Genomic DNA, 232,449 nt, shown 5'->3' with positions numbered 1-232,449 from the left:
TATTATTATTTTAAGAACATTTAAAACTGCTTTATCTTTGCGCTTCTAAAGTCTCCAAAGGACCATAAGATCTGCAACAGTTTGATACTACACGTCATCACCATTTGGATTTTCCCTCCCTCCTCCCTGCCAGTAGTACAAGTGGTTAAACTGCGGGTTTGTTGGAGCACTTTGCAAACGTTGTGCAAAGGGGCGAGGGCGCACCTGCTTCCAACAGGGAGATGGAGGAAATGCTCTCATGAAAACGACCAGTTGCAGTGGTTGGCACTGACAGTTGTGTAGGAGGTCGGTTTGTTGCGGGATTATTTTGATAATCAATGTTGGGGGGGGGGGGGGGGGGGCATTCGCCTGACACTTTATGGTTTTCCTTTTCTTTTCCAGGACCATAAACCAGTCAGTCCAAATTATGGATTGCCTTTGCGGTGAAGTGGTTGTTGCAGTTTATGATAAAAGTAACTTTCCGGCTTTGTGTCAGCTGCCACTTGCGTTTTATCAATGACGGTCTTTACTTCTGCATCTGCATCGTATTTGAGTGCACCACAAACCGGTGCCAGAGTTTCCTGCGTCGGACGACAGATCCAACTTTTCAGGAGAGCAGTGACAGAGGCGTAGCTCACAGCAGCCGCATCCTCAGTAGTAAAAGTTGGACTCAAACTCGTCCACACATTCACTAAAGGAAACTGATGCGCGTAAGAAGGGATGCCAGCCAGGCGTGGCTTGTGTTTGAATATCCAATGTGGGAATGCGTGGGGAGTATGTATATAATAGAGTCTCTCCATCTGATTAACAGAGGAATCAAACTGGTGATTAAAGCAAAGCACGATCAATAAAGTGATCGGACCGCGCAGATTTGGAGGAGCACGGCGCTTTGTGCGTGCATGGACCGGACTTGTGTTCACTTTTCTCCCTCTTTCACCGACACGAGTCACCGAAACCTTTTTAAATGCCTTCGCTAAATGTGACAGCTGTCCACACAATGGCAGAGGTCGGGAGCCTTCTGGGGACCATCGACTTGGATTTACAAAGCTTTCCTGCGCTGGGGAATATGCCCATCCCGGAGTCCCCGGTGGGGCTGAATGAGCGGCTGGGGCAGATCGAAGGGCGGCTGCAGCGGGGGACGCCGACGGACTTCGGCCACCTCAAAGGGATCCTGAGGAGGCGGCAGCTCTACTGCCGGACCGGCTTCCAGCTGGAGATATTCCCCAACGGGACGGTGCACGGGACAAGGCAGGACCACAGCAGATTTGGTGAGGGGGGCTTCTTCTTTGTTTTTGCTTGAAACTTGTAAATATGCTCATATTTGTTATATAACCAGTCTCTCAGCTCACAGAAGCAAAGCCCGGGCCTTAGAAGTTTGTTTTGCCATCATCGACTTATACGTTCTGGGCGACAGAACCGGGCTGAGCGGGGGCCCCCGGTGGCCCCCGGTAATCCGGGAAAGCAATCATCAATGTAATGAACGTAATTGCAGTTTTTTGAGGATTAACAGTCAGTTTGGACTATTTTTCTCTGCAGTGTCCAAAGAGACGCACATCCCCGGTGAATACCGTCCGTGCGTCACCGTCACCGTCACCGGGCCCGGCGCGCGTGGGCCGCAGGTGTCTGTCCTCCGGCGCAAACAACAGGGCCTGCAAAAAAAAAAAAAAAAAAAAAAAAAAAAACAAGCTCCCGGGGTTTACCGTTAACGTAAACGGAGCGAGGTGAGGTCATCTCACAGGTGCGGGGCAACTGCGGATAACTGCGAATTAAAGCGTGACCACCGCGGAATCCGGGGGGGGGCGGGTGGTCCGCCTGTTTGTCTCTGGCTTCACTTTGCTTTAAAATGCGAGGACATGGCTTTGATTAGAGGGATACGCAACACGCTCCTCACCCAGAGAAATTACAGGGATCTTGTCTGTCATCCTCTGGCATCAGATGAGGTCGAGGCGATGGGGACCAGGTGGCCGCAGGGCCGGAGGGGCCCCGCAGCTGGATCCTCTCTGACTAACCTCCGCATCACAGCAGCCGGTGGCTTCTCCTCTTAGCGCCTTTGAACTGGGCCTAGATGTTCACTTTACAGGGACTTCCTGTGAGTCAGCGGTTCACTAAACAACCCTACCCACATCCCAGCTTCACAAAAGTGACTGCTCAGTTTGTATTAGTTGCCAGTGGGGAAATCCCAAAGACAGGATAAACACGTTTATAGACACCGCAACCCATTAATGACAGAGTGGAGTGATTTATGTTGCTTTAGCAGGAATAAAAAGAAAGATGGAAATCAAAGAAACATAGATCTGTAATTTTCGTTGCAGTGATAAAATATTTTATTTAATGACTATAAATCAGTGTTTTGTAACAAAGTAATCAGCAGAAACAGATTGCAGCAAAAGCGATCCACCACAGTGTCTTTTCTTGTCACAGAAGTGGAGGACAGTGTGTCACTGAATGTGTCACTGTGCCTGTGTTTCACCTCAGGTATCCTGGAGTTCATCAGCCTGGCCGTGGGTCTGGTCAGCATCAGAGGGGTGGACGCTGGACTCTACCTCGGCATGAATGAGAAAGGAGAGCTCTATGGGTCGGTGAGTCAAAAAAAAAAACAAAACCCCAAAACATCCTCCTTTCATTCACAAACCCATCATAGCCAGGCGTCATTCACAGCAGGCCATTAAAACTACTTACTTATTTCCCAGAACGCATGATTTTCAAGCTTGTCTAAGTAGGACAGGAATATACGTCAGCGAAAAGAAGTTTTAAAAAGTAGTCTGAGGGTCCACTTGTTATCAAGTTTCCCGTAACAGGCAGACGAGAAAACCACAGGGAGACAAATAAGTCATGTGTGTTTTTCTCACACTGTCTCACACCTCCCTCTCCTGCTGTTTACTCAGGATGGTCAGTGTAGAATTGAGCTTAATAAAGACAGGAGACTGACTTGAACACCAAATACAGCAGAGGTGGCAAAGGAAATAAAAAGATCTGTAGACTTGTTTCGAATACAGAAGGGTTTGAGGAGAAGCAGCTTTCGAGAACTAACTGGCCTTTTCATTTAGTTTTAAGATATGCAGAAATATTTACATATTTCTCCAAAGTGGAGACGGGAACGTTTGGAGTAACTATGGATGTGTGCTGAGGGCGAGTTTAGTGGAGATTATGTATCCACGCACAGCTGGGCTCAAGTTTGGACTGTAGTGTTAAATATAGAAGAATTATCTTCTGTTTTTCCGTAGTAAATGTAGTTTCTCGAGAACATCTGTTTTTTGGAGAGGGAAAGAAGGGAGGGGGGTCCATTTTGGCCGACTTTCTCTCACATGCAGTTAGTTTTCGGAGACAGAAAGAGGGGAAATGGAAGCGATAAAGACAATGGAGGGGAAGTATGGGAGAGTGACCTGTATCAGGTGTCCCAGGGCTTTACCTGAGGGCCTCTCAGGGCACAGAAGTCGGAACATTTCGAACAGAGGCTACTTTTAAGCATGGCCATTATGTTGAAAAGTGCAGATATTGTTACTGCGTGCTATCAGAGTCTGGCATCCTGGAGCTTTGACCATGGGGGAGGGACGGGTGATTGTGGGACACAGTGATTTAGGGGGATGGGGGTAATTGCACACCTGACTGAGTCACCTGACTGACAGACGGAACGATGTAGACATTTCTGTCTGAATTTGAGAGGCCAGGAGGTGGGAAGGGGGGTGGAGGTCTGTGTGTGTGTTTATTGGGGGGGGGGTTAACAGGTAGAATAGTACTTCCGTCCTACAACCACCAGACCTTGACAAGCTTTTGATCCATTGCGGTTTGCGTGCGTGCTAGCCCAGTCATGTGCCCTCAGGGCTGTGTTTACAGACAACAGCTTCACCACACAGCCGCAGCCAAGCAGAGCCTGACAGCCAATCAACAAAATTGCTGCTGGAATAAAAATCCAGACTCTTGCACAAACACTTAAGAACTACAAACTGTGCTAAAGGCACCCATTAACTGATCATGAAAATCTATCATCTCCTAAGCCAAAAAAAGTTCAAGTCCATGTGTGTCCAGGAGAGAGAGGGAGACAGCACAGAGTGCAGGACACCCAGCTCTCGCAGAGAAGCAGAGACTGACTGATCTTGGAATGAAAGCAGCATTGATCATGAGTTGTTCTCACACTCTCTCTCACCTGTTGAACCCACAGCCATCGCTCATGCTGTGCCATCAGTGAGGGCCGAGTCTTTGAGAGCTGCTCTGTGTGTGTGTGAGACAGAGAAAGAAAGGAAATAAGTTCTTGTTGCATCACCGGGAGGGAAATAATTCTCCACACACAATGAGAGGTTAAGAGGTGTTTGGAGTGCATGTGGGGCGCCAACTGAATATCAGCTCATAATGTTGTACCCGCTCATCATAATGAGCATCTGCCATTTCATTTCAGCTTGTAAGCGCAGCGCGAAAGCGTTAATGACAAACGGGTACTTGTGTACATCAGTAACAGTGGAACATTTCAGTGCAAAGCAGCATCTTCCATCTTTTCAATTTCCTTTTCCAAAGATTTTATTCCATTTTTCTCTCTCCTCACTGCCATGCAGACATTATGTTCAGCATGTGACTGATAGGTTGTTTTCTCTCCTGCAGAAGAAGCTGACAGCAGAATGTGTGTTCAGAGAGCAGTTTGAGGAGAACTGGTACAACACCTACGCTTCAACTCTGTACAAGCACACGGACACTGGGCGTTTCTACTATGTGGCCTTAAATAAGGACGGCTCACCCAGAGAGGGTGGCAGGACTAAAAAACACCAGAAACTCACCCACTTCTTACCGAGGCCAGTGGAAATCGAAAAGATCCCTCAAGCGTACAGGGATGTATTCCAGTACAGGTGACCAGCATTTATATTGGAAGAGCTGGGGAGAGAGGAACAGAGATAACAGAAGAGGAGAAGGGGTGGGGGGGGGCGGGGGGTGGACATTTTGGATATGGTACAGAATTGTTTATCCTGAACTCCCCCTGAGGTCACTGTGTTCGCGCCTTGGCCCCACTAGCACATATGGCACTGATGTAAACACTGTGCATGTGCCTGGATGTTGCCTCTCTGCTTCTGTAGTGGACTTGTGACCTTGGAAAAGGAGGGAAAGTTGTCTTATTAAACCACTATTGAAATGAACTAAGGATGACCGCCCAGCTATCGAGACAATCATATCAGGTGCCATGTTTTCTCCATAACCACTTCTCTTAAGGTAGATGTGTAAATGCTGAAGCGACATATAATGACAATGGAGTTGTGGCTCTGGGCTGTTTTGACTAGCACTAAGCTGGTAAGAAGAAATAAATTAATAGTTGTCCACGAGAAGACAAACAGACTTTTCAAATCTCTAAAAGGAAACAGAAAGCACTGCAGATGTCACATGGTGCATTGGTCATGCACTATACACAGTCATGGTAATGGTACAGGGACATTCCACATATACAGAGTGATAGATAGGACGTCTGCGTGCAGGTTAAATGGCAGGTTTGAATCGTCAGGTACTTAAGAGTTTGTAAGAAGAATGTCTGTGAGAGAAACTGCTGCATAGCGGAACTGGAGTTTTAATAAGTTGTCTTAAAATTCAAAGATGAAAGTGGGGATGAAAAAATCTCTTTGATGAATGTGGGATAAATGAAAGAGCACTTACTGCACATCCCCAGTCCCAGCTGTTGACTCACTTGGTCTCCCATGTAATCACAGTTTAATGATCACATTTGAATCAAATATCAAGCAGCATCCTGTAGGAGCTGTATGCTAAACAGGTGATTAAGCTTGGGACAAAAGCACTTCTCTGACTGCAGTTGTAAAGAATAAGAAATGGGCTTTTTTTTTGAAAAGGACAGTGACTTGTAATGTTCAGAGTGCCAGGAACATTATTAAAAATGCAAGCAGCTGAAGTGTACATATGGGTGATCCTATTTATGAGATGTACAATATATTTATTTTCTACATATAAAGTATAAATATAAATCTATATATTTATTTATTGCAAAGACTTTATTTTGTAATGAACTTGAAGTTATCTGGATTGTAGATTCTACTGAAAGAGAAAAAAAATGAAGAACTGCATTGAACATGACAATAAAATTGTCCTGCTATCGAGAACTCATTGTGACAGACTATTTTTGTTTGGATTAAAATCTGATATATCAATTAAAAACAGATATAGATATCTATGTGAATGGTGCATTTTTTCCCTTTCGGCCATGTGGTGGTGTGAACGGCACTGACTCAGTCTGTCAGTAAACTGGTTGATCACTTTGAACCAGATTTAAATAAATTACAAGCTGTTGAATGGATTGCAAGAACATTTTGTTCACAGAGGAAGGATCTTGCTGATTTTGGTTATCCCTGGCTACCTATCTAGTGTAAAAAGTAGCCTCCTTTAGTCTGAGGGGGGGGGGGGGGGGGGGGGCAAAAAAAACAAAACTATTTTGTCTTTGCTTGTTTAAGTTAACTCCACTGAATGACTAGTCTGATTATTACGCAGCTTATTTGAATACATCCTATCAACTGTAATGTCTTTGTCCCGCTGTCCAAAAAATAGAGAGAAAAATCAGGTAAATAGATACAGTAGACCGAACCCCATAATGCTTTGCCAATTTGCCCTCATAAACCCTGTAGTGGGTAACGTGCACAGGCCTTCTCTGTCTCCATACGGTCTTAGCCAGCCTATATCCACCATACAAAATCAGATTCCTTATTCAACTGGATCCAGACTCCTGATTGGCTTTACACATTACCATGGATTAAGGGCAATGATTGGCTGTTCACTGCAGGGGCCTCACAGACCGCAGCTACAGTGTAGTCTGTGGCGGGTTTTTTCAATGGACAGAAACAGCTGCCTGCTGGAGAGAACCAGCAGGGATGTGCTGCAAACCTGGAGTGGTGGTAATCTGGGGCTAAGAGGGGATGGATCAACATTTCAACATCTGCAATAGTTGTAATGTTTCTCCACTGGCAGATATCTGTAAGCTGTGAGAGCAAGCTCCCCTGGGGGGAGGGAATGGAAAAGCCAAAGACATGCAGGGGAAAACCCTGGCAGACTGAGAAATGAAAACAATAGCGGCAGATGGAAATATAGATGAAAGATTGAAGGGAGAAGAAGAGTGGGACAAAAGGCACTTAGTGCTGTGGGTGTGAAACATGGAGACACTGCAGTCAGGATATGTCAAACTGTGAAGGAGAGGTTTAGTAGATTTCTTAATGGCATAAGATAGATCAGACCAGTCCCATATCTATATGTTAAAAATAGTTATGGGACTCAGTTCTAAAGACTGGAAGCAGGGAGGAAAGGTTAAACTGGCTCTGATCAATATGCAGTTTAAATACAAACCTAAATCTAAAAAAACTCACTGGTCAACACATTATAAACTTCTTTAACCTTGCATATGCTTTTACAATGAGTCAGGCTCACTGACCTCACAAGATCGCTGCTGGTTATCTGGCAGACACAAAGCATATAGATGTGAGCATGGCACTTTTTATGCAATTACTGACAAGAAAGAAAATAGGAGCATTTCTGAAAATGTCACTGCACTCCTTTTACATAAATCTGCAATTGCCTGTTTATTAAGATAATGCATAATGATGTGTATACCCCTGGTTCAAAGCTTTGTCATTCCTTGTCCATCTCCGCTTACTTTTTGCAAGTCCTAAAAACTCTTCACCATTAGCCAAGTTTCAGATACATTACCTTGCAGGTGTGTAGTAAAAGCTTTGTAGAAGGACCAACAACAGTAAATAAAAACAACCAAATGCCTTAGCAACATTCAGAAGTATAAATCGTCAGTGGAGTGCAGCAAGGAATGTTTAAAGGAATGCTGTTTGCTTAAAACAAATAACACAGGAGTTACTCATCCTTTTGGTCACTTTATTAAATGTTATATTAAATACTTATCAAGATAATAGCAGATCAAATTCATGGCAAATCAAGTTTGTATATTTGCTAACATAAGAACATTCTTAGAGGAGGGCAAAAAAGTTTCTCTACACTTATGAAATACACCTTGTGCAAACACAGGAGCCAACTAGAGACAACAGGTGTCTCATCATGAGAAATGTACATATTCCTCAAGCTATAAACAGCAACACCAGTTTAAGCATTTAGAAGCAAGAATGTGCCAAAGTTGAATACAGGTAGTCTGGGTGCCTGCCTGGTGAAACTACAGTGTCCAGGAGGGCGACTTCTCCCAAAGCACACGAATCAGCCAGATATAGTAAGATTTCCGGTCTTTACCTCCGCCTACAAAGTCCAATCCAAAATAGTTATCAAACTGTGACAGACATGTAAAGGGGAAACGTCTTGGGCCCTGTGATACGTGGCTGAAGTGGTTGTGCTTTGTGAGACCCAGTCAGTCACCCAAGCTTGGGATCAACACAAGTGAAACATAACCCATGAACAGGACGCACAGTGCTATCCTAGACAACACATGACGATGAGAATGTTACAAAAAGGTCATAGGAACGGGCAAGCAGTTTTGAACAACACAAGCATTCCAATATCATGTTAAGTGACAACTAATGTAAACACTTAAAAGCATATTAGAAAAGGTTTCAACAAATCTTTACAGAACTTTTTTTTTTTTTTTTTTTAGAAACAAATATAAGGCCTTATTTTTTTTAGATTTTTGACTTGATCAGTTTCTTCAATCTCCCAAAAAGAGCAGGACTTTGCAGAATTAACAGCTGATGGTGATCTTTGTGTCAGAATCTACTGGTGCTAATATTCATGTGGAGGTTTTCATTATAGAGTCCTGTCACCAACAGCACTGGTCCCACTCTAGTTTAATTAAGTACTTTAAAACAGTATAAAAAACTGAGTTTAAATTATATGGAAACCCTCTTATGGGTAAAACAATACAACGCTCAAAAGCATTGGGGGTAAAACTTGTTTATCTTGAAATACATGAAAAATGAAGATATAGAAGTTGAATAACATTAAGGCGGTATTTACATTTTTTTTCCTGTTGAACTTCCTAACAGATTTTTCATACAGTCATTTTTACATTATATTCCACCTTCTCTCAGTGAACTAAAGAGTGAAGAACTGAGTTATCCCACCTGAGGCCCAAGTGGACAGCAGCCTAGTCTCAAAACTACTCCACTCGCTGCTTGGTGCACAGGTTTGCTTTGAGCTATCAGCAGTCTCACAGTGTGTTGTTACGGGGCCACTTTCGGACTGGGCCAGAGGGAGCCAGCTAAGCTGAGTGGGAAAGGGGTAGAGGGGTAGCAGGGGCCAAGGAGAAGTCCTCTCTAACTTACAGGCCCTTGGAGGGCCCAGGATTCTTGCCCATGCCCTGGTGGGAGCCAAGGCCATGGAGCTGTTGGTAAAGCCCCAGCAGCTCCATTTGGCTGAGCCCGCTGGCTCCCATCATGCCATTCTGCATGGCCAACTGGTTCAGGTAGCTGGCCTGGTTAGCTATGGCCAGCTGCTGCTCCTGCATCTTCCTGTTGGTGACCAGCTTCTGCACGAACATCATCAGCTGGGCAGACAAACACAGAGACAGCTCAAGTAAAAAAGTGTTACATTCCTATTGTAAATAAGGAACCACCAGTAAAATAGTTCATAGCTCTATAGTGCACAATGGACAATGAAAGCAAAGAAATTAAAAAAATGCCCAAATATGACAATACACCTCACTAAGTTATAAGGAAAAAAATTATTTAATTATTGGTCTGTACTACCAGTTAAAAAAATACTAATCTCATGCTTTTTTGTCCAAATATGTATCCCAGTTGGCCTCTCTTCCCTAGCCACAACTGGTTCCAAGCTCTCCTTCTCCTCTATGGATTCTTTCCACATACATTTATACTCCTTTAACAATTTGCACCATACCATTTAGGCAGTGAATCATTGTGCAATATCAAGGTTGTACTCAGACTGTGCAGTTTTATTAGGTCCATGTGAAATGGAGTGTCTGACAATAACCTCTAAAACTGATGAAATTTCTCACCCAGGCACCTTGTGTTCTAAAAGATGACCAAAACAAACTAGCTAGCAAAAATACATGCTAACATCTGGTTTTTGTTGGCAATAAAATAACAATTCTAACAAAGTACAATTTATCCCTAGTTCAAATGACATTTTATACTGTATATTGTTACTGATCAATATTGATGAATTTCTGTGCTTTCATGTCATTCAGAAGTTGCACATTTATATTGTACTCACAAGAGCGAACAGAGTTCTGCAAAACTATTTTAAATCCACATAATCACCAAATTAAACATTTCAAAAGGAGGATCTGACAATTCGGAGGCCACCAACCCAGGGATGAGATGCACTGTTTCCTCCATGTCTGTCTGCTCTGTAAGTGCATGTGATGACATTGCTCTAAGCAGCTGTGAATCTTCTCAGAAAGGCAGACGTGGCTGGCAGTGTAAAATGAATCAGTTGCCTTTTTCAAAAGCTTTACCTGCCTTTTAAAAACCCAGGAATACCCACTGACATTGGGTACATATTTCCTGAGAGCACAATTAGCAAATATTTTCACAAAAAAGTATTACAATCAAGGTCTTAATCAATATGGCCCAGTCCTACATGCTACTGTTTGGTCTTGATGAAATAGCCTAGTTTGCCTCCAATAAGCAGTACTTACCGTCTGTTGTCTGGTGAGAACATCCCTGTAAACAGCTTCCCTGCGCTTGATCTCCAGTTCCACGCTGGCCTGTTGTCCCAGAGCCATAGATTGGACCTGACTCTCTGTGAGTGCTGGGTTCTCCTTCCACTGTCAGGGAGACATGATAATCTCAACCACCATCACAGCTGTTATTATGCTGCAGTCCAGTGACAGAAAGACAGCATCTTTAAAAGTGCTTTTCATGACAGATACTGTGTATTAACACTTACAACTCTAGCAATTGTGTCCTCCAGTGACTCCCGTGATAAAGACTTAAGTGCATTTGTTGCCTCAATAACTTTCTGTCGTCCCTGGTTTATAAGGTCCTGAGGAAACATGAAAGAGATGTAAAACATGAAATACGAGGCAAGTAAGCTCGTCTCATTGCCATATAGAAACATAACTGAAGTTCAACTTCAAGAGTTGGTGAATACAAGGCTAAAAAAAGTGTAAATACTGGAGTTGCATTCATCTGGAGACAGACTCCAAATAAATCCCAATCCAGCTCTTTGTGTGCTGAATGTGAAAATAGGCAACACATTTGCGATACACATGGATCCTGGTAAAATGATGGCAAACTTTAGCTCCAATAGTATGTTCAATTTCAGGTTTAAATCTGTTGATGTGATCTCTTTATGAAGGGGATGCTGAATCACTTTTATAGGTTATTAAAGTCAGTCTTCATACAAAAAAGGGAGCAGCAAAAGCATCATTTTTATGACATGCCAGATCATACACTCCCTTGGTTCTACACTCATTTGACTTCCTTATTGAAAAATCATGATTTGCCTCTCAGGTATTCTGTCCTCTTCCTCAGTCAGATATGCCACTGTATATAAATAGCGCCTGCCCCAGACATGAAGTATTAAGAACTGCTGGGCTGAGGAGTGGGGCAGAGCTGGGCTCGTTGGCTACTAGACGGTTGTCACAATTAGTAGTGGGGTCTGAGGAATGTGGGGCACCATGCCGTGGGGGAAGGAGACACAGGAGTGTGAGGTAGGAGAGGGGCATGTGGAGCTCATTACTTACCTCCAGCTGCTGGTTGGTCATGGAGGCCAGAGCCGCCACGTTGTATGAGAAGTAGCTAGAGGTGCCCATGTCCATGTGAGAGTATGATGATTGGTAGTTGGTCCTCATGGACAGACCCTGACAGATCAAAGACAGAGACAGGGTGGGGGGTGAGAAGGCAATGGCTCCAGGGCATCCAACAGAAGAGCAGGATTACTACACAATTAGGCAGGTGTTAAGAGCCACCAAGGGCATCGTTGTGGTCGACCAGAGACAACCCTGCATAAACCTTACATAGTGAGTGGTCCAGCATTTAACTTTATTTTCAGTCAGAAACTTGACAAAAAAAAAAAAAAAAAAATCATTCTCTCTCCAATACCAACTTTCCTGATATCAGCTTGCCCCCTGAAACACGAGAGAGAGAGAGAAAGAAAGAAGTGACCTGAGGTAAACAGTCCTGTCTCAGTAAAGGCCGGCAGGATGCCAATGTTTGTGTGTAATTGAGCTGTTGCAGATGGTTTTCCTGTGCCCTGTAATCTGGCCATCCGGGGGTGTGTGTGTGTGTGTGTGTGTGTGTGAGAGAATGAGGGAGTACTGGGGGGGCCAGTTGGGATCTTTGGACCTAGTCAGAGACAGGTGTGCTGGCCTAAACAGTAAAAAAAAAATAAATAAAATAAATAATAAAAAAAAACAACAAAAAAAAACCCCTCAAAACCACAACACACAAACATCTACGTACGTATGCACGCACGCACGCACGCACGCACGCACACACACACACGTTTAAGTTTTGTATTTGCAATTAACAAGCAGCTACTCAGCTGCTTCCTCAGATACTCTGCAGACCTCATACATCATAGACAGACAGATGCAAAATCTAGACTTGACTTAACTCCCAAAACTCACTGGCTAAATCAAAATTTATGACACAAGCCTTGCTAAACTCTGCACCGAGCTGAAGTCATCCCAGAGAGGCAGAGGGCTCCTGGGTTCAGTTTAGTTTTGGGCATCTGGTCATGTCCTCACAGTTTTTCCTATTTCGTGAGTTGCAAATCTGATATTCATACACTTAACTTTCTCTGGCTGCCACCCTCCCAACTCTTAAATTGTGAAGACACTACCAAAAGGCCAAGTTAAATTTGTTAAATAGTTTCTCCTACACAGGTCAGAGTATACAGCATGATACTGATCATGTGCATCTTTAGTGTAGTACATATACAAACAGAACTGAAATGCCCCTGTTCAATCTGCGCTCCACTGTTTTTCGTGTGACTGGGAACCCCCTGTTCTCCTGAAAAGAAGAGGGAAAAGCCGCTTAGGGCACACAGGGGGCCGAAGAGGGAGTGTGTGTTGGACAAATAATCATTAGAGTGAATTAGAATCTAGGATTACACAGAAGGGTCACTCTTGCTCTCTTGCACCATCAAGTCCACTCCCACCCAACCTCTCCAAATAAACTCTACTACTTTCACACTGATTTGTCCCAAAGAAAAGGAGAGGGAAAAGGGGGGTAACAATAAGGGTGGAAAAAAGTGAAGTGCAGAATGTAACACAAAGAAGGGTAGTGGATCTACATACTTACAGCAGCTCTGACATTGCTTGGACAGTCGCAGTGATTTATACAGCAGCTCACTAACCTGAGGGTGGGCCAAAATGACACTCACGGCAGTTTGACTAAGGGGTGGGGGTCATCTTACTCTAAGTGATCAAAGGATTGTACAGGTCCAAACTAACTCGCCCATCCTGTGGGTCTTTGCTTAGCTCACCTTTGCTTTGATGACAGCGACTTGGAGAATGATGACCACAAGGACTAAGTGCTGTGGCAGCACCTATGTGCTTTTGACTTTGGTACTGCTGGGTTTGTCACTGTTTAGTATGCTTATTTGAGGTTTTGTGTCCATTTTTTCTACCCTCCTTATTTACCTTTTTCTCTGCTTCATATTCAGCCCAGGCAGCCTTGCGATCCTCTTCGCTCAGGGCTTCCTCCTCCTTGTGGTCCAACAGGGAATCATGTTCATGGTAACACATAATCTGGTCCTTATTGTTCTGTAACAGCTCAGCCAGAAAGGGATCCTAGAGCAGGGCAGATGACAAAATAATGGAAAGTCAGGAATGGGTTTAAAGTCAACACTAGAGCAGAGGGGAAAGTTGAAGACCATGCTGACCTCCTGAATAATAATGCTTTCTGAAGTTGTAAATGCAAGTGCATATGTTCAAACTAGCAGTAAATAGAATGGTGTTTTGGCATGCCTAGATTGCTTTTATCAACAGCTATTAATTACCCCAAAAAGCTTCATTGGAACTGAAAAGCACGCAGCAAGTGAGTGTGGGTTCAACAAAGGTTTTCCTGGATTAAAACAATGTGTTTCTGTGAGATGCAAACAGCACACAGAATCTTCTAATCAAATTCTATCTTGATTGTGTGTTCTTTTTGGACGCCCCCCGACCCTCAATACACTGCTCCCATGCTCTTCTTCCCCTCTCATTTTGAAGTGTCAACAAGGTGACATTGCAAATAAAAATGATAATAAACTTCTTTGTGTTTTTGTATTTTCCTAATACCAATGAACACAGTACAAAATTAAGCAGTGATTAGAAACCTGTACTGAATAAACTGAAAATAACTACCAGGCCAGACAGAGTGAAATTTGATCCCTCAAAGCAGGAAAAGTGTGCAGCAACAAAACTACACAAGATGTGGCTGAAACAGGTAGATGTCAGAGAGTTTCTCGCCCACCAAACTATCAACCTCCAAAATTTGAATTTCTGGTTCTAATTGTGCTCCTTGTTGACACATGTTTATGTTTCCCAGCCATCATACTCAGTCGGGACAAAACCAGGCCACCCCTGAATGATCAGACATTTCAGAGCAGAGGCACAGCCAGAGATTCAGCTGGTCCTTTGCTCTCTAATTAGGACATAAAAGCAGTGGAGAGCCTGTTGGCCTGACTTGGATAAAAGGCATCCATCTTGGACTGTTCTGCCGAAGTAGGTGAGTGCAAGGTCAAATAAAGGCCATAGTTGATGCCAGCACTGGCACTTATGTTGGCACTGGTATAGAAACAACAGGCATAGTTTGACTAAGACCAAACATGAATCAGTGCTGACAATGTGGATAATCCAGTGCCTAAAAAAGATTAAAATCTACAAGTTTCTACGTCTCTCCTTTTCAACTGGTATGTTGTTCTGTCTAAATAAGAGAATAATTTCAGGCATTTTGAACTATGACATCAGAAAAAAAGGAAAAGAATCAGAAATGGGTAATGTCTTTAAAAGGGACAAGTCGACTCCTGCAATACTTAGTTTTGTACTGAATTGTCTTTAAGTCAACAACAACTACAGGCAACATGCACAGGTCTACAAAAAGAACTGGTACCTGCTTGTCTGTATGTGGGTATGAACAGCAACTGTGACGCATCTACTCCCCCCGAGTGAAAGTCAGTGCTTGAGAAAAAAACAGGTTTTGCTTATTTCTTTACTATTAACTGCCTAAATTAAAGCTATATAAAGATATATATGGAAAAAGCTGAAGCCTTTTGAATGTTTATTCAAATGCATGAAATAGGAGCACTGCTGACTGCTGAATGGTTATAACGGGTCAGTGAAGTTGCAGGTCAAATGACAATACAAATGCTTCTGGAACCCAGTGCATTCTGGGATGCACAAGTAATTCCCATTAGTAATGGCTCTAGGGTGGTCCGGTCCATCTCCCACCCTGCACTGCTCAATATGCTTGTCTGTCCAGAGCCAGCACTAATGATTGTAGGTAATCTGACCTGTGCTATTGTCATCCTTATGGTGCAGTATGGTAAAGCCTATCGCTTTACTGCAAGAGAAAAGTGAGCACAAGAAATGCTGGGTGGGCAGATGCTCCAAGAGATGAGTGGCTAAATGACCCTACTGAAGCTGATTAGAGAAATAGTGGGAGCAGCCAGAGTATTTTGAAAGCCTGACATTTAGACAGGAACTTTGGTAATGTGCATGTTTGTTTTCAAATATAGTCAAGGAAGTGGCAGGTCCTTTCTGAGGACAAGCACAAGTCTTTAGACTGAATGATCTCAAAAGATTCAGTCTTGGTGTAGGCATGTTAATTGCTGTAAACATTAAGCAAACTTTAGGCTTTATGTCAGGAGAGCCCAAATAAATAAATAAATAAATAAATAAATAATAATCACTTGTGTTAGATTTGGTATACTCATCAAATAATCCATCTGACAAGCATGACACGTGTACCACTGTATAAAGCCCTTTTTCTTAGAGAACAATTTATGCCCTTCTTAAGCCAAAACCTTGCACATCATACACATTATGAAAATGTCTACTTTGCCAGCAGTCCATAAATGATGTAAAGCACTTTTCAAACTAGGCAGCTCTCACATCACAAAAGACAAAAACTTGGGAGTCGAGGTGAGTGGGCCTCATGTAGATTTTACAACTTGGCACAGGCACCCACGTGTACTTTACCAATAGACTTTAGGTGACGCTTAACTGCAAAAGGTCTGATGAAGTTAAACACCCACCAGCAATAATGGCTGTGTTGTATGTAGGCAGGATTTTTGGCTGTCTTATCAGATACTTTATCGAACATTTCCAACCATGTTAATCCCATGTCTCACACCTAAACAGCCACTTTATTGCATTAAGGATGGGGTAACTATGCCTCTACAGTAAGAACTTCCCATTGCCACAAAAATAAACCTCTACTTAACAGAGAAAAACACCACACAGCGGGCATTAAATCTGCAAAGATGAAAAGTAAAGTCGTTGGAAAGACATAATGGTAAATGGAAAAGCATATGTTTGGATTGCAACGTACAACGTACCCTACCCACATTCAAATGATACACCACAGTTCCTCCAAAGAAAGTACAGATGTCTGACATCAAGAGGCCACCTTTGCTCTCAGGACAAAGGTGAGAGGACCCATATAGAAGTTAGAGGGTTTTTCTAGCTGTCAGTCAGTTAGCAAAGAGACAAAAAAAAAAAAAACAACAAACATGTCACAAAGGGCTAAACGACGACAATAAACATACCGCTTTTCTATAAAAACAATCCTCAACTAGCTTTAGCAGGTTTATTTTTACTAAATAAAAAATAAGACCCAGCCAGCAAGGGGTGAGAAGGTTGGATCAGGAGGGATTCAGAACAAGACAATTACACTCTTTCCACCAATGCAAACTTTGCATTAGTTATGGGTGCGAGTGCGACTGTCTGTGAAAGCTGTTTGGTCAGCTCTGATGTATTTTAATGGCATCTAAACATCCTTTGGCAAAATTTAGGCTTACTATGTCAGTGAAAAAAATTATTGTCAGAATAGGGAAATTTTTATTTAGCAAAAATAGGCACTGGTGTGTTCAGCCAGTTTCTAAGAGCATTTAATTAAGTGGCAGTTCATTAAAATTCTCCACTGACAAGCCAGCATCACAGGCTAGTTAAATACAGAAGAATATTTCAGCTTTTTTTTATGTTGATGTTCAACAAACAGACACTTTTTATGAGTCACCAAAGACTACAACTGCAACGAAGGAGGCTCATGGCTCTCCCTTTTTCTCATCCACACCAATGTGGTGCCCTTTATATTACACACGAGCTCTCTCTACCCAAAATGCACAAAGCTCTGGCATGGTTCTGAAACTGGCAAGGAGTATTCTAGTACATGTGAAAAGTCATTTACCTAGAATAGGTAGACAATGGGTACATCACAACACTTGTATCACAAAATAAGCTCTGGAATCTACTGATCATCAGGAGATTTTTCCTTGAAGGTCAAAATGATTTCCTACCCCTAATGAGACAAACATGTTTTGGCTTATTGCTACAGTCTGCTCCTGTCCATGTCTGTGGTTTGAGTGTGGTTTGCCACAGCCATTCAGTATGCCTGACAGAGCCTAATGACCACCTCAGCAGTCACCTGCTGGGAGCACATACTGTGTTATGCCCACAGCCCAGCTTGACCAGTAGTGTGCTATACAACAGTACTTGCAGGGAAGGCTACAAAGAATTACATTAAAAAAAAAAAAAAAAAAAGTCAAATTATATGCACACTGCCCTGTGTGCAAGTAGACACGTGACAGGTCGAGGTATAATGGACAGGAAATGGGTAGGGATGGGTGGGGACTGAAAAGCTCATGTTTAGGTTGAGGACCTTCTTTGTCATTAGGGGGAAGTGCGCCTGTTTCCTTTGTCTCCAATTAGTTTCTCAGAAGAACAGAGGGACATCTTAAAAAGAAGGGATTTAAATAATGACCCTTCATCACGCTGTGGAAGCCAGAGGGAGAAAAATACTCAACTCTACTGATCTCGCTTTGAACATTGGTGTGGCGAGTCAAGGAAACAGATGGTTGTGAGGATGACTGAGAGAAGCAAGGCTGGGGTAATGATGGACAGGGATAGAGAGTGAGGACATCAGCACTTACAAGGTTGAGAGGGAGTGTAATGAAGGTAGAATAGCAGGTGAGGGAGGTGTAGTAATGACAGTTATAGGATATATGATAACACCACCACAGAGCAGGAGAGGAGGAGACATAATAGGAAACAATTCTTTGGGTTTTCCCTTCCACGCAAGATATAGATGAGACAAAAATAATTTCAACTCAGTTTCTTATTCAAAAATATCGTCTATTGCCTCTGTGGCATGTGCCCCAGGTAATAAAGCAATATTAGTTGCTGGTTAAGAAAACAACATTTCATAGTATGAAGAGTTCAGAAAAAGAAAAAACACTTTAAACTGTGGCTCGAATCATTCTCTCCTGTGCAGTGTTGTTGGCTGAAAATGATAGAGGGTGTCTGACTCATCTTCACATCATTCCAGACGACAAATTCCTTCCATAATACTGCAGTCCTGCTGCCACATCATAGTTAACCCTCTGGCCAAAACAGGTCAGCTTGTGAAAGAGCTTGTCAGCCTCTCCGTCTTTAATACCGTGTCACATAAATGTCACTTGGCTCATTAAAGATCATACACATCTAACAGGCTGCAGCTCAATGAACATATCTTTCCTCTTCAAATCTCCAACTGTTTACCACTCCATTTTAAGTTTAAGTTTTTCCTGCTTAAGAGGAATATAGCAGGTGAGAGCAATGTTATGAGCTGGTGGCTGCCTGTGCTCCTTAATCCTGAAGAAAGGAGTAGCAATGAAAAAGATATTTTGACCATTTAAGTGAAACAGTTTCCATTAAGGAGCAGCAAAAGGCCTCTCAACTGTCCAGTGAAAGGACAACCAGGTTGGATATATCATATTTTTTTTAATCGATCCTGTTTATAAATCTCTGCAATGGGAAATGAAAAAAATAGATAAAACCATGCAAGATGACTAAACCCCAAAGCTGCAAAGTAAAGGAGTAGGAAAGGATGGGAGTAATTCAAAGATCACCAGAGAGGCAAAGGAATGAATGAAAACATAAAAAAGACTGCAGGTTTATAGTGGGGCAGCGGCAATGTTGCAATAAGAAGACTATTTAGTAAATAGCAGTAAACAGACAAATCTGCAGCTGCGCTGGGTTGGATGGCCCATGTAAGGGATGTGTGTTCTTATTAAACCCCAGGGGGCCCAAATAGTGACACAGCACCTGCATTAAGCATAGAAGACTTGAGTGCTGGATTATGAAAAGAAACAAGAAGAAACAGAAAGATCCCAGAAAGGCCAAACAGGATACAAGCTGGCGTTGGGTCTAAATAACAGTTTATCACTGAAGTGCTAAACTTCAAAAGAAAGAACACACTATTTGGTGCAAGTTTGGAAAAAACAGGTTTGGCATTTAAAATTACATTCAGAGTGAGGTTTGTTGAAGGATAAAACACTATTTTATTATTGTTAATAGGTTTAAGCTTGCTTTTCTGCATTTCCTTTGGGGATTTGTCTAAAGAAACCATGACATCTTCATTAGCGGTTTGCCAAAGACCAATTACACATCTGATTTATTCTAATTCCTAAAGCAATGCCTAGGCCAGTATCAAAACGTATTTTACCCAGTGTACATACATAATTAGCATACACATATGCAAGTTTACCTTAGGGAGCATGGGTGTGGCTTTCTTGCTTTTCTTCTCGGAGGGATCGTCCAGCAAGTCTGGTTCAAAAGTGTATAGCTCAGACAGCTCGTTCATTGTAAAGTGCCTCTCAATTTGCTGCTGGTCCACCACCCGGAATGACAAAGACTGTTTCGTTACCTGTCGTTCATAAATCTTTTCCTCCATTGTACCCTGAAAGAAGAGATTAAATGATGAGTAGGCCAAAGAAGGTGTATTTACTAAGCAGCAAGTACAAATACAACAGTGATTACTGTGTTTCTTTTAATTTTTATATCAATCCAAACTCACTCCACTACCTAAACATGTAAATTAAGCATCATGCCTCAGAAATTGTCTTTCTTAACATCTTTGTAAGATCTAACTTAAGTTAATTACTACTTTTTATGGATATGCAAATTCCAAAATCTACTATTTGTCAAAAAACTCTGATGAAAACACTGATATTCTCTTGCAACAGAAATGGAGTATGACATGTCACAGTTGATGTATTGAATATATATATAAATAAAATCAAGAAGCTGCCCATCAAAATCACCTGTGCAAGAAACCGGTAGACGTAGACAGTCTTTAGCTGGCCAAAACGGTACACTCTAAAGATACTCTGAATGTCATAGGAGGGGTTCCAGGATGCATCAAAGATGATCACCCGGTTGGCAGCCACCAAGTTGATGCCTAGGGAACCAGCTCGTGTTGAGATGAGAAATAAACGGCCTCTGAAAGAGTATGAAGGAGGAAAAGTTCGTTAAGTTTAAGTTAAAGCTACACTTTGAATTGAAGAAATGTTCTTCAATTCAAGTTTCAAACGTCTTTTCTGCAGTGTAAGTCCCATTACCTTGTGTTACTGGTGTCATTAAACTCTTCAGCCCACTTCTTTCTCGTGATGGCATTAGTGGAGCCATCCAGACGATAGTAGTCTATGTTCCTGAACCACTTGCCTTCACCTTCAAAGAAACAGTTCCACTTAATCCACTTAAAATCTCAACTATTTAAAAATCACAGGCACTACTCCAGACAGCTCTCAAAGATGCACATATCCCTATCAAACAAACCTTTTCCTTGTCAAATTATCTTAGTTTGGATATTAGCAGATGGCAGATGAGATGACTATATTGGTTAGAGGCCAGGCACATTTAGCCTTCAAGATGGCCGACCCCCCTACCAGCCTTCATAACCAACAATTCAGCATGTTTCCAATTACAGCACTGTGATCTTTTCATTACAAATTACAAACCCTTGAGCAAACATTTTTTGTGGAATAAAAAGTCAAGGTCTAATCATTTACAAAATGAAAGTAAAAACAGCTGCTGAAGTTTAATTAGGAACATGACCTTACACCAGTGGCGGTGTGTATGTGTGTCTGTGTGTGTTTAAGGGTAATAAGCAAGCCAGAGATTACAAGAATACATGTTGCATGTGTGTTGTCTTATGAGTGTGAAACATGCATCTCCAAATGAAAACACTTCAGCCTTCTCAAAAGCCATGTGAACACAAGAGATTATGGCGTAAAAACCACAAAAATGAACCTCAGGACAGACAATAGTGCTCCTCGAGCTGCATGGTGCTGCAAGTCTGTTGCTGGTTTAAAACATTTAACAATGTTTGGTGATTGTAGCACATCATGAAACCAAATGCAGTCTTTTAACTATCAAACGGGGAAGGAGAGGGAAGCTGATCATTACAGAAATGTCAACCGAGTAGAGTCAGAAATTTTGAATGAATAAATAAATACAGGTTGCATCAGACCTGTACCTTTGTAAGGAGACACTTTTCCCTCATCTTTAGCTCGGCAAGCCAGTTCAAGGAAATCCTCAATGAGGTCCAGAGAGATGAGAGACTGACTGAACACCAACCTGAGAACACATTAAAACAGGCAGAATGTACAGTAGCATCACTTTTCTAGAACAATGTGTCACTGATTAATCCAAATACTAAAAAGAACGTGAGGGAAAGCAGACACTTACACTTTATCTTCCACCTCCTCTGCCATTCGCAGGATCTCAAAGAGGAGAAGCATCTTTCCAGAATGCTCCAGGATCTCGGCGTCAGCTTCAGTGACAAACTCCTTGTGCCAGTCAGCAGTGGGACTACCTGGTGCTGAGCTTGAGGGCCGAGCTGTTGGTGATGTATAAGTTACAGCTTAGTCTGCATGCAGTCAATGACATCTCAAAAGAAGCAGAAACAAAGACATCAAGTTTACCCAACCCCGCGCTTCAACGTGTTCTTTACAGCTCCAGCTGCAATGCCTGAAGATGTTCTTTGACTTAAACCGCAGATGTAGTATTGTGAAATATTTATTATTTCCATATGTTTATATGCTCAATTAACTTTCTAATGCTTACTACCATTTGTGTTTACTTGTGGGCCAGTTAATTTATGTATTCATTTTAATAAGATGCTATCTTTACAATTTATCTTAAACATTATAAACCTAAGTTTTGTAAACAAATATTTTAACTGTTACCTCTATTAACACAAGTGGGTTAAATTGAAATTGATTGCCTTTAAGACTCAGTCAATCAAAGGAAAGCAAGAAATTAAATTTGAACTTGATTCAAGGATGACCTCTGCAAGACTACAATAGCTTAAACATGGAAATCTCTAAATACATTATGTCTTGCAAAGGAAATGTATGCAATAAATACACCAAACTTACGTTCTTCAACAGGCTCAGCTCTGTTTCTGCCCTCTCCATTTCTGCCCCGAGAGCTGGTGTTCCACTCCTTGATGACCTCCACATCATCACTGTCAGAGTCATCAGATCCCTTCTTTTTCCCCTTCCCTTGCTTCTTTTTCCTATTAGAGAAGAGGAACGGTGGAAGAGATGGGGTCAGCAAGAGTAACAGATGAAACAGAGAAGGGCAGTTAAATGACATCATCTCTGCCTGCATACATAAAGAAAAAAAATAATGTAGTTAATCGGATTTTACTTTTTCATCTTCTCATCCTCGGAGGTCAAGCTCATTGATGATTCTTCCGTTTCTGAGGCAATAAACTCGTCCATACTGTCCTCATCAAAGAAACCCTGCAAGAGAGTGCACTAGTGTGTGAGACTATACTGCGAGGTGATATAGGTCATGCAAGAACAGAGAGTTTGATTGTGGATAACAGAAATGATGCATAAGGGAAAGTTTCTGCCACAGCGGCAATACATGTGTTCTCCCCTAGTGCACGTTTCTGTTGTTTCCTCACTGTGTGTGTGATATGTGCTAACGTATTCCCAGTTTTTAAGTTAATCCTCAGTGTGGTTTAGTCTCGTCTTCCACAACCCTACCCTGTTTTCTTTACTGATGTAGTCCAGCTGAAGGCACCAGGGATGGGTCCAGATTCTGCTGAGCATCTGGAAATCCTGGAAGAGTTTGGTCCCTGCACGGCCCCGGCCCCCCTCCACAGCGTTCCCCACACCTGCACACAAGGAAAAGAGTGTGAGGAAGAAGATGGATGAGTGTTTGCATTATGTATTTGACAGCGTGCCCTTAATCTCTTCATTCATACTGAGGAGAGTGGAAAATGTAGTGTAGCAAAACTCTCTAGCCTTCACCTCTTGAATGTAGACAAAAAGGATTAGGGGGGGCAGCAATGTTAACATTGTAGCTGCTCTCTAAGTTGGTCTGCACTGGCCCCAGGAGGTCAGATGTATGGTATTATCCATGTGCAATAAACAGTGTCAGTACATCATGACTGATGTGAACTTGTGATGATGAAAAAATTATTTGATTCTCCTGACCATACATAGGGAGTGGAGACAAGCATGAAGAACATTTGAACAGAGTTGACAAGGATGGCCTTACTGCTGTGAATGGCTTCAAAATCTTTGCGATTATTAAGGCAAGTGGGGTCCTTCATCACTCAACCTCTTCAGCAAGATTTACACACCTATTTTCAGGTGCTCTCATCCTCCACTGAATGTTTATGAACAAGCCAATAGGATGTAAATGATGTAGATATAGATGGCATCTTAATTAGCCACAAACTTTTGGAAACATACAGCTATATAGTAGTCTCGGGTCCAAATAAATCACTGTGGAGATCCAGTCACAACATCAGGCTCTGGGCCCTGTGGACAACTCAGCCTAATGAGACACAGCAACCCCCCCCCAAACACACGCACACACACTCACTCACACTCCTCCTCTTACATATCAGCTCTCCTGTTCTTTGTTTTTGCTTTTGGTGTAAAACCTCTGGCCCCTCCTGCCTCAGAATTTCTTTCCCCTTCCTTTATGCCCCTTTCCCCCCTCCCCTGATACCCCCCACTCTCTGTTCCCTCTCTCCCAGAGCTCTTCATTAGGGAAACGTGGGAAACTGGGCTTAAACCCTGCCTGCGGCACTCTGCCAGCTGCCACTCTCTCTCTCTCTCTCACACACACACACACGCACGCACGCACACTGTGGGCCACATTCAGAGAAAGGTCCACTAAACGACTTAACAATACTGCAAGAAAAGTGAGACTAGAATGACTTTCCATTTATCTGAAAACCGTGTCTGAAATTCAGTCAAGAGAGCAATTTGAGGAAAATAAAGAGCAATTTTAGGAGAAACAAGAGTCCTGCAGCAGGATTTAGCCTCATCCTATCCTACGCATGTTTTCCACTGGAATTTTCTGTCGAATTTTGCTTTACTTTAAATCTAAGCTAAAGCCCTTTCTGGGCAATCAGGCCTCCATCTGTAAATGCTGCACCAGCAGCCCCTAGAGGCTCTGTTGTTCCTACCACCCAAAAAGATCAGAATTGTTAAAGCCAAACAATCAAGGAGAGATGATCTTCTGTGCAACACAATCTTTTAAAAAAGAAAGATTAAAACATGGTTCTCACCTGTGAAATGTTCCAAGTAGTATCTGTAGAGTTTACACTGGATTGGAGTAACTCTAATTGACAGCACATACTCATGTTTTGGAGGAAGGAACTTGGTGAGCGCTGTGTAATCCTTCCTCTGTGAGAAGCAGAGATATATTCAGTCTTTTTGGAGACAAAGAGGGTAATCAAGAGGAGGCAGTTGGTTATGTTTGGTTTGTTTTTTTTACCTGGACACAGCCAGCCAGCATCTCGTAGAGGATGTGAGCCCTCTTTTTCATGATTCGGACATCATGTGGTGTAGAGTCGGCACACTGACCGTTCTGGATGGGGTTAATGAAGCGGTTTCTGAACTCCTTAACTGATCCAAGTAGGTTTTCTTTGATGAAGTTTACCATGCAGTGGTCTGGTAAAGAGACAAAGATTAGAGCTCTCTCTTATAGAGAAATATGTTTGTATACGTATAAAAGAAAAGTAAATAAAGCCTAACTATGTCTCTCTATTTGGATTCAGCCAGGCAGTCTTACATTCAATCAGGTTGTTTTGCAGGGGTGTTCCAGTCAGCACAACCCGCCTCCTTGTCCTGATATTGTTCATTGCTTTGGATACAGCAGAGGCTTCGTTCTTCAGGATGTGGCCTTCATCACAGATCACCAAGTCTGGACCTAGTGTTAGTAGACAAGGAAAAACAAAAGCCTTAAAACAACAGGGCAAAAAGATAGAAGTCATCATTTAGACACTAAGCTCAGCTGTAGCTTTTACAGCTACAATTGTATGAATTAGTAGATGCGTTAACAACACAAGGGTGACTTAGGTTTCATGGATTTTTTTTTTATACGCGCTTTCAAGATTCACATTACATTGAATTATAGTGAGTATAAGTGGATAAATAAATAATATGTTTTTGAAAAATTACATGTGACCATTCTTTGAGGTTTGATTAAATAAATCTTTGACCCCTCCATCCCAGCGGACCTCCACCTTTTCTTGAAATATTTATGCATGCATGGACTTCCATGATCTAGCCCTTCTCTAGTCTTACTTCCCATATTCACCCATACCAATTCATACACTGGCATCCATGTTGCTCGAGGACATTTTTAATAGTCAAGCCACAGCCTGTGAGCTAACCACCAACATCAGTGCATGACCCAGTTTACTTTCTACCTCCACCCACATGTGTACAGGCAACTAAGGTCCAACTACAATGAACATAATCTTGGAGTGTTACATCAATTCATATGAGACTGTGGCCACTCTGCCATAAAACATACTTTTGAGACAACATAAGCTGAAAAGTCAATCATCAATACCGTAGCACACAGTTGCAACAAATAGTGGCATCCTGCAGCACAATACCTGGATCTACCAGCGTCTTCTGAAAAGACTCCTTAAGCTTCTTGCTCTTTATGTTCCTGCCCTGCGTCAGATTTCGGTACATTTCATAGCCAATGATCATGATTCCGCCCATTTCTTGCCATCGCTGAAGGGCATACGATCGTTCCTGTGGCCTCTTTACTGTAGCCAGCTCCGTTACCTGTTCAAGACAGAACATATCAGTATCTTGCAGATATCTTTGCAACATGCATATACACAGACACAAACAAAACACACCTTTGGAATAGGAATAAGATTTAAATTTTACAAAAGCATGTGTTTACCTCTAAACTCTCATCATCTTTCATTCCTTCTTGCCATTTCTCAAACTCATTGAGCCAATTCAGGACAGTGTTGAGGGGGCAAACCACCAAGGCAGTAGAAAAGTTGAGCTTCTCACAAAGCAGCAAAGTGTGAAGGAATGTCACCACCTATAGGGCAGACAAAGTATGTCAATGAAGCACTGTCACCACTCATCTTTTCAGATACTTGTTTACGCATAAGAATTTGCAATACAGCAGGAAATTGTTCAGCACGAGACTGACAACGATAAAAATTAAACAATTTATATTTTTGCTCGAAATATAGCTTCACTTTCTCTCGATTTCATGCAGCATTATTTTAAGCGTAAAGCAGGAAGTTTCTCTCTCACTCCTTACCTGTAGAGTTTTTCCCAGTCCCATGCAGTGAGCAAGGATACAGCCAGACCCAGCAGACTTCTCAATCTTCTTAACAGATTCACAGCAACAGTCCCACATGAACTGTACACCTAAAACAAGATACAAATGCAGAAGTGCCTGGATTAGGCCAAAATATTTTACTGATGTGTATATACAGCTTATCTTGGCTAATATTACTGTACAAAACACGTTTCTAATAACTGAATTCACTTTGTCCGTACCGTCAACCTGGTGAGGTTTGAGCTTTGTGACCAGATTCCTGTGCACCTGCACAATTGGCTCCTTGGTCTCTTCGTCTTCATCGAGCACCAGCTTGGTGGTGATGGGACACGCCACCTGGGAAGACTCTTCCACCACGATAACCTGAAAAATGAGAGGGAGAGTTGTCACAAGAAAGACAAAAGGTTTGCAGAGTCAGCCCTACTAATACTAATAAATTGCTTTCACAAGTTATTTTTCACTACAGTTTAACAAATATTGTTCACATTAATAAACTGGCCTTTGACCAACCAACTCCTGAATCAGTGGACAGGATTTCTGATCTGTCTCTAGATTTAAGGTGAAAACTAAAGGTGAGCAATTTTGCTGCTGTGTTGTTTTAAGAAATCACTAATTGCACACTTCTTTTCTCTCCTGAGATATGCTCTGAGAAGTGAAATATTTTCATAAGAATAATGCTACTTTACAATCACAAATACTGAATATAGCAATCAGGCAGTGGATTCGAATCAGACCTGTACCATTCCTGCTGTCTGTCAGACTTCAGTAAGTAGATTCTGGACTCTAACTTATTCATAGAAAGCAGTGAGCAGAGGATATTTTGTCAAGAGACTCTTGGTGGACCACATCAGTCTCTCTTACTCAGAGGGGTTCTGTTTTATTGTTGCCAGTTTTATTTTGATTATTTAAGCTAATTTATTTTTTTTAATTAATCATGTTGCTATTGATTGTGTGGTGATGGTCCAATATTTTCACAATTTCCAACTTGAATTTTCTTGCTTTAGAACCATTTCTATTTCAAAAACATTTGGACTGTCCCATAAAGCAAACAATTCCTCATCAAAGAAACTGGAACAATTGATTTAATTTTAACATGAAAAAAAAAAAAGCTTTTAGTGCAATTAAGTAATCATTCACGCAGGTTTATGTTCACTTAATAGAGTGTACAGTTCTATGCATTGCTTCTTGTAAGAATTAAAAATCCTGTGAGAAATTCCTGAACTTTTTTTACAGTACTGAGAGAGGTCTTTAGCCTTTTAACTTCATACAGCTTTGTCAGGTTATACAAGACTAGTGAATTCAAAAGCTCTAAGCTTTGAAGCACTATTTAATGCTCAAGATTAAGAGCAGGACTTCTCATTTTTACCTCACGTAGTTTCTCCCTGAGTGCCTCTCTCTCGGCTATGCGTTTCCTCCTCTCCTCCTCCTCTTTCAGGGCATCTCTTGTCTCTGTCCGCAGCTTGTCGTCCTTTAAGATTTTGCGTATCTTTTTGCGTCCTTTGCGTCCATCTCCATCTTGCTCCTCACCATCTTCCTCTCCACTCTGTGGAAAGGATCATTAAATTCAGGGCTGCTGATATTCAGCCCTTAGGAAGAAAAATTCACTTCCTATGATCAGTAGCCAACCAGGTCTATGATTAATCTGTGCTCTCAATAATCCTAACACACTCCAGGGCAAACTTCAAATAACATTTTATGTGTCATGCATGACTTGACTAGTAAACCTCATTTGGTCCAACTTTCACACCTAGCAAATTCTACCAGGTGAAAAAAATCTGAAATATAAAAAAAAAAAAAAAAAGAGGGGGGACTTCAGGACAGGTAAAGATTGCAACAAAGTATAATGCATTTTAAAGACCTTCTCATTACTGGAAGAGGAATCCTGAACTTTGATTCTGCGCCGCTTCTTCTTCTGCTTGTAACTTCTCTGTTTCTCCTCATCCTTCTTCTTTGAAGATCTAGAAACAAGGAAAAGCAAGAGCAGGTGGTCACTCTCAAATGAGTGGTAGTAAAATGAATTTACACGAATGATCAGATGGAGTGTGCTTTTTCGAGCCTTGTCTTTCGACGCGTGCCATCATTGTCTGATTCACTGAGTTCCTCACTTATCCCTGACTCCGCACTGGACACTGACTTCTCAAAGTCTGAATCTGCAGAGTCATCACTATCCACTATGAAAAACAACCAAAAGTCAATTGTTAGTCTCACAGAGCTCAGAGTACTCAAAGTAACATAGTCAGAGACGACACTGTAAATTTAAAACATTTGTAACTAACCATTTCGTCCGGACTTCTTTTTGCCCCCTTTGTTCTTCCTCTCCTTACTGGAAGCTTTATCTTCTCCTGATTCACCCTCACTCAATGAGAGTTTATGACGAAGCAGTTTGTGGCGTCGGCCACGTTTCTTCACTTCAACATCAGAGCCTGAATCTTCTGAATCGTCATTAACTTCAGGGACAGAGACAAAACTTTTGAGATGATATAAATCAAGGGAGGGATTTTTTTTATTTTTTAAAACAAACTCCATCTAGTTAGTAAAGGTTTATTACCTTGCTGCTCTTCTTCTTCCTCCTCATCCTCTTCTTTTTTAACTTTATTGGATGACTTTCTGTCCTGATCTGTTGCTTCATTATCAGAGGAGCTCTCTGCTCCTGAAGAGTAATTGGATTTTATTTGGGCAAGAAGCATTTTCTTTGCAATCCTTTAAGAAAAGAAGAAAACAAACAATATAGACACAGATCAAAAATGTGATGTTCAGATCAATCACAACATAAAAAGGTACCAAACAGCCCATACAAATTTCTTTGATGTTGGAGTGAAAAACACAGCTAGAAAACACACTATTTGGAGCACAGGTAACCTACTGAATTACAATTAAGATGGCAACATCACATTGCTATAAGCACTTTTAGTCAAAATGACAAATGTAAAGGGAGAAACCAAATGTTGCCCTAGGGACAAGTTTGGGTGTCGGTATGTAATGACAACAACAGTGAGGACCAGAGCAAGCAGCTGATTGCAATACTTCTCTCACCAACTAAGCTTGGGTCAAATTTTACAATTGGAGCCCAGCTAATATATTGGTTTGAAAATATATTCCGATGACAAATCAAATCCTTAACTTCTAAAAACTAAACATAGATTCCCCCCCACCGGTGCCCTTGAATGATGAAAAACTCTTGACTCATTGTGATCTTTATAACTTCTTGTTACTTATGTATGGACCTGTTTTCAGGATCATCGTCGTCATCGTCTTCACAAACCCGATCGTCTTCTTTATCATCTGCTTCATCTCCTACACAACAAAATAATACACATGATTCTTTGAAGAGCACAGGCCACGAACACGACACAAAAAGGAACAGTCCAATATCTTATGTTAAACTAAAATAAGATGACCAGCTGCTGGTCCAGCACCAAATTCATAATACACATTTGAAACTGATTTTAATCTTTTGATTTATCTCTCAGCAAGAGAACAAAGTGAAACCATTAGAATTGCTAAGAGTTAAATAGTTGGTCAAACATTTAGACAAATGCTGAGCACTATTAAACACCAAATTACCCGATGACTGATGGAAAGCTCCACTCCCTCCCATCACATCATCTTCCATAAGGGGCTTGATCTTTTGCTCATCGCTGTCATCCTCTGAGCCACCTTCAGCCTGTTGCTCATCCTCATCCTCACTGGAAGATGATAACTGCAATTTGGCAGCTTCTTTGGTGTTCCTTACCCTTCGTTTTTTCTCATAAGACCGTTTACGCTCAGCTGCTTTCCTCCCAGGGGAGTTTTTGTCTTCCACTTTTGCGTCACCTTGTTTCTTAACACGACTGCATCTCCTCTTCGCTGTTCCCAATTTACTCCTTGTCTCCTTCTCCTGGTCAGAGTCAGAGTTGGAAGAGTCAGAGCCATTTTGCTTCTTCCTCTTGGAAGTCTTTTTACTTTTATTCTCCATATCTGAATCTGAGTTTTCAGGCTTCCTTTTACGTCTGGATGCTTTATCTGTATCCTGTGGGGACGTGTTGTTTAATTTGAATAAACACTTCTTAGCACTTGTGCTTCCCTGCTCCTCATCTGTAGTGTGGGCCTCTTCAGCTTTTTCTAGTAGTATGTCAGGAACCTCATCTGAGTCAGAGTCCACTGCCCTTTTCTCTGAGGCCTTGGTCTGCTTCCCATCCTCTTTTTTGGCTTTGCTGGATTTCTTGGTTGATTTAGCCTTGCTTTTCCTATCTTCCGCTGACTCTGACTCAGAGGACTCTTCCTTGCCCTTGTTCTCAGCCTGCTTCCTCAATGGGGTAGTTTTCACTCTACTTGAGCGGCGACTGGGTGGTGGGCTGCCTGTCCCCTCTACTATATCAGAAGCACCATCATCTTTCGCATCGTCACATTCTTCTTTACACTTTTTCTCCATCTCACTGTCATTTTCTCTGTTTTTGGACCTGGAGAAGGTTGACCCACATGTTGTAACAACTGGTACAGGAGTCAGTTTGACTATGAGATTCTTCACCTTAGGCTGAGGGGTTTCAAAGCCTGCCGAGTTTCCATTGGACTTTGTATCATTATCTGTGACCAAATCTGTGTCAGGTTGTGATAGCATAGTGGACTCTGCAAGACTCTCGACCATCTGAAAAAGTTCTTCGGGTACTGAAGGTGGCACAGACATGATGTCATGATCTAAAGACATTTCACCAGGTGTCACCAGCTCATTGTTGCAGACCTCATTTTTAATTGTCTTTTTGGTTATTTCAGTTTCTTTCTCACTGTCTTTGACTTCTGTCTCATTTGAAAGTTCATCATTGTCCGTGTCTTCCTCACTATGCTTCTGCTCGCACTCCTCATCCTTTTCATGCTCTTCATACTCCTCACCCTGTTCATGTTTCTCGTGCCGCTCTTTCTGTTCATGCGTCACAAACTGTTCTTCAGTTGAATCTGCCACAGTATCCATGTGGTCATTTTCTACTGAAGCAACAACACTAGTTGTTTTTCTTACAATATGTCGCCCTTCGTTACCATTTTGCATCTCCATGTTTTTGAACTCAGGTTCCAGTGCCTCCTCCAATGCACTGTGGGCTTTTTTCAAATCAGCAAGCACAGCCTTGAAGGCTTTCAAATGTCGACACCTGATAGATTTATCTTCATGCTCCTCAGATGCCTGCTGTATGAACTGGATGAATGTATTGTTGAGACCAGTTGTAGTTTCAACAAGTTTTTTTGTTTTCTTTATGAGTTCTTTGGGTACCTGGAGTTTTCTGTAGGAGAACGTCATGGTCCCTGAGCCTTCGCTGTGTTCTTTTCCATTGACAACAGTTGTGTGCTCCTTGATTGCTTTGCTCTTGTGTCTCTTGCTCTCATGATCCTCTGATTTATCCCTTTTTTCTGCTTTAGGTTGCTTGAGCTGGACACATTCTTGTTTTTCCATGATACGGTGGCATTTGGAGACTAAATCCTGAAGGGGCTCTGACCTGCAGACATAGCAGTGCCACTTTGAGTTCTCATCAGTAATAATTGACAGTTCCTTTCTGCCCAGGTTACGCAGGATGCATTTCTTGCAAAAAGCGTTGTTGCAATAGTCACAGCAGATAAGTTTGCCTCCTTCAGCACACCACCTGGGAAAGAAAAGTTAGTTTTATGGCATTTCATAGATATGGTCTTTGAAATCTTAAATACTTCACACCACCTATACTAACGTTTCCTAAATTATTGGCACATGGATTGTCTCAACATCTATAAAAACATAAAATTCACTTGTGAGAAATACATTTTTGTGTATGTTCCATAAGCTAACTCATCAAGGCTGAATCGATGTCATTTAAAAGCTCAATTAGATGCACAGCCAAGCCATATTGGATTTCATGTTATCATGCATCTCCTTGTCAAAATAAAAAATAAGCCATAATGATTATGCAGTCTCCACTCTATAATTCATACCTGCACTGCTCATCCATACCATCAGAGTCTCTGCTGATGTCATCACTTGTGTAATACTTGTAGCATGCCTAAAAGAGGAAATAATTAGTCATACTTCAAGAATGGAGAGACTGAAAAACACTAAAGGAAAGTTTTACTGTAATGGCTAAAAATATGTGAACTGTTGAACGTGTTTTACCTTGCAAATAAGTACTTTGAGAGCAGGATGCTCATACACAGAGTTCCGCTGAAATTGGTTTACTTGTTTTCCACAGGCAGTACAGTTTACCTTTTTCTGCAGGGTATCATCTATTATCAAGATAAAAGACATAAGGAATTATTATTTTCTACTTTCCTCACTCACTAAATTATTACATGATACTTAATAATAATACTTGCCTGTATGTTTCTGCTTGAAATCCACTCTGAGCTTCATGGCGCCTTTATTTTCATTTCCAGCTGGCCTCATCACTAAAGTGCCTAAAGAAACAAAGGGCAAAAAAAATAATTAATGGAACTTCACCAACAACAATATCTTGATCTTTACGAATATTTACCACCATAGAACATACCTTTAGACGTGCTGCCTGTGTTACTGTCTGACAGATTGTCAGAAGTGGCGCCTTCATTTTCACTCTCGACTAAGGCATCAGATTCATCGTGTCCAGTGTGCTTCGCTACAGTGGCAGGCTTCCTAACATATGGCAGCACAGGAGGTTTGAGTTTGTGCATTTTTTTTTGGGGGGGGGGGGGGGGGGGTTCTTTTAACCATGTCCATTTGAACTATTTTGAGACCACGTAACCACAAACAAACACTAACTGCCATATTTAATAAAAGTGCTCACCTCTTATTGCGTGAAGAAGAGGACTTCATATTTTCTGTTGAGCTACCAGGCTGATGAGGAGGTTAATTTTAATACCAAGACAATTAAGAAAAAATACAAAGAACACAATAGAATTATGTGCCTTTTTGGACTACCTTATTTTTTGTCAAAACACAAAGGTAAGAACACATTTTTGGACTGCTAAAAACTGAGTACTTACCTCCTCTGTTTTCTCTGCCATTTGGTCTAGGTTTGATTCAGAAGAAGCTAGACTCATTACCTGGAGAGACATTTGTTTGATTAATTTGGTAAATGAATATATTTGGAAGTAATTCAAAATTAAATTTCTTGCAAATATTTACTTCTAGTACACAAGATTGAAACATACCATAACTGTGTTTTTTTATTTAGATATTGGTTTTACAGTTTGCCTGTTTATAAGCATAAAATGCTCACTGTTTATTCATTGCATTCATTTGAAAGCAGACAAGCTTTTGACATTTAAAACGTTACTTTCCTAGGCTCATCTCTGGTATTTCAGGAGAAAAACAAATGACTAACATATTGATTAAAATACAGCAAAGCGAAGATACTAAAACAATAGACTATTAAAATGAATTTGAAAGAACAGCAGCAAGGTGGGAAAACAGTGCTCAAACTGGACTTCTTTTAAATTGCATTGACAGAAGTTCATTCTTTTTTGAACCTCCTACCAATTTTCGGTTTCCACAAGAAATGAAAGCATGTGAGAATAGACAAAGGTGTGTCCATGAGGGTCAGTGTGGGTATGTTTTCCCAGATTGTGTCTGGCAATGCCAAAGCTAACAGACAATGTTTTGGTTTTTGTCTGGTGCCTTCCAATGAAAGCACAATGAAAGCTGGATTTGGGGAGGACGGGAACTTGCCGATGAACGTAATGTTTCTAAATAGGACCCTTGAGCCCGATCAGCCTAAAGCCTTAAAGCATACACGGCTTTAAGTGCATTTATTCGCTGCACATCGCTCCGACACGGAGGTGCCGCTGTGTGTTTCGCCGGTTTGCGTCATCATAATGTGCTGATTAGATCGCGATGAGCCGCCTCGGCAGCTGCAGCAGCAACAGCAGCAGCAGCCAGGCCCGAATTTAAGTCTATATTCATGTGTCAAGTGGGAACAGAAACACACACACAGAGCTCGCTCACAGCTGTGCTGCTTGCAGGTCTTTCTCCACTGTGCAGCCCTCGCCTGTTTCGACAACACATGAACTCCTGGCTGACTGTCGGGGACGCCAACTCGGGTCCTGCTAACATTAGCATGTTTAGCTAACAGCCGTTCACGCCGAACTGCTACTTCTAGCAGTTCCACGTTGCCCTGGCAACCTTGCAACCTGGCCGGTGCATGCGGGGTCCAGTGCAGGAGCATGCATCCGAAAATGCATGCAGGGCCTTTTCTCTGTGTCGGAGGCACGGAGCGGCTCACTAACCGCAGCCTGGCACATCCTAGCAGGAACCGAAGAAGCACCTCCATATCTAGCGCCACATAAAAAGCGAGCGGCCGCCTCTCGACACATTTTTTAGTTTTCCGTGCACCGGCTAAAACATCTGTTTGTGCGGTTAGATGAGTCTGTGCGAACTTGAACGTTGCCAGTTGCAAAACTACCAGACACAACTCGACTAGCTTAGCCTGCTAACTAGCAAATTGGCACTCATGGCCCGGCTTGCAGCTAGCGGAGGCAGCACAGAAATCAATGTAAAAAAAAAGACTTGTCCAAACAAACACATTGAAGTGTGTACCTTCTTCTCGCCTTCTTCATTTCTTGACTGCGACAGACGAGCTTCGTTTTCCAGTCCCGGTGCCACGGTTCAGTCCGGTTTACAGGCTGGAGATGGCTCGGAGGCGAGAAAAGCCACTGAATACCGAAACACTCCGGTCAGGGGAGACAAAGCACAGAGACCATCTTGCCGGATAGCGGTGGACGCAGTAAAATGGCGCATCTAGCCTAAATCCTGTGCGCTTTCCTATTGGCTGAGCCCGTCAGAGGCTGTTGCGCTCTTACGCAGGTTCATCACACACCGACGGCGGGCCCGATTCGTCGGTTAGCCGGGAAATCACTTTACCCGGGTGGGGATAGTCCACATCTCTCATTTGTTGATGCGTAGCGTGGCGCGCTGTTTTGATCTGTCCTGCATGGGCACCCCGCTGGGCAGCCGTGTGGCCATGTGTCCATGGAGGTATCACAGAACAGAGCCAAATGAAGAGTCCTGCACGTAGAATCATCCACACAATGTCCGTAAAGAATCACCATTAAACTGAAAAAACTGAAATCATGGGTTATTACCGAGAGCCATCTGTTGCACCTGGCTGACATTCAGCTGCTATTTATATAGTTATGTAGTTCAATACGTTTTACAATGAAGCTCAGTCTCTTTGAGCTTCTGGGCTGGAAATAGCACCAACTCCTATCACAAGAACGTGAAATGGTTATAGTTTAAAGGTGGCTCCCAAAAAAAAAAAAAGTTTTGAATTGTATAAGTTGTAAGTAAGTTTATTGAAAGAAAATATTTTAATGTCCAACCGTCTGTCCCCTCACGCTCCTCAAATAAAACAATCACCACTGGTATGATTATTACGTTTACACTTACCTGAAGATGGGGCTCTTCCTCAGGGTTCGTGTGGTGATGATGCAACCTATTCAATTGCACAGGAAAATGTTAAATGTGGAGAGAAGTAAAAATGTTAGCGTGTGAACATATTTTACATGTATACATTAAATATTAAAAATGTAAATATATGGTCACATTAACACGCCATACTATTTATCTCTTGAAGACACGTATAAATAGGAATTTCATATATCCTATAAACTTATCTTATATCTAGAGAATAATTTGATAATATCATATACACGTTTACAGTTAATGTGTATATTACATTTCTGTATGGGTAATTTACAAGTTCTTGACCTCATTCAGTCAACTAGATATGCTACAATTTCATTTGAGTACCTATCAGCCTTTGCATCTTTGAAATCATCGATAAGAATATTATCAGCTTTCACAAGAAATCATTTGTTTAATAGTTAAGCTACAGCTTAATATTATCCTGAACATTTTTAGGTTTCTTTGGTAGGCTGATATATTTCTCTTTTAAAAACCAGTTTCAATATAAATAAAAAATGTTCATTTAGTTTTATTTTGATGTTATATGAAGGCCTATTTGAGCATTGCAGATAGGCAAACGGCTCTCTACCAGAGTAAACCTTTAAATTCTAATCTTAATAGGATTGGTTTTTCAAAATTCAGACTTTCTCCTTTCCAATGACAGATACAAAGCTAAATATTTCCTCTGCCTACACACTACTATATGTTTCTTCACTGTCACAAACTTGGGCATTGGGCTTACTTGTTCCACTGTCTGATGTGGACAAATAGGTCCATAACATTTAACTGCAATGTATCATTACAAAAGTATAGTTAATTAAATTTTAATATAGGTTTCTTTTTTCTATTTTTCCACCCTTGCATATCAGGACTTCCTACATAAGATGGAGACACAAGATTGCAACTAGTGAGTTTTGTTGAAAAGGAATTATTTGGTAAATACTTATCAATGCATGCTGGTAAATCTATGTACCTAGCGGAACATTTGATTAATTTGGGTTGATCCATATTTGGGTTTTTCTTCCTCTGACGTGTCTATAGATTGTGGTCTGGGTGTCATCATGATGACAGTATAAGTACAGGATTAGTAAGAGTGTAAAACATATTCCACTTCTCTGCTCACTCTGGTGCCGCTGCCCCACAGCCTGCTTCAAAGACATGAAGAACTTCAGCATTCAAAACTTTGCACTGGTGATAATGATGATGATGATTGGAATGGCCTGTGCAACACCAGTACGCAGCAAAAATGATACTAGGTGGCTACTGACTCAAATTCATGAGAAAGCTACTGAATTGCTACAAAACAAAATGCTGGTAAGAAAATTACAGTTAGATTCACTACTAGAGGCTTTGTTGGTTGTTTGCAATGTAATGACAGTCTTCTTTTCATTGTAGCTGGAAAAGGGTATTTTTGTGAAATATCATCGTGGCTTCAACACATGTGTGGTATGTTGCAAATCTTTCATTAAAACAATTGTGATTAATGTTCAGATTTCACATACATTCCACATCCAAATTTTTATGGACCTGATAAACTATGACTGATTAAGCTTTCTCCAAACCATAACTGTTGTATATTTGTCTGTACATAGCCGAACTTCTTCTGTTCTGCTGAGAAAGCACTGCTCAGCGCACATTCCCAGATAAACCACTCGGATGACCTGGAAAAACTCCTCCGATGTGTGGAGAGATATAATAAGGTAGATAGAAACTTTAAATGCTTTTTAATCCAAAATCCATTAACAAAATTTCAAACTTGACTCTACAAGACATTCGCTGTATATCTGAATGTGCGCTTTAGTGTTAAGCGTGATATGTATTTTTTGCATTCTGCACTTGAAATTAAACTTGTCAATTTTGTTGATTTTCTTTCAGTGTCGGGGTGTCACATGTCATGTGGTGACAACAGAAGAACGGCCTCTAAAAATGTTAGTTGAGGACATCCGCACTTGTTCACACAACATTTCACAAAATGTTACAAATGGCCATGAGCACTTAAAATGTCAGTAACACGTGTAATATGCTTAAGTTATTTTTATTTATTGTAAAACTGAATATTTATTTTCTGATATTTCATATTTTGTACCATTTGTATTTATATATCAATAAATTATCATATGACAGCAGGTCATTCTTGAGCTGTCTTATTTCTCCACAAAGTAAAGTATCATTGATCAATCATTATTCAAGTAAAACTCAGTTGACCCCTAACAGCTATTTTACACTGAAGAGACAGAGTTTTCCACATTTGACTATTTTAAGTAGTCAATTATTTCCTAGGATTACAAAAATTTAGCAAAGTAAGATGCCTACTCCTGTTACGTGTCATAATCTTTTAAAATTTCAATAAGCAATTAGAAATTTTAATGATTTAACAGGGAATGATAAAAAAGAATGTCAGCTAAAACATGTAAATTAATTTAATAAATAAAATATTCAAGGGTTTGGTGAGTGTAAACATTTGACATACATTATGATATAAAATAAAAACCAGTTTTTCTCTACTACAGAACATCAACACATTAAATTATCTCAGCAAAGACCTCATACTACAGTATTATACTAAGGCATACAGTATGTAGAGTGTAGTAGTTCAATATAACACAGCGCGCTCTGATTTATAAATATAAAAAGATGACTTGCTTAAATCAGCAAATGGCACTAACATAAGAGCTGTCTGGCATGCTTCTCACCTAAAGGAAAAAGTAGAAGGCGCACTTTTCACTTACATACTGTCCTCTCCTTGTTCCCTTCACATTAGCGTTTACTTGTGTTTCTCTGTATGTTTCAGACTTTGTATTCAGTGGGAAGAAACAGAGGTGAAATCTTCTGCTCAAATCGGAAAAAATTACAGAGAAATTGCACCACTCATTTGAATGAGTTAATGTCAGCATGGGCAATTTCTTTAAAGAATTAATCTGTGTACAGTCACTGCACAACACTACATATCACATTTCTGAAGACATGAAGGTAGATCCAATTAGCACAATCTTGTGTACAGTAGTAAAATGTGCAAATTCTATCAGATTGTTGATGATTTTCCAAGCTATTAATGTTACAAGGGACATGTTTATGGAAAATGTTCTTGTTAAAATGGTGTCTCGATAAAGCCTAATTTAGACAGAGGCTGCTGCCACTGACATATGCTCCTATGCAAAATTAAAAAGCTTTTATAATACAAATAAGTTCTCTTGGCCAAGAGTTCTTATTCCTACCAGAGTGCTCCCAAAACAACACCACCTTCAAATTTAATACCTTAACAGCTATACAGTGCATTTAGATAATCTTTTAAACGATATTCCACAATAACTTTTAGACGAGACTAATGACTTCTTTACATAAAGTAACAGGAGATGCAGTCAAACAGCTGTCCTGTACGCTGGCTTTACTGCAGAAGTGATTCGATCACAGCATCTGGCTTTGCAGACCTTTTCCTGTGTGGAGATGAGCAAATGATATACGTTATCAACAGGTTCAGAGAGGTTTTAACCACCACATTTCTCAGAATAACAGAGTATCATGATAATGACAAATAACCTCATGCTAACTAACCACCATTATCAAGATAATGATATATATATATATATATATATATAGATATATATATATATCTATATATATAAAGTAGATGGATATTAGCTTTGATGCTAAATTGTTACTGTTGTAACTAAACTGCATTAGTATCCAAGTTATTCCTGCCATCCCATGAGGTGAAAGAGGGCCAACCCAGATTTGTATGTCACCCAAGAGACATACAATCAGATTTGTGACCTAATGAACAAAGATGTGATTCTCAGACTTAATCAAAGTGCAATATATCATGTGAAATGATAAATCTAAATTTGGTAAAATAATCAAGGAGAGAAGTTTTTTTTTCTGAAAGACAAGGTGGTGGGCTTTTGTATGAGCAATGCTCAACAGGATGTGAACATTCAAAATGCGTATAGGGTAGATTACCTTCGCCCAGTTTTGGGTCGGCCACTCTTGCTACTTTTAGAAGTTCTTGGCCTCTCTAGTTTCATCAGTGATTGCCGCATGCTCTCCTCTGTGTAGGCCAGATACACATGGGACAGATCCACCTCAAACGGCTACAAGCAGCAAAGACAGAAGAAGAGATGTCAAATTGTGAAAGAGGACAAAGTATATTGAACAATCAGTTATTGTTCAAAAACTCACATCTTTTTCTTTTTTGTCTGGAGCAGGAGTCTGTTTTCTCATATTGTTGCCAGTGTATGCCACACATTTCTGAAAGACAGTACAAAAAAATGTAATATTGAGAAGTAATTCTAAACTAAAAATTCTAAACAGCTAGCACTTTAAAGGTGTTCCTTGATGTTCAAATCAGTCTGCGCGTAAATTATTCTAAACCATAAGCCAACTCACAAGCTGCCATTCACCAATGTCTTCATTCCAGTGTACATAATTCTCTATCATCTCCTACATAGGAAAACATGAGAAAATATGAAAGTAAGAAAAATACCAGTCATATGCAACATTGAGAGCAAAAAGACAAACAGTTCTTTTAATGTGGACAACCTTTCCATCTGTAGGCAATGAGGAATAATATTACCAATAATTATTTTTGGTGTGCCATCTAATTCAGTCATTCCAGACTTTCCTTACAGAAGAAAGTCACAGGTCTCAAAACCTATGATACTATCAAAGGAAAAAACAAACAAAAAAGAAACATAATGTTTTACGTGGAGTGGTCCATAAACAAACCACGAACCAAAAACTAGCCATATGGGAATACATGCTGTTCATACAGTTAGTTCATATGTATTAATTATTTGGGGATCAGCTTCATTTGGTGCGTTTTTGCCAAGAACTTGCACTGTATTAACATATGAAGATAAACGGTTCTGACAAAACACCTAAGTCAGATTCAGGCCTCCTTGTGTGCATCGAACTTATGAATAATAATACAAAATCTCAAAAATTAGATGGAGCCATGTATGAAACATTCAAACACACAAACATTTACACCCACCTGGTATTCCTGGGGAATAAAGTTGTCTATAATGAGCATCTGCAGCCTGAGCTCTCGGCTCAGCTGGCGGATGTTCTCCAGCAGGCCTTCGATCTCTCTGTGATGCTCTTGCTGTAGATCTGCCATCTAACAGACAAAACAAAACAACCACAAAAGATCAATTTCATTCTCTGCACCCAAGTTCAGAAAATTTTCATTAAACTCCTAACGTGGGTAAAATAAGTACTGACCACACCACCATTTCGCAGTTGATGTATTTTCTGAAAGATACTATTAACATGAAATTTTCACCAGATGTTGTAATAACCGAAGAAATACATACATACAAAGAAACCAAAAGAAACTAGTTTGGAAATTAAATGCGTAATAAAATGGAAAGACACAGGGAAAAAGAATTGAACATGCTTACTAAAATTTATGTAATACTTCCTACAAAAGCCTTTGTTGATAATGACAGCGTCAAGACGCCTCATGTATGGAGACAGTAGCACTGCTCAGACGTGATTACAGCCCTTTCTTCCACCCAGTCTTCAAATCTTGAAGGTTTTTTGGGCCTCTTGTATGAACTCTGATCTTGTGAGGTGATTGGCTGGGCCATTCTAGCAGCTTTATTTTCTCTCTCTGAAACAAACTGAGAGTTTCTTTGGCTGTGTGTTTGGGATCATTGTCTTGCTGAAATGTCCACATTCTTTCATCTTCATCATACTAGTAGATGGCAGTAGATTTATCAATAGATTTTTTCCCGTTAAGTTTTCCTTCAATTACATGAAGTCTGCCAGTGATGTGTGTTGAAACCCCACAACATGAAGGTCCCCCTTCCAAATTTCACCATTGATCTGGTGTTTTTGGGGTGATGTGCCATTTGACCTCCAAATATGGCGTGCATTATGGCATTCAAAAAGTTAAATTCTGGTCTCATCTGACCACACCATATTCTCCCAGTATTTCATGTTTGTCTTAGTGTTGTTCAGCGAACTTTAAATGAGCTTCAACATGCCTTGTCTTCAGCAATGGAGTCTTGCATGGTGAGTGCACATACAGGCCACTGTGGTTGAGGGTATTAATTATTTTCTTTGTAACACTCATACCTGGTAATTGCAGATCTTTCTGAAGCTCTCCACAAGTGCTCCTTAGCTCTTTTCATTCTTCTCTCAGAAATCTTGTGAGGAGCACCAGGCCATGGCCAATTTATGGCAATATGATGCCCCAACAGTGATCACCAGAGCATTCAGAAATTTAGAAATCCTTCTATAACAAATGCCATCCATATATTTTGCAACAATAATTTTGCGAAGGTCTTGCGCTGGCTCTTTGTTCTTACCAATAATGAGATCTTTCTTGTGTAACACCTTGGTAATGAAGACACCTTTTTATAGGCGATCAATTGCAACTGGTCCAGCCGATATTAATTTCCACTGGCAATGGGCAATGGGCTTTTTCATTATTGAAAAAAATTCAGATGGTGTCCCGGCTTTCCATTACTTTTTGCACCTCCCTTCATGCATTCAATTCCTTTTTCCTGTTTCATTTGACATTATTACAGTTAATTTATGGACATCTATGGTGTAATTTTTATGCATGTCTGGACTGCATGGGTGGTTGTATTGAAAATTTCACGTCAATATCACCCATGCATTTACTGAGAAAAATTGTGACATGTTTAATACTGTGTAATGAAGTGTTTAGCAGTTGTGGTGCCAATGAGTGTAATTGATCTGCACTATATGATCCTGCCCATATATCGCACCGTCCTACCACCCTGCAAGGGGCTTTTAAATGATCAATCTTGGTGTTTCTCCATTTTTGTCGTACTATCTTTTAGGGGTGTGCTAAAAAAAATCTATTCATATAAGAACTGTGATTCTCATTTAGTGCAATTCTGAATCAATTTAAAATGTCACAAAATCGCTAATAAATAAATAAATCACCACAGAGACGGTTCTAGAACATACATATGCGTGATAAGCACCAAAACAAGGAGGAAATGACAATAATGGAGATTGAACGGAGATGAAAAGAGATTCAACCGAGTAGTCTCTGCAGGCGTCCGGTCTCTGGTCTGGCCTGGTCTAATCTCTGGGGAGGTCCTGTCTCTAGTCTCATCTCTAGAGGGGTCCAGGGGGTCGCCGTTCCTTGCTGTAGCCCAGTCCATTACTCGTCACCAATTAACTTAGACATGTTCTGGTGCCCCTACTGTTGTGGGGCACCAGCATTAACCACTACACCACCGTGCTGCTCAGGTAACAGGTACATTTGCATCAATTAACCTAGACATGTTCAGATGCCCTGAACCGCACCCACTACGCCCCCCCCACCCATTCATTCATTCATGGGTGGGGGGGGCCCTGCCTCAGATGTTATTTTTTATTCTGGGGAAAAAAAATATGTAAATTCTCGGCCAGTTCTGTGTTATTCCATGTATAAAATGAATTTCGTGATTGTGCATTTTACAGGGCCCTATTTACCAAATGCCCGGGAAGACTGTGCGCAAGGTTTGCAAAATGATGAACCCATGTTTAACTGCACTATTTTTTATTTTACAAAGAGAAACTTTTATTTTTGTAACTTAAGCAATATGTGATATTGTTTTTATGCAACAATTCCATTTAAGCATGGATAAATGTTTAAAACTTAAATATGAAAAGACACTTAAATGTCTCCATTTGCCATTCTGTCTTGCAAAGCAGACTGGAGTAGAGTAAAATCTGTCGACGAAGTTCCCATAAATGTGTGGCACTTGTGGAGTGCTTTGCTTTCACTCTTCTGTCCAGTTCATTCCAAACCAGCTCGATGGGATTTACGTCTGGAGACCGTGCTGGCCAGGCCATGTTTTCAAGCTTAGTATCTTGTTTTTTTCTTGAAGTAGTTCTGGCATAGTTTGGACTTGTGTTTTTGCTCATTATCTTGCTGTAAGATGAACCCCTGACCAACTAGGCGTATACCAGAGGGTAATGCAGGGCGCTGCAGAATATTGTGGTAGTCACTTTGTTTGACGATGCCTCTCATTCTGTAGAAGTCACCAGCCATGGATCCAGCAAAACAGCCCTGGACCATCACACTTCCTCCTCCATGTTTGACAGTTGATGCCAAACACTGTGGAGCCATCCTTTCACCTTCTTGAAAGCGTACAAAGATTCCTGCATGATGAACCGAAGAGTTCAAATTTGGATTCATTAGTCCATAACACCTTCTTCCAGTCTTCAGTAGGCCAATGGCGGTGTTTCATGGCCCAGGCAGGCCTTTGTCGTCTTATTCTGACGTCTTAGGAATGGCTTTGTTGCTGCAACTCGTCCTGCCAAACCTGCAGCTCGAAGTCTTCTCTTCACAGTTGAAACTAAAACTCGTCCTCAGATTCAGTTTTGGCTTTGGGTCTGCCAGACCTCTTCCTGTCAGAGTTTGCCTGAGTTTCTGAGTGCCTTTCGATGGCAAAGGAAACTATACTCACTGACACCTTGACTTTCTTTGTGAGAAAGTCCTACATTTTTAAGTGTTATGATGGTCTGTCTCTCTTCCCTTTCTAATTGCCCTTTTCCTTGCCATTTTTGTAGCAACACACTACTTTCTGCAATACAATAGTGCTCAACTGATGCTCACAAGGGTATGGTACCACAGTGTGTTCCAACACTGCTTTTATGCAGACAGAGGGAATTGTAAGTAATCCAGAAAAGTTGGAACACCTGTGGGAATTAGTAGCGCCAGATTTCAAGGCTTGATCAACCTCCATTGCTGCAGAACAGTTTTAAATTGTTAACCCATTTTGTGGTTTTTTTTTTCTGAATTCTGAAGTGTACATTATTTTTCAGTTTTGGGTAACCTTTCCTTTTCTTTTACCTCTGGCAATTCACCTCTTTTTTTTTGTACTGCTTCAAGCTATTCATTCAACTTGAACGACTTGAATTGCAATTAATAAATGGAAAAAACACGCAGCACGGTGGCGAAGTAGTAGTAGTACTCCCCAATAAGAAGGTAGTGGGTTTGCGTCTCCGCCTGGGTCCTTTCTGTGCGGAGTTTGACTGTTCTCCCCGTGTCTGTGTGGGTTTCCTCCCACCATCCAAAGACATGCATGTCTAGGTTAACTGGTGACTCTAAATTGACCGTAGGTCTGAATGTGAGCGTGAATGGTTGTTTGTCTGTTTGTCTTTGTGTGTTGGCCCTGTGATCCAGGGTGTACCCTGCCCCTCGCCCAGAACATTGGCTGGGATTGGCTCCAGCAGACCGGACCCGGAAAAGCAGTAGAAGATGGATGGAAATGGAGGTGTTCTAAAACTTTTGACCAGTAGTGTATTTTGCAGCATTTCAGGATATAGCACCTTGTATCATTGGTGCTGTATTCTGTCTTTCAAATTAACAATGAATCAAAATCTAAATCCTACCTCTGATTTGGCAGCCATCAGCATGGTCCACACTTTCTTCAGTTTCTTGGTCTTTCCTTGAGCCTCTTCCTGCAGGCTTGTGTATTTTTCTTCAATGTCCAGTCGTTCTTGCTGTTTTAAGGGGGAGAGTTGTTTATGAAGAGGGAATTTCCTGCAAGCAAGCTTTGGTTGTTTGAGACTTTACAGTACCTATATTGAGGATTAGCACACATCAAAAGCATTTCATAAACAAAAGTAACTGTTTTAGTCCCAATTTGGATAGGGACAGAGGTCTTCTAGGCTATTCTTGAAACATTTATTTTTCATATAAATGTATAAAGGAAGGAAGAGGGTAAGAAAGAAACTTTTCTCCTCACATCCACATCCTCTTGTTATTTGCTAATATCAAACCGTTGTGTAGACTGCGGTTTCTGATATCATATCCTGTAATCTACCGTACTGCATAGGACAGTTAGACTGTTAAAGTTATATGTGTGGGTAAGCACTGTATTATGGTAGTATTTGAATTATGGAAGTGAGATTGTCTCTACCCATACCAACACATCATCATATTTGAAGTTTTAAATATGATGTTAATATCTCTCTCTCTCTCTCTCTCTCACACACACACACACACACACACACCATTTCATTCATAATAAAATTTTGATGTCACGTGGTGTACAGCATGATGAATATCCATCTTTAGTTGATCAGTTGACTGAAATAGTAGTTGAGCGGGTTTTTTATTTTTTTTTTTCATGATCCATAAACAACTATGTCAGCTGTCTAGATGTATGTATATTTACCTCTTTCTCCTCTAGTTCCTTCCGCAGCTGCTCTGCTCTCCTTCGACGTTCTTCAAGTTCATTGTTAGACTCTTGCAAAAGTTTCTCCTGCTCCTCAGCCTTGGCTAAGAGGTCCACCCCACCAACTATGACCTTCTTCTCCAATGCTGATAGTTTCTCCAGGAGAAGTTGGTGCTCCTGCCTAAGGGATAGGCAGAGATAGATCAGGTATGAAACAATTAATATTACTGATTATAAAAGGAGGTAGGATACTTGTGACTGTTCTATATTTAATGAAAGAGCCACTGACAATGAAAAAAGACATTACGGGATATTAATTCATAATACTGGGCATGGCGCATTCAAGGCTTTAAAAATAAGTTTCTTTTTGTAGACTCACTGGGCTTTAAGCAGGTCCTTCTCCCTCTTCTCCAGTTCTGCTCTTGCCTTGTTTCTTTCCTCTTCTTCCATGTCTAATTTGGCCTCCAATGCCTTTCTTTCCTCTTCAATCTTTGCCTGCATTTCCACCATCTTATCTGGAGAAACTTTCTTCCTCCCTGATGAGAGAAACATGGGGAATCATAGTGTCTTTAACAGATGGAGGTTTTACCTGCACCTTCTCATGCTAAGTACTTCAAAGTCTATAGGTTAGAATGCACATCAATTCATCTTATATTGTGCTTTTTTTTTTTTTCTTTTTTTTTTAAAAATCGGTAGTAGTACTGTTTCATCAGCGCAGTTTAGTTCATAAATTTGGACTATATAAATATAAATCTTTCAGAGTTTTCTGAAAGAACCTCAGCCCCAACAGTGAAAGAAAGATACAGCTTTAATTGTTAGTATAAGCAAAATTTTAAGTAGGCAAAATTATATTAATGACATGGAGGTAAAGACGATGTATAACAGATCCAAAGCAATGGGTGGTAGTGGCAGATATGTATGGACAGGCAGAAAATGTTAACAGCAATTATACAATGATCTGTCAATCAAGGTTAATCTGAATTAGGGAAAAAGCTACTAAAACACATGGTGGCCATCTGGATAAATTACGCAAGTAGACATAGCATTGCTACCAGACAGCAGGACCATGTAGAATCTCACACCAACCTCTTTCTTCTTGAATTAAGAGGTGTAAAGCAAGTCAGACAGGCGGCATTTGCACCAGGATGAAGAGAGAGAGAGAGACAAAGAGCAACACATTACAGAAAAATCTCAGAAGTCTTACACCTTGACAAAGTGGAACAACACATGTAAGAAAAGAGTGGAAATAGAGATCAAAAAGAGAACAAAAAATGAAACTGAAGAATACAGTGACAGTGACTAAACACAACAAAAAAAAACAAAAACAAACAAAAATAAACCATTTCATGTGATCAAGCATGATGTATGTGAATCGTGTCTGGGGTACAGTAGTTACAGACAACATGATTATGTCTGGAAAAAGTGTATTGAAACTAATAGGGAAGCTACAGCTTGTGATGCCACAACTGTGGCCAGTATGCTCATAGGTAGGTCGAAAGGTAGGCAAAATGTATTTTAGGACTGTTTAGGACGAGGTGGTACAATCCCTTGTTTGGAGAGTCTAATTACTTTAGAAGGATCAGTAATACTGAAAATTCAGGGATGCATCCTGAAACATTCTTGCAAGTTGCACAGCAGAAACCTTTGAAAACATTTTTGTTCAAATTATAACTATGTATTTGGGACATAATAATACAGGAGCATGGTTGGAAGCAGTGGGCAGAACTGGGGCAAACGGTTACAAAGGGAACATATAAAGCCCCTGTCACACATGCAGAGTAATCCATGAACAAGATCATCTTTTCCTTTGCTGCATAACCTTCTTAAGTAATTTAAAAATAATAATGAAAAGAATGCATCCTTTTGCAGTCCGCATTTCATTCCCCTCATAGTTTTTCTCTCCACATATTGGATTCTTTGACATTATGTAATCATTTTGTCACCAAACACAACTAAGATTGGGCTTTTAAGTGTTGAATTACCATCAAACCTAAATTACATTTAAATTATCCTTTCACGCATGTCTGTTGTATTATGACAGATATTTTCCAACCATTTTAAGACATCTATGCATCTTGACATACTATCCAATAACACAGGAGTGAAGAAAAGATGTAACCACTTCAAAACTGTTATCAATGACTCAAGCTGCATACGAGCAGGAAATTCCCTTCAAAACCACCCAAACAGAGCAAGAAAGTGTTGAAGTTCTTCAGAATTTTCAAATTTCATTCATCCCATCCGTTTGCAGAATCTAAGCAGAAAAAACTTTCAATACAAAATCTTCAGACCACATACAAGAGAGAAAAATTAATTGATAGGCAAGGTAGACTCTAGAATTGCCTTTTCAATTGTAATTTATGATAAAAACAATGACATTTTTCAATACGGGCTATGGGGTTTTTTGGACAAGATTGTGGGTGCGAGACATCATCATTGCTTAGCAATTAAGTCATTAAAATAAACAACTCATCTATTGGGAGACCTACTTTCTAATTACTTAGTCATCTTGTGCAATGTGAAGACTGATACACATCATCACTGGTGGCCTTTTTGCAGTCTGATATAACCCAAGGGGAACTGCACTGACATAACACACAGCATTGTTTTTCTATAGAAGTAAGCTCAGTGTGTATCCCAAAAACACTAACTTATCTTATTCACATTTTACTTCAGTAGTTGGACCGGTTCTGTGTGTGAAAATGGCTTTTATTCAGCAGGCGGGTTTAGTAGAGCAGATTAGTGCTCTAACTCTTAACTACTCTGAGATTTGTCTTCATTAGGTGACACTGAGGCAGTGCAGTTTACACACACACACAGACACACAGACACAAAAAAAACAGGGCATCATACCCACCAAATCAAACTTAAAAAAAAAAAAAAAAAAATAATCAGGAAATGAGGTTGCATGCATGCAAATTACAGCATAAGCACTGCACTATACTTGCAGAAGCTGAATGATTTGGTTATCATTTATTTAAGTTTACACGAAAAAGTAGAAGGGTAAAAGGTGAGAATATCAGGGGAACTCCTAAATGACAATAGACATATGTTTATGAAAGGCTGAGTAGAGGTTAACCACTGACCTAAAAGTTCAGCACAATGATTATCTGATGTACCAAATGCTGACTTATGTTATAATTAACATACTCAGAGAAGAGTAATCTAGATTATATAAATGTGTATCTATAATTTCCTGATCAAAACCAAATATGAATCCGCAGCATGAAAAAACACTTTTCACTGGTGTATCAAGATCGTGTTGGTAGATTTTCAGTTATTCACCTCCAACTCACTATATGCTTCAGTCTTTTGTGCAGTATATACATTCTTACCTCTTCTTCTCCTGCGGCCTTCTCCTGCCTCCGCTCCCTCATCATCCCCTTCTTCCATCTCTTCTGATTCACTGCCATCTGAGCCAGAGATCTCTTCACCTAGACAAAAATATTTTACATTGATATGCTGGTCTGAAATAACAATAGACTTTTCCAGTGCAAAATAATCTTCATGTGGGTTTTTTTTTTTTTTAAGATGTGTTAGTAAAATTATCAAAAGGGAAAAGTTATTGGAAAACGAAAATAGGTTCCTATTTGTCCTAGCTTACTGGTCAGGATTTTAGTAACCAGCAGGTATCTGGTTATTAAAATGCCAGCAGTGATGAAGATACAAGAGGGTAAAACAAGCCTGTGAACACCTAACCAGACCAAAGACATTTTCAGGTCTGTTTACATGATGTCTAATGGTGCAGCAGTCATCCTGCTTTATTGATTTGGATTACAATTAGCAACCACCAAGGTAGCAACTACTCTTCCTGGGGTCCACCCAAGTAAACATTACATTGTGATGCAAAATGGTATTATAAACTGAAATTCAACACAAAAAGGAACAAAAAAAATATAGTGAAAAACACTCATGCTTTATCGTAACAATTCAGTGAAACATTAGTGTAGTTCAAAATTACTTTGGTCATCCAGCTTATTGTCTATCACGCTACTATATGATGTTGGCAGGGGACTTTTTTGCAGCAAATGCTCTTTCAATTAGCTAAGAAAATGTTCAGATAGGTTTTTACATTTAAGTTAAATAAAAAAGACAATTGAGCAGGAAAGACTGGGTCCTCAGTAGGAGTTTTTGTGTCGGGTGGCAGACGGCTTGTTAAAGAGTTCTTGTCACTTCTGCCAATGACAGAACAGTAAACCAAGATTTTCAGGGTATTAAAATAAGATATACATTAACTACATCAAAAACAACAACAGCAAAACAACCTGTAATTCAAAGAGGATCATTATTGTTTTACTGCTGATAGTTACCTTCTTCCAATTTCTTTTTCAGCTCTTCAATCTCCTTCTGAAACTGCCGCAGCAGAGCATCCTTAGGATCCTCATTGATTCTGGCTTTGTTCTTGATGTTTTTAGCCCTATTGGCATAGCGGAGGGTACTGATGGTCTCATCGTAGTTATAGTCTGCAGGGCCTATATTTGCACACTGGTGGACAGGGAGAGTATATAATTTAAATGTTGAGTATGAAAAAAATCAAGTAATACTAAGAATGAAAAAATTCTTTGAGTTTACATAATTGTAAACAAGGTCGATTTTTTAATGTATTAATATGTTTGAAAATCTGTTTTGTTACAAATGTAGTACATGTTTCTAGTAGTGATTTGAAACTTTCAGTGTACCATCATTGTCTTTGAGTTTCCCCCAAGTGAATCTTGCAGCAGGCGTGTTAGCTTGGAGTTCCTGTAGGGAACATGCGTGCTCTTGCCATCCACCAGAGCAGATATGACATTGCCCAGTGTTGAGAGAGAGAGGTTTATCTTTGTTGCTTCCTTTAAACGCTGACCTGTGGCACCTGTCTTGCCCTGACGCTCTGACCCCTGTGGGTGAGAACAACATGGATCGTGTGAGATGAGACACATATACACATATTCTTTCATCTCATTTTCTACAAAGACGTTTGAATGTGTTTGGAAATTTCTGGCCACAGATACATACCGCCAGGTCAACCAGATGAAGTTTTCCCATGCGGACATGCTGGTTTCCATCAACACCCTTCTCGCTACACTCAATAGTAATGGTGAAGATAGCATGAGAACGAGAGCTGTGTTCGTTCATGTTTGTGGCACCAACAGATCCTAAGCATAATGGAAAAATATATAATGCCCTTTTAAAAGAACTCAAATACATTTTTTGACTATATTTGTCCTTTATAATACTTCTGACTATTTCTGATCAAACAGTATCTGAATTATTTGAGGCATATTAGTCTCCATTTATTATATTTTCAATAGATAAATTAAGACATTTCAATTAGCCATGTAATATAAACATAAGCTGGGGCTAGGTGACACAACTTAAAAATAAAAGCTGGTTTTCATTAAAAACAAACCATCCCAAACTACAAATTTGAATTAGTCAATGAAATCAACTATCACCCAACCTTACAGAAATGTCTAATATTTGTCTAGTTTTCCATTCTTTGCCAGCAAGGACCTTGTTATGGCAGTGAATTTACTACATACAGCACAAGCAAATATCTGTATTAAAATTTGGTGTTTGATTTTTGCCATCTATTTTAAGGTCAGTTCTTCTGCTTACGGTTTTTGTGTCCAAGTGTCATAATCCTGTCCATGTCATCAGCGTTGTTCACAACGTAACCAGAGAGGTCTTTGATATATACGCCAACATCTGGCCTTTCTTTCACCTTTGATGAAAAAAAAGAAAAAAAAGAATAAATAACAAAACAGAACTTAATCATCATCAAGTTGAGAAAATGCATTCAGTAACTTTCTATAGGTTTACAGTATGAAAGCTTTATCTTTAATCACTGAATTCTACATTCCAAAAAGTTTGAAGGCACTTCGTTCTTTTCACCAGTTATTGAGATTTGCATTGTGTAATGTCTCACTACTTTTGAAGTTAAGATACAGAATAAATGAATGCTTAAAACATTGTAATTAAATTTTAAAATATTAATTTAAAAAAATGCTGCTAAAAGCCATTGTTGACTAATCCAACGGCTCAGCATGAGCCTCGTTTCACAACAGAAATCAATTATTGATTTGAAAGTTCATTGTATTGCTGTTGGAGAGATCTGATGCACTTGCCCTTCTTTGTTTACATTTTCTGCCTCATCCAGTCAAAACCAGCTTCACTGGGTCTAAACACTGTGATGTTCTTACATTGCAGTAGTTCTTTTATTGCGATAAACTACTGGATCAGGGTCTGGCTTTAGGATGAATCCTGGACTAACCAATCTCATCCCTGTGTTAATTTGTTTGTTTGCATTAACTTTTAAGGTTCAAATAACATCCATTCCTGCAAGTTTAACAATTTCTTAATTCTTGAATGAGAGCATAAAAGGCATTTGAAAAATGAAAAAAGTTAAATGTTATAAACCTTTGACTAGAAGTATATATTCTGGTATTAAATTCAAATATCCTTTACCTCTAGCCTCTGCATCTGGTCCTTGCCCAACAAGTCCCTCACTTCCTCATTGTAAATCTCCAGGTATGAGACACGAACCAAAAACCTGTACACATTGAGTGTTTATAAAAAGCAGTATAAATGTTAAACTGCAAATAACAGGCCATATTAATAAATAATAAAACACATGATTATAGTTTAAGTACTGGTATATTAAGGGTTTGGCTTGACTAAGGCCAACTAACCTTGGTGTGGATAAGACCATTTCAGTTTACTGACCAATTACTCTCTTACCTTGTGTCACCCTCTGCCTTGGCAATGTGACCAAAGATATGAGCAAATGAGTTTGGGATAATCCCTCTGAGCTCTGGCACTGCTCTGACACCTTCCATTGTGAATGTTTTTCCTGTGCCAGTTTGCCCATATGCAAAAATGGTGCCTGAAATGGACAGGGGAGAATGGCGATGTCAGGTACATCATCAGTACCAGTATAGAAAATCAAAAATAAAGGAAAAAAGAGTAAATATATTACTACAGTTAATAATGACACCCTGTCACCCTAATAGTCTAAATAAGATTAGATTTAGAAGAAATAATATGTATGTCTCTATCCCAGTTCACCACTTGATGCAGTCATTACGTGTGTTACTCTGGTTGTATGGGAATGGTATATATATATATATATATATATAAACCATTCCCATACAATATATATATATACACACAATATATACACATTAGTAATGCCACAGCAAATGTACCATTGTAACCCTCCAGTACTGAGTCGATGATGGGGCGGGCTGTGAGGTTGTAGACATCCAGCTGTTTGCTGTCTGGTCCAAACACGGTGTCAAACGTGAAGGTCTTGGGAGGGTCCTGGGGAGTCTCCAGCTTGTTGACTGTAATGGTCCCACGGATTTCGTCTACTATGACGGCCTGTCTGTGGCCCATCATCTTCTCTTTCTGGTTGAGGGGACGACATCTCACCACCACCTTGACGTTATCACTGACTTCCTGCTTGTCAGGCTTGTCAAGCTTATTGCTCTAAAATAAAACGGACCGTAATATGAGACAGGTGTGATGGGATGTAAGATGATATGAAATGACAATTAACTAACAGGTTATATCACATGGCATAGGGGAATAGCTGGCAAGCTCTTACAGGTGAAAAACAAACAAACAAAACAAAAAACTGGGTTTACAGCCGGTGTGTTGCTGGAGGAGAAGCTAGCTAGCATTCGTTTGGTCGCTAACAGCTTGGCCGTTTCCTGGGTTGCTAGGCAGGCAAATGTTGCCGCTACCACCGCCAAACGAAGCTACAGAAAGCTAATTTAGAAAATGCATTTCGATTCTGCCAAAGCTCCATGTGACAAATACGTCCCGTTAAGCGGATAATAGTGGCTGGTTAAAGCTGGCGATCCATTTCTTTGAATCCTGGATGAACCGCAACACGCAGGCTAACGATGCTAACCGGTTAGCATCACATCAGTGAAGAAGGGAGGAACCCTTTTGCAAACAAAACAAAAAATGCTTAAAGGTCTGGCGACTTACCGGCATAGTGAGTGTTCAGAAGGGATGTTACAATGTGTTAAGAGTGACAATTAAACGTTTGCAAGGCTTTGTTCATATGACGCAAGGTTATACAAAGATTTTAATAACCAACGTAGCGCCCATATCATCGGAGTCTCACATCCGATAGCTTGTTGTCAGGGTTTTCGGTCTGCGCATGCGCGGATGGGAATTTGGAGAGAGGGGAGGCGAGTCACTGCTCCAGTAAACAAAACCAGAACTAATAGATTTGACAAAAAACTGCCAGAGGTGGGAAGCATCAGCACACAAATATTCACACCCTTTCTAATTGTGCATACTTTATTATATAATAGACGTTATTTTATTATTTTATTGGATAAAATTAATAATTTACCAAACATTACTTGGGAATTATTGAACATAATCTGTTGATTCATGATTCGTTTGCGGTTCATACCCACGGGTCTTCGGGTCTTCGGGTCTTCGGGTCTTTCGTTCATTGTTCAGGTGGTTACAGCAGTAACATGACCGCTGTTATTACTGGGGAGGAGAGGTACCCGACGTTAGCACCAAAGTTAACGTTAGTTATGCAGCTGCGGGGTGGATGTTTCATTTGCCTTTCCGTTGGAACGAATTCATACACTACAGGTCTTCAGTGAGCAGGTAGGCTAAAGTGAACAGCCATCATAGAAAGATGGAATCATTTTTTTGATGGCAGGTGGAGCGCTCTCCTACCGGAAAATTAAATAAGTCATTTCAACTTTCTCTATTTTTTCAAATTTTATGCACAGAACTACCGTTTGATAGAAAATAATTCTTAGATGTATTGTTAATCAAAACAATTGCTTGACAAAACAGCATTACAACAAATAAGTTCAATAAAACAAAAATTAAGTTTGTAAATATGAATAAATCTGTATTTTGAATCCCATTACAATTAAAGGCTTAGATGAATGACAAGGAGACATCACAGTTGATAATGTGCTGCACATTTCTCCTGTACTGACATCAATATCAGTCTCAAATATACAGGCCAGGGAGTAGAATAGACACAAGAACCCTCTTCAACACAGCAGTTAACAGAGTGGTAGCACATAACCCCAATTACCTTTTTAGGTGTATGAATTGTCTCAAGTCTACATTCATTCTACTAGTGGTGCATTTAGGGTTGAAGATAATCCCACTTCACTAGTGGCTGGGGAGACAGTTTGCAGAATGAGGTTTGTAGAACATATAGTAACTCTGTAACATAATATGGAATTTGTAACACTGCTTGGATTCTTAAGTTTTTGCGTGAGAATATTTAAAAATGCTGCATGAGCAATGCTCACATTCACTCATTTTGCTGCCATTGTGTTTATTCAATATGCATTTCAGTGAGACTTTCTCTGATGGATAAAACATTCTGTTCTCGGTTAAAAGATTATATTGTACATCCTTAGTAAAACACCACACTACCAATGTTATGCAAGTACAATTTATTACCACTGAAGCAGAACAGATATTCTAGATGATAATCATTTTAGTCTGGTTTAAAGACAGGTTTCTTTTTGGGTTTTTTTTACAAAGGCACTCACCAATGCGTGTAACATGGATATCAAACAAGGAACAGTCATTAGGTGGCTTTTTGTGCAAAATTTTTGTATTACATGTACATGTGTAACAAACATGCACACACATTGAAGGACACAAAATATATCTCTGGTCTGGATAATTTAAATGTAAGCATAAAAAAAAACAACAATTCCCTCATAAGATTGTCATTTGGCATTATCAACCTTGGGACTTAAACACATTCTGTGGTGCAGCAGGTCAGTCAAGTCATCTGGCAGTTTGAATATAGAAGTATAAATAAACTACTACGGCAGTAACCATACAGTCAGCTGAGCCTCTCGAGGGCTTGAAGAACACTGCCGTAGAATAAGCCTGTCTGCCCACTGCTCTCTTGAGTAACCAGAACGCGCCCGTCAGGTCGAGGTTTGTGGACAAGCACAAGCTCTCCTTGAAGTAAATTGAGCTCAGAGTCTGTCTGAGCCAAATGTTTTGTGATCACTCTGTGTCTGGAGGTAAAAAGAGAAAAAAAGAAAAAAAAAGTTAGGCAGACGGTTTGGTTCACTCCATAAATGTTTACATATGTCACCTAAGCAACCACTGCTTAGGCTTTGCACACACAAATCATGCATACCTGCTGGGGCTGAACTGAGCTGATACAGCTGATAGCGATGGTTGCAAAAATACTGTTTTCTGTGAGTTAGAGCCAAGGTCTGAGATGGCTGTTTCAAGGCTTTTCCTGAGAATAGGAGCTTTTCCTTCTTTCAGAATAATCCCTGGTCCATCTCTTCCCAAGGTAAGTGATGGGGCCCAAACTTCTAATGGAGGAGGGCCTGGTTGACAGCTGGAGGGGTTCTGATTGCCGGTGGACCACGAGGAGGCCCGAGGTCTTAGAGAAGGGGAATCTTCTTCTGTGAGGAACCGCACTGACTTTGCAGGCTAGAAGAGTAAAACATTTACTGTAAGGTGCATGCACCAACAGACAACAAAAACAGAGTTTGGGTTTACATACAATATACAGTACATAACATAAAATCATCATAATATTACCTTGTCTGTATTGTTCTTGTGTGAATCAGGTCGGACTAAAATTGAGTGTGGCCCATTGGTAGGCTGCTTGTCATATGGAAATGTTGTTTCACACGAAGCAGTAAAATCTCTGTCTTTCAGGATTGCAGCAGCAGAGGGCACTGCTGTCTCAGTCTTCCAGCCCAGAGGTCTGCCAGAATTCATCATGATGCTGCCGTTGCTCTTTCTCTGCATGGCAGGTGAGTAACCAGATGCCTGAACTTGTGCAAAGTGCTGAGAGTGGGATGGGGCGTTTAACGTGGAAGTATAGGAGAAATGGTTGGACCCTAGAGAAAAAACAAAAACACTTTTTGAGGCACTGTTTAAGAATCAGGTGAAGTACAATTGAATATATAAGAATAAGATATATAAGATATAAGAAAAAGGGGTTGTCTTACACTCACCTCTATGAGGGTTAAAGATACGTCTGACAGTGTCCCAACCTTGTGAGCCCCCATAGAAGGATGGTTTTCTAGTGCCAGTGGATGATGTTGCATGTTGTGTACTTGGCACAGTTGGGACCTGTCCTGTTGAGTACATAGCTCCATCACAATTCACCCTATCAAGCGCGAGGAACACAGCTGGATTCTTGGGAGCAGTAGGTTTCCTTCCAGCAATAGTGTTGTACTGTGCAGATGCGTTAGCTGCTTTGGTCTCCAGGAGTCTGGCCGAGGTTCTGCAGTGAGGTAGCAAGAGACATCAGTGAAAACTCAACTATTGGCAGTATGATCATCATTCTGTAGATAAAGTTTATTTGAACGAAGAGCTCCCACATTACGTAGCGAGGGTCCACAACCTCTCACCTCAGCACAGGCGTGATGTAGTTACTGGGCAAAATACCCACTTTGCCTGTTCTGAGTGATAGCCCACGCAGCCAGCCTTCTTTGAACTTTCCATAAACTCCCACCATCTCTCCTTTCCTCAGCTCCAGCTCCTCTGATCGTCGTGGTTTGTAGGAGTACAGGACAGCACACCTGAGGAGTCACACAGAAGGTTTGTGCATGCTACTACCACACTATCTATAATAATCAAGATCATGTTTGCTTTTCTGTGGGTATTTTACAGTTCCTTGTTATTTTTTTTACTCTTCATGACTTGGAGCTGTGACCCTAGATTATCATTACATTGAAATAAAGTGACTCACACACTGATGGATAGCTGCTGTGTGGAGGAGTTTTTGCTGTCTGCTGAGGAAGAGGGCATTTGGGGGTTCACTAGAGCCATTGACATGGTGGGTGGAGTCTCACTGGTCATCTTTCTCTCGCTCTGTGATGCAATAAATTCAAAGTTATCATTAAATAGAATGCACGGTAATAATTCAATAACTTAGTATAAAAGCAAAAGTCAACAGATTGTATTCCACATTAGGTTGACAAATAAGATATTCCACTAAAAGCCAAAATTGTTAAAGTGCTGGTGGCTCTTGAAGAAAAGCGAACTACCAAAGCCATTAGCATTCATTCTATGTCGAGCATGATTGTCTGTACAAAATTAATCCATTAAGTAGATTCAGCAATATTTCTGTTTCAACCAAAGTGGTGGAGTGACCAGAGAATTCCAAAGACTAACTTCAGAAGATACAATATCTTAATTGGTCCAATTCAGAGCAAAGCCTGATTGACTTAATTTAAACTTGGAATATACTTTTGCATAGAATGTGAATTGTGCATTTTGTCCCCCATCACCTTCACTGAAAGCAAAACAATCTGGCCAGCGTGAACTGGAGGAATAATTACAGCAAGCAAAGAAAAAGGTTTTAATAATAATTATAAATGAATAATAAAAGACCCACTTGATAAAATGTTGGACCCATCTGCTAATATCATAACCAACACCAGATATATTAAACTAAATAGTTTAGTTTTTATGATGGTAGAAACTGAGATCACGCCACCAAACACATTGGGCTGATTACTCATCACACCATTTGTTGAGCCTGTGTCTCGTCGTTGATGCTTTTTTTTTTTTCCCAATCCAAGAGTTAAGAAACACTGACACGCTCTAAATCGTCAGACCATGAGTCAGGTTTGCCACAGTTAGTGATTAGCAGGGAGCGATACTGAGGTGTGCCTCAAAAACATTAATGGACTAGTATTAAGGCTAATCCCCAACTCCTTAATACCGAAACTGTGGCAGGCCTTTTAGTGAAATCTTTACTATAATTAAGTACATTTTTATGTTCTCTTCTCACCAAACAAACCATACTAACATGATCCATTTAACTGTTATCATTACAAGGAGAAGAAAATAATTTTCCCAGTGTCTAGCATCTACTTTGTGACTTTAAGAGATGGCTGCTTCTATTTACAGCACAACCACTCAACTACTAAAGCATGAATGCTGGCCTGTGAGCCTCGGGTTTCTTCTATATTGTGTTGTTTATCCCTGAATCTTACAGCTCTCCAACCATTAAGTTGCCCTGCATTCACAGTAACTCAGAGAAACACAAAGAGCCGTAATTAGGATGCAGCCAACACTAGAAGGATAGCCTTTCCTGTCAAAGGCAGTGCTATGAGGAAGAAGTAAGAGATTAAGTTAGGATATAGTTTTTATGTCCTGAAGTCATACCAGCCTTATGTTATATAAGAGATAAGGTAGACGAGCATCACTGTCATCTATAACTAATGTATCTAAAGTACTTTTTGGCCTTACAATGCTTTTTCCAAGTCCCTTCCAAAATAGAGTTGAGGGAAATGCAAAAGAGAAATAAGCATCTTTATTAATCGGCATCTTTTAACATTAAAACAGTGCCATCTCTTAAAAATGTTGTGTCCCTGACAACCATTTTTTTTCAAGTTTTAAATTATTCAGTTCCCTTCATTACGCTGTGTCCTTTTTCTATTCTTGGTTTGTTCTTTACCAGATACAAAGAGTTGGTCGGCTTCAGTTATGCTGCGGTCACACAATGGCCAGGTGCAGTGACCTAGCAGCAGGATACAGGAAATGTTTGTAATGTCAATGTAATAATAATTAAAAAAAAAAAATGCCACCTATGTGATTGGATGTTCATTATAAATGAGCAACCAGCTAATACCTTTTACTGATCTGTATGAGCCCACAATAAATGTGTTATATAATTCATTTGTATTTCCGAATAATTGTTTATTTCATATGATTTAATTTTGCATGCTTAAAGAAGATTTCTGAATTATTTCTTTTAACATAACCAGGCTTTGTGGTGATTATTTTAAGAAGCCAACTTAATCTGCAAGTAAACAAAACAAAAAGCTTTAGAGAACTCAGATCTGGTCTTCAACACTGCCAAACAACCTTTAATATCAAAAGTCTTCATTCACCATAAAACTTTTATAATTAGCTTGTCACAAAAATGTCAAACATCAAAGAAGATAGACTATTTTCAAGATGTGTTTCCTAAACTCAACAGTTTCCACACTAGTTCATAGTGAGTGTGTAAAAGTAGCTGTTCCAAATAGAAATGTCCCACAATTAATTACTGTAGGCCTTGCACACCCACGCAGGAATTTTTTAATTACTCTGACTAGTTAGGCCTGCAGTCAGGCGAATGAGGGCTGGTGCTCTGCTGAAAATAAAATGCCAATAATCTCTTTTACATAGTAGCTTTCACCTCAGTTTGAGACTAGCCTGGCATGCAACAACATTTGTCCCCAAATTCCTCAGAGCCATCACACTGACATCAACAGTAACGTCACATGATCCTGGCGGCTGCAGTTCTCAGGACTTGCTTCAACATGAATATGCCTGATATTCATGGGTTAGATGTGTGACCAAAAAAAAATTGCAGATTGTAGCGCGTCATTTTCTGTTTCCAGTACAAATATTTTCATTACTTGTGGCATGAAAGTTTATTCTTTCAACACAATAAATTTTCTCCTGTAGATGACAGTGTTTATGATATTATATTCCTGCTTTACTCTACCTTGCTTACATATAAAGACTGCATGTCATATCCTGATTTCAACAACTATTGATGAAAGGAGTGAGGGCTGCATGCATTGGTCTACATTGGCTAATTCCAGATATTCAAAAAATATTTCTTTAAATAATTAAATTGAAAAAAACATCTTGCTCACTCTCCAGGAGATTTTAACTCAGTCTCAGCTGTCCATGGATAATGGTGTAATTTGCTCACCTTTCAGAGTTGCAACAAAGCCAAATGCACATGCCCACACAAGATGTCAACATAAGTGACAACACCTATGTGGGAGGACATCAAGGCTTTAAAGATTTAACAGTTTGCTACATGATAGAAGTGTTGAACTTCGATTACATAAGAAAAAGAACAGCTGCAAATGTGTACTTTTATTGCATCCTGTTTTGACAACTGTACCTCTTTTTTGCATGCCTGAGCACAGCATCCCTTGAATGACTGGAAATGCTGCAGTTAAGCTCACAATCATGTAGACCTCTAAAATGTCACAAGTCACTAATCTTTAATTCTCTTTATTGGCTCCATAGCAAATGAAGAATTCAATTCAAGATCGGGACCTCAAAAGGGTAGATGCAGCAGCACTGTGCCACTTGGCCTCTAAATTCCACTATCAGCTTTTTCTTGCTTTTTTCCCCTTGCTGCAGGGAAATTTGAAAAATGGGTTTTTAGAGATTGTGGATCTTCAACTTTCAACTCTCCTGTCGGACTTTAAATAAGTGGCTACTGTAAGCACCCGCCATGGCTGACCTGTTTAGATGGGCCATTGTAACTTTGTATTTCTTTACCTAGATTAATTTCTAGTCAGTTACTTGACACCTAAAATATGCTTATACTAATGTTGTTATTTGCTTAGTAAATTAATAATCAAATAACAGAATATTTGCTGATCAATTTGAGCTCCATTACATAAACAATTTGCAGGCCTCAATGATTCAACTTAAGTTTTCTGTATCAATCTTATTTGGTATATGCACCACTGAACTGGGGACTGTAGTTTTCTATATTTCTTCTGAAGACCTGCCTTTGGCTCATGTCCATGTAAAATTTTGATCTTATGTAACTATGCCAATATTCACTCTAATTCATGCATTATTTCACCCACAGTTGGTGAGAAGCTGCACCTTTCTGTAAAACAGCCAAATCAGAGGGGAGAGCTGCTGAGACGCAACATTAAGAATAGCACACATGGTGGCTTGATCAGTGGGAAGTCTGTCTCAGGTTTGAGATAAGAGCACTCTGCTCCTTTAAAAAAAAGGAACTGAGTGTCTCCTATAACTGACCCACTGATGTGAAAGTGCGTGTTACCAGCTTAGTGAAGAGGAAGGAGTTTGAAGGCAGGGAAGAGAGAGGGGTCCGTTATATAACCAACTTCACCAGTGACTCATCATCATCAGCATGAGGGAGATAAGCAGACACACTGAGGGACTCTCCAAGCCTCCCACTCTCTGCATCTATCTCTCATTTTGCCTCCTTCTTCTTCTTGCTTCTTGGCTTTTGCCTTTTTTACAGATCAGCAATTGTGTTTCCTTTTTCTCTTCCTAGATCTACACCAACTTTGTTTTCAATATTTCCCCTCACTTTTTCCTTGTCTGGTTATATTGCTCACTTTTCCTCCTTTTTATCGTGTTCTTAAGTCTCAACTTCCTCCCTTCCCCTTGTTGTTTTCTCCATCTTGCATGAGGTTTAGCATTTTAATGCTCTGACATGGATGATTGCAGGGTAGTGCAGTACAATTTAAACTGAATCAAAGGGAAATTATTATCTCAGGAGGCAAGGCACTTGGCAGCAAGCTATATTATTAAACCTTGCTGAGGCTTTTATGTTCACAGTGCACTCAGGCACAAGCTGGCTATGACCTGATATAATTTTCACAGTATTTTGTCTCACTGCTCCTTAAGCAAATGGATGGCAACATCTCCCACTTTTTGCCCAAACTGTTGTCGTGCATGTGTTCAATAGAATAAAGCTAAGTTGGTCACCAGTTAATGTTCATTTAATATTTTACAGCACTCTGCTAGTTTTTCTATCTTGCTTCTTTATCATGTAAACATATTTGGAAAGCCAAACTGGCCTTAGACCCTCAACTGCATAATCGATGTATTAGGGTTAGGGTTAGGGCCGATGTGTAAACTTTTTTTCTGTAGCTTGAGGCAGGGGATTTTAACACCTTTTCAAAAATATAAAATTTACGAAAAATGTTATTTCATGGAGTAATCTCTATGCAGATGACAAACTCCTATCTTTCTCTATGGGTAAAACCTGACTCATGTCCCAGGACTCATGATTAAGGAGGTTTCAAAGTTTCAGTCCACTCACCTCCAGTCCTCACTCTTCATAGCCAGCCGTACTGCATTTGTGGTGTCTTAATGAAAAACATTTAATTTTGTAATGGCCACAACAAGGGCGATGCCTCCCTTTCAGTCATTCCTTTAGTTTAGTGTCATTGTTCTCTCCCTGTAAGATAATTTGCGATCCCTAGGTGGCTCAAAACATCTACTATCCCACAGAAAACGTCTGTGCCTTTTGCCGACCACATGTTTTATGTTAAAACAAGGGACTGTAAACAAAACAAAGCCAGACATAGTTCTGATTAAAGATAATCAAAGTGTCATCTACTTAGCTTAAACTTGAGAGACTTGTATCACTTCAAGAAAACATGCATTAGGACAGATATGTTTGTACCTGACTCGCCTGTAACCGGTGTCTTTGTGTAGTGTCAGAGTGGCGTTTAATTCGATGGGAGTTCACTCTGAAAGGCTGAGAGTGGCCCTGGGCAGCTGAGGGCACAGACTGGCAGTGTGGCTGATTCTGATGGTTAAAAATGTTGGTGCTGATGTTTGTTGTCTCTCCTTTGGTTTTATCCTTGATGTGAAAATTGCTGGCTGCAGGCTGTCTCCACTGGCTGGAGAGGGGCAACGCATTGATGATAGGTGTCTTGGCTGGGACTTGAGCGATTCCAGAATGGTTGGTCCTATTTGATGCGTCAGTGGCCTTGTCTTTGCCCCCGCTTCCACTGTGATGGTGAAATTCTGCTGAGTCACTCACCTTCCGACTCTTTCCCTCTAGCAGTTTGGCAGCCACTGAGTTTGGCTGAAAGAGATGAACGCATAAAAAGAAGCCACAGTTAAAATCAGGATCATATTATAGAAAATAGTCAATCCTCAGTCAAGAAAATCCTCTCCAACTAGCTCCTACCTTCTACTAGTGCCTGTCAACCTCTGCTCCTGCTGATCAGCGAAGCGGCTGCCTAAATACACCCACTTATCACTACTCCACTCACCCCTACAACTTGTTGGACAGCCAGGCAAGGAGGCAAGCAGACAGGAGGATAAGTACCAGCCAGTAAGCCAGGGAAGGTTGACTGGTGCTGAGAGAGTAGCTGCACAGACAGGCAGGCAGAAAGATAGGCATGGCAGGGTTAATGCTTTCACTCCCCACAGTGATGTGCTGTTATGCCACCCAAGCAGAGAAAGCATTACTGTGTCTTCACGCCTGGCTGCACGACACAAGGAGTGGCAGGCTCAGAAAGGAAGGGGAAGAGGAGGAAAGTAGAGGATGAAAGAATAGACTTAAGATGAAGAGCATCACTGAGGCGGGGCTCTAGGAGAAGACACGGGTGAACATGAGATGAAAGGCATAAGGAGGAGAAGACTCATAGGAGGCGGCAAAATACTGAGGACAAACTACAGCAAAACAGATGACAATTTAGGGTAGTGAGCGAGAAGTGACCGAGAAACCCCCTAAACCCTGCTGTAGAAACACATATAATTTTCCTCAGCATGGATGAAGGTAATTACTGGAAGCAGAAAGTTAAGTGGAAAACAAATGACAGCCAGATAGCTAAGCAACCTCTGCAAACCTGGGTACATAGTCACTGACTAATGAGCAGCTGCAGACACAGCAGGGCTTTACAGATTAGCTCTGTGCCTCAGCACTTTGCAGTGTAGGAGTGACATTTATGGCTGAATCAAAGATTTGAATGAAAATCAAGGTAGTGCCCTGGCAGTGACCTGGAATTAATGACACCAAGCAACAGCATTTATGGTTCAAGTCGTTATAAGAGCTGCACTTTAGAACCAATGTCCCAAATAGCAAGTGTCAATGGTGATCACACTGAAAAGGCAACAACCTACATTGAAATTATGAAGGAAGACAGAAATAAAGGGAAGACTCACCTCTGTAAACTGCTGAGGGCAAATCCCAACTTTGTCACCTAGCTTGGCTTCAATCCAGTGTTCATCCAGCCGTCTGATGACAGTAAGGACGTCTCCCTGTAAACCAGAAATAAGTAACAGACACACGGAAAGTCCTCAGAAAATGATGAAAAGGTGAGATGCAGAGAAACCAAGGATGTAAAACAAAAAAGATTGCCAGGTTGATATGGCAGAGTGGGCTTGCCCTGCAGACTTGGCACTCAGAAACTCTCCAAGCACTGTTTCTTCTGTAACATGTGACACATCAACCCTATTTGTGTCTGCAGGCCATGTACTTTCTAGAGCCAACCACACTCTAAAAACCATTTGACCATTGGCAAAAAAGAAAAAAAAAAAAGGGGGGGGGGGGGGCGTGTACTTAAATGAAGAGCACAGAAGTGCTGAAGCCCTTATATAACTTCCTTAGAAATCCTTCAGGGTAAGTAAGAACAACTGTAGCAGAGGTCTGATTCAGCTCTTCATCTCTCAACAGTCAAATTTAATTTATTGATATATCAGGTGATATTTTATATTTTACTTGATTAGCCAAGCAATTCCTGCTGCATCTTTCACAAGATCAATTTAAATTACCAACAGTGATTTAACTCCTGAACTTTAATACCGTACTATTATCTGCAGGATTTCTGAAGTGTATTGCATTTCCTCTGCGTAAACTGAAGAACAGAAACACCTGCTCATCATTTGGAAGATAAAGTGTACACATGCCAGTGACTGAACCCAGTGAAAATATGCTTCTGCATTAAGTAGGTAGTTTGAGAATCAAACCTTGAGGAAGCCAAGAAAATATTTACTGTCTTCCAGACTCATTTCTTCTGGATTGAAGTTGTACAGCGCCCTGCAGAGTGCCAGTGGCTGGGAAGGCTGTAGGGCCTTTTGCTGAGGCTTCAGGCTGGCAGCCTGCAGCGTACTGGCATTGACAGGCACACTGCTGCTGTCACATGAATTTTCTCTGTGCCAGTTTTCATCTACTTTGTGTTTTGGGTTGATACCGTCAACAGGCATGAGGACCAGCTCTTCTGACATATCACCTCGCTGGTATCTTGTTGAAGCTCTGGCAGCAAGCTAAGGAACAAACAAAAAACACGTCATCCACTGTCTATCCTGTGATATGGAATGTCAAGGCTGTCTCGATTGTACTCATTTGACAAAATAAAGCATTGTCTTGCAAAAATTTTATTTTTGTGTTGTATTATGTGTATTTTTGTTATTTTTGCCTTTACTATGGCAAACTGCAAACAGATGCTTATCACAAGTCATCTTTTAACAAGACAGAAGACAGACCAAAACAACTGCAAAAAGCCCCAGACACATTACAAGTTTCAACGAGGTTGAGTATCATTCAGTGCATGTCTTTGGTTGAAGACATCATGGAATTAGTTTTCATCGAATCTGATTGTGTGAGACAAGCCACTTGATTTCCTTTATGGTCTGTTTTTATCTAGATATGTACATATATCAAATTTGCTTTTTTTGCACTTTCAGGTGATATCAAGTTATGACTCAGGCTTTACTGAAAGTCATTTTTCCTTTATTCTTTTCAGTGACATGCAGAAAAGGAAGATGGGCAGTATATGTTCTATTAAAAAATAATAAATAATATTGCCTAACTTGCGTGATTTTTCTGTATAGATTTTCAGTCTTGTGTGTGAACTCCAAATACATTTGTCAGATTAATAATCTAAATATGATTAAATACATATTGTCTAAAATCGTAAAATGTGATCATTATCTTTCAAGATTAGGCTGATTATAAGAAATTAATATGCAATTAGCATCACATGTAAAGCATCAATCATCAATCATTTTACAGATGCTAGGTCACTTAATGGCAATATTTTTAGTTGCAGATAAGATTTTCTTTGTGATACCTGTGTTTATTTAGCAATGTGTTTTTTCAGAATATGTTTTTTAAAAGAAGTGGGTGGTGGTGAACGTGGAAAGATAAGAACTTCATAACAAGCTGCACTAGGTTGTCATCAGAAAGCACTGAGACAAACCTTGTGGGTTTGCAGGGAAATACAAGTTTAAGAAAAGATGAGATGGAGACACTGATAAGAGTTAACATTGGCATTGTTTTCCACTGCTCAGTGAGTAGCGGATTTGACTATATTTTGTCATTTTGAAATCTTGAAAAAAAAAAAAGGACTAAATTACTTTTTCTAAACCGAAAATCCATTTCAAATTTGATCAGTATTCATGTTTTATTGATCAGGTTATTGATCAGGGATAGGTATTCTAGTGTAGAGATTTTACACAATAATTGGAAAACAAGTACAAATAAGTGATAAGAAGCTACAGTTTAGGAGATCAGACATTATTTCTATAAAAACATTTTTCTTTTTTCCTTTTGTGAGTCTGGTGAGAAACTAAACCATTTTGTTTCTCTGCGATAAATTTTTGATTTTTCTCACTCAGTCCTACTTTTAGCAAAGAAAATTTTTCAATTCTGTTTTGATATTAGTTTATTCTTACTTCTTAACTTCCTGTACAGTGGTTGTTTGAAATTATACCAGAGCTCTCCTGACTAGCTTCTTGTTTCTGAAGAAAAGGAATGGACTCACCCTCAAAAATTCACCGTCAACTGAGGTATAGCTATAAAATAAAAATTTTAAACATTCCTGCAGGTTGGAGATGAGCTCATTTTGAAAAGTCTGATCACTTTTGCACTTGCGTGTATCATACATATTAAGTTACATCATTATTATGATTAGTTAAGTGAACATTCAGTGGTGAGTAAGTAATTCAGTCTGTCAGAGATAAGACACATGCCCTATTACATACAAGTAAAAAGGACTGAATTACTGAGACATCACAGGGGTGGATGAGGTGACCAGAAAATACCATGAGAAGTTTAATTTGGCCTAGATAGCTCTCCTGATTGGGCATTATGATCAAGCTTACAAATCAATTTGTAGGTTAGGGTTATTTGCTAAATTAGCAAAAATTATTCTTGTGTGGTCATATTAACAACAAAAAAGTGTACATATGTGTGTGTTAATAGAGAGATGTTATATTGTATTGTATATGCCAATATACAACCCTATAACCCTAACCCTAACCCTTTAACATCCATGCATTAAGTTTTGTAAAGCAGTCTGTTTCTTGTAAAAAGCCTAACTGGCACAAATGGGTAAAACTCATAGATGCCCCCAGAGGCAAAGTCAGAGATGATCTCAGTCATTAATTGTTACAAATGTACAGTGGATTAGGTCGTGTTCATGCACTGACCTCACTGCGCCCTTGTGTCTCTCTGTGCTGACTCTCCTGCTGACCGTCCTTCGCTGTGGACCTGCCCCTAGACGAGGGGACTGCATAGTGGCCAGTCTGTCTGTTGCTGCTGGGCCTCGTGGACATCTTCAGCCCCTCCTGGAGCTGGTTTGAAGGGAGCTCCTCCACCGTCTTTGCTGAGACAGGGGCACCACACTGTGGACACAGCAGCTGGGAGTGGGCTGCTTTCTGCCTCTGCAGGCAGTTCACACAGAAAGTGTGCTGGCAGGGCAGGACCTTGGCTGACACATCCAGCTGCTCCAGACACTGAGGACACTCCCGTAGTGACCTTAAACCAAGTTCCTCCATTTTATAAGGGCCACCTCTCTGAGAGACACCATCATCCACCATACTAAAAAAACTAAAGAGAGGAATGAAAAGCTCACTCAGAGCCAACAGTGAGAGTTAAATTTCTCCATTTAAAGCCTGACAACACCAGACCAAAGTCCGGCTTTGTCAAACAGGAACTTGGCACACTTTGGTGTTAAGGCACACTGTGTGTTGTAGTGAATGCAACACGCTGCTTGCGAACAGGTGTCACGGCTGCTCACCTGGCTGCTCAGGTGAGACGACAAACCAGAAACACGTTCGTAATAGACCAAAGGTTCAGCTATTATTCCCAGTTAACTCTCCATTCAGACACATTTGGTACTTACACAGTAGCCTCCTGCCGGCCACCCTCATTTATCCCACAGACTCCGGGTTTTATGTGCGTAACTTAATCTTCTTCTTCTTCGCTGCTGCTGCTTCTGACGCAGTAGGGACGGGACCGCGCGAGGAACGTCTGGAAGGGCGCGCGACACACCAACAACTTTACTCATCTGGATGTCGATGACGACATGAAACTCACCTGTTCAGTCCCCTCAGGTGAGCCGGCCGATCTGAAGAACAGCCGGGCTCATTCAGCAGACATCGGCTCGGGTTTCACAATCCCGTCCGACTCGGTTTAACCCTTAACAGCTGACCAGCTCGTGTTTTCACATCATTACTAACTTCAGTCTCGAGACAATTTGTAAAGGCTATATAAGTAAAATAGTGAGAAGAATGTGAGTCTTCTGAGTTAAACGTTTTAGTGATTATCTCGCATATCAAATTATTTTATTTAAGTTTTGTGTGCTATTTTGCATTACGTGAAGAAAGAGATTGGTCACACATTTCTCAGATTTGGTCTTATAATGCTTTAAGACGCGTTTCTTATATCTATATTTAGTTGTCTGATTACAAGCAGACGACTTCCTCGCTAAAACAGGAAATTAGAGTACAGGAGCGTTAACAGCACGGGAATAGGACATGGTCTCCCTCTACTGGTGCATTCACTGACCAGCTCTGCATCTTTTTTCTATCTTCTGCAACCCCACTAGTTCACATCAATCCAAATCTAACTAAAGAATATATAAAATCAGATACACCTGATCACGACCCCCTGCCGACTCTGTTTACATGCATGAATATGAGCCTTTGCTGTTAATGTAAACCACAGTTATTACTGGAGACTGCAGATGATGTAGACAATGGCGCACAAGTCATAATCCATGCTTTGATCCATATTTGGTTTAGTTGTTTGGATTTAATTTGCACAGCCCAAACCCATAATTCCCTGTCCTGCAACCAAAGGTTAAATTATTTATCCATGTCGGCTTTGTACCGAAAGTTCAGGACATCCGTTTGAATTTTTCAAACAAGCATGAATCTTTCATTTCTTTTTTCACGTCAGCAGAAGTCGGGGAATTCTAAAAAATGTACATGTGGCTTTTACAGAGAGAGTAAATGAAACAGGAGAAGAAAGAGGAGAGAGAGATTAGCCATAACTTATTTACATGTTCATATCAATGTTGATACAGGCCCTTCCTCTCAAGCCTTTCCCACTCAGTCTAATGGGTCTGTCAGGGTGAACCAGTGCCAATACAATACCTTTTTAATTATTATTATTATTATTATTGGGCGGGGGTCTGGATGGAAACTTAACTACTTCATTACTGATGTTATCCTTTCTGCAAGGACTGGACTAGGGTTGCTTTGCAGCTCAGAGGAAGTTCGTATACGTGTTTATGAACTCTCCACAGCCTGACAGTCAGTCTGGCCTCAACTTGGAGGAGCGTTGGATGTTTTGGGATGAGTGGCCATGTTTGATGGATCTGATTTACAGACTATCTGATAGAGAGGGATGGGTTTCCCTGGGGATCGCTCTGAGCCTGGTGTGCTGTCTCTCAGAATATCATGGCTTGTCACAAGTTGCTGTATAAGGAGGTGCGCCTTCTTCTGTTTTATTTAAAATGCTGTCTTTCTCAGAGAGTGCTGCTAACTCATGGAATGTGATCTGCCTAAGCTTTGCCTTTCCCTCTTTAGTCAGAACTCATACTCTCCTTCCGTTTCCGGCTGTTTCTAATCACTTGGCTATGTGCTTCAGAGTATATGAGGATGTGTCTTAGCTGTTTGATTTGAGGGAGGTGTCAGTCATATTGTGTAGCACTTTGATAAGGATTACTGCCAACTGAAAAAGCAGTTACAGTGCATCAAAAGCCTGTAATTAACTTCTTTCTTTCAGAAAGAAGTAATCCTCCACCCAAAACTTAGTGAGCTGCAATGGAGAAGGAGGTGATTCACTTTTGTTGTGTCTCTTTCTTTTCAGATATAAATACTGACTAATTTCAATAAAACACAGCTTTCTCTCACAAAATTGGCATGTGAGGTGAGGCCGCTGTCTGTATTTTTTTTTTTTTTTAGAGGAAAAACACATCACTCCAGCCAAACTGGCTGAACCGGATCACCTGCAGTTTTGTATTCATCTCTGCTTGTGTGTATATGTAGACACCTTAGCTTTTTATGCGGGTGAGGTGTCCGCACCCATTGTTGGAAACACACACACACACACAGTCCTTCTCACAAGAAAGTGGAACTTTAATGGCCTGCAGAGTCTTGTCACTCTGGTTCAGCTGACTTAGTCTTGATGGCCTGAAAGCCTGGGAATTTTATTTAAGACAAAAATGTATGCAGCAGAGATGCAGTCCTCCACCCGATGCTTTTTTTGGGGGGTGGGTCATCCATCTATAAAACAACTTTGCAACTCTTCCACCCACAGTTTGTTCTGACTGGTCCTCCACTGCCAGCAGATTGAATCTTATAAATATTTCACATTTGATAAATAAATGAAACAACCTCTTTTCTTATTTCTGGTTTGTGCACTAAGTTGCTCCCCTACCTACATATGCAGGAGCTTATTATCGCTGCTCTGACATTGTATCAGTCTTTGCCTAAATGAGGTTTAGCTCAGGGACTTTTCATTCATTTCTCGGATGTGCATCAAATGCTTTCATTCCACAGATAACAATAACAATGGCTTTTCAGTAGTTATTGCTTCTGTTCAGTTTGGAGCTGTTATTGAGGTGGATTTTAGGTAGGTGCTTTCCTGAAGCATTTCATGAATTGGATATTTTTTAGAACCACAACAAGTGTCTGTCTTTCTTTAGAAAAGCAATACATATATAATTCAGCAGCCTGTGGTAGGAGCTACATGAAACTAGAAGATACCAGAAAGAGGAGTGACATAGCCCATCGTGTCATTAAAGACCTCTTTTGACATGCTCTTTTAACCTGTTGTGACTATCTATATATTACACGCAGGCAACATAGGCGATATACAGAAATCTTACATGTCAGACTGCAGAACCTGTGCACCAGCACACCCTGGGTCATGTGACTTTACGCTACATCTCATCTTTGTGCTCAACTCACAACCTGGGGGGAAGTCAGGGGCAGGAGAATTATAATGCAAAACACCTGAGCTTCCCAATGCTGCAGATTTTTTTTTTTTTTTTTTTTTGTTCAATCGATGGAATAATGGTGCTGCAGTCTTTTGCTGTGCAAATGCTCTGGCAGCTGTTTGAGTTGGAGATGTGCATGAAGGAAACTAAAAAAAGGACAAGCACACCTCTGAGCCAGCTGCCTCTCTACTGCCTTTGGGACTGCCTTTGCCCCTCCCCTCTCTCTTCCTTCAGTCCTCTTGCTATTATTCTTCTCTCAGAATAGCTGTTGAAACCCCCTCTCACTGTTTTCCTACTTTTCTTGGTCCATGAATCAGGCCTAATGCACTCTGGTTAGTCCTGTGCCGGCATGAAAGACGTGAAACAGGACACCCTTTCCTCTCACTGTGGTCTATTATCCAGACTGATGGTATACCAGAACAGTATGGCTCCGTTCTGAGAATGAGAAGTTCCTGTCCCATGGATGCAATTACTTGAGATATACACTAAAGTTTTATGTCCAAATGATGAAAATCTGGTAATAAAAAGGATATTAATACTAACCAATGTGTGCTTGAAAATAATATTTCAAAAATGCCAAACGTTTCTGTATTCCAAGTTGGTGGGACACCAAGGAGGACTTGGTACAGTGGGAGCTTGATTTTTGTATTTCCTTCCTGATGAAAAATAAAACATTCTTTCATCTCAAAACTAACCATCGTCACTTTGGCATTTTTAATTTCCTAAGCAATGTTGTTGCACAAAAGTGTGATCAAAAAAACTGGAAATACTATAATTTATGGAAACTACAAAAAAAGAAAATCACAAATCTTAGCTGCATAGTATTGTTTGCTAAAAACGTCCAATATCTAGCAGTTTAGGTTAGCCGCTAGCGGTTACGAAATAACTTCTTTTTTTTTTCTTTTCTTTTCTTTTTTACATTACTTTTTTTTATACTTACCCTACATACATTTGTGACCCATTTTGAAAGCTTTATGTCTGGAGGTACAAATGGCTTAGGACTGAGAGCCTTGATCTGAAGTATTTAGAGTTGCAATAACATATGATTGTTTTTTTTGTCTCATAAGATTTTTTAACAGGGAGAAAAATAAGGAATAATGCAATATTTGTCTTTTAAGCAGAGTATCAAATGTCCTTTATGCTTTGTTTCTGCAGCACATCAATTTGAAGGTGAAGCAGCATTACAGACAAAAACTGAGCCCTTTTTCCATAAACGGCAAAAAAGCCGGTCTCTATGTACATATGCTGGATATCCCATGAATAAGACATGAAGTGGTCTCTTGTTAATGTCCCTCAAGACTCTGGAGACAGGAAAATTCTCTTTCACAAAGTAAACACAGCAATGTGATTATTATGGTCTGCATATGATGAAAGTCACATCTGAAATGACTAGCTGAGTTCCTTTAACTCATCTCCTGTGGAACAAACCCCCTCAATCACACCCTTTGATGGCCTTTCGTGTGTGACTAATTTCTATTCAGCAGACAGATACATGTGCCACACTGTTTGTTAGTTTGGAGAAAGACTGCACATTCAGAATACAGTTATGCAAACTCTTCTTTTTTTTCTGCCTCATCATTACTCATGTTCTGCCATTAGGAACACACATCTGTCAAGTGGTGCACCAATTACATTATCAGTTAGATAAATTATGTGTTGGGCCAACCTGCAACAGACAATTTAAAAAATTAAAGGTTAAAGATACAAACAAAAATGGGACGATGTGTAACAAAAAATATTAAAAGGCATCGGGTTTCACTATCCAATGACATTCATCAATTGGTGGAGGGTGCAGTCATGGCAGCAATGATTAAGATGACATTGAATGCCATCTAGAGGCCAGCTCATGACTAGTGTTAAACTGTGGACATAATCTGTATAGTGCACAACTCAGAGAAATGTCACTAGTCCATCGGAGAAGTATATAAATTTGCTCAGGGCTCATGCTCTCTCTTACTCTCTCTCTCTCTCTTTCTCTCTCTAACTCTATCACTCTCTCTCTTCCTCCCTCTCTTTCTCAGACACATGCACACACACACACACACACAAACAGAGACACATTTATTCAACCAGCAGAAGTAGCAGAATACTATTTTGCTTTGTTTACTTGCTATATCATGGATCGATCTTTTCTCTTAGTGTTTTAGCAACCATTATGCAAAGTAGTCTGCCACAATAGTGAGGCATGAATTTTCATATCAGCCATGTGTATTAATTCATGATCCTCATACTGCATTCAAGTGCAAAGTGTTCTTCATCGTGTATGTAAATCTAATCTCTATTTCCTCAAGGTTTAAGCCTGCTTGGCCAGATCTCTAGTCTTTTTTATCTAAAGTTAATGACACAGTAGACCTGTTCTGGATCCATGGCTGGCACCCAGACTGTGTGTTTATCACACAGACACTCACACACATACAAACTAGCAGAGCAGCTCCCATATTTATCATTCCTCTACTGTTATCTTGACTTCAGTTATTTTCCTACTTACTAGCTAGCCACAGCTTGTAACTTCAACCGACAACTGTCCAGATGTTGATATTTCACTCAGCAAAACGAGCCTTTCAACAAATGATGGACAGAGCCATACTACAGATTTAATCAGCGTCACTGCTAAGGCGAAGCTTTGGTTCGGCTGTATAAGAAGCTTGTAGGTTAAAGCCACACAAGTAAGCTCCTTGATTGTGGACTGTGATAGACCAGGGGGCTGTCTCCCTGAGGGGGACTAATTAACGCCACACTAATTTGAAAATCAGTCGGCCTTTGGTTTATAAGCAGGCTGTGATTTAATGCCACAATCAAAATCAAACCCAATCACTCAGGCTTTCAGGGTCTGCAGGATTATTTTTTTTAAGTTTGTTGCCATGACAATCAAGCCCATTCCATCATGGCATTTTCACAGTGTAATGAAGGATTAGATGGTGATGTCAGACATCTGTGTCAAATCCTTCCCCAGCTCATTTCAGCTGTTTGCCATGTTCTTGGATGACAGATGACAGCCTGACACTAGCAGAGGAAGTGAATGGGCTTCAAATCCATGATTAGTTTAGAATTTATACCACACTTCCTTGTCCACTATTTTGGCTTCCTAGCTTCCTGCTCCTCCTCCCTGGGGTAATATTTCTTTGAAGTAAATACCATTTGTTTTGTAGCTTTCATATGATGGCTGAATAATGGCTTGTATGTGGCTAAATGAGAATCTGAGGCCTGGGATGGGGGTAATCTTGCCTTTCTCTCTGGGCAGTGACACAGGCCAATAGAGATTAATGAGAGTGCAGGGGTCTTAACACCCTGAGGAGAGAACTTGCTCGGGACTCAGATTTGTGTTGTTCACGCTTTTACGCTCACCAACCACCATCTACTGGCTCTATATTAATGCCATGTATTACCATAAGCATTACACTATAGACTTGATTATAAACAGCAGAGTAGGTTATTCTGTACCCATGGCAAGGGTTTTGGAAATATTTGGACCCAAATCCCCTATTGCAGCTTTACCACCTCTATCCAATCAAAATTAAACGAATTATTATTGCAAAACAAAGCTATTGCCTTAAATTGTATCGAGTCTCTGCATAGCAGGAACAGAAATCAGGCAGGGAAATAAATTAACTCCCTTTCTTTTTGTTGTCTCCTTCATGGCCTAAAACCACCAAAATACTTAAATCAGCCTATGAAATACCTTTCTGAGGGTTTGAACTATTGAATGGTAATTCATTCATCATCTACTGCTTATCCGTTTCTGAGTCGCCTGGGGTGTTGGAGCCAATCCGAGCTCACAGACAGAGACAAACAGCCACTCACACTCAGACCTATGGACAATTTAGAGACATCAGTTGACCTAAACATGCATGTCTTTGGTGGGAGGAAACTGGAGTACCCGGAGGAAACTCATGAAGGCACAAGGAGAACATACAAACTCCGCACAGAAAGGCCCCAGGCCCGGGAACTGAACAACCTCTCAACCTTCCTATTGTGGGGCAACGGCACTAAGCACTATGTTGCCGTGTTCCTGAGTGGTAATTAAAACTTCCAAATCCCAAGAAAAAACACCTCAGTGTCAAGTTTTTACATTACAAAATGCTAACAAGAATAGAAGTTCACAGACATGTTAGCATCAAACATGCATCTCGCTGCTTGGCGCTGAATGCACCATCATTGTGCTGGCATACGCACATGAGCTCCCTGAATACAGTTTTAATGCAGTCCATCAAATGGGTGTCTCTTAGTCGTTTTACCAGAAGCCGAACGAATCAACCTAAAGGTGATCTTCAATCTAAACCTAAAAATTCTGAGCAATCAATCCAGCAAACGCTTGAGATATTTTAGTCTTGACCAGAGCAGTAAACTGACTGATGGACCAGCAGTGCTGTCTTTAAAATCATGCAGTTGTTATGGTTAATAATGGAATGGTGGAAGCTCTATTTTTAAGAAGATTTCTAAGAAGAGAAGTTGCTTCTTTAACAGCATAAACTAAACCACACACCTAAATGTTCTATTTAGCATCAGTACAGAACACACTAGAATATCATGTTGAGAATTTTTGTTTTGCTTTTAAATAATCTTATATGTTAAGTGCACTGTTGAAAATGGCACAGCAATGGTAGCAGGTCAGCCGATGCAGATGCAACATGCCTGCCATCTGTTTACAACATTTAATCTGGGAGGCTTAATCTGGTGTTCCATGGGTAATATTAGGGGTTTTTGAAAGCACAAAGCCCTTGGCTGTGTAGGAATACTCTACAATAAGAAATAAAATACATCCTGCAGGCCTGTTGTGGTAGGTGATAGTGACATAATTACATCTCTGGAGAAAAGATCGCTGTTTAAAGATGGAAAATAATGCAACTGGCATTAATATGGATCATCTGTTGTGATGTTTTTTTGTCCTCCATCATTTAAAAACCAGATTACCACTCAAAATAGATTGGATTTCATAAAAAAAAAAAAAAATGGTGAAAAGCTGGCAGTGTTTTTCCTCACTGTGGGTGCTGTGGGTTTGTTTGCCGCTTGGTAGTCACCTCACAGCCATGACAACTCATTTGTTCCAAATGAAACCTATTTCAATTAAAAAACTCAAACGTCTGTACATTTCTAAGTAAGAACACAACAATAGTTTTTCTTCCATGACAGATAGTCAAAGCTAACTTTGCACAACTTGTGTGAAGGATTTGCTATCATAAAACCTAAACTCCCCCTCCATTGCCATGGAGTCAAACTGAATGCTCAGATTTAATACTGAGAGCAGCATTGTCCCTGGATTCTTGTTAAAGGGCATGCGAGAAATTAACAATCAACTGTATTATCTGACTTTTACACTGAAAAGGGTTAACAACAATGAAAGGGGTTCTGAAGCTATTTGAGGATGTTTTATAAAGCAACAACACCTCAAGGTATGGTTCAGGCATGCAATTCTAATTGCACAGCACTGGGAAAATGTTGGGAGGAATTAAGACAATGTTCCCCTACTGATTATTTAATAGGCCGACACATTAGCTGAGTGCAGCACATTTTGACTCTTCAAAATCTGGTTCAAGAGAAAAGCGAAGCCTTCAGCCTTCACTAACATCCAAGTAAACCCCATCACTAAATTCCAAGTTTAAAAGGTTGAGAGTGGTTATATATAAGAAGAACACTCCTTGTCTATTCTCCCAGAGCATCATAACTGTTTACCTGCCCTGCTCTATTCATTTTATGATTACGTTTTTCCAGATTTACGATCCACAGTACAGTACAGTACTACAGTATTTTACCACTGTGATATACTCTGCACTTTTCCTCTGATTAATAATAGCTGCTGCCCTGCTCAGCAGCACACTGTAAGCTCTTTACCCTGTGGTGTAGCAGCGCTGATCAGTGGCTCTTGGAGGTGATTTATGAGCAATGGGATTTCTGGTCAGAACAGCTTAATTGAGCCTGTATATTCTCGAGATCAGTCCTTGAGAAAGGGATAAGGTAATGACGGAGAAAATGAGTGGAAGACACATTGGCTATAAGTCAGCCTCCTTACAGCTAACAAGAGTAAAAATAAAATGTAAAAAAACCCCAGAAAAACACTTTAGTGCACCTGCCCATATGCTACACAGTTTCAAGTTCACTTGACTGACCTCATAACAAGACTGTGGAGTGACTTCTTTATTGTACCCTTCCTGTCATTACTCACTGGTAGACTCTGTCCCTGCGGGGTGGGGGTGGGGGCGGCCAGGTGAACCTGTATGCTGATTTCCTGCCTCATGCTCCTCCTCTTGCTTCCTCTTGTCACTCAGGACCCCCTGGATGTGTTGTCTCATTAGGATCTCTGCACCTGGATTCAGAGCCTTGATTTTATGCAGTGTAGGGGCCTGAATGGATCCCAGGGGGTGGTGCACGGATGTAAGAATATGTAGGGCTGCACAGGTATCGCACATAACAAACTGTAATGCTGACAGTGGTTGTCTGAGGAGGTGAATGATCGTGTTCATGGTTGTATCTCAGCACTGGCGCCACAGCAGCAAGCTGAGGGAGGAGGCAGGGCACCAAAGAGGTGCAAAAGCATACTCACAGTGGACTCAATGCCTGCTGAAGTCAGCAGTACTGACTGACACCTGTCACTGAGATCCATTGTACCTGTGTATACATTTCCTATGTGTGTATGTGTGTCTAAGGTATTTGGCCCTTACGGTTGTGTTCATAAATACACGATTACACTGCCCTACCATCTGGAATTTAATTTCATAATATATATGTTATTGTACACATATGATATGGATACAACATTAGAAACACCTGTCAGTGTAGCACAAAACAGTTCAACAGCACCGCAATCTACAGACACAGCAGTATTAACTTAAATACAATCAGGGAAAGCCGAACATAATGACTTTTATGTGGGTGATATTTCTTTCAGAACAGCTGTATAACTTCATTCTTATAGCTGTAGGTGAACCTAATAAACTGGCAGATTGGTTCTCTGACAGAATGACAGCATACATGTTGTGTTGAGTATCTTATCCAAGCTCAGAAACAAAAGCATATTTTCTCACCTACCAGCAGTGTGGATAGACTCCACAAAAAAACATCACTACCACACACACCTTGTTTTAAAAAGTCAGTCCTCCATCACCCTCGAATAATTGACAGACCTCCAGTAAGTCAGCAGGTTTATTTCCTCAGTGGAACGTAGTTCCTGAGAAACATGTTCAGAGCAGAAACTGCCACTTTTCTAGAGTGACTGGGACACTGTTTTTGGAAAGACATGCTGTTGTTTAATTTTTGAATATAAATTTCCACTGCTCTAAGAAACACAAACCAAAGTCTTCCCGTCTTTGTTGTGTCAGGAAGCCAAAGTCTTTCCGATGACCAGCGTTAGTGTTGGACTAATAGGTCACACAATTCCTGATAATGTTTTGAGAATGTGGGGCCCCAGACATTCATCATACATTTTTGTTCTTCCTTTTTTTTCCCCCCACGTGTGTGGTTGTGTCTTCCTCTTCCCCTCTCTCTCTACGATGCACCAGTGCTCTCAGTTTTCTGCAGGTGCTGATGGGGATGACATTCACCGCAATTTTGTCATTTCCACCCCTGGATTAATTTGTAATCTTTTCCACTGGTATTTCTACACATTGGACTTGGCAGAATCAGGCCAGAGTAAGACCCCAAATGTACTCTGAGGCTTTAAATTGGCTTCAATTTCTCAAGCTGTGTCCCTGCAGGTTTCCCACAAAAGAGCACTCGCTATCTAAGTTTAATATAATTACAGTACAATGTGGTTTGAAAAGTAAAAACTGACCCTGCTGATATCATAAAAGTTTATGACATACACACACACAAGCATATTGAAAGGTAATGCTGCTCTTTAAAATATGCAAATAACAATGAAATCAACCTCAGGAGAAAGATCCTTCCAGTAAGGCCCCACATTTCCATCTACTTCCACAATGTTTATAAACTCAGAGATGCCACTCTCTAAAATTAGATGAGTGAGCAGAAAAGCATGTTGGTCTTGGATATTTATGGAGACATGCTGCAGGCAACAAGGCCTCACCGAGTGAGGGATTGTTTTTGTTTGTTTGTTTGGGGTTTTTTTCTCTGGGGGAAGAGATGGATGGCATTTTCATCTCCCTATTCCAGATGTCACACTTGGCATAAATTATCCTGCTCTTTCCTTGATGTATTGTTTCAGACATCCCCCATGTGTTGCGACAATAACAGGAAAGTGATATACACTCTCTTATAATCCAGAATCTAATACTTCTTGTATGAAAAATTAAATCCTGTTTGTTTGAATTTGCATCATGCCACTATTGTTCCAAACTTTTCTGGTCACCTGATATCTGATAAATAGAATAATTCTCGCTACTCTTGAATGCCCAAGGGCTTTGCAGTAATTTCCTAATACAAGGGCTGCAATCATGCTGCAAAACCTGTCTCCTGATAAAGAAAGCTGTTGTGGGAAACACAAGGCCTGCAGGCAACCCTGATGGATAATTGAAGGCAGTTAGTGGTGGCAGCGATGTTTTCTGATTGAAGATTTAATGTAACTCTGCATCCTAGAGGGGGATGTTGGTTATCGACCATCTATAAAGGCAAGACAGCCAAGGCCAGGATCTGAGGCTATTGATCTGTAAGGAAAGCAGAGTGGTAACAGCTTTGTTCAGGTGGTTCTGTGGGATAGGCCAGCAAGGTCAACGAGGTCAGGCTGGGCCACGCCGGGCTATCTTGTGACATTGTGTAAATTCGATAATGCAAAAACAGATTCATTGATTTTTTATCGGGGTATTAGGATTCAGACAGGCAAAATGCCATCCAAAGTGGATCTGGTTTTCAAAGACGGGGAAAGGGGCATTGGATTTCAAACTGAAAGATTTCATGCTGTGTTCCTATTGAAAGCAGGCTGAGGGAAGCGATATGGGTCTGGGTGCACAGAGGAGGAGAGGAAGAATAGCCACTATATCCCTGACAAATTCATTATGTTGCAGTTCCCCTCCAGGTTTTTGCTGATTTATTCTCAGCCGGCATATTAAGAATATAATGCCCTTACTTTATTGAGTTTCTGGAAGGCCATTCAAATGCTAACCGGTATCTCTTTTTAGTTAAATAGTAGCTAAATGGAGACTTGAAAGCCTTGAGAAAATTGTTTTACTTTTTTTCACAAAACATATGGGCGCAAGATGATGTCTTTTTTGCTCTGGATTACAGGTGTCAGTTTGCATTAAAGCACTTATGTTAACAAAAGTAGAAGGGCAACAGGGGTGAATGCCATATACTTACAATTTGGTTACTGTCAGATGCATATTGAGCCAAATGTTTCACTGAGCCATAACAAAGCTTCTCCCTTTGAACTTGTGTTAGAGGACGCTCACTGTCCCAAGAGAGCAGCAGCTCTTCATTTATCATCACACAGTTGTTTTAGGGGTTGCAGCAGTTCAGTCCCCCAGCCTTACTCTTTATGGATGCAATGTGGCGATACTGCAGAAATCTGTTTGCTAAAAATAGTGCACACTATAAATGGTGCTTGTGATGCGCTGCCATGGTTCTCTTTCCGTTTTCTTGAGATCCTCTCAAGAGGATGAAGCACACATTAAAATGTCAACATAGAAGTATCTATTTCACATTTTGAATGAAGCCAGTTGCGTATGCAGTGAGCTGGAGATGACGGGAGCAGCATAAGACAAGATGGTGGAAGGCGAAGGCGCGGCACACCCTGGACAGGTTGTCACTCCATCACTGGGCAACGATGTTAATCAGATCCTCGCTTTTGTTGCTGTCAGAGTGTGGCCAGTGATTGTGAGTTCCAGCCTCTTCCCTACCTCTCTAAGCCCTCTCGTTTGGATCCACGCTCCCAGAAACCAAACCTTCTCACTACAACCCACTGATGGACACATGGATTTGGTGGGACTCCTTTTTTAGGGGAGCAGATAAGTGAATGGGCATTTCTAAGTAGGAGTACTGATTGTCTCTCTATTCGATTGTCTCGAAATGTGTTGAAGGTAATAAGAAGGTCCACTATTCATGAATACAATTCTAATGCATTTATTAGCCTTTTTGCACAATTACAATCAAGAATTAGATCAATACTCATTGGCATTATATTCTACCTACACATCATCTATCCAACACGTAATGACATTAGACAAACATATTCACAATGGCAAACAGATCTAGGCAGTGCTTTCCTCATTTAAGTCAGTCTCAGTCAGAACACACCATATTTCTCCATCACACTAAACAGTGAATTGAAAGTTGGCTTGATATTGCATAATTATGCTAAGGGTGAAATGACATGCAGTGCCATTTTCAAAGCTTACTATATTTATATGTGTTATCAGTGGAGTATAGTGATATTCCATTGCTAACTCACAGCACCATCTGGGTATATCCATTTAAAAAACAGCTATTGAGGGCAATTAAACATACAGTATGTGTTAGTTGGATGATTTCAAATGATGTTGCCCCTGAGGTTGCTTTGTTGCTTCAACTAATGATATAGTAGTAGCTTTTAGTACACCTGACTCCCAGCTCAGTTCGCGATGTAAGCCCCAACAGGAGTAACCTGATTTATACATGTGCATATCATACACAACGTTGTGTATACTTTACAAATCATGACCCACACTGGTTGTACTGTGTGTGCTCCTCTAGTCATGCTGGCGGAGAGAGTGGCCATAGTTTTTTCAGTACAGTATGTGTCTTAGAGGGTGCAGTCTATTGCCTATGCAGTAAATAATCTTCACTGATGGTGACAGTACCACCACTCTCTCTTTCGTCATCTTTTCTCGTTTTTCTTTTTCACACTCATATTTAGAGACGGTACTTTCTCAGGAGCTCCGACTGCCACATGTACTTCCTCTCCGGAAAGCGATCTGGAATCCTAATGCGTCTGAAGTCCTGGATGCATTTCTCCAGCTCCTGCTCCGGAGTCATCTTCTCCTTATTTGCTTTTCTCTTGGCAGCCTCTCTTTCCCGGACTCCAAAGGTGCGAACCCGGAGCATGTCAGTTTTACGGCGCATCTCTGCCTGCTGCAGGATGTGGCCTGGCCCTTTGGGGATGGGACGGTCCAGTGTCTGGATGTTGGGCTGCCGTCTCACAGGGCCACAGATCACGGTTCCCTGAGGGGAACTGGCTTCTGACTGGGTCTCTGAACAGGAAGTGGAGAGGTCATTGAAAGAAGTGCCGCTCTCCCCCTCACGTTCACTTTTGTGACTTTTGCAGCAGCAGTCGCAGTGAGAGGACGACCACCGTGAGGGCCCACCTAGGAAACAAACAAATGAAATTACACTTGTCAGTATTTTGACCTCATGCAGTAAATTATTTGCTGTAGTCCCAATGTCCCAGCAGTCTGTATGATGACAGATTTCACAGCTAATCAAAAGAAACAGTGTACTAATCAAACAAATTCTGACAAATGCTGACACAGCAGTTTCAATGTCATATAAATATCTTTATATGAATTTCAGATCAATGCGGTGGTGTGTGGGGGTATATAAATGTAAGAACGGGCCAGTTAGTGGTTTTGACATTTAATTGCTGGATCTGAAGGAGCTGGTGGGCTGTGCATATTGCTTCCTATGATAAGGAGGACCCCTGAGCTTAGTGCAGTTCAGTGTGACTCCCCAGAAGACCTCTCCCATTTCCCAGAGCAAAGCTTGTCTCACAGCCAAAGCAATCTGGTTTTCCGTCACAGTTTCATATTAGAATTACAGCATGGCTGCCAAGAAGTAGAACTAACTGGTGTATTATTTTCTGTTTTTAGATCCCTTCAATCTAATACATGTATGAATGTACTTCCTACCTTTAAGGATGAAGAACAAAGAAGAAAGAGCAGCTAAACACCAAAAGAGGTATCTTGGGAGAAGAACCAGGTCAGTGAATAGTGGCGTGAATAGCTGTACCTGCACCCAGCAGGGGTCCTGACCTCCTGTCATGAAGATTGAAATGAGCGGTGAACCTGATATAAGCAGAAAATTTTTCGTAGCCATCATTCCCTCTTTTGTGCCTACTTCTTGTCCCATCCCTCATCTCCCCACACTGCTAATTATGAACCAGAAACACTACTGTATTGCCTGCTAGCTCATGAATCCTTCAAATAAAGACAGTAAGCATAGTAGCTGCCTTATTTTCCAAAAATATCCTTTAACTGTATCTCATTAGGATGCACGAATAGATTGATATGTACAGTATTGAAAACTTCTTTGCTTGCTCCAAAATAAACATCAGTGTTTGCAAAATAAACTGAAGCACTATGACTCTAAAACCGTCTTAATGACTTTTTCCACAGTGATAAAGTAAAAACTCAATACCAATGATATTTCAGAGGGAGCAATAATTTGTCCATTACCTCCTTCCAGTGCATGCACCAATTTATACTGAACAGAGTTCAAGGGGGATTTTAACCTCTTTGCTCATACTATAATAATGACCTTATCTCTGGTGCGATGATTGCACTGGGCTGATAGTGAGAGAGTCACTAACAGCTTTTTAAATGGCTAATCCATGAGCGAAGAGGCCAATCAGTGCACCAATTTCCCCCCACAGAAAATGAACCCAGTTGAATCCAGCAGACCAGCAGCACCAGGCAAATGGATGTAGGCACATTAGTGAGAGGATCAAGAGGCGGGAGGCTGAGCATTGTTTCTAAATGGATGGATGCTGTAGTCTAGAGGGGCGGCCTATTTAGGAAACTAGCCAACACCCAATAATAGCATCATAAAATTTTCAGGCTATGCAGGAGAATGATTTGTATAAAAGTCACTGACAGGCTGAGAAGCACCTGGCCATTCATTTTGTGTTGGCTGACAATTTGTCTAAATAGGACCTGGCCATAGAAATGGGCTGCGCAGCCCAAGTGCAGAAGAGCTTTGATGTCCCTGTCAGGCTCAAGACAGGAAACTAATAACTAATAGCCTTGTCAGGAAACGCAATCATTCTGGGGTACATTTAAACAAGTGGGTGTGTAGGATACACTTAGGTATCTTTTCAGGGAAGTCATTGATTGTATACTGTTTTTCATAGATCTGTTCAGTCTGTCTAAGAGATCATATTCCAACCACATTAAAAGACTGGGGCCGGTCCACAGACTAAACTGAAGCTGTGTCTGCACCTCTCATAAATAACATAGAGATAGGGATTTGAATTCGGTGCTGGGGCATACAGGCTTGTCTCACAGGCTGTACTCAAACTCCTCTCCATATCTAAGGAAAGCATGTTCGTCCTCGAGCTTGAGAGCTCAGTTTTATGGAAATTCACCTGCCTGGATGATAGATTTAACTGAAACTCCTTTTTTTTTTTATCCACTTAAATGTTTTAAATGGCAGAAAAGTAGGACATGGGGGACTGAAGGCATGAGCTCTGACGAACTCAAATTCAAATGTCAGTAGGTTTATTGTCATTTGTTTTTAATGTGTGCCTCTGAACTCACTCATCGTTAGTGTCTGATGATTATTTTTTGATGGCAGAGCAGCTCTTTGCTTCAGTCTCTAATCTGAAGAAGGCTTGGCATGATCAAAAAGTGAAGGAGGTAAAAATAAATAAATGCCTAAACAAAAATGAAGAATGATCGCTCAGCAGTTTCATGTGGTTGTTGTGCATAAACAATAGGCCATAATGCCATTTATTTTAATTATAGATCCATGCTGCATCTTGTATTTGGATCTCTGCACTAACATGAACTGCACTTTTAATGTAAATAATGATGAATTTTTTTAAAAACAAGGCAGCAAACAAATATGAACAAACAAGAAGAAAGCACTTCACTTTTATCAGTGTCATTCCTTCACGTGTTGGTCCAAACGCAACAGAATCCTGTGAGCCTTTGTAAGCCAAATGATTTACAAATGCTTTCATTGTTGCATGGATCTTGTGCAAAACATTTTTGGCTGAGGCTTTGGCTGGGGAACAAGAAAATGGGGAGGAAAAAAATGTGCCTTCATTGTTTGGTGAAAAAAGCAGTTTGCAGCTAGTGAGGGGATAAGAGTACAGAAGCTCTGATCTTAAACACACTTATATCTTTCAACTCTCACAGTTACACACATAATTTTCCTCTGCCATTGCCTCAGGAAGAGTGTAGTTTACATGCTTGTTAGTCTGGAAATTAGGCCAGTGTGTCCTTACAGAGACAAAAGGTTTGTCTTGCAAAGGGAATGACTGTCCTCACAGGGAGGAGGAAATCCATTTCATCACGATAGTCCTATTTGCTGCAAAAGTATCTCTTCAGCAGTTCCTGTCCACCCTGACTGATGGCTTGACTGATCTTGCCAGATATAATAACATCTGTAATATCTGCATATATTTGAATTTGTCAATATCAATTGCCTCTCTACAGACAAGCTGTTCTGCTGAAGCAACCCTTATCAGCAGCAATTGATTCCAGATACCCTATGAAGTCCCAAAAAGCTTCACATGACCTAATTCAAGGGCACAGGGCACCTTTTATGGTCTCTCATAGACTGCTCATTGACAGCTTCCCTGGCTGATTGTTAATGACAAGTGGTTGTTGTCCCCTCCCAGAATCAGGGGGTGCCAGCCTGCTGCGTCTCCCTGACAGGGAAATGAAAAAGCTACACAGACAGATCAGCCTCTCCCTATAGGCCTGTCCCCTGACCCAGCACCACACCACTCCACTGCACAGGAACCGGTGAGGCAAGATGAATGCAAGAAGGCGTCTTCATGACCTCAATGATGCCTCAAGAGACTGGGTGAATGAAGAGGTTCTGAGTCCCTCGTCCATTAGTTTGGGATATTCAGAGAGTTACAACATAACACCCACTTCAAGATCTTCAAGCACGAATTTAGGTATCAACACTTATTTAACACCTCAGTCATCCGTGCACAGGTTAACATGCTGCCATAAACCCCAAAGGGAAATCCAAAAAACCCCAAAACATCAGCGCAATTGAAGTTTTTGCATCCCGCGAGCCATTAAGCGTTTCTGGTGGGATCATTAAGATGTCAGATGGTGAGAGATGTCACAGCTGAACTCCAATAGCAACAGAGTTAAAAAAAAAGAAGAAAGAAATGACGGCCCGAAAATTATGGCTGAGCAAATAAACAGTACCATTAATTTTAGTCCCTTCTTTTAAAATAACACACTCAGACTGATCCTTTGCCTTTAATGAAGACATTGTTTTCCATTACTTTCATTATGACACTTTAACATTGCTTGAAATGGGTAATCCATCAAAGTCTATCGTCTTCCCCCTTTCTTTTTTTTTTTTGCCATTTTGCCCTGTCATCACTTGGTAATGAAGCAGGGACTATTGTGACAACTCTCCTTGTTGGTGCTTCAAGGACACCCTCAACATCTGTGGTTTGTGAGTCAGCAGTCCTGTATTATATTATAGGGGGAGGGAAAAAAAACAAAACAAGACAATCAATAAGCATGGACAGACAGTGTGAGAGGGTCTATGTGAAGCAGCTTACTTCATGCATAAAAGGGTTATTATTCAGCATCTGACTCCCACTTTGGGAATGTTACAATCCCACCAGTCTCTGATTGACTAAGTCCCCGCCAGATTGTTTTAATGCTGTATAGCGAGCTAAATTTAAAATCAATGTCTGCTGTGAAATATACATACAGAAGCCTGCAGTGAAAATGAGAAAGTAAACAGTGGCACATTTTTACATCTCATGACCTAAAACATGTAAAACCGCCAATATGGCCGAGAAAATTCAACGCATGCTGCTGAGTGATTGCTCTCAAAAACTCAATTTTCCACTTGTATCTGCACCTTTTCAATAATCTTACTTCCAAGGTGAACCAGATTGTCCACTTGAGCTGATATAGAGCACAAGGTGCTGCAACTATTGTGAGAAAAAATGGCACGAGCGCACAAAGCCGTGTGCTACTTCAGAACATTTTTCTGCCCAGGTGCTCTTTAAGACACATACAAGTTATTCATTGGAGCAGCATCCATCTCTTGTAGGCAGTGTCAATCCATCCAGACTCTGACTCTGGGAGCTGGTGGACAGCCCAATCTCTGCCTCTATTAGACCCAAGCAATTGATTACTTCCCCCCTGTCTTTCATTACTGCCTTGTGGCTGTTGTTCAGGGGCCATTATGGGCACACATCCTTTCATTCATAGTCCAAACGAAGTCTGCACAGTTATATTAACAGAGCACACCTGGAAAATGTAATCATTCTCCATCTTTACTGTACATGTCTCTCATTTTGAGAGATCACTTCTGCACAGCTCTTTCAGAGTTGGACAAATGAAACTGCCTCTGATGATACCAGCCCAAAAGCTCAATGATGATTTGTTCTGCCAAAGCTGTAACGTCAAAGCAGGTTATGTCAAAGCAGATGAGATTTTGCTCCAGGTGATGACCACGAGTATGAGTCTATAAACTGACTGACACAACCGCTTCTCTTTTGAAATATGACTCGTACTTTAAATTGCCCTGAAAATAGCTTGGTATTTATCTCCATAAATTGCATCTCCGGAAATATTTTGAGATCACAGATTGCTTTTAAATTAGCCCATGCTCACTTATTTTCCGAGGGATTATTGGCAATAATAAGACCAGTCTCTTAAATGCCAACTGAGATGTTAGAGATTTTAATCACTGATGCAACAATAATGTTGTAACAGCCCAGTATACCTGTCCCACTAAACTAAATCCCTCTCTGGTAGACCAGATAGGATTACCTCAAGTCAAGTAAATTTTTTTTATATAGAAAATTAAAAAAGAAGTGATTTTAAAACAAACACTCAATCAATACTTCAATTTTCATTCAGGAAATAATATATATAATGTTTGACCTTTTTTCATTTTTGTGTAATTTTGGCTTCTAATCTCATACATACATACATACATATGACTCATCAATTTTGTTTTTGTTTCTCTGATTATGTTGATATACTATAAATGAGTAAATTAGTAATTGACTATTTGACTATGAATTGTAAACATTTAATCTCTTTGTCTCTCTCTCTCTGTTGAAATGAGCGTCCATTTCATGTCTGCAGAGTAGTGGAACCTGGGGATTTTCTGGGTTTTGTGACCAAACCATTTGATATCTGTTCACAAATGTTTTATAGGTGATCAATTGTGATGCATTTCTGTCTGATTCCAACTTATTCAAATGATGTACAAGTCACACCAGGTTAAGTGTGAATTATTCATCATGGCCATCAGGTGCAGAATCTCTTGTCCGTGATGAATGCTCAGATGCTGTGGCCTCCTGAGGAGATTGCCCTTTGCTGAAAGTATCATTTGTTTTTTTCTGTGGAGAAAGCAAGCGCATACATCCACTGCAATAATTTAGAGCAGTGGTCTTGACCTAATGAAGGAATTCAGCCCTGTCTGTTATATGGATGATACCACACTGTAAAATGATGAATGTGAGTATTTTGGAAGCTGTGTACTAATACTGAGAGTCATGGAGTCTGTAGAAAACAACTGATCCATTGAAAAAGTGGAGCACCACAGATGATGCTAAGGAACTGACAGACTGGAAGAAAGTCTCTAAATTTGTTTACTGCGCTGGATTGCTCTTCTTACACCCTCAACAGCCTCTTTCTTTCAGTCCATATGTGATGAGATGGGAGGGGGCAGGAGGCAGGACGGGGGGGATTCTGTTGAAAACAACAAACAACAATAAAGCACATCTGTTTCATACCTCCCACCCCCACACACGCCAAAGGTGCACTTGTCTCCATGTATTCTTAGTTTATGACTTCAATACCTGCCCCAGGCCAGCTGATGTCCCACATTCAGAATCAGGTTACAGTATTAGTTTTGAAAATGGATGTCCCACTGCGCTCTCATGCCTGTCTACCTATGATATGTCTATCCATCATCCTGACCAGGACTCTGTCTCTTAATGCTCTATATCTGTGTGCGTCCTTAGGCCCTCACCTTGTCTGCTAACTATAAATGAAAACCCAGTCTCGCTCACTCTTTTTCCCCCTCAATTTTTTTCCCCCTCTCCTCTCTCGGACTCGATGAACTTTTCCGTCTGATACTTACTTTAATCTATTTTTTGCTCATCGCTCGCTCTCTCGTCTTTCTGCTTCAGTTCTTTCTCCCCATGGCCAGGTCTCATGCAACTTTTACTCCCTCATCCCTCATGCTCAGCTGCTCTCTCCTCCATCTGCTTGCCTCCCTCCTCTCCACTCGCTTTCAGCTCACTTCCCTGAATTCCCTCTCTCTTTTCCTTTTCTCTGTGTACTCTTCCTACTGTGCATGTTTTTTTCTTCCCATTCTGACCCGCTTGCAGTTTCTACCCTCTTTCTTTCCATGCTTGCATCCCCCTCCTACTGTCCCATCACACGCCTTTGACCTGAAGCTGTGTATCAATGGGGAAGGGGAGAAGGCAAAAAATGGAATGACTCCTATACCTATACCTGGCAGAAAACTACTGCAGGTCAAGGCAGAGCCATCCAAAATTACCCTCAATTAACAGCACTTCTGATCAATCATCAGAATGCACATGTCATGTGTTCTTCAGCCTGGCCTCCTGTATCTCTGACCGCCACCTACTAACTGGGTTTTCTCCACCTCTTCCAAAGGGAGCCATTGAGAATAATGAACAGAGTGCTTTTTAATTGACCATCTGGTCCAGCTCCCCCCTTTGCAAAGAGAAAACTACACCACGTTTGCAGCCAATTAAAGCATTTGCTGATCAACAAATTTCGTCGTCCAACGAAAATCAAAGCAGCAGCATTCATGTGAAGTTTGCTCCTGCTGCTATATTATTCATGACCCATCCTTGGCAGAGCATCTGCTTATGCATGACGTATGAAGTTTAGCAGCATTATGCCTCATCTCCTCTGAAATCCTGGGCAATTTTGCCTTTCATCTGGGACCCTCAGACAAATCTTTAAGTCCCCGGAGGAGACTCAAAACCGGAAGGATACCTGGCCTCCTGCCTTCTGGTGGTCCAGGCTATATTCTGGTTTCTGCAGATCGCCTTTACATGTTCCCTATAGATGGGCTTTCACGAGGGCAAATACTTAAAATTTACATTTTTACGCCATGTAATGAATAACAAAAAAAACAAAAAATATACAGACGTTTCTATAAACTGGGTTATCTTGGACAGAAGGATGGGCTTTTTATTCATTACCCAACTCTACCCACTATCCTACTGATGTTAGTGTTTAACTTCCTTTTTGGTCTCATTGTGACTTCAGAAGGTCAAAATTTTCATTTCAATTTACACCACCTCTGAAAGTATGTCTGGGAACAAATCTTCACTCACGGTAGAAGATGTACTGTGCGTAATTGGACCAGACCCTGTCATCCGCGTAATGACCGATGGAGGACGCAGTCAGGGAAGAATTGCAGGCCACAATGTGAAATCCGCTCTCTGACAGCATGTCGAAAGCTCTCTCTAAGTGTCTGAACTTGAGGTAAAACCTGCAGCTGTAACGGTCCGGTGGTCTGTCGGTGTCCCTGTTCTCGTTCAGGGCGTCTCCAAACACCTCTTTGGCCAAGCCGACCCTGCTGCTGATGAAGATCCTCGGCAACTTTTTGGCCCTCGTGTCAGTTTGACTTTCTCTGCCTCCCGAGGCGCAAACGCCTTTGAAGGCGACGGTGATGTAGCCGTACCTCCTGTCCAGGGAGTAAGAGGGGTAAAACCTCTGGTCGCTGCCCTGCGACGCCTCATCCAGATCACTGTGGTACAAATCGTCTGGAAACAACTTGGACTCATCGGAGGACAAAAGTTTGGCCAATTCTGGCAGCTGGAAGTATTCCGCCTCTCTTTTTAGCCTCCCCCTCTCGGGAAAGTGGTCTGGGAGGACAACCTGCTTATCTCTTAGGTAATCCAGTACATACCGAAACAGAAAGCCATCTCTGTCGATAAAATAGCGTCCCCTCAGGTCCCGGGACAAGTCATTGGAAGAACCCTTCTTATTAGAAAACAGCTTCCCAAGTAAGGAATTTGGAAAGCTTGTCAAAGTGGCATGGCGAGTGTAATACACTTGCCCACCCACATTTAGCTCAATAACATCAGACGGGGGGTTTTGCACTGACCCTTGCTCTTTTGCAGGTTGCGCTTTGCAGTTTTCGCTCAGTGCCATTTTTTTGCAGCTCTTGCACAAAATCTGAGTGTCGATCGCAGCGCGCAAAACGCCCCAGAAGTTCAGACAGTGGCGTGTAGGTGCATGGTGTTGGTCTACTCAGATCCAAAGCACAGTCTTGAATCAAGTTACAGTCCTCACATCCAGCGTCTCCTGACAAGCAATCCCAAGACGTGCCTACAGCATCTCCTTTAACCCGATGCGTAAATGCGTCTGGCTACAGTGGATCCTTCTTCTGACAAGATCGATTGTCATAACCAGCATACTGTTACACACATCCACTGTGACGGATCACGGCCGAGACTTTTTCAAAAAACAAAAAACCAAAAACAAACACTGCCATCAAAAAAGTAAAAAAACTAAACAAAAACATTTTGTTGACCTAGGTTGTCTGTCCAGAAATCTACAGGCTTGCGTTTTGGCTTGTGGTTCAATCACAAGTCCGAGATAAACTGAAGGCTGTGCGTGCATTCCCCCATCCTGCTACTGAGCGTCGCTCCTCGCGAATGGGCTGCTGGAAGATGCTCGGAGGATGCTGAGAGAGCGGATGATGGGAGCGGGACACCTGAGCGCACCCATCTCTCCAAAGTGCTGAGAGCGGAAACGCTTGGTCCGGCAGAAGGTTGGAGATAATGTTGCTCCAAGCTGTGAGACAGAGAAAAAAATCGTCCCGCGAAGTGATGTCTTACATCATCTTAAAGGAAAATCACATTTGCAGAGGAACGACATAAAATGGACTGATGTGGGCGCATCTGTGCAGATTTTTTTTTTTTTTTTTTTTTCATGAAATTCTGATGTAGCCGCAGGCGACGTGCAGCTGGCTGAGAGTATTCAGGTCTAATGCAGTTTTCACATCCCAGCGTTGCGGATTTTAATCCCTTCCTCTGAGTCTTCACAGAGGCTTTCGCATTTAACGCTTTTAGCTGACGCACTTATCCCGGGAGACAAGCGAGGGGTTAGGTCCCATCATCAGCGTCCTGCTCACAGACGGCTCTGACAGCCGACCGTGAGCAGAGCTGCTGATGGAGCTCTAGAGCACACCACTACTTTAACTGCTTTTCCATACACCTGCCGTCTGAATCTTCATCCATGGATCCCTTTCTTTTTTGATTTGACCGGGTGACTCCTTACTTCAGCGCCACAGCACATCCCAAACAGACACAGACTTCTATAATAAAAGCAAAAATAGTAATAATAAAATAAAACAATGCAGGCGGGGATTGATACCCCGCCATGACACCCAGGACCGTCTCTTCGTGCTACAGTTATCCTGAAGTCCATTTTGGTAGCAAATCCTCCATAAAGTTCACCTCCATGCAGTTCTGTGAGGGGAAAAACCTTATAAAAGCTTCATTACTGAGTTGATTGTGGATTATAGTGGCAGGAGAACAGGGCTTTGGGACTTGTACATTATTGCTCAGGGCCAGCTCAGTGAATTTGTTAGACAGTCATCACTGTATAACCCACAGTGAAGCCGAGTGAGACACAAAGCTGAGTTTAAAGTTCCTCAAGGTAACATCTATGACCACCTGATTATCGGGGACTACTTTTATACTTAAACTACAGCATGTATGTTCTGTTTATTCATTTTAGTCAGGTTCCTTATGTCCACATCTCTACAACCCACATCACATGTAGCCACCAACAAAACCAAAACTGATCTCTTTTATGTCCCTTGTTTGCTTTTTCATCCTGTTTATTTGTGTGCGGCAGAGAGAGATCTGAAGCCTTCTTGTAATAAATCAGAGGCTTTTATTGCTGCAGTGTTAAGAGCAGGCGTTGATGGTAGGAGAGCACCCTTCTCTTGTGGTTTTGAGGAGGCAGCGGTCACGCTCTACCCTGTTAATTCAGAGTATATTGTGCTGGAAAGGGGTTGCTAAGCAGCCACGAGGGACTGAGTGGGATTCAAATAGTGGGGATTTAGAGCTACAGTGAACACACCACTGATGTCTTTCGCTGTGAAGGAAGGTTTTACAACTAATATCATATATGGTACTGTCATGTTTTATTTTATTTGATCTTAAAATTATGGTGGACACCACCATAGGTACCGTAGACAAAGTAGATATGACACTATATTTATAGTGTTGGACCTATACAACAGCAAAATATGGAGTTCATATAATTTTCCCTATGATAGAAACCTGTTTCCTATTCATTGCATTCATTCAACTATTAGAGCCCATTTCACTGCCTCCTGTCTTTGCTTTATTTCCTGTTCATGCACCACTCCCAGGTTGGAGTCTGTCTTTTGGAGGGGTTGAATTTCAGGCAACTTTGGCATGAATAATGTAAGATAATATGGCTCCCAGCTGAATGTGAAATAAGAAAATCTGTATGCAGTGTAAATGAAATTGACAATTGTGGTTTTTGAGAGCTCCTGCATTATAAAGTAGTGTGGCTTCACCACACTGCTGGTGGTCCCTATAATCCATCACCTTCCTATGAAACATTTTGTTTTACTAATGTTTTTTTTTGTTTGTTTGTTTTTGTTTTTTATTTGTAGCTTTGATTTTTTTCAAGGACCATATAGATAAAATACTAAAAAATAAAGATGGATGATATAAATGCTATTTAAAAAATATGATATAGTACGATTTAGACACATCATTACCAGTTATGGTGGGTACTAAATTTAATGTTGTTCCATCTTATGGCAAACTGACTGATAGTATAACAATGCATAGATGTGGATAAATAGGCCATGTCCACATTTGTCAATCAATATGACACTTAAGATGCCAGATAAATGTTTTCACAGTATACACGAAACATTTTCTATCCCCTGGATTAGATCTTGCCTATATATTTTTGGATTTAATGGCTCCCCTTATTGGTTGGACTCACAATGCTTTGAAAGAACTGTACCCAATAACGGGCTGCTAATATCCACCAGCATGTTTTGATGAATGGATAAATTGTTAATGACTACGAACAGCTTTCTGAAAGACCTTGCACTAGGCCCAATTTTTATGAGAGAAGTTGGCCATGTTTCTTTTGGAACGATTTTGCCGATTTGCAATAGAATTGTGTATCTGCAGATTGTATATGAATTAATTGTTTAGCAAAATGAAGGTTTAACAAAACACAAAATGTAATTTATAGTTTAAATACTAAATGAAACATTGCTTAACAGCTGACATACACCAAGGATTCTTTGCAAAGTACTTCACTGTAATTTTAGATGTTGTAAACATAGTGTGATTATATTTTTGCACATGTTTTGAATGAAATTCTCTGTGAATACGCAGATTTGTACTTTTTTTTAATTGAATTGGTATATCAACTGTATTTATTAAGAATCTAAACAAATTAAAGCTTTTTATTTTTTAGAAAGTTTGATCATTTGATAATGTTTATTCTTAGATTAGTTGTCTCTTATTCATACTGCTATACTTGTATGAACAAAAACCACCCAGAAGGTCCCCAACACATCTGGGGGACTTCCAAAACAACACAATCCAAGAACAGGGACAGTAGCAACACAACAAACATACATTTTTGCTACAAGTTTTGTCACGTGTTCAGATGCCATTAACATTGCTCATTTTTGCATATTTTGGAACCGTTCACATTACGAGCATTAATTTATTTTTAAGCAACTTCTTATTTCTAGTAAGTGTCGGAAGTGAGTGAAGTATGTGAAAATAAAATCCTCTCCCTGTGGCCTGCCCACAGATCATCGTCACTGCGTTGTGCCCATTCATGATGCCTGTCTGGGCATCTGAACCATGTAAGATGAGACTAGTTCAGACTCCTCATGTGCTCCAACACACACCTGCATCTGGTCCCGGGTCTTCATTATTTATACATGGTAGGACTGTATAATTACATTCGATTAAAATTCACCTGTGTAACTGAAATGTAACTTTGACTTTCATTGTTTCTATTTTACAGCCCAAACTCATGGGGCCTGTCCGAGCTGCAGGACCCGGGCCGGCCGGCAGGCGGCGCTGTCTGTTGTAAACAGGGCGGCCACGGGGCTGGTTTACCCTGTTCTCCATTTTGTATGTTTTCCTGGAGGTTACTTTCCTTAATGGCTAGCTGCGAGTCACCGTCTACCAGCCAGTTTAAGTGAGTTTGCGTGACAGTGCACAGCTAGATAGGACTGTAAGCCTGAGACGTGTCCAGCAGAGAGGAGTGCCAGTGAGTTGTGTCGCTGTGTGAGCCATGAAGACAGGACGCGACACGTCAAGGAGACAAGTTAACAAACACTGAGTCGGAATTGCGTGCTGTGTGCTGCCACTTTCAACCAAAACAATGTTGACAGACGACCTGTGGACACACATCAACTACCAGTCATTTCAAGGGTAAATATGAGCTTTTATTCACGTTTCAGTTGATGTTTGCGTTAGCCAAGTGTGGTGTTTGTCCCGCAGGACGTTTGGCGTTAAAAATCCCATTTTGAGGTTTGTTAGCTAATGTTACTATCAACCAGAGAAATGAAAGCACTTGACTGTTAGCCACAATGCTAGTTAGCATACCAGCCTTTAGCACCAGGCAGCGTTAGCATTAGCATGCTATCTTGGACTCGTGGTAACTTTTAACGCCCCCAGTTTGTGATTTATGGCCAAAAGGGTGATATGAGAGTTTGTTTTGACCACAGTGGATAAGTCAGTCGACCCGCTGATGTGAGCATTTAACTAACAGATCTAACTAGTACCGATAGCTAACCTTAGCTGACTTAGCTGTCATGGGCGCGCAGCGGGCATGCTTGGTAACTTTCTCCAGTCTGACACAGATCTGACTATAGCTACACGCTCTTTGCATGTGCACACCTTAAAATCACTTTAAATTAGATCGCATTGTACAGACAGGAGCCTTTCTGTAGGTCTGATAATTGCTCTTTGTGTTTTTAATGTGGTGCCTATGCAAACTAGTAAAGCTTGTCTGTTAATGCTCTGTATCTGTTTCCCTCCCCCAAAACGAAAAAAAGATGGACAAAGGTGGAGTGAAGAAGATAACATTTAGAAGAGATGACCATTTAAGCAAATTGGTCTACACCGAAAGCCCTGAGGCGGGAGGACTGTTAAAAGTGGCTCCTCACTGTGCCGTGTCCGTCACCTCCACCTCCTCTGTCGTTCTTCCATCCAGTCCATTGATGCAGCCAGGACAGGTGCTGAACGGCCTCAGCAACAGCCCCCTTCCAGAGGATCTCACATCTGCCTCTGTCACTGCCGCTGTAGGCCCCTTGTTGGAAGACCCAGAGCCCAGGGGCCAGACCAAAGACCCAAGGCCTCAGCAGCAACAGTTTCAGACACAGACATCCGTCACTTTTGGACGTCAATCCCTGGGGAACAGTTTGCCCCAGTTGGAGGCCAGTATAGCAGACATAAACCAGCCCTCCATGGATTCACTTATTGGTGGATCAGACCCCAACTTCTTCCCCATGAAAGCAGAGGACTTTTCCATGGATAAAGGAGACCAGGATCCTATTGACCTTGATCATACTTTTGAGAAAGATATAGACGTGCAACAGAAATTGTTCAGTGACAACACTTTGGACTTGCTGCAAGACTTTGAACTCACTGGGTCCCCCTCAGATTTTTACCCAGGGGATGATGCTTTCCTGTCCACTTTGGCAGATGATTCTCTGCTTGGGGATGTTGGCGCAGACAGGGACATAAAGTCTGTTGTGATTGAGAGCAGTAATGGGGCGCTCTCTGTTGCTCTCAATGGGAGCATCATGATGAGTCCAGAGCAGTCCTGCTCAAGCATGTCCACAGCTTCCCCGCAGACCCCTACAACCACTTTGTCTACATTAGTAAAGAAAGAAAAAGACACTGGTTTCATTCAGCTCTGCACCTCAGGTGTGATCAAACAGGAGAAAATGTCTGCAGGGCAGAGTTATTGCCAAATGAGTGGCACATCCTCCACAGGACTGGCCAGGTCTAACCCCATTTCCATCTGTGGGGTCAGCACCTCAGGAGGACAGCGCTGCCACTTTGGTGTCAGCCCCAGCAGTGGGGATGCTCAACAGCTTAAGGATCAAAAGCCAGTGTATCTCCCAGTGCCAACCATCACTGGAGCCTGGGACAGAAGCCAAGGTGTAGGGGACAGCACAGTGATGCAGAGACCCAGAGAGACTTTCTCAAGTTCTCCCTCCTACCCTACCAGGTAAGAAAACAAGGTAGTATTCAGTTGTGTGGTCTGACCTGATCTTTCATTTTAGCCTCACTTATTTAAGATAGAAAAAAATATATTGCTTTATTAATACCAGTCATATCTCATTTAATCCACACTTTCACCACAGCCAAATGTTCTTTGCTTAAAGCCCATAAGTTTTGTCTTAGTAGAGATAGCATTTGGGCCACCTCTCAGTAACAGGAAGCTTTTCCCTTGTGCTATGGATTAACAAAATAATGTGTCAAGGCGGTTGTAAGAAGTGAAGTTCATCTGAGAAACATCAATTATAAGAGGTTTGGGGCTTACTCATACTGATGTGGTGGAAGTAATTCGTTAAATGCTGGCTCCTGATTATTGGTTCACCTGCTTAAATGTGCCATGCAATAAAAGGATTCATAGTTACACACCCACTTATGTTCTTTTCAATAAAACTCAGACATTTTATCAGATTTTATAAATTAATCATTGCCAGAGTTTGTACAAAACAGCCAGTCATCTATGGTGTAGTCAGAGTGCAAGATATTAAAAAAATGGTTGTAAATATTGTTTGCTACCAGAGAATCAGTGAATTGTAGAGACAAAAACAGAAGACTCAGCAAAGTAAAGGATAGATACAAACCCTTGAACTGAGCAAGAGGCAACCAAATTAGTAGAACACAGTAGCCATATTATTGAGGAAGCAGTTGTCTGTATAATCGGGTTGAATTATAATTAGACCTGAGTGTAATTTGTAGCTTGGGTTAGGTTTGAAAAGGAATACAAGAGAGAGACAGTACATAATAAAATACAATAACTATCCTGGATGCAAAGATGCAATAACTATCCTGGATGCATATAATTGCAATTTTCAGTGCAAACAAGTTGGTGACAGACATTTGTAACTGTGAAAGAAACTTTTAAGTCACTTACCTTCATTAGGGCACAGCATAAAGAAAATTAAGTTTGTCACTTAATGTTTATTTGAAAATTTATTTCATCAACTGCCTTACTCATCTGTGTTACTTATAATTCACAGTAATATCACCTCAATCAAGAACAATAGATTGTAGATTTCACTTATTACAGATAAAACCATCTAGTCATCTTCAACTTTTTAAGTGTCAAACTTTTATCCAAATTTAAACACATGGGATTCTTCAGTACTTGACATTTAAAAGAGACCCTGGTGTTTCGTCAATATCTGCAGTAATGGTGGTTACTGCATTTTCCCCTGAGAAGTGAGAATTTGCTATGATTTGAGATGCTTGAACATAAAATGACCATGTTTGGCTTAGTTAGCTAGTTCAATCACTAATCCTTCTTTATGAGCTAGTTTCATTGCTGTATGTGGCTGTTGTGAAAGGATAGGTTTTTTTTGTTTGTTTTAAGCACAATTCTGCCTTCATCATTGTCAATCAGTTCATGTATTTTCTATCAGTATCCCAAGAGTTTTGCAGCCCACATAGCTTAGTTTTTTTTTTTTTTTATCTTCTATCTCTTTTAATGCTAGTTTCATAGCCTGTAAGACTTTCTGAGTTTCGTTAAAGTATAAAATCATTGGCAGTTAAACGGGTCAGATCTCTTAGATTTTCCAGTTGTATTCTGCCAAAAATAAATGATGTGTACGTTTTTTTTTACATGAATCTGTCCCCAGAGATATTTTCTGTTAAATAGTAGGAATAATTGAACAATAACCTCTTCAAAATGGATAGGTGTTGTACTATAAGGAGGAAATTCGGCTTGTGTAGAGAAGAGTGATAAAGACTGCTTGTTCTACTGACTTATTCATGTGATCTTGCTGAATATAAATTTCTGCTGTGACTTCTTTACAGTGAGCTTTCATTCAATTGAACGTAGAGTCCAGTTGCTGTGTGTTTAGACCCCATCCGGCCCCACAAAGTGTCCTTTGTGCAGTTATGACTTTGCTGCCTTGTAGAGTTTTATGGGTTTAGCTGTGAACGTGGACTCTGGGTGCTTGTGGAGGAGCAGCTCAAGAAAAAGTCCTTCCTTCATGAAAAATGACACTATAAGTCATCTTAGATGATGATTTTTTTTTTTTTGCATCTTTGATTGACAGAATGTGACCAGGAGTGAGCAGCTCAACATTTGGCACACAGAGGTGTTTTTATTGTTTACGCAAATGATTATGTGATACTATCAGAGAGTTGTTGTGATTATCATGAGCAGATTTTGAAAAAGAAGAGACTTATTTAAGTTTTATTTTGTGGCACGTTTTTTACAGGCATGTGTGTCTTAGCATTTGTGTCAATGCGTGTGGTGTGAGCTTATGTCTTTTTTGTGGGTATGTGGCTGCTTGGCTAATGGCTTATCTGTGTATAGGTTTAGCATTTCTTTGTGTGTCTTCGGTGAGTGGCAGTCTGTTTTTGTGCATAGGGTATTCACCTAAACCCATGTGACTTTTAGTGGTTTGAAATCAGCTGAACACTGAGCTGAAGCGGTTGGCATCAAGTCACCAAGTCCTCCAGCTTCTCACGCAATGGTGCTACTTTTGCTTCCTGCTGAGGCTTGGAGTATGAGAGTAATTAAGTTGCAAAATGCAAGGTTGTTGAAAACAATGCGAGATCATTAAAATACTAACATGCTCACAGTGTATTTGAAGTTGCAGACAGAATATTCACAAATGTGTAGATTGATATAAATACAATGGCAAAGTTGAAATCCACCATTTAGTAATATTTTTGCCCACTATGGAATACAGTTACAACTCTGTTAGTACAACCTCAAAGATGTTCACAAATATGCTCTCTCTAATTTGAGGGTTGAGTCTGCATACCTTGACGTTTTTGTTTTTGTTTTTTTTTTTTACACTTGTGCTAATCATCAGTACAACCTCTCCCCTGATCACTTAATTTTCCATACACTCGCTCTTCATTTAATGCATCATAGTTTTAGAATCTGACTCAGTTTCTCACTGACTCACAAACAAGTGGTTCACACAATGAAAGATATTTCACCTTGAGAAGTGCTCTGCTATGCTCCCTTTTTGGGAGATACACACCCACTCTGTACAACTGGTTTTAATGAGGCATGACCCAATTACCACTCGTTTGACCCTAATGGAGGAAAATGACAGAAATACAATTCCTCTGGTAGATAATCTCACAGCTCAGTTTTTTTTTTTTTTTTTTTTGACCCTTATTATGTAACTTTTGTTTTTACTGTGGCATTTCCTCCTCCGCCTATGATTGGCCTGAGCCATAGTTTGGAGTGGTCTGTGATCACTTAGACACATCTTGTGTCCTGCTGCTGCCTTTAGAGTGTGGATGGGACAAAAAAGGCAATTTGAAGATATCAATTTGGACTGTAGGAAATTTTTGATTCATTGAGGAAAAAATGGGCCGACTCATTATTGGTGAAAGTGTTGTGTTGTGTGTAGTTGTGAACAGACTAACTCATGATATTACTTAGATACAGTTCTGAGACTTGCTGGCGCAGAGCTTTCTGTGGCGTCATAAACTGGCTAAATCAAGGGTGTTTATTAAGGCGGTAAGACTCAAGAATTTCACCTATGAGGATATTCAGTTAGCTTTAAGAATTGGCAGTGACTCACTGGTGAATAATGCTCAGACGAAAAAACTACAATAAGCTTGCAATCAACTTTCTGCTGCATTGAAAGTGTTTTTTCACTCCTCCATTGATTTTTATGATTGCCCTAAGTTATTTTCCTCAAATCCTGTATATGATATATAACTAACCTACTTTGGATGAAGAACGACATAACCTAAGTAAACACCTTATAAAAATGTTTTGCTTTGCATGTTGATGAAATGAAGGAATGATTCCTCCCCTGAAGGCTGTGGTTGACAGATGTGATTCCTGCCTGGCTTTTTTTTTTAACAACCTGTTGAACATGTGAGCTTCTGAAACTTGAAACTTTAATAGTAGAGCTGGGTATATGTGAGGCAATTATTTTGTCTCAAATTTGAAACTACAGCCTTATAAAACTTTGAATTGTTTAGAACATTAACTCTTGATATCAAATCTTCAACTAAATCAGACCAGTTTGAACAGGCACTGGTAAAGGAAAATCGCTGTGTTACATCTGTGGTTTGGTGCCCAGATTGTTTCACCAGCAGTTTCTGCTCTTGAACTTATACATAGGCAAGCTATATGCTAATATGAAGTTCCATGAATAGTCCTGGCTTTCAATTATGAATTAGCTGTGTTTTGAGTGTAAGCTGGAGTCAACATTTCTATTTGATGCACTGGCCCTTCTCTCTCTCACTCTCTCACCTTCTCTATTTTTTTCCCTCTCGCTTTTTGCTTTCTGCAGCCAAGGGCAGAGTCCTCAGCTGCCAGCAGAAGCTTTCAGCAGCTATAAATTACCGTTTGTGATGTTACTTGGGTGTATGCATGTGACATGCAGGTCTTTTGGTTTTATGTATAATGCATGAGCATGTAGGTGTGCTTGTGTATGCATGTGGCTGTCATGAGCACTGTAGCTCACTGGCAAGCTCTGCCATGAAGCTCTTACTCTCATGACCTACTTTCCCTCCCGCTTCCCCACAGCTGGCACCGATTGAACGCACCAGATCAAATGCCAGCCATTCCAGTCGCTTTCGTGTTATTACCGCATTCCCTTGTAACCACAGTTTTTCTTTTCTGTATTTAGTTTTTGTTGTTTTGACACAATAGGCTCATAGAAACTAACCATATTGAGGTTAAGTGGATAACGATAAGTCAGTGTATTGTTGTGCTCTTCTCGTTTTGACTTCACTTGCGTGGGCAACCGTCGAGTCAGCAAAATCAAATTTTGGGAGTGGGTTTCTCCCACATCCAGCTGAAGGTATTACAGTTCGGCACACAGTAGCAGCAGTGACTCTCCAATTTATTTTACAAGCCAAGGACCCACCTCCCACTTACAAGCAGTAACTAACAGCTCCTATTGGCAACTGATATGGAAACTAATCCTTTGGGGTTATTTTTCCTGAGGTTAGCTACGAGTTAGGTTTGTTTTCCTAATTGGTGTTTGAAGCCAAGCTGTAGTTGCTGCTTGGGGCAACAATATGTATCTGGTATCGAAACAGGTTTGTCAATGCAGCTCTAGCTGCTACTGACACTTAGGGATCATCCAGAGCATCAAATGTTAACGTATCTTATTGATGAACAAAAACAATGGACATGTAAGACTTGAGGTCCATCTTATAGGTGAACTACAAACAGGTAACAAAAACACAGCATATGTTATATAAATCCTCCACTCAAAGTAAGGGGTTTTTCATATCTAACATATCTAAGAAAATAAAAATAGAATTACTGTTCCAAAGTAGGGATGAAAATTTGGCATTGTTGATTTCATTACTGCTGTATTTTTCCCCCACTATTTTTCATTATGATATAAAGCTGTCACATCACTTATGGTTTGACAAATCCAAGCTCATTGCTTCTTACATAATACCTATCTCCTGAACTAAACTACTTTAACAGCTTTTATGCTCAAAATTATTGAATGCATGATGTCTGTGCCTAAAACATTAGCAGCCAGAACGAGCAGATCAAATACTTTTCCATTTGGTTAAGGTGGAAGACTCAGAAAGTACAGCTATGTTATGCCCACCAGCTTTAATGTCGGATGACAAGGTCACATTTTGCAGCAAGTTGCAAAATTATTGACATGCATGATCACTCACTCCAGCATGCACCGCACACTAGGTCAAATAAGCCTATTATCTGTACGCAACCTGTGAGTTTGACTAATACAGCTTCTCTGTGTGTAAACCATGAATGTGTGGTTTACCACACTAACCATTCACTCATAAAGTCCATGTAGTTGCAGAACACCAGTGACAGAGACAAAACTGGAATACTATCCTCCCATTCACGGGGCTTTGGGGGTTTCTGAATATTTAAATGTTTTTAAACAATATGGATCATATATTTAGAACTGTCACTCGAGCTCAACCCAACTAGAGGCTTATGGGAGATTTTAACATGTCAGATCAGGTCAACCCCTCAAATTTGTGTCCATATTGGACAATTCTGTAGTGTAGGCTAGGGTGTTCCAGTAGAAAACAGGAATGGGTCACATATGTTGTTTGAACAGCTGCCATGTCAGACACTGGACCTCATTTCCCATTACAGAGATAGACCTAGAGCTCATGTTTAAACCCCCCCCCCCCTTTCATAATCTTTTCTTAACCTCAACCCAAAAAGTGCAAAAGCTGCTTTACCCTGAAAAAATCTTTTGTCATTTGGAACTACTATGCTGAGTATTTGACAGAATAATTGAAAACACCAATATTAAAAGCGTGGCATTGAAACTAAAAACTGTACACATATGAAGAAATGCATGTTTTTTGAATTATGATTTATTACTGTTGTTTGGCAATAGCGTTGGACAGATTAAGCTCTCCTCTACCATCATTTAGACACATAATAAGGGACAATCTGTCAGAGGAGCTTTGTTCAGGCATGGAGTTCCTGAGGATGGAAGTTTATGCCAAAGAGCACTGAAAGGCTTCTGGGGGCTTGTGAGGCAAAAACCTTTATGATGTTGGTTTTTCCTGTGATCTGGGACACATTGGTCATACTTTCTTTATTGTAAGAATTTTCTGATTTTACTCAAAAGTCGGTGTGATCAAAAGTAATTACTGTCTCTTCAATAGGAGCAATTGAAATTATTTTAGAGAAGTCTAGTCCAGTCTTTAGCCAAACAAACCCAGTCCCTCAACTCCCTCATAAAAGCTGTGTTGTTGTTCTGCATGCAAGCATGATTCAGAGCGTGCAGACCAGTTCCCCTTTCTATTTTGGTGGCTCTTACCTCAGGGAAGGAGCACTTCCTTCTGCATCTTCTCTGCTTTCCTCTTCACATGAGTACTGATGAAGATGAGATCTTAGGGTAATGTTGACCCACTATAGTAACAGTGATAACCATCAGACACCACAGCAACTCAGAAATCTGGTTTTAACGATGCATCCACCCTGCCAGCTTTTTTGGGAGATCCTTACCATATCATTTCAGTTTTATTTTGGCTTGATCTCAGCAAATGTGAGCCAGATATACCCAATGATTGTTCAGAAATGTTCACTTTGATAAATTCTTTGCAGCGGCTGGGATTGAAGCAGCCAAAGTTCAGCCTGATTGGGACTAATATTTGGAATAATTATGTAGATTATCAGCAACACCAAAAAAAGTAATGACGGGATATTGCGTTAACATAGCTCTACTAGCTGTCAGTGTGGAATGACAAAGAGGCTGGGGTATAAAGAGCAGGGTCTTACCACGCTACTTGTGATGCTCACAGCTAAAAGGGGATTATGAATTGTTAAGCAGGGCACTGGGCCACCAGCATTAACATAAGTGTTTGAGTTGGCTGGATTCATTCTTGTACAGGCAGATTGATCACAGTTTCTCAGACAGGAGCAGTTAACTTTCTCGATGCTGCTCTTATTGAAGTTGAGGCCCATCTCGGGGTGTTTTTGCATTTATGCTGTGGCTGCGCTCTGACCGATAGTAAACTCTGAGGGAATGCGAGAACTTCCTGTCGATGGTGAACGCACACTTAAACAGATGGTTTCAGAAAGAGGAAGTTTGGTCTCCCCACAGTGCTTTGCTGCTTTGATTGGTTTATGTATTATAATTCTACATAAACAGATTTGTGGCTTATCTTATTAGTTATTGTCACCAACTGATTCAAGATTTGCGCTTTGAAAAAACACTGGAAAGCTGTGACGTAACTTCAGGCTTTCTTTGTTGTAGAAAATGTTCAGCAACTGCTGTAATTGGATTTGACCCATTGGCCTAAAGCCGTCTAGTAAAGCCATCCTGCTGACACCATCCCAGTGGACCAGTGAAGGACAAACTGGTTACCCACACCCACTGACATCATCACCACTATGGCTCATTAGCCTCCTCCACCCACTCTGCTGCTCACCACACCCTCCTTTTGGGGTGTTTCTCTGTCAGAGCAATAAAGGAGATTGCAGATAATTCTGAGTGGCATATGGCATTCTGGTTTGATCATGGGAGCAGCAATGGCAGCTTTTCCAGGAATTATATTTACTGTATGCACCTTTGCCTGGGCTACTACTGTTTTGATCAGAGGAGGACTGTTGGCTATTAATCAAACAGCAATTCTTAAAAGATGCTGCTTCAAGGCTAACTGAAACATTGAAAGAAATTCAAATGATGATAATTTGATATGGATCGTAAATTTATGAAAGCTGGCCCATGATGGTATAAGAAGGTGGTCGAAACACAACAGTAGGTCCAAACATAGATACATACATACATAGAAAACACATCTTATTTAAAAAGTAAATATTCCCCCTTCTTGAAATATAATCTGTGGTCTTTAGCTGATTAAACAGTATCATTAACCCTTTTGGCAACTTTGAAGCAGAGGAAGAATCTGTAAAGACAATGTTGACATATTTGCACCTTCTGAAGTTGTTATGGCTGAAAAGCTGGCAGCTAGTAGCTACAAGTTTAAGAATTTATTTGATGCCATTTTTGTTACTACCTGACAATTGCTCTTCACATTCACATTTCTTCAGCCACTAAATTCTTCTCTGTTCCGTAGTAAGTTGTGCTTTTGTCAGTCTGCTGCACTATTGGTATTCAGCATTGTTATTGGGTGGTTTACAACATTTTTCTCTTCTTTTTTTTTTTTTTTTTTTTTTTTCCTTTGCTGAAACAGCCGTCTGCTGCCTCTTGGCTGGTGGTAATGGTGGTGACAGTAAACCTAAACAGTGAAGTTGCAGGGTTTTAAAACCAAAACACAGTTGAAAGACCCCATACTGTCAGCTGTCACTATGCATTCATTCATTCAGTCCATTGTGGATTTGGATATAGTTCAGCTTTAAACTGAGTAGATTGGTTATAAATATCTCTCACCTGAAGTATCTATGGTTTATTACTGAATAAGCCTTTATTTGTTTGTTCCTTTGTTTAAATAACTACTTCTCTTTTTTCCCAAGAGAAACGTTTCATGTGGTTAAAATGTTGACTGATAAATAGAACACTCACACAGAGTACATTTAATATTAATACATTTTTATGAGCAATTAATACGTCAATAAAATAATGGTTTTTAAATTTCCTAGTTAATCGTGCATAACTCAGTCCCGCTTTATTTATTAATTTAAAATTTTTTTAACTCAACCGAGGAAAATCTTTGCGTGGCCAAATGACAAGAAAACTAAAAAACTTGGCTGTTAAAATTTACTCTATGCCATTTTGAATTTGATGGAATTAAAAATGTTACTTAATTTCATTTCTGTGCAATTAGAAATGAATGAGAAATGCATTTCTGTCTGTAGAAATAGATGTACTTGAATAGGCTGCGTCTGTGTTGAGCCAGTGATAAACCCAATTTCCAACTCTAAAAAAGATTGACTCAATTTTAAAAGCAAACATAAATATTTATGTTAATATTGTTTCCTATCAATAATGATGAATTTTGCAAATACGTAGTGTGGTCTTTTCAGTTCATCATTAAACCTCTTGATTTGTATCTAGTAAACAGAATATTCACACCATTTAATTTATTTATTCATTTTCATTTTTGTGGGTCTGCTAAAAAGACTTGAATATGCTACCAGGTTTCAACTCTCGCAGCCTGACTAGGAAGGAGGTATTTAGTGCCTCCCTTCTGTGGGGTCCACAGTACAACAACCCAAATTCTGAATATTGTTTGAGTTTCAGCTGCATGAGCTGTGAGTTGTCCAGAGAGACACTCGGGAAATGAAAGCTCACAAACTACTGAAAGTCAGTTGTGTGAAATAGAATTATAAGAGGTAAGTGGACAGTTTTCGACCGTGCAATGTCAGTGGTGCTCACAAATGTGTCAGGCCTGGCATGGCTGAACAGCTTCTTCAGAGAGCCTTTTCCGGATGTTCTTATAAATCCATCTGCTGAATTTTCTGGACTTGATGCTTTGCTGTTTCCTATTGTGCCACACCCACTGCCTACTGGGGCCTGCTTTCAGGCTGAAACGCTCATGTTGTATAACTAAGAGTGAACTTAGCCCCCTGGCTGCAGTCTGCACAAGTCTGTTTAGTTGCAGTTCAGTGTAGCTCTTATCAAAGAACTGATTTCAATGCAGTGACAGACGTGTGGACAGACAGATGTTTGCTGCACATGGCAGGCCCAATATCCCCTCAGTGCGGGCATTGTTGTTGCTGTTGCCACTAGATCAGAAGGGGGGTGTGGACCTCTGGTGCATGGCTGCAGCAAAGCCTCATATCCTCTAGTGGTAGTTTTCGAAAAGTACATCTCTAACAACTGTTGGCTGGGTCTGGAAATGTTTGTGGTTGACTCAAAGGAAGGAGGGCTTTTTTATGACAACCTCTGGATTTAGAATATGACCACAGAGCTCAGATAATTTTGGCTTTAACGGCCCAAAATGGGTACAATGGAATCACTTTTCTGCACTTATGAAGTTGGGAATGAGGGCCAAGTTGAAGAAAAACAAACACAAGCAACACATTGACTCTGATGGGAATATTTGCGTAACTTGAATTTTTGCCCAGATTTGAATTAACTATAGTTAAAAAGTGCACAAATGATATGGACTAAAATTTCTAAGCAGCTAAGGAATTGCAGGCTAGAAAAAGTAACAATTATAGTAAATATTAGATGTCAAGATACCAATCTACATTTTTCTTTGGAAGTGCATGTTTTCATGGTTTAGAGATGTTTGCAGTAGCTGACATTTCTCTCCTCTTCCCCCACTTTTGTCCCCAGACCAGATAGTGGCCCAGCTACATCTTCACCCCAGGGAAAGAGCGGCTCTCATAAAATCTGCTTGGTGTGTTCCGATGAAGCTTCAGGCTGTCACTATGGTGTTCTCACCTGTGGCAGCTGCAAGGTCTTCTTCAAGAGAGCAGTAGAAGGTACAAAGCAAAGTACAGGACTGTAATACATCTCTAATTAGTTGTTTTGTTGTTATTCACCCTGGAGTGTTTTTACCAATGTAATGAAGTAAAATATCAGAATAATCTTCCTCTTTTGTGCTCTGCAGGGCAACATAATTACCTGTGTGCTGGGAGAAATGACTGCATAATAGACAAGATCAGGAGGAAGAACTGCCCAGCCTGCCGCTACCGCAAGTGTCTAATGGCGGGCATGAATCTGGAAGGTACATGTTAACCACGAGGATGATGCCAAATTGAAGGAGCTGAGTCCTTGGTTCTTCACAATGTCTCTGCTTTTCGTAATGTTTTGCCATAAATGCAAGCATGCATGTAAATCTCTGTTTGCTCTTCTTCAGCACGCAAAACCAAGAAGTTGAGCCGCATAAAAAACATGGAGCGACAGTCATCTGAAGTGACCCCTCCAGCGCAAGTTCAGCCTTACTCACTGGTACTTCCTGGGAAGTACCAGCCTCAACTTATTCCCACAATGTTGTCCCTGCTGAAGGCCATAGAGCCAGACACCATCTACGCTGGCTATGACAGCACCCTGCCCGACACCTCCACCCGCCTCATGACTACTCTGAACAGACTGGGCGGCCGACAGGTCATCTCTGCCGTCAAGTGGGCCAAAGCTCTTCCAGGTTAGTCTACAGTTAAATTCAGACTATTGCATTGTTAGGAAAGAAATGACATTTTGGTGTTAATTTACAGTTTCAATAGTTCTCAGAATCTTTAAATAACTGTTTACATTATTTAAGAGTAATATTCTCTGCAGATGTGCCATATTTGTCTCATCTCTTTGCAATAACATTCAGCAACAAGCTGGTGTTTGTTCTCATTATTTGGTATGACACTAAACACACAAAGGCAATTGCCACCTTTTTTTGACACTGCACAACACACACTGCACATAAAGGATTGACATGATGTTTGACCTAACAGTGGGAAATGAAACTACCGTCCTAATTTGTGCAAAGAGAACTGACACGACGTCTGCACCTGCTCTAGTTGGGGTCAAGTTGATTTATACAAGCATATTTGGTAAATGGAGTCTGGTTTGCATTTGGACAAATAATCAAAATGAATCGGGGAAATTCTGCTTAAAAACTATAACCTGCTTAAAATTACACCCAAACAAACTGCTGTTTCTTTATATGGTCACTTGTTGATGTTACCAACACACATGAACACTCAGAATGTGTGTGTTTCCATACCTTTCATGCAGGGTTCAGGAACCTTCACCTGGATGACCAGATGACCCTGCTACAGTGCTCCTGGCTTTTCCTCATGTCTTTTGGTCTGGGCTGGAGGTCGTACCAACAGTGCAATGGAAACATGCTTTGCTTCGCACCTGACCTCGTCATCAATGAGTGTGTATTGTTTCATTTCCAGTCTATAGGTCTGACCAATCTAAGTTGACTTGATACTGTCATTCCTCATGATACCTTGTATCCGTTTCTGGGTCAAAGGGGGTGCTGAGTTGGGCAAGGGCAGGGTACACCCTGGGCAGGTTGCCAATCCATCACAGCGCCAACATACAGAGACAGAGAACCAGTCACACTCACACTTGACTTAAACATGAAGACTTTGGACAGTGGGGGGGGACCAGAGTACCCAGAGGAAACCCATACCAGCACAAGGAGAACATACTAACTCTGTACCGAAAGGCCCCAGGCCTGGGAACCGAATCCGTGACCTTCTTATTGTGGGGCAACAGCACTAACCGCTATGCCACTGTGCTGCCCACCATTGCCAGTATTGTTAAACAATTAAATATCACAAATAAGTAGGGCAGTGCTTGAATTTTGTCTATTCATGTCCTTATTTTTTTCTCTGCCCTGAACACAGAGATCTGTTTGTTAATATTCTATTTGGACAGCTCTCTGCTTTGTGCCACATGCACAGTGTATCTGGAGAATCAAAGTGTCTGTCAGCTGACATCTGTAATCAGGGTTTCATCAGTCTTCTAGACCTGTTGACTGCCTCTGTAAACACTGCTCTGAGCCAAGTGAGCAGTTAGCAAATCTATCAGGCTTATGGCTGTAGGCCTTATGCTTTTTCCATCATCACAAGCTGAAAGTTAATATGCTCGTAATTAATATCTAATAAGGTTGTGTTCTGTTTTTGTCAGTCAACCTCCAAACAAAGCTTTTGATTTTTTTCTTTTTTTTCTTTTGTAGTTAGTTTTTTTTTTTTTTTGGATGTGGCAGCTATAATCAATCTGTGTTTTCCCAGTTAAGCAAAGTTAAAATATTTTGGTGCTTTCACAATCAATGACTAAAAATCATCTCCCTGATTGAGAGGCTGCTCTGTAAGTCAGATATGGCTTAGTAAAGAAAGTTGGTTTTATTGGTTTTAATAATCCCAGTTGTCAAAGTGTTCCTTTGCAAAAAGGAAATTAATTTTATTCACCATAAGTCCGTCCATAAGTAACTCAGTGACAGACTGTGTGACATGTTGTGTAATAAGACTAAAAGAAGGGAAATAGGAGCAAGTCTATATGATCTAATTTTCCACTTGATTAATCAGTTCTGTCTGACTTCAACAGAGAGCGGATGAAACTGCCCTACATGGCTGACCAGTGTGAACAGATGCTGAAGATTTCCAGCGAGTTTGTCCGACTGCAGGTTTCCCATGACGAGTATTTGTGCATGAAAGTCCTGCTGCTGCTCAGCACAGGTCAGACTTTTCACTTTCATCCAGGAGAACCACTGCTTCCCCTTTGACAAGTGCAAGGCGCTGCTGTAATTATGCAGTCATTAGAGAAGTCATTACTCAATCCAATACTGTCTACAGAGGCTAGAAGATAATGTTGATGTATGCACGGGACAAAATGTTGCACGACAGCCCTTCCCAACTCATTATCTCACATAAATACACACACCCAACAAGAACATTTTCTGACTAACAATGCAATTACAGAACACATTAAATTAAGGTAATGCAACAAATCAAGCTCAATGACAAACTTACATTTTTGTGTAGTGAAACACACCTTTAGTTTTAGCATTCTCCTTCAGCGCAGACTTGTTTTCCTCTGGCAGGCATGTATGCTGTTAACTTATTCTTTAAAAAACATATTTTTTGGAGTATGAGCTGAGTTGTAAATAGTAACTGCCAGTTTTGACCTTGACATGGACAATTAGTATAATTTTAAAATACAAATTCAATTTTCTCATTGCTGTAAGTTTTGTCTTTTGACGTGTGGAATTGGATGTACCAATTAGCACAGTACTAGAGATTCTTTTCTCTATCCCAGATGTTAACCTTGACTTTCTTCCACTCGCACAGTGCCAAAGGATGGACTGAAGAGCCAGGCGGTTTTCGATGAGATTCGAATGTCATATATCAAGGAGCTGGGGAAAGCCATTGTGAAGCGTGAAGAGAACTCCAGCCAGAACTGGCAGCGTTTCTATCAGCTCACCAAGCTGCTCGACTCCATGCATGAGGTACAGAGACCAGGTCACAGTGACCCACTGCTTTGTGTGATATCAGATTTACATGTTGTCAGCAGCATTCTAACATGCTTTGAAGCCTGTAAGTTAGCACCATGAATTTCAAAGTATTCTGCCAGGGGGATTAATTGTAAACAACAACAAATTTGTGCAGTACAAGTTTTTATAACGGAAAGTAAGGCCAGCTGCGTTTTTTAACTAGCAGGGGTTGTTAAAGGTAAACTGTCCCAGAGAAGAAAACTGGCAAGATTTCCCACAATTTATAATATTGTTTATAATATCTTTTTGCTTTTTCTTTTCACTTCTGCATTATGTTCTACTGCTGAGTCCAAGCCCCATTTCACTCTCATCTTATTTTGCTTTGTACATTAACCTTTTACAGAAAAAAAAATATATAAAACATCTCTTACACCTCAAACATAAAACACAATAATTTAAATGCTTATGTAGGAATTGTATGGCATTAGTTTATCTTTTTTTCTCCAAGTGTGTTTGTATGTTACTGACATGGTCCTCTCCATGTCCTCAGATGGTTGGTGGACTTCTCAGCTTCTGCTTCTACACCTTTGTGAATAAATCTCTGAGTGTGGAGTTCCCGGAGATGCTGGCAGAGATCATCAGCAACCAGTTGCCAAAAGTCAAGGCCGGCAGTGTCAAACCTCTCCTCTTCCACCAGAGATGACTGTGCCCTGTAACAGACACAATGCCTTAAAAACCCCACCACATCACCTCACACCCACTTCCCCACCCCACCCCTGGAGAGTGACAGTGAAAGAACTGAGTAACTGAAGCGAGGAGTGATTGATGTTTTTTGGGAGCGAGTGTGCAACTTTGTGCAGCAGCTCCAGGTCTAGAGGGAGAGAGACTGGAGATGTTGGTGTAGAAACCAGACAGCGAGCACAGAGGTTGGTTTATTATTATTATTATTATTATTATTTTTTTTTTTTTTTTTTTTTTTGAGCATTCTAAGATGTAGAGTGTAACAACAAGTAGGAAATATTTGTAAGATAAAAGATAATCACAAAGAAAAATAGGTTAACATCCATGTTGTCTCAGGTTTCTTACCTTCAAATACAGAACGATATCTAAAATAGATAAAACAAATATCTATGTACAGGTTCTGATAGTATTTTCTACCTTTTAAAATTATAACAGTTTATACAGTTTTCCAGGTCATTGTTACCTGGGAAGGTAACAAAGCTTAATGAATAACATGCTCTTAAGTAGGCTTTTAGACTGTCTATGTTCCTCTTAGTTTTTTATAGGTGGTTGAAACAAAATGTTTATCAGTCATATGGGAAAAAAATCTGTTCTCCAATCATTTAAAAAGCTAATTCCTGCTTTGCTTGATACTTTGGACATAAGAAACCATTCTTTTGGCTTGTTACATGACCACTAAAAGGATGATTTTTCCCCCAAGCCGATCTCTTCCAGGTTTACACTCGTTGATTATAAAAGGGAAAAAATATGTGCCTTTTTTGCTTCAAACATCATCTGCCCTTTTCCTCCTACCTGTCCACATAATTTCTCGTACCCATCACAGTCTTCCTTCGTTCTGTGTTGATTGTACATTTTATATTTCATGCAATTTCAGTGGCTGTGCTAAACTTAGGAAGTGGCAGCTCGGTCCATTCTCCAAGTGTAGACATGAGCTTCAGTGCGCAGAAAGAATATTCGAAGCCTGCTGTCTCTCACACATTTAACTCTACATTAAAGTGCGATTGGAGCGCTGCCCTGCTCAAGGCTTTGAAAGACTGTTACTCTTCACCAGTCTTTACATTGTGACTGTAGATACAATTTTGAACTTTTTTATTAGGAAAAAGGCCACTTTGACCTTAGTTTTAGGCCCCACTCCAGCCCCAGTAGTTGCATAATGGAATGTGATAGATTTGTGCGTCTACCAATCAGAAATGAGGGCATATTTTATTGTGTTTGCAAGATTATGTCATTTTTAATTCATCAAGAAAACCCTTTTCTGTGGTTCTGCCATGGCTCAGACTGGTTAGAAAATAACCATCCCTCACTCACACTTTTTCAGTTCATTTCATTCCTTTCTTTTTCTTTTTAAATTGTCTTTTGGAAAACTGACAGAGAAGCAGTCATGACTTCCTTTGATTATCCATCTTAGACAATATGTCCACTCTCTCAATGACCTCCTACTTTAGGAAAAATTTTATTGAACGTGTAAGTGTTGTTTTCATTGCATTCATTGGAATATTATACCATTTTGAAAAATATGTACACTCATAAATTCAATACTGAGGGTTGAGAGGATCAGTACTAGTGCTCTGCCTTTACAGTAAATGAGATGTTGGATTCAGTGTCTGGTTAGCTTAGCTCAGCTTCGAGACTGGAAAGACTCTCCACCAGCAACTCTAAACCTCAGTAGTCAACGCATGAATGTAAACACAACAAGTTCCAGCTTCAGTGGGCTTCAGGGTGGGCTCTGAGGATGGTTTCTTAGTTTCGCCTAATTCCATGGATTTTCTATAAATCAAACAAAGTAGATACAACAATCAATTTGTTTTCAGGCTACCTGTTTCCAGTCTAAAGCTAAGCTAACTGTCTCCTGGATTCCGCTTCAAATGAACCTTACCAACATGAAAGTGGTATCAGTCTTCTCATCCGAGTCTCAGTAAGATAAACAAGTGTCTGTCCCAAGATGTTCGACTATTCCTTCATAATGAACAGTTTATTTAACAGCACTTTGGATCAGTTGTTGGCAGATTCATTACCCTCCTTCAGCTGCTAACAACCTTGCACCTCTCTGCTTCTCCCTGTCCCTGTATCTTTTAGGACTTTTGCACGTGTTTGTTTGTTACTTCGTCAGACCCCAGTGTTAAAAAGCACTTAGCATCAGTCACCTCCTAGATTCACGCCACATTGTTGAGTGTGTAGTGTCACTGAGTGAGGAGGTAGGCAAAGAATCCTTTATTCTCTGTAAGCCATTTCAGTGCCAAACTCCTGTTTTGTCTGTTTTCAGTGATGCTGAAAATTCAGTGTTTGTATCAGAAAAGGAAAAAAATCCCAGCATTGAAGCTTGTGAATTTGTCCAGTCAATAGATTATTTGTTTAGGTTTTTTTTTTTTGTAACACAAGGCACTTACAGATGTGTTGTGTGTGTCCCACAGGATAATGTTGCTCTGTCAGTATCCCAATTGTGTGTGTGTGTGATGTAAGTAACTGGGAATTTGAAATGTGTTGCAATGTTTTAATCAGTCGAAGTAGTCTGTTTAGGATGTCATCAGTCTGTTTCATAACCCCGACATGCTGTTTGTGTTTAGAGCACAATATAATCCAGGTTTTGCCATGAATGTGAACTACAAAGTCATAAGATAGAAAATGCTCCGTCAGTAAGAAATCATTGGATAAATATGTCATGTGTGCAACGGTAGAGGGTTCAGTGGTGCATTTCAAGTTTAAAACCAATAACAACACACTCTCTTACTATGTAACTATCTTAAGCTATCCCATTAACAAAAATTTAATAGCACTTCTGCCGCTCCCACGCTCAGGTTAATGAAACTTCACGTTTGATTCACGCACTCTATGGTCGTCCACATTTGGACGCTAATGTCTGGACATTAAGAGCCAAAAAAAAAAAAAAGAGAGAGAAAAGATTCTGTTAGATTCCCAAAATGTTTTGGCTTCTGTTTTTTATTTATGGTTTATTTTTGTCAAGGAAAAAAAAAAATCCCTTGACAGATTGGGAAAGTTTTACGAATGTGCTGCCGCCATTGTCATTTATACCCAGATTTGTTATTTTTCTTTGCAAGGTTTATTCACAAAAACTATCTTCATGAAACTGCATAGAGGTTATTCATGGGTTACTTTCACATTCAGTGTATCAAAATGTCTTCTGCTGCTGCTGCTGCTCATCATTTAAACAGGTATAAATATATATGAAATCACATACTTGCCTCTTCTCACTCAAAAATGTATTCTTGCTTAGCTTCTTGTACATTTTTGAGGAGGACAATTGAATATGCAATAGAAATAGCAGATAATCTGTCTCCATCACATCAAATGTGTTTGCAAAATTCTTTTCCTTCTTTTTTTTCCAGTATAAGCTATTTGCATACAGGAGATTCACATATAACTTCAGGAATAGATAGACAGTAATCAGTCCAACCAGACTGCACAAGAACAGCCTATTTGTTGTTAACTACAAGGTGACCAAAGCAAAACACAGACAATGTCAGCGTAAACTTAAGTAGCTCATAGAAGACAAATGTAGTTGTTTGTTTTCTTTAAACTATTTCTTTTTTACTGTAAAGTGATGGCTTTGGTCAAATTGTGTGATACTGTGAATAGGATAGGAGTCAGTCTTTTTCACACACAAACTGTTTGTGAAAGTAATCAACCAGCTTGAATCTAAAAAGATTTGCACTACCCAAATATTGTTTGAAAATCTATTTTGTATAAAATATATGCAGACATTAACTTTTGAGAATTATCAAGGGCAAATCATGTTTCACTGATATATGCTTTCTCTAAAAAGCTTTGTTTTGCTTTAAAAAAGACAGAATATGTACATATAATCCATTGTAAAGAAAATGTGGTGTTTTTTTCTATACCAACCCTCTGTATTATTTCTCCTGTGTAGTGAGTCCTTTTCCTCCATTGATTAAAGGTTGAACGGTATGTTGTTGTGTGGTACTTTTCAAGATAAGGACCTGTTATGCTAATGTTTGTCATGATAGTAACTCAGTGATAATGAAACAATGGAATCGGTAAGGTTAATGTAATGCCACTTCTCCTGATCACATCGAACACTTGTTCATCAAATAAATGCGCTTTTCCATTCTGGCACATGGTTTCTTGCGTCTTGGTGGAGATAGAATTTTATTGAATGTCACGGCTTCTATTTTCCTGACTTTTCCAATGTTCCTTTGCGATGTAGGTCAAACCTGTCGGTGTGAAATGAGCTGAGCGGCAACTGTGGTTGGAGGTTTGGATAAAAGTCTGCCTGTTAGAGAAACAAACGTGTTATTAACTCTGCTTACTGCTAACTAAAAAGCTCATTTGTCAACTGCTTCCAGTGGTGAAAATTATTCACAAAAGGTATTGCGAAGTAACTTTCTCCATCGGTGTTTTGTTTACAATAATGAGCTGTTGGCACGTTTGGTTCTCAGGTATGACAGATTGCTGGAGAAGAGGCTGCACCAATCAACCATGATGAGAGCAGAAAGTCTGGCTGCTGTCAGTCAGACTGATGGAGGCGAAAAGCAGAGAAACGCTTTCGTTGTTGATGGGACCTGATCTGCAGTGTCATTTCTCTCATCATTGATTCTGAAAAACCTAAGTTGATAGAGGGCCATTTGTTTCCTCCGGCGGCAGCTTTGGGTTCACATCAGGTGAGGTTAAGGCCTCACTCGGGGGCGCGCATCCAGCTGCCTGTGTGGTCTCCGCACTCGTGCACGAGCACGTAAACACCTGACCGCCGCAGGGGACGGAGCCCGCAGGCTGCTATTTCGGGGTGAAAGTCTCCAGCCGGCGGGCTCCTTTGTCCTCCGGGCACGATGGCTGATGGAGAGGAGTTTGCAGCGGGGGATCGGACGGTGGACGGTGGAACGCAGCTGCCGCTGTGCCACAGGGGCCTGACGCGGCTGTACTGCATGAATGGCGGCCATCACCTGCAGATCCTGTCCGATGGGACGGTGCAGGGCCAGAGGGATGAGGGGGACGTTCACAGTAAGACTGCTGCACACTGTTTACATCCAGGCCAGGCTGCGTGCTGTCAATAACATGCATTTAATAACAATGCTGCAGCTTGGAAGTTACAGCTCTTACCAGATTTAACATTCAGGCAATGTTCGATTTACCTGCATAAGCAGCAGAGGCTGAGATTAAAAGATCTGAACTCATGTGAAACAGAGCAACACACATGGTGGGAGAGCAGAATTTACAAGAAGGGATTTCAGTTCTGTTTGGTGAAGTGAAAAAATAGTCCACCCTTTGACACAAAGAAAACATGAAAGAGAAGGACAATTATTTTAATCCTTTTAAAAGAAATTTGTTCTCAAATACGACATTCAGGCCGTAACATTAGGCTGCTTGTTGCTGGCCTTCATCAGACCTCTGCCTTTATGTGGAAGTATAAGTCAAAATTTCAGGACATTTCATTTCATTTTTGTCTAAACGTTGTTGTCTGTGAAATCAGGTGGGATTCTGGTCAAAAACTCAGCTGTTAATAAGTATAGAGTGTCACTGATGCTTTTTCCAGAAGTTACTTAAACTTACTTTAACAAATATATAAAAATGTCACTGTCAAATAAACAGCGAAACAGTGAAATTACATGAATAAAATGTATTCAAGTCAGAAGAATGACGAGGATGCTGCATTGTTCTTCAGTCACTCAGCGCAGCAACAATGCTTTTTAACTGTTTTATCAACCAGTCGACTGGACCTGAACAGAAACGCCAAGTATGTTTGAAACTGACAAAAATTTTTCTTTTTCCATTTTTTCCCTCCAGAAAATCAAATATCTCAGTTTGTACGGGTCCATGTGTAAATGCTGCTGCCTAAACTTAACCTGCCAGTTTTCTCTTGAGTGAAAGTGCTCTCTCTCTGTCAGCTGTTTTAAGGATCAGAGCGGTGGACAGAGGAGTGGTTGTCATCCAGGGGACGGAAGCAGGCAGATATCTGGCCATGAGCAATGAGGGACGTTTGTACAGTTCAGTGAGTATCCACAACAGATGGGCATGTGATAGTAAATCAGAGACTTAATGAAGATAAATTGTTTGTGGTCATATGTATTGTTCAGTCTGAAACCAAATAAGTCGCGATCAGCTGTTTCATTTTTTTTTTTTTTTTTTTGGTGTGCATATGTGTGTCTCTCAGCATACAGCCACTGAGGAATGTTACTTCCTGGAGAAACTGGAGGAGAATCATTACAACACGTATCGGCCTCAGAAGTATGAGGAGGAGAACTGGTATGTAGGTCTGAAGAAGAATGGAAAACCTAAACTGGGTTCAAGAACTCACATTGGACAGAAGGCCGTCTTCTTCCTGCCCCGACGGCTGGACGACTGCAGGGAGTGAAGACCTCGACCAAAACACTGCTGTCTGCAACATCACATACTCATGAGCTTGCCAACTCACAGATATTCACATGAATCCTGGTGTTGGTTACCGTCAACAGCAACATAAACAGAATGAGTCAGATCAATCAGCAATGATCGAACTGGTTTCATTTCATTAAAGGTAATAGTGATTCTCAAAGAGACATATATATATATATATATATATATATGATATTTAAAAAACTGTATCTACACAAGAATAATTCTGAGTATCAAATCTGTAATTCAACGCCAAACCTGCCACGTGTAATGCTGCCCAATTTCTGGATTTTAGTCTAAAACATTGTCTGTGAAATCAGGGAGACTCTGGTCAAGTATGGAGAAAAAGTAACTCAGCTGTTAATAAGGATCTGTATCAAGTGTCACTGCTGCTTTTTCCAGTTTCCTCACAAACCACAACACTTACTTGAATGTCAGATGACACATATAACCCGCTGTGTGTCTGAGATTTTTGCTTTGACTGAAAGACCTTTCCAGTTGAATGTTTCTGTAATCTGTCTGCTAACAGAATGAAAACGCTTCTGGCTCCAGCCTACACCAGCATGTCAGGCTGAATTACGGCTTTCGCAGACTGGTGGACGTTTTTTCATATTCGCAGCCCCAATGTGTAACATTTCCCTGTGAATCATTTAACACACGTTACATTTTCTGTTGGTCTTGTGAATTTGATGGTTACACATTTTTATATTCAGGCCATTTTTTTTAAATCCCCCAGTGCTTTAGCTTCATAATACTGACCTTACTGTTTCTTCTCTGCAGGTTTCTACATGTAGTAATGTGTTGGACCCTCACAGCTCAGTAACACAACAATAAATCCAGATAACACAGAGAGGACGCGTTAAAAGTGACATTTATTCAACACTAAACATTTTATATACAGTTTCATAACAACAAAACCCAAAGCTGCAGCGCCAACTCCACATAGAAATAAGCAGAATGTGTCTGTATCATAGCAGAAATATGAAGTTCTGAAGGCAGTTTGCTGGACATTAACTCCTATTGATGATAATGACTCAATTATGAAAAAGCATGTTATCCTGACATGTCCAATTCCTCTGAATTGCAGAACGAAACTAAAATCCTGAACTACTGCCTCATTAAATTCTTGCTCTACAAGTCTGAGACGGGATGGGATCATCCTCTGGGTTTTAAAGGTTATGTTTCTAAAAGTGCACCTGCATACAACATTCTGTGACAGTTTCGATACCCACACAACAACTAACATTTTACACCTCAAGAAGGAAAAAAAAAAAAAAAAAAAAAAAAAAAAAAAAAACACTACAACTCCTCCACCCCAAAAGAAGAAGAAGAAGAAAAAAAAAAAAAAAAAGCTCATCCATTTGTCAATTAAATCTTGACGTAAAACCCCATATGGAAAAGGAATTTGAGTTATTTTTATGTGCTTAGATAATGTGATCCACATGCTTCAGAGATCATTAACAGCTGAATTCCACACAGCCTCTTTTTACAAATAGCGCAGCTTTGCCACTGGCAGTGACGATGACAGAAGCAAAGGTCATGCTGTTTGATCTAAATGAGCTTTTTGAGGCCATGAACCAGAAAATGTGCTCATACACCCAAAAAAAAAGTAATCTTGGTTTCTGTCACTGTCCAAAAACTCAGCGCCCCCTCACTGCTCGGGGGGATTATCACTTGACATTTGTGTCCATCTGCTTTTTAGTTGCAGCTTCTTTTTGTTTAAAAATGCAGCATCATTATTTAAGATATATGTGACTTACACCATTGTTCCTCATGGGGGGGTCATTTCACCTGATTTAATGTACAAGGAAACATTTATAGGCAAAACACATGGGTGTCATTTGGGTGTATTCCACTGACACTGCATTTGAATCACAAACATGTATGTTTTATTGTGTCAATGCCCTTGATCAGCAGGTCCCAACATCTTAAAAGCGTAAATCAACACTGCCCCCTTCTGGTAGAAAAAGGGGCAACACTACTTAAAGCCTGGTGAGTGAAACGTGGTAATGCATGTACAAGCATTTACAGCCAAGTGAAACGTTGCTTTTTAAATGTATGTGGTATCTAAAAAAGCCTAAAAGATTCACATGGAGTGAGATTATTAGTGCAGCTTACAAAGTGTATTACATGCTATGGAAAGACTACAGTGCCGTATTCATTAATATCTGTTGGCTTGAAGTGTCACCAACATGAAACTTTCCCTATTTATTGACTCTTAAGGACAAATGCATGCTCAAATGCTACCATCAAATGATATAAAGGCGTTACTTATACATTACAGACTGAGATGTAAATAGCACTTAACATTCTCCACTAATGAGTACACCGAGGGACTATACTGCTAACCTTTTCCATTAATAAAGTTTCAAAGCAAAAATAATAAAACAAGTAATATTATTCCTGAATATTTTATTGAAAGTTTTCTTCGTCTGTAACTCATCTGGCTGATTTTTCTTATCAAGTGTCTTCATTTTAATTTGAAACTCTTCACTTGGGTTGGTAATGTCCAGTTCTTCCACATCCATCCTGAGTTCATGTCACAGGGAAATGTAAAAATAAAATATTTTAAAATGTACTTTCCTCAGTGAAGTCACACGGCTAGAGAAGATATGGCATTGGATTTGTTACATTTCAATTAAGTCACTGTGAGTTACATGAAAAATTTGCTTTATGAAGGGACTGAACTGTATGAATGAGTGAGTGAGTGAAAATGGCTCCCTTCAGAAACCTGACTGGTGAAAGTAACCAGAAAATATGCAATACGGCTCACCTCTAATAGATGAAGAGTACCCTTGTTCTGGGAAGAGTGGCATAGGTGGGATCAGCCAGTTTACGCACTCTGGAGTAGTTAACAAAGCCTCTGATGAACAGCATGAAGCCTGAAGTCCAAAGAAAAGATCAATCATGCAAAAACTTAAGACCATACACCACAACGCACTTCAAAAACAATGGACATGTTTAGTGGTTAATAAATGAATTTCTCTCACTTACCTAGGGCCAGGAACACCCACCACAACCAATACTGACCATCAAAGTAACCAGGGAAGTAGGTAGAAAACTGGAAACACAAGACAAGTCAGCTCGATGCATGATCCTTGAGTTGTCTGAGATTTAGAATTTAAAATTTCCTCTGAACTATTACCACAACAAACTAACCTACTGCAGTGTGAAGTAATGTACACACCAATGAATAGCCTTTTAATAGTTGAGCTGGTTTTGGTGTATATTTGACAAACAACTCTTACCCTGACAATAAGAACCCATTTGATGAGAGACAGGCCGAAGCCAGAGATGGCACCGTATCGACCAGCAGCTGATGTGGTCAAACAAAATGACAAGAAGAAGCCAATCCAGTTGAAGAGGAATGCCACTGGTGACCGAAAGAGAGTAATTAATGAAAAAAAAAAAAAAAAAAAAACACAACAACTTTTTGGAGCCTTTGAAGTATGTCAAATTTGGGTTATGTGAGTGTTTAACTCCAGGACAACCACACAGCAAATGTTACAACAAGGGAGTGTGTGTCTGCTTACAGATTTCACATGTATATCACAAAAATAACAGCTGGCTATATGCCAGCCCAATGTAAGTGAAACTAAAGGTTAGGTTTCTATTTCAACGAGAAAAGAAACAGTCTAAAAGTTCTTACTAAAAAAGGTGAGCATGAAGATGCCATCATTTCCTATTCGCAGCTGATCAGCATCTTCAAAGTCATCTCTGGCCACAAAGTCGTCCTCCTGCAGCGACGACAAAGAACACAGATACATTACACCAACACGCTTCTCCTCAAAATATTTTGTTTCTTGCTGAATTAATATGAGAAGAGAACAACTGTGATCAGTCTGAATAATATTTGAGGAGGAGACAGACCGTGACTCGACCGGTGACCAGAGGGATGGCTGATTCTGCTTTGCTTCTCTCAGCTTCGTCATAGGAGGGAAGAGTGGTGGCAACACTGTAGGATGGGGGGTTGGGAAATCTTCCTCCATCTTCTTTGTATTCAAAGAAAGCTGTTGAGGCAACAAGCAAATGACTATAAAAGAGCAGAGTGGATGTGTTTATCTTATAAACAGGATGGACTGTTGTTTTAAATCGTTTCATTACCTTTGAATGAAGATGGATTTGGCAAGAATGTACTTCATTTATAAAACATTGCAGTTTTTTAGCTTAGGAATAACAAATGGTCATATACGGACTGGACCAAATCTAACTCCTGCTGTTGTTTGTGATTTGGACTCTTATCTAGAGGAAGAAAAAACACTAGATAACTCTCTATTATATAACAGGACAGAGCTGCAGATAACTCTTCAGAAAGTCTAACAGGGAAATTGTGAAGTAAAGCTAAAGTTGTATAATGTTAACCGGTTCATCAGCTGTAATGGAGGTTAAACTGCTGAAAGACTACGATCTACTGTTAGCTCCTACAAACAGCTGAGCTGCAGTTTCATATGAGCAGGGCAGGAAAGGATGAGCTACAACAGGAAGAAACATGCTCTGTCCTATACGAGCCAGGACTCTTATCTGGGTCATCTGGCAGCAATCCAGAATCGTCATTTCTGTTGTTCAAACATAAACAGCACTGAATCTGATCACTGGACTCTCCCAGGAACAGCTCAAGGCTCTGGCCCACTTACACAACATGTTGATCTTTGCCCCCTGAAGGAGTAAGATTAGAAATATCAGACAATCCTAAAAGCCGACTCCCTCCTACAGTTAGTCTTTATTTGACAGAAGGAGGCTTTGGATAGAAAACTAGGGATGGGTTTTTACAGCAGGTAGATGTGCACGAGATTAGTACACGTACACCATCGATTGCATTGAACAGAAGTGTAGCTGTATTACAGCTCCAGCTATAAAACTATTTGAACTGCTTACAACTGTGTTTTTTTTTAATCTTCAATCACACTGTTACTGCTTTCACTTTTACCTGAGGAGAATTATTAACTTTTATTTAAGTGCAGGACGTGAATACTTCTTTCTCTTCTGATTCAGAGCAATCTGACATTTACTAGGATGTGATGAGCTGAGAAACTTCCTAACCTGCATTTGCTGCAGCAATGCTGCTGTATGGTGGTGGTGCATCTGGAGCAGGACCCTCCTGGGATGGCTGGGCCGGCTCCTCCTCATTCACCAGCTGACGACATGTTAATAAGTGACAACACAACCTGGGTTAAAATGATAGTATGGCCTACAGGAACTCTCTACTTGTTGGCTGTTCTAAATAAAGTGTAGAAAAGCAAACATGATGGGCTCAATGACACCAAACACGGTTCAACAAATATATGTTTGTCAACTGTTAATGATTCAAGGAAGCTTTATTTTATTTTGTGACTTTTGTGACATTTGAACTGTGGCAGCTATTCCTGCAACATTTATGGTTGCAGTTGGCCATTACAGACAAAGTAACAGCAAGTCACGGGGCAGACAGCTTTGTGTAAACATTGCGAGAAAGATCCTTTATTTATGTCATTTTATTCAGTAAAAAAGACTACCAAGTGTGTTTAAATTGTAATGGCTTTATTTTCTGAAACTTCTTTCTCTGCTGCACACAGCTCTTCTGCCGTGAACAGGTATTGAACAGGCAGCGTTCAGATGGATTGTGCTGACTCCTCAGAGAGAAATGGCCTTAAAATAGCACCATAAATGTCGCATTTGTGTCATTGAGATGCAACAAGTGTCCCTGGTGGACATGTCTGCAACCATCCCTTATCAAAGCAGGAGAGGTCACTTACACTGCTTCCTCAGGTGATACACAGGTGATTACACATCACAGCATCTTCATGGGAATTAACACAAGGGACTGGCTGCACATCTATATCAGGACTCTGATCCTGTTTGCACTGTAGCTTTGAGCTACTGGAAGGCCGGATCGCTGACTGATCCAGGATTGTGAGGTAGTCCTGGATCAGGGCTACCAAAAGTGACACCTCACGGCACTTTGGGTTCAGGCCTGCCAAGACCAGATGACTAACTGGCTGCAGAATGACAACGGGCTGCACAGACTTCAAGTTACAAGGCACATGGTTGCTATTTTCTTTCGGGTTAGGCCATTCAGTTTGAAAAAGGGTGTGCTGTCGCAGAACGAGGCTGCCCGGTCAACAAGTGTCGGTGCAGCTCGTCGTTCCTCCCTGACATGCTAATGTTAACAGCTCTGATCCAGGGAGCAGCCGGCTAACTGTTAGCTTCATTTAGCGTGGCAGTAAACGCTGACCTACCTCCTGATATCTGACGTTGCTGTTTTGCTCTGCCATTGTGGAAGAGGAGCAAAGTGTTTCAGACGTCCTCTTCCCTCAGTTCGGCTGTGAAAGTGTGTTGTGTGAGAGGAATCTCGCCGACGGACTAGCAGAGATGAGGTTAACTCCTAGTCGGCCATCTCCTTCCTTCTCCCTCCTGACACTGAGTCCGCTGACGCCTTCACGGCTCCTCGGACATTCCAAGTACTAGTGTATCGCACATAAACGACTCGATTCATAAATTGTAAAACTAGATTCAAATTCTGTTATGTCTCTGTCATTAGTTTAGTGCCACGATGTGAAATCATTTCCCTCACTAAGACAAGTAGTGTTTTCAAAACGTATAGTAATATCAAAATCAAAATGAGCAATTTGTACTTTAAGTGTCAGACCATGCAGATCTGTCACGCCTACAGTATTGTGTTATTGTATTAAACTCCTGCAACATTATATTGGGTTGTCTGTGTTCTTACAAACCTTATAAACATACAATGAATTTGTTTAATGTGTGAAATGGGAAGATTACTTGCAGCTCTTAAAGGCATCACGAACTGTTCCGTGTTGTCATGTGGCGAGGAGAAAACTGAAAACCACAGCTCAGTCACAAAACACTCAGGATATACAAATTAAACCCACTTTATTACAAAGAGCAAATGAGTGATTCCGCTAAGTTACGAATCCCCTTAATGAACACTGACCTATTCTACAAAGGTCAGTTGTGGCCAACCCAAGCACTGCTTGATGTTCACCAGTGTATCAGAAGACAAAGGAATTGTTGGAGTGTTAATTTTTGAAAAAAAAAAAATGCCTCATGAACCCACAAATGTTAAAGTCGCCATAGATCAGTTGTTCTTTGAGTCTTCAGTAAGTGACTCCACCAACTTGTTGTGCACATGCATCATTCCTAAAGAAAGAACAAGACAGCATTTTTACACGATTCATGTCAGTGTTTCATATGTACCATTTTTCTTAATCCAAATGTAAATGGAATATTTCAGGTGTTACAGCTCTGTGATTTATTTGTGTCTCACCTTTAAAATACTTCACAGTTTTGACCCGCAGCTCCAGAGTGGCATCTTCATCACATACAAAAACAGTCTGTGGGTGCTGTTGAAACGCAGACACTGTCCACATGTGATTCACACCTTCCTCTATTGCTTTGTACAACGCAAATGCCTTGTGAGCTCCAGTGATGAGAATCATGACCTGAGTGAAAAAATCAAAATGTGCTGAGTACATAACCCTTTTTATCATGCACTGAATTTCTCACTTTCACATATGTATGTCATATATATATATATATATATATATATATATATATATATATATATATATTTGTATTCTTTTGTATTTGATTTTGATTATTTAATTTTCAAATTTTCCATATACAATGTCTCATGATGTCTACACCAGAACCAATGTCTGTTTCATCAACCCTGCAACCATGGAAAGTATTGTTTTTTGGGAAAAAACTAAAACCCAACAACAAAACAAAAAACTCAATAAAAAATGTAAATTGCAATATGTGACCAGTAGCCTCTATGGCTGAGAACATGCAATGTGAAATTGGTGGTACAAAATTCCTGAGTATTATTTTTATTATTCTGCTTAATTGAATGAGCATGAAGAAATTATGCTTAAAGTAGCTGATGGTATTACAGGTTACCAACCTCCTTTGCATCCATGACAGTTCCCACTCCCACAGTCAGAGCCATGGTGGGCACCTTTGACAGATCCCCATCAAAGAATCTGGCATTAGCCATGATAGTGTCCTTTGCCAAAGTCTTCACCCTTGTCCTGGAAACCAGGCTCGAACCAGGCTCATTAAATGCAATGTGGCCATCAGGCCCAATACCTAAAAAAGGACAATAACAGCAGTTTTGATTTTTACTGCTGCAGTTAGCTACAGTATATTCACTGTCAACACTGTGACCTTCTAACCTCCGACAAAGAGCTGGATTCCCCCAGCAGCTGTAATCTTTCCCTCAAAGGCTTCACATTCTGCTTGCAGGTCGGCAGTGTTGCCATCAAGGATGTGTGTGTTCTCTGCTTTTATGTCAATGTGCTTGAAAAAGTTATTCCACATGAAGGAGTGGTAGCTCTCAGGGTGTTCTCTGGGAAGTCCTGTTAACGATTTTATGACAGTTCATACCCAACATTTCAGGAATTCCCCAACTTTTTGATGTATTAAGAAAGATTGGCGACACCTTACCTACATATTCATCCATGTTGAATGTCTTCACATACTGGAATGATATCTCTCCGTTTTTGTAGTATTCAATCAGTTTCTTGTAACAACCCAGAGGTGTGCTTCCTATAGAAAGAAAGAAATTTGATTACAAGGAACAGAAGTGAAATTGATGTACTTATTTCCTGAGTCACAGGACCTTGCCATTTTGGAAATGTTCATGTAATTCCTCTTCTATTTTTCAGAGAAAATTTCTTCCTTTTTTTTTTTTTACTCCATTTCATTATTGTATTTGTTGCATGGCTTCATTAGAGAACAAATGTACATGCAAAACAGTTTGGGTCATAGATTGTTGCGGTTATGGCAGAATGCAACATATTGACCTTTCGTTTTAAGTACTTGTACTTTCTATTGTGTAAGCGGGTCCAATGGATATTTCCTCTAGAGTCACTGAATCAGCAGATGTGAGGGGAAATGCATCACAAGTGCAGAGTATCTCCAGTGGTGACTGATGAAAACCCCTCATATGTGGAGTGTTTGGGTGGGTCGGGGTGCCCTCCTACTCACCTGTGGGGAGCCCCAGGGTGAAATATCTGTCCGGGCCGGGCTTGAACAGTAAAATCTTGTTTCTGATGTATTTTGCTGCCCACTCGCTCGCCTGATCGTAGTCATTGAGTATGATCAGCTTCATTGTCCTGGAGAAATCAGAAAAAAAAACCGATTTGCTTTTTCTGGAAAAGCTCAGCTTTGGGGTAAATCCGAACAAAACACGCCTTAATCAGACTTTAGACCCACCGAGGAAACTATAACATGCAGCGACGGGATGTTGAGATCAGGATTGCTAAACAAGGTGACGCAGCCGCCGAGTATATGATCAAAACTTTCGCTGCAGTGTTATGATCCCGATAAATCAGAGTCCGTCTGCACCTTAGACCATCTGTGACTTCTCCTCGGAGCGTTTTAGAGTCCGGGCTCGGAGCAAACAGGATCTTGAACGGATCATGTGATTCCCGCAGCGGATGGGAACAGGAAGACTCTCGTTAGCTTGTTGGCTATGTGCTGGGAAGCACTGTTGACTTTTCACACGGCTCCGAAGTGTTTCAAAGCTTTACAAGCCATGACAGTCCCGAGTCCAGCCCCAAACCGAACAGAGGAGGAAAAACTGGAAACTCTGGACGAGCCCTGCAGAGTTTATGTCAGCTCATAACAGCTCGTCAGCGTGGCTGCGGAGCGTTAAGATGTATTGTCACGTGATCACGATTTAGCGCCTATGATCGATTAATCTAGCGAGGAGGGTTTTACCCGGTCAACAGGCAACAGCACCAGCCAAAGTCATTTCAAATTTTCCTCCAATGTTTCAGCTTTTTAATATAAAGAGGTGGAGCCTGAGTGATTTTAAGACTTTGCTATGTCATGAGAAAACCTGAGCCCACGAAGTGTACCTGGGTGTCTTTGGCCAACGCAATAAAAAGGGGAAAAGTGATTTTCAATAACTTTATTAAAACCGTATTGTGACACAGACTAGAACACTTACAGAGCACACAACAGAAATAAATACCATCATGTGTACAGCGCTCGTTGTCGAACAGGCTTATTGCGGCTGGCTTTTGATTTATGTCATCCAGAAAGAGAGAGGGCATGCTATGTCATCAGACAGACACCACCAGGAGCTGGGCTCTGAGTGCTAATCAAACTGCCTGCGTTTCACTGTGGAGTACAGTTCCTCTAACACTTCACCTGCTCTCATATATACCCAGATTGCATCTCAATCTGAAGCAACACGCTCCCGTTTAGCTTTGCTTCAGGGAGGCGTCAGGCTGCTTTAATCGAGGTCCATGTCAGGCTTCTTTTCTGTTGTTTCTGAGGTGGGGTTGCCTGTGTTCTCGGCCGTTCCCTTGTCTGGACTCGCCTCTTCCTGGGGCTTCTCCTGACCGTTGACAGGCCCGTTCTGGTCTGCAGGTGTGTCCTCCTTGGGAAGCTCTACCTTGGGTTTGGGCTTGGTCACAATTGGGTTACAAGCAGAAAACAGCTCCTGGACAGTGACACAACACAGCATGAAGACATTGTTTTAGATATAGAAATACAGTTACCCCAGAATCTTTGGCCCAATAAGTAATTGTAATATAGAAACCAAAGTTATTCATGGTCCTGCTAGACATTTGACCTCAGTCTGCCAACCTATACATATATAAGTGTGTTTATGTTGGTCACCCATAAGGAAATATGCCATTTGAGAGTATTTTTGACAAATGTAGCCATTTTAATTTTCTTAAGATTTGTATGATGCATGTATGGGATTATGCATTTTAAATTTCCTGCATCCCATTTTTCTCAGTGCTCTGACTTATTGGTAATCTCATGCATAAATCCTTACCCTTGTTTTTGCTTGAATGTCTTTAACTTTAACAGAGGGATCCACCGTCAAGCTCTGTTTGCTCTGCTGGTTCATGGCACTGTTCATCCAGATCATTGCATCACTGGCCAGTTTGTCAACTTTGGAGACATCTGCCTCATCCAAATGGTCATACTGCTCCTCCTGGAAAGAAACAGAAAGTTGCTGTACCAATTTCCAAATGCATTATTCCTTTTATTTATAATGATGCCTTCAGCTTATATGTGACAGAGAGATGAACAGAAATCACCAAATGTGTTTTAAAGGGTTCTCAGTACAAACAATTATTTTACCTTCATTTTAAATGCTTCGACAAATTTCATGTACTGCTGGATCTGTTTCCCCAGTTCCTCAAAAGCTTTAGGTCTCTCTTCAGCCTCTGTATACCTCTCTTGGATGGGCTGGCCAAGTTTCTGCAGAGTGAACGGTATACATGTCCATTCAACAATATCAACGTTTTCATTAAGTAACTGTAGGAAAGAAAATAAAAACTATAGCAATAGCTACCTTTAACTCTGCCAGTTTGTCAATGTACACCTGTTTAGGTTGGTCCTCTCCATCTTCATAAAGCCAATTTTCAGTGTCTTCCAGTTTTAATGACAGAGCATCTCGGTCCTAAAATTATAGAAAATTATTTCATAATATATAAAAAGGAAAGCAAAATTTTGGTGCAGTGATTATAAGGTGATAGTGTTATTTTTGTCTTGTAATGAATAAGTGATTGCTTACTCACAGATTCACTGACAAACTTTTCCAGCATTCCATGTAGTTTGTCCCTCATGTCGTACACATACTCCTCTACGTTATTCTTAGCGTCATTTCTTTCCTTCTCTAGTTTGTCCTGCATGATCATTTTACCCTGTGGAAAAACCACACAGAAACTGTAACTGGCAAACACTATAAAAGATTGAGTAATTAAAGATGGCAACTTGTTGGTGGGGTTTTGTCATGTCTGAATGTGATGGCTAAAAGCCTAGTTACCTCATTTTCAACAAAAAGATTGAGCATGTCATCTGCTAGCTGCCACTGTGGACTGTTTTCAATTGGAAGCTCCAGCACTTTTGTTTTCACTTTGGGCTTTTTGGCTTGTGGGGGCTGGTCAGACTTCTTCTCGCTTTTACCCTCCTGTGTGGTAGTCTAAAAAGAGGAGAATAGGCACTGAAATTCAAAGTTTCATTGAAATTAAAGGCACCAAACAATGTTATCTGTTGCACAAGCTCTGAGTTTAATCTATCTTTATGAAACATTCAAACTTATTTTTCATTTGCACACTGTTAGAGAAGTTCAGTGCAATTCAGTGCTATAATATGGGGTATTATACTGTACTACACTGTGTTTCAGTGGTTTACCAGCAACTCCATACATGAAGATGAAAATGTGCATTACTTTGTTGAATATTAGTTTCTTAAATATATGGTTTGTTACTTACCTCCATCTCTTCATTTTCTCGTGGCACCTTCTCTTCGGTTTCTTGCTGACCATCTCCCTGTCCTGGAAGCTCATCCTGATCAGTCTGCATCTTGTGCTGCATTAGGGACAAATACCAGACATGCCTTTTTTCTATAAACAGAGGCAAAGATAGTAATCTGATGCTCATTGTCGACAGAATGCAGGCACTTATTAGTTTGAAGTACCTCTCCATCTTTCGCAGTGGCCTGTTCTGTTTCCATAGGTTCCTCTGTTTCATCGGACTTCTGAACTTCAACAAGAGAAGCACTAGACACACTGAAGATACCATGGATGTTCACCCGCACCTTAACTTTCACCTTAGAACTCTCCCCTGATGCTTGTGGGACAACCTTCTGGATCATAAACTGACCTACAGGGAAGAAAAAAAAAAAACTGTCAAAACCAAAATCAGATAAATCTATGTGACGGGAAGTTGATATAGTATCCTTATACCAAGTGTGGTTTTGAGTATTTAAACCCCAAAATGAGAGTGTATGTCAGAATCTAAGTCAGAAATCACATAGAAAGCTTACCAATAGTGGGATCAGGGTAGGGCAGCTCATTGGGACTGTTGTAGTAAGCCTCCAAAGAGAAAGGCTCTTTCCGGTAAAAGGTCAACACTTTGGAGAAAGGGGCTGCATGGTTCTTGTGAAACACCTCACAATCACTGCAACAAATGATCTTTATTATATTGCAAAGTTAAGACTATAAAAACTAAAGAAAAAGAGAATGGAGGTTGTTTACCTAACACCTTCCTCTGCAGCAGAATGCCACTTCAAGGAGATGGGATAGGGGACAATGTCTGTGATGGAGAATTCACGCACCTTGAAGGCAGGTGACAGGATTGCACACTGTGGAAACAACCAATATTTTTTAAATGATAATAGCAAATGATAGCAGTAAAAGGAAAGAAGGCGACAATTTCACAATGAGCAATAGTAGGGTTAAAATCGGAAGAACATGAAAACCAGACTGTAACATACCTGCAGGGCACATCCTCTGGCAACAGCTTCGTCAGCATTTAGTGTTGTGCTTAATTCTTTCCCGAAGAATTTGCTGATTCTCTCTTTGACAGCAGGGATCCTGGAAGCGCCACCAACTATCTCAACTGCATAGATGTCTTCTTTTTTAAGTTCTTATTAAACAAAAACACAATTTCAGTATGACAAACAGGTGACCCGTTTGAATACCGCATATTTTGAACAACAGTGAACTAACAAGAGTGTCAGACAAATAAAGTGAAGTAAATGACAACTGGGTAAAATAACACTCACTGGCAAGTTCCAGCAGACTCTGCAGTGGAGGCTCTACTCTGGCCAGAATATCAGCACACATTTCTTCAAAGTGACCCCTTGTGCAACAGAAAAGAGAGAAACTATTTAAACTTAAATCTAACAGTAGGACTCTGTAGATAAAAATCATGCATTGGAAAAATATATTATGAATTCCTAAAATATCAAGTGGCTCACCTGTTCAGTTTTCCAGAGACATCAATGTCATTCATGAAGCACTCGATGTTGAGTGGCAGGTCTGAGGAGTTGGCACTCATGAGTTTTTTCAGTTTTTCACACTCCTGGTAGAGCCTGACCAGAGCCCTTGGCTTTGACTTGACATCAAGCTTGTATTTCTTGCTAAATTCCTCACAGAAATGCTTGACCAGTACTCCATCAAAGTCCTTGCCTCCCAACTCTGGGTCACAGGCTGTAGCAAGGACCTGAGAAACGTGGAAAAGGGGCAAAAAAGAGCTACAGTTAAGAAACAGTCTTTTATAGATTAATAATTAATTTACATTGTGATAATTCTCTCATACAGACACACCTTGAGTTTGCCTTTGTTAAAGGCACACACTGATGTCTGGTATCCAGAATGACCCAGGTCCACAAACACCACATTTCTGGCCTTCTCCTCGGGAGCAGGGAGATCCTGTTTATAGATCCCATATGCTAATGCAACTGTAAGGAAAATTGTTCAATTATAACTACACTCAGCAGGTTCTTGAGGGTAGTACAGAGATGCATCAGTGATGCAAATCCTTGGCTAGGCCCCACCCAAAAAAAAAAAAAAACCAAACCCATGTACAGACCTGCAGTTGTTTCATTCATAAGCCTAAGGCAGTTGAGTCCAGCAATTTGAGCAGCATCTACTACTGATCTCCTCTCAGCATCCGTGTAGTAGCAGGGAACCTGATTACAAGAGAAAAGCATTGAAAATGGGTAGTTTTGTTTCAAGACCCAGGCCCAGTGATCAGATCGAAGTTGGGCGTTCAAACTTTGGTAAGGATGTCATAAAAGAACTGAACATTAGCATGTTAACACTTACAGAGATAACACAGTCAGCCACAGGCTTCTTTAGTGCGTTCTCTGCTGTCTCCTTCAGCTTGGTCAGCAGCATCGCAGTAACTTGTTCAATGCTGAACACCTTCTCCTCCTCCATGTACATTACCTTCAGAAACAGTTAAATAGGCAGACAAGACCAGACTATTAGGGCTGAAAAATACTGGTTTTTATAGCAAGCAAAAAAAAAAAAAAAAAACTTAATTAGTTAAGAAAACATAACCATCTACTTAAAAGTCTAAATAAAAATACATGCATGTTATCATAAATCTACCAAATATCACTTTTCCAAGGATGCATGGATTGACTTATTTGCTCGATTGTACTAAATGTCTTCACACACTAAAGTTGCTCAGTACGTTTTGACAGTGTTGCTTATATATTCACTGTATTATCCAGAATTCATTTCAAATTTCATCACAGCTTGTGATTAATCAGAAAATATTGTCTTTTTGTCATGGTGATTCAAGGCCAGTGTTTAAATTAATCCATTAATATGCCCTAGGCCTTTCTCGTTGCTGTGGCTGAGAACACTGAAAGAATTATTATGATCTAAATATTACAGTGCAAGACAATAAGTGCCTGGACAGGCTGACTAAATAACAATATAGGGAATAATTGCCAATCTCTTGCATATCTCAAAGTGAAAGCAGAGTGGATATGTGTTTTCCCAAAGACAGTAATGTAGTATGTCTAATGTGTCTGGGCTACAATGAGTGCAATCAACTGATTAGCACACACTCTAATGTCTCAGTTCAAGTATGCATCTTGTTCCTTGTTCTCTTACCTTAATGCCAGTTGTTCCAGTGGGCATCTGTGCAATATCATAGACCAGACTGTTTTTGAGGCACTGCACATAAGGATCTGAAAACGCCCTGCCATGAAATCTCTTGAAACCTTGGACTGTGTTCTTGCAGTTTGTGACAACCTATTCAACAAGAAACAGAGAAAAAAAAAAAACTAATCACAATTAAGAAAATTTGTGGATTCATGACATGACAGTGTGTCCTGTGTTGGTGCTGAATTTGATACGGTGTATGTCCACGTAGGAGATTGCACATGCTCATAATGTATGCAATAATGGAACAGGAGTCCAACCGGTCATGGTAGCGATCAGCTCCTCATGATAACAAGACCTAAGAAGAGACATACCTGGCTTTTTGCAGCTGCACCAATAGAGCGGTTCCGGGGTCCAAAGGAAACACATGCTCTATAAATAGAAAACACAATCCCGGTAATTAATCTCCAATGATGCAGCCTCATACATGGTAGATGTAAGCAGCAATAAAGCGTTAATTGACTTAACGTGATATCGATTTCACGTATTAACATCTTTGATATTTATGTATAAATTCCAAACTAATCTATTGGTATCTTCGGGTGAGTATGCGGCTGGAAAATGTAGTACAATAGATTCCTTAAGCCGTTTTGACAGCCTGGATCCGGCCTCCTCCCATCATGCGCTCATTCATGCCTGTTATAAAAAAATCCCCACCTGACTCTGCAGGTCAGTCATTGCAGACTTTAATTTAACTTCAATGTAATAGTGTGTTAAGAGGCCACGCGTTTCATCCCAGCATGTGAGGAGGGCCGGTATTTGTTCCCAATAACAATGGTTTGGTCCCGGCTACCGTTAGCTTTAGCACTCACATGCTGCTTCCTGTTGTGAAATCTGTTAGCATGCTAACTAGCCAAGCAGCTAGCCACGTTAGCTCCCCTCCACATAAGGATGGAGGGAGGCGAATCCTCCCGCTCGTCGTCCCCGCTGTCGGATGCGAAGACCCCGGTCACACGGACGGCGGGGTCTCAGGGTACTCACGGTGTGCTCCGGTCGCTGTATTCATTGGCGACTGTCTCAATCCCTCCGGCTCTGGCTACCGCCACATAGCAGTTCATGAACCCGACATCAAATCCGACAACTGACATCTTCTGCTGCTGATTACACGGCGCAGGGAGCGAAAGCTACGAGGATGATCGGACACACGGCTCAGGGCTAAAGGCGGCAGCGGCGGCTACGATGGCTCTTAGTCAGCAGACGAGGGTCGACTCTTGTTCCTGTCCCATAAAACCGAGCGGCAGCATGCAGGAGGAACACCGGCTGATGCGTGAGGGCGTTCAGGATTTTTCTGACCGACCGGCGACCAATAGCATCCGACTGCAGAGACGCCGCAGCCGAGGATCGTGCGCCACCCACCGGCCACAGATGGGCAGCACAGCGGCGTTCAGGGGTCTATTTCAGTGATCATGGTACCGTCTTATACACGTTATATCCGGCAGAGCGATGGAAATGCTTATCGCTTGCCTTATAACTATCTTGCCTGTTACTGTAATGTTATGATGACCACCCCGACGATAGTAGGAATATTTACAAGTCACCCTCCCCATTTTCTTCAATATCAGGAAAACACATCCTCCCACATCCAGAGGTGACGTCATAATGTTGCTTAAAGGGCATACTGCATGTTACATTTTTTAGACATATATATAATCTTGTCCATAAAAATAACCTTTGAAACGTTAACGGAGGTTTGAATTTATTTTTCAAGACATAAGAGTGCATATTTAGTCCAAAAGCTGAGCCGAACTGAGCTAAGCCTCTAAAAACGCTCTTTTTTTCCAACACCGCGTCATATGACGTAGGCAGAGGGAGCAGTCCGCTCGGCTCTGCAGTCACTCAGTGTGGGAGGAGGTTGTTAGCGGTCACATCGGCTGTGTTATAGTCAGTGTGTTTTCAGTAGTGTTGTGTTGCATTTATTTATCATTGTCAGTGTAAATGATTGCGTTTGTGGAGGTTGCACAAACTCCAGCCTGTCAGGACATCGAGTCCACAGCTTTCCTAACAGGAACGCCGCTATCCTCCGTGCCTGGGTGCGTTTTGTGCACTTCATGGCTGCATCAGCTATGACAAACTACCCTTCAGGATTATCAACCAAGCTATCAACATGGGATTCCGGAGTAAGACCCAGGTGCTGCCTTCGGTGCACACAGCCTCCTCAGCTCAGCTGTCCGAAGCAGGCTCCAGTTGTGCCGGAGAAATGTAGTTTGACAAATCTGCTGAACATTCAGCATTATTATGTACTTTATTACCCTAATTCATAAATGGAAAATATGAATGATGCATATAAGTGAATTTCCCTCAGGATAAATAAAGTAGATATCTATCATATGTGTCATATTTCTAATAAAAAATGAAATATATATATATATAATATTTCTGTTTCCCAGCTCGGGATGTAAAGTAAAAATGCAGATGGAGGATGCTGGTCTACCGATTTTTTTCTGCCGTTTAAACTTGAGCAGGACGGTGGTTCGCGTTAACGACCAGCAATTAGGAGCTCTCGGATTCGATCCTCAGTAGGAGCAGCTGGTTAGCTGTCGAAGAGAGACGGGGCTACAGCACGGAAAAGCGGATAGTAGACAGCTAATAAAGGGACCAGACCAGAGAGAAGCGGTTCGATTTGCGACGCGGGGAGCCGAACACGGCTAGTTTCGACCAGACCAGATCAGACCAGGGAATATGGACTAGGAAAAAACAGAACGAATCACCAGCTGAGACTACTTATTTAATATGCCAGCTCATTAAATGTAAAAGAAAAATATATAATTATTTCTCTATTTAATTACTTATTTTGTAATTATTCATGAATTTATTGAATTTATTTTATCTGTGTTATCTCCTTTTTTTAATCGCAGTCCAACCACACTCGCCGGAGTACTTCAAACCCTTCATAACATACTCGTGTCTGGCCTGCAGAGGTCCATGCTCCTGCCTGCAGTGCATGTAGGCTATCTGAAGCACGGAGGGTGCTGTGTGAAGCCCTGCACTTGGAGCCTTGGTGACTTTCTCCACTGAGGCCCAGGAGGCATCTACCTCCCTGCAGCACATGCTCTCCTCGGCTGTGGTCATGGCTGAGCATTTCCCACACAAGCACCTGTCAAACAAAACGTGGATCACCAAAGTGTTTCTCTCCCGCAGCAGTAGTACAGCGCTATACCTGGTAGTGTCGACGGATATCACCAGTGAGACACTTTATCAAGATCATTAGTTTTTGATTATTTGTAAGAATCAATACTCCAGCCTGTAATAGATGGCTATTAATAATTTAGCTATTGTCGGACATGATGATGATGGTAATCTGTGCAATACATGACATGAACACAATATTAAATAAGCTAACACCACCTGCCCTGCTCTCCTCTGACTATCTACTCTCTCCCTGCTCTCTGTGGCGCATAACAGGCTGGAAGTTATCGGGCTGCTGTCCGTCATGTTTATAATTGTGCACATTCAATGTTTCCTCTGTGCCAAAACTGGGATTGGGATCCATTGTTTTCCTCACTGTGCGCCATCTACCTACGTCACTTCCGCTTTAGCTTTTTCGGATGCGGAAGTAAAATGTTCTCACAAAAACTCTAAAAGCCTAATTAATGTATTTGCCAATATATTTTGAAGAAAAAACAGTTCCTATATTATTTTCCTAAACATTGATTCAAAGTGGTCTTTAACCTGCAACATGCCCTTTAACCCCCAACCCAAAACCAAACATGTTTCACATATACCCTGTCAACTCTATTACAGCTAAATTCACAGATCAATGACTCCTGTACTTTTTCTAACAATGACATAGAAACATTATTGCATTTATTTTTTTATTGTGATGTATCCAAAAAATTCTGGAGTGATCTTGAATTTTATTTTTTTAATACTGCTAACTCTGTCCACTTGCTTACTATTAAAGATGTTATCTGCTACTATGTTCATCCTAAAGATTGTGCTCTAAAACAGTTGATAAACTATTATCTATGCAAAATTCTTTCTTCACAAACATAAGTGTGCCTATTCGATTCCCTAAATTTGCCCCTTTTCTATTAGAACTAAATTCTCTGATTAAATCGCTTTATTTGTTAAACAAAAAAAGCAATACATTGCTGAGCAATTATGACATTTATTTCCCCGAAACCTCTTATTAACTTATTTATAGCTTGTCCCTTTCATTATCTTTTTTATTTTCTCTAGGTATTTTACTTTACACTTCATCCCTGTCCTATCTATTTTTATTTATTATCATTACCATCTTTATTACTTATAACTTGTTATTCAAACTATATTTTATAATTTACTCATTGTACTGTCCTTTTATGCTTGTTGTGCTGTTCCAATTGATTATATACCTTGTTGGTTCTGCACATATAAAGTTAAATTTAAACATAAAATACAGAAAATAGCAAATCACTTTAGAAATGTTGGAGTTATCACACATCTGAAAGGTTTATTTGTATCTTAAGGAAGACTTGAGCAATTCAAATAACTAATGTTCTAAATTAGTTTCATAACTTGTAAAACTGAAGCACTGCTTTGGCACCACATTGGTATGAGGACTGATGAGAATCAATATGGTCAAGAAGAGATGACTAAATGAGACAAATCAGACAGATTTCACATAAATATTTTTATCTTTATTGGTTAAACATACAGAAACTGAATTAACAACAGATGGCAGCAGAGGATTGGAGCAGTTTATTCATCATTTGCATAGTCAGCAGGATTCTTCCTCTTGCCCTGTTCATGGACGTTGTTGCCCCAAGTGTAGGTCGTGTACATGAGGATCATTGCTGTAAGAAATAAGATTGAAAACAAGTAAGTACCCACACCTGAAAAGTATTTTTTTTCTATGAAATTAAAGTCATAAATTAAGTATTTTGATTAAGTTAAATATACTATTTATGCAATTATGGTTGTTTTTTTTTTTTTACCAAACTGTAATTCAAACTCTGCTAGATTTGTGCACAGTAAAAAATTATAAAATGATCTGACTCAAAATAACATTAAAAAGCAAGGATATTCTACATGTAAAAAAAAATGTAAATTAAAGTCTAATATTGTGACTGTAAAACATGGTCAGTGAGAGTCAGTCATACAGCTGCTCATTTACTTGATCTGTGTCTACTCAACAACCATAGTCTCACTTACCAAAAAAGAAAATAATTGTTTTTTTTCCCCCTAATAGTTTTAAGTTAATTCATACATACATCACAAATTACAAGGACTAAGTTCAACCGAAATGTAGTGACAAAAGGGACTCGTGGGAATGGACTTGGAATTTGACACTTAGTATACCAGCAGGTCATTAACGCTGTGGTCAAAGCATGTAAAAGGAATATCATCTGACAAAGCACAAACTGAAAACAACATCCAGATATTTGATCAGGAAGGTAAATATAGATGAAGCAAGCATCATAAGCTAAAATCTAAAGCACTCCATTTGATTTGTGAATGGTAAGCGCCACATTGCCATGAACCTGTATTGCATTAACTCTTTATGGGCATATGGTATTCTATATCATTTTATTAATGTGTTTATCAAACTGCTTTGGTCTGGATGTAAGACACTGATAGAATGTATCAATGAGAAAATAAATAGAAAACCTACGTGGGGCAACTTTGAAGACAGAAGCTCTGAAGCGTCTCCACACATTGGGGATTCCCTTGGAGAAATAGTTCGGGAAAGCCCTCTGCTCAAACGGGGACAGACTGTATGTGATTATGTGCCTGACCTTGGCCAAGTTTCCAAAGTGGTGTCCCATTTTTGCTTGAGAGGTGATCTGAAATGACAATTAAGAAAAGGTACATAAGAAGGATGTGAGTTACCAGTACCAAAAGTGTCATTTTTTCTTTACCTGAATTAAATGCTAATAGAATCGACAGAACTGTTTTGTATATCTGGTGATCCTCACTCCATTTCGCTGGAAGAGCTGAAAGTATTTCTCCAGTAAAGCAGTAATTTACCCATTCAGTGAATTTAGTGCATACTTACTAACAAATACAATTTAATTTCCTTTTATACTAAAGGGGTTCTAGGGAAATTAACAATGGGATACTCATTGTCAATTAAGCACGAATCTAACCTGCATTATAAGACAAAACTTGGTGGTATTGATTTTCACTTCTGATCTTAAAGGTTGGTGGTCATATACAGCACGTACTAGATTTACACGAGTTATTTAATAGTTTGTTTATTGTATTTAAGATGGCTGTGTGTCTTAGAAACAGCATAACAACGTCATGTTGCCTTCACACATGTAAACATATGGGTGCTAAAACAGTCGTTCGTCAGCAGCGCAAACGATTAAAGTGTGAGACTAAAGCAAAAAAAGGACCCATGTTAACTGAGCACGGAAACTATTGCGAAATAACGACCCAAACAAAGATACAGCAACACAGGACGTTAGCATCGTTAGCCGCGACAGTAGTCCTTGACACGTTTCCCTCACCGGCCCCGTTAAAATGGCCGATTATTCGAAAGAGGGGAAGCCAAGTGACAGCTAACACAGTAAAACGATCACCTTTTACGATATTTGGTGATAAAGGTGAATGGAAGCGCCGTTTTCAGGCCGTGACATTGAGTCCTACCTTTCTACTTCCCAGCGGTGTCTCCTGACGAGGTCCCCGTTTCCTTCCTCTTTATCCGGTCGTTTGGTCTCTGACAACACCGAGGCTTTACCGCCCCCTCCCGGGCCGGAGCCGGAGCAGGGCTGTGAATGCTGTTGGATGGTAGCTCATTTAAAGGGCAGTGGCCACATACAGGAGCAAACCGCCTTACAGGCTGACAGCCAGAGAATGCCGTGAGCTGCACTGAGACTTTTCAAACACTTCACAACGATTGTCGTGAACTGCTGCGCCTCTTTGTCTCCTCAGGAACAGATGTACAACAATGGAGACAATATAACACCAAACTAAGTCAACGGCCGACAAACGAGCTGAGGGTGTGCATGGTTTCACTGACAGCATATGGATGGTCTAGTCACATGCAGACCAAGGTGCGTTTCCACAAAGACCCTGGCCACACACCGACTCACTTTCCATCAGGCGGTGTAAAAAAACACCAACTTTTCTAGGTGTGTTGCTTAACATGTCTGATTACAAGGCCATCAAGCCTCACTGGCGAGAGCGAATACTTCACTGCAAGAATGAAAATCTCTCTCTTCTCTACTGAACATTTTCAATTTGTTGTCCAAGTAGTTCAAACAGCTGTATGCAGACAAGGGAAACATTTATGCCTGCTATTTTTATTTTACAACTTTTCAGAGAATAAACATTTTAATTTTTTTTTTTTTTACATATATCCCTAAGCTGACCACAGACACACAGTGAATTCATTAAATTTGCATAAATAGACATGACATGGCATATAGTCACATTCAACCAGTACAAAGTCACAGGTATGCTGTCAATTCATTCGAATTTAGTCACTCAGTGACTGAAGGTAATAAATACACACTGAAACCTTGACAACTTTCATTCTGGACATTATGAAGACAGATGCCATTCAGACAGTCATCTGTAATCCCCAGGAATAAAACAATATGTAAAATGTTTGTTAAGGGTCTGTGACTGCTTTTTCATCTTCTATCCACAACAGGGCTACTTAAAACTTGCTGATTATTTAACAAAGAATAATGATATACCACCCTCCCAAAATAAGTTAACAAAAAAAACAAAACAAAACAAAAAAAAAAACAACTTAAAAGAAAAACCACATACAAATTATACATCACACATTTTCTTCTCCACGTGTGCTAGACTCAGTACCACATTGTAACTGTAAAGTTGAACATTAGAATGCATTTGCACACAAAAAAAAAAAGGAAATAAATGTCACGTTTCCACATTTTTCATTAGGATAAAATACTTTTAAGTAAACATACCTGCTCCAGATCATGCACAACAATTTTATAAATTCATGAAATCACTGAGCCTGGTCAGAATATCTGATTCTTGGACCTTGAAGAGACACTCAGAGATAGAGTCCTCTGATGACAATTGAGGGGTTATTTTAATGATGTACTATTCAGAGTTGGTAGCTGTCTTAGCGACATGTGCACCTGGTAGCAACCATGTCTTCAAACTCCTTGTAGACGTAGGATCCATCCTCTTCAAAGATCATGACACTCAATGGGCTGTAGTGGGAAGGAATACAAGATGGCCTGGGCACAGAGGAGTCAAGCTTCTCATAGATAATATTTTGCACCATGGTGTGAACAGGTGAACCATAGATAAAGCCCATGGTCCTTGGGCAGATTCCTCTACAGTATCTGGGGTTGTACTTTGGAGGAAAGACAATCCAGTGATCCAATTTGAGCTGGCTGAATCGCACCCTAAAATCATACAAGGCACAGTCACTTGTTGGGAATTCAGAGCTTGGGAGAAGCTCAGGCAGGTGGATATCCAGGCTTTTGTCACCTCCCTTGCTCTTTAGAGAGTCTCTCTTCCATCTCTTCTTGCGCCCAAACCGCTTCTCTTGTTTTAGCACCATCTGCTTGTGAAATGTGTCTGCAACAATGCTTTGCTTGTCAACTGGTTTGGCATTGACCAGTGACCTCTGGTGGACAGTTTTGCTGGTGTCGTGGAGGTAAAGAAGCAGAGGAGGTGGTCTCAGGGTGAATTCCAGTGAATCTCTATGTCCAGCTTCGCTGGTTCTTTGTTCCATTGGACAGGTGATGTTGATGAGCAGGTGTATATTCTTCTTCTGAAACTTTAAGAGAGGTAGGACAAATGAGGTGACATCGACCTCCACCCAGTTCCTCCTGCTCCTCCCATCAGCGTCTGCTGTGAAGTTCACAACGTGGTGCACCACAGGACACAACTGACACTGGTTTGACTGCATCTCCTCCTTGATACTAAGGTAGCACACAGAGTTTGTGGATGCTGCATAGTCGTCGTCAGAATTGTACAGCAGAGCCGACTTTAGAAGTTGTTCTTTTCTTCTTACTGGATCAAGACTGTAGGAAAGATCTTGCATAAAACGTTCTAAAGGAGAATAGAAGAAAATAATGTCACCATTACAGGAAAAAAAGGGGGAAAAAAAAGAGTCACAGCACCAACTGAATTTTTTCTGTTACTTCTTTCTTTAGTTCATTTGTACAAATAAATGGGTAATATTAGAATTATCTTTTGATTACATGACTATACGCATTCTAAGAGGAGACACCATGGGTTTAAAAAAAAGAAGAAGAAAATCACATTATGACCCTAATCTTTCACATTTAATATCTACTGAAGGCACAAAACCAGCACATACAATTAGGAGCATTGTTTATATAAAATACAGGGTATCAAATTAATGGCAATGTTTTTTCTGGCTACAAATTGAAGAGGTTCTTATTTTAGCCCAGCTATCAGGTATATATCTGGGATTGAGCAACAGTTTTTCAAATCTGTCCAAAAAGTCCCAAAAGAGAAACAGCTTTTCATTTCAGTGTTATTAATCAATCTAAGAGTAGCTAGATAAAAACTGCTGATAGGCTCTTTGTAGCTTCATTTCAGCTTTCTGGCACAACTAGAAGTTGGTTATTGACCTTGGTCAAGTTTGTAGAAATGTGAGTCAACATAATTGTATTCTACTATATCAAACTTTGTGAGCAAAATATAGAATGAAAATAATCAGTGTTTTCAAACCAGAGGCTTAATTGCAATGCTCTCAATTGGTGCAATTCCTTCAAGAAAGATAATTCAACCCAGAGTGAATCTGGGGCCTTTTCCTGCCTTTTGTGCATCATTTACGGCACACTTCAGCCAATTTTAATAGCTTCTTTAGCAAAGAGCAATGCACAGCCCTGTGCATTGCTCTTTGCAGTGTGCTGTGTTCAGGCTACTGTCAAACTTCATTCATCTGAGCCATCGCGGCCTCCGTTTCACTTCCTCACCTTGGTGACTGTGCGCAAAACATTCTTCTTGAGGCTTGATCAGTCGGACGGTGTTGTAGATGTCATTCCCGTCCAAGCTCCTCTGCACTCTGGATGACTTCTTGTAAACCTCGGCCAGATATTTCATGTACCTGTGCTCGGGTTTGAGCCTCCTCTTGAGGCCGGGGTTCCACCTCGGCCCTCCGTGCTGGGACAGGGCTTTGAGCAGCGGGGAGAAGATGCTGCCGTACGGGGAGCTGAAGTCGCCCAGTTTGTGCAGCGCGTTGGCGGCGGACGGAGAAGATTTAACCGGCGGGAGGCCACAGCTGACCAGAAGCAACAACGCAGCAGTGCGGAAATAACGAGGGACGGCTGACATCAGCATTAGTTTTTCCATTCTAAAAGTCAAAACGTGGAGAGACTCTCTGCTGAGAGCTCGAGGTCAACAAAGCCGCGCACGTGCCGCCGCTGATCAACACGCTCAGGTGTCCGCAATCAGCGCTCCGTCTCATATGACTTCTCCGCGCACTTCATGGACATGAAATCCAACAACCCCATGTCCCACTCAATTTCCCCACAGTTAATATGTCCCATTTTCAAAGTTTCATCCAAGTTTAATGTGTATTAAACTGAACGTATTAAAAGACACATTCAACTGTATTAAAAATAGCAATAGCATTAAGATACACCGTGTTAAAAATAGGTTGACGTTGAATAGAAATTGTGAATTGTATTGCAATACACGTTACAAATTAAATATTTAAGATAGCTGATGCACTTGGACTTTTATTTTGAAGGAGAACGTCCGGTACTGAAGATACGTCCCAATGAACCCTTTAGGTGGGATTGAATTTTACAAAATATATTTATATGTATGTCTCACAATTTTTTAATTTTTTTAGAAGTATGGATTCGCAACTGGAGGTATAAAAGGAAAATTAAATGGTGAGTAATAATCCTCTGGTAGTTAGCCAGCTAACATAACATAATTAAAGTTAGTTAACTCCCCCATCTCCTTACAGTATACTATAGTCCACGCAGTATAGGCTACTGTTTTAATAACTTTGGATGTCTGGTATTCTTGCTTTTCAAAGCAGATAAACTGTGACTTAGTTCAGTGGAGGTGGTTTTACGTGGGGGATATGTAGGGATATTGAGGATATTGCCACAAACAAGCGAAGGGGTCATTTAAGTTGTGCTGGGTTTTAAACAGGGGAGGAAACCTCCCCAGTATCACAGGACTGGAGTTCATTGTTGTTTGAACTATTATTGTACCAAAAATATACAGAACGTTATCATTCCATCAACAGTACAAAGCTATTTTTTTATTTCATTTCCTTTAAAGTTTTAGAAATAGAAGAGATGTTTTCTTGGTACTAACATGTAATTTCATATTTGTTGTGTAACTGTAACCATTAGAACCCTCCAGTGTGGCTTTAGCAGTGTCCTAGTTCCAGCTCATATCCAACTGCATATATTGGTCTGTTTATTACTCTTTTCTTGAAACCACAGTTGTAAATATACCAGAACTCAGTGTGTTTTGTCATAACAGGAAATAACACCAGACCTGGACCATGCTACACTATTGTTGGATGGGCTTTGATGTTTGGAAATCATGAAAGCATTGTCATAGACAAAATGTCTTTGGCATATCTCCCATTTATATTAGTTAAGTTCTTCTGCAGAATTAAGGAAAAGTTATGTGGTGGGATAAAAATGTTTTACAGTGCACTATATTGAATAGTTCCTGTGAGTGCAGCTGTTCTCTGTTGGGATCATTATGCAAGCAGCTTCTTTTCCAGATACCAAAACAAAGGACATTGTTCTGGTACTGTTTTGCTTTGGCTTCATTGTCTGAGCTTTAACTCCTTTGATGTCACTAGTGTTTGTTTTTCTGTGGGTCGGATTAAAAATAAAAATTGTGTTTGTGCACTTGACAGAAGTGGCTGAATAGTATTTTCATGCAAGTCTTATTAAAAAAACCAACAACAATAATAAAGGGCATTTAGTCATTCAGTAAATATTAACATCTTTTTGGATAGGTCATTATCTTAGGTTTAGTTTCTTTTATGTTCTGGTTAAGTGTTCTGCATTAGCATTATTGATGTTTATAATAGTTAATGATAAATAAATTGTAAACAACCAAATGTACTCTTTGCCAAAGTTATATTAAGCAAGATAATTACTATGTGGTTTTGGGGTCCTTGACTAATGTCAATTGTCTATGTCTTTTCTATTCTAGCAATCCAGAAATGGGGCCCCATGTTGACCCACTTAGGGGGGCTCATCTATTGTTGCCTCAAGTTTACAATGAAATTGATAAATTAGACATTCCTGCGCCCTGACCAGTTGCCTGCTTTGCATAACTTGGCTCACATAGGGCCCCTTCACTCTTGCTGAGGAGAGAGAAATGTCCATTGTCCATTGCAATTTCTTTTCTATATTTCCCTAAAATGTTTTCTTTGCAGTCGGTTTTCTTTAAAATGATCATAAATATGCGCTCTGTTGTGCTCAGAAGCATTAAGAATCTACACTAACAGCACAATGATATGATTGACATTAGTGTTGATAGCAACTGTTTCCCAGGTGCGGTCTGTTTTTTTAGGTTTCCTCACACTCTGAAATCATGAATTGAGAATTTTAAATATTTATTACACTTTGGGTAGTGAAAACATGTACAGTGCCACTACCACAGATTGTTTGTGTTGTTATTATATTAAACTAGGTGCAAAATAACGTATTCACCATTAATAAACAAACTCAAATAAAGAAAAAAGATTATAAAATTCCATTCATAAATAGTAAATGGTCCAGTGATACACTGTACAGGGCAGCTATAACTTCCAATAAGTATTAAGGAACTAAATATTTTTAAATCAAACTTCAGGTGATCTAAAGCACACTTAAATCAACGGTTTAAGTTTTCAGTTAACATATTGTAAACCAACCCTCCCCAATACACGACAGCCTTTAAGTCACACTGGTGGATGCACCACACAACGGGGTATCCCAAGAACAATCAAGGGATTGTTCCATCTAGTCCTGAAACAATTGTAAAAGTAAAACAGTATAATCTCTTACAGTTTTGACATTGTACATTTCACAGTCACTGCCATTCTCACCAGTCATGAGCAAACTTTGTCGCTGTCCTTGGCTTCTTCCCAATGTGAGGTTGGAATAGTTTGCTGATGGTGTTGAAGCCTTTAGGGTGCTCTCTGTAGTCTTCTTCTGTCCTCTCCTTGTGCTTGCTCCATTGCAGTCCTCCCAGAACTGCTCCAACCTCAGCAGAGACACCTTTGCCCAGGTAGTGACAGGCCTTCTTGCCAGCATTATCTCTTTCATTGATGTTCGCTCCATACCCCTGCACAAGCAGCAGCATCACCTCAGTGTGGCCGTGTATGGCTGCGATGTGTAAAGGTGTGTATCCTCCATGTGCTTTGCTGTTGATGTCAATGTAAGTGCCTCTCTGCCTGGTGATTTCCACGAGCTTATGTATGATCTTGCTGTTGCCATCCTTGGCGGCCCAGTGTAGTGCTGTGAAGCCTGACATGAAGTCTTTCTTCTGTGCTAACTGGCTGTTCTGCAGTAGCAAAGCATAGATTTGGTTCCACTGTCCAGCAGCACACTTTACCAGCCATTCATGAGCTGATGGCTGGAGGGGCACAGACTCCGAATTGGCATCATCTAATTGTTTTGCAGTCCTGTTTTGGGGCCTCCCCTGGGGAAAGCTTGGGGTCTGGCTGTTTACTGTCTGCCTGCTTTGACGCCTCTGCAGTTCACTAAATGCACCCTTCTTACAGCTTGGGATTTTAGGGATTTTAGGGACTTTGGGACTTTGCAGTGATCCTGCAGAAACTTCAGCTGGTGTGTGTGAAGTTTTCTGCCGATGCATGTGGAGATGTGACCCATCGTGAGTTGCTGTTTCGGCTTTTCTCGGGGGGGATTTGACTGATATGACAGCGAACACAGCTCCAGATTTCCCGACTCTGCTCGCATGATCTGCGGAAATATTCAGGACTTTGACAGAAGTTGCGTCCGCACAGCTGATGTTTCCTGAAGAAGGCCTCGTTTTCTGCACACTCCCCACAGACTCATGTTTGCGGTCACCGTAATGGTTGGCATTTAAGACGAGAGGACTGCTCATGTTATTGTTTTCACAGTCTGAGTGAGTCATCCTGTGGGGGGATGTGTACCTAAAGCTCGCATTTGAGCTTGAGACGCTGTCATCCATTGGCGTTCTCTGCGGAGCTCCATGCGTCGCTTCTTTAACAAAATCCCGGTACCTCTTCTTCACCACGACAAAATTGACCTCGTCGACTTGTTTGACCACCGCGACGCTGTTGACCAACTTCTTGAACAGGTCTCTATTGTGCAGCCTTTCCGCGGGATCACTGCAGCCGATGTGACTCCTGAAATTGTTCAGCAGCTCCGAGTTCTTCACCTTTCCTCCGCGGTCCAGCAAAAAGGACAATATGGACTCTTGGGTTAGAGCCATGTCGTCCTCCGTCCTGGGGGGGACACACAGCACACTATGGCAGACAGGATAATCTCTCTCTCTCCGGGCTGCCCTGTCTGAGGTCCTGCACCAACCTGCTGCTTCCGGCGCCGTTTCTCATTGTGGCTCAGGCTGGGGGCATTGCTGGCAGCCTGCAGCCAATACCAGCATCTATCTGTCTACCCGAGAGAGATTTTACTTCAGTTTCCTTCAATATAACCCAGTTTTACGAACAATAAGGAAATTCGCACAACTTTATGTCGAATATACTATTATATCATGTTATTTTAATGTTTTAACCTGTTTAGAAGGACCCAAGCTGTCCAAATATTGTGGTGACTACAGGTCTTTGCCAATAGTAAGTTAGAAGCATTAAATCTAGCCCCCAAAATAAATAAAATACTTTTCAAGGCCTTTACTTGTTTTGAAACCTATGAAAAAGTATGTTATGCTCCAATGACCAATAAAGCAATTATAACTTCAGTGTTACTGAGTACTCATGCCCTGACATCATACTAATATGTTTAAAACATTTATGGTCCATCTTCACATGATTATAAATAAATAAATAAATAATTATTTCTCAAGATTTTTCAGCTTCACATTCAGGCTGCACATCCCTTGTTCAACCATAACCCAAAGGAGCTCTATTGAATTAATAGGTGCTGACTGGGAATGTCAATTAAATATGCTGATGGCTAAATTAATAGTTTGAGATGATTTAGCATTATTGTGCTGGAGGAGGTCAACAATAAAATCCAGGCAGACTGGCAATGAAGTGATGGTTGATTTTAAGAGCAAGAATGTGCCAAATAAATATTTTACACACCCTCGTGTGTAAGGAGTCAGATTTTTTTTGACACAAAGCCAATTGTCCATAGTTTCACAGTATTGACGACAAAATTGGACATGGCCAGCAGCATATATGTATTAAATTCACAGGTTGTTGATTGTGGTTGACAATACACAAAAATCCGATTTGTTACTGCAATATTAATTATGCAAAGTAGTACTCAAGAGTAGGAGCCGTTTTTCATACGTGTAATCCAGGATTCCTTGAATTTCTCTGAGACACTTTTGGGTCACCATCCTGAAAGTGAGTATATCGTTTTAACGCTGCTTTTTTCGGAATCTAGACGTGTGAACACGTCCTGTTCAGTCTGGCTTCGCTCTTTAAACATTACGACTACACCGAGTTAATGAAATCTTCCATCACACACCATGTTGGTTGGAATAAGTGTTGTAATGTCGCCCTCCACCACCGAGGGGGTGTTGCCTCCGAGTGGCCATGTTGAGGAGTGCGTGCGTCCCTGTGATGAGGAGAGCAGGTCTGGCTCAGCGCTCATCATTTCTGCACACTTACTTCAGACGATGGCGGCCACTGAGGTTGATGTTTTCGCAGTAAGTATGGTGATTTCCTGTCTGACTCAGGGTGTGTTGTCATTAGGATTAGACGCCGGGCTGAGCCGAGCCTTCAGGTGCAGGGAGACGTCCGTGTCGGCGATGCTGCAGGATCGCTGCGGTGATGGTGAAGCCTGTTGTGTGTCATGAGTCGACATAAAGGCAGATTTTCAGCTATGGTCGGTTCAGGACATGCAGAGAAATGCTCACTTCAGCCTGGTCTGTGCACGCTTCCCAGCGCGAAGCGGCACCAACACTGTTTACCCCGTCGACACACTGACATGTGTGCTCCAACGATGACCTAAAGGGGCGGAAAGGCCACGCAAGTGGATGAAACACAACAGCAGGCAGTTAAGAGGATAAACATAAAGAGCAGTCCCCTGGAGTGGCAGCTACCAGCTTTAGAGTCAGCAGTGCTGCTCTTCAAAACGTGTAATTAGTGACAGTCTGTCAATTAAACAGATTGTCATGGCTCAGGTGTATGACATTTAATGACACGCAGTCAGTTGTTTACATATTTTATGGTAAAGGATGGAAGACTTAGTTCAAGTTCAAGTAGTCTGTGTTTTCTCAAGCTGTGACCGGGGGTTTGGGTACCAGGGCCGGCAGCTTGGATATCATCCCACCCTGTGAAATAACATCCAGATAAAGAGCTCTTTGTGTGTATGTGTGTGTGTGTGTGTGTGTCTTTGTGTTTGTGAAAAGAGAAGGACAGAAACGGATGATTGTTGTATTAAACACATCCTGGTCCTCATGTTGAGTCTTTTGCAAGATGCCAGTATCCCAGGGTGCATCTGGTATAAGTTGGATGAAAAGCCACGGTCCCTTCACCCCAGCTCCTCCAGGCTGGGGCCAAAACTCATTCTACACAGTTTGTGTTTGCATTGGAGAGAATTTAAGATGCCTTAAACTATTTTCATACTGAAGATCCCCTCTAAAGAATAATGAATGTGAATACATCCTGGAGGAATTAAAGTTTATTAAATTGATTTGACTGTTGCTGTGCAGATTGGACACGGTCCAAAGTAACAATAAAGCCTTTTTGATTGGAAAGGGTTCTTAATGAACATGTGAAGTAGAGACATTTGTGCAGTGTGTGCATAGTTTTGTGTTAAAGTACTAATACTATTGTGAATATTTGTCAGATGGTTCAGTTTGTTAAGTAGAAAAGATGGCCTAATTTGCAACAATTTTTTTTGAGCCTGAAAACAGAATATAGAGATGCAATTTGCCAGTTTTGAATACTGAACACTGCCACATATGCATTTATTCTTTGCATGGTCTGTTTCCAGAATGAAGCAAAGCGAAACTTGGAACTTGGAGGCCATGTTGGCTTTGACAGTCTCCCAGATCAGCTGGTCAGCAAATCAGTTGCTCAGGGCTTCTGCTTCAACATCCTCTGTGTAGGTATGTCTAAACCCAGACGAGGTTTATAACCCAAAGATAGCGCTATGAACATAAGATTTCATTATACTCTGTCATAATTCATTATGACAGAGTATGAATGCCTACTCATCAATTTTTGAGTCTCTATAAGGAGTTTGGTCTTGACCTGCTCTGTGTAAAGTGCCTTGATGTAACTCTGTTATGATTTGGTGCAGTATAAATAAATGTGATTAGATTTGATTGGACGCTGTATCTCTGTGTGCCATCATTGTGTTTTTCTTAGGCGAGACAGGAATCGGCAAGTCCACATTGATGAACACTCTTTTCAATACAACATTTGAAAATGAGGAGGCTAGCCACTATGAGACTGAGGTCCACCTACGCCCCCTAACATATGATCTGCAGGAGAGCAATGTCAACCTCAAGCTGACCATTGTTCACACTGTAGGCTTCGGAGACCAGATCAACAAAGAGGAAAGGTACGATGCCATGTGGAAATTTGTTTTTCTTTCATTTAACATCTATCCTCTATCCTCATCTATCCCTATTTTCTTTTACTTTCAGGACTAGACATAATTTCTCCCTTTCACTCTGGCACTTTAGCCAACTGTCTGTTCAACATGGAACTGAGAAAGATTTGACTTGTTGGCATGTGAATTGGGAGGGGAATAAGGGAATGACTGGTAGAACAAATGTAATCTCAACAGACATTTGTGTGATGCAACAGTGGGATGTCTAAAAGTCTGCAAGCCTTGTCTGCAAAAGTGTGTTTGCACAGTTTGTAAATGGGAGGCCTAACATGTCTTCCAAACAAAAAACAGCAAATTTAATGTCCATACATGCAAGGATATTTTTAAAGTGGGAATCTATGTTTTTTTTCTCTGTGCAGCCACAAACCCATTATTGAGTATATTGATGAACAATTTGAAAAGTACCTTGAGGAAGAGCTGAAAATAAAACGCTCCCTGTTTAACTACCACGACACGAGAATCCACATCTGCCTGTATTTCATTGCTCCCACTGGACACTCCCTCAAGTCCCTGGATCTGGTCACAATGAAAAAATTGGACAGCAAGGTGACAACAGGATTTGGCACTGTGCATTTCAATAGTTAATTTTATTCGTTCTATGCCTCTGTCACTCAAATTATGCTTTTCCGTGCAGGTTAACATTATCCCTGTCATTGCAAAGGCAGACACAGTATCCAAAGCTGAGCTGGACAAATTAAAGATCAAGATTATGAGTGAACTGGTCAGCAATGGAGTTCAAATTTATCAGTTCCCCACAGAGGATGAGGCTGTTGCAGAGATCAACTCCTCCATGAATGTAAGTCAGAGAAAGACACACATACATATTCTGATACTTGTAGACTATGTTTTCTCCTGATTGATGTAACAATATGTAGTACTCTGAAGATTAATGGTTCCCTACACTGTACTCTCACCAACAACCTTATTATATTTTGGTGCTTTCAAATTATTTTTGGGTTTTGGCCTTTTTTTGGCTCTGCTTCCTGATAAAAAGCCAGTGTAATAATCACCGCCACGGTGAGACAGTAGTTAGGAAATTTGCTTCAAAGCGGAGGGTTCGAACCTGGGGCTTGTGTGTCTGCATGTGGGCCCAGCAATAAACTGGCGACCTCTCCATGGTTTACCCCGCCTTCTCCCAGAGTCAGCTGGGATTGGCTCAAGCCAAGATAATGGACAGATGGATCGTATAACAGTAATAATGTTTGAAAAATGAAGAGATGCTATTGAAGTATTTTTAAATGAAAGTTCAAAACTTAGAACTTAATTTTGCCTGGTCTGAAATTTTGCACTTTTATCTGGCTTTAATTTATTTGAAGAAGCGTGTGTAGGTCATTGCTGGGTAACTTCAGGTTGTGTTTTGACTAAATCCCACATTGAGGTTGCAACCGTGGGACAAGTTTTCTGGGCCATAAGAGGTTATATAACAGTCTTTGCTTTGCAGCTAAGGTACTATTCAATAGAAGAAAAAGTATTTTTAAAAGAGGGCTTTCATCCTGAAGAAAAAGCTTTATGCATGATTTTATGTGTTGTATGGCTTCTCTTTTAATACAATAATCATTTATTTATTTATACATTTTGTCTCAAAGTTAATGATTTATTTTTTAATTTACATAAAATAAATAAAGATTTCTATGGTTAAGCTCATATTTATCATATTTAAAACAATGATTTAATAGCAAAATTAAATTATTGTCTTACAAAACATTACTATATTGTAACAAGATCACTGCTATATTTTCCAGACACATCTTCCCTTTGCTGTAGTGGGAAGCGTAGAAGAAGTTAAAGTAGGAAACAAGATGGTGAAAGCAAGACTGTACCCATGGGGATCAGTACAGGGTGAGTCCACTGAACTGATTTAACTAGCATCAGGCAGTAAACCTTTTTAGTCAGCCGTTTGCTGTGGAGCTATTATTAGTTTTTCACTTAAAATCTAAAAATTACGTCGTTATTCTCTGTTTCTATGGGCACAACAAACTCAAAGTTGTCATGCCAGATGTTTTGAAAATGCAGAAGGTTAAATGGCAAGGTCTCCTTTTTTGCAGTGGAGAATGAAAATCACTGTGATTTTGTGAAGCTGAGAGAAATGCTTCTGCGTGTAAACATGGAGGATCTCCGCGAGCAAACACACGCTCGCCACTATGAGCTCTACCGTCGCTGCAAGCTGGAAGAGATGGGCTTCAAGGACACAGATCCTGACAGCCAGTCATTCAGGTGAAATTACAGATAGCCACATTGCAAAGCATCTGGGCAATTTACTTTGGGCACAACTCCTGTTTTACTTAGATGTAAACACTGTGCTGATAAATCACTATGATAAAAAGCACATTGTAATCCACATTTCTGTAATTGGGTGAGGTGGAAATAAATGAACCCAATCTAACGATTATTCTTCACGGGTAAATTAGCTGACTGTCTTTATTCCAGACATTTCAAGTGAAGCTAGTATTTACTTTACTTTATTTGTTTCGAAGGGATAGTTTGCAGTTAAAACATATATGAAAGCATATAATGCATTGTACCCGATGGAAGCTTATTGCTTATTCATGTCTGTAGTTTTGGTTACTGTTAGTGTTCTGTGTGCACAGAGTGAATAAAGTCACACATTTATCTTTATTTTACTGACATATACAGAAATTCATAAATACGTGTGAGATAGAGTTTTTACCACTGATGTATTTTAGGGTGACTGGAGAATATTGATTATGTTGCCTAGATTAGGGTTAATCTCATTTGGTCATGTAGTCTAATGTTATAGATACAATTATTGGAGGTTTATTATTTTTTCAGGCAGGTAAAATGGCGGATGTCTAAGGTCTTGCCTGTCTTGTTCTTTGATCTAAATAGGTCATATGTTTGAGATTAATCCCCACCTTGTAAAACTTATAATACAAGTAAGACTAAGTTTGAATTTAGGAACATGGCCCGACATACTGATCATGTCCATACAAGGCTTAACTACTGGACTTAAGGACTCAAGTGAACGTTTCTTTTATCTTGACGTTTAGCCTTCAAGAGACATACGAAGCCAAGAGGAAGGAGTTCCTTGGGGAGTTGCAGCGCAAAGAAGAAGAAATGAGGCAGATGTTTGTCAACAAAGTGAAGGAGACAGAAGCAGAGCTGAAAGAAAAAGAAAAGGAGGTAAGGATTGACATCATCATCGGATAAATACTCAACATGAATGAAAATTGCCATATTGTACTGAATGGTCGCCATCTCTAGCTTCATGAGAGGTTTGAGCTGCTCAAGCGAATGCACCAGGATGAAAAGAAAAATCTGGAGGAGAAAAGACGAGAACTGGAGGAGGAGATGAATGCTTTCAATAGAAGAAGGGTTGCAGCTGAGACGCTGATGGGACAGGCACTTCAAGGCTGCTCACAACAGCCTTTCAAGAAGGACAAGGACAAGAAGAAGTAAGTCTCCTTTTCAGTATGTATTTTATTTGCCTGCTCAACTGATTTCTACAGTATGCCATGGATTCTAGAGCTAGCGTTGCTGAAAAGTAAAACCACAAAAATCTGTCAAATTGTCATTTATTCAAAAGACATGCATTCTGTACACCAGTCTATGTGAGGACAGAGGGGAGATGTACAATGTGATTAATAAGATAGTGTTAGCTTCCCAAAAGCCATGTTGGCTCAGAAATTGATACAGGGACAGATTCAGACTGACGTTGTGTGCCCAGACACAGTAGGATGGGTCACAGCTTGCATGACAGAGCCAGATACTCGTGTCTCTGCAGGCTGACCTGCCAGACTGTATCTCAGACAGGGGCACTTCTGTTTACATTAGACTGGTCCCACCAATGCTCATGTGATGTGAAACACAGATGATATTCAAACATCCCACACGGAATCATAATCATTTCTGCAGGTGGAGACATGATATGCCACAATCAATAATGATCAGAAATTTCCATGCACAGTTTGAAGCTTCAGATGAGGCCTGGATATATACGCAGAGACAAAGCTGTGCCCATAACTGATGTGATATAAATATACATAATACAATTAAAATAAAACTTATTTACTCCTTGAAATGTCACTATTAATATGAGTCAGTCCCTCCAGGATCTCTAGATAAAAATAATGACACTGAAGGAATGATGGCAGAAGAAATGGGAAGAATAACTCAAGGAAGGTGGTTCTATAGAATTTCAAAGAAATTGGGAGAAATTAGGTGTGCAAGAAGGAAAGGCGGATATGAGAGTCTGATATTACCACTCAGATTTGGGCATACTGATATTGAACGTAACAGCTCACTTTTCAGAATAAATTAACACAGTATGAGAAAATGTGAACTCTGTGTCATCATGTGATTTTACACCTTCAGAAATACAGAGAAAAGGGCATATGACAGAAAGATAAATGTATGATTTTGTTTGAATATTTGAAATGCCGATGCACAATCCCAATTGGCAGGTGGCTGTAATGCACCAATTTGTTGTTTGCCAACCACCAATAAAACAAAAGAAGAATTGGCTCCTTCATTTTTATACTAATGTCAGAGATTATAGAAGTTCTTTGATAATGTCCTCAAAGAGAACAGAGGATTTTCATTAATGTTTTCAAAGAGGATAGAAGCAATCTGTTCTTTGATGTCTTGTGCCTTAATTCCATTTTTTTCTTTTTGTTTTCTGCCAGAATTAAAAAAAATTGCAAGCAGCCACAAATATTGCGGAGTTTGCTTGAATTTCCATTAATTATTGCTATCGTAATTTGGTGGAGGGACTGTTAGGTTTTCTCTGGCTTTAAACAGAAAATAAAATCTAACTGCTGAAGTTTTCCAGCCAATGATTCTTTTAACTCTGTTTTAGGACTATGCAGTGATGGACTATATTACCTAATATTTCTGGATTTAGAAGAGAAAAGTAGTGGTTTGTTTTCCAGTATGCAGCTTTATTTCTTGACAACAGAAATGTCCAGCTGCAGTGTGGGACCTCTGCAACTCTCAACTGCATTGGTGGCAGAAAAAGGCAATGTATTGCACCCAAATTTAACAGTGCAGTCATAGGTGGTTGGTTAGCCGTGCTCCAAACATGGTGTCAGTCCTATGTGTCTTGCTGGATATCACCTTAAAGACAGTTTAAACTCAGATTGAAAAACATCTTTACAAATTCAGTTTCATTTGATTTCAGTCCAACTATTATTGTGGTCTCAATTTGATTTGGTGAAATTGGTTCCCATGACTTTTTATCAATCTGGATTAAATGTGGAACTGGCAAAACCAGAAGCAGACCTGCCAGACTGAACATAGCCTTAGATGTATTGAATTCTTCAAACACCAAACACTGTTCAAACACTGCTCCATTCCTCTTCATATTTATTAATTTGTCCATTTTTTCCATACCTCAAAGCCTGCATTTTATTATTATTTTTTCCATATTTTGTCTTATTTCTTTTCCCCTTTCAGTTGATTTATGGATCAAACCTCCAGGGAAACCAGGAGTGTGTCTGCCATCAGCATGGGAAAGGGACTGTCATTTCTGGCATAACTTACTGGCACTGTATGTGTGGACTCAGTGACACAGTGACTATACACATATGTGAGCCTGAGTAGTGGGATGGCTATAAGCCACTGTGTACTTATGGATCAAAAAGGTAGCTTTGCTCAGTGTATTTAATTTGTTCCTAATGCTGACTCTGCTAGACACATAATAACAAATCCATGGACTGTTTTCATAAGATGTAGCTTGTATTCTTTTCTTGTTCTTTCATGAATGTGTGTTCATCTCATGTTGTATATGAAGTCCGTCTCTCAGTTAGACACTGGCAGGACATCATAGAAACACACAGTTGGTCTGCATAATGCTCTCCGTCATGAAAAATAAAAACTGAATAATTTTTAAGAATTGGTTCTAGTTTGAAGTGATAATGTAATTATTAACCTTTGTTGCATTCAAAGTTCTACATGAAGTAATTACAATATAAAATGTATTTACGGTGAGTCTATAAATAAGATAAAATAAAGAAAGGTACAATAAATCAATTTATCTGTTGATCAGCCGAATCCGCATCCCTTAAATGGTTCACTTCTTTGTGGTTTTCCATCACATCAGTCATTCCCATAGCAAAGCAAAATTGAAGATGAGATCTCCTTTATGGCTCATTTACATCTCCTAAATATAAATGAGCACTAATCGAGACCAAAGTGGTTTTCTCATTCTTCTCAAATGTGTCTCCTGAGAAATAAGTCTCACAGTGAGCACTGTACTTGTTCTTTTTAATTCTCCTTCAAAATAACCAAGACATAATTGAGATCAGGGGCATACAATAATGAAATGTCCTATGTTTCTGCCACTTCTGAAATAATGCTCATATGGTTTTCTCAACTCAACCTCCTTTCTCTGATGATGTCTCGCCTCTTTTTAGCTTATGCCTTGCTCCTAAGGGACCCTTAGGAGAAGTAACTCAGAAGCAAATGATCAGAGAATGATACGAATATGAGACGCTCAAATTGATCTCAAGATACGAGATTGAACTACAGATATGGGATTTGTATGAGTCGTAGCATTTCATATTTCACCTGTTGCCATCATTGCATATCCAAACATGTCAAAAACCTTTGGCCAGTGTTTCTGCAACAGTGTTTTCCATTTCATTCAGGTTTGCTTTTGCTTTCAGTTGGTGGCAACAAACAGGAAAAATAACAAAATGCTCATCAAACTTTATCATTTGCACTAAATTCCCATAGTACATGGGGTGCTTCTGACATTAATAAATATATAGTCGCTTGTTCAGATATATAACATTGATTTTCTTTCCTTTTTATAGCTTCTTTAGTCTTCCATCTGCGTGCTCCTTAACCTCAGGAAGGAATTTGAATTAGAAGACTTTCTACCACATCAAAAGATCGCAGATTAACAGTCAAGGCTATTATTTTTACTATGTGAAATAACAATTTTATAGAAATGCACTTAACATTTCTGGATGTGAGTCAATCTGCAGTCTTCCATGTCTACTAAACGCTTCTTTAAGCTTTTAAGCAGTGCTCTTTAGCATGGTCTCGCATGGATCTTAACCTTGATTCCTGTAGAAGTAATAAAAGATTGTGCTCATCGAAATTTCTTCTTTTTTTGTACTAAATGTGCTGAATTCCTTCATCTGACATGTTATGCCTGTAATTTTTTGACTGATGACAGTTTACACTGTGAAACATATATTATAGAGTGGAATATATATTGTGATTGATAAGCACTTTAAATCGATCATAGAGCAAATATCTTTAGTTATTATAAAAGATGCCCTGTCATGCTTACATGTCAGTCTATATATTGTGTCTAAAAGACCTGGTTGGAAATATTTCTTAGTTTCAAACTTTAAACCATATATACTACCGTTAAATAAATGGCCTAGATATATATGAATTCAGGATTAAATTTATTAATGTCAGTTTATCTGTACAGTAGGTCTGAGTGGGCCTGCTTTCAGATTTGTATACCCTTGTGTAATAAAGAGTTTCTTTATTGAAATTGTTTGTTCTTCTCTTCTGCACTCACAAACAGACGCCCAAAGAGGTCAGCAGAAAGCATGTTGTGAACTGTGGCCTCAGCAGGTTCAGATTTCTTCTAGATTGTTCCAGAAATCTGGCAGGAAATGTTCACTAAAAAAGAAGAAATAACACCTTAACGTCCGTGATGTCTATGCCCGTGAAACTATTTAGCATCTGACATGTTGAAGAAATTTAGCTAAGTTTTGTAGAAAATACAGTGGTTTTGCAGTTTTAATGTTATTTCAACATCTGTTACAAAGCACACATTTCTGGCCTCTTTAATCAAAAGCTAGAATAATTAAAATTGTTTAGCTGATTTTGTATCTGTTGTGCCAAATCCCAGCTAACGTATATAAGAAGCACTATTTTGGATTCATCAGTTTAACCCACTTGTCGTTATCCTACATAACATTTTCCATGATGTCCGTCTCCTCGCCAGTGATTGGTCATTTAGCCTTCGGGGGTGGGGCTTAGATGTGCATGGCAGGAAGAGCATCCAATTGAAATGTAGAGTCAATACCGTCATCCGTCATCGACCAATGGGGGTTCTCCTTGTTCGGACATGGGCTTGGTTTTATGCGTGCATTAAAGCGTCCCCTGTCCTTTTCCCCATCGCCTTACGCCAAGGGTAGGGGGGTGTGCATAGGCAGAAACAAACCTATGCTTAAACTTTCTTAAGCGAAAGTTCATACTTACACTTTTTGTGATTTAAACTCATTTTCATTGGCTTCTTGAAAGCGCGTGGAGTTTTTTTTTAATCAACCGCTTCTTTTTTTGGTAAAAGCAGCCTAACTTGATATAAGGTAAGTCCACCAATTATCCTGATGTACTGCATTAATTGGTCGCATGTTTCCTTTACATTGGTATTTAAGCATGTTTAACCTTTTTATTGTATCATTATTTGGTTTGGAGACGCTAAAAAAACAAACTACCGTCACGCTTTTAAAAACTAGCCAAAATTAGCGGTTGTAGCTAACGGCTATGTCGTTTACGTCAACTGAGTTAATAATCTTCCCCCCCCTTAGTCAAATCTCATGTTGTACTCTCACTACGCCTTCGGTGCCGTATCTTTCAGTTTTAGCCGAAGTTGAACGGGTAAAATTGGGATTCCTTACCCGGCTTTGTTGTTGACAGCCGCTGGTTTTTGTCGCTCTCCAGCAGTGTGTGCGGCGGGGACATGTCCCAACATGACGCAGGTCCTGTCCTGCTCCACTTTCGGCCTGGTCCTTTGACATGAGGCTCAGTTGTGTGTCCAGGCTGTAAAAAAAGCCGCTCAAAACACATGGAAATATATACTGAAGCAGTTCACAATAACTTAAATGTGACTTAAACAGTATTTGAGAATGTGAGGCACTTTTGATTGGCCCTTGCTGCCGTATCCAGCCCAGTCCGTGACAGCTGCCGGGGAGAGGCTGGTCACTGGATAACATACACATTTGGAAGCAGTCCCATGTCTCAGCTCCTCCTGAGCTATGGCTCCCACCTGTCCATATCTGTTCTCAGTTGAAGCTTCGTTAATGTGACATGCTGCACTTGAAGCACAGCTATTACAAAACAAATCAACCACTCTCTGTTATTGTAGTAGTGCTTTTCTGGTCTTTGTTCAGTGATGCAAGTGCCTGGCTGTCAGTGTCGTCTGCATTATCCATGTGGATGAAATGCATTATAGTTTAAGTCCTCAGCTCTGTTTTTCTGTTGGCACAGATGATTGACACAGTCACAGGACCCGGAGCCCAGCCCTTTGCCGTTCAGCTGAAGGCCTTAACAGATCTGGAAGGTCGATACCAACCAAAACTGAGTGGCTTGAGGTTCATTGAAGGTGCGCAGGACAATGGCCTCAGGATGACCACCAGACTGAGGGAGTTGGAGGTGAAGGACCTACTCTCTCTGACTAGGTTCTTTGGATTCAGCTCAGAGACATTCTCTCTGGCCATCAGTTTGCTGGATCGATTCCTCTCAGTAATGAAGGTTTGTGTACAGTAATCCAATGTTCACCTTGCTGACTATGGTATATTTGTGAATCATAACTTACAAACCTTTCTGTCATCTAGATTCAACCAAAGCACCTGTCCTGTGTGGGCCTGTGCTGCTTCTACATTGCTGTGAAGTCATCCGAAGAGGAAAAAAATGTGCCTCTTGCCAGTGACCTGATTCGCATAAGTCAGAATCGGTTCACGGTGTCTGACATGATGAGGATGGAGAAGATCATTATGGAGAAGCTCTATTGGAAGGTGAAAGCACCCACAGCCCTCCGCTTTCTCCGCCTCTTTCACAGCCACGTTGAAGAGCAGCTCAACACTGAGAGGTAAGGACAAATGGTCACACAAACCTGCAGGGCTGAACCATGACTCAACTTGATTATATTTACTCTAGTACAATGTGTCTCCTCATATTTGACTTTCAAAAGAATGCTATCAAAAATAATTTTCTAAGCCAACAAGCAGGCTCAAATGAAACGGTGAACATTTTTAGCACCTGAAGCAGACTCTTGTCTAATCTTGTGAGCCCTGTCTCATGTCCATTTCATAGTTAGGTTTGTTTTCACACTCAGTTTTCTTTTTTCAGCCAAAAGATGCTGAGTCTTGAGAGACTGGAAGCTAAACTGAAAGCCTGTCACTGCGCATTTGTCTTCTCCAAAATAAAGGTGGGTCAAAATATCTGGTCCCCAGTATTTTAAAGATGGCCTATTTTTGGTTGTAAGAATACTGTATAGAGTTGGTAAAGGCACAATTAAAGGAAAAAAAAATTGGCATGATGTAATAGATAATAGGTAGTAATTGTAGCTTAGGTCCAAAGTAAGCTATCCCAGCCCGTCTTTGCATGTTGCTGGCAGTTTTTTGTGATTAGAAATGCACACACTGTTTCTCTGCAGCCATCTCTGCTTGCCATGGCTCTGTTGTGTTATGAAGCCCAGGAACAACATGACCCTGAGCACACTGACAAAATATCAGAGGCCCTGAAGAGTCTGCAACAGCAGCTGAATGTAGGAGTCCACCATTTTAAATCTGCATGTTTCATAAAAATATTTTTTTGTTCATAAGTAGTTTTGGTGCCACTTTGTTTGGCCAGAGCCCAGAGATTGCCTTCTGTTAAAACTGTCTTTCTACTTTGCAGATCAAAGATGGGGACCTGGTTTGTGTGCGGGAGTTGGTCGGAAAATGTCTGGCTGAATATGCTACCACCAAGTGCTCCAAGTTTATCAGCCAAAGACTTCGCTGGACTATTTCGGGAAGAACTGCACGTCAGCTGAAGCACAGCTACTATAAGATCGCCCATCTTCCCACCATACCCGAATCAGCTTGTTAAAATCTGGGGGTACAAATAGGTGACTTTGCATGCAGGTAAATCTGTCCCCAAATTATCTTTGTTCCCTGATTGGATTTAAGTTTTGGGTGACTTGCAGCAAGGTTCACTTACGACCCCAGCTGTTTTCCTTACAGATCTTCATCTGTGTTGATGGATATCTTTAAGGAAAAACCAAAAATTTTATGATTTTCCTTGCGTTTGTCATCAAAGGTGAAGCACACTGTATTTCAGCTCCCCAAGAAGTAATGCTTTGTGAGAAAGGTTAAGCTGCCATCCTGCTAAGTTTTACTTTCCTGCTCGAGTTGCTTGCACAAGTGTACAGTATGTTCTTGTTTAAATCCGTACCAAAGTTTTTTGGTGTTTCCTGGAACGGGTTGCAGGTTTTAAGCTAATAAGTATAGAACCACCTAGGTCCTCAGTCCACCATGTGGAAGAGGAGGGAGAAGGATTTTGTGAACAGCAAAAATGGAACCAAGAAATCGGGCCCAAAATCCTTAACTCCCACCCTAGGTTGCTAAAACTGTCCTGAATGCACACTCCTACCCAAGGTGATGAGTTTTTTTTTTTTTTTTGGTTTTGTTTTTTCACTGGTTTTCTCTAGTGTAGTGAGGCTAGTGATGATCCCATCAGAGGTATGGCTGACCATGCCATCTGAGCTGAAATATTGTATGTGGTTACAGATGAGTTGTTTTCACTGATTCTTAATTTGTGGACACACAGCACCACATATATTAATTGATATCAGTTGTCAGTTATGCAGAGAATATAAAAAAGGCCATTGTAGTGAAAATGTAGATATGAACTTGTATTGCATTTTTCATTGCCAGTTTCCTTGTTTAGTGTTAATTTTTTTTGGGAGAAGAAAGATAAAATGTGGTCTCAAATTCAAAATAGCTAACTGAACACAACCATCTGGTTAACCTATGTAATGGTACCTTTCAATAAAACTTTATTGAAAAGTTATTGCGTGTATATTTGTTAAAAGACAACACTCCAAAGTATTTATAACAGGATCAATGTTTCTAATCAGTCATTCAACCAGTATAGTGGGCTTCAAAACTCAGTTCTCCACAGCCCATAGAAGGCAGATGAAAGAAAGGACTGGTTGTATTTAACAAACTGGCCCACTCACTGTTTTAAAGGCAAATCTTTGGGCTTGACAGTCTGAAAAATCCACAGCTCCTCTGCCATCCCATGACACCGTCCTCAACGCTGTTGGACGGAAGTGGCATATCCACCACTCCTGCTCTTAACATTATAGGATCTGTCACTTCTGTAAACTGGAAAAGTCAGGACCACCACCAGCAAAGTTCCCTGAGATCTCTGCACCGCTGAAGTCAAATCCAGGATTCTGTTAAAGAGGATTACAAGTGATGATTAATAACTAATCAACTAATCATTCACATCTCAAGACTGGAATGCATTATCCTTTCATTTTACAAATTTGTGCTGAGAGACCGATCAAATTAAGTTAAAAAAGACAAACCATATTCAGATATGGCAGCTCGCTGGTATCAAAATTCCCAAATGTAACTTCACTGCACTTCACTTTGTAAATTGTTATTTAAGCCATTGCCAGCCTTGTAAAACATATTATACAGAAAAAATAAGAACAGTTTCAATGTTTCAACGGTTGCAGAAAACTAATCTGGACTGTCTGGATTTTCATTCATTTATATGAATCTTATTAACACAAACACAGACCTGATGACTGAAACCATTCATTAATGACTTATTAACTACAGTTATACTTCATTAGAAAGAGAGAGACCATTGGTATTTATTAGGTATTATTCTGTGTACTATGGAGTTCATTATGATACTAAAATGGGTTCGTTCATAAGACAAACCTCTCGCTGGAACCTCTCCAGGGTGAGCTTTCTCTGCATCTGGTCCTGGACCCAGGCGTTTGCACAGTACTCGCCCTCCAGCAGGGAGGACCAACAATTTCCTGCCTCTCTGTTGGTCTTCATCAAAATGATCCTGATGAGACACTTGTCCTCTGAGGATGGAAAACAGAGAACACAGAAAAAGATGAAGGTGGCACTGTTTACCAAAGTAGAAGTTTATTTTGTGTTATACAACTTACCGAGTGTCCATGTGGCCTCATCAGATACAGTTGTGCCAAACAACTTTCCCTGACAGAGGATAAAAAGAAAATATTGTGAATATAAAGATAAAAGAGTAGATTGGAGAACCTATCTGAGCAGATAATTCATATATATATATATATATATATATATATATATATATATATATATATATATATATATATATATGTATATATATATATATATATATATATATATATATATATATATGTATATATAAAAATAAAAATAAAAAAATATAAAAATAAACAGAGCTTCAGGCATTTAAATATTTCTATGCCCTGCTAGGCTATTTTGCACAAGGATTAAGTTGAATAATGGAGTGTGAGTTTTTTGGTCACCAGATTATTCCGGTCAGGATTAAATAGGACTAGACAAAAGAACGCCAACAATATTCTTGTTTTCGTGAGCTTTTGTAGATGATAACCAACAACAGGTTTTGTAATGAATGGAGAGAAGATATCATTAAATTTTGGAATTATTCAATAGAACATTTTCACGGTGAGATTTAGAGCTGTGCCCTGAAAGTCAGCGATTGGAGATTCTTTGAGGGGTTTGTTTTTGGTCACTCAGAGTGTATTAAAATAACAGAATAAACAAATGAAGGCTTACAAAAATATGCAGGGATAACATTTAATGACTATCAAGAGAGATTATAATCATGCGATGCAAGGCTAATTTAAAGTGTTTGTAATGTATATCTTTTTTACGTCCATCCAACGTAAAGTGATGAAGATGAACACTGCTCATCTACCCCATCTTAAATTTTGTAACAAACCCAGAAAACTAGTCTGAAGCCACAGAAACCTGAAATTACTGACGCCTCACTAAAATTAAAAATAAGAATTTCCTATTATTCATTCATTTCCAAGTAACTTTTTTGAATGAAATTAAAAACTAGGCTATACTTAAACAGAAATACTGTGTGCTACTTGTCTCATTATTCCATCTAATCCATTTGGTAGAACAGCATTATACGGTATGGCACCAATTCATATTCAATTCAAATGTTGCATCTAATATAGCTGTCTTTTATTGATTTTTAAATTCTCAAATATATTTTCCCATTAATCTGTTGTATTTGACTGCTAATGTGGCTGTTAGTCAAATATTCATATTGAAAAGCCAAATATGAGTCAGGTAGAGAAGAAGAAGGATTTTTACTTCTGACTCTGGGACGCCAGTGATCACTGTTTATCCTCCTGGAGGTGTCGTGGGCCTAACTAGACGAAGCACCGGTGAAAATAGGTTCCCACCTGATAACTCCAAGGACATGTTAGCTATCCCTGCTCACTGGCCTAGTTAGATATTATCTTCAGGGCACATAGGACAGGGCGAAAGTTTGTTTTTAGGGAGTTAGTCAATGAGTCTGGTGCATTTCTTGTCGCACAAGTTTCTTGTGTTTACTCTAAATCAAACTCTAAATTACCCATCGCCACAAAATACATGCAGCCCCACCAGCATAAACAATGGCTCTGTTAGACAGACAAATGCTGAAGCTGGCTCACAGATCACAGCCAGCCATCATTAATGTTATCAGGTCGACATGTTGCTTTTCCTGCTTGTCCCCTTTCCGTTTGGGGACCGTCCATCATTCTGCCTCCTAAGGAAGATTTTAGTGGGCATGTCATCACAGACAGAAGCCGAACATGAGTGAACATGATGCTCACCTTGAACACTTCCTGCCCTCTGACGTGCAGCTCGATGTCTCTGGATCCCAGATGACAGCGGACCTCTCTTGCGGAGGTCCCATGAGGGACGTTGACTTCGATGAAGACCTCCTCCATGGTCTGGTACCAGGACCCCCAGGTGGTCTTGCAGGGAACGACCCCGCTCCTCTCGTCGAAGTGGACCGACATGGTGAGTGTTCGGAGCGGCTGACAGGTCGGCTAATGTCGGCGGACTCTCGGCTAATGTTCCCCGCTGTGTGTGCTGGGACGGTCCAACATGGCTGCCACGGAGCCGGCAGTCGTCGGCTCTAAGTTCCCCGGTGTTATTTGTGCATATATCAGCAGTTTTGCCCCGGTAGGTTTTACCCCGGCAGGTTTTACCCCGGTAGGTTTTACCCCGGTAGGTTTTACCCCTCACTCTCTCAAAGTTCTTCTTCTTCTCCGCCTGTGAAGGCTGTTTCCGGTTGTAGAGGACATGGCGGCTGCAGCGCCACCGACCGATGAAAAACGGAACTACAACAAGAAAAAGTTGATCCACTCAATGGTTTCTGGTTTCCTGTTTTTGGCAGCAAGTCTACTTTATACAGCCTAAAATTAAATCCACTAAAATACCCATTTATTTTTCTTTAAATATCTTATTGAAGCTGCACAAAAAAACACAGTTTGTCTAAAAATGAACTGGATTTACTAATCTGTTAATTAGATTACTGTCTCTGTAAGTGCCTCTCTGTCCTGAGGCAGACCTACCAGTCACTTTAAACACACCGCAGAGACGCTTCCTCGATTTGTTTGAACCCATCAAGCTCTTTTTTTTTTTTTATTAACCAAATATGAGTTTATTAGATAATTGAGTGAAATTTGGTGATAAAATGTTGGCAGGGATGGCTGTCCTGACTTTAAGTTTAGCTATTTTAGTCTGCTGGATGAGGTAAGTCTTTTCTCTTTACATGAACACATGTCTCAGTTCACGCAGTCTAGGAGTAGTTTTTTCTCTTTGCAGTCTTGGGAATGTAAGTGCAAATGACAAGGTCAATTCAGACAACATCACTCGCATTTTGGATCGACTTTTGGATGGTTACGACAACAGATTACGACCTGGATCTGGAGGTAATTCAAAAGTCAAGCGTTGTCTCATAAATGAAGATAAAGTGCCCCCTATCACTGGCGTGTTGGTGTTTTACTGTACATTTGTTGGTGGCTGTTGCAGGTGGTGTTACAGAGGTGAAAACAGACATCTTTGTCACCAGCTTCGGACCCGTTTCAGATGTTGAGATGGTGAGATGCTACTTCTGTAAGAAGATATGTAATTGCTGACTGTGAGAAATGTCAGCGCTCCAGTGACCAATGAATGCCTGCCTTATGGGCAATCTGCCATGAGACCATCTAATGAGCTTTAATCTGTTTGACCATCCCTATAACTCTATTATTGATGGCCTGTAAATCAATATGACAACATGTCAGACAGAGGAAATGACTGAATGGAGTGATTAATGATTATCTGGGATGAGTGGCATCCATCATTGCCTCATCATTTTTCCTCACCTTCCACTGCAAGTTGAAATGTGTTTTTTGAATTATAAATGCAGGTTAGGAAATTCACCTTTGTAGTGAACAAAGATTTACATTTATTGTGAGAATTCAAGGTAGGAAGGTTAGGCAAATGTATTTTATATCTACTAAAATCTGATATTGTTTCACCAGGAGTACACTATGGACATGTTCTTCCGACAGATGTGGGTTGATGAGCGTTTGAAGTTTGAGGGCCCCACTGAAATCCTGCGGCTGAACAATCTTATGGTAGACAAGATATGGACGCCAGATACTTTCTTCAGAAACTCAAAGAAGTCAATTTCCCATAACATGACCACACCCAACAAGCTTTTCCGTATCATGAAAAACGGGACTGTCCTCTACACCATGAGGTGATATTTCTAAGTTTCCAGTTTTGTCTTTTTTAATCACAAGCTTAACTTGTTTGAATAAGAAAGACTGATTTTTGTAATTTTCATGTTAGACTGACAATCAGTGCAGAATGTCCTATGAGGCTGATGGACTTCCCCATGGACGGCCATGCCTGTCCTCTCAGGTTTGGAAGCTGTAAGTACGACAGATATGCTTTGAGACGCCCAAATTTGTGGATGTGACCAACATTTCAGCATTTTAAGTGTCAAATTATCTTTGACTTTATAGATGCCTACACAAGCAGTGAAATTAAGTTCACCTGGAAGAAAGGCCCGATAGCATCTGTGGAGTGTCCCAAAGAGTCTATGAGCCTTTTGCAGTATGATCTAGTGGGACAGACTTTGTCCAGTGAGATATTCAAATCAAATACAGGTAATGCTTACTGTCAGCTGTTCCATTTCTCGTTATCAGCATGCAGTTACAGTTGTTCCCGCACTCAAAAGTTTAATTAAGAAATCCTTATGAGATGATAAATCTGTGAGTAGAATGAGGTTAAATGAGTCTATTCAAACTCTGCACTTGTGTCCACCACTCTCCCTCAGTAGAGCTGATATAAAAGCAAAGACTTCCTTGAGCAGCCATCTAAGGTGCTTAAGTGGTCAAGGCCTAATGCATATGGTGTGCCTTAAAAAAGAACTACAGGGTTTAAAGCCCAGTGAATGCACCAGCACAGAGGAGTAAGGATGGACTAGTGTGTGTGTCTGTGTGTGGTGGGTATGTTTGTGATGATTCTGTGTACATTTTCTTTTCCCGAGAAGCAGAAGTGCTCTCCTGCTGTGCACCCAGCATATTCTTGGAATAAAGAGGAAAAGGATGAGGCAGTCTCCAAAATGCAGAGATGATCCCCTTTTATAAAACACTGAGAGTGAGGGAGACAACAACGTCTGCATGCATGTGTTAGGGGGAGCAGGGCAGTCTTACGCATAGTGACACTGCATACACTCCTTCTGCCCCCTCCTCACTCGCTTCTTCTCCCTCCTCTTGAATTTATCCCATTTCCAAATATCTGCCGTGCTCCCTCCTCCTTCTCTCCTCATTTTTATCCTGCTCTCTTTTTCTTTCTCTTTCCCTTCCTTCTTCTGTCTCTCCCATGCTCCCTCACAATTACTTTGCTATTCCAGTGCTTACAGCAGCAATGCACCTATACATTTCCCCCGGTTCCCAGTTTCAAGGGCAGGCAAGGGCAACTGCTCTGTGCTACCCTGCTCTGCCCCTCAGGGTTGCTTTGTTCGCACATGCTGTTTATCTTGCAGGTCACTACTCTGTGCAGGTGGTCCATTTCCACCTCCAGAGGAAGATTGGCTACTACCTTATACAGACCTACATCCCCCTCATAATGGTTGTTGTGCTGTCACAAGTCTCTTTTTGGATTAACAAGGAGTCTGTTCCTGCACGTACAGTTGCTGGTATGTCCCTAATGTTTACTAATCATGCCTGATATCACAATTTGTCTGTGCTATGTCAGAATACATGTGCATTCTTGTTTTTTCCCAAGGCATCACCACAGTTCTCACAATGACCACCCTAAGCATCAGCGCTCGTCAGTCACTTCCCAAAGTGGCCTATGCTACCGCCATGGATTGGTTCATCGCTGTGTGCTTCGCCTTTGTGGCATCGGCCCTTGTCGAGTTTGCAGCAGTGAACTACTTTGCCACCCTCCAGGCCAACCGTCTGAAGAAACAAAGAGCCAGGCAGGACAAGCTTGAGGTGTTGGCTACCGGCAGTGACGACAATGACGACACAATTTCTGTGAGGAGCTAACTTTATATCTTTAAGGGGGATGGATTCTAACTGAAAATTCATGATATCTTACAAAATGGTCAAAAGAGGCTTGAATGGATAGACTTTAACTCATTTCAGTTTTTTATTACCAATAAAACATGAAAAAAAAATTTAAAGTAAGAGTAAATAGTAACAATTAATTTACTGGTCTTATTTTTCAGGAAGGACTGAAATATTTCACAGAAAAAAAATCTGAACATGTGGTGGTTAGCGCCTGTTGCCCCAGGACACCACAACAAAAAGGTTTTGGGTTTGGTTCCTGGGCCTGGGGCCTTTCTGTATGGAGTTTGCGGGTTCTATATATATATTCTGATCACCAATTTGCATAACTGTTACTGCACGCATATATATGTGCGTGCAGTAACATCAGAAAAAACAATAATGCACTGTGCTGCATGTACAAACCAGGATACATGCCCACCATATACACATACCTTGTGTCTTTGTGTGACTGAAGTAAATATATGGGATTCTTTATTGTACAATATTTTTTTATCTAAACTCTGGCTAAACATAACCTGCTCAGCAACATCAGCATTTGCTATTTGAAGTGCAGCACATATAGACGGCGTCTCAAATGCATTTACATCACCAGTAACGGTGAGCTACAGAGTCTCCTTGGTGTTGCAGAGAGTTTGATGCAGTGATGCTGATAATGAGCACTAAGCCAACAGCTTCAGACTCAGATGCAAGAACAAGAAATCCTATACAGATTGAAAGTCTTTTTCTATGCATTTCCAAGTAGTCACCCTGCCTTTTCCACTTTCACCATTCAGGGCACAATACACATTAAATAGTTATATGTGCTGTTGTAGTGCTCTAGTGCTCATATGTTTTATGCTAATACAGTAAGCCACCACAGCATCCTCCCGGGATCTGTCTCACGTGAAGGGCTCATGGTTAGATGCTTTAAAAATAGCCTCAGTGTGAGAACACAGAGCAACTCCGGCATTCCTTCCTGCATAATCACCTAACCATCCTATAGACGTCCAGCAAACTACGACTTCTGTAGGGATACTGGCGAAATGTGCATACAGTATACAGAATGTATTTTCAGTGTAAAAAACCCTTTATATTTGTTTTATTTTTTCACATGACTCTTACTGCCCTTTCCTCACTTTGTGCACCATCAAACCTGCTGTAACCCAATCTCACTGCCTCCTGCTTTCCCTCCAAAATCATCCCCGCCCCCATCCCACCAGTCGGACAGCAGCCCTCGGGAAGGCCTGAAGAGGAGAAACCACTCAGTGTGCTGCAGTGAACCAGGAGACGATCCGCCACTGCCGATCTTCCTCCAGCAGGGCTCAGCTTTTCCTCAAATACCGCAGCTGGCCGGCACCAGCCCCATCGATACATACGCTCGTGTCCTCTTCCCCCTTGGGTTTGCCCTCTTTAACCTCATCTACTGGTACATCTACCTGGCCAAGGACACCATGGAGAAAGCCAGGTATATCAGCAACACTCTGTTATATCCGTACATCCGTCTGACTTCTGAAACCTAAAAGGGCAAAGGCACATTCAAAGGTCCAGCGCTGATGATATTCAGAATTTATTTAATGACAACAAACCCCGTGAATAGACCAAACCCAACGATTAATTGATCCTATTCAGGAAAATTGTCTCTGTTTTCAAGGCTCAGTAGCCAATTGTTTCAAAATATACTCGAAACACACCGATGAGCTACACAGCTTCACTGACTGAAATGTTATTTCATGATGGGTAACATGGGCACTGTAGATTATTTTGAGTGGTTCCCACATGCACCATCCTACTACCATAAATACTAGATCACTAAATGCGCTATAATCCATATCTGAAAGTAGTCCCCAACAAATGTATTATTTACTCCTGTTTGACTGGTGCTTGCTCATGCAAGACTGCACTGCCCAGTTCTTTTTGGAAATCATCTGGACTTTGCTACATATGACTTATACATCTGTGACCCAATTTTTAAGGATTGTCAAAATTAATTTGAAACAAATGGGATTCTAGCTGCGTGCCAGGGACAGGCTAAGAAAGTTTTAAGTCCAGCGACTTTTAATGTAAAAAAAAAAAACGCAGGATACTACTAACACTCCACTGTAAATCATGATTGCTGGTTCCAGTGTTCCTGGTGTGTAACCTTGAATATGGTTACATAAAATTTAGGATTAATGAGAAAAAGCCAAAAAAATAAAAAATAAAAAAAAAATCTGAAGAAATTTGTGTATTCAACACTATAACAAAAAAGCATTTTATTCAGAAAGGCCCTTACATTTATCTTTCAGCCACTGAGGGTCTAAATGTCTCATATTTGATGAACTGACTTGAACATACATATTGCCGCCATATTTACCCATGTTACCCAACTCTTTAAAGTCTTTAAGTCTTTCCATTTGTTGTGCTTGACAAGGCAGCAGGTCCGAAAACCGTTTGTGCTAAATGACAAAAATCACTGGGACCCATCCTGAGGCTTGGATAAAGGCTCACAAAGTCACAAACCTCACTCTTCCCTACTTATGATAGATTTGGTGGGAGAGTAACAGCTATTTTTCTCAGAGACTTTTACCTCAGTGGTGAAAACATCAATTTCTAACGCTGAAACAGGCAAGGGAGTTATAGGTGAGAAAAACAAGAGGAGAATGATGTCAGGTGGCATTGCTGCTGCATTGACATCAGCACTGTGGCTTTTGTCATCATCATAGATTTACAATGCAAAAACAGCTAAGCACTCACTTGATTTGAGAAGGAAAATATCAGAATCAGAATCAGAAAGTATGTATCAAGTTCACTCCTCTTTTATACAAGTTCTGGAGTGCTGGAAAAAACCCCAGTTGTTTTAATGACAACCGTTTCTTCAGGGGGAGTCTGTCTCAGGTGAAATCGACAGGAATGACATGAAATAAATGGCTACTCATTTTCAGCCTTATAAGTGAGCCACGTATAGAGCGCAGAGCTCCATGTCCAAGAAAGAAAGAGAGAAGTGGTGCAAAAAGAGAGAGCGAAAGGGGAGCGAGATGGAAGAGAGAGAGCGATCTGTTATGTAACACTGGGGAGTGCAAATCTGCTCATCATGCATCTCATGTTCCTGTCAGAGAATTTTTATGGTTGTTTTGTTTATAACGTTGTGCAGAATAATGAGCGACAAGATGGAGAGCATCAGAGCAGCTGCATCACACCTCTACCCTTTACACATTTCCACCACGTCCCTCACTTGGTACTTTTGTAGAAGGCACTGAGAGGACAGGGAGCACATTAACAGTTTTGGCTGTGCAGTATACTGCAGATCCAGCAACTGGCTGTGGAACCAGGGGTTTCTGCATGCTCCTCTCACGTTTCCTGCCTTGCTGCCTCTCCTGCAGGGACATGGATCTTGAAAACTAAGAGGACCTGCAAAAGGGCACGTGCAGCATCCAGGCAGTCTCACCTCATCCTCCTCTCTCCTTCTGTGAACAAGCTCTCAGCATTCACACTGCTCTCATCTGACAGAAATGAATCAGAAACTCATTTATTCTCCGACTGCACATCTATTCATTTCACAGGCTGTGACCACTGCCCACTTATGTTATGATCAGAAGCTGAAGAGCTGCCCTTCACAGGCCTCAATCACTCTAAACCCACCACATACACATATGCACACGACAACTTCTCAGGTCCTGAACCAAGACAGACACCATACACATGCATTATTCATACACACACATACACACACGCACACACACATACACACACGCGCACACACACACACACAAAAACCAAGAAACACATCAAATAGAAGTAGATGATATAATCTGTGATGGCTATAACTGGTGGTGATGCAACAGTGAACCAATGCTTCAGAAGCCTGCCCTCTACAGAAGCTCAGTTCCCACTACAACAAGATCAAAAGCAATTTAGAGGAGGCTTGCATCCGTCCTTGGCTTCAAAAATGTACTGAACCTGAGGAAATCAATTGTGGGATTTTGTTTTCCATCCCACCTTTCTGTCGTGGAGCTCCGGCACTCCTTCTGCATCTTCTGATCTGCTGCAGGGCCTCTGGAAACATTGCAGAGAAGAGTGGAATATAAGACCCCTTGGTTTTGCTGACACTCACTTTCTATTTTTGTATGGACAGCACATGATGGTTGGACTCAGGTGTTTGTGCTCAAAGTGCTGGTCTGATGAATGGAGCCTGGCTGTCTTTTTTAGCCATTGAAACTACCTGATAATGTGAGATATAAGCAATAAACTTGCTGTGAGCTTGACAATCGAAGCATTTTATCCCCACAGTGCAGCTGTTTGACCTTGTCAAGATACAGACAAACTCAGGTCCTGTAATAAACATAAAACAATAAAAGCAGCCTAAAATGAGCATCGTTGTTGTTCTTTTCACTCCTGACACAAATGCTTGTTTCTTCATTATCCAGCCACTTGTCCCTTTAATATTTTTCTCTGCAATGGAAACTGCTCATCCACCATCATCAGTCTCCACTCTTTGATCTTGGGCTGGCTGCACGCATGCGCCCCTCATTGGCTCCTCTGCACTGTCTGGAATAAGTTGGATGTGCGCTCTCCTCACTCGCATCCAGAAACCACCTCAAAAACTGTTGCGATGGGGAGGATCAGGAAAAACCACTTTGGGATTTTGACTTTTTCCTTACTAGTGACTTTTGTATGGGCTCAAAGGTAAATTTTTTTGCATTATCATTTTTTTCCCGGTCGTCTATTCTGCATGTCACGTAGCTTCTGTTAAAGCGTGCCTGGCGTGTGTTATTAATAGGCTATTTATGCATTACACCACCTTTTTCTCCCCAGCGTCAAGGATATGAAAGATCCGAGCAATATGCCTCTGGTAAAAGAGACAGTGGACAGACTGATGAAAGGATACGACATTCGGTTGAGGCCAGATTTCGGAGGTAATGAGCAAATTGAAAATGAACTGTCATGTTTTCACGCCCTCCTGACGTGCAATACATGTTTAATGAATCGCAAAATCTGCTTTAATTTACATAATCACCCCTTCACAGCCAAATAGGCCTTTCCAATTAAGCAATGAGCAACGACGGGCATATTTCATTTGATGGGGAGATATGGGACAGGCTTTTAACGTGACAACGTCCGTCAATGTTTGATCATTTCATTGAAAAAATATTGCAACATTTGACATTATCTGCGTGTTAAAGATGTTTTTTTTTTTTTTTTTTTTTTTCCCTCGGGCGGATGGTGCACAAGTCTCCTGTAGGTGGAGGAGCAGAGAGGAAACTGTGCGCGTCACGAATTTGTTAAATTTACATGATGAGAGAATAATTCATATGTGTTGTATTAATGCCTGCTTTCCTTCACAGGTGCCCCGGTGGCTGTGGGGATGAATATAGACATAGCCAGCATAGACATGGTCTCTGAAGTCAATATGGTAGGTGCATCTTCATCATTATCACCCCGTTTAATGTTGCCAATTGCCCCTGGTGGGGCAGGTCTGGAGCAGAAGTGGGCTCCTTCTGCCGGCCGGTGTGAGGCAGAGAGCTGCAGGAACCTGAATCTGCTGAAAAACATTGCAGTCTTGTGTAGGGTTGAAAGGGACAATAATTGTGGTTCTTCCGTTCCAAGATCGCCATCCTCCTCTCGGTCTCCGCATTTGCAGCTCCGGTGTGTTGCTGCATTTGAATTCAAAACACACACTCACTGGCGCACTCGGAGCCCCGAAAGCCGCGGGCGCGCGCTCGCGCTCGTGCGCGCTCGGATGGGGTTGTGCGCGCTTGTGTGTGTGTGTGTGTGTGTGTGCGTGTGTGTGTGTGACCGCTTCACGTTGTCGAGCCTCGGTGGTGTAATTTTGTGGACACGTACCCCCCCCCGTCCCCGTCTCTCCGCGCCGTTACCTGCAGAAATGAAAAACAGCCTCCAGAAGAACCTTTCTCCTCCAAACGGCCATCGTTTGGCGTTTTGTCGCTTTTATTTCGCAGGCCAATCGCATTTATCGCCGTCTAAGGAAACGATCTTGCCCCCTTCTTGTCAGATGACGTAGCCAATCAGTTAATAATAAATGTGTGGTCACACAGCACTGCAACACAAACAGCCGCCTCGGTCTCCGGTGCACACAGATGAGCGTCATGTGCGACTTGGAGAAGACGGGAAAAGTTCAGCTGCCCATGCAAGAGCACCACCTATTGATCCGAGTGGCAGGCAGACATGGAGCTGACGGCGGGTTTAACTGCCTCAGTGGTGCATTCACTGCAGTCTTACTGCATTAAATACACTCTGTTTCTGCTGTGTTGTGCTCATGGGATGCGTTCAAGAAGCATAAAAAAACATTAAGGGAAGTCTTCGTAGAGAATGGAGAGTGTGAGAAAAGGCATCCTCTCCGAGGAGCAGTATAACAGAGATGTTATATAAGAGCATGAAAAACAAGTTTGCCACTTGGACAGGGGGGGTATGTGTTTCTTATTATTCATTGAGGCATTTTTAATTTCAAAGCCAATGTGTCATTTTAAAGTGCACTGGATCTGTTTTTATCTGAGGCAGACAGCAGCTGCTGGGGTTTTGTTTTTGATGAGGAGAGGCGCTGGACGGTCAGAGCTTCTTTGATCGAAATGGTTTATTTTGGTCAAGGATGCAGACGGAACAGCAGTGCCATGGGGGATCCAGGGAGATTTGAAATAAGAACCTCTCAATCGCTCCTGCCTCCCCAACCCTCTTTCTTTTTTCAATTTCTTTCCCCTCTCTCCCTCCTCCATGCTTTCCTCCCACCACTTTGACTGGATCCCTGGGATTAGCAGCCATTTAATCTACCTCTGCCTTGCTCTAAAGGGTTACCTTAATTAAGAACTAGGCATCTATGCAAGCATTCATCTGGAAGAAAAAAAAAAAAAACAGCTTCATACATCTGTGTATGTGTGCAACAAAACTGTGCACAAACAATGAATGGCAACTGACGTCATGCAACTCCCCGTGGCTATGACAGAGCATTCATCTCGCTCATTTCTCGGAAAAGCTCCCCCTGCCAGATCTGCACAGGCATCCCTCTGACACGATGGACAAATTTAGACAAAAAGTTGAAGAAAAAAGGAAAAGGAAAAACATCCAAGATCTCTGTGGACTTGTGTGCCACACATTGTTGTTACCTCGTGAAAGTCCTTCCTGCTGCTTACATAACAGGTTGGAATCTCCTCCTCCTCCTTTCCTCCTCATGTCCGGCTCTTTTTGGTACATAATAGATGATAACGGCAGCTGACAAAATAGATCTCAAAGAAATCAATAATATCACCCCGCTCCATGGTCACGAGGACGGAGCTGGTGACCTGTGCTCGGTGCAGGGGCTGCTTTGGTCTTCCTCATCAGGGGTAGCCACTTTTAAGATTAAAGTGCTGGGAGGGAAAACAACACAGCGAGAGGCGAGGATGAGACTGCTGGAGCACAGGGTGGGGGAGAGGTGAAGGTTACTGTTATCGGTTTCACTGTCGGCTCCAATGATATCTACATCCAGCTGGAAGCTGAATAAAAGTTACTGCAGAGCCCCGTTACCACCAGATCTGGGGCAAGAACACTTCAAACCCCACTGGATTGGAAATCATGCATCATTTCATCCACATTTTCCTTAAAACTTAGCCTCAAGTTTGTGTTATCTTTGGAAACTTTAGGAGCCCAATGGCACACTAGAACGATCTGTGGGCTACACAACATGAGCTTCCAGTGGCTGCTCCACTGGTGATTCTTTTGGGGCTGGAGGGAGTCAAACAAGGCTGAGAGAAGATTTTATGACTCTCTAGTCCACAGACTGTTTACTATTCATAATTTGATTTGACCCAAGAGAAAATCTTCCCAGAAACCAGAATGTCATCTCTGTTCTGCCCAACACGTACAAACCTAAAGTTATTAGTTATATTCACCTCAATATCATACATAAGAAGGAAAAGCAGGAAATGCTTTCCAACTTTGACTAACGAGTTTTCAATAGTGAGTCGTATGAGTCCAACCTTAAGTTGGTCTTGAAGATGCTAAAACGGAGGCATCCTGGGAAGAAATCAGGTGCAAACTAAAGAGTGCACCTGAATATAAGCCGCACCCACTGAATTTAAAGAGACGTGCAGAAAGATTTTGCCTTTTCGCCAGATCGATCGACTTTAACTTGAAAGCTGCATCATATGCATTGCTTCGTGTGTTTTCCATGATAAGGGTGTGTGCATGAAATGCAAAATAGATGACTGATCTGAAGAATGTAGTGTGGGTGCGTTTAATTTAATTCGAACTATTTCACTGGTCCACTGTGACCTGTTGGGTAATTTCATTGGTCTGATGTGATGCTAAATGTTTTGGCGACATGAAGCTTGTTACCCATAAAAATCCATAAATTAGCTGCATAGTGGTTTAAGCCGCAGGGTTCAAAGCGTGTGAAAAAAGTAAGCGGTTTATAGTCCGGAAATTACGGTACTTGGGTAAAGAGAAAGACAACGATCAAGGCCCAATTCAAGGCAGAGCAAAGAGAGGAGTGATAATATAACCTTTTTTTTTTATTTGAGTATGCTGGTTAAAACGTGACTAATTTTGACCTTTCAGAGTTTTCATAAATATTTAAATGAAAATTTCAGGGCAATTGCGACTCTTTAAAATAAAAAAATCTAACCTTTTGATTTAAAATGATCAGTGACTTTGGCATCTACCTGAAGGAAAAGGAGGGAATTAGCTGTTAGAGGTGGAAGAATAGGACTGAAACCATCAGTGTTCCTGAGCAGGGGAGCCATAACAGCAGAGAACAGGTTTGGGTTGTAGACAGCTGCTCACGCCTCTAATTAAAGATAAAAACGCCTCTGGTGAAGAATGAACTCTGCATTTCGGTCGGGGCTGATTGAAGCCATTGTGGCATTTTTCCTCTGTGTTGACATGAAGGACATGATGGTTTTTGAGTGCGTAATGGGATTTGGAGTTTCGTTCCTTCTTTTGCTCTCTTGCTCTCTGTTTCTCTGTAGCATGCACATGTGCATGTGCCATAGTAAAGCCATTTTTTGTGGCCTGTTGAGGCTCAAAAGTCAGCCATGTTGTTGGGCAATGAAAGCGTACAGGTCAGTCAGCACCATGGTAGCAGCCTCGCCTGCATGACATCACAAATGGGCTATTTTGAGAGAGAAGTGTCCTCCAAGTCCAAAGTGTGACCACACAGCCTCACTGGGTGGGCTCTGCTGACTCACTGAGGGTAACGCAAAATATGGCACAGATATGATATAATGGCCGAGAGAGCCCCCTCACCCCCTTCCTTTACCTTCCTCCTCTGGTTTGTGTCTGTCAGTTCTGCGTTAGAAACTGACTCCATCGCTCATCTTCCTCAGCAGAATGCCGTTTGTTTTTTACTGATCTCACAGATCCAGGAACCGAACTCTGACTACAGAGCATTAAAAAAGGCGGGTTTCTGCACATAGTTTGTGCAGCTGATTAAATACAAGTGAGGTCTGTTTTCTCAGCAATGCTTCATGGCTGCATAATAACGTCTTGAGCATGCTGTCCATATGCCGAGTACTGCTACAGTATGCGCTCCAAGGTTGCAATGAAGAGGGAGGTAAATGAATATTTTCACTTCAGTCTCTTTTTCATCATGCTCGTTAATTACATGTAAAATACCTGAAGTTGGTGGTTGTTAAGAGGCGCCGCCTGTGCTATAATACTGTTCTCTGAATGTTAATTAGCTGGCTGTGATTTAAAAGATTTAAACAAACCAGCTGTAGTGGCTTCTGGGATGGAGGAATTAGTGGGGCGTGAGCGTTCCCTTTATTATAATCATTATCCTGACAAGCGCTGGTTTCTTCACATGAGTAAGGGGATCTCGCCGTCAGATAACGGGAGCCGATGGCCAGAGGCCTCGGCGTTACAATACATCCGTGTGAGAGAGATGCAGCTTCTTGTGTCTGTGAATTAGCAACCATTTTGATCTTGTTTGTCCAAACTAATCCTGTTCCATTTTATTTTCAGCTTGTGGAAAATAAGCTTGTGTTATTTTTACTCAGTGTTGCCATGACAACCCAGTTTCTCTTTCTTCTTTTTCGGTGGATCTAGGGAAGTCAAGGAAAAGCGAATAAGGCCTCTTTTCCTGGGACGTTTTAAGGGTTTTTTCTTTTTGAACATGCATTTTCCAGGTGTTCTGTCTTTGAAGATGTCTATATACTTTTTATGTCTTTTACCAAATACTGAATTTCTCCTAATATGTTGAAGATTGTAGTATGCTGACTTGCACTGCAAGTGTAAGTCATTTGAGTGGATTGTTGAGTGTTATAGTGAAAATGCCCAGAACAATTTTCCAGAAATACCTTCATAGTACATATTTTGCCAAAACGGCCCCTGCAGACAAAGCACAAAAATATTCTCTCTATGAACAAAAAAAAAAAAAAAAGGGGGAAAAACAGCACATTGTGATAAATTACTTAAACAATTAGAAATTGGCTGATTAATGTGCTTTTGATAAAACTAAAATGTTTCAGTCCTTATCTGAAATAAGAGGGTCTTCTTTTGCTGTCAAAATGCAATCATGAAGAATATTATACTGATATATTTGCACTTGTTTTAACATTTTAATATGAGAAATATTTTCTGTCTTTGCTGCAGCTGCTAAGATTCTACTTTCTTTATTTGCTCAGCTGAGCTTTCAGAAAAACTAAGACAAGAATGTGCAGGTTGTCCAGAACAATGCCATTGGTTATGCTGAGTAACAGATTAATATGGTCAGCAGCATAATTACAGCACAAGAACAACACTTAATCCTGCATCTTTTTTGCATGCCTACTACGGTTTCCTTATCAAGTTTGGCCAGTGTACACCAGGTTCATTTGGAGATAAAACACAGTTAGTGACAGAATATGAACGTCAAAAATGTAATTGCAACATTATCTGGAAGTTAAACCTGGTTTGTACAGGGTGTCCATAAAGTCTCTTTGCAATTTAAAAAAATCACTACAAAAGCAATTGATGAGATATCAGATTTGTTCTATGTACTCAGTGGTTATCAAAGTTTTTAATCGCATTTCATTTGTGAATTAGAGGCACCCTGTTGATGAATTAGGTAGTGGTAAACGCCCTAACTCTAACCCGAACCCTAACCCTTGGAAGGGATGGCCTGATGCTATGCTAAAGATATCATGTATCAAACAAAGACACGGGACATCACTGACCTAAAGCAAAAGATCACAGATGCCATTGCGACCATTGATGAGGCAATGCTACAGCGAACATGGCAAGAAATCAAGTACCATCTTGATGTGCTCCATGCAACTAATGGGGCCATGCAGAGCTGTATTAAATGAAGCAAAAAAAAAAAAAAAAACAACTTCAATATTTACTCCTCAGTTTGTAATTACCACATATTTGTCTGCTAAGTTGTAAAGAGACTTTATGGACACCCTGTATATCTGAAACATATGGCAGTGAGTGTCATGTTTTTATGGTTTATGTTTCATTTTATTAAATGAAGTGATTACTTAATTCATTAGTAAATCTCGTGGTGGGATTCTGACATGCATCTCTCCTAATGCAGCTAATCAAAATTAATCAATTAGATTTAAAATAATGAGACAGTGTTCCTGTTTTTACTTGGCTGGTTTGTCATTTGCTTTAATTACCAGCACTTAGCCGTGCAAGGTCCTCACTGCAACAGTGGAGTTACGCCAAGTTTAAATTGTTAGTGGTAGTCTTTCATTATTGTCGGAAGAGGAGCAAAAAAGCTTTGTGTCTTAAAATAGTGAGTAAGTTCCCCAGAACCATTAAAAGCCTTTAATGTGATGATGGCTCCCTTAATGATTCTGTCAGGCACTTTCTACAATGGATCAAGTGGCTGAAAAAGTCTCCATAGGACCGAGAGACATTCAAGGGTCCATATTGCCGCTTTCCTCAAGAGGTGAATGATCAACACCTCATTCAGAATGCACTAGCTTGAAGCCTTTAGTTAACTGGACACAGAGAGTTCAACAAAAGAATAAACTCAGCTTGAACACTTATGATGTGCTGTGGCATCTCCTCCGGCTTGTAGGCGGGAACCAAGAGGACAAAAGGCAGTGAAGTCTGCAGACGAGCTTGTTATTGCTGAAATGTCGAATTCTTTCCTTGTGGCACTGCAGACGTTGTTATTATCAGCAGCTTCTTCCCTGCTTCTGCTGGAGCGCTCTGCAGCAGGACACAGCACATGCAAGTGTGAGCAATATAGTGGGCGTCTGCTCCTGTGAGGCTCCTGGGAGGAGACAGAAACAGAAACACACACACAGTCCACAGTTAAAGACGTTTTTATCAAATTGTTTGATGGAAATTGGCTTTACTTTATCATTCTCTTTTGACCTCACTGTAACCAAAACTTCAGAAAATATTAGCGGTGACCCTTCATCCTGCTGTAACATTTGAGGGTAATAAATGGTAATAAATGACAGAAATGACTGTGATAATAGGCACTGGCAGCAGACTGACAAGAAAGCTGTCCTTATTCATACCTATTCATTCATGTGCCAGCCATATACACAATCGTTTTTTCATGATTAGTGATGATGTGCTTATCATAAGACTATTTAAAATATAATTTTGATTCCCATAAAGTAATTAACAAACAAAGAAGAAGAACTTTGTTTGAATAACCTGAACAATGTTTAATCTTTTATCAACAAATTGTAATAAACATCACATGTTCAAATGGAAATATTGGGGATGTGAAATGAGGCAAGTGTCAGTCTGTACCGATGACATTTAAAAGTCTCTAAGTTTATTAAGGAGGGTCCCACAACACAACATTAGGGTGGAAAAGGAGAAAGATATATTGTCTACAAATTACGTTACTATCAGGTATGGAAAATGAAAATGAGTGGGATTTGCCTGGTGGACTGTTTTGCCTTTCGCAGTTCTGAAAATGGAGATGAGTACACTATGGAGGAAAGAGTGAATACATTAATGTCAGCTGTTTCTTCAAATCCGAATCTGCAAACAGAGCGGTATGTATTGTGTTAAGCTCATCTATTGGCAGCTCCCTCCCATGTCGCCTCTGACAGCTGATGTAGTTGTAATGGAGGTCTTGTAACAATCGTAGCCTGTCGAGATTTCTCAGGGAAATCCAAAAAAACAAAAAACAAAAAAGTACTCCTTGTCACTCTGTCAGATACTTAATGGAGGTTTGTTAGCCCAGGAACAGATTTGTAGTGAGACACTGTCACTGTTCGACCAGCGTTGATGTATTGTCAGGTAGCAGGCTATTGTTTGTAGCTTTGTTGTGTTTATGTATTCAGGGCTGTCTTGAAATTTTTTGTATATTAAATGTTGTTGTTCTCCACAAGATGTCTCCCTCACTGATTTTCCCTGTTCAATGTGATGTTAATGGAGTTTCTGACGGGTGATGACAAGGAGAGTGAAGGTCTTGTTAGACGGGACAGTCCGTCTCTGTTTTGTTTTGTGTGTGAAGATAGAGGCTGAGAACATAACACATAAATATCTTGATTGTTACTCAGAAATTATTTGAATGTTATAATGTTAAATTAAAAAAACCCTGAACTTCAGAGATTCATCCATGCTGATGTTTTGTGTGAAAAGGCAACTTGACTGGATGTTTTTTTCTCATCTCTAACTGAAGAGCTTTGTAGGTTTTTTGCAGAAGCTCTCTTCAGTTGAAAACCTGACAAAAATATGCAGATGCAGGATTTGCTTTGCTCACAAGAAAACAACACTCTCCTGCTGAATGTTTCCCCCTCGTCACAACAGAAAATGTGCTCCCTGGCAGCACAGTTGTTTTTACATTACACATTTGGTTTTTGTCTGTACTCTAACTTCAACTGCACTTCGGGGGATGGGAGGAGGCTGCTTTAGTTGGTGTCCCTCTCTAAGCTCAAGTGATGTCCGAGTAAAGGTAAACAGCACCATCTGTGAGGCTGTAATTATGCTGCCATTTTACAGCAGAGCCAGGAGGCAGCATGCCGGCCCGGGGTTTGTCTGTGCACCCTCTATACTCCAAAAACCCCCACACGCAGGAACTAACCCCTATGCCACCATGCTGCCCGGCACCAAAGACAGTAATCCATAAATGTTTAAAATCCAATTTAACGATCCACTTGAGTGTAAAGTATTGAGTGTTCAATCCATGATACTGGGAGTATTGTGTGAGTGATTGTGAGTGATATCGGACAGCCTGAAATCATTAGTCAGCACACTCATTTGTCAATTGGCATGTAATTATTCTTGACATTATTTTGATATTAAATATTTTATATGTTCTTTCTCAAGTAGAAACATTTTTTTCAACCTCTCGAATGGGCTTTTGTTGTGGTTTAATGACTGTTAGTAATTATAACTTGTTTTTAATTCTTTTTTGCCAAGTTTTCAGAGATAACAATAATACTCTAATGTCCCATCTTCTGTGATAACATTGAAAGTAATTATACTCTGTTGGTGTAATACAGAAATCCGGTATGCATGCAAATGTGTGAGAGAGAGAGAGAGAGAGAGAAACACAGCAGACACACCAACGCTCTTTTTTATGACAAAATGTCAAAGGCTGTTTCACTTCAGTTGTATCAAAATAATGCTGAGCAAAAGGGGAAATTCAGCAAGACTGTCGCTGAAAGACTGTTATACCTGATTAATGAATAAATGCAGCTGCAAAACACTAATAATGTTCAGATTGTCACCACAGGCCTCTGGTTAATATTGTTTTCCTCAGTTCTCCCAGTTAGTTGATCAATGATCAGCTCGTCATCAAGCTCTGCTGAAGTTTGATCAGCAGTCACTCCTTTGAATCAGGTGTGTTGGAACAGGAAACATCAGGGTGTCCAGTCTAGTTGCTCATCTGTACAAAAAATATTTTATATGGACACAATAAACAGAGTGTCAGACTCCGGGAGGTCTGTGGGGGGTCCAGGCTCTGCTGGTTGTGCTGTATGTTACCTTGTGTTGCTGTCTCTACTATTCACCTTGATTAATAGACTGTCCTGTGTGCTCCATGTCTAGTTCCTCCTCTGCCTCCTTTTATTGTAGTACCTCTTGTCATAGATTGAGGATGACAGAAAAAATGGAGGCCAGAATTAGTGAGTTAGAGTCGCGGTTCCGCACTTTAGCTAGCTCAGCTTATGCTAGGTTAGCTAGCTATTAGCTTGGCTCGTTGACGCTGGTAACGCTGGTACGTCCTTCAACATCACAACACAGGACTTTTAGGAGTTTCATCACACTGACTACACTTCTGACATTAGGCGTACAGACAACATGGCTACGTGCTGAATACGTCACACATTACCCACAAGGCCATCTGCTTAAATGGGAATGCTCAGGCCGATCACACTGCAGCGGCCATCAGACAAGTGAACGGAACCCCTGATGTGGAGCTGTTTTATATCTCATGTGCCACAATTATCAACATACATTTCTATATAGTTCATCATTGCTGAGCCTATTTTGTGTTTGTAAACCTTTCATCATCTAATCTCTACAAAAACGAGCTGTTTGTCATGCTGAATAAAGCACACTGCAGTGTGAAGGTGAGGCAGCATGTCTCTGTATGTCTGATTGTTTGTCTGTTGTGTGAGTGATGCATGTTAGTAAATTTCCCTCAGGAAAAATAAAGTACATATCTATATATCATATTTATAATAAAAATTGTAAAAATATAATATTTCTAGCATCTTAGTTTTGCCGACCCGCAATGAATAAGGAGGTCGCGGGTTCGATTCCTGGAAGGGGCAGATGGTCAGTGGGTGAAGAGGGACGGGGCTACAGCACGGAAAAGTGGATAGTAGACAGATGGTAAACAGGACCAGAAAAGAGACCAGAGCAGATAGAAGCGGTTCAGTTTCCTGTGTGGGCAATCGAACATGGCCAGGTTAATTGGTTATGAGTAATGGACTGGGCTAATGCAAGATACGGCGCCCCCGCCCCAGCACCTAGACCGAACCAGACCAGGCAAAACTGTCGGCTGGCCTGGACAGGGCTAATGCAAATCAAGTCTAATGATTGCTTTGGTGAAGCCTGAAAGTCTTTGAAAACATGGCGGTTACACAGGATGTGCTTCAACTTTCTGAAGAGTTGGTGATAGACATTTTACACCTTGCAGAGTATGTGGAAGTGGGACCTGCTGACCCAGAGCATGTAGCCTGTACAGCAAAGGAATTTATTTAAGCTGTTGGCGTTATTTCCACACTTTCCGACAAATATATTGACCACAAATTTGGGACCGGGATATTACTTGTTGTTAATGCTTTTTTGTGTGTGTAGAAAGACAGACCTGTATTCAGCTGTGAGTGGTGAGGACTTGGACCATGTTGTCAGTGATGTCCACAGAAGACATCCAAACTCTGGATACAAGCTAATGCGTGTTCCAGGTAATAATATGGCCACGATGTATAATGAAGAATGAGCCGATTGTTATGGAGAAATAATCCAGGTAGGATGAGGATTATACATCGTGGCCATATTCTTACCTGGAACATGTACAGAGGTGTGCGTGTTACAAAAACAATGAACAGTAATGTTAGACTAGCACAAAAGTAGCTAGTGATGAGAGCATCAATAGAAATGTAGTGGAGTAAAAAGTACAGTATTTGTCCTTCAAATGTGGTAAAGTGAAAGTAAAAGTATCCCCCAAAAATAATACTCAAAGTACAGATACTCAAAAACTGTACTTAAGTACAGTACTCAAGTAAATTTACTTCGTTCGTGTCCACCCCTGCTGACAACAGTGGCCTCAGTGGGTGATGTAGACTCAGCCTGCAGGCAGCAGCTAACGATCCAAGAGGTGATAGAGATATCCAATCGACAGGCTGATAATAAGACAGAGATGGAGCGAGTGTAAGCGGAGGGTTCGTCGGGAACTCTGGTAATACAGAAAATAGATGTGACCATCCTCACTGACTTTACACGCCTCAAAAAAAAAGAAAAAAAAAATCAACATGGCAGCTTGTGTATTTTTAGACAGCCTTTTTAGACAGCCTTTTTACACAGCGTTTTGGTTGTGCACACGACATGTAATGAACGATAAGAGTTAGAGGCTGAGAGAATCGATTGCTTATGATTGTCACACCAATGTGTGATGACAGGACAAGAGGCTCGGAAACAGAAGCTCTGTGATAAGTAATGACGATGGCTGCTCGGAGTAAAATCTCAAGAGCCTCGCTTCAGACTGTATTTTTTAATTTGTTTTCCTATTCATCGATTGCACTGCAATACACTGTAATAGAGCAGATCTAACTGCAGCGCTGTGGCTGTGTGGGTGTGAATCTTTTTTTAAGAGTGAGAAGCCGAGAAAACAGACAGAGCGAGGGAGAGCGAGAGAGAGAAAGGAGGTGGTCGAGTTTACAGCTACATCTCTGAGCATGTGTAAAAAAAAACTGTACAGTATCAATGCTTTTTATTTTAGATCTGGAAAACTCCCCACAATCTCTGTACTTGAGCTTGTTTATTAGGCAAAATTAGAAGCAAAACCAAGTGAGGAAAATGGGAGACAGCTGCAGAAATCCACTGGCTTCGCATCAGGAGCAGTATTTTCTCTGTGAAGCAGAAGGTGACTTCACTGATTGAGACAACAGCCAGCCAGCTGAGAAAGTTCCTCTCTAATTCTAGTCTCAAAATATGTGTAACAATAGTTAAATGATGACCCCCCCTCCGCCCCAAACCTTGGCCCTCATGGCCTTAACACCAATGGAGCACCAGTGACCTTTTGCCTGACCTTCCTATGACGTAGCATCCGTAAAGCCTGACACATGTCAAATGCTACTCTGGAACGACCTGCTGTTGGAGCTTAAAAGGTGCCAGCTGAGATAAATATTGTCACTTTGATGTCATGGACTAGCTTCACTAAACACATACCCCCCCGTCTCTGTCCTCCAGGACTACACCCTGACAATGTACTTCCAGCAAGCATGGCGAGACAAGCGTTTGTCCTACTCTGAGATCGCCTACAACCTGACTCTGGATAACAGAGTGGCAGATCAGTTGTGGGTCCCCGACACATACTTCCTCAATGACAAGAAATCCTTTGTTCATGGTGTCACAGTCAAGAACAGGATGATCCGTCTCCACCCTGACGGCACAGTGCTTTATGGACTCAGGTAAGCCTTTTACACGTGCCCTCTCTAATGTGGAATAATTAATAAATTGATGGAGATTTTTTTTATATATTATCATTAATTTTGAATGAAAACTACAATGGCTGTTAATTTTTCACCCAGACATGTTTCTTTTACAAGTTATGGCTGAGATCTGTGAATAAAAAACATGGGTGTAAAATATCCCACTTCAGTCAGATTATCATGAATCTTCAGATTAGCCAAGAAATGACTAAATTAATTATTGGTTGGGACAACTAACCACAGTGAAGACACTAACTTCTGAACTTCATCAGGATTAGGAGACAGACACAGGGGGCATCTAAAGTTGTTTTTTTAATGAATGAATAAATTAATACACTGTAAGGCAGTGCCACACATGCAATTCCAAAGAACAGATGAAATGCATGTTTTCAGATTTTATGTCACTTCTTTCCCATATTGTTGATAGCTCCAAAATGTGTTTTAATTTGTAGAGATCATGTCTATGGGTTCCCTGACCAGACTCACTGAGCAGCCTGGATCCTTTGTAAAGTTAATGAGCAACTTGCATCCTTAGAACTTTTAAGAAAAGGGGTGAGGAGTCAGAGAAGTTTGTTGTCTTTGACCAAACCAAACCTTCAGGTGTCACAGGTGCTGACTCACTGGATGGCAAACTCCCTCTTTAATATTTTGAAATATAGCCACAAAATGGTTCAGACTATTAAAATTAAATAAGATGGAACAATGCCATCTGCCTTAACCAAACAAGACAGTCTAACAGTCTTAATTTTGGATACTTTTTTTCCTTATATTTAAATTGGTGCCTACAGTTATTGTTAAGACTAAAAATTAAGATGTGTATAGAAAGTATATGCTTATTTAAGGCACATCCCCTGATGATCATCAATGTCAATAATTGATAGGCTCCGATCAATAATGAAGCAGGGTGGTACAGGCAGCTAAACTGAGTCTAATTCTGCAGGATGGTTCAGCCCATCTACAAGACATTTCTTTGTGGTGTTGGACTTTGAATCCTCTGAGGAGACTGCCATCCATAATTGATAACTCATAATCAATTATGTAGCAGTTCAATACAAACACTGAATCTGTATTTGTACTGATGCACCATATTTGACTGCACCAGCTAGCACAACCCGTCCATCACTGTGCTGCTGCCTCCTCTGATCTGTCGCCTCCTCTTCTTGTGTGTGTCTGCGCTAATGAGCTCAGATTAGTGTCTGCATTTAAAAGATGAGATTATCGTTGCTAATTCAAGATGTTGCAGCATTCAGTCAGAGCCTTCTTGCGCAAAGAGTACTTAAAAAATTTAAGTATCTGCACTGCACCAGATTATTCATCGCTACATTTTGTTTCAATACTTGAGAAATGTAATTTATAACGCTCAATTATGTAAGACCAACACATATTTTTGTATAACAGCCAAAAAGCAATGGAGACTAGGAGAGGGTTGTGGTAGAATGTCAGGGTGTGCGTGCAGCGGAGAGCTGTGGTTACCTCACATACATTGTCCTTGTCAGTACCGGTGCCTCCTGGCTCCTCCATCCTTTGGTTTGTGGGTTTGGTTCAGGTTTTATTTGATGCTAGCAAGTCCAGACACAAGCTGCTGTCAGAGTTAGCCCGACCAGATGCCTGTGTGCTCTGAGCACACTGACACATACCTGCAGAGACGGGCCGGCTGGTTGCAACAGCAGGGCTTTTGTGGATGTGACGGGGATGGCTAACTGAGAGGAGACACACAGCCCTCAACAGGAAAACAGGATGTATGTTAACACACACATGTCCCGTCAAGAGTCCCATCCTGAGTGCATAACTGTTTTGACATCTGCTGGGCTATGAATTCATATTAGTCATCATCAGTGGAAAGCTCAGAGATGGCGAATGTTTAATTTAGAGCCAATAGTTAAGTAAAAATACTGCACTCAAAATAAAGCTACACAAATGCTGCAGCAAGACCTCTGTTATATCAAGTTCCATAATTATAAATGGAATTGTTATTACTGATCTGTTAGTATGTAAATAAAACATTAATGTTGGAGGAGTCAGAGCTAAATTGAACAACTTCATATATTATTGTCATTTAATATCCGGCAATTAACCAAATTCAATTACCTGATCGCTTGTAAAAAGTGAAGTAAAGTAACTGTAAAGAAACTACAGCAGAGGTGTTAAGGTCATTTATAATAATTAATAATCCTCTCTGGCCCCAGACCTCTAGAGCTTTTCACCTCCCAAATAAACATGATGATGTCACAGTGACATGACAGTTTCACTATATGTAGTTCAGCTTTAAATCAGAAACTGTGTGGGCCACTGAGACCCTGGGTTTTGAAAATGTATGATGTACCAGTGAAGAGGGTCCAATAAAAAGACGCTATCTAGTTGCACCATAGCAAATCCAGAGGTTTTGGAGCTTCAGCCACGCTAGAGTAAGAGAGTTATCGTTTGCATCTGAAGTCCCCTTAATTTATGTAAAATTATGCAGCATAAATCAGTAATCAGAATACCAAATGGCTGAAAGAGAGAAAAATACATACATAAATAAAAAAATTATTAAATGCTACCTGTGTCAAACGAAGCCTAATATAAAAACCCAATGCAGCCAAAAGCCTAACCAATTAAATGTGTGATTGCTGCTATACAAATACATGATAACACAAGATGCATTCTCATTTTTTTTTTTTTTGATATGTTGTTGTCATGCTAAATCCTTACATAATTAGCTGCAAAAGTAAACATAATATGGCTTCAAAGGTGAATGCGGATCTGTGGTGAACTAACTGAAATCAGCAAACGCTATCAGGGGAACACCAGTTCATTACAGCGTTGTTTAGTTTGCAGGAGGCATTAGATGTTTCTGTCTGTGCGTGTGTAGGATCTGAGTTTGTGGGTGGGTGTTTGCAAGTGGGCAAGTGTTATTTTTGGGGTGCATGTGGAGGAGGAAGGGTGAGGGCGTTGTTTACTTTTTACTCCCTGGATATTTAGTGCATCCCGATCCTGCCAAACTCTGGCCTTCAATTATCAGGAGGAGCAGAAAATTACAACAGTGTTCCCAACTATCACTTTAGAGCTTGGTTTTACTCGCGGGGAGAGGCACTGATCTAATTACCCAGCCCATGAAAAGGCTCAGCCAATAACACAGATACCGCCCAGGCTGAGAAAAGAGGGAGAGAGAGAGAGAGAGAGAGAGAGAGAGACACATATGCACACAGGAAAAACTCCACTTAGCTTTTCATTTTATGAAGAAAAAGAGGGAAAACTAAAGACGTTCAGTGGATGACTCCTGATGCATGTCGCTCAAAATTCACTGAGTGGGATTGAAAAATGAGGGAGAACCAGACAAAAAGAAAGAGACATGAAGGTCAGACTTTCAAAATGGAGAAATTATTAGGATTCTCCCTCTGCCCTCCCCTCACCGTCCTTTCCCCTCCCCTCCTCTCTCTCTTTGAATATGGTAACTCCTTTTGTGAGAGGACATATCCTTGTGCTATGGAGACTGATGTCCTCTTTTGTCACGGCTAGGAGTGTTCTACTCTGCAGCTCAATAGATGGCATCGCATGGCCAGGAGGACAAAGCTACTGAGTGGAGGAAGAGAGGGATTTAAATAAGCCCTTTTTCTGTCAATACCATCAATACAGGCTTAGCACTGCCTCCCAAGTTACACATTTTTCCCAAAAAACTACTGATTGAGGCAGAATGCGTTGTATGTGCCATGTGTTTCGATGTGCCTGTAATTTCAAACTGAGAAATATCTCCCTTGATTTTGCATGCTTTGGTACATATTAGGAGCATCCTTGTTGAGCTGTTGCTGACGTTTTATTTTCAAATTTGGCAACAGTGTCTGAGCAGGGAGAGGCAATCCTGCATGCCATGTTTCCTCAGCCCAACATGGGCTCCCTATCCAAAATGGAGGGAGCTTCTCCATTTTAAATTAACTTCTAACTTCATTACAATACCAGTGTAATAATTTGTCAGTTTAATTAAAGGCTGCACAGGTTTGTAACCTGCTTTAAAAAAAAATCTCTCTCTCTTTCCATATTTAGTTTCTGCTGTGAAGCTCCCTCGAAATGAGTTTCTGTCTGGGAATTCATGGTGGTTGTGTTATGTCCGTAAACAAGGTCATTTGGAATAAAGGTGCACAGGCTGCCTTAGGGGGTCCACACACACACACACACGCTCAGCCCAGGCTGAACTGTGAGGGAACATGCACAGGAGAGAGAGAAAAAAAAAACAAACCAGCCTTTTTTAGAACTCCATGTCCTATTAGTTCCGACGCAGAGCAAATGTAGTGTGTTTGAATCTGCGTGATCTGCTAGAGCGTGGCCTCTCCTCAGGCAGGTTGGGATGAGAGAGAGGGACTGGCCCTGATGTTGATGAAGAGCAAACAAGCCTGTGCTTTATGATCACTGCTGCTGCTGCTGCAGAGGACCACAGCAGACTCGCTGCAGCGTTGATGAGGAGGAGGAGGAGGAGGAGCAGGAGAGTCAAGACAGGGAGGGAATTCTGCAGAGGAATCCTAACCTGTCTCTCTGGTTGTAAGCTATTGGTTAATTGTCGACGTGGGTATTCGACATGCTTGCTATAGGCCAGCGGATGCAGCAGCAGCACTTCTTGATCAGTGATGCAGAGTCTCAGACAAAGCTTCGAGACTTCTGCTGGTGGGCTATAAATAGGCTGTTATTTTTACCCCTGTCATTTCGGCCTCATTTTCACTTTTCCTGTGTGCTTCCTCCACCACCATGATGATGAAGTGGTGGTGAGTGATGAGTGATATGCTGGCAAGTACAACATCCCTGTAAGTTGGGGCCATAAAGAGGGTAAACTAGGACAGAAATAGGACTCCTGTGTTAATCCCCAGTGCATCATGGCCCTGCAAACTGGCTCTTACATAAGAGCCCAGAGAGCAAGAAAAAGGAGGCAGAGAGAGAGGTAGAGAGCCTGAGAGTGTGAGAGAGAAAGACTCTGCGTCTCTACATCTCAAAAAATGAGATCCCAAACTTGCCAGGCTAGACCCAGGGGAGCAGGAAGCCTTATGTAGAAGGATTTCAAATAAACTTTTGCTCTTAATTATTAAAGACAAAGCACTTTTCAAGATAAGTTCTTACTTAAAGTGAAGAGAGGAATGATATTGTGATTTTGTTTTTACTGCTCAATGAACAGTTTAGTCTTATTTGCAAAAGCATAAAATGGCTTTTAATGATTGCTAAAACATGTAAAGTGCAAAAAAAAAAAAAAAAAAAAAAAAGTGAAAATCTTGGAGTAACTCAGGCACAGGACGTATAATTTGTAAAATGTATGTAAAGTTTAAAAATATCTTTATCTTTACATTTTTGCTGACTATCCCTTCAGTACCATAATTTGTGATTTTTCATTAAAAAAAGGCATTCCTGCTGGGTGTTTAATTTATTCTTACCCCCCAATTTAAAACCAAAAAGAAGATGTCAGTCTGTGAAGTGCACAGTTCAGGCTTTAGGGCTAGATATTAAAGAGTTGAAGGGTGATAGTTACATGGCACTGCATGTCATATTAAAATGTAATAGCACAGATGACCATTACAACTAAATTGTTTAACACAGCTAATTGTTTCAGAAACGTGTTGAAATTATTATGGCAAATTTCCATCAAATTAATTAAGAAAACTTTTTAAAAACGTATTATTATTATTATTATTATTATTATTATTATTATTAATTGTATTATTATGTCATCTATTTATGACTTCCAGTGGTTGGTGGAGGTCTGAATGCTCACAAACCATTTTCATTGTTGCGCATGAATGGATGGAAATCTAAAGGAATAAATTAATGACTTGATAGTAACCAACAGTGACAAGGGAAACCCAAGGTCACGATAAATACCTCAACCTATACTGGAAATTTCCCCACAGGCTGCTTCTATTGCTAATGGTTACATGATGCTATCATGTTTTATATCAATCAGTGTGTGTGGGTTTGTCTTACAAGTCAAGGAGGCTAAATTTAGTCCCTGTGGTTAAATTGTGTGTCCAGTCTCTCTCAGACAGCCTCGGGGGTTTGGCACGGCCGGGTGCCAGCCCGTCTCAGCACTGGCCAACTTGTTGTGTGTGTAACAGGAAGTGCGTTGCTCTGTGTGAACCTGTCAGACGCGACTGGCTCAAATTTGGCCATTATTTAATATGGCACTGTTTGACCAGAGGTTGAACCCTGTTCTTGTTTTATCTCTTATGATTCAAAAAATTAACCCCCCCCCAATCACAGTACAGCATATATTACTAACTGTGCACTGGTTGTACATATTTCAACTAGCAGTTGACTGAACTAGCAGTTAGTACATATGGTAATAAATGTGCTTTACAGTTATGTACTGACAAGAAACAATGCAACATGTGAGCTAGTGGACAAAAACATCAAAAGGAAAAATATTTACTCTTGGTTCTTCAAAGTCTAATGAGAGCGGTCACTCATCAGCTCTTTGTTTCTATAGTGTATGTGTGTGTGTGTTTTGCTTACTGCATATCCAAACCCTACTCAGAATTAGTCGCTTTTATGGGCCTAAACTCAAGCTGAAGTGTTAAAGAGCCATAAAATGCTGTAAGCTCCAAAGCTAATGTCATGTCACAATTCAGCTTCTAGAGAATCCCATGAAAAAGTATTACTTGGTAAAACAGCTGCTTCATATATTCATCATTCAACCATTACATATGCATTTTGGTCCAATGAGAGCAGTTAAGTCTTTTCTACTGGCACTGTTTGCAAAAGAAAGAAACAAACATTAAAACTTAAAAGGCTAAAATTAAACCGGAGGATATAATGGTGAAAGTGCAAAATTGGTGCATAAAACCTGCAATAAACTGGACTGCAGTTTGTAGCCTTACAGAGAGAAAAGATCTTTTTAGGTGAATTTAGTGGGCAGTACATGGAGTTAGGACCCAATGGACAGGGGTTAAAACATCTAAGAGGGGAAATGTTAAGAAGAAACGGGTCAGCAGGAGGTTTCTTCTGAGGGCCTTAAAGCAAAAAAATCCATATTTTGAGGGCAAAGCTACTGGCCAGCCATTTTATTTACTTTGTTTTTTAAAGTTCAGCTTTTTCAAAGAACAAACACATACTCAGTTAACTTTTTACGATTTTGTTAGCAAGGTTTTATTGTTTAAAGCTATTGTTTTTACAGCTACGGTTTCATGTCAGGTGCTTCTGCTTTAGAGAGGTTTGTCATTAACCTGCTTTGGTGCACATCCTACTTTGGTGTGACGGTCAAATGAAACAAACTGCACTGTTCGCGGCTGCTTCAGCCTCTTCTGTGACGATGAATCCTATATTTTCCATCCCATTATGTGTCTAGGATCACCACCACTGCAGCCTGCATGATGGACCTGCGCCGCTACCCTCTAGATGAGCAAAACTGCACCCTGGAGATCGAAAGCTGTAAGTACTGTTGTCCCTGATTACCAGCTCTGACACCCACACAGAGACACAGAATTAAACAGATCTCACGTACACATGCTGCTCTGAAGTCTGGTTTGATAACAGTCTTCGGGTCCAGTGACAGCAAGGTAGGGGGAAGGTTGATAAGGCTCCATGTGAAAGGCTGATGAGACATCAAGAGATACGCATCAAAAAGAGGAACATCACTAATGGCTCACTGACTGATAACATCCAGCCTAATTAATTCAACTCCAACTGCACTGGCTTCCCAAGGCGTGGAGGAGCCTGATTTGGTCCAGTGTTTCGGGGGTGTGCTGATTGTGGATTTTATGTGCTGCTTTCTCATGAAAGTGCCTTCATGTTTGTACGGTACAAGGGACTCATTTCACATGAAGTTTGTAATTGTATGTAATCTGGCGTTCTCGAGTCAAAGGAGGGAGGGAGTGTTAGGCAACATGAGAGAGAAAGATGAAGTCCTCTGCGTGTTTTATCTGGGTCCCCAGAGAAAAGGATTATGGGGGTGGGATGTGGTATAGGGCTCAGTCTTCCCGGGTTTGATCACACTATTGCCAGCAGCGTTAGCAGCACAAAAACAGTGTGGGTCAGAACTGCTGCTCCTCTCTTTTCATTTCTCATCTCCTTTTGTTGCACAGTCTCATCCTTTTCTCTTTTCCTCCCAGCCTTTTTATCTCCCTCACCATCACTCATACTATCTTTTTTTTTTCTCCTCACTCAGGCAACCCAACACAAAAAACACACACACACACACACACACGGACAGCTCCAGTTTTGATCACCAGGCAGTATCTGCTCTCATATGGATTAACTGGCAACAGTTTTAACGTTGGAATCGCTTCATGCCAGAGCGTGCTATTTTATTCAGACTAATGAGCCCAGAGAACTCTCACTTCCCTTGATAAACTTGATGCATTTTTAACAGACACAAGTCTTACCAAAGATCCCCAGACACATCAGCGGCTCGCTACTGTGGTTCAGGCCACTGGCTTCATATGCTGGGGTGCACTGAGCAATAACTGATGTCTGCCCCCATCTCCAAAACCAAGGCTTCATTGCACACATGCAAATACACAGCCACATATCTATGCATATCTCATATCTGCAGCATTTTCTGTCCCATCATTGTAGTGGGAAGTGTGACACCCCAAGATGAGTATATAACATATATAAATAAACATAAATGAAACAATCCAGAATTAGGTCAACCAATTCAGTCTCTAAATGTGACTATAATGTCCCAAATCAAAACTCTTCTTTCGCGCAATCAATCTTCCCAACAACTTAAGAGGTATTACAAATGTAGGCTGTATTCCTCGAAGGTTGACAGTTTGGCTTTCACTGTCTTTAACATGGTTATTTTGTTAAATTGGTGTTTCATTTAAACATTTTTAGTCGTATTATGTGTTGTATTTTAGATTAATTTTTTATGTTTTCTTATGCTTATTGTATTCTATGCTTGTTTGATATGCTCTGTATTATCAGGTTTTTGCCCTGAATGGCTTCTGTGTGTCAGCATCATTTCCATGTAGGACAGATGGAAGATGGATGGAAGACAGATGGAAATTAGTGACTCACTACAATCTGGTGCAACCATCTCTTAATATTTTCACTTGCACACTGCTCCTTATTGGCACCAGAGTTCCAAAATGACTGACCACTTACAAACTAGCCATAAAGTACTCTCTTACCAGACTGTACATGTTAAAATCTCTAATTTTTCTAGACTCTTAGACACTAGTTCCTGAGCCAGGCCTGTCATGGTTGAGCAGAGCTCAACTGAGCTGCACATCAGAGCAGCAGCATGGTGGACTCCACATTAATTGGGGTGATGCAGGGATGATGACTATGCAGATGTGGAGGAAGAGATAACTCTGTGTATAATACAATGCATACAACATCAGCATCAACCACATCATGTTCCACAGCTGCAACACAATGTGGTCAGAAATTCCACGATTAAGGAATAAGGCTGGGAATAATCTTTGCTTTACTAAAGTTCAACAAATTCCACAAAAACAGACTCCAGCAATGAATTAGCTTAGTTAGCATTGCGGAAGTCTATCCTATTTTTCTGTGTGATGGAGCTCCATTGTTGTCCAAATATTTTAGTCCTTTTTTAAAATGTAAAGCATATATTTATGATATGATATTTATGATATTCAAAATGTGAAAAAAAAATCAAATTTTGAATAGAATCACATCAATGCAGAGCAGTGTGTAATGGATCGGAGGTCAGACAGTCTTCAGAGAGAAGTTAACTCTTCCATTGCATGTGTGAATAAATAATAACTCCAACCTTAAATGTTACTGATGAGACAAACAGTAGAATGAATGATGGCTGATTCATCAGTTCAAGGGTCCAGGTATTGTCCATGTAGGCTCCTGTAGAATAAAACCAATGCTTTTATTACTGGTTGTACCTGTTCTTGTCCTAGTCTGCTACATCAAAATGTCTGCTGTGAAAAAGGCCTGTGGGTGAAGTAAGCTGCCTGTCCAACCAGTAACAACCCAACATGCGGACTGTGACTAACATCCCCTTGAATGTCAGTGCCACAGCAACAAAGAATTATGTGTTAATTTTTAAAAATCAAAACCTTGGAGTTTAATTATTCATCACATCTGAATAGGTCACTGCCTCTATTTTGAGTGTGAGGAAGACAAAGTACAGCTCAGCAGAGGGAGATGGCTGATCCCTGTTTGCCTGCGACGCTGTTCATGTCAGAGACAGACAGTCTACGACACTGGAGTCCCCTGACTGCAACTGCAATAGTTTCCATCCATGTGCACAAAATGCATCACGCTTAAAATCTCAGTTCCTCGCTGTGTTATGTGGCTGTATAATAGCATGTGTTTGTCCCAATATAAACATGCTCCAGATCGCAAAATTGCCCTGGTTTTGAAGATGGAGAGCTGCAGCTGAATCATTTATTTATCATTAACATCATTCATGAGTCTTTTCTTTTTATCAGTTATCTTTTTTTTTCTTGTGTTCCATAGAAATAAATATTCTACTTCAGTATGAAAAACTAGAGAGAAGCCCTAAAAATTTTAACTTGAAGTGATGCACCATACATAATTTGAAATTTTAATTCCTTTTTAAAGGATAATACTTTACATGACCACAAACCCTCCAACACACACAAAAGAGAAAAATATTTTAAAATCAAAACTTCATCTTGCAGACATTGCTTTAGAGTTGACATAAGGATGCTATGAAAGCAATCCTGCTTCACATGGCAATCCATCACAAGGACCACGTGGTTCATTTTCTTTAACAATCTGATAGTTATGATATGTACAATATTGTTAAAAGATCACAAAATGTGTAGCTTCATGTCAAGGAATGTATTTCTTGCAGGAAAACCAGCTGCTTTATTGAGCTTATTGAGCTTCCAGCAAACATTTGAACACACCAACAAATCAACCTACTTCCCTCCTCATTAACATACCTTTACGATTTAACATGGACATAAACAGCTGTATGTTGACAGTGTGCTTATGTTGAGGTGCCCTGGCGCTGTAAGTCAGTTCTCATAGCTTGACGGAAAGTAACAGCTCCCTAGATGATGGAAAATCTTCTTTAAAATCTGTTTATATCTTTTCACGACTAACTATCTACACTAAATCACGGCTACCGCAGCTTGGGCCTTCTCCATGAGCCACGTCTTGAGTTGTTGCTAATGCTACATGGCTAACATTAGCTTAGCTAGACTGTCGTGTATTTATTTACCTGTTTGAGGAAACTCTGCGAGTTTGGCATCAAACTGGCGAGGGCTTTCTGCTGTCTCCAGCCACGGAAACCATTATCGGTGTTGGCTCTTTTCCCCCCTCCTTTTGCCTCCATCGTGTTTTGATAGTTTTTTATACTTAGGTTAGCATGCTCAGCAGCTAGCCCCAGAGCTAACCGCTGCTCGGCACATCATCACAGTGAGCCTTAAGCTGCTGGAAACAGCGGTTATGTAGCTAAATTTACAAATAGGGTCGTCTGCTTATGGTGACTATTTAACGGTTGAACGTTTATCAAGATTATTTATGGGGTTTTTTTTTAATGCTCGTATGTCGATTGTAATGTTCAGTGGCCTGAAATGATAACTAGATTGTATAAATCAAATGAAATTAAACATTAAATAAATATGTCTAATATCTAATCTAATACACTGGCAAGCATTTTTGATGAGTGGATGGGTGATACATATTCTTTGGATTGAAAATGGTAGAGGGTGAGCTACAAAGCAGAGAACCACTGACACTGACATTTAACGCTGTTCCACAACATCATGACATACTGCAGACAGTCAATGGACGATTGTACTGTTTTCCTAAGTGACCTGACTTTGGTTTCTCTCTTGCAGACGGCTACACCACAGACGATATAGAGTTTTATTGGAGAGGTGGAGATGGTGCAGTGTCTGGGGTCGACAGAATAGAGCTGCCACAGTTCTCCATTGTCGACTACAAACTCATCTCCAAGAACGTGGTCTTCTCTACAGGTGAACAACTCAACAGTCCACTTCGTTGTTGGCTCTTTGAGTTGACAGCAGTTGGTGTTCATGGCTGTTTTGTTGGGCGAGAAACTATTTTATTATTATAATTTATTAAAATACGTTTACCGGAAGTGAAAATATTATATATAGCCTATTTTTGTCAACATTAAAATACATACAGACGAAAAGACGTAATTATTGGAGACAGACAGTGATTAAATTGAGATGGCAGTAGCAGTTTACATGCTATGTTGCTTTTAAATGATCGGGGAAAAAGCAGAACCAGGTTTTGCTTACGTGCCTGGGCTGATCCTTGGACGGCCCCGGTCCAGTTTCATCCCTGGAGACAAGTCTTTCCTTGTGTCAAGGAAAAAAGCTTTTAGTTGGCGTCACTGAGGAAAATCTATTTCTCTCCCACTTTTTCATCTATGTGTGCCATCTTCAGGTTCCTACCCCCGGCTGTCCCTCAGTTTCAAACTGAAGAGGAACATTGGTTACTTCATCCTGCAGACATACATGCCTTCCATCCTGATTACCATCCTGTCCTGGGTCTCCTTCTGGATCAACTACGATGCCTCAGCTGCCAGAGTGGCCCTGGGTAGGACTGCCTCAGCGCTGGTGAAAAGTGACCCTGGGAAATTACCCAAAGCTAACTGATAGCAGGCCATAAAAAGAGCCATTAAACAAACACTAGGCTGTATACATTTAGATTGGCTATACACCTGCACATTATTATTATCTGTCAGGGGCCAGGTCCTTGTTTTTGCTCTCTATTTTCCCTGCATTTAGTTCTTTTTTTCTCATTAGCTCTGCGCACGTGAGTGATAACAGTGTGCGATAGGCTGCCCGGCTAAATGTCTGTTGTTCAGATGACTATATGTATGACTCATGCAGAGTGAGAAGCGCTGCAGTTCGACCTTGAAGCGTGCTGTCTTCTCTATGTCCGCCTGTCTATCGGAGCCTCTCATTGGCTGGGGATCACAGCTTATTGATACTACATCCAACTAAATTAGAGCCAAATGAAAAGAGGCAACATTTACTGAAAATCACCTCACACATTAGACTTTACACAATGTCAAACAGTACTGATACTAAAATTAGATTCCACAAAGCTCCCTTTAGTGTTTAAGTTGGATATGACAGGGCAGAGCAGCAAAGGAAATGGCTTTGAACTTTATGTGCTTCGCTCTTGTCACACACCATTTGTTTTTGAGGTGGGACACATGCAGGTTGGAGCCCCAGACGGTGCATTTGGAAGTTAACGTAATTTATAGATGTGCCTGCTCTTTGTGTCCTGAGAATGTGCAGTGAACAAGTATAGCCAATGAGAGATGAGGCTACATGCTAGAGTGGCACAGTTGGCTGCTGGGTTATTTATAATACGTGTGAATCTGACCAAATGCAGATTGTGCATGCAAATGACTAATGTATCAACCACAATGCGTGCATGTCAAAAAACAGGTGAATTGTGCTGTGACTAATAGCAGATGTTTACCATGACACTTGTGATATAGCCTACAGTTTGTTTTGTGGTCATTTGAAAAAAAAAAAAAGGAATGAATGTGAACTTTTAACTATATGAAACACACAAACAGTTTCAGTCTCAAGAGGTTTTGAGTGATATTTTGTCCATATGGGTTCACACTCTTTCAGGGCTGTCTGTTTACGATCTATAAACACTAACGTAATGTACAAAGTAATCATGATCAGTGTACGTACACAAGCGCATGCCCATAACCTTTTGAACATATGCACCTGATCTTCATTATTTTCATATTAAGCAAATTTCACTAAAACTAAAGTTAACTCATTGACTCCTACATGTATAATAAAGATTTAAGTGAAACTGAAAAGATTTAGATTTCAGACACTCATTAATTATATGCAGTTCTTTGCAATTATATGACATGTAAGTGCAGTCCTATGATTATGGTTTTTTTTTTAATTATGAAATATTGCATTGTGCAATTACAAGAAGTCTGCACTCTCCTGCTTACTTTATCAGACTGATGAAAATATGCAGCATTGAACATTGAGATTGTTAGCAGAAGGCTGCCAATAAACTACTGTAAACAGCTACACAATACAGAACAGAGTCTGAACACTCATTAAAATATATCCTTATAGGCATATATGCATACTTGGCAATGATTTAAGTTGCACCATCTTAGTTTAACAGGCTAGCATACTAATATATTTGAATTAACTATATGTCAGTGGTAGGCAGCTATCATATATACAAACAATTAGACAATATTGAATCACTAAAATGAATGATTCCACTGAAAACACTAATGCCAACCTAATGAGGCACTGGAGAAAAAAATCTGCCAAACCCAGTTTATTTAACCTTTGGGCACCATAAATTAAACAGAATTGTGTGTGAACTGAAGTAATAGACTGACTGTACTTATTCCAATGGCCATATTGCTTGCTTAGCTAAAAATGCTACATTAGCTTTAGTGACATTGACAGGCTTATTTTTCTGTGTAAAGATGATGGTAAAAATGTCTTATCTCAAGACTTCACTCTCTCTCTCTAAACGTATGACTCCGCTGATCTCCAGGGATTACTACGGTGCTGACCATGACTACCATCAACACCCACTTGCGAGAGACACTCCCTAAGATTCCCTACGTGAAGGCTATTGACATGTACCTGATGGGCTGCTTTGTGTTTGTCTTCCTGGCCCTGCTGGAGTATGCCTTTGTCAACTACATCTTCTTCGGTCAGGGCCCCCAGCGGCAGAAGAAGGCAGCTGAGAAAGCAGCCACAGCCAATAATGAGAAGCTGAGACCCGACCCCAACAAGGTATGTGTGTGGGTAACTGGCCCTTAGAGGTATCTGTGCTGTCGGTTAATGTGTCTGTATGTTTCTGTGGCAGCAAATAACTTTTTCTCCTCTCAAGGTCGATGTGATGCTGTAATCAATGCTTGATGTCCTCTACCAGCACTCTGTACTCCTGCTCTAGCTCTCCGTTTCTCACTGGTTTAGCCTTATGTACCAACTTTATTGCTCAGACTAGGATCTGAAAGAGTGAATGCAGAAGCAATGACTGGCTTTTACTTTATTTCCATATTTCTGTGTCTCTCAAAGGGCAAGGCGTCTTGGAAAAATCACTGGCTGAGGTGCCAAAGGCTTCTCTTTAAATATGATTCAGCTGCTAAAGTTGCAGGAACAACAGCAACATAAAAAATAAAACACCCTTTCCTTCTGAGTGTGGCAAGCTACGATTTCCCCTAAGTAACAGTGCTGATTTTGTATGCTTGCAGTGGCTGGTGGGAAATGTAGTTCAGAGAGATGATGCTCTGTATGCCAGAATGAAACAGAGGGAAATTGACGCATATGACTCGATGTGGGATCCCATCTTTGTGGACGATGCCGCATTAGGACTAGGCGAGCAAAGAAATAAGGTACTGGAGGTTTTGAAAGTCAAAACTAACAATGTCATCAATCTGAATCAACCCAGATCAGAGGAAAATGCTGTAGTTTTTGTGCATTTCTTTGATTTCTATAGATTTTTAAGACAACTTTGATCATCACTCCCACCATTGTGTTTTTCCCTCTCTTGGTTTGCTCTTCATGCATTTTCCTGACAAACATGGCTTAGCAGTTTGATTTCTGCAGGCATAAATTTAATGTTAACTTGGTCTGTATATCTAAATTAATGACAAATGACAAACATGGCAAAAAAAAAGCAAAGAAACACCAGTAGCCTCTGTTAAAATAATATAATTTAGATTCAAACTGTATATTCTCAATGGAAATTGATGAATCTCTTACGACTAATTCAAGAAATTTATAGTAAAAAAAGGAATGTCAGACAAAGACAAAGATTTGCAGTTTGATGAACAGTGCCAACTAAGTGGCTTCGTTTCAGTTACACAAAAGAACAAAATACAAATAGGCTCCATTTACAGCGGGACAGGATTGGATTAAAGGGACGTTTTTCCTCAGAAGTCAGGCTATGGATGAAGAAATGTTGATCCGAATTCACTTCCCACAATGTCTTTTCTGACCTGCCCTGACCTTTTTAGCCTCTCCTCCATCTTTGCAAAGTCCTTACTATTTCTCTCAACCTTCTCCTGTCACATTTTCCTTTGCTTTCTCTTTTTTTATTCAGTTTGTCTTGTGAATCGACAGAATTTTAACCAAACTCTGGTTGAAATTCTGAGATGACAATGAAGATTTCTCCATGAGAATTAGTTTGTGGAGTGCGTTGTGCTCTTCCAGGAATGTTATCACATAGTCTTGTGGTCGTATTATCACTCAGATTTTTATTGACAAATGATCAATAATTTACTTAGTGCTTTCAAAGTGTTTAAGATTTTGTTCACTGTAAGTAACACAGTTTTTGACTCATTTGCATTACCCATTCTAGCACCTCATCAGTATTTTTTACACAGTGAATTGCTTAATGATATAGCTGTGTTTGTTTTGAATAATAATTTTAACAAACCTAATTGGATTCTAGTTGCACGCAAAGATTTTCCTGAGACAATAACTTGTCATGGCTCCACCTCTTTTTACACCCTCACACAGATGACTCCCGATGACAACATCCTGTTTAGCACCTTGGAAATGAAGAATGAGATGGGTGGTGCTGGGGATCTGTCCCGGGGCCTGGGAGCACCCGGAGACCCCCGCAACACTATGCTGGCCTATGACAGCTCAACACTGCAGTACCGCAGGGCAGCCATGGCCCGCCAGAACTATGGCCACAGCGCCTTGGAGCGCCACGCCCAGAAGAAATCGCGCTTACGGAGACGGGCCTCCCAGCTCAAGGTGAACATCCCAGACCTGTCCGACGTGAACTCTATCGATAAGTGGTCCAGGATGATCTTCCCGACCGTCTTCTCCTTCTTCAACGTGGTCTACTGGCTCTACTACGTCCATTAAACCTGGTGGCGTCTGGCGGCCAACTTATGACGGCCATGCAAAGAAGGGGTGGGGGGTGGGGGGAGGGGGGAGAGAGGGTTTTAGGGGACATGAAAGAAATGAAGAGAGAGAGATGAGGGATGATGTGAGTGAGAGAATGAGAGATGAACAGTGCACCAACTTTTTTAGCTGGTTCATTTTAGAGAATTTGAGGAAAATGCAAAGACTTTCGGATGGACTGCAGCAGCACCCAACACTTCAGTCAGCAGTGACTCTAAGGATTTGGGAAACACCTTATAACGACTGACAAACACTCGAAAAAGAAGAGCAAGTTTTAAAAAGACAGAAATGGTGCCTGTTCCAGAATTTCAATATATCACTAATATTTGTCATTCGTAGCTTACTCTCTGTGGATCAAATATTTATGCTTGTGTTTGCATATACTTTAAGGATTTGTTTTGTTTAGTATCTATTTACTTCGTAGCCGAGCTGTCTGCATCCAGGAAAGCTTTATAAATGATTTAAAAGGAGTCATCCTTGATAGTCTATTTTCCTATAATTACTGTATATCAAAAACATCTTTTAAAAGCATGCTTACTTTTGATTTCATTTGCATCTCGGTCATAATGATGATGGAGCGCAAGGCATTTTAGTTTTACTAGTTGAAGTTAGTCTGTCAGTTACAATTTTACAGCTTTGGCTTAGGAGAGCCCACCTGGGTTCGAGCATCACTGGATGCTGACAGGTGGACAGCAGGGGGCGCTCTTTTCTCTGGACATCCAAGTGGGGCTTTATTGGTGCATATGGTGAAAAGGAAAACCTTGCTGAGTTGCTGAAATTTTCAAATTATCCAGTGAAAGAGCGGGACTGTTGGACACTGACGCTTTGGCCAAATTTATGTTTTGCTTTTTGCTGTGCTGACAGAATCAATTCCATTTCACCTTGTGGTTATTATTATTATTTTTTTAGAAAGCATTTGAGACAATATTTTACTCCTCTCCTCCTTTCTTTCTTCCATCATGTGAGAAGCTTCAGAGGCGGCGAATGGCTTTAACACGACATAAGCTGGTGTAAGAACTTTGCTGATAGTTGAGCTGAGTTTCATTGCAACCAGAGTTGCTGCATAAATATGGCAATCCACAATCATCATTATCAGTAGAATTGAATGATAGAAGTATGATGCGTTTCATTGTGATTAGGTTTCTGTTCTGAAAAACTGTAGATAAACATAAATCATGTTTAAAGAAAAAGATGATTCATTTTTATAAATCAATACTCACATTACTGTGTAAATATTACAAATTTATTCTATTTAAATGGGTCTCTGTTGTTGTTTTTGCAGTTGAATTACAGATCAAATGTTCCATTCAGTGAAAAAAAGAAAACAGCAATTTAACTGAGGAAAAAAGAAAACACGATTCACAACTTTGCTGACTCTGTACTTTTGGGACTTTTCTCTCTTTTCTTTCTTTTTAATGGACTCTAAAAAACATCTACTTGCTGAAACTAAAGCACTTCCAGACACCAGTGACTTTTGGGTCAATGTTTTGTTCTCCGGAAACGACTTAACAAGGACCCCACTATCCAGGCATTGAAGTCAGGCATATTTTGTACAAAGTTTCTGTAAATTCCAATTGTAATATTTCATAATGACTGTAAATATCTTGTGTAATGATTGTCAGCCATTATGAAGATGTATCTAAATTCAATTAAAACTCAATTCAGTCTATCACTTCAATAACAGAGTACATGGTTGGCAGTTTTATGTATGCTATGGCTGATTGAGTGTCTGAATGAGTGAGTGAACAACTAAACCCGACACAAGGAGTGAGTGTGAAAGCGAGAGGAGTAAATGCAGGGGTGAATAGAGAGATGTGAAGGCTGCAGCTGGGGACTATTGGCTGCATAATGGATGGAGAGGCAGAGGAGTTACAGCCAGAGGCCGCAGCGGTGGTCTGGGCTGAGATGGTCTCGGCTGGGGTCTGAGCTAGGGCACGGCCCCCAGCCTCAGGGGACATTAACGCAGAGAGCCATAGATATGGAGGCACTCTGTGGACTCAACTGTGGCCCGCTGGCTGTAGGGGCCATAGCGCCAGTTACAAAAAAGATAGGAAGGGAAAGAATAGGGCAAGAAAGGGAGCAACCCATCCATCCATGCCTCAACCTCTTCCTGCGTTCTTTCCTCACTCAGCAAGCCTACAATATTTTACACCGCACTCCCTGACCACTGTTACAGCCCTTAAATGGGTTCTATTGAATATTTGATAGTGCCAAACACTGAATATTTAATATTTAAAGAGGGATTTTGTTCTAACGGACTAATGTGCAGCTAATGTTTGATTTTGAATGAAGACTAGCAAAAGAACACAGTGAGATACTAATGCATGGAGGATATGAAGGAATATTTTGATGAAAAATATTAATTAGAAATAAGTATGTAAGAAAGAAATTGAGATTTTGAGTGAGTTGAATAGTTCAGTTCTGCTTCAGACACTGAATGAACCTCATATATGCAACCATGGACTTAAGTCATTGAGCTCAAGCAGATGGAGGGCAAAAAAAAAAAATTATATCAAAGACAGAAGCTGTGAAGTAGAGTAGTTGTTTTTTTTAAGTAAAAGAGATGTTCTGAATGAGACTGTACATGACCTGTGTGTGTCTGTCTATGTGAGAATGCTTTTGGAAGTAAAACCAAAGAACGCAAAGTGCAAAAACTACCAAAAAATGCCAAGTGGTGTAAAAACTGATGTAATGCAACATGTAAGTTTGTTCCAGGTCCTTCCATGCATCAGTAAAAAGCAAACCTACATTACTGTTCCCCCTTGGTATAACACGTGTATTATATCACTATAGTAGACAGATGGTTTGTGCTAAATTGGTTCTCTCTCTTTTCCTCTTTTCAAAAAGGGCATTAGTGTTGACATGCTAGTGGGGGGGTGGGTTGGGGAAGCAGGGGGTGGGGGGCAGATGCTTTCTACTTTGTAGTGTTTCCATGTCACTGGAGTAAGTAGGAATGCACAGATCTGTGCTCTGTGGATTGGGGTGTGTGTGTTTTATTTTCCAAGAGAATCTTTTGTATGTGTGTCTGTGTGTGCCGTGTGGACTCACAGCTGCGCCACTGTGCAGTCAGCGTGCCAGCCAAGCCAAGGCCAGCCAGAGCTGACTGTGATGGGTGAGAGGGTGAGTCTGGCGCACTCGCATCACGCTGCTCCCCTGCTAAACACGTATCTGATGGAAAAACAAGCTGAGCTGCCAGGAGAGATGAACCTGCCTGTGTCAGCTGTTCAAGGACAAAACAGGAAATCACTGACATTCTTGACTGTTCATAAAACCCGTCCAAGTTCTAAAATGGCTTTCTAAAAAAAAACACCATTTGAAAAGAACTTGACAATGATATTACTATGCTGTGGAACATGTACTTCCATTACTATGGCTTTAAAATTTCAGAAATTTAAAGCGCAATTAATGTCTGGCCTCGTCCAAATGTGTCTTGTTTGAACAGGTTCGGCAGCGTGCTCTGGAAAAGACAACATATGTCAACATGAGGAAATGAAAGGCATCCTACATGCATGCCATCTGTGCAAGAAGCTGCTTTAGTGTAGTTTATCATACAGAAGAATCTCACACACATACATGTTAACAGATTCACCTATCTCTTCTGAACAATCAATATCATCTGTTTTTTAGCCTTTATCACTGAATGGGTGTTGAAGTGTCTATTACAGTGTCACTTGGTAAGAATTTTTCCCAGCTCAGCTTCCAAGCTTCTGTAGAAAACCTTTATAAAGAGGGGCCATCGATGAAGAATGCTGCGTCTTCATTCTTCTTCCGCTGTGTTAACACTGTGGTCCCTACAATCATCTGCACATTCATATATGAGGTGTATAAGTCCTCTCTGCAGACTCCTTATACATGTTTTTGCCTCAAGCAGAATGGCGCCCCGCTTGGTGTTATGTTGTCAGTTTACATCTCTTTATGACCCACTGCACCAATTTTATGCTCTGCACATATTAAATTGTCATTCAAAAACTGTCTTGTTTAACAGTGTGTTGTAAGTATTCCTTTTTAAAGACCCATCTCTATATGAAGCATTAATGGCAGCACAGATTTAAAAAAGTTGAAAATGTGTCAGTGGAATCAAAATGTGCTGAATACCTGGAGCACTCACAGCTAAATTGCTGACTGTAATCAGCAGCCATATTTCCTGTCTCATCAGCTCCAGTGAAAGGAATGCAAACACACCAGTCAATTGAAGGGGCGGACTCAGAGTAGGGCTGTGTGTGCTGTCAGTTGGTTTAACCTGGAATTAGGCCTCACAATCTCACAGAGGCTCACTGAAGCAGAGGATGGGCCTGAAGAGAGTGTCTTTAACCTTGGGGCTGTGAGTATCGAGAGGATGGGACGGGAAAACTGTTGAGAAACCAAAACTAGAAAACAGACTGAGCAGCCATGACGTGGAGGAGTCCACTGGCCATTCTAAGAGATGCTGTGAGAGGTCAAAGGGCAAGGGAGAAGGATCTTCGCAACTTAGTGTCCAACCTGCCTTATGAGGGGCTGGATAAGGTGAAGCAGCCTAATCGCTACTTCCCTGGAAATGCAATCAAGACAACCAAATACACCCTCCTCCTCTTCATCCCCATGAGCCTCTACGAGCAGTTTCATCGTCTGGCCAACATCTACTTTGTGGGCCTGGCTATCCTGAACTTTGTCCCTGTGGTCAGTGCTTTCCAACCTGAGGTGGCTCTGATCCCCATCTGTGTGATCCTCTCACTGACAGCTCTGAAGGATGGCTGGGAGGACTTCAGGAGGTACCAGTCAGACAGGAAACTCAACAACACGCCATGCTTCATCTACAGCAGGTAACTGTCTCAGCGACAGCTCTGTCATGGATATAGCGTGCTGCCTTCTGCCTGATGTGGTAAGCGGAAACACTCCTGGTGCATTAATGGCACCTCCACGTCTGTGGTTTTGATTCTTATCATCCACCCAGTGTGTTTGCGTCTGTGTGAGTGTGGAGAGCACCACGATAGTGTGTGTGTTTTACCTCCTCTGTGTTTCCGCACCCCGTGGGAATTTTTGCCTTAGAAATAGAAAATGTGTGGGAGATCGTTCCTCTTTTGAAGCGCTGCACAACAATACCTCTTACCATCACACTGTGCACATGTGATGAAATTCTCATTTGTGTGTTGCATCGGCGATGACATTAAGGTTAGCAGTTATCTATTTTTGAATTACTGGTGAAAAATTAACAACGCACAAATGAAGATAAATAAAGTCATTTTCAACTGCTGGGATTGTGGAGTAGAGTGGGAGGAAGAGATTAAGGACTGGGGACACCTCTAGTGATGAATCCTTGTCATTAACCAGCAGCTGCTTGCTTTAACGTTACCAAAAACTTCCAGCAGGGATGTTGGGAAGTGCAGCCTCCACTAAAGGAACAGGCACAATGTTCGGTGAGGTTTGGGCCTGTTAGAGACGATAGTCATCACATAAACAGCAGATTAGCGGGCTCTGGTAGTCACTCATGGCTTTTTCACTGGGTGGTGGTGCCTGAGCTTTGTTTTAGGTTTGTTAAGATTAGAACAAAATTGATTTGGTGGGATTCCTTTGAAGTTAAAACATTTCATCAGAATTTCAAGAATAGCTACATTTCCGGCTTCAACACTCTTTCATACCTTTAACTCTGGCTTTATCAATATGACAGCACAAAGAAACCTAATAAGGAAATAAGGCTGTTAAATCTGCCACTCATACATGCAGCTCATAAAAAAAAAAAAATCTCACAGGAATGAAGTCAGATGAGGGATTTAACTTTCGCATTTGCAGATGCACGCCTTTATTTTCCTTCACCTATCCCCCACATGTTGTTTTCACAGAGGTGTGAAGTGTGTGCTTGAGTGTGTGTTATCTTCAGGGTCATCCTATCTATCTCCTTTCAATCTCCAAATTTTGGCAATCCACCTGAGCTCAAACGCACCGAGCATGAAACAGACCAGCTGTTCATCAAGCAGTGTGAACACCAAGTCGTTTTATTGTGCTGTTGAACATTTTGAGTTTGATTGCTTACTCCCAGCAGAACATTAAAACCAGTCTCCACACCTTACAAGCTGTTTTTTCTGGTGTTATTCAATCCTTCGAGCTAATTTCACCTACACCATGTGTGAATGGAACACACGTCACACATATCGCACATATCATCAAGTGTAACGTTATCTGAATAATTGTTTTGACGGCAAAATACTACATACTTTCAGATCTTATCACAAAGCCACTTCTAGAAGTCAACTGTCTTTTTATCAATTTAAAGATAAATGGTATTCAACTCAGATATGACTCCATGTGAGTTTTTGCATGAGCTTGATGACATGATCGTGATTTCTATCATATCTATCCACCAAGTTAGCTAAAAGACTGGACATTGGTTATGTAGCTCTGTATTTCTAGTTTCTGAGCAGATCCAAACAAATAAAGTTAATTGTCCTTCTTACAGATTTATGTACATTTTTTGGGGTCAGTGGTTGAGCTTTAAAGCAGCTGGTATGGCCAGGCTCGCTTTTTCAGTCTGTTTCCAATCTTTGTGCTGTTCTAATCTAACCATGCCTTGCATGTAGCTTCATGTTTACTGTTCTGATATGACTGATGTCTGTCTGAGTGTCTAACACAAATGTCAAAATACTCTTTTGTAACGCTTTCGGATTGTATTACTTTCAACGCTACAAGGCTCCCTGAAACTTCCCTGACAATGAAGAGAATATTTGTGCAATGCAGTATGTGTAGCCTAAACAGAAGACACTAAAAATACATGAACATCCCTCTCCCCGGATTTGTGTGGTTGGGGTGTGGTGTAAAGCAGCCACCACCCAATCAGGTCCTACATGCAGGGCGACATACCTTCAACTCTGTGTCACTGGGGACAGGAGCGCTTGCTGCACAGGTTCAAAGCAAAGAGCGTGTGACTTTTTTGGAACCCTGATATTTTGCATAATATGTCCACTTTTAAAAGGTTAAATGTTATCAGCTAAAACCAAATCCAAAAGCACTGATTTGTTTTGTTTGTTCTCTGATTTAAGCAAGTGTTTACACTCCTTTTCCACAGTCAATTTTTTTTTTTTTTTTTGACTACATAAACATGTCTAAAATATGCCCATTATACCAGTAGTTCAGTTTCCAAATGTGACAACAATCGGTTCAAAAACCACCCAGGGATTAGGAAAATACTGTCTGTAATAAGCTTTTCTCTGACATTTCTGATTTCAGGGAAGAGAAAGAGTTTATACAGAGGTGCTGGAGGGATATACGAGTAGGCGACTTTGTAAAGGTGGTTTGCAATGAGATCATCCCTGCAGACCTCCTCCTCCTGCACACGTCGGACCCCAAGGGTGTTTGTCACATCGAGACAGCAAACCTGGACGGAGAGACCAACCTGAAGCAGAGGAAGGCGGTCTCTGGCCTCTGCCTCTCGGTGAGAAGAATTTTCTACATCTTCTGCCTTCACAGTCCCTTTCCTCATTCTTTCTGTGCTGCCTCATCATCTTGTGCCTTACATTTAACAAATTTTCCCAGAACATCTGTGACGTGCCCTAAAATTACCACTGGGGAAGATCATTGTAATATGTCAAAGTCACTTGTGACAGACAGACCTGTCAGTTTACATACTTTAAATGAATATTTTTGAACCACAATGTTTTGTTGACCTGTTTCCAGTCATCCTGTAGTCACTGTATGCATCTTCATATTTCCCAGGATCCTGAATTTGACCCTGAAAGATTTAAAGGAGTCGTAGTGTGTGAGAAGCCCAAAAACAACCTGAATCATTTCAAGTGTTATGTGTGAGTACCAAATACACCGATCACATGGATTCCCCAAACAGTATGTTTGTGCCTTTCAGAGCAGCTGAGCAAAACTAATTCCGACCCACTCGCTGCACTCCCTGCTGCAACCAGAGGAATTATTGGGGCTGTAATAGACTGTAATCGATTTTCTCGGGTACCACAGGTCTTACAGATGGTCTACCCATACTGTCCAAGTATGGCTGTAAAGCAGGCAAATTGCTAATGTGCTGTATGTAAGAACTAATGAATATCTAACAAGATCTGAGGGCACAAAAGGGTTTCTCACTTTCTTCCGCTGCAGAGAGAAACCTGATAAGGAGAAGTTGGGCGCTGGAATAGAGAGTCTGCTGCTTCGAGGCTGCACAGTGAGAAACACGGACCATGCCGTTGGCTTTGTGGTGTATGCAGGTATATTGTCTGTCTTTCTAAATAGGTTCACTGCTATAACATTGAACTTGTAGTGACCCACCAAAGGGGTGGGTTGTAGTCTTTTGTCTATGGTGGGTTGTAGTGACCCACCAAAGAAATATTTGGTTCATTACAACTTAATTTAAAAGAAAATGCAATGATATGATATGTTTTTGCATTTACTAATTTACTCATTGGAAGTCATAAACTTTGTGCCTTGCGTGATGATCTGCTGCTGACCTGAAGGTTTTTACTTATAGGCTAATTCTATACAACCATGCTAATGGCCCTATGTGACACACAGAATGTAACTGAGGCATCAATGTCATCAACCACTAAATTTGCTGAAATATTAATTTTGTTGGATAGTGAATCAGCACTTTCTGATCCCATTTTTAAGGCCATGAAACCAAGTCCATGCTGAACAACAACGGGCCGAGGTACAAGCGCAGCAAACTGGAGCGGAAGCTGAACACTGACGTCTTCTTCTGTGTTATTCTCCTCCTTGCCATGTGTCTCATCGGAGCAGTTGGTCAGTGACAAATTACATAACGCAACCATAAAGCCTCAGAATCCGTCTGGTTCATCAGTCACAATTAAGAGGGGATGTTTAATTTCCGATTAAAAAAAAAGAAAGAAATTCAGTCCCCTTGGCCACGGGCCCAAAGACTTGTCAGGAGTAAAGGGAGGAAAGAGACAGGTGTGGTGTCTGTGTGATGAATCTCTGTTTCTTCACACATGCAGGTCACTTCTTATGGCTGCAGGCTCTGCCTGGCGTGCCCCCCTACCTTGTCCCCTACAGCACTGGTCAACAGGAAAGTCCCGCTCTGTCTGCTGTCTACATGTTCTTCACTATGATCATCCTGCTGCAGGTGGAGGAAACTGACTGTGTGTGAGAAGAGTTAGAAGCACTGTTCATGATAATAATATCATTAAATTACCCTTCACTCCTTAACCCCCCCCCCCCTCACTTTGCTCAGCCACCCTGTTCTGTTCTCTTCTTCTTAATCATATTCTTCAATCTATTCTCCTTCCTTCTCTTCCTGTCTTATTTTACATCACTTATATCCTCTCATTTTCGCCTCTCCTCCTTTCCTTTCCTCTCCTTACCAGGTCCTGATTCCTATCTCCCTGTACTTGTCCATTGAGTTGGTGAAGATTGGTCAGATCTTTTTCATCACGAATGATATCGACCTATATGATGAGGAGACAGACAGCCGCATACAGTGTAAGGCCCTGAATATTACAGAGGACCTGGGGCAGATAGAATATGTCTTCTCAGACAAGACTGGGACCCTCACGGAGAATAAGATGGTGTTTCGGCGATGCTCCATCATGGGCACTGAGTACCCACACAAAGAAAATGGTAAACCTTTATATTGAGTTTGTATAAAACTAAAATGAGCATCTGATCTATTCTCTCTGCTTTTCATTCAGCTTCACTTCACTTCATCACTTCAACTTCAGTTTGATTGATCATGATAGTTGATACTCATACTACCCAGAAGCACAACCCCAGAAGTCAGCAGATTATTGTGACTTCCTTTTGGCTTTATCTTGTGTTGTGGCCTGATTAGAGACATCCATTTTATGATACTTACTTACTAGTTATAATGTTTAACTATGCTACTTTTATTATGCATAGGATATTGTGGACATTCAATATGGTAGTGGGATTGTTTTGCAGCCATCCGCCTAGCTGTTGTTGACGAACCAGATTCAGAGGAGGAGGTCATCTTCAACCAGCAGCCAAGACCCGAACAGACTGGATGGTCCGTGCGTTCTGAGGACACCAGCCCCAAGTACATACAGCATCATCACAGCAGTCGAAGCAAGAGCACGTTCTGGAGCACTGCCAAAAGCAATGTGGCCTTCAGTAGCCCACTGGTGAGTTGATCATTCAGTCAGCAAGAAAAGGCAGATGCTTAATTTCGAGTAGTGTTTGGTAGTTTTGCTTGCACAGCGAGATTGAAATCAAATGTGGAGATACAGTCAAGATAAGTTGCTGTAGAATCACAGAATTAACTTGAGAACATTTCATTCGCTTGTGTCACAATTGTATAAGTAGACTGAACTCAGTTCTGTGCTGATTCTGGCTGTAGCCTCTCCAAGCTGTACATCACCCACACTGTGTTGATCCTCTTTCTTTCTTTCAAACTATCTTCCAGGTATTTGGTAACTAGTAACATTTGTATATTTATTCATTCATCTTCAACCACTTATCCGTTTCCAGGGGGGGTGCTGGAACTAATCCCAGCTCACAGTGGCCGAGGGCGGGCTACACCATGGACAGGTCGCCAGTCCATCGCAGGGCACATTGATATATACATTTTTAAAAATCTAGCTTTTAAGAGGCCTCACGCAGATCCAAGATCCAAGATCCAAATCACATCCTTCCTTGTGTCAAAAGGCCTCATCATCATGATCTCTGCTGCAGATGGCTGATCTCCTTTGTGTGATGAGCACATCCATTTTGGCTCAAAGTTGCCTCCTTGTCTGTAGCAGGACATACGGTCCTGCTGGGTGCCATTTGGCTCAGCTTACTGATTTCAAATAAACTCTAAACAAGCACTATAGATTCGCCAGTGCTGTCTAGTTATACAGTACAGTAGCTCAGGGGCTATTTTTGTCCACAGGGCAAAGGAGGAAAAGGCTGAGACAAAAAAAGGCTCTGAGACACCACAGTGCTCATCCTTACAGTCCTAACAGAGCTCTCTGCGCTGTGATCTTTCCTTGTACATGCACAAACAAAACTGAGCGAAAAGGCTAAACCCCAAAAGAGTTTTTCCTGTCCTATCACATCGAATTAGTGAAAGAAATAATCTGTTTTTCCACACAAACTTTTAATAAGCCAAACTGATTAACTTCTGCTCCAACAGGAAACTGAGGTGATTCCAGACAGGAAGCTGCTTCAGCAGATTAGCAGAGCCGAAGGCAGCAGCCAGCAGAATGATCCCTACCTGGACTTTTTTCTGGCTCTCGCCATTTGCAATACTGTGGTGGTTTCCACGGCAACAACTCAGCGACGGAGGGTGAGCGCTCTGTGTGCTGCAACTGTGGATTGGATGTAGAGATGAAAGGCACAGTCAGGGGAAAAAGGATGGATGAAGGATGTGTCGCCATGAAATTTCCCAGACACAAGCTTAAAACAGATGCAAACTTTGCATTCTTTTCATATACTTGTAATTTCTATAATTTGAGGAGGTCAGTGATGTGGCTTAACTGCTGAATTCAAATCTACATATAATTTTTTTCGATAGCCAACAGAACAGTGACATTTATATTCCTTATATAATGCTCAAATACTCTGTTTATTTTTGAAAGTTTTATTAAACTGGTTTAAGGTTTCTCCTCTTCACCAGTGGTCTGTACTAATTTTCTTTCACCTTGAAAGCCCCAGTTGTAAAAGTTCTCAGTCTTCAGTAAATTAGACCCATGGTAAAGGGTGATTTGCAGGGGCCATCAGGGTATCCCTTATTAATTTGAGCGCTGGCTGCTCCTGACTGTGCTGCTCTGTGCTGGGGCAGATGGGAAATCTGAATTTTATCTATTTATATCTATTTTTTTTGCGATAGAAGGTAAAGACAAAAAAAAGAAAGAAAGAGGATATGATTATGTTGTTTTGAGAGATTTGAGAGTGTGTGTGACAGTGTGTAGGAAAAATGTTTACTTTTCTTAAAATCATTAAGTGACATAAAAATTCCCGTTTCAGGGAGGCTGGTTGTCACAATCCTGTCAGACAAAGAACCCACTGGATGCCATGTCCAACTTGGTGAAAATGGCTCGCTCTTTTTGCCATATTTTCACCCCCCGACACTGCAACCCAAACCAAAACGGCACCGTCTCAGAGGACTCAGTTCCAAAAGGCAACCACTTTAAAATGGGGGTGACTGGAGACACCAGGGGGCTCCAACCACTTTCACACCATGCTCCATCCCAGTGCAACGAGGCTGCAACTACCCCAGATAATCTGAGCTATGAGGCAGAGAGTCCAGATGAGGCAGCCTTGGTATCCGCAGCCAAAGCATATGGCTTCACTCTGATGGCCCGCACCCCGGACAGTGTGACCGTGAGGCTCCCAACTGGGAATGACCTGGTGTTTGAGGTGCTGGACACCTTAGCCTTTGACTCCAACAGGAAGAGAATGTCTGTCTTGGTGCGACACCCAATCACCGGAGAGTATGTGCTGTACACTAAAGGTGCAGACTACGCCATCATGGAGCTACTTGGCACACCGTATGCAGGTGCGTGCAAGTGAGAGTAGCCCACATAGATGCACAATTATTCAATTATTTTTGACACAGGAGTCACAGAGCACAGATACATCCTGTGTCACTTTGTCCTTCATGATGAAAGTGAAATGCATCTTTTGTTATATCATCTCCAGGGCACTGCAGTGTGAGCCAGAAGAATGTGGCAGCTGATACTCAGTATCACCTAGACTGCTATGCTAAGGAGGGGCTACGGACACTTTGCTTTACTAAGAAGGTGCATAAACATAAATATTATCATTCATCAGTACCATTTTCTTGCACAGGAGCTTTGTTTAGCTCTTTATCTGCATGTGTTGCAGGTTGTGAGTGGCAACGTGTATGAAAGCTGGTTAGTGAACAGAAAAAGAGCTCTGGCTGCTATCAACAACAGAGAGGCGCTCATTATGGACACTGCTGTGCAGCTTGAGACAAATCTCTTCCTGCTAGGTAACATACATCAGCCCAACATACTTCATTCAGTGTAAACACACCAAGTAACCTCCTATAAGTTGATGGGCAACTTTTTATGTATGTCCTCCCACAGGGGCAACAGGCATCGAGGACCGTCTCCAGGAGAACGTCCCAGACACCATTGTGGCGCTGCGGGAGGCAGGGATCCAGGTGTGGGTGCTGACTGGTGACAAGCTGGAGACAGCTGTCAACATCGGCTATGCCTGCAGGCTCCTGGAAGAAGAAGACCTGGTGATTAACATGAGCTGCAAAAACAAGGTGAGGAGGCCGCTGTCAGCCTCACTGAAGGTTAGCTGCTTGACTCAGAGCATTTCTCTCAACCACTTGATGTGAAATGATTTCTAACAATTCAACCAAAGCTAGACTGTTATTTAAGTAAATAAAGCGCAAAATTAAGAGTGCCACACAGAATTTTAATTTATTGGTGATTTTTGTTGCCAGACCTTGAGTGCTTTATTCAGGGTGACATCAACTGATGATTGCTTTCATTACTGTTTAATATTCCAGTTAGTTTGTGTAACAATCAGAAAATACAGAAAGATTAGCATAGCCGTAAGTGATGCCTTGAAATAACTTTATTAATAAACATATTAAGTTTATGAAGACGTGGATGGAAAATAGTCAAATTTTAGTTTGGTTAGATAAATTGATCAATCAATTAAACATTTGAGATTTTTTCCAGGGGATTTAGTGCAGTGTTAATTTTATATTCTGAGGCCTTCCCATAAACCTGCCCAGGAGGATTGATTTGGTGGAAGTTTCAGAGTACTGGCGGATCATCCTCAGAGAGAAGCACAAGAGTTATACAGTAGCTGATGATAAATTTGTACCTAGTTTGTACAAATGGCTGAAGATAGGACCCAAAAAATAAATGGTAGAAACCTTGACAAGAAGAATGATCATGTCCATTTTAACAAGTTTGACACTGGCAAAATATCTCTGGCCAACTTAAATTACAGAAAAAGTGAAAGTAGTAAAGACCTGGAGCATTAGGAAGCAATAGGCAACACAAACTGACAGAACATTAGCCTGTCTGAACACATGAAGATGGGGAGGTTTTTGTATTTCACAGACTACAGAGTTTGTTTCCATGAGGGCAGCATTTTAAAGAAAAGTCAGGCATTTTCCAAGGACTAAGTTCAAGAGGGGTTAATTCAGAGCTTTTCTTCCCCCAGTTTCTTTCTTTCTTTTTTTTTTTTTTTTTTTACCACTTTTACACTTTAGGTAAAGGTCAGACTCACATTTCAATCTGAGAAAGATAAGGTGTCAAGTGTGGGGCCTGCTACTCTGAGGTCATTAAAGATGTGGTCACACAGGAATGAAGCCCTCATAACAATCTGACCGAGCCTAATCATCCTGGTCCTTAAATTGGACATTACCCATCGGCTCTAACGGATAGACAGGAAGATTTCTGGAACAAAGGCTGCAGTGCTACTCTCATACGGGACTAGTCATTGATGATGAATGTAGTGAGCTACCCTCAACACAATATCTAATGCTTCCATATCTAATTACCAGTCTAATATTCAACCCTCAGAGGAAATACCCCTTCTCTCATGATCCAGAGTGGAGGCATGTTGATAATGAACTGTTTTTGCCACTATAACTCGACAACCACCTGAGGGATGCACTCCCACAACCACCATCCTAGCACACCTAATGAAATTTTGCCAGCATTAGATACTTTAGAGGAATTTAAAAAAAAAGGGTGTGACCCAATTTTTTTTCATCATGTTATTTTCCTTTTGGCTGAGAGGCAGGAGTTATTTTCAGTCAACAGTGATGAGACTGATGGGAGCAGAGCCTAGTAACTGCTTACAGTCAGTCATCATCCAACATGACTCATCTCTAATGTCTTTTAAGACGGCAGAGGAATTATCCTTTAATGTTATTTATATTCACTGTTGATCTGCTAATTTGTATTTTAAGACATTTGAATTCAAAGCTGTGACCTACATGTCACTGTGTTTTGTTAGATAACTGCTGAGTAGTCTGTGTGAAATTTAACTAACCTTAACTGCAATGGAGTATTGTTTTCATGGTGATTTGATGAATATTTCATAAATTATTGGCCAATGGTCACTAACAATAACAATTACTCAGGTTAGTGTCACAAAAGACCAAAAAAATCATCTTCACATTAGAGAAGATGGACTCGGCATGAATTGATCAATAGCTGATTGAAAGCAATTGTTTCCGCTCTACATTTCGAACCTCATAAACGCTTTCAGGGAACTAAACCAATGTTGTTTCACAGATCACATGCACATCCATCCTGGATTGTGCTCTGGAGGAAGTGGGGAGATACAGTGATGACCCTCGAAATGTGGATACAACCCCGGATATCTCTCTGGTGATTGATGGACGCACCCTGACCATGGCTCTGTCATCGGACCTGCAAAACCGCTTTGTGGACCTGGCAAAGCGCTGTCGCTCTGTGCTCTGCTGTAGAGTCACACCCCTGCAGAAGAGCTCAGTGGTGAAGGTGGTCCGGGAGAAACTAAAGGTCATTACCCTGGCTGTTGGTAAGAAACAGATGCTGAATATACAGTAAAAACTGTTTGAGCTTATTTAATAGTGGAGTTTATTTTATTTTACATGACTTAATTCTTAATTCTTCACCAAAAATGTTTTTTGTATCGTGTCAGTCTGTTTGTTATGTACTGACATGCTTAAAGACATTGTAATTGTTGGGTACAATAGATTTTTTCTGCCACATTTTTTCTACATAATTACTGTACAGACACTGTACAGAAAGTCAAGGTGTTTTAAGGCATATTCACTCTTTGGCTTTAGGTGATGGTGCAAACGATGTCAACATGATTCAAGCAGCTGATATTGGCATTGGGATATCTGGGCAGGAGGGCATGCAGGTCTGAACAGAGCCTTTGAATTTATTTATTTTTTTACTGCTAATATTGTCCAAGACATATCATTACATCATGACTCCTCTTTGCCATCTGCAGGCGGCCATGGCAAGTGATTTTGCCATAGCTCGCTTCCAACACCTGAAAAAACTTCTTCTAGTTCATGGACACTGGTGCCATACACGACTGGCCAACATGATCATTTACTTCTTCTATAAGAATGTGGTGAGTCTTGTAGCTACGTTAGTGCATCATCTGTTTGATTGAACATATTACCTGGATTTTACGTTCTAAACACATGCAGTTTGATTTGCTTTTCAGGCCTATGTGAATCTACTGTTCTGGTATCAGTTCATCTGCGGCTTCTCCGGCACTGCAATGATTGACTACTGGCTGATGATTTTCTTCAACCTCTTCTTCACCTCTGTACCTCCCATCATGTTTGGGATAATGGACAAAGACGCCTCTGCAGAAATTTTGCTGGGTGTTCCTGAACTGTACAGGACAGGGCAGGGTGCAGGGGTCAGTGACACTCCCAAACTAATTATGATGTATTTTCATGATGTCAGGGTCTTAATGTTTTGTATTTCACTCACCTGTGTGCATTATTTTAGGAATACAAGTCTTCAACTTTCTGGATTTCCATGCTCGATGCCTTCTACCAGAGTCTTGTGTGCTTCTTTATTCCATACTTGGTAAGATGAACATTTAAATTCTCCATCTTTGATTGCACATGAATAAATGATACATCTGTAACAGTGCATCTTCTCACTAGTTGTCAGCTGCCTATAATTTGACAAAATTTCTCCCTCAGACCTTTCAGGATTCAGACATTGATGTTTTCACCTTTGGAACACCTTTAAACACAATTTCTCTATTTACTATCCTGCTCCATCTGTCAATAGAGATCAAAAGTTGGGTGAGTGCTGAACTGATGGATGTCTAAACATAATCTAAGTATTTATCCAGTGAACAGAAACTCTTAACATTAAACAGTGTCAGTATTTGTATATCATATTGCACGGTTTTTGGATATTATCTGGGACTGCATAAAGTCAGTCACTTTGGTTTTAAAGTAAAGACAGAGAAATAATTTATTTCTGGCTGATGGCATTGTTATTGACTTATGTTATCGCTACTTATGGTATCTGTCCTGTAGATGGTGGTTCACTGGGTAATTATGCTGGGAAGTGTGGCGTTGTACTTCATTGTGACGCTGGCCTATAGCGCCATCTGCATAACCTGTAACCCCCCTTCCAACCCATACTGGATTCTCCAGAGCCAGATGGCTGATCCCATGTTTTACCTTACCTGCATCATCACCACTGTGGTGGCTCTGCTGCCCAGGTACGTTCAGCATTATCTCCCCTGTGTCTGTTGGACTCTCAGGTGTAATTTGGATGTATTTTTTATCACTTGTACAGAGTAGCTTCTCTAAACATACCTCTATTTGTAATTCTACTTTAGTCTTTTCACTACTACTTTACTGAGAGGACATTTAAGCAACAAAATATGACCTTATATTCCATTTACACATACCAATAACATTTTTAAAAGCAAGAAAAAAACGTGAAATAATTCGGATACTAACACATAACAGACAGTTTTCCATCTTTGATCAGTTGATGTACATCTTATTGCTTATATCTTATAAAGTGGTGGCCAAGGCTGATTTGTAATTAAATAATGTTAATTGTGAAGGTCAAGAATGACTGCACCACAGCTCCATCTTCCTCTCTCTTGCTGATGCGTCAGAAAGTGCTGATATTTAGAGGGAATGCTCTGATTTACATCAAAGGGCGCATATTTTTCACTGGCCTACTTTCTCACCACCACACTCACTCCCTCAGGTACATGTTTCACGTGCTGAGGAACTCTATTGCCCCCTCCCCACTCATGCAAGCCAGGCATCTCGACCGGCTGGACCCTACCTCAAGGGAACAGTGGATCAAGGAGTGGAGGAGCTTCAGGGGTGGAGGGCATGTCAAACGCTCCAAGCTGTCTATCCCACCATCTCCCACCCTTGAGACCCCTGGAGACATTTATTCCCTGTCTCCCACCACTTCTGATGTCATGGTGCTTGGCTCACACTGAATGTTATAGCAGAAAACTGTCAGAGACCTGTACACGTGTGAAACAAAGATTCGGTGGCCAGAAAAAACTCCAAGACAATTTTTTATTGAGGAAAGTACTCCAAAATGGCTCATAAGTGGGTACATCTGAGCCTAATGTCTCCTTCTCTTGAGGCGGGGGAGGCGGTCTTACATAAATGCAATCAAGGAGAAATAGTCGTCTCTGTCTTGTAATGAATCATCGATTAACGTGATGAGTTCATTTTGTGTTAAACTGCTTGACAAAAAGCACGTAGGCCCCCCTCCTCCTTACGTTCATCATAACAAGCTGCCATAGCTAACACATAAGCCTGTTACTTCCCTGATGGGTTTTCAGAGCACAGTGGTAACCCAATTAGTCATACCACCTACCCCTCCAAAAAGTGCCACTTTTCCAGAACAAAACGCTTAGCTGGTCTAATATATTCCTCTCACCTAGATACCATAACAGTCAAAGCATCCTGTCACTGAGACGCAAATGGTTCACAGACTTTGCATTTTATTTGCCTGTATTGAAAAAAATAATGTCTTTTTATACATTAGACCTGTGACTTGTATTTGCACGTATTTATGTGTTATTTAGAAATGGTTGCCGAAATACATTTGAAAACAATCACAAGTTATTTCCTATTCATATTTGTGTAGGTGTATCTAAGATGGCATCAAACTATCAAAAAGATGAATTTAGGAGAATATGAAGAAAAAGCCTTCTAAGCTACAAAGTCTGATTTTCATTGGTTTTTCACTGGAATGGAGTTTGCAAAAGCCCAATCCACTTGTAAAAAGGGCTGAGTTATCATTGGCATACTTCATTATACAGTAGCAGCCCTGCTTATATAACGCCACACTGCCTGCAGTTAGATCACTGCTGCTCTCTAGTGCTAAAAACAAAGAGCTGCAGAAAGGTCAAATGGGACAAAGTCAGAGAAACAGATGAGATCAGTCTTCATTAACCTGGAACAACAAGAATATACAAGAAATATATATATATATATATATATATATATATATATATATATATATATATATATATATATATATATATATATATATATATTACTGTGACGTATGAATTGTACTGTACACATAAATGTGCCTTGACTTGACTCTGAATATGAGCAGGCCAGTCCCTGCTGTACATACATAGAAACCTTGAAAATGTGTCTTAAACATCTTACACTTTATTTAAAGATTATAATGATAAAATACAGGACACTGGTACTGGATACTATGGGCCTGTTGTTGGTTGTCTAAAATAAATGTGTACAATATGCTAGAAAAAAAAAAAAATCAAGAAACACAAATCCCAAAGACAGAGTTTTCAAACACAATGAAGTCATTTGGTCTCAAATGTTTTTTGACTGTTATTTTGTATGTATTAAGTATTAAAGTTCATATGTAATCAAGCAATTCAATTACTTTGTCTATACATTTTTTAAGTTTTAACGTGTTATTGGCAAATACCAAAACCAAACAGAGACTCTCAACATGCAACATGCAGGAAAGGAAGGAACTATGATCACAACAAAACAAGGGAAATTGGAAAACCAAAAATTGGTGCGATTACACCAAAGATTTTATTGAGCTGTAGTATGACTTGAAACGACACACACAATGTGAGACTCACGTAAAAAGGTGTTGCTCTAAAGGAGGCTTCCCAGTCCATGGACATGTTCCTGACAAAGCGAGTCTGAGCTAACTGAGCTTTACCCCACTGTGCCATACTCCGTATCGCAAAGGTCAGAGGCCTGGTAACAAGCTCACATCAGAAACACTGGCATACTTTAGGCAAATTGTATGGCCCACATAGTACACAACTGTGCAAAGCATGCTGCAGACAACCTGAACATTGACGCTTACATTGACCCTGTTGTGAACAAAATCTCCCATCACTCTTCAGTGTCTGCACTGTGTACAGAGGAATTGAAAGCAGTTTTCGCGTCTGTGGAGGAAAATTATTATGCTGTATGTAGACATGTACCCACAAGATGGTTAAGTCTGTGGCCTGCTGTCCAGAGGCTACATGACAGGTGGGCATCTATCAAGACCTGCTTCCTGTCAGTGGGAGAGAATCAGTGCCCAAAAGCACTGTGGCAGCTGCTCAAAATGGATCAGGATGGTGAGCGGCAATCCACTGAGCTACAGGCCTAATTGGTCTTCCTTAATAACGCACTGAAGATCTTCCTTGATGTTGTGCTGTTGCTGGAAAGACAGGATGGACTGTCTAGTGGACTGCTCACTCTCAAGACAAAGCTCCAACAACGAGAAATTGATTCCTTCTTTGGAATGGAGACAAGTGCTACCCTCCAACAGTTTCCTGACCAAAAGGCAGCAAGTCTCAAACATGATTTTTCCAACTTCTACAAAGCTGCACTGGACTACTTGGAAAAATGGTACGAATTCATTGAAAACAACTAGCAGAAGAATGTTGCATGCTTAGCACCGAGGAAAAGGTTCAAATTCTCCCAGCTCGGTGATGCTGTGGAGGCCCTGCAGATGGGGGGGAGGGGGGGGACTGGACATGGATGAACTGTACTGTGCGACTCTGCCATGCCAGCTGGAAATTGTGGAGAGAAGTGTGCTGTGGAGAAGTTGTCAACATTGCTTAAAGGAACAAATTACGTTTTTAATGTCTAATTCTGTAATTGCGTGATCGTGGATTTTAGATGGCCCTATTTACAGAAAGCCAGGGAAGACCGAGCTTGACATGAGCTTCACAGTGTGCAAGGTTTGCAAAATGAGGATGAAGAACCCATGTTTAACTGCACTTGTTTTTTTTTTATAAAGAGACACTTTTATTTTTGTTACTTATATATGATGTTGCTTTTACTCACAGTCAGTAACTGAAAACGAAATTAGTAGATTAGTAGAACATTTTTTCCACAGATACAAACATGAATAGACAAAAATATTCAGCATCCATTGTGTCTGAGACAAAAGTGTGGCTTGTGTTCTCACTCAACTGAAAATTCCTGATTTCTGTCTTTCATTTCTGGTAACGTTCTACCAAAACCTGTATCCATCAAGCCCGTCTGCTTCGTACACAGTATACTGAAAAATGGAGGAAATCACAAACTGATAGAAGAGATGAGAGAGAATTGAGACTTCAATGATTTAGCACAAAATAAGCCCTGGAATGAATTGTTGCTCAAGATAAACTAGGATGTGTGACACTTTAACACAAGCAACCAGCAGATGGCAGATTTACATCCTCTGCAAGCGATTCATTCATTCATTCATTCATCTTATACCTCTTATCTGTTTCTGGGTCTCAGGGAATGCTGGAGCGAATCCCAGCTCACATTAGGTGAGGTCAGGTACACACTGGACAGGTTGTGCCAACACACAGACAGACAGAGACAAACAACCATTCACATTCACACACATACACATACATAGAGACAATTGAGACTCACCAATCGGCCTAAACATACATGTCTTTGGGAGGAAACCCACTGAAGCACAGGGAGGCCCCAGGCCCCAGGAAACAAACCCCCGACCTTTTTTTTGTGAGGCAATGGTGCTGCTGCCCACTCTGCATTGAGTGAATGCGAATGCAGATCCTCCCACAAAAACAGGAAGAACCTGCCACATCCACAATTTCATAACATCTATTCACACAAAGAAAGCTGACTAGACAGCTAGGCAGGAATCTAGAAATGACCATGTGACCAGTGAACAAAGAATGTCATTAGACTTATGTCAAATTGACTGCAGGTAAAAATACAGAGTGACACAGATCCTCTCATAAGCCAACAACACAGACAACTGAGATTCTGTCTCTCCTTGTTGAGGAGAGACAATACAGTCTAACATCAGCTTTAAATGATTTCTGTGGAGCTTTTACTGGTGTCTACCAGGTGGGCATCATATCAGGGAACCAAATGCGGCCCAGGTGCTTGGACACTTCACTGTGGATCTGCTCCATGTTGTAGCTGCTGTCTGGGATCAGCACCTCCTCCATGATTGACAGCTGAGTCAGCCTGCCGCCACACATCTTTACAAACTCCACAAAGCCACTGCAGGTCACCTCACATTCGCCTAGCCCGATGGCCGTCAAGCTTTTGCAGCGTTCAGCAATACGGATGAGCTCTTCATCCAGGGGCTCCAGGCCATTGGCACAAACCACTAGCTCCACCAGTCGAGGGCAGTTCAGTCCAATGCGCCCCAGCATATCTTTACTAACTGCTCGACCAAAGTACAGGTGGGTGACAGGAGTCTCCTCACAGAAGAAGGGTTCAAACTCCTCCTCATAAAGGAAGAAGTACATGACAATGTTGACCTTGGGTGAGTGTCGCACCAAAGCCTCCCAGCTGCTCCTCTTGATGGTATGAAAGTGTGTCTGGCCAGGGTTTTCACTCACCACATCAATGCGCAGGTGCTCCAAGTGGACATGCTTTTCAGAGGAGAGGGCAAGCAGGAGCTCGTCACTCAGGAGATGGTAGTTCAAGGCCAGCTCTCTGAGACCGTGGCACTGGTCTGCCACACACAGGATACCTGTGGATGGAAAAGGAACAGAGGTCTGAAAAGGAACAGATACCCTAAAAAAGCAAATAATCAGAGAAAGTAGCATTGCTTTAAGCAACAGTGACTTAAGTCAGTCTACTAGCCCATCACTTAAATCCAGATTTAATTATCTTGCAAATATTGGATAAATTGCCATATTTTTTTTTTTTTTTTAATGATCATGGTCCCAGGAGATTGACTCCTACTGACTTCTCTACTAGTGTCATTGTGGATAATGTTTTTATATGTTTCCTGGCAACAGTTTTACAGCTCGGACATATTACTCAGGAAAAGAATTGCATCTCTCCTTTTCACATCAATTTTACATTGATTTAATGTCAATTACATCCGCCTCAGATGTGTTTTCTGTTGTGTTTGGATTAGAAAATCATAGAAATGTATTCTGAGATGTTAAACATTGCAAACATTATACCCACCGAATATCAGCACCTTGGCATAGTGGTAGGTGCAGTGGTGTTTATGTGTAAATTCATAAATTATAAACAAATAATCTCTTTAAAAAGTATATTGACCTGCTGGAGAGACATGGGGACAGCTGCTCATCTTCAGTAACTTAAGGGTGTCGCTGTTGTTGGCAACCAGCACTTTCAGGGAAGGGTCATCCACCGGTGTGTCTTCAATCTTGATAGAGGACAAGGACTTGGAGTTGACGAACACCACTGTCAGTGCAGACACGAAGTGGGCCTGAGGAGGAACAAACCATGTTGAACCAGGATTTCTATCTGAAACACTTTTTCATTATCACCAGACAGTTCAGTGGATTTTTTTTTTTTTTTTTCAGAAAGAAGAAGAGGATGTTAAAGATGTATGAATAAATGTATTATTGCTAAAGTCATTATCAACTAGGAGGAGAGGTAAATACATTCCCCAATTTAATGTGCAACTCCCATACCAGATGTGACCTACCCAGGTCTTTATGTAAAGCAAATAGGGCAGAAAGAAAAATGTTTAGATGTGCATGTCTCAGAGGCTGTCTCTTACCTGAGACACATCCATGAAGCTCGGTCGTGCTGTAGAAATCAGCCCAAGAGTCTTAATGGTACAGTTCACCAGCTGGGAAAGTATATCACAGGCTGCCTCTGCAGAGTCTATGCAACTGTCCACCTGATTTACCAGCAGTGATTCACAGTGAAGGCAGAAAAAATAAAGACACATTTATTGAGGAATGGAAAGATGGAGGTGTAAGAACAATATCAGCCTGGATGTCTTAAGCCGAGAAATGCAAATATATCTGATGGGTCATGATTGACACTACAGCACATGGGGTGGATTAAAGAGGGCACACATTCCTCTCAGACAACTGTGTTGTGAAAATGGAGGAGGAAAAGAGGTCAGAGCTGGTGAAATAGGAGATGAAATTGGCAACAGCAGGGTAGTTGTTCACCTTGAAGCTAACATACTGCAGGTGCTGGGCGTGCTTCTTGATGATCTGCTGAATGAGGTCAGGGTGAGTGGAACGCAGATAAGATGTGGCTGGTTGGTTGAGCTCAAACTCAAACTTCCGCCATAAGTCTGGAGTGTGAAAAACATCATTCCAGCGTCGGCAGACAGATGAGGCCCTGGCCCGATCTATGAGGGATAGGTGCTGGAAGATCTGTAGGATCACATAGTGGGGCAAGTTACCCCAGTCCTCTGCAGGAGACGAGGCAAAGCTTGATGGCCCCTGTTTCTGTCTTTTAGCCTTCTCCTCATGGTAAGGGAAAACCTGGCCCTTTGGTTTGAGACCTGTTCTTCCTCGTTTCATCCTGAAACATATAATCACTGTGTACAGTCACTCACAAAATTTCTAAACTATTGCAACTATTGCAACTGTTGTACTGTTATGTTATGGGGTGCAACTTGCAAATAATTTCCAAACAATCTCTCTAGTACAGCTCATGAGTTCTCACACTCACGTGGCGTCTATATTACACTGTGGCGCTTTACTGTAACAATGCGCTATGTTAAACTTGATAGTATCATTCTTATCCTTAAATAGAAAATACATCATGTAGATTGAAATGCAGTTAAAAATTATAAATATTTAATATAATGACAAAACCGTGAACAGCATTGTGCTGTAAATTGACAAGCATACAGTAAAGTATAATATTTCCAGTCACAGATTGTAATTTTAAGGAACTGTAAAATCTGTACAGTATAAGCATTGCAGTGCCAAATTCTGTATAGCTAAATGAACCTACATTGCAATTTATCCTATATTGTTCACAGCTATATTAAAGCTGTGAACTGGTGGTGTTCTAAACACAGTGTCATTTTATGCATTTTCCTTTCTCACTTACCAAGCCTTAGTACAGTCTGCTTATATTGGTCCAGTGGGGAAAAAAATGTGATTTGAGGTTGATGTTCTCAAAACATTATAGCTCTCTGTTGTTTAACTTTATTTCTTATATTAAATTATTTCTATTATTCCCAAACATCTACTATGTATTACATACAATCATATTCTGAGCATGTGTCTCCCTTTTCACCAAAGACTGAATTAATGTAGAAAAACCACCTATGGCGTCCAGAGAAATCTGGACGTTTGGCATAATAAAGACACAACTAACGACAACTAACTACAACACCCTGTAAACATAAGTACATGTATCAGATTATATGTATTTTTGCCTCTCTCTGTCTCCTTTCCTACCTGCTCTGTAACTACACAGCCACTTTCTCTTGGCTGGTCCCCTCATTTTTGCGTCACTCATTTTCTCATGGCTGCCACTTTCCATATATGGTAGACGCCTTCTCGTTCTTCCCGACGCTGCCTTCAAATACTCCGCTAATAAAGCAGTCAGCCCTCTCTGTGTATGAAGGCAACATAAATCCGCTAATCGCTGCGGCATCGTTGTTGCCTGGCAGGAAAACGTGTAACTTCCTTTTGGAGATCACTGCAGGCAGCTTTGGCTGTGAAGTGACTTTACCACCTGTGAAGGTGACGTGATGAGCTGCGTGTGTTTGGCACAGCAGAGAGAGGACTGTCTGTCACTGTTCTGGGTTTTTGTTTTTCTGTTGTTGTTGCTTTGACCTATATTATTTTCTTGTATTGATATTTTTTTCTATTTGATCGTTTTTCTTGCCTCTGGTTTTATTTTTCGTTTTATCTGTATTTAGATTTCTCTGTAGGGTCACCTTATAAGATGGGAGACTGGGTTTGAGCACTGTGGGTCTGCTGTGCGTGTGTATGTTTTGGTGGTCACACGCTGGGAGCACATGGTGTAACAGTTTCCTCTGCCGACAGTCTGTTTAATTTTCTACCCCCTTTTTTAAATTACGGGGAAAACTTAAATCCCCACACCTCCTCAAAAAAGCGCAGAATCAACATTCCTGGTAGAACAACTGCGTGTTGGTGAATTCAGAATTCGTATTAATAGTGATGTGCAAACTGACTTTTAATGGTCCAATACATGCTGTATACTTGAACTTGAACCCGCGTCTCTAAATCTTTAATACCTATCTTTTTTTTTTTATCAATGCCTTAAACTAGTTTTGGGTGGATCCAGGTTAGAACCAGAAGCTTTTATGATCATTGTATGATGCCACAACGAAATTAGTGAAGCCACTCGGTTGATGCATGTACACATAACGACACAAGGCTTGCAAATTTAAAATTGGCTACCTAAAAAGAAAAGAAAAGAAAAGATGTGTTCCAACGCCACCTCCCCCTCCTTTGGATCAGGTCACATAACTATCTGAGCAAATATCAGTGTTACTTACCTGAAGCACTGAAAATGTCTCTCCCCTGGGTTCAGCTGTTCCGGTGGAGGAGCCATGGCTGGAGGTGACAGCAGGAGCAGCTCCCACAATAAGCTCTCCTCTCGGCTTTAACGACAGCTTGGCAGGCGCTGCCGAGTTGGCGGCACACGTGAGAGCAGGAAAACATGGACCTGCATATCCAGCCACGAAGGATGGAGCCCACTGAAACACCCCGATTAAACAAGACTCCCCCTTATGAAAGTGCTTCTCCTTTATTTTGACTCACTCTACCCAGCGTGGCTGTTTGGTTGCTTGTTTGCTTGTACTTATGCCAATGTGTTGTGTGTTGACCCACGAGCGGAGCATCAGATACAACGTGCTCACACTTTGAAAGTAGGCCAGTGTGTCACAGCGTGCGTGTGTGAGAGATCTTGTTACAAGTGTGTTACAGGAGAACACTGGGCTTAAAACACAGTGTTAATAGGCTGTACTGCCTGTGCCTCGGGACATCAGTGGACGTGACAAATTTACATTTTCCATTTAAAAATAAATGTAGTAAATGATTGGTGACAATGTGTTTGGATGCTGGATAATATGTTGAATTGTAAAGCAGCGATTTGCCTGTTACATGAATAACAACAACTACCTCAGAGGCAGACAAACGTAAGGATAAACACAATGTGGATGTCCGAAATCAGCTCAGAGAATACAGTTGTATCCTCGGCTGCCACTGGAAAATTTACACTTTTTGTGTTAGGAAGGGAACCTGGGAAGACCTTATAATGCAACATCACACGGAACCTAAAAATATATAACAATCAGAAAGAAAAATTTGCATAAAATTTGTTTTTGTTTTTCAGATGCCATCCACATTTAAATGCATTTT

The 232,449-nt window shown here is 40.7% G+C and overlaps 20 protein-coding genes and 1 long non-coding RNA gene across 36 annotated transcripts; 9 read left to right on the top strand and 12 right to left on the bottom strand.

Moving 5' to 3' along the window:
* Nucleotides 1-356: 356 nt before the first annotated feature.
* fgf16 (fibroblast growth factor 16) lies at nucleotides 357-4,846 on the top strand. Its single transcript, XM_029512726.1, has 3 exons — nucleotides 357-1,247; nucleotides 2,455-2,558; nucleotides 4,573-4,846. Exons 1-3 carry the CDS (start codon nucleotides 944-946, stop codon nucleotides 4,816-4,818), a joined length of 654 nt encoding a protein of 217 aa, XP_029368586.1. The 5' UTR covers nucleotides 357-943; the 3' UTR covers nucleotides 4,819-4,846.
* A 2,973-nt stretch (nucleotides 4,847-7,819) lies between these two features.
* Nucleotides 7,820-35,146, bottom strand: atrx (ATRX chromatin remodeler). 2 transcript variants are annotated; one of them, XM_029512451.1, is made up of 34 exons: nucleotides 34,974-35,146; nucleotides 33,422-33,481; nucleotides 33,223-33,272; nucleotides 32,950-33,071; nucleotides 32,777-32,857; nucleotides 32,577-32,686; nucleotides 32,399-32,466; nucleotides 30,035-32,076; nucleotides 29,695-29,764; nucleotides 29,019-29,170; nucleotides 28,747-28,917; nucleotides 28,527-28,641; nucleotides 28,329-28,428; nucleotides 27,837-28,013; nucleotides 26,692-26,833; nucleotides 26,450-26,559; nucleotides 26,075-26,221; nucleotides 25,773-25,950; nucleotides 24,941-25,078; nucleotides 24,644-24,819; nucleotides 24,435-24,552; nucleotides 22,894-23,024; nucleotides 22,550-22,644; nucleotides 22,276-22,415; nucleotides 21,584-21,734; nucleotides 21,372-21,472; nucleotides 20,455-20,563; nucleotides 20,158-20,335; nucleotides 19,602-19,793; nucleotides 13,514-13,663; nucleotides 11,612-11,728; nucleotides 10,813-10,908; nucleotides 10,562-10,690; nucleotides 7,820-9,445 (listed from the first exon to the last, which is right to left on the bottom strand). In XM_029512451.1, exons 2-34 carry the CDS (start codon nucleotides 33,476-33,478, stop codon nucleotides 9,221-9,223), a joined length of 6,138 nt encoding a protein of 2,045 aa, XP_029368311.1. In that variant the 5' UTR covers nucleotides 33,479-33,481; nucleotides 34,974-35,146; the 3' UTR covers nucleotides 7,820-9,220. The 2 variants fall into 2 exon arrangements, 1 of the variants encoding a protein (XP_029368311.1); XR_003841151.1 differs by lacking the exons at nucleotides 7,820-9,445; nucleotides 10,562-10,690; nucleotides 10,813-10,908 and having other exon boundaries at nucleotides 19,602-19,660; nucleotides 19,761-19,793.
* A 1,882-nt stretch (nucleotides 35,147-37,028) lies between these two features.
* LOC115049778 (uncharacterized) lies at nucleotides 37,029-37,959 on the top strand. Its single transcript, XR_003841143.1, has 4 exons — nucleotides 37,029-37,154; nucleotides 37,236-37,286; nucleotides 37,433-37,540; nucleotides 37,716-37,959. It is a non-coding gene; the product is annotated as an uncharacterized LOC115049778 (long non-coding RNA).
* Nucleotides 37,605-54,117, bottom strand: kif3a (kinesin family member 3A). Of its 3 annotated transcripts, XM_029512291.1 has the most exons (18): nucleotides 53,969-54,117; nucleotides 53,179-53,461; nucleotides 52,712-52,856; nucleotides 52,439-52,523; nucleotides 51,590-51,695; nucleotides 50,987-51,126; nucleotides 50,671-50,868; nucleotides 50,302-50,476; nucleotides 49,327-49,425; nucleotides 47,078-47,086; nucleotides 46,371-46,527; nucleotides 45,992-46,172; nucleotides 45,204-45,314; nucleotides 40,831-40,956; nucleotides 40,224-40,277; nucleotides 40,017-40,085; nucleotides 39,798-39,928; nucleotides 37,605-39,274 (listed from the first exon to the last, which is right to left on the bottom strand). In XM_029512291.1, exons 1-18 carry the CDS (start codon nucleotides 53,972-53,974, stop codon nucleotides 39,226-39,228), a joined length of 2,124 nt encoding a protein of 707 aa, XP_029368151.1. In that variant the 5' UTR covers nucleotides 53,975-54,117; the 3' UTR covers nucleotides 37,605-39,225. The 3 variants fall into 3 exon arrangements, with proteins under 3 accessions (XP_029368151.1, XP_029368150.1, XP_029368153.1); XM_029512290.1 differs by lacking the exon at nucleotides 47,078-47,086 and having other exon boundaries at nucleotides 37,607-39,274; XM_029512293.1 differs by lacking the exons at nucleotides 37,605-39,274; nucleotides 39,798-39,928; nucleotides 40,017-40,085; nucleotides 40,224-40,277; nucleotides 47,078-47,086 and adding an exon at nucleotides 40,290-40,496.
* A 1,291-nt stretch (nucleotides 54,118-55,408) lies between these two features.
* sh3rf2 (SH3 domain containing ring finger 2) lies at nucleotides 55,409-68,849 on the bottom strand. Of its 3 annotated transcripts, none has more exons than XM_029512852.1 (11): nucleotides 68,614-68,849; nucleotides 67,919-68,318; nucleotides 65,456-65,752; nucleotides 64,652-64,747; nucleotides 63,168-63,566; nucleotides 57,711-57,832; nucleotides 57,370-57,540; nucleotides 56,971-57,242; nucleotides 56,549-56,853; nucleotides 56,133-56,437; nucleotides 55,409-56,007 (listed from the first exon to the last, which is right to left on the bottom strand). In XM_029512852.1, exons 2-11 carry the CDS (start codon nucleotides 68,306-68,308, stop codon nucleotides 55,827-55,829), a joined length of 2,538 nt encoding a protein of 845 aa, XP_029368712.1. In that variant the 5' UTR covers nucleotides 68,309-68,318; nucleotides 68,614-68,849; the 3' UTR covers nucleotides 55,409-55,826. The 3 variants fall into 3 exon arrangements, with proteins under 3 accessions (XP_029368712.1, XP_029368711.1, XP_029368713.1); XM_029512851.1 differs by having other exon boundaries at nucleotides 63,159-63,566; nucleotides 68,614-68,848; XM_029512853.1 differs by having other exon boundaries at nucleotides 63,159-63,566; nucleotides 67,919-68,246; nucleotides 68,614-68,848.
* A 13,006-nt stretch (nucleotides 68,850-81,855) lies between these two features.
* On the bottom strand, nucleotides 81,856-91,721 carry LOC115050060 (BTB/POZ domain-containing protein KCTD16-like). The gene is made up of 2 exons (XM_029512784.1): nucleotides 90,899-91,721; nucleotides 81,856-82,946 (listed from the first exon to the last, which is right to left on the bottom strand). Exons 1-2 carry the CDS (start codon nucleotides 91,719-91,721, stop codon nucleotides 82,495-82,497), a joined length of 1,275 nt encoding a protein of 424 aa, XP_029368644.1. The 3' UTR covers nucleotides 81,856-82,494.
* A 4,028-nt stretch (nucleotides 91,722-95,749) lies between these two features.
* nr3c1 (nuclear receptor subfamily 3, group C, member 1 (glucocorticoid receptor)) lies at nucleotides 95,750-112,841 on the top strand. 5 transcript variants are annotated; one of them, XM_029511958.1, is made up of 10 exons: nucleotides 96,658-97,838; nucleotides 98,004-98,007; nucleotides 100,305-100,326; nucleotides 108,540-108,683; nucleotides 108,812-108,928; nucleotides 109,061-109,345; nucleotides 109,930-110,074; nucleotides 111,253-111,383; nucleotides 111,996-112,153; nucleotides 112,689-112,841. In XM_029511958.1, exons 1-10 carry the CDS (start codon nucleotides 96,658-96,660, stop codon nucleotides 112,839-112,841), a joined length of 2,340 nt encoding a protein of 779 aa, XP_029367818.1. The 5 variants fall into 5 exon arrangements, with proteins under 5 accessions (XP_029367814.1, XP_029367818.1, XP_029367815.1 ...); XM_029511954.1 differs by lacking the exons at nucleotides 98,004-98,007; nucleotides 100,305-100,326 and adding an exon at nucleotides 95,750-96,031 and having other exon boundaries at nucleotides 108,535-108,683; XM_029511955.1 differs by lacking the exons at nucleotides 98,004-98,007; nucleotides 100,305-100,326 and adding an exon at nucleotides 106,034-106,054 and having other exon boundaries at nucleotides 108,535-108,683.
* Nucleotides 112,842-112,933: 92 nt separating this feature from the next.
* Nucleotides 112,934-119,298, top strand: fgf1a (fibroblast growth factor 1a). The gene is made up of 4 exons (XM_029511963.1): nucleotides 112,934-113,064; nucleotides 117,295-117,853; nucleotides 118,738-118,841; nucleotides 119,004-119,298. The coding sequence occupies exons 2-4, from the start codon at nucleotides 117,682-117,684 to the stop codon at nucleotides 119,202-119,204; spliced, it is 477 nt and encodes a 158-aa protein (XP_029367823.1). The 5' UTR covers nucleotides 112,934-113,064; nucleotides 117,295-117,681; the 3' UTR covers nucleotides 119,205-119,298.
* Nucleotides 119,299-120,078: 780 nt separating this feature from the next.
* On the bottom strand, nucleotides 120,079-125,609 carry ndfip1 (Nedd4 family interacting protein 1). Its single transcript, XM_029511961.1, has 8 exons — nucleotides 125,440-125,609; nucleotides 124,265-124,358; nucleotides 123,095-123,234; nucleotides 122,874-122,961; nucleotides 122,473-122,597; nucleotides 122,219-122,285; nucleotides 121,998-122,106; nucleotides 120,079-121,753 (listed from the first exon to the last, which is right to left on the bottom strand). The coding sequence occupies exons 1-7, from the start codon at nucleotides 125,473-125,475 to the stop codon at nucleotides 122,000-122,002; spliced, it is 657 nt and encodes a 218-aa protein (XP_029367821.1). The 5' UTR covers nucleotides 125,476-125,609; the 3' UTR covers nucleotides 120,079-121,753; nucleotides 121,998-121,999.
* A 468-nt stretch (nucleotides 125,610-126,077) lies between these two features.
* gnpda1 (glucosamine-6-phosphate deaminase 1) lies at nucleotides 126,078-128,861 on the bottom strand. 2 transcript variants are annotated; one of them, XM_029511959.1, is made up of 6 exons: nucleotides 128,213-128,860; nucleotides 127,670-127,771; nucleotides 127,399-127,581; nucleotides 127,128-127,312; nucleotides 126,489-126,663; nucleotides 126,078-126,361 (listed from the first exon to the last, which is right to left on the bottom strand). In XM_029511959.1, the coding sequence occupies exons 1-6, from the start codon at nucleotides 128,334-128,336 to the stop codon at nucleotides 126,300-126,302; spliced, it is 831 nt and encodes a 276-aa protein (XP_029367819.1). In that variant the 5' UTR covers nucleotides 128,337-128,860; the 3' UTR covers nucleotides 126,078-126,299. The 2 variants fall into 2 exon arrangements, with proteins under 2 accessions (XP_029367819.1, XP_029367820.1); XM_029511960.1 differs by lacking the exon at nucleotides 127,670-127,771 and having other exon boundaries at nucleotides 128,213-128,861.
* A 264-nt stretch (nucleotides 128,862-129,125) lies between these two features.
* On the bottom strand, nucleotides 129,126-135,956 carry hspa4b (heat shock protein 4b). 3 transcript variants are annotated; one of them, XM_029511951.1, is made up of 19 exons: nucleotides 135,636-135,956; nucleotides 134,972-135,047; nucleotides 134,607-134,747; nucleotides 133,806-133,928; nucleotides 133,570-133,669; nucleotides 133,305-133,438; nucleotides 132,956-133,200; nucleotides 132,761-132,837; nucleotides 132,470-132,621; nucleotides 132,231-132,337; nucleotides 132,020-132,153; nucleotides 131,672-131,856; nucleotides 131,494-131,562; nucleotides 131,019-131,174; nucleotides 130,771-130,896; nucleotides 130,545-130,652; nucleotides 130,331-130,450; nucleotides 130,020-130,181; nucleotides 129,126-129,677 (listed from the first exon to the last, which is right to left on the bottom strand). In XM_029511951.1, exons 1-19 carry the CDS (start codon nucleotides 135,743-135,745, stop codon nucleotides 129,468-129,470), a joined length of 2,535 nt encoding a protein of 844 aa, XP_029367811.1. In that variant the 5' UTR covers nucleotides 135,746-135,956; the 3' UTR covers nucleotides 129,126-129,467. The 3 variants fall into 3 exon arrangements, with proteins under 3 accessions (XP_029367811.1, XP_029367810.1, XP_029367812.1); XM_029511950.1 differs by having other exon boundaries at nucleotides 131,467-131,562; nucleotides 134,972-135,029; nucleotides 135,639-135,954; XM_029511952.1 differs by having other exon boundaries at nucleotides 134,972-135,029; nucleotides 135,639-135,954.
* Nucleotides 135,957-139,254: 3,298 nt separating this feature from the next.
* Nucleotides 139,255-141,385, bottom strand: uqcrq (ubiquinol-cytochrome c reductase, complex III subunit VII). The gene is made up of 3 exons (XM_029512828.1): nucleotides 141,231-141,385; nucleotides 140,251-140,422; nucleotides 139,255-139,432 (listed from the first exon to the last, which is right to left on the bottom strand). Exons 2-3 carry the CDS (start codon nucleotides 140,402-140,404, stop codon nucleotides 139,338-139,340), a joined length of 249 nt encoding a protein of 82 aa, XP_029368688.1. The 5' UTR covers nucleotides 140,405-140,422; nucleotides 141,231-141,385; the 3' UTR covers nucleotides 139,255-139,337.
* A 1,301-nt stretch (nucleotides 141,386-142,686) lies between these two features.
* gdf9 (growth differentiation factor 9) lies at nucleotides 142,687-144,899 on the bottom strand. Its single transcript, XM_029512953.1, has 2 exons — nucleotides 144,524-144,899; nucleotides 142,687-143,627 (listed from the first exon to the last, which is right to left on the bottom strand). The coding sequence occupies exons 1-2, from the start codon at nucleotides 144,897-144,899 to the stop codon at nucleotides 142,687-142,689; spliced, it is 1,317 nt and encodes a 438-aa protein (XP_029368813.1).
* Nucleotides 144,900-147,316: 2,417 nt separating this feature from the next.
* sowahab (sosondowah ankyrin repeat domain family member Ab) lies at nucleotides 147,317-149,027 on the bottom strand. Its single transcript, XM_029513025.1, has one exon. The coding sequence runs from the start codon at nucleotides 148,995-148,997 to the stop codon at nucleotides 147,621-147,623; it is 1,377 nt and encodes a 458-aa protein (XP_029368885.1). The 5' UTR covers nucleotides 148,998-149,027; the 3' UTR covers nucleotides 147,317-147,620.
* A 1,271-nt stretch (nucleotides 149,028-150,298) lies between these two features.
* On the top strand, nucleotides 150,299-159,142 carry LOC115049548 (septin-8-A-like). Of its 2 annotated transcripts, none has more exons than XM_029511835.1 (10): nucleotides 150,299-150,398; nucleotides 151,691-151,805; nucleotides 152,068-152,263; nucleotides 152,674-152,860; nucleotides 152,949-153,110; nucleotides 154,057-154,153; nucleotides 154,360-154,528; nucleotides 155,323-155,455; nucleotides 155,537-155,727; nucleotides 159,088-159,142. In XM_029511835.1, exons 1-10 carry the CDS (start codon nucleotides 150,369-150,371, stop codon nucleotides 159,140-159,142), a joined length of 1,335 nt encoding a protein of 444 aa, XP_029367695.1. In that variant the 5' UTR covers nucleotides 150,299-150,368. The 2 variants fall into 2 exon arrangements, with proteins under 2 accessions (XP_029367695.1, XP_029367696.1); XM_029511836.1 differs by lacking the exon at nucleotides 159,088-159,142 and adding an exon at nucleotides 157,727-157,900 and having other exon boundaries at nucleotides 150,369-150,398.
* A 1,267-nt stretch (nucleotides 159,143-160,409) lies between these two features.
* On the top strand, nucleotides 160,410-164,074 carry ccng1 (cyclin G1). Its single transcript, XM_029513094.1, has 6 exons — nucleotides 160,410-160,608; nucleotides 161,510-161,773; nucleotides 161,857-162,110; nucleotides 162,371-162,449; nucleotides 162,678-162,788; nucleotides 162,920-164,074. Exons 2-6 carry the CDS (start codon nucleotides 161,510-161,512, stop codon nucleotides 163,109-163,111), a joined length of 900 nt encoding a protein of 299 aa, XP_029368954.1. The 5' UTR covers nucleotides 160,410-160,608; the 3' UTR covers nucleotides 163,112-164,074.
* On the bottom strand, nucleotides 163,679-167,314 carry nudcd2 (NudC domain containing 2). Its single transcript, XM_029513095.1, has 4 exons — nucleotides 166,893-167,314; nucleotides 165,201-165,249; nucleotides 164,962-165,113; nucleotides 163,679-164,462 (listed from the first exon to the last, which is right to left on the bottom strand). The coding sequence occupies exons 1-4, from the start codon at nucleotides 167,079-167,081 to the stop codon at nucleotides 164,379-164,381; spliced, it is 474 nt and encodes a 157-aa protein (XP_029368955.1). The 5' UTR covers nucleotides 167,082-167,314; the 3' UTR covers nucleotides 163,679-164,378.
* A 740-nt stretch (nucleotides 167,315-168,054) lies between these two features.
* gabra6a (gamma-aminobutyric acid type A receptor subunit alpha6a) lies at nucleotides 168,055-174,071 on the top strand. Its single transcript, XM_029511759.1, has 8 exons — nucleotides 168,055-168,167; nucleotides 168,594-168,814; nucleotides 168,907-168,989; nucleotides 169,083-169,226; nucleotides 170,108-170,260; nucleotides 170,350-170,603; nucleotides 171,839-172,083; nucleotides 173,978-174,071. Exons 1-8 carry the CDS (start codon nucleotides 168,165-168,167, stop codon nucleotides 173,997-173,999), a joined length of 1,125 nt encoding a protein of 374 aa, XP_029367619.1. The 5' UTR covers nucleotides 168,055-168,164; the 3' UTR covers nucleotides 174,000-174,071.
* Nucleotides 174,072-175,206: 1,135 nt separating this feature from the next.
* gabrb2a (gamma-aminobutyric acid type A receptor subunit beta2a) lies at nucleotides 175,207-205,431 on the top strand. 2 transcript variants are annotated; one of them, XM_029511757.1, is made up of 10 exons: nucleotides 175,207-175,280; nucleotides 175,410-175,510; nucleotides 175,940-176,007; nucleotides 188,409-188,629; nucleotides 195,948-196,030; nucleotides 200,401-200,538; nucleotides 200,978-201,130; nucleotides 203,099-203,343; nucleotides 203,805-203,945; nucleotides 205,075-205,431. In XM_029511757.1, exons 1-10 carry the CDS (start codon nucleotides 175,207-175,209, stop codon nucleotides 205,429-205,431), a joined length of 1,581 nt encoding a protein of 526 aa, XP_029367617.1. The 2 variants fall into 2 exon arrangements, with proteins under 2 accessions (XP_029367617.1, XP_029367618.1); XM_029511758.1 differs by lacking the exon at nucleotides 203,805-203,945.
* A 4,309-nt stretch (nucleotides 205,432-209,740) lies between these two features.
* atp10b (ATPase phospholipid transporting 10B) lies at nucleotides 209,741-224,353 on the top strand. 2 transcript variants are annotated; one of them, XM_029513108.1, is made up of 21 exons: nucleotides 209,741-210,269; nucleotides 212,668-212,872; nucleotides 213,154-213,239; nucleotides 213,544-213,650; nucleotides 214,051-214,182; nucleotides 214,395-214,522; nucleotides 214,764-215,016; nucleotides 215,338-215,537; nucleotides 216,530-216,682; nucleotides 217,363-217,894; nucleotides 218,038-218,138; nucleotides 218,224-218,350; nucleotides 218,448-218,632; nucleotides 220,632-220,899; nucleotides 221,171-221,247; nucleotides 221,341-221,466; nucleotides 221,563-221,763; nucleotides 221,856-221,936; nucleotides 222,056-222,160; nucleotides 222,401-222,588; nucleotides 223,092-224,353. In XM_029513108.1, exons 1-21 carry the CDS (start codon nucleotides 209,860-209,862, stop codon nucleotides 223,333-223,335), a joined length of 3,909 nt encoding a protein of 1,302 aa, XP_029368968.1. In that variant the 5' UTR covers nucleotides 209,741-209,859; the 3' UTR covers nucleotides 223,336-224,353. The 2 variants fall into 2 exon arrangements, with proteins under 2 accessions (XP_029368968.1, XP_029368969.1); XM_029513109.1 differs by having other exon boundaries at nucleotides 210,203-210,328.
* Nucleotides 224,354-227,205: 2,852 nt separating this feature from the next.
* Nucleotides 227,206-229,623, bottom strand: fbxl3l (F-box and leucine-rich repeat protein 3, like). The gene is made up of 4 exons (XM_029512908.1): nucleotides 229,264-229,623; nucleotides 228,861-228,983; nucleotides 228,392-228,563; nucleotides 227,206-227,849 (listed from the first exon to the last, which is right to left on the bottom strand). The coding sequence occupies exons 1-4, from the start codon at nucleotides 229,621-229,623 to the stop codon at nucleotides 227,206-227,208; spliced, it is 1,299 nt and encodes a 432-aa protein (XP_029368768.1).
* Between the last annotated feature and the right edge of the window lie 2,826 nt (nucleotides 229,624-232,449).

This window comes from Echeneis naucrates, chromosome 10 (genome assembly GCF_900963305.1).
Source record: "Echeneis naucrates chromosome 10, fEcheNa1.1, whole genome shotgun sequence".
In the NCBI taxonomy this organism is placed as follows: domain Eukaryota; kingdom Metazoa; phylum Chordata; class Actinopteri; order Carangiformes; family Echeneidae; genus Echeneis; species Echeneis naucrates.
This window is presented reverse-complemented; position numbering and strand designations above follow the sequence as displayed.

Coding starts and splice junctions, on each gene's coding strand:
- sh3rf2 (XM_029512851.1), bottom strand. CDS start 68,308: ATGGTGGATGATGGTGTCTCTCAGAGAGGTGGCCCTTATAAAATGGAG. Junction 64,748..65,455: donor ATTTTCTTGGCTTCCTCAAG/GTTTGATTCTCA, acceptor TCTGGTTTACAG/GGAGACGTCCTTACTGTCAT. Junction 56,438..56,548: donor ACAAGAACAATACAGACAAG/GTAATATTATGA, acceptor TTACTCTTCTAG/CCTGCAAAGTCAGTGCGGTT.
- fbxl3l (XM_029512908.1), bottom strand. CDS start 229,623: ATGAAACGAGGAAGAACAGGTCTCAAACCAAAGGGCCAGGTTTTCCCT. Junction 228,984..229,263: donor TGCAGTATGTTAGCTTCAAG/GTGAACAACTAC, acceptor CTGGTAAATCAG/GTGGACAGTTGCATAGACTC. Junction 227,850..228,391: donor TCCCCATGTCTCTCCAGCAG/GTCAATATACTT, acceptor TTCCATCCACAG/GTATCCTGTGTGTGGCAGAC.
- fgf16 (XM_029512726.1), top strand. CDS start 944: ATGCCTTCGCTAAATGTGACAGCTGTCCACACAATGGCAGAGGTCGGG. Junction 1,248..2,454: donor GCAGGACCACAGCAGATTTG/GTGAGGGGGGCT, acceptor GTTTCACCTCAG/GTATCCTGGAGTTCATCAGC. Junction 2,559..4,572: donor AAGGAGAGCTCTATGGGTCG/GTGAGTCAAAAA, acceptor TCTCTCCTGCAG/AAGAAGCTGACAGCAGAATG.
- hspa4b (XM_029511950.1), bottom strand. CDS start 135,745: ATGTCAGTTGTCGGATTTGATGTCGGGTTCATGAACTGCTATGTGGCG. Junction 132,838..132,955: donor GTCTCTGGAAAACTGAACAG/GTGAGCCACTTG, acceptor CTGTTGCACAAG/GGGTCACTTTGAAGAAATGT. Junction 132,338..132,469: donor CCAGAGGATGTGCCCTGCAG/GTATGTTACAGT, acceptor TTGTTTCCACAG/TGTGCAATCCTGTCACCTGC.
- ndfip1 (XM_029511961.1), bottom strand. CDS start 125,475: ATGGCAGAGCAAAACAGCAACGTCAGATATCAGGAG. Junction 123,235..124,264: donor CATTGCTGCAGCAAATGCAG/GTTAGGAAGTTT, acceptor TTGCCTCAACAG/CTTTCTTTGAATACAAAGAA. Junction 122,286..122,472: donor AATGGGTTCTTATTGTCAGG/GTAAGAGTTGTT, acceptor TTGTGTTTCCAG/TTTTCTACCTACTTCCCTGG.
- nudcd2 (XM_029513095.1), bottom strand. CDS start 167,081: ATGTCGGTCCACTTCGACGAGAGGAGCGGGGTCGTTCCCTGCAAGACC. Junction 165,250..166,892: donor GAGGGCAGGAAGTGTTCAAG/GTGAGCATCATG, acceptor ATCCTCTGTCAG/GGAAAGTTGTTTGGCACAAC. Junction 165,114..165,200: donor TGAGGCCACATGGACACTCG/GTAAGTTGTATA, acceptor TTCCATCCTCAG/AGGACAAGTGTCTCATCAGG.
- gnpda1 (XM_029511959.1), bottom strand. CDS start 128,336: ATGAAGCTGATCATACTCAATGACTACGATCAGGCGAGCGAGTGGGCA. Junction 126,664..127,127: donor CTGTCATGGATGCAAAGGAG/GTTGGTAACCTG, acceptor TTTTTCACTCAG/GTCATGATTCTCATCACTGG. Junction 126,362..126,488: donor AACTGTGAAGTATTTTAAAG/GTGAGACACAAA, acceptor TTCTTTCTTTAG/GAATGATGCATGTGCACAAC.
- LOC115050060 (XM_029512784.1), bottom strand. CDS start 91,721: ATGGCACTGAGCGAAAACTGCAAAGCGCAACCTGCAAAAGAGCAAGGG. Junction 82,947..90,898: donor CGCACAGTACATCTTCTACC/GTGAGTGAAGAT, acceptor TTTGTTTCCTAG/GTGGGCCCTCACGGTGGTCG.
- atrx (XM_029512451.1), bottom strand. CDS start 33,478: ATGAGTCTAGCTTCTTCTGAATCAAACCTAGACCAAATGGCAGAGAAA. Junction 29,765..30,034: donor AGCTTTCCATCAGTCATCGG/GTAATTTGGTGT, acceptor TTTGTTGTGTAG/GAGATGAAGCAGATGATAAA. Junction 20,564..21,371: donor AAAAGTGTCTCCTTACAAAG/GTACAGGTCTGA, acceptor GTTTCTTTGAAG/GTGAAGGCAAGTGGTTCAGG.
- atp10b (XM_029513108.1), top strand. CDS start 209,860: ATGACGTGGAGGAGTCCACTGGCCATTCTAAGAGATGCTGTGAGAGGT. Junction 218,139..218,223: donor CACTTTGCTTTACTAAGAAG/GTGCATAAACAT, acceptor CATGTGTTGCAG/GTTGTGAGTGGCAACGTGTA. Junction 222,161..222,400: donor CAATAGAGATCAAAAGTTGG/GTGAGTGCTGAA, acceptor TCTGTCCTGTAG/ATGGTGGTTCACTGGGTAAT.
- nr3c1 (XM_029511955.1), top strand. CDS start 96,658: ATGGACAAAGGTGGAGTGAAGAAGATAACATTTAGAAGAGATGACCAT. Junction 111,384..111,995: donor CCTGCTGCTGCTCAGCACAG/GTCAGACTTTTC, acceptor CCACTCGCACAG/TGCCAAAGGATGGACTGAAG. Junction 112,154..112,688: donor TGCTCGACTCCATGCATGAG/GTACAGAGACCA, acceptor CCATGTCCTCAG/ATGGTTGGTGGACTTCTCAG.
- gdf9 (XM_029512953.1), bottom strand. CDS start 144,899: ATGGAAAAACTAATGCTGATGTCAGCCGTCCCTCGTTATTTCCGCACT. Junction 143,628..144,523: donor TTTTGCGCACAGTCACCAAG/GTGAGGAAGTGA, acceptor ATTCTCCTTTAG/AACGTTTTATGCAAGATCTT.
- fgf1a (XM_029511963.1), top strand. CDS start 117,682: ATGGCTGATGGAGAGGAGTTTGCAGCGGGGGATCGGACGGTGGACGGT. Junction 117,854..118,737: donor GGATGAGGGGGACGTTCACA/GTAAGACTGCTG, acceptor TCTCTCTGTCAG/CTGTTTTAAGGATCAGAGCG. Junction 118,842..119,003: donor AGGGACGTTTGTACAGTTCA/GTGAGTATCCAC, acceptor TGTGTCTCTCAG/CATACAGCCACTGAGGAATG.
- uqcrq (XM_029512828.1), bottom strand. CDS start 140,404: ATGGGACACCACTTTGGAAACTTGGCCAAGGTCAGGCACATAATCACA. Junction 139,433..140,250: donor TGTCTTCAAAGTTGCCCCAC/GTAGGTTTTCTA, acceptor TATTTCTTACAG/CAATGATCCTCATGTACACG.
- LOC115049548 (XM_029511835.1), top strand. CDS start 150,369: ATGGCGGCCACTGAGGTTGATGTTTTCGCA. Junction 151,806..152,067: donor CTTCAACATCCTCTGTGTAG/GTATGTCTAAAC, acceptor TGTTTTTCTTAG/GCGAGACAGGAATCGGCAAG. Junction 152,264..152,673: donor CAGATCAACAAAGAGGAAAG/GTACGATGCCAT, acceptor TTCTCTGTGCAG/CCACAAACCCATTATTGAGT.
- ccng1 (XM_029513094.1), top strand. CDS start 161,510: ATGATTGACACAGTCACAGGACCCGGAGCCCAGCCCTTTGCCGTTCAG. Junction 161,774..161,856: donor GATTCCTCTCAGTAATGAAG/GTTTGTGTACAG, acceptor TCTGTCATCTAG/ATTCAACCAAAGCACCTGTC. Junction 162,789..162,919: donor GTCTGCAACAGCAGCTGAAT/GTAGGAGTCCAC, acceptor TCTACTTTGCAG/ATCAAAGATGGGGACCTGGT.
- gabra6a (XM_029511759.1), top strand. Junction 169,227..170,107: donor GATATTCAAATCAAATACAG/GTAATGCTTACT, acceptor TTTATCTTGCAG/GTCACTACTCTGTGCAGGTG. Junction 170,261..170,349: donor TCCTGCACGTACAGTTGCTG/GTATGTCCCTAA, acceptor TTTTTTCCCAAG/GCATCACCACAGTTCTCACA.
- kif3a (XM_029512291.1), bottom strand. Junction 45,315..45,991: donor AGGAACTAGAGGAGAAAGAG/GTAAATATACAT, acceptor CCCTTAAAACAG/CAAGAACGACTGGACATTGA. Junction 40,086..40,223: donor ACATTGGTGAATGGCAGCTT/GTGAGTTGGCTT, acceptor ACTGTCTTTCAG/AAATGTGTGGCATACACTGG.
- sowahab (XM_029513025.1), bottom strand. CDS start 148,997: ATGGCTCTAACCCAAGAGTCCATATTGTCCTTTTTGCTGGACCGCGGA.
- gabrb2a (XM_029511757.1), top strand. CDS start 175,207: ATGGGGAGGATCAGGAAAAACCACTTTGGGATTTTGACTTTTTCCTTA. Junction 188,630..195,947: donor ACAGTGCTTTATGGACTCAG/GTAAGCCTTTTA, acceptor TTATGTGTCTAG/GATCACCACCACTGCAGCCT. Junction 201,131..203,098: donor AGCTGCCAGAGTGGCCCTGG/GTAGGACTGCCT, acceptor GCTGATCTCCAG/GGATTACTACGGTGCTGACC.